Raw genomic sequence first — 256,878 nt, 5'->3', positions numbered from 1 at the left:
TAGCAGCTGATCCCATGGCTGCTACTCCGGCTGGTAATTAATTGCGCGGCAGCTAACAAAAAGAATCAAGTGTTAAAAAGTCTTAGGCACTTTGCTCTCCCGCTTCACACAAACGCATAACAAGGCCGCCTTGTTTTATGTCACTCCGACACACACTAAACAAAACAGAAGGGAGAACGTACGCAAAACGAGAGCCTTTCAACGTCTTAATCAGCAAAGCCCGTAAAATCTCCCCATTTTAATTGCGGCACCAGCGCTATTAATGACATAACGCAAGCCAGCACAAGAGGAATATATTAGAGGAGCGTGTTTGTTTTGTTTGAACACCACTTCCCAAATCCTAAATTGTGTTTTCATTTTCATTGTATGTTAGAGTAAACCGTTTAATTTAGCACCAGGCAAAGGGCTTGCAAGCAAATGTTTGGTAATACATGTTGCATATTCATAAGTTGGAAATGTTTTGAGCCCTTTCTTCCCCTTACTCGGCTTCGAGAAGTAGAGGCAGCAGCTTAACTCAACCACTACCAGCCGAGTAAAAAAAAAAAAAAAAAAAAAAAAAAGGATTTTTGACGTCTTTAGCCGTCAATGGCAGTAAATGAGTTAAGCAGAGAAGCCCAGAATTTCCTCCCCCAAGCCACATCATACAGCTCCTCCGGTAGAATCCCGAGATGTTCCCAAGCCAGCGTGACCTGGGTCGTCCTCGCAGCCTCTTCCCAGTGGGACATGCCCGGAAGGCCTCACCAGGGAGGCGCCCAGGTGGCATCCGGACAAGATGCCCGAGCCACCTCATTTGCCTCCTTGGCTGGTCTCTGACTCCCTCCCAGATGAGCGAGCTTCTCAACTTCTCTCGAAGGGAGAGCTCGTGATCATAGGTGAGGGTAGGAACATAGACGACGCGGTAAATCACCATGATGAACCGATACAGAGTCCATATCACTGCAGACGCTGCACCGATCCGAATGCCGATCTCCCGCTCCATCTACCCCTCACTCGCTAACAAGACCCCAAGATACTTGAACTCCTCGGATCTCATCTCCGACCCGCAGAGGGCACTCCGCTCTTCTCCGACTGAGGATCATGGTGTCAGATTTGGAGGTGCAGATTTTAATCCTGAGATGTAGGACTGACGCCACCAAACCGGACACCCTCAACACCTCAACTACGCTGAGGAATTCTGTCCATGAAAGTTCTGAAAAGGACAGCCTTGGTGGAGTCTGACCAAGCACCCTCTCTCATATAAGTTTATCCCAGCTATCTTCAGGCAGTAGGCGGGGGACAACCTGAACTGGTTGCCAGCCAATCGCAGGGCACACAACCAACATCTCTCACACTTAGACCTAAGAGCAATTTAGAGTGTCCAATCGACCTGCCATGCATGTTTTTTGGAATGTGGGAGGGAAACCGGAGTACCCGGAGAAAACCCACGCAAGCACGGGGAGAGCATGCAAACTCCAATATCAGTCACTGAATTGAATCAGTGACACGTTATAATATTACTGTCGTAATTGAAATGCATAACACACGGTGCATTCAGCAAAACAGCTGCAGGATTCTCAAGTCTGACATTTAATACATTGACGGCCTTTAACGAAACAATATTGACAAAACAACATAATAATAATGTCAACAGGCCAACTTTTTGTTCAACTCTTGCGCATTTTCACTAAACCAAACACGAACTCTGTGGTTGCTATAGGTTGGCTGTTTACGTTAAAAAAAAATGTTTGATTTCCGAACATTTTTTTTTTTAATCTTCATTTCCTCCGTGTCCTACTCCTCCCAAACAAGCCACAACAGATCAACTTTTTAACTCATTAGCTGAAATTCCGGCAAATTCCCTAAAGCGTCGGCTCTGGAATGGAGTCGTGTCTGGCTGGCTCGCAGTCCTATTAGAGAGCAATCGGAGGCCCACCGAGACAAACGGGTCGCTCTGACTGGGGCGGCAGGATCGAGAGCACGAGCAACTGACAACAAGCCCCGAGCCTCAATCTTTTAAAATGACTGCAATTGCCATTAAGACATTCCAGCCGCAGCCCCGAAAAAAATGAATGCGACAAAAAATAGCGCCTATAATATCAAAGTTTGTAAAAAGACAATTCAAAGCAAAAAAGGTCTTTGCAATACGTTGTATACGAACATCAAATTGCGATCAAGCTCAACAGACATTCCATCCCTTCGCATGCGCCAGAGAGACGATTGGGGTGTGTCTGTGTGCTCGTGTGTATATTTGCACAGGGATTGAATGAGGGGCGCGATAAATGGAGGACGGCGTGTACCTTACAGCCAAAGCGCTACTTCGTGTTTAGCATGCATGTCTGGGTTGCAACCGCATCACAGCGCCAGGCTCCCAGACCACAAGGCGCCGTAAACAAACACACACATTGTCTTTTCTGCACCACTTGTTTACCTGCGTGTGCGTATGCGCGTGTGTGTGTGCGTGTGTGTGTGTGTGTGTGTGCCGAGAAATCCTCATTTCAAGGCCAGTGTTGCAGGTTTTCAATCCTACCACCGAACATTTCAGACATATGGATTTTATATTACACTTTTTGAAATACTTTTTACTGACTTTTGAGCAATACCATATTTGTGCCACAACACGCCGGGCAGAGATTTCTGTTTTTTTAATTAACAGAATGAAAAAGTCGATTTCACAGAGGAGAGAGAATATTTGTCGTTGTGCATTTTAATTTTTTGTGTTGCTTCCGCGCGTGTTAATTTTTGCTGCCCATCTATGGAGAGTCACATTGTATGTTAGCATTAAGCTAGCAGACTTGCTATCGATGATTGTTTTTTTTGGGGGGGGGACAGGGGACGTTTTCATGTTTTTTTTAAATATAGTGTACAGTAATCCCTTGTTTATCGCGGGGGATACGTTCTGAAAATAACCCACGATAGGTGAAAACCACGAAGTAGTCAGCTTTATTTTTTCCTGTTATTTTACAATGCAATACTGCACTGCAGAATGAAAGCAAAAAATAAAACCTCTTTTCAGGCCCAAAATGTGTTTAACAAATAGAAATATTAACATTTACTTCCAAATAACTAACTTTTTTTTCACTTCTAGACAACAGTAACACCCCTGAGCCAATCAGGATTTACGAAAAAAAAAGCACTGCGAAAAAATGCGCAAAGCGCGATATAGCGAGGGATTACTGTATAACTTTTGTTTAGTGTTGTCATTTCTATTTTTAGACACAAATACGTTCGTACGGAAGCGTAGGGGACATTTTATGACTGGCAAATACTCTCGAAACTATTTGCGAATACATTTGAATGTACTTGTAGATTAAAAGCTAAAAACATCCCATAATGTCGCGGGATAATGCAAGACAATGCATCTGTACAACCAATATTGCAGTGCAATAGCCTTGCACGTGAGCTGCAAGAGTATTCCCGCCCCACACACACACACACACACACACACACACAGAAGGTTAGTGCAAAACTGCATCCATGTCTTTTTTCCACTGTAATACAAAAACAAATGCTACAAAAAAAGATGTCCTTCAAATGGATACATAATAATCAAACAGCCTGGTCCGCTGGCATTTAACATGAACATCAGACAGGTGCTGTCATGCATTTGGCCTCTGCGTCATTAAGCGAGTCCTCGTCTACTTATGCATGCCATCTCCGCCAGTGATGTACAATCCCATGTGTGTGTTTGTGTGTGTGTGTGCGTGTGTCCGTGTGTGTGAGAGCATTAATCATAGGAGCAGAGCAGGAGGCTGGCGGCTGCGCTCTCCATCTGTCTCTGTCTACAGTGCTGAGGTTTTTTTACGCTGACGACCAGGCCAGGGAAAAGTCAGCCCTCACGTGCCGGTTTTATGGGATGTGCAGGGAAATAAATGATGGAAATGCTGCGCTCTTAAAGGGCAGTGCTGCGGACAGAGATGCCGGGGGGGGGGGCGAGGTTTTTGCTTGTCGTAATCCAAACTTCTCTGCATGGAGTCTTGGTGAGGATAAAAAAGAAATAAATAAATAAAGTGGGAAATGATTCCATTTTGATGCTGCCGGAAAATCATTTGTTACCGAGGGGAAGCGGCGGGAAATTGAGCAGAGTTGAGCTGGATGGAAGTTGAGGCGCCTTTGTCCCTTAAAAATGCTCGGGAATTGGCAAAACTACCGCGGAAAATTATGGTCGCCATTGTCTGAGTGATGTTACCCAAATTGCCCCCTCCCCTCAAATGTGTATGCCCCACCCTCTGCTTCAAGACTAATTTCAAAACCTAGTTTGAAGCCCTAACACTAGTTAAAAAAAAAAAAAAAATCCTAATTTGAAATTCCAACCTAAATTTTAAACCCGACTTTGATACACTAACTGTAGTTTGAAACCCGAACAAAGTTTTGAATTTGAATTCCCTAACCTTAGTTCAAAACCCTAATTTGAAACCCTAACCCTACTTTAAAACTGTAACCCGACTTTAAACCCCAACAATTGTTAAAAACCCAATTTGAAACCTAACCCTAGTTAAAAAACAAACTTTCAGAACCTTAGAGCTCAGGCTGGAAAACAACTGCAAAAGCATCAGGTCTCCACATCTCCCAGATGACAGCAACTCCGCTCGAGACTCCGGACCCGCAAGAGGATCTCCGTGACAAAAACTCAATGGGACTTTGTCTCGTCTGACCAATCGGCAAGTGATTCGCACAGAAGCAAGAAGACGCATGCTCGTCCCGCTTAGTCAGGAAGTTGAGTCCAATCCTGAATCCAAGAGATTGTCCTGGCACAATATTTGAGTCTGCTATTTGGGATTAGCTCAAGCGAAGAAAATCTCGCCATGGAAGCTGGCCGAGTGCTTGAAGAGACAACAGCATAGTCGACTGCATGCCTTGTTTTGGCATAGAGGGAGTGTTTGTCGACACAGCACTTATCAGATCGCTGGCCTCGGGCAAAATATTTGTGCCTCCAAAGTCGTCACTTTTCTGGAGAAACATTAATAAAGAAGCAACATCTTCTCTAAAAATAAAGGAAATGGGAGTTTAAAAAAAAACAAACTGTAGAAAAAAAAATGCAGGGGTCCATAATGTTATTAGTTAGTCCGTCTATGGCATTTCTCTGTGTATTCGCATCAAGTTAACGGGCTTTAAAGTAAAGTTATTTGGTTCTTCTTACACTTGAAACTATTTAGTTTTTTTCGGGTAGTTTGACAGCAAACTTTAAGTGCGAGTGGCAATAAACAGGTTGAAGCCTCTTTTTAGAAAAGGGAATTTTATCAAAATTGAATAAAAAAAAAATTATAAATAAAAATAATTTTAAAAAAAATAAAAGAAAATCAACTAATTGGACACTTGTTTCTCCAAGAACTGACGGCACCACTCTGTTTTTTTTTTGTTTTTTTTGTTTTTTTTTTTAAATCAGAATGAACTTGAGGTCAATTAGCGTAAACCATTGTGTATTTGTGACATAAATTCTCCAGTTCATCATTGCAGGTCTCACTGATGCGTGAATGTTCCTGAACACAAACAAGCCCTGATTATGGAATGACTAATTCAAGAGAAATTCGCCGCTTATTTGTCAGCCGCTGCTGTCACGGAAGTGATGTGGCAGTGTCAAGCGTGTCCTCAGCCGACCTGTTTTGTGTTGAAGCCGTTGTTGTTCTGATGAGTCTTTTAACCTTTAAACTGTTGGTTTTGTTGCTTTGTGATATTCTGTCTGCAAATGTGGCTGCAAAATCCAGTTGACTTTTGGCTTTTGTCTTGTCGTTAGGAGAGGGATGTTTGCTTTCCTATCTCAAAACCAAGGCATCACAAGTTTGGGAAAGGATCAGTTGACAGGTGAACTGACCCATTATTAAAAAAAAAACATAACAGATTGTGTCTTTGAGAAGGAACACAGTTGATTGTCTTCCTGGAATGATTGCTTGTGTGAAGCGCGCATGCTGAAACACATGTTGTGTAAGCAAGCGTAGCCGCAGCCTGAACATCAACGCGCGTGAATTTGTTTTCACAGCGAGATCCCCGCACGTGGCAAGGTCAATGTCGTCTGCAAGTGCGCAAACTGCCAGCATGTAGAATAAAGACGCATGCTGTGGTTAATCCCTACAGTGTGGCTACATCGTGGGGGTGCGCGCGCGTGTGTGTGACCTTGGAGGAAAGGGAGCTTTCCCATCCTCATTAACATGGATGAAGCATGGCCACCGGGTGGATACACCTCCGCCTGCTTTCCTGCAAGCTAATAGCGGAGGAGGGAAACGCATACATGAGGCAACAACAAGGCGCTCTAAGGTGCAGCCATGCGTGCGCAAACGTGTCCACAATCTCGTTTTCATCATTACAATGCGATCCGCTGGAGACGAGGGCGTGTACATGTCACCGGGCCTCGTACATGAGCCATTACAAAAGCCATCAGCAGGAAAATTGTGTTCTCAAAAGGACTCGCTCACCACTGCCCAATTCCCAAACGCCAAGACCCAGTCCTCAACCTAACCATCCCTGCACTTTATAAAAAGAAAATATAAATCAAAACCTGAGACTAAAATTTCCCATTATTCAAAATAATACAAACATTTAATCTGTTGAGAAACAGCAAGAATAAATAGATTACACAAAATAGTGTGAAGTGTAACAGTGTACAGATCCTCAAAGATATATTAGAAATTCAATCTACAGCTGTCGTTTCTGTAGGCATAAAAAGCAGGACTGAAATTGATTTGTCACACTATAATCTTCAAGAGGAAAGAAAAATAAGGTTGAATTGAAATGCTTCCTGTTTTCATTCTTCTATCAAATGTACACAGCCATCTAGTAGTCAACAGTGGAATTACACCCAAAATAAACTGAAAGCAGAACAAAATAAACTGGACAAAAATAAATAAATCAGGGACCTGCAATAAAAGGGGTATACTTTATTCTGTGAGTAAAAGTAATGATAAATGAAAGTTCTACTCAAGTATAGTAATGAACTACTAATGCGGATTCTTTTAGGCACTTATTTGTACTTGCAATAGTCCAAGACTGCCTTTAAATAGGCCATTTATTTGGAGGGGGGGGTGTTTCTAACTTTGTCATTTTTCGGGGGGTAGGGGGGGGTATAATTATTTGGCATTTAGAGATAATACCTTCTACAGGTCACTTCCAGTTTTCAACACAGTGTTCGTGGGAGAGAACGAACGGACTTCTATTCTAACCCCTTTGACAACTATTATTCCATTTTATTTTGTTTTATTTATTTTTGTATGCAGTGAATTCGGGGATTTTAGCTTACGGACACACTCTCGCCTGTGAGGCGGTTAGTTAGCATTCAGCTAGCATAAAGTTAGCATACACCGCAGCTACAGACGAACCAAAAAAATTGCAAGAAACAAGAAAATAAAACAATCTCGAACCTGAGAGAAGATATCCATCGTCTGTCAGATGAAATTCGGAGAAAAAGAACACCAGCCACCGATTTTCCAGATTCTCCTGGGAACATCTGCCGCTGCATCTGACCCCGCCGGGGCTGTGGTCCCAGGTGCTCCTTCGTATTATCCGCCGCTCACCTCGATTAACTCTCCCGGGAATTCCGAAGTGGTTAAATCCACCCGTGGCCCGGTCGGCAGCTCAAAGACGTAGCGTCCCGGTACACGACCGAGCCACGTCATCGGCGCCATCCTTATCTGCCACCCGGCCTCGGCAGCACCATTTTAGTCGGCGGAGTCAGGAATCTCGCCCGAGTCCGCGATGCCCTGAGCGGTCCTTCTGTTCCCACCAACCGCTGTCATAGTCGGGCACAACATCAGAGAAACTGACTTGCTCAAAACTTGCAGAGTGTCAGTCTGGACATGGCTCCTACGCACTTGCGGTCAGTGCGATTTTTCTTTAATTGACAATATTAACCTATTCTCGAATCGTCTTTCTTTTTACCAGTAGGACAGTGTTTCAATCCAAACTTTCAGTGTATCTCGATACGAGCAGCTAGCAGCCACTATGCTGTCATCAATTCCACTCCCAGTTGACGCTTGTCTAATTGTCACTGCGCAATTTCCGTAGCAATAATAATCTCTCGACACTCACTTACGGGTGACCAACAGGCCAATATTATCAGTTGCTCACAGCACTGTGGCCCTCACTAGTGCCCCCTACAGGCCTCGGCCATCAACACCACCGGCACCGGTCAGTTTCTCAATTCAAACCTTCGTACGCGGACGCTTCCCCTCCACAGACACACAAACACAAGAAGTGGTTTTAACAGAGACAATTTTGAACATAACACTTCCCATTCGCGCCAACATGAGTGCACCTCCAGCCCAAACTTTAAACAAAACTTTTGTCATAAATGACCTGATTTTAGTCCAACTATCTACAGGGGTGTCGAACATACGGCGTGCGGTCCGGATCAGGCTCGCAAGCAGGTTTAATCCAGGTTCAATGTGTTTGTCAATCCGTAAACCTTTCGTTAAAAGTGTTATTCTTGATATTTACAAGCAATGCTCAGATGAGTCGAGCAAGTTACAATTACACTTGTCTCAAAGATCATTCATCATTTTTAGCAGTCCTAGTCTCTGCGTCTCAATCTAAAAACCTCCCCATCACTCCAATTTATTTTATGAGAGAGATTGTATCGATTTTACATTCCATTTACAACTGAATTTTAATAACTGGTGATTTTAACGTGCACGGTCATGACATCTCTGACCCGCTGTCCAGAGAATTTATTTTTAAAACGTAACTCGAGGATTTCTTTTCTTTCTCTCCATATAATCACACTCCACACTCAGTTGTTTAACACTGTGCACAGTCGGGGGTGCATAAATATACTTCGAAACTTGACCCGAGTCTCCCCTGAGTAGACTTCAGAGAGGAGCCCATAACAATAAATCTAACAGAGTTTGTCAAAGATCCGTGTGCACACAGCTTGGGGTGTCCGGGCCGTAAAAACAACAGGCGGCGCGTGACATCCAATAGATTGGGCAACAAGCGAAGGGGATAAAAAGATCTAGCGTGAGTGAGGTCGGATCCACGAAAATGATAGCGAAGCTTTCAGGGATGATTGGAGCGTTCAGGCCCAACGTCTTATTTGCCGCGTTGTCAAAGCCTCGTCGAGTGGAAGCGACTCAGCCGTGCTTGCGGGTTGGGCCTCTCGCCGGATTTGAAAACATCCTGCAAAGAAGTGACGGCTCCACTTTGCATTTTTCTTGTCAGCACTTAACAGCTCCCACGTGTCCGCTGATGTTGTGATTGTAGATCTCGTCGTCTTTGTTTTGCTTCTGCTAAGCAACAGTCAGCTTCATTTGGGATGGCATAAACCGTCTGAAAGAAAATTCCGAAAATACATTCATGCGCCACCAAAAACGCAAATAACTTTTGTCATGGTATTTGATCAAAAAAAATTAACACGCTCTAACAGAATTTCTTCACAGTGTATTTATATTTGGCCCGCGAGGCTATACCAAACGACTACTATACCATTTAAAATTCTATATGATAATAGTAATTGATAATAGTAATTAAAAAACTAAACATTGTATTTCATTAATAAAACCGGTTATAATAAAAAAATTCATAAAAAAAATATCTGCATTTATATTGTTTTTAAAAAAATTAAATACTGGCCCACGGCTTTGTTCAAGTTTTACTTTTCGGCCCACTCTATATTTGAATTTTTCTCATATAGACCATAAAAAAAAAGTAAAATAAAATTTGCTTAATTTGACAGTGAACTTGCAACTTGGTGCAGGAAGAAAATAACAGCTTTAGCAAATGTTAGCGTTATCACCAAACATTTTCATTGTAAAGACTATTTTCTTTCTGGGGGTTTTTAGTGACGTTGAGCCGAGTTGCTGCTGGGGTGGAAACTAATTGGACTAATTAGCAGCAAAGCAAGGCTCGCCTCACCAGTTTCGGATGTTGGAAGAATGAAGAGGGGAAGAAAGTTTCCATCTGTGTTCCTGTCGGTGGTGTAGTGAGGCCGCTTTTTAAAAGCGCTGCTACTGCTTCAAGTCACCTTTGACATGTGGGCGCTAAAACTCAAAATTTGATTCACTTTAACTGCGCCATTCTTCAAACCACATTTTTATTCCTGTCTATAGCGCAAGTTTACGTGATGTTTGAAACGTCCAATTGTGAAACAAAACGACTGATGCTGGAAAAAAAAAATGAATCCAAGCCTCAGTATATTTCAGTGTTAAATTTAGCAGATTGTTTTGGTTTTCCTATTTTTGGAACGTAAGAGCAGAGCTCACAATAGTCTTTTATTAATCAAAGCCCTCAAGAGTATTAAACTATGAAAATACACGCTGAAAAATGCTGGGTTGTTTCCCTAACCCACTCACTGGGTTGCTGTGGATTTTGAGCAGACTGAATTTGACCCAATCTGCTGCCCTCAACCCAATACCTTGGGTTATAAATGACCAAACATTGGCTTGGCCCAATTTCGACGAGCACAAGGTTAGCTACTTCTGACTCAAAAAGCACACCCTTAAAACTACTGGGTCAAAAATAACCCAATTTTGGTTTTAAAAAAAAAGGATCAACCCACTAATTGGGTCTACTCGACCCAACTTTAAATTGTTTTGTATCAAAACAATAAAAATTAGGGGGAATGTTTAGTACATAAAACATTTAATGTTGAAGTACAAAATAGCCCAGAAAGTTGGGTCAAACTGACCCCAGTAGCGGGTTGATCAAACTTTTGATCATTTTTAAGAATGTATGGATGACATGCAGGTGTCAAAAGTAAAGTTATAAGAATAATCAATACTAAAAGGCAACAACACTGCAGTCTAAAACCAGTTGGGTAAAAAATAACCCAATTTGGGTCAAAAGGATCCAACCCACAACTTGGGTCAGTTTGATACAACTTTCCATTTTGGGCGGGGTTGTTTTGTACAAAACGACCCAAAGTGTTGGGTAAAACTGACTCAAGTAGTGGCTCCGTCCAGTTTTCACCCAAATTGGGTTATTTTAGACCCACCTGTTTTTAAATTGAAGGGTCAGGGTTGTTAAATAACAGTCTTCTGTCTACTAATAAGGCTCAGTTCTATTTAACCATCCATCCATTTTCTTGTCTTCATTTGGGTTAGCTGTGAGCGGGAGTCTATCCCAAGAGGCTGGTACATCCTGGTCTAGTGGTTGGGCCAAGGCATCTATGTTTGTCTGAAAAATTCAAGTCCCCACAAAATAATAAATGCTTGCACACTGACACACACACACATGCACCCTGAGGGAGAAATTGATTGAGAATATTTCCTTTAATGTAATTGTTGATGGGACTCGACGGGGATCTCTGAGAGGATCTTTGCTCTCCATCATTTAAGGAATAAAAATCAATTTGGCTTTGAGCTCGGATACATTTGTCACTCAACTGACACCCAAGTAGCTGCACCCCGACCACCACTCGGCCACTTCATCGGGTATACCCGTTCAGGCTAATAAGCAGCGGCCCGAGAATTGTACAGTGAGCGCTCATTTGTAACACGTCCGACATTGATGAGTTCACCTCCTCGTTCATCTGTTTGTTTCCTCACGGAATGTCATCACGTCGTGATTGCCTGCCATGTTTTCCTGCCGAAGCCCAGCGGCCCCCATCCGCAGGGCTCACACGCTAATGATATCGTTTGATGGATTTCACGACCCGTGAGTGGTTTGCGATGGTGCCAAACGCTTCCTCTACCTTCTCGGTTACGCTTAAACACAGAGGCGGACGCTGCATTTGCTACGTGGGTCTGCAGCGGAAATTGCATCCACCTCGACCACGATCACGTTGCAATTATGGAAACGCTCACGACTATACAAAAGCGCAATGCAAAAGCCTGCAACATTTATTTCTGTTATGTGACAAAAAACATTAAATGTAAATAAAATGCATCATACTCACAAGAGATGTTGATTATTAAATATATTTGTAAATCCAGGTCACAACGGAAGTATTTTGCTGGTCAAAGTTGTCTGGAACAAACTCAAGGAGGAATAGTGGCATCGTCGATGGCCTGTAAGGACAAATTTGAAATCTGATTGGTGAGTCAGCAGTCAAACACATGAACAAAAAATGAATACACTCGCAAGGAGCATGGAGTAACCACTCACACCGAACTACCTGCGTGGTCAACGGCCAAGTGGAGTAAGAGCACCTGATGACACTAAGCCACGCCCCTTAAAGGCAGACATGAACACACATGTAGCACAAAGAGAACCTGACGACACTCACTAAGCCACGCCCCTTAAGGCAGACATGAACACACATGTAGCACAAAGAGAACCTGACGACACTCACTAAGCCACGCCCCTTAAAGGCACGGGGCGTGTGACTTTTGGCTTAATTGCACTTAAAAATATGTTACCTCGTTTACGCATGTCCGTAGATAGTGATGGTATTCCATATTCTGGATCAAAACCGTTGATCCCTCCACACACCATCAGCAACACAAAAGAATAGCGTCCATAAACAGCAACCATAAATCATCTCCGCAACCATCTCACAAACATGTATGAAAGATGCCCTCCTCTTCCCCTGTAAAATAATGCGGAAAGCAGCTCTTACAAAGCGTGTGAGGTGATGCAAAGATGTGATGTGGAACGAGCGCAGTGCAAGCGAGAGCGAGGCCATTACGGGTAATCCTTCATTACACTCTGGTCACAGTTTTGCACTATTACCTCTTTGAAAACACAATCTTGGCCCAAGGATATACAAGGGGTGGGAAAAAATCCCCTCGTTTTGTAGGCGCCCATGGGGAGGTTCAACTTCTCAGCATGACATATTAACATACGGTTAATACACTACAGCATGTGAATGTATTTCCATGATAAACTGACAGGCTTTATTAGCATAGTGTGTTGTCTTGCTATGTTAAGAAGTAGAATTAACATACAGGGCTCAGGTCAAGATCATGTCTATTATAGAAATAGTGCTTTGGCGCCACCTTCTGGCATTGCTGGACTTAACAGCTATGTTGAAGGTAGGGGTGGCGCTTTATTTTGTTCAGCCACTTGAAGCAAGTGTGCTGGTTTCAAATGTCTTGGTTTTGATCTTTGATTTAGGGCTTAATAAACGGTTATCTTACATAAAATACAAATTTATGAATATAAATCTATTGCAATGATATCAAGTCCTTTTTTTTTACCGTATATTGTGTTTTCAACATTGTACGGCGTAAAATGGCGTAATTACATTGTTGTAACACTGTAATTACACTATAATAGTACATAATGTTCATGTAGTTGCCGCCTCGTATTCTTCCTTGAGTAATTTTGTAACACTGTGTTAATAGCAAACCTTTTGTATTGCTTGTCAAAATAGGTTAAAAAAACAATAGTATAATTACGCAATCAAAACACTGTTATGACACCATTATGATACATTATCCTGCATTTCACATATCAGATTTGAGGCATTTACTATTATAGAATACTTTGTTGTTTGTTTCTGTTATAACACCACACAATATAAATATACAACATAAACAGTATTTAAAAAAAAAAAAGTGTATTATTATTAAAAAATAACAAAAATATTGTGTAAGCCCATCACCACGATTTTGTATCACGTGTCAGTTGCCTATTAGATGAAACCAACAAAGTGGAGACACATGGAAAATCTATTAAGACTTTAATTTTCTCAATGCTTTAAATGCATTTTTGGGCATCAATAAGTTACATAATAAATAAAATCATAGCAGCAAAAAAAAAGTTGCCCCCGGTCTCGTTTTGTGACATTCAGCTTGAAATGAACACATATCAAACGTGTACGCTGGCAAATTGTTTCATCTTTCAGAAAGGGAAATACATCATGAGAATTTGAATTATGCTGGTCAAACAACATGGAACGAGACGGCGTAGGAAAAATAAAAGCGCTGGAAGTCACAGGAGGTAGCATCTTACTCTCCTGACAGTTTTTCTATTTATATATATTTCAAATTTTTTTCCTGTTTGTACATGCAGCCAGAAATGCTCGTCGATGGCTATGATTGTCATAACCACCAAAGCAAATGCAACTGCGTTGTTTACCGTCTGTCATAGAAGCTGTACAAGAAGCAAAAATAAACACGTAGGACTGCGTCGCCTTTGCACGCAATTCCACTGCGAATCATTTCACAGACCTACACGGTCACATTTGCGGTCAAATAAAAAATAAAATCAGACAAAAAAATTACGTCACCTCACATATGGCAGTGGCTGTCGTATTGCACTTCGCACAGTAGTGGTTTATAGAGCAGTGGTTCCGAAGTTTTGAGATTTGTACAATAATAGTTGTCGATCTTAAAAAAAATAAAATAAATAAATAAATTGTTAAACTTCTTGCTTCAGTTTGCTTGGATTATCCTCCAATTAAAAAAAAAAAAAAAAATAGCGCCACAAATTTAGAAAGTTGCTCATCAATTCGCAATTCACAAAACTGCTCCGCAATTTTTTTCCAAGCCTTGAATTATGTTCGGCTAACGCTTAGCGGCTAACGATATTTCTCCCTGCAAAAAAAAAAGAAGTGGGACTTTATTCCCTTGATAACACACCTTTTTTTCTTTAAAAAAAGGGAAGTCAGATTCAAATAAAATATTTTTTTTTTTTTTAAACAATCTCTTGCGGACCCAGAACCACTGTTCTATTTGTATCCCTTCATACCACACACTAAATGTAAGCAAACTAATAAGAACAAGTGCATTTGGCAGTTACGTGGAAGCCGTTTGTGTTGGCGCACGGGGACAGAAAGCAGCGTTTGGTACACGTCCGCACACGCGTGTGCTCGCATGATCACTCTCCTACACGCGCGCTGCTTGTTTTGTAGCTTTTGCCAGCTCTTTCTCTCCCTTTGCATGCCGACTGTGCGTCTGGCATGGAGATGAAGATCTGCTGCCACGCTCAAGCTGCGTGTGCCCTGTCTGGTTTGTTACACACCCCCCAAAAAGGCTTTGTGAATGGCTGCAACTCAACAGCAGCCAGATCTGGGACCATGGCAGTTTTTTTTTTCCATTGTCGGAGGGAGATGTCAGAAAGCAACATTGTCCCAGTGCTGCCATGTTGGATGCATGTTTGCGATAATGTGCCAGTAGCAGTTTTTTTTTTTTTGTTGGCTGTGCAAACATGGTGCTGTGGAGTGTCAATCCACCCGTGTGTTGCTCTTGTTGTGCTTTCTGGTCGAGTTCAAGTGCTTTTAAACAACCTTCGCTATTTACGAAGATTTACAAGGTGTCCCCAAATTATATAGTTACTCTTCGACTGTCCATTATTAACTCATGTACTACCAGATGAGTAAAAAAAAAAAAAATTTAAATGGATCTTTGACGTCTCTAGCCGTCAATGGCAGTAAATGAGTTAATGTGGTTATTGTTTTTGTTTGTGGTGCAAATATAAGTATTGGGATTGCGACAGACGTGTTTTGCTGGTAGACGTAAGTTATAACAACTTTTGCTCTGACCAACCAATCCGAGGATGTAAAAATGCTGATGTCATCCAGTAACATGCGGCTTTAGATCTCGTCGCCCCCAAAAAAAATTTAATATCGACATACAGTACAGGAATCATTGCAGCCATGAAAATCTAAGGAATTACAAGAACAGAATTTTGGGAATAATTGAAAAAAAAATTCACGGAATAAATATTCAAATTTAGGTTGTAACTGAAAAATGGCCAACGTACAAATAACTTTTGAAGCTCGAAAATGGATTATCAAGTGTATTAGAAGTAGAAAAAAATGTGCTGCACGTTCCCCAGACCACATGCCAATTTTTTTTTAAATTATGATTGATATCCCTTGATAATTCTTACGCCACATATAGTCATTGCCGAAAAATGAAAATGGAAGATCATATCTCATAATTCCTCGTGAAATGTTCCACAATGTTTTCAAATCCATTGGTCCATATTTTTAGCTGTGTTTAGAAAATTATGGAAAGTTGGAACATTTGTGAACATGCAGGGAAGAGTAAACTAGACGAGGAGAAGACTAATATTTCCTATCATGCCATTCGATCAAAATCTAATGTTGTATTCTCCAAGTTAACTCATCAGACTTGTATCTTCGTCAGTAAATATTGAAATCCAAATGAAATATAGGAGTAATGGTCAGTCAAAGAATGAGATCATTTCGTGGGACACCCTGTGTGTGTTTCTCCCGTAAAAGCTTTTTTGAGTTCAACACTGCGATGAATCAAACTCTCGACATTGCGTGGAGTCAATGATTCTGACAGCAGTGATGGATGGATTTCTTTCCATCCGGCAAAGAGAAGGGAGGAAGCATAGTGGACGGAAAGAGGAAGGAAAAGAAAGTAGGAACGAAGGTAGGAATGATGCATACTGCATATCGCCGATTAGAGGAAAAATGGGAAGGATGGGATGGGGCATGATTAATTGAAGGAAGGAAGCAAGGAAGGAAGGAAGCAAGGAAAGAAAGAAATAAGGAAGGAAAGAAAGAAGCAAGCAAGAAAGGAAGGAACTGTTGGTACACTATTGGGGAGGATGGCAGGAAGGCTGAATTTACCAAAGGAAGGTCAAGAGAGAGGTTGAAAGTTAGGAAGGCAGAAGAGAAAGAACCAAGGAAGGCGGAAGAGTGATGGCGATGAGGAAAGCTACATGCAGTGGACGGGAGGGAACTTGTGGTGGGAGGGATTGCTGGTATCTGGAAGGATGAAAGGAAGGAAGGGGGGAGAGTTTGTTATGTTAGAAGAAAATGTGAAGGATGAAAAGAAGACTGGAAAGGCAGAAGGAAGGTGGCGAATCAGGGAGGAGGGACGCAATATGGCTGTTTGGTATAAGTGGCAGGGATCGAAGGGAGAAAAATATCTGCGTACTCGGCGGGATAATAGGGAAGGAAAGAAGCAAGAAAAGATGAAAGAAGGGGGAGATTATGATTTGATGGACGGCTTCTGCACAACCAGTTCAGACACTTCCTCACCACTGCTCTATCATCAGATCCAACACCCGATTGATATTTAGATCCGAATCCAGACCGAAGTCGGTCTCCACGAAGGGAGGCGGCGGCGGCGTGAGCAGTCGCAAGCCGGACGTCAACGTCTCCAGGATGTCGGCGGCGTCGAACATAGCCTGCGCTCGACGTTTGCGCGACTTTCCGGCCGACTGCAGCAGAGGGGAGGGGCAAATGGGCGGCGGCGCCGGCGCCGGGACGGCGCGAGTCGGGGGGATGACGGCGGGAGACGGCGGGAGCTCCAGGAGAAGCGAGGAGCAGAGAGGCAGGAAGGTGCTATCCTTGGAGCTTTGTTGCTGGGACTGCTGGGACTGATTCACTTGAGGAGGAGGAGATGACGGGATCGGGGTTTTGTGAACGGAGTTGTTGACAGAGTCTAGGAAAGAAGGCAGAAAATGAATCAAGCGACTTGGTACCTTGAGGTTTATTTTCTTATGAATGCGAAACTCACCAACGGAAGCAACGGGCTCATCCAGAATGTCATCTATCGACTGTCGAGGGTCCATCTATTGACGAGAAAACAAAAAAATTCAAATCAATTACTTCTATCAATCTTTTCCTGCATGAATAGTTTTACTTCTTCACTCAGTACTTTTTCCATTTCTGCTCGCTGAAATGGACCCACCTGTGCTTTCTGGATCGCCTCCTGCAACTCCTCCTCCAAGCTGCGAATCCCAGGCGAGTTCTGCACCGGACTTGCTGTGATCTGCACTGGCAGCTCAAAATCTCGGCCAATCATGTCGCCGGACCAAGGTTGTGAACAGAATACCTTCAAGCAGGGCGGGTCAAAAATATGAATGACGTTTGGTCTACGTGGCGCATATTTGTGAAAGACTTGTTGCTGGGCTACCTGCGTGAACAACACCTCGGTTTGTGTATCCGTTTCCCGGTTCCCTCTCCTGCATCCTGGTTCCTGTTGCAGGAATGGATGAAGGGATCTTGCACAAGACTGGCAGATAGGCAGAGAGTAAAACGGTAGGAAAGATGTACGCCTTCCCGGTGACATTTCAGGATGAACCCAACATGCACTGGCAACCTCTTCAACTTAAGGGCGTCCCAACGGTTAATTGGTACTTGTTGCACAAGTTGCTGTTCTTGTAGACGCTAAATGGCAAAATTCACTATGTGTGATTCTTAAATTGACATGCATTTTTATGGACGGCCACTTTAAGTTCGGTTCTCACCTTGTTCTGATAACATCCGGTTTCAAGCCTCACAAATGTGAGCTCATACCAATTCGAACTGAAACCAACGCATTTTTGTTCAATTCATAGATCAAATACCTCTTGTGAATTTTGTCATTTGGTGCCTTGTTTAGACAAAAGCAAGTTGTCCAAAAAGCCCTGAAACGCTGGACAGTTTAGAGAAGGAAAAAACGAACGCACCTGGAAAGGTTACGGTGCATTTAACGTTCTTTCTGTATCCGTAACTTGTGAGTAGTATAAGGCCCAATCTCAATCTCACCCCTTATGCCTCGTCATCTATAAATAATAGCATTTTTGTTGCAAAACAAATCGACAGCGTAGAGTTAATACTCGCTGCACAAAATGGGCAAGGAGGGCGCCACTGCCAACTACAGGTGTGTATGTGCAGTTACACTTTTTTTGTTGTATGGCGGGGAAAAAAAAATGTTCTCCAGGTTTAAACGTGCCTCCCTCATCATCGCACCGCGCCCCCCCCAGGTGGCCCCGCCCCACTATTTGAGAAGCGCTCTCTTAAAGGAAAGTAATGGGATTGGGCCTAAATCTCCACCAAAATCCAAAGACCAAAAATGTTTCCACTCACTTCATGGCCGGTGTTGCCAGGGGCGTCCCTTGCCCTGCAATTGATCCTCTCTTTCCTGTCCAACTCCACACCCAGCTCAGTCCTCCACGTGGTACCGCACTGCAGGGGCGACGAGGACGACATGGGTAAACTGGGACTTGGAGTTGCGGAGGCGGTGCAGGCAGGAGCAAGGAAGACAGCATTGAGCGGACCGCACTGTTCACCAGACAGACTGACGGAGAGGCCATTGGGGACGACATTTAGAATGCCGTTCGGGACGCCGTGATCCGGGATGTACGTCTGTTGGTTCGGGCTGCTTCCGGGTGAGTCGCCGGAGCTGCAGCTTGAGCTGGGGCTGTGGTGGGCCACAAATGGGCGAGAGGGAGTCAAGGGCTCCATGCTGCCCCCGAGTTGACAGAGGGGCGCAGGGGTGACGCACGAGGCGGGCAGCTGGAACGGGCGAAGGCGCTGCAACAAGGCCGGCTTAGTGCCGGAGACGGGGAGGCCTCGCTTACGCAGCTGCTGCCTCAACTCTGACACCTGAGGAGGGCAAAACGCTTGAGGTCATCCGAGGTTGTCGGAAGCATTAACTTCTAATACGACTGATGAGGTCTTAGATATTTCTGGATTTACGCCGTCGCTTCTCTTACTTTGAGATCAACAAGATTAGCGGGGAGGAGCTCAAGTTTGGACGCATTGTTAGTGTCCTTTGGCGTGCTGTTGGTGGCAGCAGGAACGGGTTGAGGGTTCAGGGGCAGAGCTCCACATGAATTCTCTTCTCTACAGGAATACAAATTGCAACCATTAATTCACCACAAACATCTCACTGCTCTTCTTCAGTTGCCAGCTCGTTCAAGTACAGCGGGACTTTGACTTGCAAGTTTATTCAAGCTTGTAACAAGTGATGGGAAAATGAAGCTTCAAAACTGCTTCATGAAACAGTTGTTGTATTCTTGAGTCCTCTAGATGGCACTGTTGGTTTAAATTAGGGGTGTCAAACTCATTTTTGTGGACGGGCCATATCGTAGATGTGGTTTCCCTCAGAGGGCCGGTATGACTGTGAACCCATATAAATTGATTGGAAAGCCAGTTTTGAAATCAGAAGCTAGTAAGTAATTGTTCAACAATTTTTCCATTTATTTTAAAAGGGGAGGATTGGTAACAAATAAATGGTAATATCTCATATCTCAGTGTTGTTCAAAGTGAAGAAAATGTGCTAGAAACAGGAAGTTGATGCAGATGATTTGCCCTTTGCGGGCCACATAAAATGAGGTTGCGGGCCAGATCTGGCCCCCGGGCCTTGAGTTTGACACCTGTGGCGTGAATAAAGGGTTTAAAAAAATGACAAGTCAGTGTGCTTTCAGCCCAATGTTGATCGGAGAGTGCCATCTACAGGAGTCCAAAAATACTAGAACTGCTTCATGAAGCAGATTTGAAGCTTCATTTTTATAAAAAATAAAAAACGAAATAAATAAAGAAATACATCGATTTTAATCGATGTTTGTTGCTACCTGGGTACCGCAGTGAGTTGTTGCTGCTGCTGTTGCTGGTGCTGGTGCTGAAGGATTTGCAGCTGCAGAAAGACTTGCTGCTGCTTGAGGAGATGAGAATTAGCAGCGTCTAATGTCTGGGTAGGAAGGCTCTTCTGTTTGGCTCCTCCATCTTGAAAAGACACACACCGCGCATAAAGCACCCGTGTCCGATTTTTGGCCAAGAGACATTCAAAGCAATACTCTACCTCCAGGCGCAGACGCCCCTCTCTGGTCGGGAGGAATGTACTGGTGATATTTGAGTTTCTTCATCTTGGGCTTGGTGTCCCGCGGTTTCCGTGAGCGAGCGAGATGCGTGAGGTTGAAGGCGGACGTCGGGGAAGACGAACAGGCAGGACTGGGAGGCCGAGCTGTCTGCGAGATGTGACGCGGGAGAAATGTCAAGCTGTTTCTGTGTTGTTTGACAGCGTTTGCACCGTGTGGAGGTTAAACTCTTCACAAATCTACAGATGACAGCGCCGTGTTGGCTTTGACACAGCAGCCACCTTGTTTTGTGTGTGGACGTGTTAACCCGCAGGGCAAATAGACGCCAAGCGCTCACAAGTGCAAATTGACAGTAATGAATGCGTAACAGCTTAAGGTCGAGTTCACAAAGCGGAAGCGTGAGCATCTTGTTAAGGTGGAGATCGTCACGTCGCGTCGTTGTGGATTCATCTGATTAAAGAGCGTGCAAATTCAAAAGCAATTTCGCCGTGCATTATTCATAAGATCGACTCGCGCGCACTTATTATGAGGCCGTATCAATATGTGAGCGCACGTTAACCTTCACTGTACCTTTGGCAGCAGGGGCGTGGTCTGGGAAATCAGAAAGATCCCGTTTGGTCGACTCGAGGTTGCAATGGAGGTGCTTTCGCATAGCGGCACGCCGGTTGGCGGTTGGGTGCCCTCGGTTGCCGGGAGCAACGCCAAACCGGACTAAAAGAGAACACGGATGTCAGTCTGAGTCGACACGGAAGCTTGTCAGAAGTCACAAGTTTTTTCTTCACCTGAACGTGAACCGGACTGTGGCCCACCGATGACAAGTCACTCAGTAATCGGTCATCCGAGAGCCCCGTCGGTGAAGGGAAGCCCGAGGCCGCCGGTCGGGTGACAACGCGCTGCTCACTCGCCGAAGAAGACGAGGAGCAGGAGGAGATGTCGTCTTTGAAGACATCAGCAGGTGGCGGGAACGAGGAGGAGCCTGTGGAAATGAAAGCCAAAAGACGTGAGAACGCAAAGAAGGAATTTGTTGGCCAACGTGCGCTCATTTGTGTATGTAACTAACAGCTGTCAAGATGCGTTTTGTCTTTGGGCTTAACAGGCGTAGGTGGATCTTGGATCCCCTCTCTTATGTCCCGACGAGCCTTCTTCTGCCTTGAGGCCCCGCACTCGATCTTCTCTGTGGGGTTCATTCAACGAGAGTGAAGATCAGCAGTCACAGAGAAGCAGCGAAGTTGACCGCATAAAAGATGCACACAATTTAATAGCACGTTTTATGCTAAATCACCTTAATTCCCAGGTGTCAAACGCAAGGCCCGGGAGCCAGATCTGGCCCGCGACCTCATTTTATGTGGCCCGCAAAGGATAAATCACGCGTGTCAATTTGAATCTGGAAAAATTATTTCATTCAACCAAACTGAATCAAATGGCAAACAGTTGCATTTTAAAGTGTGGTGTCCTTGAACGCCACGCCTGACAGAGACGTGAGTAACAGCTCTGAGAGGTTATTTTGTGCGCTGTCGTCACGGCGTTGAAGGCCTCGAAGAGGTCACGTTTGTTTTCAAATGACAGCTGACCGCGTGTGCACACTTCCTGTACGCTTGCAAGTGTGTGACATTGTGCTGCATGCGTTTGTCCGGGCATCACCTTGCACAGTTCCAGCAGCGACTCCACCAGGGGGCATCTTCTGATGTTTTCCGGCGGCGACATTGTCAGTTAGACGCTGCATCAGGAAGCAGCAAAGTCGGGCAAACACGTCGTCATTTTTTTTTTTCCGACTGACAACAATGCAAATGCGTTTGCACAAAGAAATAAAACAACTCACCAGAGCTTCACTCTTGTCTTTTTGTTCATTTTTAGGGGAACTCGTTGATTTCAAGCCTGCAGAAAAGATAAATAAATAAATAAATTGACCAACATTTAAGAAAAACTCAAATGTAAATTCCATTGCAGTGAGATGGAGAAGTCGAGAGCCCCGAAGATGACATGGAGGTTAAAAAAATTGTGTTCCCTTGCAAAGATTTTTTTTTTTTTTTTTTTTGCAATAATTTAATATCATGTATTCCAAGCGACAGTCTTTAATTTCTGTAATTCGATGAAACAGCCAAAAGACGACTCGGAAGTACATAAACACGCATTTAAAAAATTATTGTAGTACTTCAAAAGACTTGTTAGATTTTTTTAATTGCATTTTTCACTTATTTTTCTTAAATTATGTCCAATTGTGTTGCTGTAAAAAAAAAACGCTCTGAACACATTTTTTTAATTTTACATTAAATATTTTGAATGTTCTCATATCTCCTTTTGTTTTTTTTTTCCACATTTATTTTTTTTTAAAGAAAAGCCCATTACACATTCAATTGTGAAAAATTCATTAATAATTCTCCTTTCTAATAAAATTTTTTTTTTTTATTATTTAGGCTTTCTCGATTTTTTTTATTTTTATTTATTTATTTTTTTTATTTCAAATACCATTTTCTACTACATTTGACCTCGATGTTTTGCCTTCAGAATCACTATGTCCTTATCTGGCAACTTGCACTTTACTATCATTGCGTTTTACCTCAACCGGAGTTTGACGGATTTTGCTATTCCATTTTTTGGCCACTGCAAATGAGAAAACGACTCTCATAAAAGTTGAGCAATTTGCCTGATGGCTACAGCCCAAGTCATAGTAGTAATAGTAGCAGTCAGTTTTTTTTCACTGATGCATTACAGAAGCCTGATAATAATCCTGATCATTTAAATCCGGTGTGTTGGAGTAGGAGAAACATGCTCTTGGGCACCGCTGGTTTAGAGGAATGATCGGGTTCGAATCAATGTCAAAATAAGAGAACGAATTTGTCACAAATGTTCAATGTTCCACATAAAAACAAACCCGAGTCTGCATTGATCTCACTCTGCCTTCGGTTCTGAATCCTCAACTGCAGCACTGAAAGACAAAAAAAAAAAAAAAAAAAGAAGAAGATGAGTAATGCATTTGCATCGATGGGATGATCGTTGGCTTTAACGGCTCCGTGAGGAATGACAAGTAAACAGCGGTCCAATCAATAAATCACACTGACAGAGAAAGAAGAGTCAGGCGAAGATGAGAAGCTGGCTCGTATTGCTTAATGACTTTGCAATGCTTGCGCGCACACGCGCACAATTTGTCCATTAACGTTGAGCGCGCACACACACACACACACAAACAGGTGACGCCAATGATACATTTGGGTGAGACCTGACCAAGGGGAGGGGGGCGGGGGGGGGCGTGGTCTGCCCGGGGTGGGCTTCGGAGGCCAGTGACTATTTATCTCTCACTATGTCTATTTCCGTCAGCTGCCATCCCCCACCCCAGTCAGCTGTCCCGAACCCTCATGCAACCCCCCTCACGTCATCCTCGCTGTTACTACCAGAACCATACTCATTCTGTGGACTTCACATGAGAAAAAAAGTTGAGCAAATGTTTTATAAGAGCCCAAAGACGTCTCACTTCAGTTTGATGTCAGTACCAGGAGAACAAGGCACGGAAAAAAAAAAAAAAGTCACTTTTAATTCTGGATATGAGCATTATGTAAAGGCAAGGTGCCCAAGGCTGGGCCTTCAAACTGTCACCGTGTCCGAAAATACTTTATGTAGTTTCAACGCTCCAACATGCTTTAAACACAGCTCTTGTAAAACACAATGAGAACATATTTGAACACACAAAAACAAAGCTAGTAATAATTTGTGGGAAATGTGACTATGTTAGATATTTGCATTTAAGAGGCGGGGCCTGTAGTGAAAAAAAATCCAGTTCATTAAAAATCAGTCCAAATATTTGGTTGACTGACAGTCAAATTTGAATAAAATAATTTGAATTCGACAAAATTGTGTATATTGTTGATTTTGACATTGAATTGGAAAGTCAAATGAAGTCATTTGACTGGCTGGGTCATTTCACATGTACACACACCCCCAAAAAATATAGAATGGATCAAAAGTAGTAATTAATTCCAGCCTACCCAAAAAAGAAAAAAAATATTATTTTTTGTTATATTTTTTTTTGCAAGAAAAAAAGCAAGTCATAACAATGTACTTTTTTTAAATAAAACTAAACGGTAGTGATATAATTAAATTCAAAATAAAGAATTGTTGTTTTTTGTTTCAGTTCGACGGACATTGAGCTGCTCCTTCTGGTGTGTGTTCGATGGCCACCTTTAGCCAGTAAAATGAAGACATGCAGATCGACTTTACATGGAAACGGTCGCAGCTTCTCAGTCAGCTGCCGTAACGTTATTCATTCGTCGCAGAGGATAAAGAATATATGCCTGCGATTATTGTTGTATTTTCCGTCTACACGTGCACATCGACATATGTTGCTTAAAAGATTAAAACATTCTATTCATTAGCCTGTCAATGGCTTTTTGCATTGTCGGTTAGCATTAAGCTAAACGGCTTTTCCTGAAGCAAGGGCCAAGCATGTTTATATGCAACACGTGTTGAGCCAAATCATCCCGGTGAGAGGTGTTCAAAGTGATATTCGTGTCTCGGAATTCACCTCTTATACATGCATGACGGCACACACACACACACAAGAGCAGCTGCCAACCCTCTGCCTTTTCCTCCAGCGCTCCCCTTAAGTCCCCCCCAAGCCAGCAATCACGTTTTCCAGCAGGTGTTGGCACACCTTGGGGACAGCCTCGACGTCCACAACGTCATTTCCTCCCTTTGAAAAGACAACAGCTGCCCACTGACGATACAACAGCGGCAGGAAGCGCTCGTCAAATCAAGCCTATGGAATTCTGGGAATGCGGCTGACCTCTTCATTTCATAATGTTTCTCTTAGCTGCACCGCTTTCAGCAAAAGTGGATGCTAGATTTGATTGTCCAATCAGAGTTCAGTCCCTCTGTGTTGCCATGCCATTCTAATCTGCCTCCCAGAATCACGAAAGCCGATTGATGCAACTTCAACGATAATAGCAATGCGGCTGCTTTTTTTTTTTTTTAACCAATCAGATTTCAAATGGGTCCTCACGGGGCCAGAAAACTGGCCCTCGATGACCTCGCCGAACACTTCTTAGACCAGCCGTCTGGTTCTATCTGAACACGTCTTCTTGCGTGCAAGCTTTTTAATCAAATGATAGCTCCCATTACTTTCTAAGTTCAATTAAAGGCTGACATTTGCCCCTTGACAAGATTTGAACATTGCTTTATGGTCAGGGTTGCCATAGTTACCTTGAAAAAAAATACCTGTTACTTTACTGATTGATTTTTAAAAGTAACTAAGTTACCTTATTAGTTACTAGCTACGCTAAAAGCGCTGGTTGACATAAGACAACCGTTTTTGCCAATACTTTATTCAAAGTGCATTTTTAACTCATTTACTGCCATTGACGGCTAAAGACGTCCAAGATCCTTTTTTCTTTTTCCACTCGTCGTTAACAGCAACGTCACAAAGTAACACATTAATACTTTGTATAGTAACTTTAATCAGATGAAGTAGCACGTGAGATTACGAGTTACTCAAAATGGCACTGAGTAACGTGTTACTCTTTCATTTCTGTTCTAGTGGGCTCGTTATGCAATGCGTCTCTCTCAAGTGTCAAGCAGCAATACACAAAGCCTCCATTGGAGGAATCCCAGCGTGGCAGCAGTCACTAAATCAATTCCCCGCGGTTCGAATCCTTGACGCTATTGATCACACGACGCCCCATGTGACTGAACATCCAACTCACCTTCACCTCGACATATTGATGCTAATGTAGCCAATTACCCCACAGTTTGTTGGCGAGGGGAGGGGCTGGGGGGGGCTCAACTCTCCGCAGTGCGTGGTCTACTTAATTGCTTGCATTCCCATATGCTCACCTGAGCGGAACTTGTTCCGGATGAGGAGTGACCTCTCGGAGGCCAGCAGCGTCATGGCGGCTCTGAAGGGCGGCGCGGCAGAGAGACACAAGTGGGACTACCTGGTGTGTGTCCACCAGGATGAATGCAACCTTCTTCTTCTTTTTTTTTTGTGTGAGTCACTGCGGGGAAAGCGGCGTAGTGAGAGAGGCAAATGCTTGCAAATCCACTGATCGACACAAAGTGATATTGATAGAGGCACAGCCAACGCAAACGCGCAGATAGAGACGCAACGAGCCAACTCTGGCATCGGCAGTCGTCCCTGCAGACAGCCTGTCGTGATCGCGGAGTGTCACACGGGCCCACCCGGCGCCGCTAATAAACACGAGGACCATTACGACGAGAAGAAAGGAGGCACGACAGCAGCATTCTGACTGTGTTAAGGAAAGACATTACAATATAGAAAAACAGTCAGCCTGAATTAACGAAATGAAATAAATTGGAGAAGGTTAAACAGTCGAGTGAGAATTGTCGTTTATGTTTGTTCACAGGGGTCAAACTTGCGGCTCGGGGGGCCTGATTTGGCCCGTGAAGGCAAATCATGAGCGAATGATGACAATTACAGTCAGGCAGATACAAACAAAGAAGAGCCTCACAAGCTGCACAAATATTTGCGTTTTTTTCAAGGAGCATAAAGAATGTTAGTCTGTGTGTATTGTTATATTTGTTTGCGTTCAAATATCCCGTGCTTAAAGCATGAAAACAGCGCCATACAGATGCTATTGGATAGCTCCATCTGAAGTGTTAGCCATTAGCTTTAGTTAATGGACCTTAACTCATTCACTACCATTCAAGTAAAAAAAAAAAAATGTCTCTTTGACGTCTTTAGCCGTCTATAGTGGTATGGGATGAGACAAAACTTTAGCGTAGCTAAACGTCCAAAATACAACTAGTCGGGGTTTGTGTGCGCATTTATGCTGTTGTCCGCTTCTGACTGTGTAAGTGGATAAACGATCAGCACGGTATTTTTCGATTTTGTGGAGGTGAACACATGAGCTCGCGTTTGACGTAAAAAAAAAAAGTGGCGTAGACAGCCGAGACGGAAAAAAATTACAAGCCGAGCGTGCCAATTTGACATAAATCTCTTAAATTTTAGTACTGATGTCATTTCTACATGCAAATCTATTATATAAATGCTAATATTAAGGTCTATCAAGTTTTTTGAGGGCATGTAATTCTCTTTGACATGTTTACTTTGACCTTTACTTCGGCATTAAACAGCTTGTGGCCTCTTCTATTAAGAATTGTTCACTAAATATCCAAAAAAAAATCGGACATTTTTCTTTAGGCTAGTCATTCTAACGCAGTCAAATTTTCTTGGCGGAAAATAGCACTTAAATTCAGGAAAATATTACAGGGATCTTTTTTTAGAATGGCTACGATAACTAAGACAAATTTTATTGGTGGATAATTTTGTTTAAATTTTGTAAAATGTTAGCTTTTTCTAGGCTAGCTATGCTAACTCATCCCAATTTTACAGGTAGCTGATTTTGCTTAGATTTTGTAAAATATTAGCTTTTTTTGGGCTAGCTATGCTAACTTAGTCCAATTCTATTGGTGGATGATTTTTCTTGAAGTTCGTTAAATATTAGCTTATTTAGGCAAGCTATGCTAACTCATCCCAATTTTATAAGCGGATGACTTAAATTTGTTTAAATACAATCAAATGTTACAGCGATCTTTTTTAGGCTAGCGATGCTAACTTAGTCAAATTTCATAGGCAGATTATCATTCTTAAAGTTTGTAAAATATTAGCTTTTTTAAGCTAAGCTATGCTAACTTAGTCGAATTCTATTGGTGGATGAATTTGCTTAAATTCAGTCAAATATTCTGATTTTTTTTTTAAGACCAGTCTTTGCCACGCGGTTCTCAAAACACTCGCAAGAGAGAGAATATGGCCATTGGCATGTTATTCTTCAATAAAACAAAAAAAGACACGAGTGTGGCGTCTGTAGAATAAAATCTGAGCCAACACGGGCTGCCAATGAAAGCGAAAAAAATACTTACAGGAAGTGAAAAGAGAAGATGAGCGGCCCCTCGGGGTGGCTGAACTGGAGTTGATTTAGGATGAAATTGAAGAAAAGAATTGAATGAGGAAGAGGAGGGCAGCTGAAGAGAGCAACTAAGTGGCCGCGTGTTTAGTGGCGAGTTCCTTCTTTCATGTTCTTTTCATGGCCGCGCTTTCATTGCTGCTTTATTTCGGAACCGCTGCGTCCTCTTCTTTCTTTCTTTTCCGTCTAACTTCGTCCAGCTCAGATAGTCGCTCTGCCCCAAAGCATCATGGGTCCTTGGTGCCAACTGTGAGAGACTGTCAACCCCCCGCCTCCCGCCCCACAACACCGTGGCCTTGCCCACCCCGCCATGTCTCCCACCACAGCCGATACACCCCCCGTCATCATCCTCACCTCTGACATCTGCTGACTCTCCGATTGACTTTTCCGTAGAGAAATTTATAAAAAATAATTATTTATCTCTTTTTTTTTTTTTAACTTTATCGCACGAAGTTAACGCATCGCCCAAGCTCTGTGTGTCATGTGACCCACCGAGGCAGCGACACCTGGGCGCGGAGAAACGTTTTATTACCGCGGGGCCAATGGGGAGCGTTTTGGACCCGCTTCAAATGGTTGAAGTGCAGCAAGGCTCATATGCTGCCTTCGGGATACCTTTGGGTCACCCCTCTTAAAATGATTGACTGCCGTGTGCGCTTGTGCGTGTGTGTCATACGCGGTTTATACTGTTAAGGTTGCAACACAAGTCAACTAAATCGGCAATGTTTTATCTTCTTGTCTAAACGAAGTGTGCGCATGTGAGCGTGCATGTGAGCATGTCCGAGGGTGTGGGCGTACTTTAAATTGTGCCGCATAGTTACAGTTACAGTAAAGATGCGAAACTAAATCACTCCCGTTTTACCGTGTCCAAAAAAACTGACATTGCATACTGTATGTTCTCAATGTGTGCGCGTGCGTGCACGCGTGCGCTTGCTTTCGGGTTGGTAAAGTGGGGGAAGTGAGGACGTGGCAGGAGCACCTGTTCCTGCTCTTTGATGGACGGAGCTGTGTGTGCTGGTTCAGCAGGCCACAACGGGGGGAGGAGGAGGGTGGTGGTGGTAAAGGAAGGGAGAGGACTGGAGGCAGACGAGGGGCTTCGGCTTGTGGACGATGAGGCACAGCAAAGCTTTGAAGTGGCTGTGTGGGGGCGCGCGGCAGCGAAGTCGTAATGACGGTGAGAGTGTGGGAGCGCTGCTGGGGATGATGGGAAAATAGGCTAGAGAGCATTGAGGGAGTCCGAGGGGGTGTAAAAAAATACAGTGGGGTTTAGGCTCACGGGTTTGATTCTTTCATTCATCAAGCTGAAAGCAGCTTTCTCCAATGAAATTAATTGAAATGTTATCTGTTGAGTATTGTATGCGCGCATTTAGGGACATGGACAATTAAATGACGTGCGGAATCAGGGTGGCTGCAATGTTGCACTGTGGCCAAATCTACGGTGGCCGAGAGAGGTCAGAACAATGGCAAACTCTGCAACAAAAACCTCAGCGCGATTGTAATCGTCACAAGACAACAACAACATGATTACAAACGTCACATCACAACGGGAGTCACCGAGTTTCCTAACTGCATGTTGCTCCGCGTAACCGTTGACTCAGACGGAATAAAGTGACTGAGGAGGGAAGTGCAAGTTTTATATTTTTTGCTAAAGTGACGCCAAATCCGTTTGAGCGTTCAGCTTGACTTAGTTCGCTATCGTTTCCCCGCAGAGGTGTTCGCAACGCAGACGCTCATTCGCTCTCACGGTGAGGGGGAGGGGCTTCACTTTGTGACGTCGACCGCGTTTCCGGTAGAAAACAAAGGAAAAAAAGATCTCGACATCGCATTCAGTTTGCCGACACTGTGCTAAAGCTCATGTAAACAATAATTCCGTCTTGGTAAATGTTGTAATGTAAAAATAATAATTGTTTGGTTACTCGTTGACACACCACTGAGGTGTCGCAGAGTGACGTCACAAGTGTGAGACCGAGTTAATGTTCTGCACGCGTTTACGAAGCTATTAGTCTGTTACCCGGTTAGGTTTCAACAGATAGTCCTCGTGTGAATAAGGAACGAACTTAAACAGTAAAGTTCAACAGCTGTTTAACAAAATAAATAAATATATTAGTAAAACATACTAGGTACGCCAAGCTCCTTGCTCACTTGTCTCCAGGCCTTTATCACATTTTTTTGACACAGATGGCATCAATAATTTTCTCCATTCTTCTCTTTTCAAACAATCGGCAAAGTGTACATGACGCTGAGTGTGTTAATGTTCAGTGTTGGTGTGTGTGATACACAATAGCCTACAGCATAATAAACAAAATACAGTAAACACGAGGACATTTTAGGCGGCTTACCAGTGGCCTCTCGACACAGACTGGCGAACAGTTTAGCTAGTTAACATCCAGCCAACTCTACTTTCTCCTCAGATGACTTCCATGTCACCATGCCTGCCTTTTAATGTGGACAAAAATAATACTTGCACCTCACATGCATATTTTGTGGTGGTATATGTGTGAAATTTTTAAAACATACATAATGAATGAATAAATATTTTGTCACTACTTTGTGGATTTTGCTTATAAACGAAGGATTACTGTAGTGCACATGGCAGAAACTGCCACTGGGTGCAAATATTTGACTTGCTCTGGGTTCTGGCAAGCCGCACCAGAACTGTGGTCACTGACATTTGATCCAGTGGAGCTTGTCCTCATTAGGGTGGCGGTTGAGCTGGAGCCTATCCCAAGTGACTTTGGCAAGAGGCAGGGTACACCCTGTCCTGGTTGCCAGCCAATCGCAGGGCATTGTGGACAATTTGGTGATTTCCAGTTTTTGAACTGCGGGAGGGGAGAAAAATGCCATGTCTTGAGATTTGAACCTTGAACTTCTTGCCTGGCCGGTATATGTGGTAACCACAATTTTTTTCAGTACAGTAATCAAGAGTGGAACACTGCATTGGTCAATTACGGTTCCCATGGTGCAAAATGGAACATGCATCAAAAGGTTTGATTTAATTTGCAGACCTTGCCATTTGAAATGACCCTTTTATGTTTTTCACCTGAATAACATACACCTATGAAATCTTTCCATGCACATCATTTCCATTAAATGTGATGGAATTGCTTGTCAGCTTTGACTACCTCTCTGTTTAACACCTGTCAGCATTATTCTTTGCTCCCACAAAAACACTCCCTCGATGTTGATGCTGCTTTTAACCCTTGCGATGTTAACCTTTAACCTTTTCCTTGGCGTAATAACATTTCTCAGCGTGCTCCCTGCTGCAAAACCAGCAGGGATTAGCGTGTAGCGGGGAGGAAAATATACTAATGTTAATCAATCACTAGAATTTATTTTTATTATGATTATTTATTAATATGACACATTGTGCAGAAGCTGAGTGGAGAATCATTCTAAGAATAGGGAGCCTGATGAGACGCTAAAACATCACTGATATAAGTGCGCCCTCGTGTGGTCAAAATGAACACTACCAAGACGGGTAATTCCCTTCCGCCTGAATTTAGACTCTCAGGTTCACGCAGATTGTGCGTCTGTTTTTAAACCGTCAGAGCCGATAAACAGCAAATATGTCACGGAGTAGACTGAATGTCACACAGTGAGACAATCAATTCAATTGTTGCACTAGTCTCCAACATTTTGCGTTTCAACGCCTTGGCAGCGTAAAGCTCCTCATGCCGTTTATACACTTCGTGCCACGCACGCGCACGCGCCCGCGCGCGCATACACACTTGTTTGCACAAAGCTGGTTTGAACAGTTGCTTTTCATCATCATGTACTGAGAACCTTTTCGACTGAGTGATGCTACAGTTTCCTATCTAAGGACCATCAATTATTTTAAAAAAATGCATTAAAAAGTCTGCATAAATAAAACCATTAATCGTGTAGACAAATATTAACTAATAAGTCTTGATAAATAAAAAATGTAAATAATTAGTAAATACACTAATAAAAAAGCTCACTCGATTTTTTTTTTACAGCATATCTAAATACAAGAAATCTTCATCATAATCATGATTATGATGAGGAAATCACCTACTTACATTCAAGTCACCTACCAAAGAACCAGAAACTATTATCATTATTTCTACGACTACTTTGCACTACTATTACCGAGAAAGTCACCAAAGGACCAGACATTATTATTATTGTCATTCCTATTGATGTTGTGCTTATTGTTATGATAACAGTGAGAGATCGCCAAAGGAACTCATTAGTGGTGGTAATCGTTGCCGCATTGTTTTTGGTGCATTATGAGTAGTCATCAACCTAGGGGTCATTCATTTCTTTTTTTCATTATATAATATAATTAGCAGCGATGTAGAAGTCATCATATGCAGAATTTGAATGATGTAAGTTGTTGGATCGTTCCTAAATGTAAAGGCGGCATGCAGTGAATAACTGAGCCCACAAACCGGTCACACATTCAATTAAATATTACATTTTAACACACACACACACACACACACCCACAACCACAATCTATTATGAGAGCTTGTTATAACCTTTGCTCTCTGTGCGCGCACACACACACACCTGCCTCTCCTTCCACTGCCCTGCTATAAAGTCTGTTTGCCAAAGTACAATAAAGCCAAGCTTAACACCTTCCTCTCGATGGGACAGCCACAACGACCAAGTGGGGTCATTTGAGCAATAAAAAAAGTATTTAATAACTATTCGGGGCTGTGCAGCGTTTGAGGGGCCTCTGCGGACTGACTGAATGGAGAGGACAAGTAAAAGTGCAGTCCAAAAAAAAAAAAATGTTATCATACAGGGACAACTAAAGTGTATTTGCAGGAACTGTTTAGACAATCATCCTTGAGCTTCTTTTTTAATATTGTGTAAACGTGCAAGAAAAAAAAATGGGCAAAGACTTGCTTTAGAAGTTGTCAAACTGTATTAAATACAATTGAATATACTCCACAAATAAACAAAATGTGAATATATATATATATATATATATATATATATATATATATTTATTATGTGTTGGAATAACTCGTTTTGGTCTTGAAATATATGTATTAAATACATCAAATCAACAAAATATAGAAAGCTTTTTTTTGTTTTAAATTCACTATGTAAAAAAGTGAATATTGTGCTAAATAATACAAGTGCAAATGACTCACAGTGTTTCTGTTCTGTTAAGAAATATAGATTTCACTACTAAGGTAGTGCAGCTCTCCTTGTTTAATACAAGGAGACACTGAGTAGAGTTTCAGTTCATTTTAAGCACTTTAAGGTCTCGTCATTGATTGTGTGGGAATGCAAATTCGTGGAAACATCTCATGCTTTCAATTTACAACAAAATCACAATTTCAGTATTGAGCTGTCAAAATAAGCCCAAAAGCTAATGTTAAAGTATTTGTCGGCCATTAAAGTCCCTGTAAAGTGAAAATACATTTTTTAGACATCACAGAGAAGATTCAATTTGAAGGATTAAATATATTGGGAAATATATGAAATCAGGCTTCAAAATCCTGAAAAAAAAATCAAGCCGCTGTCGCCATTCACAAATGCTGTGGGCGTGTATGCTTAATGTCCACTCAACTGTCAATCAAATACAACTACCACCTGGAAAAAAATGGATGCTATTTGAACTAGCATCCATCTCATGCCAAATATCCCTAATGGGTTGGGATAAATTCCAACGTGTCGTTGCAACACCGAGGCGCTCTAAACTGGCCACAACAGCGCAGAAACCCTCTCCCCACATTATCTGTCACGTCGGACTGCAAACAAAAACAAACATTGCCTCGCTTTTAAAACCGCCTTCTCTCCGTGTCGTGCGCACACTCATGTCTCACAACGAGGCGCTCTAAAACAGCCATGCCAGCTAACAATCTGAAACGAAGATGCCTTTTTTCAAGGGGGTGGAGGCATAGCTGGCGAGCTAACCGCAAGTCGTATCTGCTGAGGCAAACAAAGGTGCTCAAGTTCTCACAAATTAGGTGAGGGGCGATGCCAGATCCCAAAGTGTACTATTGAGCTGTTTTGGCCACGCCCTAAAAATCAGAAAAATGATGAAAAAAAGATATATCTCCGTCAGTTTTTGCACGTCAGCAACTATGTTCAATTAATTAATTCACTGCCAGTCCAGGTAAAACAAATGTACCTTTTGACGTCTATACTCGTCAATGGCAGTGAACGAGTTAAATATAAAAATTTACTTTGCAGAAACAAATCTCAGAATTCACTTTACAGGGTCTTTAAATGACGGGAATAGCATACATTCATATAAATAAAGTTGTTTTCAAAACATAAATATAAATATTGCAAGTGCTCCCGTTTTTCTACGTTTGGGACATTTTAAGTCTCCATTTCGGAATCAGAGTTTTCGAGATGAGACACAGTGGAGCTGTACCATTCGGCAGGCTCCTCCTCTTCATCGTGACGAACACCGCGATCGTTGAGCATTTCCACGGCCACTTGGTGGAAGGGGTGCTTGCGCTTGGTGTGGCGTCGTAGTGTGTTGCGCTCGGCGAAGCGCGTGTGGCAAAGTTGGCACTGGTAGGGTTTCTCGCCCGTGTGAACCCGTTGGTGGCGCTGGAGCTCGCCGGCCTCCCTGAAGCGTTTGGCACAGATGGGACATACGAAGTTCCTCTGACCCGTGTGGATGTGCTTGTGTCTCTGGAGGAGTGAATAAAGGACAAGACCTTTTTTTTTTTTTAGCTCAACCAAAATACAATACAGTGTTACCATGATTTAGAGGATGAGTTGAATTTATTTCTAGCTGAGTTGTCTGAAAACCAAACGACAGCTGAAACATGTTTTATACTATAGCTGGTAATCACAGAAGAAAAGCAGATCCAGTTCAGAGGGGTGGTTGACGAGCTAATGCTAAAAGCTAACACGAGGGGGTTGAACTTGTTTTCAGAGTGATACCACTAAAATCACTTTGGGTGTAACAGAATGCTTTTTTTTAAGGTTATGCTTCGATTGAAAAGAAAGAAGACAACGACAGCAGAGTTAATGAGTTTTCAAAATGAAACATAACCAGCATAAATATTGCTAGTCACTACGTTTGCTAGCCAGAAACTGAGCAACAGAAACCGTGTTTGTTTCAATCAATCAATCAAACAAAACTTTTATACAACCAGAAAATACAAACAATTGAGGCAGAGGTCTCCTTTACTCTCTATTTTTTTGTTTGCGGACAAAGAGTGAAGCTAGAGCGTATGCGAGTTCCTTTTCTTGTCCTTTAGCTAGCATGTTCTGCGTGGAAACCCAAATGTTGATTTTCAGTCTATCGGATTACATAATTGGCCTGCTTTTGCTAGATCACTATTTTTGAACAGGTGTCGGATTAAAAATTGTAAAACACTTTCATGCGCCACGACATATGACGCGAAGAAGCAAATTTGGAACGCAAGCTTTCAATTTGACAGCTGTAGGCTAACGTTTACCATCAGATGATGAAACCAAATTGTAAACATCGAGTCAATGTGCTCTAGTCTCCGATTTATTTTGGCTCATGCATGGCCTGAATCCAGGCCTCAACATAACGCTTCCTGATTTGTGGCCATGTTTTCTCAGCACTGACCTGCAGATGGCTGGAGCGCTTGAAGGCTTTGCCGCACTGCTGGCAAACGTGAGGCTTCTTCTGCGAGTGCGTGATGGCGTGGCGCTCCAGATCAGAGAGGTAAAAGAAAATCCGTGGGCACAGCTGACAGTAGAGCACCCGCCGGGCAGAAGGGTCGTTGGATGACTCGGAGGGAGAAAGGGGGTCCAATGGGTCCAGCGGATCCAGGGGCTCCAGTTTAGGCAGCGAGGGAGGAGCGGCGGCACTGGAAAAGTACATGTGGTCATCCAGGGGTAAACGTTCAGAGTCCACGAGGGGGTTGGGGTCTAGCAATTGGGCGTCTGAGGGCTCGGGCGCCAAATTAGCAGCGGCTGCTGCTAGAGATGATGGCTTATCGCTCTCATTCGAGACCTGCTCGGTATGTATGGCTTCAATTCCAACAGGGGAGTCGATGTGAGTAGGAATGAGTGAAGAGGAAACGGTGGACAGACTAGAGGCGAGGACGCTGCCGGATCCCCCTGAAAGTATCACAGGGGCGTTGTTCAAGCCCAGTCCTAAAACAGGGTGAGACATGGTATTACCGGAAACCAGAGGAAGGGAGATCTGGGACAGCTGACCGGTTGAGGGGTTCAGGATGGCGATAGGGGTGGAGGTAGCACCACCCGAGGAAAGGAGGAGGAACATTGGGGCAGAAGCATCAACAGTGTTGGGGGGGACAGACAGAGGAAGAGAAAGACTCAGTGGAGCAGAGGGGAGCAGGATGGGAGCACTGGAGGAAGGCGTGGTGACGACCTGGATGGGCTGGTTGGGGATGGCTAGTCTAGAGTCTTCGGGGGAATTGGTATCCAAACCGCTAAAGACTTGCGGCGTCAGAGACGGAGACTCGGAAATCCGTGAAGGCATCACATCATCGGAAGGTGCATTTAGTGCATCAGCCAAACTTTGGCTGAGGTCAGGATCTGCTAAGGTGGTCAACTGCGAAGCCCCGTCATTCTCGACCACACCCTCAGCGGCGGTGACATCCACTTGCGGCACCCTTAGTCCGTCTGGGCTGAGTGTGTACGGAATGCCCTGGTCGTCGATGAGAAGAAGGTCCTGGGTGTAGACGGAGGCGGGGTAAAAGGACGGTAGTTCCTCTTCATCTTCCTCCACCACGTCCCGGTCTCCCTCACCCTCGTATTCGTCCACCTCCATAATCAGCAAGCTGTCGCACACATCCAGAAAGCGTCCGTGTCTATGGTCTCGGTTCTCTCTTTTTTTGGGGAGACTCAAGTCCAGCGGCTCGCTCTGCTCCTCCGACCGGGCCAGGTCCTTCACAGCGTCTTTGACTTGCCTCTCTAAATGTTCTTTCTTCACTTCCTGACCCAATAATATAACCGCAGCATCCAACTGATCTTCACTAGCGTGCGACCCTCCTCTCAGGTCCTTGGTCTTGACGATAGATATTTGGTTTGTTTTTCGTGCACTACGGAAATGCGAGTCTTTGGTGGGTCTGGCGGTGGGGTCGTCGTTGGGCGTCCGGCACAGAGGAGGAACCATAATTTGGTTTCTGATTGGCTGCCTCTGCCCATGAGTCTCCCTCATTTCCTGCGGAATAGGCTCGCAAGTCCCTTCCTCCGCTGGCTTTTTTTTGTTGATTGACGGAGCATCCTGGTTGACGGTGCACAACCTGAGGCTACCTGCCCCGGTCGTGTCCAAACCTGCCCCCTGCAGGTCCCTCTTTGGCTCTTCGCTTGGCAATTTGTACGATTCTGCACGCAGGCTGCCATTTTGGACCTCTGGGCTGCCTCTTGACAGGACTGTAGCCAGCTGACCGTCCATTTTGGTTCATACCCATTTAGACATCTTAAATTTAAGAACATGACAACGCATTAGTGAGTCAAATGAATACAGCAAAACAAACATTTTAAATAAGTGTGTGTCCAGATGGTTGAAGGGGTCCAGGGTTTAAGACGGCTCCGACATACAACACTTCGAGGGTAGGAATGGCGCACAATAAACTAGTTTGCGCAACAGGTAAGAATATGTTGTCCCATACTACAAAAAGGCATGATCAGTGAGCACCATACTTACAGTTCAAGAAGGTACGTGCACCACTGTACTTTGCATTGGCGTAGGTTAGTAACAGTACTGTACAATGTAAATGCCTTTTTCACACTGCACTTAGCATGCAGCGTCCAAGCAGCAAGAAATATTCCTGTTCCTTCCTCGTTCGCTGCGAGGGATAAACTTCCCAATATGGACAAGCTTGCACGTCGTCTTAGTGCGCTGCCCCTTGGCAAACACCAAGATCAGCAAGTGTGAAAAACTCTTAGAAATACAGCACAAGAAGGAACTTTGAGTTATCTACATTCTTTATATATATGGCCTAGATAAGCATTCATACAAATATTTACAGGAACTATGACTTCATGAAAGCGTTAGCAAAAACAAGGTACGCTGAGTTACTTTACTTGACGTTTTTCACTTGAGTGTTTGATAATCATGACCTAGGAGTGTATTTCATACAAATATTTACTGACTGATTTTATGACTTTAAAAATGTATGAGCATAGTACAAGACAGCGTACGAATTATGTGGTCAGGTAGCACTTAAGTGTTTTATAATTATGACCAAAAAATGTTTTGTTTTTTTTGTTTTTTTAAATACAAACCTTTCCTTAACTACTGAGTAAGCATTGGTGTGGTTACCACCATAGCCTGCGGTTTTTAGTAGATTTTTTAAAATATTTGTTATCTATATTTTATAGTCATACACTTACGAAATCGATGAGAACTACTGATACGCTATGGCGCGTTCCGACCTCCGTACACGTTGGGTTACGTCGTCACCGTAGTAACGGAACGCCGTCGTAAAGCGAGGAGACATATGTGGGTCAAGTTCAGTGAGCGAGATGCTAATGAGCCCGTCACGTGACCTCACCAAACTCCACGACATCCTATCAAATGTGACGTTCACTGACACTCTGTTAAATTATGAAACACGTCGAAAAACAAATCGAAAAGGGGTGGTGTGTTAGTGTCGCCGAAGCACGCTGAATGTCGTCTTTCCTACTTCCTTATTCAAACACACCGTGGGAATGAAATTAGAATAAAACGTGTTAGTGGCTCTGCCTGTGTCGCAAAAGAGAAGAAGGCGATAAGAGACGAGCCGAATAGCAGGACGCCATTATGCACAGTCCAGGGTGCGAGCTGTCAGTGCGCCGTGACGAGGGTTCGAATCCGCGACGTCGCCGGCCGGCACACTAACGAATCGTGCCGACAGACAAGTAGCATGCACACGAGAGTTATATTTACAGCTTATGTGTGCAGGAAGGTAGACTGCCGCACCACTGCTTCTTCCTCGAACCTCCAGCCAGCCATTTTAGAAGCCGAGGGTCCGAGCGCCAGCAGGACAAACTTTACGGCCGCCCCCCCCACCTCGAGCTCTTCGCGGCTGATGACGACGACCGGGCAACGCTTTGAAAATGCATTTTTTTTTAAAAATCTTTTAAAAAATGAAAATCGAAAGTGTGCTCCACCCATACGTGGCCGCCGTGCTATGAAGGGACTGGCTTACCCGAGCCGCGCACGCTTCCGGAGGACCAAATATGTCTGAGCTGTGTGCAGGGTGATGCTGGCTGGGGCTCAGCGAGGGAGGGGTCAGGGGGAGTTGCTATGGCGGAGCAGCCTACCGGGTCCGAGCAGGGGCCATGCTCAGCCTATTAGGCATTTTGGCTGTTGTGGAACCTGCAACCTGCAGCCTCCCAACGACCACTGGAGAGGATGGAGACGTTTTAATTAAGTCTGATGACATCCAGCTCAAGTATGGAGTCACACTTCCTGTACTGTACATGCATGAATTATGTCTTGAAGATAGCAAAAGTGGGGCGGCACAGTGTGTGTCTGTGGAGATTTTTTTATATTTGATTTTTTTTTTACAAAGTATATATATATAAAAGGGTGTAATCAAAATGATTGAATTGGAAAATCATTGATTTCAAGGATGCAATTGCATTGTTTCAAACCCAATCGTAAGAAGGAAATGGCACATTTGAAGTATTGACAAGTTCAAATGAATGCAAAATGACAAAAGTCATTGCGTCATACGCTCTTGAACTTAAGACACGCCATCCATCCATCCATTATCCGAGCTTTTCCACACAAGAGTGCTGGAGCCTATCCCAATATCGTTAATATCGAATAGAATCAAAATCCCGCTAAGAACAGAATTAAATCATTCCACTTTCAAATCGAATCTTGAATCGTTTCACGCTTTCGTAGAAATGCACAACACTAATAGAGAGAGAGAGAGAGAGAAACGTCACAATCAGTGAAATCATCAATACCATACAAAAACCATAAAATAGCGGCACACAACTGCGTCATGTATATTACACGGAGCGGTTCAGAATCCAAATTTGTGTCAGACAGAGAAGTGCTCACCTCGGTCGGAAAAAAATGATACTGGAGCCAATGTAAATCTGAGTTGACTTTACTTCAAATCACTCCAACCACTAAAAAAAACTTAGAAGCATCAAGACTTCATGAGTCACGTCAAGCAGAGAAGAAGACAAAGAAGATACGGTGGAGCTAACATGGCAAAGAATGTGTGAAATGTAGTCTAGTGCAGTTCTCAGTGGACACTTCATTCGGTATACACCACATTTGATGGTCATCTCGAGCATTCGCCAGGAAACTACCGCGTTAATTTTTACAGTCGCCTATAGATGCCAGAAGGTGGCAGCAGAGTGCTACTTTTCTATCAGATTAGGCTTTGGCATCTCATAGAAGCTCCTCCTCTCATTTAAATTTTTGACAAGATGCCATGAGATGGCACCACAGCACTACTTTTATTTGTGACACCCAAATTTACATTTTTAGATTGTCTGGTTGTGCTAAATGAAATCTCCACCGAGTGTATGCATGACCATGGAGGCACGGTGACCGCTATTTACAATATATTGCAGCATCATTACTTTATAGTTTTGGTGTAGCAGAACTTTGAAGCGGGAGCGGTGAGGATTGAATTAAAAAAAAAAAGAAGTCTTATTTATCAAAACAGTCATTATGACTTGAAATTAGTACATGTTGAAAATGATCTGTGTCTGACGAGAAACGTGCAGTCGCGACTACCAGTAAAAAAAAAAAAAAAAAAAAAGGATATTTAACGTCTTTAGCCGTCAATGGCAGTAAACGAGTTAAACATGCTACTGTCGAAACGTGACTGTTTTAACAAATGTTACATTTTACTTTTTGCAAATGTAGTTTTATGGAGTAGAGGGGAGGGGCAAATGAACAGAACAGCGTTCAAACCATACACCGGGAGGCACAGATCAGGCAGTTTGGCCCACTGATCCACAGCAACAGGCGACGTTCACGGTGTTACAAGTGTGGCACAAGAGCGCTACGAGGTCAGAAGGTCTCTGCGTCGGCGTCGACGCACGCTTCAATCTCGGAGATGAGCCGGTGAGGGAAGAATTTATACTGCAGCCATGTGGGCTCTGCAAATCAAACAGAAGCTCAGAAAATCTCACAGCAGCCTTCGACCGTCAACAAACCGGACCGCGGATGTCCCGTCGACGACCTACCGAGGTAGCAGGCCGGCGGCTGCAGCTTGCCGTCGAAACACGTCTGCGCGGCACGGAAGCTGCACTGCTTGTGAGCGTGTTTGCAGAAGAACGTCACGTTTTCTCCGTGAGGGACCATTGCGTCTGTGATGTCAAAAGGCCATTGCCTCACGCCGTCAATCATCACGCGGCTCCTCTCGGCAGGGATGAGGCAGCGAGCTGGGAAAAGCAGACATTGTCACACACTTTGCCAGTCGTGGAAACATACGCCTACCGGCCACAACATTAGGTACACTTGCATAATCTATCTATGGGGAGCATAGTTTTAACTTGGATTCTAAAGCATTTACATTTGGGGCTGATTTCACTTTTGTTGTTAGATGATTCCATTTGCTTGCAGCATAACAGCTAAATGCTGCTTCACCATATAGTTGACCAGCTAAAAGGAAATAATTTCAATGAATACATATGTCATCTTAATTTAATCACATTTTTAGTTTGTTTCTGTGTGATTCTTTTTTAATCATGTCATTTTATTTTAATTTGTTTATGTACATGATATTTTTATGATTTTTAAAAACGGCTAAATAGTTCACTGTAAATAAAATGGAATACGTGTAAATAAATGTGTAGATGTTATTTTAATAATAATATTTCATACTTAATTTTGTAGTATGTTGCTTGTATAATGCTGTGACTCATATATTGATTCGGTCATCTCATCACACTCGGGTGTCGCTCACCTCTGCAGGATGGGGGCGCCGCGCTCCAGCTGCCGTTAGACAAACAGGTGACCTTCTGCGGTCCGTCCAGGCGGAAGTTTTTCTTACAGAGGTAATGGATGTCAAAGCCCACCTCGTACTCCGTCTTCTGGACGGCCACCACGTAGCCCTGCGCCACCTTGTCAGGAGGCTCACAGAACAACTCTGACCCGTGCCCACAAAGACATTTTTTGTAGTTGGTCGTTTACAGTCAACAACATGATCAACCTAAATTCAATATTTAGTCCGTCAAAATGTAATTCCAGTTGTTATACTCTTCATTTCATAATGTTTCTCTTAGTTGCCCTGTTTCCGAGCACATGTATGGAGACAATTTCTTTCGTCCAATCAGATTTCAGCCTCCATGTTGCCATGTAAATCTAATCTGCCCAGGGCCTTTTGAATCAGCAATTCTGGGGGATGAAATTTAAAACTATATTAGCAATGGGACTGTTTCCGATATGTCTCACGATATGGAAGTAGAATTGTGTGACTTGTCTCAGCCAATCAGATAAGAAAAGTAGCACATACTAATGAACAAGATGTATTTTCAAATATAAGAAAAAGTACTGCATAGTTTAGAGTTATGCCCTCATAATACATATATTGATTAAACTTAAAAACATATTAAAATCATTTTAATAATCATACTGCAGTAGGGTGTCGAGGTCAAAAACTCATAAATTCATTTTTCTTTTTTTAAATCTTGGACTTCAATGTTCAGGATTTGAATTTTTTTTGTTCAAATGATTATTTGCGACCATATGTATAAACTTATCCTACGTTGTTTATATTAATTTCTGAAAATAAATACAAAATACATAATTTACAGAAAATATTTTATTATTAATCATAAATACTATTTCTTTTATACAGTATATATTTTCAAATAATGAAGACTGTTTTGCTGCATAATTTTTTTTAGAGAGACAGTAAAGAATAAAATACTTCAAATAAATTACACAATAACAATAAATAAAAATAAATTAATTTTTCATTTGTCGCCGTGTCAATCAAGTGACCGTTGTTATGTATGCAATGTCATACTCCACCACTAGAGAGCAGTAAAGCACTGTGAAACTGACTACTTCATGGAGCAAGTGTGACGTTTGGAAGGCTTCTTTTCCTATTATAGTTGAAAATATAGCTGGCTTTCCAGATACAGAGCGTTAATTATCGACTCATTATGTCACGGAGCCAGCGTGCGCGTGGGGGAGGAAATAAATGTGAAAACAAAACAAACATTGCAGGTGTACGCCTGGATCGCTCACTTACTTTTACAGATGGGATGAGGATACTGCCAGGTTTGATTCTCCTGACAGTGATTCTCACGTCTTCCAACTATGTCGGCCCTGTGTAGGAAAAAAAAAAGAGGGACAGGCAGATGGCTCGTGAGTGACATGTGACAGGATAGACAGCAAAAGATGCTACGCTGCATGAAGGGAAAAAAAACAAATGCTGATGAAAAGGGAGGGGAAAAAAAGGTGTGAATGATTCCTTTTCATTTCTGTCTGGCTCACATCGCCACTCATCTTCCCGCTGTGGATGAGTCAATGTGGAAGGGAGTCCATTCAACACGAGCTTGTAATCACGAGCCGTTTCGCTCAATAGATGGAGAGAATGAGCCGGCCCACATCACTTTGGGGCCCCAAGCAAAATTGGACTTTGGGGCCCTTTATATCTGCCAAAAAGGCGGATTTTTGAACAGTCATTGTTGAATTTCCACTTAAGAGGATTTGAATACATTGCTATTGTATTATTATGTACAGTTTAAACAAACAATGCGTTTAGATATGACAAAATTAAGTATCCATGGCTAAATAATGATTTTATTACATTTTGCACAAAGCCCTGGCTAATATAAAGTTAGTGCTTTGGCGTCATCTAAAAACAACTATATAAAAATGAGACCATAGCTCTGTCTAAAAGAAAAGTATTGCTTTGCCGCCATCTAGTGGCATCAACAGGCAGTCATACATTTTTTTGAAGGGTGGGATGGCAATTACTGGCTAAATTTAAATTTTCATTCGTTCATAAAACTACATGTGCCCCTTGAGATGCAAATGTAATTTGTTCCGTTAGCACATTTGTAACGCAAAACTCTCTTGAATCAGCTTTAAAAAATTCCAGTCAACTTTAAAAAAAAAAAAAAGAAAAATATAAAATTTTGAATATTATCCCTCTATATTGACATACGTATTGAGGCATAATTGAATAGAATTTTAAAAATTGAACATTTTTTGCCACATTTTTTTTTTCAACTCAGTTCACATTGTGCTGCTCCTTCTGGTATGCACACGTTGGCCACCTGGGGGCGGTATAATACAAAATATACATACATGAAGCCGATGAAAACACCGCAGTAAACGGCAGTAATATGACGTGTTCTTTGAGGAAAAAAAAATAAAAATGTATTATCTGTTTAAGATAAAGAATAATAAAAGTCACCTTATATTCGTTGCTCCAGTATTGTGTTCAAATATCTGTCGCTTCAAGGCAAGGTTAGGTGGTTGTAAGATTAGTTTACCATTTTCCACATTGTTGCTTGTTGTGAAGTGAATTGAGTTTATTGCTACGACCAAAATAAACGACGTGAACCCAAATATTTTTAATGTCTGTTCTCTGCTGCTGGGGGGCTTCATAGTGGTCGCAGGTGGTCGGTCCTCTTCTGCCTTGGGCTGGCTCTAACTCCAAAACTGTATTAGAGCCATTCATCAGTCAGCAACCCCCTCGCTCTCAAACACCTCATCGCTCCTTCTTCTTCTTCTTCTTCACGCTCTGTCACTTCCTCCACATCCACCTCCGTACCACTTCAGGTTCACATGCAGCTGCAGCCTACACACATACTCACAGCCTGAACCCTCTCCTCTTTCCTCCTCCTCCTCCTCCTCCTCCACCACCTTCCCTTCTCCAGAGCTCACTCACCCTGACAGGCATCTGTAGCGGATGGCCGTCCCCACGGCGGCGGCGCCCTCGATGGCGAAGGTGTTCGTCACCTCCTCAGGAAGGAGGCACGTCGGGGAGGATGCGATTGGTTCACGGAGAGCAGATTCTGGAAGAACACGTTCATCAATTCAGTTGTTTAAAGACAACAGTTTATCTAACATGATGGTGAGGCATATATTTTAATGGTAATTTAAAAAAATATATTATTATGCTGATTTTTGACACTCGACGAAATATTAAAACTCCTTTTACCTATTTAAAATAATAATTTTTTTTTGTTCCAAGTGGACTTGTAACTGCACTGCATCCAGTGGTGTGCATAGGGAGGGGATGACGGGGTGGCAGCCTCGCGCATATAAAGCACCACACCAAGTCGAAAGCAAAATTTCAATGGGCAGCGAAAGTTATTTTGCAGGGCAGGATGGACAGTCAATTTGGACCGGGACAGCCCACAAACAGCAAAAATCCACTTGACGACCATTGAAATGCTTATGAAAAAGATCAATAAAATTTTTGAAGCACCCAAAATTCTTCCCCCCCCCCAAAAAACGGTGATAAAGATTCAATATATATTTCCTACAAAAACAAAACACGGGGAACCACACACCCAAAAAAAAAATGACAGAGGGGCCCGACCAGGAGCAGATGGATGGAGTGTTTTGGTCACCTCACCTCATTGGGGAGAAAAAAAATCATTTAATTTTAAATGAAGATGAACAAAATCATTACAACAAAATATCACACAGTATTTAGAAAATAAAACATTAAAAAGGTTTATTCATTTAGTTTTTTCAAGTTTGGCGGGCCGGATTAAAACATGTCACGGGCCACATGTGGCCCCCAGGCCATAGTTTGCCTATGGCTGCTTTAGTGGAACATGAAAAAAAATCACTTCCTATGAGGACAATCGCAGTTATATTTAACTTGAAATTCAATGCATTTTCATTTAATTATTTATGTTATGTATTTATTTATTATTTATAATTTATCTCCCATTTATGTACAAGAGATTTTAAAAGTGACGTTTTTTACATTTCTCGATATTATACCATGTTGTGGCTGTCCAATAAAACATATTTAAATATCACCAAACATAAAACAGATTGGAAAACAATTTTTGCGGTGTTGTTACTGAAAACAGCCTAGAAAATATAATTTCCATGTTCTGACATGACCAATCTGACATTGAGTGACCAAATGTCGAAATTTAACCACGTCACTTCAAAAAAAAAAAATTAAAAAATGACAACCTGGGACGTATTGCGGCATACAATGTGTGACTTTAGTGCTAAAACGCTTGCAGGGCTTTGTATGTGGAGGACGCTGAAGCACTTCAAGTACGCCCGACGGACAAGAAGCGAGGTCAACGGTCACGCATTAATGGAGGGTCTTGTTCTATTTAAGCCGCCGCCGCCGTTCTTAGGTAACGCATTAGAGCACCTTCTCCACAACAGCGTCATTGTATAACAGCTCGCGCCGGGAGAAAATAAAAGTTTGGAGTGCAAATAAAGATATCAAGAGCCTGCGCAGGTTGCTCAGTGGGGAGCGCCATGAAACGGCGGGCTCGCCTGAGGGGGGGCCATCTTTTGCTGTAAGAATGTAAAGGCACCTATGGGTGAGGGTGGTTGGCTGTGGATGAGAGCCGGCAGCTCAGTTCAACTGGTGCTGCCTCCCACACAAGCTGCAGCACCAAAGCCCAATGAAGCAGGTGTATAATCTCAGTCTTTTTTTTTTTTTTTTAAAAGCTACATTATGTATCAACTGCTGCGTCAGTGCAATGAGAATAAGGACACTAGTCAGAGGTGGCTAAAGTACTGACATTGTGTGCTGTATTTAAACAGAAGTACAGATACTTGAGTAAAAAAAAAAAAAAAAAGACTGGTTATGGTCTAAGTACTGATTGAACACGACTCAGCTCACTTCACAACAAGAGGCACTTTGACACACAGGGTAGAAAAAATGTCACGTTGAGAACTAGCTAGCGTTAGCGCAACGGTTATGCTATCAAAACAATGGGTTCCTGTTGCTTTGCTAACATTGTGACTTAAGGATCAAACTAATGCAGAGTTAAACACACACACACACACACACACACACACACACACACACACACACCCCACACACACACAAATTGTATGTGTTTTTTTGTTAGTTTTTTTTGTCAGATTTGACTGTTTTTGAAGGCTGGCACAAGATAACACGTTCACCATACTAAATTCTTGGAGCCAACCACATCAAATCTCTCATAAAGTCCCCATTAAAGTGAATTCCGAGATTTGTTTTTCGAAATACTTTTTACATGTTTGTCTTCATTTGGATCAGTGAGGCAAATGCGAGTTACTTAGTTGTTATTATCACCCCATTTCTACCACTACATGCAGTTAGCTAGCTAGCTGGCTACACCTCAACCCTGAAAATGCATTTTTGATGGATTCCACAATTTAAAGAACAGCTAGATTATGATTAATTTAAGTCACAAGCAAGGATGAGAGCCTGCAACCTGTTTCAGGCCCGGAGGAGCCCTAGATAGCCTCGCTAGCTTGCTATATCACAAGCTAGCTGGTAGCTTGAGCCTCTCATCATGCCGTGGAAAGCTCTGCGATGACCTGGTGAGTTTAATTCCATGTCTATCAAATGTGTAGAGTAAACTTAAATGCTCAAGTACCGTGGTGTCAAGAAATACACAAATTAGCGATTTACTTATTTAACATTGCACTAGCCAAATACATTCAAAGCTAAAGCTGAACATTCTTTGAATAACTGGACTTTCAAGTAGACTTGTACCAGACAATACGGCACCAGGACTGTTTAAGTATTAGCTCATAAAAGCCAGGCATTGGCATGTTTGTGACCTGTTGATAAACTCTGATCTCTTGCTCTGGCGGAAATACAAAGAGAAGATTGATGGGCAAATATAAATATAAATTAATAAATAAAATAAAAAAATAAAAAATAAATAAATTAATTAATAAATAAAAAAATTATATATATATATATATATATATATAATTTATTTACATATATTATATATTTTATTTTAATTATTTATTTATTTATTAAATTTGTTTTTTTAAGTATCGATAAAAATGATATTTTATATCCAGAATACAACAGCACAATCTTGCTAGGATAATTCAGCCTCAAACAATTCATTTACAGTCATCAAACTCAATCTGCATAGTATTTGTACTCAATTACTTCAATTACAATTACTTACTTTAAAACTCAACACCAACCCCTTGCCTCAACGCTGCTTTTGGCTGCCATTGTAGAGCGAGCCCTGATCGGAGGCCCCTCGCATGGAAGAGGATGAGAGGGAGAAGGAGATGAGAGGAGAGCGGGGAAGAGAAAGGCCTCAAGCAGCATGACCAGCTCAGCCCTCTCTCTCTCTTTCTCGCTCACTCGCTCCCTCTTTGACTCTGTGGACTGTGATGGGCCGCCCACACACGCACACGCACACAAAATGAACCCCCTCTCTACAATACACACACATCTACACTCGCATCTCTGTGTGCCACTTTGACAGTGATCGGCCGCCCACAGGCTCTCAGCAGGCATGAAGGAGCTCCAAAACACACACGCACGCACACACACACACGCGCAGTTGCAAAGCGGCGCTCTCACACGTTTAAAAAACCCACCTACCTTCTGGCCGTCTCTCAGCAGCACGGCTACTCGACACCAAACACAGAGCTGACAATGGTATCCTCATTTCACATTTCACGGCCTTCCAAAAGGCTCCAAAAGATCTGAGCGCGTGCGCGTTTGCGCTGCATCGGCACCCTTTTAAAGTGTGTTTTTCTTATGAGAGCTGGCAAGCTGACAAGAGAAATAAGCGTCAAGTTTTTGAAGGCGTTTCTGCTGCGAGTAAGTGCTTGTGCGTCGTGGGATTTGATTTGTGAGTTCAACATTAACACGTGTTGAGTATTTGGAAGAATATTCATTCAAGGCGACACGGTGTGAGAGCGGTTCATGTCTGGCGTGTGGTTCTGAGTTTGAATCTCAAATTGGGCCCTTTTTTCACATTTGTTAAACGGATATATACGAGTTACCTGGTAAAAAATATGCACGGTAAGAAGCCTGAGATTTCAAATCCAAAGCACAAGAAATGTGTCGGAGACAGATAGATCATTTCATCGGGTGAGCGAAAGTAGATTCGGTAGCGTCACAAAAGGTTTTCAAAGCTTTCCACATGACCAGGTTGTTAATTTGTAAAAGGTAGAAAAGAGAAGTTTGCTTCGATACCTTGTATCAGTGCTCGCCCTTGGCGAGTATTGATGGTTTGAATAATTCGCTCATTATTGTTACATGAACGCCAATTACAGTGTCAATCAAAAGTGAGCAGTATTTCTTTTCGAATAAAAGGGCTCTTGTTTGGTTATACAAGTATTCGTGTTTACAATTAAGGTACAAGGCTGAGACCAAAATATTTTTCAAGCAGCAAAGCTGCGGTCGCTATGGCAACGCGGAGGCCAGTCAAACACAATGGCCTTCATTCTTGAGTATGTGACTCTATTTTGTCTCTCACTGACACAACACAAGGTCTACTTCAATCTTTGGACACATGCACGCACAACATCTGCTCGGGGGGGAAATGAAAAGAGAGAAAAAAAAAACGTGACTGTCTGGTATTATTCAGTGGTACCTTGACTGGGTTTGAAACATTTTTTTTTCCTGGTGCTTGTGAGTAAGACATGAAATTAAAAAAAAATAAATAAATGAATAAAAAATCTTAATGCAATCTAAACAAAAATACTAAAAAATAATCACAAAAATAATTTGTCAAATTAAAGAAATATGCCGTTAATGTTAATCCAACTCTTCATTTTAAAATTTTTCTCTACTTTCTTCTCTTGCCATGACTCTGCAGGGTGTGATGGCTTATTAATTAGGCACTTTAAATGAAGCCCTAACCATGTGATCGCCCCCTGGTGGTTGGCAAAGTGTCGAATTAGAAACGCGACAGAGGCCACTTTTGGAACGTCAATAACGTTCATTGAATCGTGGCAGACAAAATCAAGATCGTGATTCAAATTCTCCCACCCTGTCACCTGTGCAAGGTCCACGCGGGATGAAATAAATTACAGGACAACTCTTCACGCACCTGTGCAAATGGACTCGTCACCGCTCCACTGACGGTCGCCTTGGCAACGGCGAATGGTGACATCCAGGCCGCCGGGTAAAGCAAAGCCCGGCTTGCATCGCACTTCCAGGAAGGCGGAGAAGGTATTAGTGGGGGAGAGCAGTTGAGCCACGGCGTCCACTCGGGGGGGCAGAGGCCAGCGACAGGTGCGACCTGGGGAGGGGTTGACGGGTGGGGGGGCAACACCCAAGGGGGAGGCAGAAGCGGGCGGTCAGCAGGCCTTTGTTAGTCTCAAGTCAGAAATAGTGACCCGCAGTACATTTAAGATAATATTTTCCATTAGATTATTCTAATTAAATACTTCTCCCGCCCACCAAAACAACTCTCACACATCGCAAAGGTCCGCTTATCACTCTTGTTTTACAAGCTCTAAAAACATTTTTTTTGTCTTAGTGAAACATTTTTTGTTTAGAAGTGTTAAAAATGTGGGTGTTGAGAGAAGATTTTAATCTTAAATCTTGAGAGTAATTGGCTCTCGGATTTCACCCGCCCCAAGAAAAAAAGCACACTCCCACCCAAAACTCTCAGTTACACTCTCACACTAACTCATCACCTGTCAAGTCACTCTCGAACGCCTGCCAAAAAAGAAACACTAATTGGAGGAACCATTACATAAGTAATTAAATGTAGTTAAAGCCTCTCTCAGACTTTCACTAAGAAACTCTCACACATACCAAGAAAGACTTTCACAAACACCCAAAAACTCTTACCTTCACTAAAAAGAAAAATTAAAAAAAAAAATCTACCAAATTTTTTCACACCACAAAAAAACCCTCATGATCATCAGTCTCTCACTTTCATGGGAAACACTCTCACACATGCCCAAAAGATACTGGCAATAGCACCCGCAAGAAACAACACCCCCCTCCAAAAAAAAAACACACTAAACAATGAGGAGAAAAAAAAAAGGCCACACTTTTCAGTGTAGACATTTATTTGTCAAAAATCATGATGTGAAAGAAACGAAGAACGGTGGATTAAAAGAATCTCAAGCGTAATGGGACTTTTTTATGGTATGTGTGAGAGTTTTTTTTATCTGAGTGTGAATATTAAATGTTATTTTTGGCACCTCGGCGTATATCCCTTCACACCTCACAAGTCATTTTCATTCAGCAATCATCGTGACAATCAGTGAGCAGCCCCGCATAAGACACTCCCTCCTGATGTGGTATGCTTTGGATCACAAAATAATCCTTTCCTTGGCCACACTTTTCTCACGTCATCATTTTAAGACAAGTCGACGACATGCATGAGTGTGTTGACACAGCTGTGAGTAAACACAATGACAACGGGGCGTGGACACACACGGGCGCACACACGCGGAGAGAAACAAGCTACCTGGAGCCACACAGCTGAGCCCACACTGTCCGTCGCACAGACACTGCCGCTTGCCGCTGCAGTCTTGGTCGCCTTTGCACGGACGCGGACACGTCCTCCTTCTCTCGACTCCCACGAGTCTCTTCGGGCATGACTCTGTTGAGAGCGCACACACACACACAAACACACACACTTTTACAATTCCGGGCATTTGGCCTTTTGTTTTGCCATTCTGCATTCATGTCCCCCCCGTTGTAAAACATCTAACACCTCTAAGTTTCACAAAGAGATTTTGTTGGCCTCTTCTGCTCTTTATTGTGTTTGACGAAAGAGCAAATCCAGTGTGGGTGGGCCGGCCAAATGTTTGCCACCCAGGTTGCCTTTTGAGGGCTTTGATCAAGGGTGGGAAAAGTGTGGCCCGGGCCCCCCTGAGTGTTTTTATTACAATGAGGCTTGTCATATTTGTTGAATTAATTAGCTTTCTTTTTTTCTAAAATTGGTGAATTTTGATGTAGTTTGTAAGTATTATTAATTAACTCGTTCACTGCCAGCATATGTAAAATGAATAGAATTTTTGACGTGTATACCCGTCAATGGCAGTGAATGTAAATATTGCCATTTTATTTAACTGTAAATAATACATATTAGCACGATGATCATTTTTTTGTTGTTTTAAAGCCTGAAAGAATTATTCGTTTGAACAAAGTAAATCAAAAAAATAATAAAATACAGTTTGAGAATGAATTATTACTGAATTATCATTGCAATACGATTTGGGTCAATTTTTTTCATAAATGTTGGTGCTCAAGCACCAAAGTTGGCACACTCCGGATTTAAATGGCAATAAAATAAACTGCACAGTCATTTGGCTCCCACATTTTTTCAGATCGATATCACTCTGGCTATTCACTCTTGAGTACCACGAGTAATTAGGATACTGAAAATGTCAATTAACACAGTGAACAAAGACTTTTCTGTCTTTCTGACACACTTGATGACTCACCCGAGTGTCAAACGTCCGCAGTTTGGCACCAATCACTGGCAAGTGAGACTTATTCTATGTCAGATTTATTTATTTTTGCCTGAAGTATTGGGTTGCTGGTATCGGCATCCTTCATGACTACCCTATACCTTGAAATCAGGCCAGTTTCGGCTCGATAGCGATACCTGGTATCAGTACTCGCCCATCCCCAATAATCATAATCATAATAAAATGACTTCGATTTAGCGGTAGCTCTCGTCTAGGGTACTTAACAACTCATGATGAATTAAAATATATCTTAGAAAGTTTGTGTGTGTTTGTGTGATGCATGCTCAGATGAACAGATGGTGCTTGTGTTTGAGTTTTTTTTTTTTTTTTTTTAAATATCCAGAGAAGCAGCATCACAGGTTTTAGTCGCTTTTAGCACTTACATTCAAAGTCTCTCCTTATTTTCATTCATTTTCCTTGCTTTTTATAATCCATCATATCACATGTTCCACAGCCAAATCCGTGTTTTTAGTAGCATGCCAACCTCCCTCCCAACACAACACTGGAGCAGGAAGAGGCCAGGAAAGGAGGAGACAGCCCGAATAGGATCGCTGGGCAAGAATGAAAACATGTGCGTGCGCTACCGTATACCAGACAAATATAGATATATTTTTTACATTTCTAAAACCAAAACACACATGTGCCACACAATGTACAGTACATACGTGTAGTGCACACATACTATTGTGAAATACATTGCATAAATTGTAAAATGTCTTCACAGGTTTTACTTTTTATCATTAGATTAACAGCGGAGCGCAATTAGAATTAACTTCAAAAGAAACCATGAACATTTTATGTTATTTACATTTTCAACTGTCTCCAGCATGCACAGCCATTATATCAATATTTATTTTTTTTTTGCAAATGACGGGGTGGCTTACTGTACCTGCAGTAGGCTGCGGGGTCACGCTCGCAGTCAGAGCGCACACGAAGGACAGGAGCAGCAGTGCACGGTCCATCCTTGAAGCCAGGCCTGCGACCATCTGAGGGTGGGACATGCCCACACACGGCCTTTGGAGGGAACAGGGAAGAGTGGGAGGGGTGGACAAGGGTCATCAAAAAGAAAAGGAGGGAGTTTTTGGAAGTGGGGGAGAGATTGCAACACATCCGGGCTGTGGTAAGGAGGAGAGAAAGCAAAAATTCCAGTCAGAAGGACCTTTCACCCATTTCGGGGGACACGGCAAATTCAATTAAATGTGATTAAATTATGAGACATTCTGCGCAAAGAAAAATCTGAAGGCTAGTTAAATTATATATCGGACATATAATTATTGTATTTATAAATACAGTTAAATTATACATATATATATACATATACATATATATATATGTATATATATATATATATATATATAATTTCTTTTTTTTTTTTTAAATACACCATCCACCATCCATTGACTATTCGCTGATGTCAAAACTAAGCAAAAGAGTACAAGTAGTAATTTGGTAAAACCAAACAATAAATGTTCAATTATACCCGCCGTTTCTGCTCTGCCCGCTTTGACCTCTTGGGGGCAGTATAGGTCACGCATATATATGTACATTAAGATAAAAAGTGTAGAAGTTGAAAGTGGCAAACCAGTCAGCCACCGTGCCGCCCACACACAAATACAGAGTAAATTAAATCGAAATATCCGTAGAATCTGTAGAGAAAAAAAATCCTAATAGATAACAGTGTACAAAGTCCAGTACACAAATCAATCCGAACTAAGTGAAATCGCAATGAGTCACACATAAAGAAAAAAAAAAAAAAAGAACCTAACGTGTTTAGAACGTGGGCGCAAACCTCACGTGAGAATGGGTGGGGGGACATGAACATATTTTAAAGTAAATTTCAATGTTCAAAGCAAATGATTTGCATGTTTGGACAGGTTAGTCATCAAAACAGGAGTGGACAGAAAACAAACTGACTCATTCCACTGCGTGGTGTTGAGGACTGGGTCATTTGGATGGCTACCGTTAGGTCAGAACTAGTTGGAGGGCGGCATAAAGTTGCCTTTGCTTTTCTACACGAGCACAGTTGATTTGAAACAAAGAAAAGAAGATTTGACCCGAGTGGAGACTTTTAAATGAAGACGTTTAGCTACAACCCAAAAAAAAAAAAAAAAGGAAAAGATAAACTAAACACAAACCAGGAGTAAACAATGAGCACCGCTCATACACAGGACAGCGAGATAAGACGCTGCCAGAAAATGTTTCAATACGAGCCGCCCAGGTTGTGGAATCACATTTTTTAAACAAGTGAAACCAAGGACAAGGGGAGGAAAGTTTGGAAAAGAGAAGAAGCAGTTTGTGATCCAAAGCATATACTCCGGTGAGAGATTGATGGTGACGGCAGTCTTATAACATTCGCAAGTATAGCTGCTCATGAAACATGTTGATTAAAGTAGTCGCTACTAACGGAGGATGAATTGGGAAGTTCGTAGGGCGACACGTTGCTCATATTAAATCAGTTGAATGAATTTGATGTCATGTTGTTGAATAACAATTCCGCCGTTTTGGCTTTATACCGCCCTCTGCTGTCAACTGAAACATCAACGAGCCTTCGGGCTCGCATTGCGAACGTCACAAGGTGAAATTTAGAAAACAGGTGAGCAGTGATGTGTACAATTGGAGCCTGGGAAATTCAGTATAGTATGATTTCACTGATAAGTTTCATAGTTTGGCTGGTCCTGCGATTTATACTCAGGTGCAACTTGTAAATAATTATTATAATCATAATTATAGGAAGGAAAGGAAAGGAAAACAAATATTGTTGGTTTATAATTGCTCACCTTAATTTGAATCCTGCTTTGCATCGAAGCCTAATTCAACGTTCACGTCAAATCCGCTTTAATTAGCTTTCGTTTCACCAGCGGAGGTGTTCACAACGCAGCCGCTCACTCGCGCTCACGGGGAGGGGCTTCAATTTGTGACGTCACAGCATTTCCGGTAGAAAACAAAGGAAAAAAAGGTTTCGACATCGCGTTCAAGAGGCCGACACTATGCTAAAGCTAACGTAAACAATGTCTGGGTAAAATTGAACAGCTGTTAAATGAAAAAAAAAATGAAGTAAAATATACCAGGTACGTCAAACTCCTCGCTCATTTGTCTCCAACCCTGGACACGTTTTTTTTTCTGTCCCTGTAGTTGGCCGCGTTATAAAGCCGTGGATGTCCACTGACAGCAACGATAATTTCCGCCTCCACCCGCCAAGTGTACGTTACGCAGTGTGTGACGTAATACGTCGCGTAGCTGATTGGCTGGCGCGTGGCTACAAGCTAAGAAAGTTTTTTTTTTTTTTTTTACCGCGCCGAAAGTGCAAATGGGCGTCTTAAGTTTTTTTTTTTCTAAATTGTGACTTATTGTCCCAAAAATACGGACTATGCAAATAACAACAAACATGCCATAAATACAGACAAACCAGAGAGTTGGTGAATGAGAATAATCTTTTATTGGTGTAATTCTGGGGGAATCTCAACTACATCCAAAGAACCAGCACATAGTGGGTCGGATACGGCTGAGCCCACTGATGTCACAGGGTGTGGGGGGGGGGGGGCAGATGTAGTTCAATTAGAGTCACTCTAAAGATTGATCAAGCACATCTGTGAAGATATCAACAACAGTCCTGTTGGGAGAGAGCGAACAATCACATGACGCAGGTGAGAAAGGCTGAAAGAAAAGCAACCAAAGGACGACGCCGAGCAAAGTCCACCGGGTTCGTGAGGAGCTCGTCCTGGAAAGAAAGGCATGTTTTTCGGGGGGACACAATGGTGAATTCCATTCAAGCAGTAAATGTCCGTGGGCCACGTTGAGGAATACCAAAGAGTGAGAAGATCATAGTCTTTTTTTTCTTTCTTTTCGGGGTGGTCAGACACTGTATCAAGGTGCATCAAGGTGGATCATTTTCATCCAAAGGAAGAAAAACAGTCGTTAATATAGAACAACAACAATAACAGGGATAATCCTCATAATAATCATAACAAGAAGAATAATAGCAGTAATGGTGATTATTCATGATAGGGATTACAATCACACTCTGAAGTTGTCGCGCTGAACATGTTGGTACAGAGAGCTTCATGGATGCAGTACAAAGTCGAGCAAGGGGAATTATTGAACTAAAGAAAATATAGAAGTCATCTTGGCTTGAAATCTGAGACGTATCTTCATGAAATTGCGCATAATAGCAAAGGTCATTCCAACAACACTCACTGAACGACAATTTTAACTCCCCCAAAAAATTATTGGAGCTCATAGCAAAAATGTTTCCCCTTAGAAACACCTTTTTTAAAAATATTCTGAATTGTAAAAATAGTTCTACTAACAAAAATCTGTCATATAGATATATATTTTTTTTTCTTTTGAATTACCTTTGCTTGCTGATTGGCTGGGTTAAAAGCCCGTGCTCATTTTGACTTAAGTCATTCACTACCAGCCGAGTGAAAAAAAAATGGATCTTTGACGTCTTTAGCCGTCAATGGCAGTAAATGAGTTCAAGGAAAAATGAGGCTTTAAAATTATAAAGTCAAACTTTTAGTGTTAAAGTCCAGTACCATTGAGGTAAAAAAATGTGAAATGTTATAATACTACGGTTATAAAAGAAAATGGGAATGAAAGGAGTAGAAGTAGAAGCAGCATCACAACAAATTTCACCAGTGGCGTACCAGTCTGATAGAATTAGCCTGGGTAGTAAAGGAGATTCTAATTACAGAGGATTGTCTATTTAATTTAATTTCTTTAAAAAGATTCACAAATGTCTCGGCTCGGCTCTCCACAACATAAAGAAGATGAGGTGGGACTCCTGGGAGGGGGTTGGGTGGAGGTGGAGGTAAATCAAAGAAAACATAAGTGCTTGCGTTGTTTGCATAAGTAAAAATCACAAAAATGTTGAACTATACGACGTGAAGATCATTTTTGCTCTCTATATTACAATTGTTACACGCGTCCTCGCCCTCACCGCAGCGTCCCGACATTAATCAAGGAGTTCCAAAAAAAAGAAGAAACAAAAGAAAATACCCATCCATGGCTGACCCCCCCCGTTACATAAGATAGCTTTCCCCGCTAGTCATGTAGAAAATATACAAAATTATTCTCCAAATTTCTACTCTCCTTCTAATTGTTTTCTGAAGTATTATAAAAATATACAATTCTCCAATAGCAAAACCCTTAAAAGTCACATCTGTTAAATTATTCTCTCCCTCCGTCACTTTTAAGAGCTCGACAAAAACAAGACACCTGAGCTGCGGTACGCACGCTTTCCTCCTCTTCATCCTCCTAATACATTCAAAATCATCATCGTCGTCATCATCATCATCATCATCATCATGATTCCAGACTTGTCCGTCTTGTCCTCCCCCCAAAAATTCAAAGTCTTCCAAAGGAATCCAGCTTATTTCACTCGTCGTCTTCCTCCTCGTCCATCACTGGTCGGCCAGACGATTCTCGTATTTGCTCAGGGTGTTGCGGCACCGGCCCAGTTCCTTGCGCATCTCGGCCACTTCCTGTCGCAGGGCGGCGTTCTCTCGCTCCAAGTAGGCGGCCCGCACCGAAATTTGGTTCTCCTTGAGGCGTCGCGCGTCCCGGGAACGCTTTGCCGCTTCGTTGTTTTTGTATCGCCTGCTCCAGTACTTCTCGTCCTGACAAGACCACAGCAAAGGAGAGGTGTGGAGAAGATATTTAGAATGAAATAAAAACAAATATGTGAAAACACAAAAATAGGGGGACAAACTAAAATAAAGAAATCAATAAAATTGATTAAATTAAATAAAAAAAAATATTAGAAAAAAAATAAATATTTCTAGTAGGTATGAAATAAAGCAAAGAAATGCAAATGTGCAAATAAAAACACATTGATGGGTGAAAAACAAATAGAGGTAAAAAAAAATGAAACGATAAAAATAAATTTAAATTTCTAATAAAATAAATACATTCCGTCGATGAAATAAAAACATCTACTTAAATTATATTTCAATAAAATTAATAAATGACTAATTAGAACAATTTGAAAGTGAATAATACAATTAATATAGAAAATATATTAAAGAGATGGATAAAATAAATAAGAAGTTTGAGAACAATTACAAATTAAAGAATAAATTCATGCCTATACGCTATAATTAAAATAGAAGAATAAAATTATATTAATTGATTACATTTCTACAAATTAAATCAAATAATTAAACAACAAAAAAATGTGAAGTAAATTTACACACACACACTGCATAATAATATAATATATATATGATAATTTTGTATAACTAAATAGTCATAAAAAAAAAATCTGCACTCTTCCATAGTCACAGTTATATCCACCTGAGATTGTGTGCCGGTTATGTGGAAAAAAAAAAAAAAAAAAAAGACAAATGTTTCTATGGCTATTCTAAGTAATCTGTGCATGTGTGTGGCACAACGGTGCACATTGCTCACCTTCATGTTGTCAGGCACCAAGATCTTGCGTGCCTTCTTCACCATGGGCTGCGGCTTAAGCTCCTCTTCGCTGAAGGTCTGCCTGGGGTCAAAGTTCTGCTGGCCGGGCCCGTTGGACAAAACCATGTCCGACGGATCCATATCGAAAATTCCCACCCCATCCGGCCCGCCGCTCGTGGGCGTCAGCAAGGGTGGGCACGAGGACGACGGCGAGGAAGACGAGGAGGATGGCGACTCGCACGAGTCATTCATACTCGTCTGGCTCCCTGCAATCACAAGAAATTGAGACATTAGAATTATACAGTATAAGTACCTAATAAAGCGCAACTAATTAATGCGGCAATATTAGCTCTTAATCTTACGTTCACAAAAATCGCCTATTTTTTAGGCTTTTTTTTTTTTTATTAATAAATTAACACATTATGAGACATAGATTCAAACTTTAACATTGAAAAAAAGAATCGGACGATTTTTGCAGATTTTCTCACCGTTGTAAATTTAAACAAATACGAAAGGACAATGTATTCTAAGGCGGTCAAATGTTCTGCCTGTAATACATATTTTGTCATTTCACTAAATGGCCAAACATATTATTAAATGAATTGGCTGATTAATTACTGCCGTTAATTCTCCTTATTTAACTTGCCTGTGCCAGTGACGTACAGTGACAGGCAAAACAATTAAATGCTCTTCCACTAGAGGGCAGCAGGTACAATTAACTAGTGTATTAACGTGTACTTCTTGTGTGTAAATTAATTTGTTTGGGTTCTTGTGTAAAACATGTTTTTCGGCTCATAAAGATTAGTAAACAAATGCAGTATTACATAAAAATGTCCACCAGGGGGGGGATTTCCATGTATCATAAATGTCATTCCAGCTTTCTTAACTGCATACCATCTATAAACCATCGGCGACATGAATAATCTATTACACAAGAAATACTTCTATGACTACTTTATCAATCAAACTATTGTCAAATTCACAACAGAGCGATCTCAACATGGAAAATTTTATGTCACGTGCAAGCCCTCCCCTTGAAAGCAGTTGAATGAAGTGGGGCAACCGATTTGTCTTTTTTTTACCGAACGCTCCAGCTGGCTTGAAGGTGTGATGTACCTTCAGCACCAGTCACACAAAGTCCCGTGCGCACGCAACATGTGGAGGGCGTTTGTCATGGACGTGGGACCAAAATAGAGTTGGGAATCGATATTAGCTAGGTTGGGGCTACGACGCTATTGCTGTGGTATTGACAGGGCATGCGAAGAAACGAGATGACCATATGGCCATGTCAAAGCAGCAGCAGAGTTTCAGATGAATATTGAACTGTTTGGATGACAATGAAAGCCAAGTCTGTGTCGTTTTTTTAAAAAAAAAAAATTTTTTTTTTCAAACAAGGCAGGGTGAGCATGCTATGGCTCACGGGCCAAAGGTGTTTTTTCTACGGCCCATCAAATACTTCTAAGGACGTGGCTGCGAAAAAAATCAAATCGGCAAGTCATCGACGCATTGTATTTTGTTGTTGCTCAAGGAAAATTCCAAAAAGCTCAGCGGTATTGATGAAACACAAATGATGCCTGCAGGGTGACCAAAAAGAAAGGAAAATAGTCCTCAAAGCGCCCGAAAACTTGAAGGTGAAAACGCATCAAGATCAAAACTTTTGGTTGCACAAGATTAAAAAGTGGTCATTTTGTACTCTTCTCTTAGAAAATATGTTTGTGACCAAATTAAGTAAATCCAAACGATTTTGCTTTCTACACTTTTTTTTTTTTTTTTTTGCGATTGTGTTGTTGTCCAATCTGACGGTACAAGTTAATCGATTAATCGACAACTAATCAATTAGCACAACAAATATTTTGATAATCAATTCATCCTTTTGACTTTTAATGAAAATTCTCCAAATCCTCGGAATCTCATCTTTCAAAATTAAATATTCTCAGCTGACCCAAGTCCTCCAGGAAAACAAACTACTGATCTTTGTTTTCATTTAAAACACAAAATTTTCAATCATCTGTTTTTACTTTGGAGATTCAACGAGGAACATTCTTGCCTATTTTCGGACATGTGACGAAGTTAACCAGTATCTTTATGATAATCAATATATGTGAGTGACAATTTGAAATAATGTCCAGTTTTTAAATAAAAGGATAGCAAATAATTATCCAAGTCACCAATTTCGGCAGAGTCACACTTTCCCACAATCAACCGCTTGCGAGAACTTCGGTATGCATCACGCCTTACTTGTTTTTTTTTTTTTGTTTGTTTACTGGCTTGCACTTGTCGGTTGCAGCCACCTGCTGCTGGAGCGTTCTGCTGGAATGTGCAAAGCTCTATCCACAGGCCTCCAAAGTGGAACATCTTTCCCAGCTGGAACCCCCCCACCCCCAGTTCAGATTCATGCTCGAATAAACCAATTTGTCCTTGAGGGAGAACGGGTTCGCTTTAAGCGATATGTTAGATTTCATCCGTCTGTTTTGACGTTAACACGTTCGGCTCGCTCACGAAACAGGCCGAGGAACCATATTTGGGAACGTGACAAAATGGATGCCGCGCGACTTGTGGAAGGCATGTGACTTCCCTCGGCCAATCAGGGAAGAAATTTAATGATAATAATGAAGGCATCCAATGGAATTATTTTAAAAACGGCCAAATTCATTTTAAATAGCAGTCTACGAGTGCGGTATGAAGGATTTAAAGATAATGTGATTAATTCACTTTGTGTCTCAGCAACGTCGATATTTTCTGGCATTATTCATTGGCGATCAGATGTCCAGAGTTTCCAGCAGCAGCCGTCTTCCTGTAGCCCAGCGCGTCCCTCCCCCGTGCGAGCTCCACCTCCATGTGTACCGGCCCGCCTCTAGTTCTCTCACTCCAGCAGATTCAGGCAGCCTCGGCACGTGTAGCGACGCGTGCACATGGCCGTGGCGTGTGAAGTGAGGGGAGATTTAAAGACACGCAATCATAAACACTCCACGCGCTGCTCTCTCTCTCTCTCGTGCTGTCTCGTTTCCAGAAACGCTTTTGACCTCACTCGCCTCCCATGACGGTGAATATTAATAATTGGCCTGGGCTGAACACTGATCGTGTTCTGACACCGGGGAACATTGATCACATGTAAAATACTGACGCTGACTCATAATACTTCAATCCCGTGGTGTGTTTTCCTCCCTCGAATGCCACATATCTCATCTCCTCTGAGGCTGAAAGGACCAGACTTGAACCCCGGGGGGAATTTCAGGCATTGTTTCAATCCTCAAGTCTATTTCTAAGCGCTTATAACCTCCCCGCCCCCCCGTGACAGTATCTCGGGCCTTCGCTTTGATTCCACAGGACAGAAAAGTGCTTTGTCACCGTGGTATCGTCTTTTAAAATCCCCTCACTAGCCTGTGGGAACATTACACGCATCACATAGCCTACACTGCATTTCGAGTGAACTGCACGATCCGCAATTTCAGGAGACAATTTGTCAGCAACGAGCGGCCGCCGGTTCGTGAGGCTTCTCGGGTCGTGTCAGTGAACTCACCGTGAAGACAGTCGTTTCCGCCGGTCAGGCTCGGAGGCTGCGCCACCTCCAACCCAAGCAAGGACGGCGAGGATGAAGATGAGGGTGATGAAGATGAAGAGCCAGGCGGGGACGGGGGCGGTAGGCACTGGGAGCTCTGGTTGGGCACGGCCGACTGGGAGCTCTGAGAGGGGATCTGGGCCGAACTGGAGCTGTTGTTGCTGTGCATGCTGCCCATTCCGTTTTCGGTCAGAAACTCTTCTAAGTCCATGTACTGCAGCTGGAAGAGGCCGCCGTCCGCCGGGAGTGTGCGATCCCACAAGAGAGGGCCCAGGAACTGGTTGAAATTGCCGCCGGTACTTCCGCCATTGCATCCGTTGCTGCCGCCGCTGCCGCCTCCTATTCCGGACGTGTTCCTCATGGAACAAACTCCCATCGAGTCTTCGTCCAGGTCCATTGATCGCTCTTTGTCTAACAAACAAACGAAGAATTTTAATCTTTTGGCAAAAAACAAAAAAAAAACATTTGTATTGTGTCATTTCACTTTTAATCTTAGGCCGACCTTTTATGAGAATGTTGGCACTTGGGCGGTATCTGAAAAAGTGCCGCCTTTCTACCATTGACTTTTCCAACTTGGGAACACTCTTGCTAAGCTAACACCTTAGAGCCCACCAATTAGCCTTTTGGGGTCTTTTTGACTGTATTTTGAGGGACAGATATGGAGCCTTGTGTCTCATTTTTACCAAATAGTAGAGTTTGGCTCAAAATGTTTTTTTTTGTGCACTTTTAATGGTTCCTGTTGTCAAAATTGCTAAGCTAACAGTCACCAAACAATTCAGCCCATAGATTATATATTTTAGGGCAGCTATGGAGACTTAAATCCTGTTTCCACTAGGCAGTATGTTTTGGTTCTGTTCTGCTTGTTTGGTTCCTATTGTCAAAGTTGTAAAGGTAAGAGTCACTTTGGAGCTCAAGAGTTAGGGTCGATGAGAATTATAGTTTGAGGGATAGTATTGGAGCCTTAAGGACCATTACCACAAAATACAGTTTGGTATGCTACACTTTTTTGGGGGGGTTCGTAAAAGTAACAGAGCCCAACAATTTGACAGGAGGTACTAAATTGTATTTTGAGGGATATAAACCGGATCTTTTGAGTACCGTTTTCCACCAAGCGGCCGAGTTTTTTCGGTTCCAAAGTCCAAGTAGTAAAGGGAAACTAATAACGTGTGACGTATCGTCAGACCAGGGTTCACCATTCTGGATCGCACCAAAATGAACCAAATCGAAGTGAACCACGATCAGTGAAAACGTGGCTTCTACTGCTCATCTAATTCTAACACTAAGATTCGCTTCTACACAAACTCCTTCATATGCCCCCCCCCCCACCCCCTCGCCACCACCCACCTCGCACAAGCACACAACTCACAGATGGATCAGATGGCAACAGAATGGCAGTATTAATACGAGAGCCAGCACCAGTTATTTATCGTGGCGTATATGCAGTACGCATACTCGTGATCTTATCTCGCTACGGCATGAGCTCAGAATGCAAGTGAGCCTTGACTTTAAACACACATTGTAGTCTGGATACTAATTGGCAAGTGATTATAATCCAAGCGAGGGGGCATTATAATATGTGACGATGCATCGAGCAAGAATTATGGTGGATTAATAATCCGGATTTGTTGTGAAAGCGTGGCATCAGGTGGAACTGTGATTTATTTGTGGAAATCGGGGTCACGTGGTGCACAACATAAACAAGAGCCCACCTTTGAGATCACAGGGACTTCTCAAGCGCTGGTCCCCCTTCATGGGATGCTGCAGGAGGGATTTGAGTCCCGCCATGGAGTTGAGGTGCCCCCCGGTGAGGGAAACCGCCGGCTGGGTACAACTCCCAAATTGTGGGCTGGCACCTGCGGGCAGGTCCGGGGTGGGGAGCTGTGTGAGCTGCCTGGACATCCTGGGCCTTACAGGAGGGGGAGGGGGAGGGGGTATTTTGGGGGAGTCACGGAGAGACACCTGTGAGGTGGAGGTGGGTGGAGGGGGGGGGTGTACTTGGAAGGGGCGAGGAAAGATGACCACAGGGAGCTACCAATAGGAGTTTGGATGACTGTACATACAGGGAGGGGGGGGGGAGAGAGGAGGAGGGGTTGTTTATAGTGCTGCCACAGTAAAGAATTACAATATCGAGTATAGTATTAACAGCACATGCAGCATTTATTACCTTATTTCGATGAGATGACAAGCAACCTCCCTTTATCTCCTTGCAGGATTGTTAGCCTCGAAGTATTCCATTGCACTCCTCAAGGGGGGAATCCAAGTTGTTATTCTCGGTGCAGTGTGGGAGGATCAGCTGAGTGGAAAAAATCTCACCAAATATAGTGGTGTGAGGAAAAAAAATAAAATGCAATGCGTGAAATTGCAACAGAAAAACGGAAAAACGATATCCAGTTGTTTAAAAAAATGGAGCAATGAATCTTGTTGAAAAGTCCCCAAAAGAAAGTGTGGATCGATGTTTTGGGGAGAGCAGAAAAAAAAATAGATGAAAAATCGACGAGTGTCGGTGTTGTTCAAATGACAAGTTGATGTTTCTTCTCTCTGGGCTCGCGCTCACTTGTCCGTCGCGTGGAAGTGGGAGGAGGGACCCAACGGTGGTGGGAGTGGGTGTCGGGAGGGGGGTCGTTTCCTCCTTCTCTGTCTGTACTCTTTCTCATGTGCACCCGATGGCTCCAGTCACGGGCACAGTGTGTGTGTTGTGTGTGTGTGAAGCCGTCGTCCTCCTCTTCGAGCTCAGATGGAACAGACACGGGCGGCTTACGTGACGTCAAACGTCGCGGTATAAGCCCGGAGAGGGTTGGCCAAAACTCTTGACTGATCCCCTCCGAGCTTGCGCCATTATTTATGAGCAACGCCCACTCTCGTGCCACACCTCGAGGAGAGATGGCTGCTGTCACTTGTTCTTGTTTGTTTACTTCGCGGAAATAACACTGACAGTGTTAGCATACCCGCTAACGTGACCGGGCCCTTTAAGGCGACCTAAGCGTACCACTAAATTGTCAACTCGCCATCTTTACGTTCGTATTCTGAATGCGTGGTAGTATGCGTTTTAGAATTCCCTCCTGAATAGTAATCCAATGAAAACGTGAGTGTGCAGATTTTTTTTCCCACGTTGCCTCCCGCTGTACTGTACAAAAGCGCCACGGCTCACGTGTACCGAGCACGCGGAGACGAGCTTGTCCGCTCGCGGCTGTCGCTCTGATTGGCTGAGAGCTCGCAGTGTGCGAGCTCCCCTATTGGCCAGAAGTAGGTCGTCCAGTCCCGCCCACTCGGATTCCCTCCGTGCATGCTAGTGCCGCGTGAGAACGAGTTGGAAGGAGGAAAAACGGCACGAGGGCGGCCCAGCTCGATCCACTGTACCCGAGCACATGTAAAACAGCGCGCCACAGGAATCCAACTCAGTACGGCCCACAGACGGATGTGCTCGAGTTGACAAGTAAACAGTTGACAGGCCTCTGAGACACCGTTGGAGGGTGAATCATTTACAAGCGTGAGCACACACGTGACTTTGTATTCCTTAAATTTAACCACGATGTGAACTGAGAAAGGGATGGGTCGATTCGACATAGATTGTTGAAGTCATATCTTTGAAAATTAAATTCATAGCATTTTTTTACGTGAACTTGTGTCGAACGTTTAGACCTTTTCATAAGGACGAGCCTCAAGCCTTTAATTTTTTTTGGGGGGGGGCCCCCCCTCCCCTCCCCTCCCACAATCGTCACCTTTGCTTCGCTGACTGCTACCAAGTATTACGAAACTGTACATCAGATTCTGATGTGTGAGGCTTTGAATTACCTTGTGTTAACGTCAATATTGGAAGTTTTACTTCTTCCTACTCCAATTTCATATTAGGTCTTCAAAACAATCTGCTTCTTACAATATGGTTCCAGAAAATCCTCATATTATTTATGATCCCCCAAGTAGCTTGCTTATATGCCTTAGGCGTGCCCTGTTCATTAAAATTAAGTAAACTTTGAACTCCTCCAGGAGGGACTCCTTTCAACATTTATTTAGACTTGATTTTACAAGTCAATTACATGTCAAGATTTCAAACCCTTCGACATGACGTTAAACACTTGACCAAGAAGCGTGCCAATCAAAGTCCGTACGGAACCCCAAACAGGCAAAAGAAGTTTGGCTTACTCCTGCTCAACTACTACCGATACAAGTGTAAGGGGGATGTTTGTGACACCTCGTTCAATTGGAAAAAAATCTTCTTTTTTTTTTTGTTTAGGGTTGCTTATTGGCCAGTGGGCCCCAATCGGTTCGTTTGCCTTTGCCCCTGGCTACCCCATTTTTCTCATAATCAAGCCTCAAGACAGATATCTTGAGGCTTGATTATGAGAAAAATGTAGATACACGGGTTATGTACCTCCTGACAAAAGGAAAACATTTGATTGTTCTGTCACTTAAGAGTCCCTGGTATAGATATAGTGAATTAACCTTCAGACTAATTATGATAAATCAAATTAATTTCCCAAAGCACACCTGATGATCTCTTAGATACAGTAATGGTTAGGACTCAGATTTAGATCTATCATTACGACTTCTTTTTAGCATTCCCCAAATTGGTGTAGTCCACTGGGACTATCCTCTGCGTTTTGGTTTAGATATAGGTCAACTGGTCACAGCTCCTGACAGACGAAAAGCATACATCCTCCCTCTGTTCAATTTTAAGGGGGAAACCACAGAATTCACAGCCTGGCAGCATTATCTCCTGTCACAGTGCAAGTCCATGTGACTTGGATGGCAAAGCCACACTGGAGCATGGGAACCGTAGTCCTGAGTCAAATACTGACACCTAGTGGTGGAACAATGACACTGAGTGGATTTAGGCCAAATCGAAAGTCATTCCATTTTCTATATAGCACATTCCGTAAACTGTCAAGATATACATATAAACACATCAGATAACATATTTTAAAATAAATTTTATCAGGGTGTATATTAGTTTTGAGTCCTGTATTGTTTTCTGTATGGCTTTGATCAAGAACGGAACACCAATTATTACACTCAAGGTTTATTCATTTCAAATATAATCAACTACTGGCTTTTCAGTAAATAAAGTGATAGAAATCTACTAAAACTATATTTTTTTTCTTTAGAAGAAAAACAAGGTGTGAAACAGGCATGGGCATTTCATGTGAGGAAATTAACATCTTTCTTTAGAAGAAAACAAAGAAAAAAAAATCATGACAGTACGATTATGATTGCAACTCGGCACACACTAAAAAGTTGAGGTTCAGTCTAAGATCGGTATGACGATGGTTACATACATAAATACATGGAATATTATATTTGCTTGGAGAATAGGTCCTTGTTTTAAACACAATGTGAAGCACTGTAGAAATCATCACTGCTAAAAAGAGCATTACAAATAACATGAGACAAACGTGTTACAGTTCACTTATTTACCTTGTGTTCTATCCCTTGGTATAAAAGCTAAGAAAAATTTGAATTAAATGAAGCGACCCAAAAAAAAAAAAAAAGGCAAGGCTTTTTTGTAAGTTTCTTCATTTTGGCAGGAGAGAGACCCTCTATACTAATTACCATAAACATGTTTTATCTATATGTGATTATAATCACTAGGGTGTATATCAAATTTACACTACAAACTTCTGGGATATACTTGAATAAGCCATCACATATCACCTCAGCAAAAAACTTGACCAGAGAACAAACATGCACTGACAAACTATCGACAAATGTCTTAATCCCGAAGTCCCTATTCCTAATAAAAGCACTTTACATGTTTAAAAAAAAAAATAAATAATCGTCAGAGGTGCTACATGAACCATACAAAGAACACAGCAGAGACACAGTTTATCATACAGCAAAAAGGTGTGTAGCAAGGATGCTAGTTAGAATACGAGGAGAGATACATGTGCAGGTAACTAAACTTGCCTCGTGGCTGCACAGTGTCAATGCACTTAAGGGGGTTAGTGATCCTATGAAAACAGTCACTTTTTTTTTTTTTTTTTTGAAAGACATTCCAAAAGAATCTGGAAGCATTTCAGGTGATTTAATAGGATGCTTTACAGTAGTTGTTACCACACTCAGTCCTAAACTTTTCAAGTCCCTTTGTTATCAAGTTATCACAATCGGGTAGCAGGATGCTCAGTATCGATATGATCCCAGTAGATGGTACGGCATGTCGGCCGGACCATCTCGGCTCGGTCTTTCTCCCGGTCTCTTTAATAGCGTTGGCTTCTTAGCATCGCCTTGCCGCGCTCCCTTAGCCGTGCGGCTGCAGGAAGCCTTGTGCCTTTTGAGGAGTACAGCGTTCCAGAAGCGAGCGGAGCAGCACTGGCACGAGAAGGTCCCTCTGGCGCGATGAGAAGCCCGATGGACAAAAGCTGCCATGGGCCTCTGAGATTGCTTCCCACATACACTGCATTGAAGTCGCTCTCGAGTGGTTTTGGCTTTTCGTGGGTGTCTAATTGCCATGTGGACTAGCAGCCCCGCTTTGCGGGAAAACACTGAACTGGGGCATATCGGACAGCCAAAACGCTTGACAGGAACTTTTAAGGATGACAGGATCTGAACTTTGACACCCCCAGTGTTGACGAGTTTATACCCACCGCCGCCAGATCCTTCTCCCCGCCTAATTGTCAAACGGAGAGAGCCTTGCTTTTTGTTTGACTGCCCTCTTACTGTACAACTTAGCTTTCTCTTCTTGTGGACGCCATCAAATCTGACTAAGTCTTGGGACTCGTACTTATTTCCCTGCCAATCTCTCCTATCGGACTTTTTTTTTTTCTTCTTGTGTCGTCTGATCTCATCGTGCGGCAACTGGTTGCTGCAGTCGAGGTGTTGTTGGGGCTGGGCACCTGACTGATGATGAGGATGAAGGTGGGGGTGATGATGATGATGATGTAGATGGTGATGTTCGGCGGAGGGCAGTTCCGTAAGGGGCTGGAACGGAGCCGTGGTGTGTAGAGTACGGCTGCGGGATCCGGCTGGATATATGTGCTCTCCTTTCACCCCGGCTGGGGAGTGCGGGTGGTGGGGGGGCATGATTGTAGAATTGGGGGGCAGAGGCTGCGAGTAAGACTGGGCACTGGAGGCTGAAGACTGGGCCGCCGCAGCATCGTAAAAGAGCGGAGAATAACCAGCGGGTGGCTGCGGCGGTGCCTGTTGGTGGCCATGAGTGACGGCGTTAAGACTCGGAGCCCCGTGGCTGTCGGTAGACGGCGCCATCTGCAGCAGCGCATTGGTGGCCGCCTCGCTCTCTGACGTCGACTGGTTCACGTCACTCCCTCCCCTGGTGTCTCCGGACCCACCGCTGCCTTCTTGAGGGTTTGACGGATCGCTGCGGGTGATTCCGTGCTGGGACTGCCTGTGTCGGGTAAGGCTGTTTGAGTAAGCGAAGGCTTTGCCGCACACCTCGCAGCAAAAATGCTTTTCGCCCCCACCTTCATGAACCGTCTGGTGATGAGCCGTCAGGTGGAAGTGATGGCGGAACGACTTCCAGCATATCGCGCAGGTGTAAAGACGAGGAGGCGGAGGCTGTGAATGCGGCTGGGTATCTTGAGGCTTGACATCTTGAGGGTAGGAGTAATAGGAGGAGGTGCTTGGTACTTGGTTCTGGCTCCCGTCTTGGGTCACACTGCATTGAGGGTTTGGATTAAAGCTGTTCATGTTCTCTGGAGCTGGTGTCGTGGGCACCTCTTCAATCTCCCCCTTCTGGTGAAGTTTGCTGTGCCTCCTGAGACTCTGGGAGTAACCAAACTCTTTCCCACAGATGCTGCATTTGTAATTCTTCGCCCCGGAGTGAACTGTTTGGTGCTTGCTAAGGTGGAAAGCCTCCCGAAAATACTTTCCGCAAACGGTGCAGTGATGAGGCTTTTCGCCGGTATGTATGCGGTCGTGCCTGCGCAGAGTCTCGCGACGTGCAAAACCCTTGCCGCAGACACTGCAGAGATGAGTGCGTGGGAGCCCGCTGGTTCCCATTCTCGGAGTGTACTGCCTACGTTTAGGGGGCTGCCCATCGGCCGACGGATCTTTCTTGGCTCTGGGCTTGCGGGGACGTTTGGGCTTAGCGGTGGGATTCTGTGGATTGTTGCTCAACGCCTCCTGGTTGCCACCGCCGCGGAAATTCTTGTCCATGCCAGATGTTGACGGTGAGCCCAGAGGGCCTAGACCGAGACCACCGAGTAGACCTCCTATGATGTCGCCCCTGTCATCTCTATTTCCAGTTGCTGCAGTGATGGCAGAGATTGCATTATTGACGGAGCTAGTGACATCATCCTCCGAGTCATCGAGTAGCGAGGAGAGGGGCAGGTGGGGCTGCTGCTGCGGATGATGGTGCTGGTTGTGGCTCTGAGAGTGCGGATGCAGGGTTGGGGCCAGGGGCGCCTTTCTCAGAGCTGGGCCGGCCATCCCACTTCCACAGGGGGAGGCACCAGAGTAGCATGGAGATGGATTACCTTGAGAACGGTGGTCTTCATGGTAGCCTGTGTAACGATTCCGAGAGTAGTCAGTGGGGTATTTAGCATCTGTTCTGTCCCTGTCATTTGAATTCCCTCCCCTTGCAGACTGAAACAGATCACATCCTAACCCTGATTTTTGTTCTCCTTCCCCAACAATGATTACACCCTCCTTCTCCTCCGTTTTCCCATAAATCACCCCCCTATTGCTCGGATAAGTTCCCCCTCCTCCGTTACCTCCCCCTATTCTGTCCTCACCATCGCTTCCTGTCTTGCTGCCTCGTTGTTTGGGTCCCCTACCTGGCTTGCCGCAGGTGCCTGAGGCAGCATGGTTGAGGAGAGAGGTGCTCTCGCGGAAGGCACGACCACAGGCAGGACATCGGAATGGCTTTTCCTCATGTATCTTCTCATGCCGTGTCAGTGACTCTCTACGATTAAAAGCCCGAGAGCAGGTGGAGCAGCCATATGGGCGGGCTGAAGAGTGCAGGACACCGTGTTGCAGGAGGTGTCCCTTTTTCTTAAAGCCTTTACCACAATCGGGGCAATGAAATATTTTGTCTGGGCTAGGGCAACAATTGGACAAGGGCTGGGGCGTTTCTTGGGTCGAATGGGGGAGGCTCGGGTCTGACTGACTTTTAATGTGAACGGGATTTGGGCCGGTAGTGGTCGATTTGCTAGTGCCAGCTGCAGTTGGCTCATGCATACGCATATGCCTGCGAAGGCTTGAAAGGTGAGGGAAGCTTTTGCCACACTCTCCGCAGCTATAAATTGACTCTGTATCAGACTCTGTGGCGTTAGCTTGTATTGAGCTCAAGTTATCAGATTTGGAAAGGTGAGACTCGTTAGTAACCAGTACTGAGGCAGCAGAGGAAGAGGGAGCAGAGGAGGAGGAAGAAGAAACTACGGATGAGGATGAAGATGATGAAGCAAGCAGGGATGACGGGTCTCCACCCAGATTTGGCAAGCCAACCCCACTTCCAATTAAAGCTGGGGGCTGGCTATGACTATGCGCGCCATTGCTACTACCAGCGCTAGGATTACTGTGGCTACTGGGGCCGTTACTAGTGCTTTCTGATTTTCTCTGGGGCAAATAGCCAGCCATCGCTTTCTTCCTCCTACTGCTACTCGTGCTGCTACTACTACTACTACCACTACCACCAACACCACCACCGGTTCCACTACCCGTGCTTTCCACTTTACTATCATCCTTAGACAAGGACAAGTGAAGTGGCAAGGGAAGCGGCAAACCCGCTTCCTGCTGCATCAGTGAAGCTATCTGATTTGACGAGAGGACAGGGATGCCTTGAAAGTCAAAGCCGCCCAGAGACGAGGGCTGGGACCCGGGGTGGAGCGGGTGGTGTGGATGAGAATGAGAGTGAGGATGAGATAGGGTGTGAGGCGGAAGCTGTTGCTGCTGGGGGGGCTGCTGCGGAGCCTGCTGTGATTGCGAAGCGGAGTGGCTATGCGAGTGAGAGGAATGCAGTGCGGGAGGCGGAGCCAGGCTAGTACTAGGCTCCCCACCGGTCTGACTTAAACCAAGCCCTAAATGGTTATGGCTACCCTGTTGAACGAGAAACTGCTCTAAACTAGCGTTAGCAGGCACCCCAGAAAGGAAATACTGATTAGCAGCTAGCATGCAACTAAACTGTTGGTGAAGGCTCCGTGCATCAGACTGGGCCCCAACCAACTGGTGTCCCAACGAGCTGACTGCACTGCTGCTAGAGGGGTTGTTAGAGGTGGCCACAGAGGTTGAAGGGGAAGGGGAGGACGAGGAGGGGCCAGATGATGCTTGGGGGACAGAGAGGCCGGGATGCAGAGGAGGTGGGGGTGGAGGTGCGGATGTTACTAATCCTCCTAAGCCCCCAGCACTCACACTACTGCTACTTCCTCCGGCAAAGTGCTCAAAGCGACCTACGCCTGGGTGTAACTGCTCCTGCGCTAGTGCTGCCTCAGACGGGTGGAAAGAGCGCAGGAACTGTGGATAGCCTGAAGAATGGCTTGAGCTGCTGCTGCTGCTGCTCATCTTGCTTGACTTTGAACGAGAGCTCTGAGATGCCGAAGGCTGCTGTTGTAAAGGTGGGGGAGGAGGGGCACTCATCTTGGCAAAAATGGAGGCAGAATCAGAAAAGGCGTTACCTCTTGACCCCTGCAGGGGGCCCAAGCCAAGTCCAGACAGAAGAGCTCCAGACGACTCAGCTTGCTGTTGCTGCTGCTGCTGTAGTTGGTGCTGGTGGAGTTGCACTTGCTGCTGATGCTGCAGTTGTCGGTCTAAACCGAGGCCTTTAAACTGGTGGGCCTGGTGCCCACTTAACATCTCTATAATGTCCAAATTGTATTTTCCAAACTGGAACATTTCCCTCTCACATGCACATGGGGTGTGCAACGCCAAAGCTCCAGTGCTAGGTGCAGCAACAAGAGTTCCAAGGCAAGAGTTGTAAAATACAAAAAAAAAAAGAGCCTAAAAGACGCTTCTGTCCAGAAACTCGCGAATGTCAGTTAAAAGTTTCTTATCTGGACTGTACAAAATCAGCTGTTGGTACTCGCAATCATCCACTGCTCACAATTTACTTCCAAAAGCAGTGGAGTAGCTGGGAAGCTCAAAATCATTAAAAAAAAAAAAAAAAAGTGTGTTCCGTCTAATTTGAAAATTGCTTAGAATAACTTATAGCAAAGCAGTTCAATAGACTTCCTCTTGTTTCCTTTGTGAGTTACTGCATTGATATTTTCCTTGAGCTAAGTGAGACTCCTCATCTGTGTTCAGCCAAGAAGACCCTGACGCTGAAAAAAAACACAAAGTTAAAGAAAAATACATGTCATAGAAGGAAGTCATATCTTCCATCACTGACCGACATTTTCATAACACCAATTTGAGGATTCAGTTATGTTTATTTTTTATGCTTTAACTTGCAAATTCTTCACAGATGGTAGCCAGGGGTGGTTGATTATATAACTGAATATTAAAAAAATCAAATAAAAAAATAATAATAGTTTTGCTCATCCAATTTTCAACTATTTGTGGAATAACGGCCGATTTGGGTCAACAAAGTATCAAGATTTATAAATAGAATACACATCACATGGGGCATTTTTATAATTTGGTTTTGCAAAATTTACTTCTTTAGCCACTTCCGATTAGTAACCATAATGAACATTTGAGATTTTACAACAACTTACCCTGAAGTGGTTCTGCCGGATTGGAGCACACTGACGCTAAATAAATAAATGTTCAAAATGTCTCACTTTCATTCACAGTGAGAGATTATAAGAATAAAAAAAAAAATACCAGGGACATACACCAAACAATTTCATTATGACAACTTGCGCAATCTAAAAATCGAACTTTGTTCAGTGATCTATGCCAGCAACATATAGTGACTGGCAGAATGATGAAACGCTCGTCCACCAGACGGCAGAAAGCACAAAAAAAAAAAACACTTGTTGCCACTCATACGACAGAATTAATTGCGGCTTCCGGCGAATATGTCAGCTTTGTGTTCAATCAAACAGGGCCAGATTTCAAAGTATGGGAGAAAATTGAAACAAGCTCATTTGTGAATTTTTGTATGGTGGTGCGCCGTGAGGTTTTTGTAATAAAATGAGTGCCTTGGCTCAAAATAGGTTGGGAAAAACTGGTTTGACTGTGCAAGTGTCATAATGTTGTGGTCACTGAGTGTATATAAAAAAAAAAAATCTACACCCCCTGTTCAAATGCCAGTTTCTGTGATCTTAAAAAAAAAAAAAAAAAAGTTGAATCATTTTTCAAAAATGTTTCCCCTCCCACTAATGTGACCCATAACATGTACCATTCGATTGGAAAAAAAAACATTTTGTATTTAAGAAAGAAAGTACAAATAAATGAATTACTGTGGTTGCACAAGTGTGCACACCCTCTTATAACTGTGGCTGTGTTGACGGTTTACCAGTCACATTCAAAGTCAAGTTAAATGCATCAGCACACACCTAACGCAATTTGAAGAACCCCAAATCACACAACACCTTCAAGCTTTTTCTAAAAAGCAAAAGGAATGTTGGGAAAAGCCTTCTAGAATGTCTTAAATTGATTTGGGGGTTGACCAGAAGCAGGTGAAATTGTGGCAGGTGTGCGCTCAGTCTTATTTAAACTGCGTATAAATGTGATGAGTTCATTCTGAACACGGACACAATTTGCACAATTTTGCAAACAAATGATTATTTTTGGCACTCTTAACTTTTTTTTAATTCAATTGAATTGTACAGGTTATGGGTCAAATTAATGGTGTGATCTTTTTTTTTTTCAAACCACTAAAATCTGGCATTTGAAAAGCGGTGTGCAGATTTTTTTTTTTATACACACTGAGCATTATTCATCTAAACTCTACACCACTAAAAATAAATACATAAATAACCTTTGTGCTCCATCTATCTACCTTTGTTACCTCTCTAGATGATCACAATGGCGCCAGTAGTTTACAGAGGAGTGATTTACTACAGTGGGAACAGCAAAGTAGTGGGGATTACCTTAATAGCAGCCTTTCATCGCTTTTAGAGTTTTATTACTGTACAGTGATTGCAATGCGCACGGATGACAATGATGACTTTTCATTCTATTATGAAAATACAATGACAGCACCACTACTCCACTTTACTGATGAAACACTTCTTCAGTGAAGCATTGCAACATAGTAAATGTCGGTCAAAAAAACATTAAAAGATGACTCAGGCAATTATGCTATCATACTAACTATATGTACAATGAGTATTTTTTTCTCTCTTTCGCTTTAGAGATTTCTTCCTAATTATGAATACGAGTGTATGTGTAAATGTTGCTGCTGTCACATTTTAATTTCCCTCAGGCATGATTATCATCTCAAGACAAATGTAAACAAAGCAATGCGTCTGTTTTCTTCCGTTGAATTACAAATTACAAAAGAATTTAACTGGTAGTATGATGTGGAAAGTTTTGAATAAAACCATACACAAATCAATGCAAAGTAGTTTTAATGTGTTCCTCTTTGTGTTACATTTGTGAACACGTGTTTTTTTGTTTGTGTTTTTAAAGAAAAGGCAATCTGGCTGCACGCCAACCTCTCACTTTGTACGTCGTGTTTTTTTGCTCACCTCTTCACTTCTTACCGTTTCCTCCAATCGATCCTGGGGAGCTTTTGCACAACACGATCCCCCAAGTGATGAAAGAGGGAGTTATTTTATCGCAATTTGGGCCGATTCGCATTTTCGGGTAAAGCATCAATCCTGCAGCTGCTACAAAAAAAGAAAAAGCGAAGAAAAGAAGCGCACACATTAGCATCGCCCTCTCTGCACAGTGTAAACATTGGAGGCGGGTTAAAACACGCAAACTAACGACGAGTCACTTTGGGGAAGGCGCCTTTATTAAACACTATAATAAACAAGTCAGGGAAACAATATTTCCAAACTATCCTAATCACGCAGATTATATCCTTTAAACTGGCTCGATAGAGTAGAGCTGCTCTATATCCGTCAGGGGGGGGCTGCACCATGCTAACGTTAGCATAGCATAAACGTCAAAATAAAACATAAGCAGGCTACATTTGGGATGCGAACGGTCATTTTCGCCCGCCCGGAATAAATTATTCGCACATAAAATATATTTACCTAGGCGTGGAGAGAGCGAGAGACGGATGCGGCCTGTCACGCCTTCTTCTTCGAGCCGAGCTAGCTATTAGCTAACAAGCTAGCAGCTAGCAGCGACTTCCATTGCTGCGTGTGTTTTCCAGTGTTTAGCCGGAGCCATTTTCAGCACCGCCGAGCCAAAAGGCTAAAGCGAGTCCGGCCGCCCGCTTGCCCGCCTTGCGCGTCTCCCTCTTGCACGTAAAACAATCACCGACGGAAAACGCCGTCGACCTTCCGCATCCCACTCGAGCTTCGACGGGGAGCAAGGGACGGGTTTAGCGACACTATAGCCGGAGTAAAATGTTGGAATGGTGGTGGTCGCTAATTATTTTGGGGTTAAAAAAAAGTGAGTGACGTGTGCTCCCCAAACATCGGTCCTTTCCGGCCCACCTAATGTTTCCGGGTAGCAGGAGCGAGGCTGGACGGTGGACTCTTGGCTCTTTTGCCGACATACTACGGACACTTTGTTTTGTTTTGTTCCCCCTCCCCAATTTTCAATTATTTGTACACAAAATCAATGACCCACTCTAGTAAAGAAAACAAATCCTCTCGTGGTAGTGCAATAATTTCACTTTGGACTACAACCAAAATAATGTTATGCTTCAGATGTTTTTAGGAACACTCAATGGATATAAAAAGTTGACTATATTTTTGCGATATGTAAAAAAAACAAAACAAAGAATGACCATGATTAATTGAAACGTGACCTTTAACTTGAATAACTCTATTGGGGAAGAAAGGCTGATAAAGAGCACATTTTAATCAGAGACGGCTTAATGTGTCCCTTTTTGACACTTTTTTTCTATATTATATTTTTGAGATATTTCCATTTTTTGGTTCTTCAAGGGAAAGTGACGTAAGAAAATCTTTACCATATGTTCACTTTGGCGCCACTTGTCTAAATGTGTTTTTATACATCTCAGGGGCGGCCATTTTGTCACTTGCTGTCGATTGAAAATGACATCACAAATGCCAATAACTTAACGTCCAATCATGCCCATCAGGCCCTGTGACGTAATTTTCAGTTATTTTTAATCATTGTTATTATTTTTTATTTATTTATTTTTTAACTTACCCTATAAGTTTGCCCTATAAAAGCTTGCGCAATACGGATTTTTACCTTGGTGGTCCTCAGAAAGCTACGGCCACGGCATCAGAGGGATTTAATTTTTCACAGGTGTCAGTCAGGAGAAGCATCCAAAAGAATTTCCATTGCATTAAACATACAATTGAAAATGTGTTTGGTTATCTTGTTGTGTTTCTGTACCATAAAGACTACCAAAATGATCTCAAAGTATCCAACAAAGATTGTCCAAATGACAACCAGATAACCCATTTAAACTATTCCACACATTTTGCATGCATGCAGGGCGTTTTTAGAATGCAGCAACAATTGACTAAAAGCTGAATAAAAAACACAAATTCACCTTCTTCTCTGCCTGCTACATAGTTGAAATGGGATCTGGCCTGATTTAATAAATTCTATTCCTCTCTAATCATGATCGTACAACGTACAGCACATTTCCCAAGTATTAGAGAGATTTGTGTGCCTCTCCATCTTACATGAAATAATTATTGTATCATTTCCCTGCCTGCCTTTTATTATTCAATGGTTGTAATCACACAGATGTGAATCATCCCAGCGCTGCGTCGCTCTGAATTTTAAGAGTATTCATCATGTCTGAGTTGGGAGGATAATCAAGAAGACGGAGCGACTCTCTCTCCATCGAATGGAACTCTAATTTCATAGTCGTGAATATATCATTGAAATATTCATTTGGACACGGTTGTCTCGTGGGCCATGTCTTGAAATGAGCAAACCGATAAAAAAAAAAAATCAAACCGATAAAATTCAAACAAAGAACAGATACTTGAAAAATCTACTCAACTACAGTAACAAAGTATTTGTACTTTTTAGTTCATACCACACATTTATTTTTGTGTCATTCTGTTGAGAACTTCCATGCAAATGTGTCTGAGCAGCCCTTGAACCCCCTGGCGGTCAACTGTGCAAACTACAAGTGTAAATCCAAACATGATTTTTTTTGTCGACCAAAAAAAGCAATCTGCTTTGCTCTCTCATTCCAACTCCCAATCCAGCTCAGTGCAATAAATGCAATCATAGGAGGCCGTTTGAATATAAACTCAATTGCCTTGGTGAGAGCGCCAAGTGCGATATAACTTTATGCGGGCGAGACAGTTGTTTGAGGACTCCTTGTACTTTTCATTTCATATATCAGAAGTGGAGCTATCCACTCCCACAGGTGCTGCATAACCTTGCTGCTCCGACATTATACAACTAGTTCCATTTATGTGCATGTTCAGCCACATTTTTCCCGCTGTTCTGTATTGATTTTATTTTGTCAACTTGGGTTAAGCCTTTGTAATGTCACTTTTTTTGCGATTATGCAATATCAAATATGAATACATGACCCATAAGTAAGTCAAGTCTTTTATGTCAACGATGAAGACCGAATCATTGTAAATTCTCCTACCCCCTCAAAAAAAAAAACACACACACACACACGAAAAATGTTTCCCATCAACTTTATTATACAAATTCTCTGTAAGTCATTGTCGTATCCAAGGGGATCAATGCGTTGAACAATAACAAAAAAAGGGGGACGGGGGGACAGGTTTAAAATTAGAATCATGAAAATAAATAATTTTTTAGGCTACTGGACACCATTATTGTCCTTACAATTGTCATTTACTTTTGGCAACGCTTTGTTTGACATTTCAAGTGGCCATTAAGCATCCTCGCTCTAAATGAATTCATAATGGTTCAAAACACACACCATGTTCATTCATTTCTCTCTTGTAAAAAATAAAATAAAAAAAATAAAAAATAAAAAACAAGGTCCCTTACATTCCTGTGTATTGTTAGTTAGCTCTCACCGGTGAAAAAGATATACGGTAGCGTACCGTTGTAGCCACGCGGAAGGCCATGACAATAAGCAAGACTGCAAACGTTATGAGTTTGGCACTACACGATTCATTAAATACCAACACAGAATTTGCTTTTTAATTCTCAAATGAATGAAGATATCACTCAAAATTGTTTTCTGATTGTACTAGCTATACAAAATACATTACATTACAAATTAGATTAACCATTTAGAAAAGTGTGAGAACATGACTTTGGATGGATATGGCTTATGAGAGTTTACAGACTTTGCTACAGACCTTTTGTGGCTCTATTCAAATTTAAAAACTAAAGAAACAAACAAACCCAAAAAAAAAAAACTACGGTATTACTCTCTAATAGACCCTTCACATGTGACGTCGACACATAGTTTTGTCTTCCTCTCCGCTGCGTCGCTTGTATTCGCTAATTTAATAAGAGCTAAACAAATTAAAAACAAAAAGAACGTTGAAAATGTGACATGGACACTAAGGAAACTGAACGAGAGAACTCAAGCACACGACAGATGCTAAGATGCTAGCAGAGGCAGAATTGTTGCTAGCAGACAATCATGCTAAGCAAACCACCAGACCATTTTTTTTTTTTTTTTGTAGTTTTGATGGGTCCTATTACTGCAATGAGGCGGATTACTGAAGTTCCCCGGCGACAAATACACAGCCCGCCACTGATTGTTAGCCATTAGCTTGGTTAGCAAGCCCGTGTGCTAGCCCTTCTGTCACCGCTAGCACCTTAACATAGACACACACCGATAATCCCCGGCAAATTTAAGCACTGACTCTGAACGATTAACCAAACATCAAAATAGTTTCTCCTTAATTTCATAATCAATTATTATAATGAATTCATTGTTGCACCGTATTACTTTAGCGAATACAAAGTGTGAGTGACCAAAGAAATCACTGTGAAAAGGGTCTATTTCCCTGAAATATGCACTTGTGTTTTGTTTTGTTTTCCAGCAGATCTTCTCAGATAAAAACATGTCATAAACATCACATATGTATCATGAAATCACAGGTTTGAACCCACGAGAATCAAACAAGGGACCTTTGCTCGTTTAAAACCGCATTCCCCAAACTACTCTTTTTCGAACTTCCGCGTCAACCCCGAGCAATCGTATGAGATCAAGACGCCATAAGGCCGGTGTCTAGGCACAGTACGTACAGCTAGAAACAAGAAAATGACCTTAGAGTCCAGACGCACTAGAAATGCTTCTTAGAAGAATGGAACCAGGCATGCATCAAGGAACCACATGTATGGAACGAAATCGAACCTAATGAGAAAGCTAAAAGTTATCCAAAAAACAATAAAACACTAAAACCCCACCAAGTAAATGAACATCACATCATAAGATAATCGTTGATAATAACCATAACAATTATAATAATCATCAATAAGAACACTCCATCATATTCAGAACAACTACATTTAGCACTGCGTATAAGGAAGATTGTTCAAATGAAATTGGTGTCCTTTCATAGAGAAAAGCGAGCGGTTGAATTCCTTTTGAGGTTAACTCATTCACCACCAGCCGGGTTTAAAAAAAAAAAAAACATCTTTGACGTCTTGATCCGTCAATGGTAGTCAATGAGTTAAAAATTGAAGGAAAAAAAAAAATCCCTCCCACAAAATACAATATGAGGGCCCGGCTAGTCTATTTGTGCAAATTTCAATCTTTTGTGTTGTGACTCTTTCAAATGTGCTCCGATTGCTCTTCTATCTTTTTCTACATGAATACTCAATACGCAATGACAATATCAACACAAAATCAAGAGCATCTCATATGGACCACACGTATCACATACTACAGTGTGTAAGGATAGGATAGCCCTTAGTATTGATAAGCGTCGTTATTGATGTTTATCGGGGTTATTTTTTGTCTTTCGGTGCGTTTGAACCCCCGACTGGCGGCAGTGCGTTACGATACAGCGAGGTCTTTGCGTGGGAGGATGTTTGGAAAGGGCTTCCTGGCCGGTAACGAGTCTCCTTGCCTGTACAGAAAAAAAAGAAAATCGCTCGCGCAATCGGCGAAGCGCGTTACACAATGGTGATTGTCTGACCAGCTTCCTCTGTGGTATTTTTTTTTTTCTTTGTATCTCCATAAAATGGCTTTGAAGGACATGTTGGGTACGTGCAACCTCTGCGACATTTCTACTCGTTCTAGTCTACGTATTTGTGCTCTGTTTAAATCGATACAAAAAGAAAAGAAAAACATCTTCGGTTACATTAAAGCAAGTTGACTATTCTTGTTGCAGTGTGTATAAAAAGTCGACACACTCCTGTTCAAATGCGACATTTTTTTGTGTTTTTAAAAGGAAGGAGGAAAAGGTGAACAGCTGAACTTTAATTGGGGTTAATCAGAGGCACTTTAAAAGTGCTGACGCTCATTTAACACGAGTTTTAATTTTGAATAAAGCGGCATGCCTAATTATAAGAGGGCACGCACACTTGTGTTGTTTATTTTCATTTCCTCTCTGGAAAGAATTTTCAAAATGGAGTTATACAGGTCTCATTGATGTTGGAAGAGGTTTTGAAATGATTTCTTAAAATATATATTTTTTTATATTACAAAAAAAAATAGCATTTGAACAGGGTTGAAGTCGACTTTTAATATCCACTGGAATCATGGCTCTTGGTTATTTGGCAGCCCATTTGTTTTTGCAGTCAGGTCCTGATTTCCAACGACGGGACGCTGTCGTCTTATGATAACGTCTTTGACACGTTTGCCAGCGCAAAGCGACGACCGGTGACACTTCCTCCTCGTAGCGAAGGGTCACATGGCAAACTAGGCAACCCGGGGCGTCGGACTGGTCCGTCCGTGTCTGTCCACAGTTTGAATGCGTGCGGCGTCCTGGCGGCTTCGTCGTCCCAGAAAGTCAGAGGAAAGTCACTTTCGCTGACGGGAAGCAGCACGAGTCGAGGGCAGAGCGGTGTCCTTCTGCTCACCCACGAGAATCGTCTCGGTAATAAATCAGTGTAGGCGAGGGCTGGCCAAGCAGGTAGTCGGCTGCGATCGTTAATAAATTCTCTCTCACATGGGCTTCTAAACTTTAGCAGTCCTTTGACCGATGTGTGTGTGTGTACATATATATATATATATATATATATATATATATATATATATATATATATGTATATATATATATGTATATATATATTTTTAATATATATATATTTATATATATTTTAATATATCTTTTTTTAATATATATATATATATATATATGAAATCTAATATGGCTCCTGAGTGTTTTTTTTTTCAAACCGTCCTCTGTACTGCGTTCTTCCACCCTATCACTCTGTGCAATTAATGGCACTGCTGTGTATATGGCAAAGATGGCAAATTCACTTACTTTGTACAAAATATGGCTGATGTATGTTATCACACGACTGGAGCGCTCCTAACGTTTTAAAAAAAATGGTGGTATCGAAGCTGCTTCGCTATAAGACTAATTCGAATAATTTAAGTACGCTTCTCTCAAAACGGTAGGGATATTTTGCCTTTCAGGTGAAAATTTCAGGATGAAGCTAAAATGCACTGGAACATTTCCAGGTCAAATTTATCTGATTTTCTCTCATCGTTTAATTCATTCACTACCAGCCAAGTAAAAAAAATATATCTTTGACGTCTTTAGCCGTCAATGGCAGGAAATGAGTTAAAAGGCAGCAAAAATATTTTTTGCAAACAGGGGAGAGCTGAATGTCAAAATTCACCCCAGAAGCTTGATCCACGAATGGGCCAATATGTTTCCTTTCGAATTAGAAATCACATTTTCCTGAAATTTCACCGAATATCCCTAACTTTTTGTGAGTAAGTATGGAAAACCGTCACAATATTCTATTTCTGGCAGCTGTGAATCTATAGGTTACCATAAATGCAAACGGGCGCTCTGGTACCGAGGGGTGAGCTCGACATTAGGCACAACACCCCCTCACACCGTTACCTCATTTTTGCTCCCTGTCCTGATCCCCTGACTGCCGCCGCCCCCACCGCCACCGGCGCCGCTCCCCCCAGACCCGCCGCCGCCGCCGCCCGGGATGAAATGCAGCTGCTCGATGGTGTTCTGCCGTTTGCTCGCGAAAGCCATCCTGCGGGCGTTGTGCCCCCCCAACGTTCCCGTTCCCATGACAACGCCCGCCCCGGGCATCTCCCCCGCCCAGCCCATGCCGCCGCTGATGTGGCCTGTCATGCCCGGGTTTCGCTCCTGCTCTCTGCCGGATGTCGGGTGAGAGTTCATCTTGATCATGTGGTGCCGGTCCAGAGAGGGGGTGGCGCACACGTTCTGCTGGGACTGGGCCTTCTGCTGGCGAGGCAGGGTGGGGACGCCCCCTCCCGGATGGGCGTATGGATCCATTACCCCCATGCCACCCATTCGCTCCTCTAAGTGGTCCGGGGACATGAGCAGCCGGTCCTGTCTCTCCTGTCTCTCTTGCCTCTCTTGCCTTTCTTGCCTGTCTTGCCTGTCTTGCCTCTCTTGCCTCTCTTGCCTCTCTTGCCTCTCTTGCCTCTCTTGCCTGTCTTGGGTCTTGCGGGTGAGGGTCTGCGTGTTGGAGTTCTTACCAGAGGCAGCCATGGCTTTGTAGTACTGGTGCTGCTGGTTCTTGGAAAGACGGGACAAGGTGCCCGTGTTGCCGGGGACGTCACCCATGTTGAGCAGCTGGTCGGTGGACTTGACCTTCCTGGGTTTGGAGAGGGTGTCGTAGTTCGGGTTGTACTGGGGCTCCGGGGGGTCCAGAGGGTAAGGGTTGGGCGTGGGTGAGGCAGGCATGCCGGACGGCGGCGGCGGAATCCAGGGTCGGGCCGCGTGCCTGGGGAGCGTTCCTCTCCCACTGAGGGTGTAGTCCCCACCCCAGTGGAGGTGGTGCTGGGAGGACTGAAGTGCCGGCTGAGCGGTGTGCGGGCGCCGCTTGGTGGTGCAGTAACCAGACGAGTATTCATCGAGACCTTTTTCTGAAAGCCAAATGAGATTTGTCAGAGTTGTTTATCAGCACGCGGCGACAAAGCTCTCACGGGTCGAGAGTGTCGCCGCCGAGCGAGGGCGGTCGGCGGGACGTTTGTCCTCACCTCCGGGGAAAAATGAGTGCACTTACCGAGCCGTTTGAGCGAGGAGTATCGGTTGAGCTCGGGCTTGGTGGCGCTCTCGTAGGAGGGGGGCAACTGAGCCAGGTTGTGCAAGGAGTGGTGGAAGGCGGGCTGGGATTTGGTGTTGTTGTGCTTACTGGATAGCAAGGTGCCCCCCGCTGCCAGCTGAGCGTTGTTCATCCGTGGGGTGCGTTCTGTGAGAAGCGGGGGGTCGGGGGTGTTAAATGAGATTTGCTCCTCTGAGTATACCAAGGGGCGTCTATCGGCCAACTTTCACTCCAGAAATATGATTATCTGCGCTGCATGGTTGCAGTGAACAATCATATTGAAGCAGGACGTGTCCTGCCTCGAAGTTGAGCGGGAATCATAATTACGCCACAATTCCTCTCTTAGATCATCAGTACAGCACTAATATTAGTCCTTCTACGCCAGGGCTGGGCAAACTTTTTGATTTGCGGGCCACAATGGGTTCTAAAATTTGACAGAGGGGCCGGACCAGGAGCAGATCGATGGAGTGTTTTGGTCACCTCACCTCATTGGACAAAAAAATACATTTAATTTGAAATGAAAGTGAACAAAACCATTACAACAATATATATGTCTTTGAAAAAACTGTTTTTAGAAAATAAAACATTAACAAGATTTATTCATTTAATTTTTTTCAAGTTCGGCGGGCCGGATTAAAACGTTTAACGGGCCGCATGTGGCCCCCGGGCCGTCGTTTGCCCACGCCTGTTCGACGCAGCGGTTAAAGCAGGGGTCACCAACGTGGCGCCAGTGGGCACCCAATGATCACATGAATATCTCGCGCGCCTATTCTAAAAGTAGCGCAACAGTGATGGGACATTGTGATTTTCTAGGAATGGTGTAGAAGGAATCATTTGAAAATGGCGAACTCTGGTAGAGATTTATTTTTAAAAAAATGCAGTCTTGCATATTGATCTGTTTCGGGATTGTTTTGCCAAATCATTACCATGATCCGAGTCATCACATGTGAATATCATTCATTATAATAATAACATTATTATTAAATTTGAGGAAATTTGTTACTTCAGAATTATGTATCAACCCGGTCGCCTTTCACTTTAATGAGGTATCTAGAGACTCAAGTTTCCAAAATGTTGGTGACCTCCAGGAAAAAAGATGTAAACTGTATATTGTCAGTCTACATGTTGCTGCACCGTTTGTTTTCAGCGCGGTCATGGACTCAATGAATCTTGTATCTCAAGGCACCTTTTCAATACTTACCAATTGTCGCAGTGTGTTTGGGGCTGGAGCCTGACGTGTGGATATAATTGTGCTGCAGGTTGCCCACTGTAATTAAAAAAAAAAATGGTTCATAATCAGCTCACAGCACTTTTGAAATTTTATCCAACGAAGAGATCTTTTTTTTTCAAGCACACTCGACACCCTCTCGAGTTTTTTTTTTCCCCGAGTGACTGGATCATGAATAGCTAATTAAAATCTTAATTAATCACTGTTACAAACCTCTGCTCGGTGGGGAAAAAAACATGTTTGGTTGATAACAATGCTGCAATTAGGTTTAAATGATAATATTAAAAAAATAAATAAACTGATGTCCTTCTGCACACAGACAATCCTACAATTTAGTACTCATGCAAAAGAGGTCATTAAAACAACAAAGCTAGTGTTAGCCTACGCTTTTTTTTTTTTTTTTTTACACACAGGAGTTGTTAAAAAAGCAGATATTCACACATTCCATCGGCAACACAGACGATAAAGTTTGTGCGATAAAAAAAAAATCCCTGCACCCTCACATCTGTTGTCCTTGCTCGGCAGTCCCGGCGCGTAGAGGTTTTTCGGAGCTCTCCCCAGCGTCCCTTGGCCGTCCCCCACGGTCAGAGCCACGCTGTTGTTTCTCTCGTCCTGCTGCACCGGACTGGACTGGTGCCGCAGCATGTCCACCAGGGCTCTGCATCGATTGAAAGGTGGGGGAGAAGAACGGTTTGGGTGAGCGACGCGGCTTTGTAATATGATTTTTTTTTTTTTTTCCCAGAGGCAAAAGCAAATTTAGCACCTGGCGGGAGTTTTAACAGTCAACATAGGCTGCTTTACAAGAGTATTAAAAGATTATTTTTAGGTGATGCTCCTTGCTATAAAAAGTTGGCCTAGATGATATTCAGGATCCCACTTTGGGATTTATCACTTGAAATGTTATGAAATCAACCCCAGTCTGCTCTTGGAGTCAAACTTTGCGGCGTGAAATATACAGGAGGAGTAGGTGTACAACTGTTCCATATTTTCATATTTTTAGCAAACTAAAACCCCCAAATGGAATTTTGCTTGGGGCCCGATGGAGGCGCGGGCCAGTTTTGGGTTCTTTTTGTGGATTATGGGATGTCTGATAAAAGTATTGTGAGGACAGAAGGCTTCGGAGCATTTCAAAAAGGATTGCCGGTAAAATATTGTTTGTGTTATTTTTATTATTAGCGCAAAACCGAAGCAATGGAATTTTGTTGAGTAGGCAACTTTGGTTTTTGTTTAAATGGCAATACTAAATGTATGAATTTAAAATTTTGAGGTTTATGGACTAAAGTGGTGCATGGAAATTTTCAGGAACAAATTGTTATTAATGAATCATAAACAAATTTAAATGTTGATAATCATTTAGTTTGCTTGGTAACACTGCCAATAAATCAACCGAAACAGCAAAAGTGCCACGAAAAGAAACTCAAAAATATTGCTACAGAATATACTTTAAATGCGTGTTTGCGTTTATTTATTCATAAAAAAAAAAAAAACATTTTTAAAGTGTGTATTTACGATCATTATTATCTAATGTGTCCAGTTAAGTCTCAATAATTCCCATGGAAGGTGAAATGAATAGAATATTTTCAATAAGAATAAGAATCATTTTTCTCCCAGGCAAGTTTACAGAAATTTCTAAAATTAAAAAAAATAATCATAAAAAATTAGGATTAAAAACTGCTGATTTAGCATGCAAAGAGTAGAAGTCAAAAGTCTCAATAGCGATGTTCGACACTTAAAAGTAACAAAGTAATTTGTGTTGGAGAGAAAAAGAATGAAAGAGGAGAGACAGACCGGAATAGAAAGATAAAGAGTCAAAGATAAGGATAGTGATAAAGCGATATGTGAAGAGTGAGAGTGTAAACGAGAAAATGAATTTTAGACAATAGGAATCTATGCGAAGAAAGTGACAGAGTCAAAGGGAGAGATAGCGAGCGCAATAGATATAGCTATTGATAAAAAGATTAGGAGAGCGACAGAAAGAGAGAGTGAGCAGTTTGAGATAGAGAGAGCAACGGAGCGACACATTAGATGAGATGTAGCAATCGATAGAGATGGAAAGAGAAGGATTGAGAGAGCGATAGAGAGATAGCGAGCGAAGGGGAAATAATGTATGATATAGAAGGAGAGATGATTTCACAAGAGAGAATGGCAACAAAGGCGAGAAAGAGACTGAGAGAGATCGAGTAGACCAAGGGTGGGCAAACTTTTTGATTGGCGGCCCACAATGGGTTCTAAAATTTGACAGAGGAGGCCGGACCAGGAGCAGATGGATGGAGTGTTTTGGTAAGATCACCTCATCGGAGAATAAAAATACATTTAATTTGAAATGAAAGTGAACAAAAGCATGACAACAAAATATATCTTTGAAAAGCCACAGTTTTTAGAAAATGAAACATTCATTTTTCAAATTCGGCAGGCCGGATTAAAACGTTTAACGGGCCGCATGTGGCCCCCGGGCCGTAGTTTGCCCACGCCTGGTGTAGATAGATAGATAGATACTTAGCAAGTAAGCTATAAACCCCAAAAATATTTTTTTTAATAAATTACCATATTTTCCGGACTATAAGCGGCACCAGGCTATAAACCGCAGTTGTCTATGTCGAAAAAATGAGTTGTTGACTGCATGTACAGAACGATTTTGTACTGTGAATGCACATAAAGGTACAAAAACAGATTGTTAAAACAGTGCCTATTAACACGGCAACAACTTTGCTCATTAAAACAGAACAGACGCAAGAGAAAAAAAAAAACGAGATTTATTTAGCGTATTTTCTGAATTATAGAGCGCCCCTAGTGGTGAAAGAAAAATCCACAGAAAAGCTGAACCGTTGTATTAGCCGCATGGTTCAAAATCGAGGGAAAAGGGAGCGGCTTATAGTCCGGAAAATAGGGAGGAAAGTGAGCCAGCTAGAAAGCTAACAAGCTGACAATACTTTGTCGTTTTTCAAAAAGCTGCAGAACTGCTCACCTTGGCATATTGAGGTCCCTCTGGATGGCTTCGTGCTGGACCTTGTTGAAGACCACCTTGATGCCCACGGCCACGGCCACCATGAAGACCACCACACCGCCGATCACGAAGCCCGTGTTGTGGCTCTGCTGCTTGAGGGGATCAAAGTCCGGGTCGGGTCCCAGCTCCTCTTGGATGACCAAAGCGTTGGACTCGGTCTTGGCCCAAGCGGGCGAGTCGTAGTTCTTGCAGCTGTCCTGGTCCAGCTGCCGGTTTCGGTCCGGGCAGCAGAAGCGGTAGTGGCACGTCCCGCAGCAGTAGATGAACTTGTCCTTGGTGCAGTTGAAGGAGTTGTCAAAGTGTCCCATCACGTCGTAGTAACCCTGACACACGTCCATCCACACGTCAATGAGGCGCGGGGCCACCTGGGCGGCGCCCAGGGGCGGGGCCAGAGCCTCGGATGATGTCACGTTCTTGGGGAACATCACTTGGGCCATCGGTTTAGGGGGCGCCTCCAGCACGCCCTCTTGGGGGCTTTCTGGAACTTTGCCGGGGAATTTGGGCCGGCTGCGGAGGGCGGCCGGCTTTATGTTGGACGCGCCAGGCTGGGTCGAGGACGGGGCGGAGGACGGGTCGACGTCCTCCCCGGTGGTATGCGGGGCGGCAAGAAGGAAGAGCAGCGCGAGGATGCGGAGATTGGCTGTGGGCGTCATTTTTACATGACTATGGGACGGCGCTTTTGTTGTGCAGATTTTAGCTCACCAGCTGATTCCAAAGGCGTAGTTGTGAATATTCACAAAGCAACAGCAGCTTCATTCAGAAAAGCTGGCGAGATCAAATTTGGCAGATTGATGGTCAGAGGTGACCACTCTTAACTGCTTTTATTCTAGATGGTTTCTAATGGCTTTGGAACGGGAGTGCGTGAATTTTCAAGCAGTTTTCAGACTCAGCTTATATAAGAGCTGGATTTAAATAATGAGGCACCTTTACATTCCTGTACTGATGGCGGCACTTGAAAAGCAATTTTTTTCTCTCGTATGTATTCAAATGTAAACGTTATCATCTGCTTTGTTCCGTAAGTACGGTGTGGCACATTCAAAAGTAGGCACTCGTTAGATATCTCATCAGCACATTGTAAACACGGAGCGTCACTCACTCAGTGACTTAAGGGGAGCCCGCAGGAGACTCCCCCCAGTCGTACCAACTCTTCCTCGGGCATATCTAGAGATAAGATGCTTTGCTTTTATCTCCTGCTTTTTTTTTTATTCCGGGATTGGATTGGCGTGTATCCGCGCTGGCCTGGCAAACGTAGCTGTGATGGGGTGCTGGTGGGTGATAATGAGGGAGCTTTTAAGTGTGAGGAGAAGGAAGAGGAGGAGGAGGAGGCTACTGCTGGAAATTAGGAGTAAGCACAAACCGAGGAAATGGCTCCCCGCCTGCGAGAAACATTGCAAGCGACGATTTCTGCCGTTCTTCTGCGTTCGGCTCTGAAATTGCCAGCCCCATTTAAACTGGGGTGACTAATTAAGCGTGTGATGAATGACGTCTCTTCTCAAAAAAAAAAAAAAAATTAAAATTATCCCTGACTTGTCACTGGGAAGTAGGGAGGGGGGGTTCAAAGAATATCACTTTTGTGGAGAAATATGTAAATCCGTCAAAGTTATTGTGCCGGCAAATAATAAGACGGTGGCAGATCCGTCTCCCACTGGAGAAAAATATAATTACATGTAATTTTGAAAAATATGTGGCAGAGAACGGAGGCACATATGGATGGGAGAGGCGGCGGGGAGGGTGTGCTCCGGCAAGCTTTTGAGGGGGTGTTTGGTAAAGGGGGGTCAGGGCCAAAAAAGGACTGAGAGACCTCTCTTGAAGGGGGTCCGCTGGAATACAAAAAAAGAGATGAAGTGGTTAATGGCAAGGTAAATGGAGGAAAATGGAGCCAGGAAGAGGGATTGAAAGGAGCACAAAGGGAGGCGAGGAGGAAGAGCCAGAGGTATAGGAACAGAGACGACCATGAGTGGGAGGGCGGCGTGTGGGTGGGTGGCTACACAATCAAGTACCAGTACATTTCTCCCAGCACTTAGCGCCACAGCACATGCAAGAGCCGCAACATTAGGACACACATATAGATGGCCAAATAATGGCCATTGTGTTTGGGCAACAAAGTGAAATTTCATTTTTGAACGCCTTTACGGTCTTTCCTTCCCCCTACGATAGGGAGAGATTAATCTAAAAATTATTCACACACACACACACATATATATATATATATATATATAAATATATATATATATATATATATATATATATATATATAAATAATTTACATATATTTTTCAGATCTTCAAATACATCCACAATTCTCATCATTTCAAATGTTGAGTGGTCATTTACCATGAGTTATCCAATCTGCTGGATCGGATCAGCAGATATTGAGCATTTTAATGCAAAATCTGTGATCGGTAGCAATGTTATAATTTGAGGATCGATGACATCATTGATTGAATCCGCCAAAAGAGACATTTCAGAAACTACAATCAATTTTTACGCGGTAAGCGTGATCAGCTCCAAAATTCTAATCGAGTGAATAAATACGAAATAATATCAATAAATAATCTCTTCTGCTTGTGATTTGTTAAATGTGCGTTTGTGGCTAAGGCGGTATTTTTTTTTAAAGAAAAACGTCCCGCAGTTTCAAATTTTATGAACACACACGCACGCGTTTTAGGAATCCTCGTGACGAAAAGCTCATCTGACCTCCGTCCACTAGGAGGCAGTGATGTTGTCTCAATTGAATAGGAGCGAGTCAACTCAAGTTTTACGTCGAAAAAATGGTAATTGAAAACGGAAAACGTGCAATGAAAACCAGCTTTGTTTAAAGAATATCTTCTATTACGTGTTTGTTTAACACCACTTGTGAAACAAAACATACGACCGTAATTCGTTTCCCTCTTTGCGTTGACTGGAGAGACCTGTTAGAAGTATGGTGTGATTACTTGTGCGGTAGACCCTGTGCGGTTGCGACGTTTTTGACAACGGCGTAGAAGAAGAAAAGTAGTCGTCGCAGAAGAAGAACGTCTGCAAGCTTCAAGGCATAGTGAGCTCGAGAGAAACAAATTAATTATGGTCTTATTTTGTTTCCCGACTTGTGATAAATAGAGAGATAATAGAAGATAAAATGTAGACTAATTTTCCGTTTTTCTATATCAAATTTTAAAACGGGTGAAGGCTCGTTCCCGCTCAATATAGACTGCAACACTGCCTTCTAGCGGACGGAGAAGGGATGGCTTTTTAACTCGTGAATGTATAGCCCTGGAAGTGATTAGTATCTTGAAACTGCGTGACGTTTGTCTCAAATAAAAATGAGTGTCCCCGCTGTTCCACAAACGTATGCATGAATCAATTTATAAGCAGAATTGTATATTGACAGTCATTACAAATGCACATACAACATTTAAAAAAACACGTGTACCTCGCGGATACATTTGCGTGAATAATTTTGAGACAAATAACCCCTCATATCCTTCCTCTTTCTTTCTGCCTTTCTCTCGCTTTCTCTCAGATTCCGTGCGTGGGTTGAGGCAGCTAACTCTCTCAGAATAGCACTGCAGCGCTGTCTGTATGATGGGGAAGCGAATACACTCGGAACCAATGGGCAAAAAAACCGCATTTTGAATTATTTTCTAATAAGAACATTCAACTTCAAATGAACACTTGTCGCAATTGAAGCCTCGTCTGAATTTTTAACTGGACCACATTTTGTTCCCAAAAGCATCACTTTGGCCAGCGGCCTCCAGCAAAAGCACACTGTGCCACTGAGGCATTGCAGCAAGGGGGCGGGAGGAGGAGGAGGAGGGGGGGGGGTGAATGGCACACATTGACAAGTGTGAACATGCATAGTTACGAGCAGCCACTGGGAGGAGAACGTAACAAGATTAAAAAAAAACATTCATAAAGGAATAAAAATGCACAAAAAGCCAATGCGTGATTGGACCACACCCACCGAGCGATACTTTGGCGCGGGTGCGTTGCAACAGGTGCTTGTCGGGAAACGACAAAATAAATTTGAAACATCCAGGGGATTTTAAAAACATGAGTGCGTGACATAGGCTACTTAATTAAAAAACAAAGCACCATGGTGCGTGTTTTTTTTTCTTTTCTTTTTTTTTTTGCTGCTGCGCAACGATGACTGACGTGCACATCGATTCCACCCCCCCCCCCGTACCGATACATGAATTAGTTGGAACTTGTAACGGGGAAATGAACATGACTTGCATGTAGCTGTGGGGCTGCTTGCTTGCTTGCTGCTGCTGTGAGTGCGTGGGTGTATCCTCACCGGTGTGTGTCTGCTTCTGCGCGATTGCTTTTAATATCATTATTCTCATTATGCGCGTGCACTTGCGCTTGTTTGGTTCGGTTATGTAAAAAAAAGAAAAGAAAAGAAAGTATATAAACATACTTGGTCGTGAAAATGGAAGCATGCACGTGTTTGCAAAACGAGAAAAAAAATCTTAAAGTGATGCAGCAGATACATAACAATGACAAACTCGCAAGAACATGCGCTTCGATAATAAATACGCCAATTTCAAAAAATCCAAAAAGTGCAGTGTCGTGTCTTACCTGTGCGCCGATGTGTGAGGTTTGACGCCGGAGTCTGCGCACTCAACCTCCGCGTCTCTCACTCAGACAGGCAGCCTGTTGTTATCAGACCTGCAGATGATCCGGATCCTGGAATCCCGGATCCTGGATCAGGAGCTAGACCACCTATTTTTTTTTTCTACCTCGTGTTGCTTAATTAGAACGAACAAGTGTCGCGGGTCTCCATCGTCCTCGCTCTTGATAAATCCACGCACACGCACGACATATAGGGAAGAGGAGGGGAGGGGGGGGGGTAACGTTGGGGTGGGTGGCTTAGTGGGGGGAGGGTGGGTCAGCACAACCAGACGAGATGTTCTGAGATGTTCTCACACATGTCAGCTGGAACATTCCGATTCAGAAGAAAACCACAGCGGGCTTAACGACGCAACTTTTGTAGAATAGAACAGCATGCCTGATCCTCGCCGAGATGCTGCTTGCTTGTGATTGGACGCTCACTGGCTGCTGCTGCTGCTGCTGCTGATGATGATGATGATGAGACTCAACTCAACTCTCCTCCGAGCTGATTAGGCGCCTTCTCGTCCCCTTCTGTTTTAATCACTGAAAAGTACGAGCCCAACCCAGAAGCAGAAGCGGCAAAGAAGTTTAATTGAAGCGGCAGCCGGCAGAAGCGTGATCAGCCTCCGGTGAATGTGCGAGAGGAGGGGGGAAAAAAGAGAAAGAGAGGAAGAAGATGAGGAGGGGAGGGAGGGGAAAGGAGACAGAAACATGGTTGCCAAGGCAACAGTGTCATTATGTTGGTGGCAATTATGAAAGCGATGAAACCAGGGGAGGGAGGGGAGGGGGAGAAGATTGGCGCAAAAAAAAAAAAAAAAGCGTGAATATACGAGTCACTGGCATGGATGAATTATCAGAAGACTTTGTGCTGGACAAATGTGTGTGTGGTGGTGGTGGTTGGAGAGGGGGGGGGTGTCGCATATGGTCTCTGTAATGGTGCATGAATGAAAGTGCTTTTGTGTGCTCCATCAATGCATTTGTGGTTGCAACTTGCAGGAATGCAAGCACGAGCGCGACATTAATATTGGCAAGCGTGTGCAATGTGGCGCGCTCGCAGTTCTGAGGTTCAAGGTCTCAATTCTGGGTTGAGCCTCCGCCTTCCTTTATTTGAAACTCGGGCATTGGAGCAGAGTGCAAAGGTTTCGCCAGAAGAAAAAGGAAACTGGGGGGGGGGGGGGTTGCTGGGATGCGTGTGTGTGTGTGTGTGTGTGGGGGGGGTGTTGAGTATAATTACCTGTATGTCAGGCTGCTATTTCCACACAGGTGGGTGGGAGCCCGGTGCAGGCCGTCATTAGATGCGCTCCATTGACGCTCTACAGGGTGTGCTTTTCCACTCGCTGCTCTGCATGCAATTAGTGGCTCTCTCATAATGCTTATTCCATCACCGCCGAACAGGAGACCACTATAAACAAATTGAACGGTGACGGATTTTCGGTGTACGCTCACTCGGTTACAACACTTGCGTTCGCTCCGTCGGGCGTTAGGTGTTCACAAAGGACCGGAACTGGAATATTGTATTGATTGGAACTGTCAAACACAGGTGACCAATACAAAACAAGCATCGGTATGATATAGCCAAGTTCTATAAATGTACCAAATAAATCCAGCAAAACAGGCGCGTTGACTTTTAAATTTGAAATCAGAACTCATAGTGGAAGCAAATTATTTACGACTGATAACCTACAAAAGAATTGGGCACCAGCCATCATTCAAAGCGGCTCTGATTTACCCCAAACAAAGTTCAGCTGAATCGAACTCACGACCTCTGCATTGTGAGGCCATCGTGTTCACCAGTCGAGCTGAGATATATTTAAGAGTTAATCAGAATTACTTCAAATTTTGTCAAGTGTGCTTTCACCTGTTGAACGTGAGATGGAATGCGATTGTTCTTTCTGGACACTGCCAAATCCACAGCAATAAGAGGGTGTGCACACTTATGCAACCACATGATCTCAGTTTGTTTCATCTCTCAAAATGATTCCACGCCCCCTCCAATTAAGTTGTCACATTGATGAAAATGTTTTCAAATTATTTGCCCTGGTCTCATTTATTTAAAAAAAAAATGGCAGGTTTTGAACAGGGGTGTGTAGACTTTTTAATATATCCAGTGTACAACTCTTGTTCAATTTGTTAAGAAGGGATTTGGTCGAGGGGATTTTAATATCAATAATGGCCGAAGAGAAAGTGTAATTTTGAACGATGAATAGAACAAATCCATTTAGCAAGAAACATGAAGGAGCCACACTGTTTTCTTTAGAACTGAGAAAAAGAGAGAGAGAGAGAGAGAGAGCGAGAGAGGAGAAATAAAAGATGTGATGGGCCGGGCCTCGAGTTCGACACCTGTGATTTAGTCTTCATTGAAACCTACGCAAGCAGCCTTATTACAAAACCATCACAAGGAGAACAAAAAAGGCTCCAAAAAGGCCAGAGGTGAGATTCAAGCCTGAAAACTGTGAAGCAAACGCGCAAACGACTTACCTGCCGTGCTGCAGCAGCAGCAGCTCCACTCCCTGACAAGACAAAGAAAAAACAAACACACGGGACACAAAACAAAACAGGAAGCTCCACTGTGTTATTCATTAAAATGTCACACTGACCGGAAAAAAGTCTCACCCCTGCCGTTTGCACTAAGTCGTTTTTTCCCAAAGAACCTTTTGCGTCCAATTTCTAGCAGAGCTTTCATGTTTCTTCAAGAAATGAAGGCTCCGCACTCTCTCAGAGCAGATAGTACGCCAGCCTGCAGGTGAGGAAACCATTTTGGCCATAAAATGTCTAATTAGTTCGTTGTGTGATCCAAAATGGTGATACTGGACAAGCAGAGGTTATTTATACTGCTTAGAATGTAAAAAGTCGACTAAACACTACTGTGTGTTCTTATTGAAATCTTTAAATGTTAGTAATCATTAATTTAGTACACAACTGGGATTTTGAAAAAAATAATTGTGACGCCCCCAAATTTAAATTTAATATACATTTTTTTAAGGTATTTTTTTTTAAATGGGAAGTTAAAGTTAATTTGTAGACTTGAAATCATTTCCAATCCCAGAATCCAACTTATCACGTGTTAACATTTGCAAGCCTGTTGAAAGATTGATTTAAGGCCTCGTTTTTAGATTCAATGCCGTTTAATCTAAGGATGTGCGGGAACCCTGAATTGTCAACTTGTTAAGACAAAGCGTGTCTTAGTTCATGGACCTAGAGCTCAATAGCAACAAAATTGAATAAAGGCGCAAACGGCTTTCCGTATTAGCGCACTTATTAAGATTCTTACCAAGTGTCTATTCCTGTGTGTCGTAAAAGCGGAGAAAGCCATTATCCGTCATTATTTTCATTCTGAATTTAATTCGGACAAGTCAAACGCTACGGTACAAAGTGGACAGTCTGGATGGTGGTCAAAAAGGAAAAAAAAAAAAAAACTTAAAAAGGAACAACTTGGATATCTGTATTTACACTCTTCCACACACTCGCACGCACGCACGCACGCAAGCAAACAAACAACCTGAAAATGTTGCATTAAAGTCGCCTCAATGCGCGCTTTTTATCTGCTTTCTTTTTCACGGCTATGCTATTAATGGCGCTACTGCTACTACTGCTGGCGGTCGTGCTGGGTCCGTTGGCGCCGTTCCCAAGAGCGGCGGGCACGGTTGCCGCGCTGGCACCCGCCCGCTTGCCGAGGTCCCCCGCGTGCTTCTTGGGCTGCGGCCCGTCGTTGGGGTCCTGCGAGGCCCCCGAGGAGCCGCCGGGACCCGTCATGGCGTGGATCTCCGTGAGGAGGCGGGCGCGGGCCTCGTATTCCGTGTAGTCCTCCAGGAGCAGGCGGCCCGCCTCCTCGTTGAGAGCTGACTCAGGGTTGGGGTGGATGAGGAGACACTTGATTGTCTGCGAGAGGCGAAGAGAGGGGACATTTTGGGGGCGATTAGAAAGCATGCGAGGGGAGAAGCTGAAGAAAAGATGGGGCGGTCAAACTTACGAGCAAGACATGTCTGAGGCCGAGTTCTGCCTTCCAGTCCCTCTTGAGGACGTTGACACAGATCTCACCTTTGTGGCCCACGTTGGGGTGGAAAATCTTGGTCAGGAAATACCCCTTGGGTGGAACGGCAGGGAAATCCTTGCCTAGGACAAGGCGCATTCGGAACACGCCGCCGGCAAACGGGGTTCCCTCTGTCGACGTGTAAACAATTCATTACATGAAACCGACTGCTGCCAGTGGGACTCAATAAGCGGAGTCAGAAAACGGCAAGACAAGACAAACTTAAGACCTTCCTAAGGCCTTTTTTAGCCAGTGATACGTGATATGGGCACAAGCATATATTTTTTACATGACATTTTGTTTTCCAGAGTCTTCTGGTGGGCCGACCTTGGTCTCAAGGGAACAGTATAATACATCCAACCGTTTCTGAGCCTCACATGGGTTGGACTCGCTGTCATACGGATGTAAATGCAGCTGGTCAGAGCTAAGCTCAGTAAGCTATTTATATTATTTCTACATATTTAAATTAAACATTGTCGGCCCTTCAAAAAAATCTCTGAAAGTTTTTATTTTGCTCCTAAACAGGAAGAGCACAGCGTGAAAGAGCGCCTCTAAACTCAGAAAGCAAAAAATATGAGAACTGTTTGAATAAATCTATCTATTACCTGACAAAGAAAACACTGCTCAAGAATTTGTGATGACAAAAAAAAATAAAATAAGTTTCACTTAGTTAGCACCTCGCGACCTCACTATTATGTCGTAAAGTGAGACGCCTACTTGGTTCAGTCACAAAGGTTTGTTCAATATCTGCTAAGTTCCATGTGCTTACAGTCTAATATGGTGCTATTGTTTTTTTCCACATCTTAGTACGATTGCAGTCAAAAAAAGTTGGGATCCTAACCCTTAACATGCTAAATAGGATGTCAGCTGGGGAAAAAAATGCAGTCTCACAATAATTTACAAACTACAATCGAGAACATCCTAAAATACACTTGTCTTGTCGGGGATGTAATAAATATTTAATAACTCGTTAATGAAGGGCTATCTCAGTGGTGACCTGTTTTGAGTTTTAGTTTCTTCACTGACAGATGAAATTATACCATGAGAGAGAAATAGAGGGAAGACGTAATGTATATCAAATTAATAGCAATATCAAATTAACATTCGTTACCGTTGTACTGTAGTTGAGCCTTCACTGCTATTAATATAAAAGGCCTCTTACCGGGGCCCTCGATGGCCGTGTGCAGTTCCGTTATGTCCTCATCACTGGGGTAGATCTTGATACCCTCTGGTGGGTCCGCGGCTAAGGCTGAAACTTCTTTGTAGACCAAGCGAAGAACATGAGGGGGCAAATTCTCCACATTGGAGTTCTGTTGGGAGACAGAGAGGTTAATCAGACTTGCAAAAGATTTAAGAGGACAGCATTGCCTCGCTATATAGTGTGTTTTTTAAGACACGGTAGTAAGCAAAAGTATTCACTTCAATGCCCATGAATGTGTGTATGGTATTTTCTATACATTTTACGGTGGTCATTTCTGTGTTTGTTAACGTAGTTTTACAATTTAAATATGTTTTAATACATTTAAATGCGTCTGCAGAAGGGTAAAATTAGATTTTTCAAAAATGTTATGAGCTCTCTTTCGTCGCGGATTTTTTGTACATATTTTGTCACTGCATATTTAGATAAAAATACGGTATACATTGTCAATTACAATCCATTTAACACACTTTCTCTGAAACCAAATTGCCACATACCGATTACACACAGACGTTGTAAACTAGGCTAAAAATCACCATCAGACACAAAGCTGCTGTCATTGTTTTAGACGAAAGAAAAGCCAGGGAAAACGTTTAAATGAGCCTCAGATTGAGGTTAAAACTGACGTCAGGTTAGCTACGATGGAGCAAAAATAAATAAATAACTCGCGTGTAACACTTGATGTAAGATATTTCTTCGCGCCGAAACAGGCACCTAACTAAAAAAATAACACGTCAGAATATTTAAACGACATCACTATTTTTGTTAATATGGCCGAATCGGAGTAAGGAAGCTCGACGAGTGGCGACAGCTCAACACCGAAACAAGCTAATGGCTAACTGAAGCTAGTCGTACAATCGACTGTTGACGTCCACCTTACCATTTTCAAGATGAGTTCTTTCAAGACAGCGAGTTTTAGATTACACGATGAGGCCTTTCCTTTTATGTGCGACGAAAAGATAAATATTTGGGAAATAACTTATTGGCTTCTCACTAACTGCTGCTCTTTTCTTATTTTTTCGTTGACACAGGAACAAAAATACGTTGCTCGGTTAACCTGGCACCACGGCCCAATGGGATTGAGGCTGTGGTGTGCGTTGTTTGAATTAAACCAATCGCTAGATAGCTGTCTAGACGTCATCAACTGGAGCCCAACCATCCGATAGGAGGGAGTGAATTGTTAATTATCGATTCACGATCTGATGGATATTGTTGTGAGAGTTGCTCTTCTTTTGGAAATCACCGCTCAACATCTCATTTGTATCTCCTCATACTTATTCTCAGACATTTTGCAAAGATTTCTGTAAATTTGTAAATGTTTCTTGATAAAGAATTTTTGCATTCATAAATGCAAGTATGGCAATCAGAAACCCACCCTTTCACACATTCCACACTATTTCATATTTTAAACTTTTAAATAACTCTCATAACAACGGTTCTGAACGCTAAAGATGCTCGTAAAACCTATTTCATTTGTGAAACTCCTGGCATCATTGTTGTTTTTCTTATGTTGTCCACAAAAATACAGTTACTTCATATTTCAAATATGTTATCTAAATGAACATATACTATTGTTCTGTACATCCATTTCTTCCACTTTTTATCGCTAAATTCTGTTCATTTCTTTTTTCCGTTTAGACATTATTACATGTCACGGCGGCCCAATGTGATCGAGGCAGTGGTGTTTTTTTTTTTTTAATTCAACCAATCACGTTGAAGCTGTACAAGACGTCATCAAACAGAGCCCAACCATCCGCTACGGCGGACAGATGGGTTGACTTTCAATAAACGATCGAATGCCAACACAAAAAAGAATGCCAACGCAATCTGCGATGCACCTACATTATAATTAAAAAAATGTATGCACACGCACAAGCTACGATGTGCCCTCACGTCTAAATAATTCACTTTGAATATTAAGTTGTATTAAATGACTACGCTAAAGAACCTAGAGTTGGAATTAGGACGACAACCAACTTTACTCATAATACAAAAGGTAGAGACTCGCATTTTAAATAAAATGATGTCTATCCTTGTAATCATTAACTGATTCAACGTTTAGAGCAAACTAATGGTGTTTTTCTTTTTTTGTAATCTAATAAAAACTAAACAGGTAGGTGATGCCTCTCCACAATCTGATGCACGCATTCGTAAAACCCGAATAAAATCGATACATACAATTACCAGTTACCTGTTTAAAAATGTAGTTAGTCCAAGTGCCATAATATTAAAGTAATATAACAAATACGTTTAATTTCATTTGGATCACTCCAAACACCCGATATGTCTTTCTTTTAAATTATCCCATTTTAAACATTGTATTTTCTACATTTCGACGGATTCACATTCCAGTCCAATAAGTGTCAGTACTGCCCGTTAAATCTGGTTGCAAACCGCTATTCAATTTGAACAAGAAATAGAATATATACAAAAATAGGCACTAGAGGGCAGTCTTACACAGCGGCAAAAAAATCTCATGGCGGCACTTCTCGGCAAAATGTATGGGAATAAATATTTAAAAAAACTATTTACTTCTGTTTTTTAAGACCGCAAGGGACCACGGAACCATGAGTAACGAGCCTGAAATGACGAGATAGTACAAAGTACGTATATCTTTTTTTCAAACCGAGTAAAATTCGCCAGAAAAGCAAATACTCAAGTATTAAAAATTGGACTTCAACTCCGCTATTTTCCAACACTGGTAAATTAACACGTGTGTAAGTAAGTATGAATGAATTGACCTGCACGGTAAAGTACAATACGATAGATGGGAAATGCAAAACGAAATTACAAACTGTGTGTGTGTGTGTGTGTGTGTGGTCGGGGGGGTTATTATTTTGAATGAGATGAAACACTAACAACAACAAAAAAAAAACAACAACAACGCGCGAGCAGGGCACTTCCGGGTTCTGGATGGAGCTGTCAAGCGCGTAATACCGCCTTCTTGTTTTTGCCTGTGAATCGCTTCGTCAACAACTCATATCATTCGCTCTCAACAACACGACACCCTCGTTGGAGAAAAACAAGTTAAAACCTTCCACGCATTTTTTTTAATTAGTTGTTAGCTTAGCGGGCGTCGTAGTAGCCATGTTAGCTAGCTCCCTCGCTAGCTAGTTCGGTGCTTGCCCATGTTGTTGACGTCAACTAGGTTGACTTTTGTTTGGCTGGATTCCCCTGAGAGTTGTTGTTGTTATTTCTGCGACTATTATGAGCGAAGGGGACGTGTTCCACGAGAAGCAGCGCCTGGAGCTGTGCGCCATCCACGCGCTCAACAACGTGCTGCAGGAGCGGGTGTTTACCAAGGAGACAGCAGACGAGATATGCAAACGGTACGACGTGAAGTTACTTTTTTATTTTTCTTTCATGATGCCCGTTCTCGCCTGATTGCAATCCAGTGATAAAAAAGCATCTTAAGTGGAGACAAACAAAGCTACAAATGAACAATGACTCGTGTGTTGATCAGGGGCGTTTCTAATCTTACGAGAGGCTACCGCACCCCCAAATTTCATTTGCGTTTGGTACCTCGGCCAATTATCTTGCACAGTGGTAACTTGACTTAATTAATTTGTTCAAAGGACAACTTTGTAACTCTGTATAGTCTTACTGTATATATTAAATGAAATAAAGTAAATTACCGTTATTTATTTTTTTAGGCGGGTGGTGGGGGGTTGATATTAAGTGGGATCATTCAAGAGCAAAATAAATTGTGTATATTTTTGTTTGACAAGGTGTAAGTTTTGAAAATTGCAGTTGTAGTATTGCCTGAATGAGGTTTTATTTTTTTCCAAAAATGTTTGTATTTGAGATTTTGTTTCATATTTCTGAGATTAAAGTTGCAACATTTTAGAAAAAAAGTGGTATTTTTTTAATATTTAGTTGCATTATCATTTTTATGAAGTGATTTTTTTCCCTATGGGATGGGGAGTAAATTATTTTATCCATAAGTCACTGCAGCTAGTTCAATGTTGAATTAACCAGTATAAATCTAAAAAAGTGTTCACATTTTTTCCTCATTGACGCACAGATGAGACTCATGCGGAAATGGCACAAAAGTCATGTGTTGGCAAATAATCAAGCTTCCATTGGGGAGGGTTGGAGAGGGGGGACAGTAGTCACTTTATGGACGTCGGCATGCAGCCAAAGTGACCCTGAGACGTGTTATTGTCCATCTGCCTTGTTTACCATCCTGACCGTAGAATGCCTGCGGTTGCTTCACAAAATGCATCCCATCGCAATGAATCAGCTGTTTGCGACGGTGGCCGCATCCTGCAGGGAATCTTCGTGGCTGGAAATTCACATTCCGCATGACTGAATCAGAACTTACTCAATGTGTTAAGTGTGCATTCTTTCCCTATTTTCTTGTAGGCTGGCTCCACAGTGTGTGGTCAACCCACATCGCTCCGTGTTCGGCACGGGCAACTATGACGTCAACGTCATCATGGCGGCGCTGCAGAGCAGGGAGCTGGCAGCAGTGTGGTGGGACAAGCGCAGGTGGCTTAGAAGAATAAGAATGAGAAAAAGTGTTCACATTTTTCGCTCATGTCACACGCGGGCGGAATCCTCGCATTTCCAAAATCATGATTCAAAACTATGAAATGGATCAAATTTAGATGGAGAACGTTTCCGTCCGACAAATAAAAGAGTTGACTCTTTTTTATTTCCCCACCGGAAAAAGTTTGAATTTACCTTTTTTTGCTGTTGCTAATCAGGAGTAGAACACAGACATTTTTAAAGAAATTTAGCCTCTCAGCCCAAAGTCTGGAGAAAAATAGCTTTTTGCCTAAACAAACATATCGAACTAAACACTGACTGTGATGCTGATATTTTTTGTCTTTCGATTGCAAAGTAATGAGAAATGTTTCTGTTCCTTCCAGGACGGTGCAGAGCCTGTGCATCTCCAAGGTTCAGGGCTTCATCTTGAACGTCCCTTCGTGCGTCTCCCTCGGCATCCTGTCGCTGCCGCTGCTGCGGCGGCGACACTGGCTCGCCGTCCGCCAAGTCAACGGGCAGTACTACAACCTGGATTCCAAGCTGAAGAGTCCCGTGTGCATCGGAGGGGAAGCGGAGCTACGGTAAGATAGAAGAACTTTTGTCAAATCTATACATCTTACATTGTCAACTCACTTTACAAGTTTAAGTTACAACTTTGGTTAATTTATTGAAAAAATGCTTTTGCTTTGTAATGGTTTCAAAATTACTGATGAAAATTCACAGAAAAAAAATCCCTCAAATTTACTGGAAAATATTCCACCTATTTGCAACCCCAAATCTCATTGCTTCAAGAAATAGTCCCATTGCTAATAGAGTTTAAATGACTTCAACCAGCATGAATGATTCTGAAGGGCCTGGGCAGTTTAGATTGACACGGTAACATCTAGATGCAGCAATCTCATTGGATGAAAAAAATGTAACATCCACTAACGTGTACTCCGTGCTCTCTCCCTCCCAGAACGTTTCTCAGCGAGCAGCTCTCTCAAGACGTGGCGGAGATGCTCCTGGTGGTGCCGCGGGAGGTGGAGGAGGACGGCTCCTGGCTAAACCCCGACTCCGCCGGTGAGGGGGCGAACAGTACGGCGTGAGAACAAAACAAAGGACCTTTTTTTTTTTTACCCATTTTTTTTTTTTTTCTAAACACTTCATGGCAGGAAAGTCTTCAGGGAACAAACATTTAACGACCACACGCGCCAAAGAGAAGCTCATTTGGATAGCATTTGAACATTTATGCCTTTGTGCTTAATATCCAGTTTAAGGTTCATATATTAGTGTACTGTGTGTCCTTTCTAGTAAGAAAAACTGGCGCACTAGTATAATAACTGTCTTACTCACATTTCTGCACACTAGTAGGACAACTAAATTGACTTCTGGATGCTACTAGTACTAATATAGACATTGTAAAATTCCACTTATCTTACGCTTCACTATTAGTTCTAGTAGTGCACACATGGCAAATAGTGCACAGTTTTGCCTCACTAGTAACACATTTGTCCTACTAGTATGCCCACAATTTATCTATCTTAAGGCCCATGTACTAGTTTGTGCATACTAGTAGAACATCTACATGTTACTAGACAAAGCTGTTCACTAGTTGACACGTGTGCTACTAGTACTACTACTGAAGTGCAGATGTTTGCTAGTAAAAAGTTTTATAGTCACTAGTAGTACTAGTAGCTAGTGAAGTGCAGATGTTTGCTAGTAAAAAGTTTTATAGTCACTAGTAGCACACCATTGTCAACTAGTGCACAGTTGTGCCTCATTATTAACATGTAGTTATCCTACTAGTGTGCCAAAGAGTGTACTAGTACCTGGACCTGAAGCTGGTTATTAAGGATGTATTCTAAATGCTCAAAGGGCTTTGGAATAAACTTGTGCACTTGTGACGTGAAGATCCAATGATTGTAACTTTTTCTCTGCAGCTAAGCTAACGTGGGAAGCCATTTTGGACATATTGGACTGAGCGCTTAAACGGTTTAGTGGTACTAAGTGCCGGCTTGATGTCATCCTATTAATAATAACAAATTGGAACGCTGACTCCAAAACACTGAAACTGTTTTGTCTTTGGTTTGCGTGAGGCGAATCTGTGCTCAACTTGATATCTGCACGCCACTGGTACTACTAGTGAAGTTGTATTAGGGAGCACAGTTGTCAAATGGTAGACAGTTTTACCTCAGTAGTTGTGCAACTTGTTTGCAGAGTCTCCTACTAGTGAGGAAAAAGGGCGAACATTACTAGTAACGTTAAAGTAAAACCAGTAACGTTAAAAAAAAAAATAAATGAATTGACTAAGTCAAATGCTCATTACTAGCGTCTCCTATTGATCTATGCATATTCATTAAGAGTTGTGTGTCTGTCTGTGGTGCACACTTGTGACTTATTGACTGATGACCTAAGTTTTTAACCTTGAAATGTATTTATAATAAACTTTGCTGGTTGTATTAACCTCCCGGCCTTGTTTGGTTTTCACTTCCTTTCGTTCAGACAGTGTGTCATTTGTAAGGTTGTCTGTTGCTGGCTTCTGTCTCTCCACACATTTTTTTTAAACACACTGATGGCAGTTTCTGTCATTAGTTAAAATAGCCATAACAATTTTTTTTGCGCCTCAAATTCTAGTTTGTTTGCCTTTATTCTCAGTACCATCTTTTTTTTTTTTTTTAAATAAGCTGTTTTGCTGACACAGTAGTGCCTCAAGACACTAGAGTCCAATTTGTTCCATGACCACACTCAGCTGACTCAAAATCACACTCGCTAACAGCAGATTTTAATCAGAGATATACTACATATATTGCTTTTATGAAAACCTGATGTGACCAAAATCTGAGTTCAATGACTGCCAAAAACACGTTGAGCGTCAGGTTATTGTTATCTTTTTTTTTTTATTATTATTATTCATATTAGACTCTTGAGTGTAAAAGGATGCCATTCAAAAGGAGCATTGCGAGTACAAACTCAATTGGAGGGGGTTAACACGGTCGGGTGGGAGGGTTTCGGGAGGATTCGATGAAATCTCCAACATACCGTAATATACACCAAAAAAAAAAAAAAACATCGCGGAGACCCAATGCTGTGCGATGCAGAGGATATAAAAAGTCTACACACCCCTGTTCCAATGGCAGGGTTCTGTGATGTCCAAAAAAATAAAGAGCGCAAAATAAATCATTTGAATAATTAGAAACAAAATTAAATCAGATCGAGCGGGACCGTCAAACCAAATGAGATCGTGTCATCGCAAAAATGTCCACACTTGTGCAACCACATTATTTCTGTGTTTTTATTTCCCGTGAATATTTTGTTCCCCCTATTGAACAGGTGATTAACGGTAGGAAAACATTTTTGTGAGGGTTTCTCTTGGTTTCATTTTTTTCCCCCATTGCAATAAACTGGCATTTGAACGGGGGTGTGTAGACTTTCTATATCCACTGTACATTAGTTTTATTGCTCTGTACTTGCCGTTGCTGTAATTGTCTACGGGTTCGCCGTTCAAACAAGGCTCTCGTAGCCCTCAACCATGGTGATTCTTTTCTTTTAAAAGAGAAATGATTATTATTCAGATATAGACAGTGAGATATACTCGATACCATCAGGTAATACACAGAAAATACAGAATTACCACCTATAAAAAGTAAGAATAAAAAATATATACCAAGTGAGGGGGAACTGCATAACCATTGACAGAAAAAAAAAAGTGTGCTTTGTTGCTACGTGCCAGTGCTTTTTTTCTACAACAATTTCATATTTATATATATTTATATATGTATATAAAACAACTTTCAAATAAACGGGTGATACATTGAAGAATATAAAACTACATAACGTAGTCACGTCAATACCATTCTCCACTTGCCTCACCACTGTTCACAGTTTACACAGTTTGGACAAACAAGGGGGAGGGTTTGGTTTCACATCCTACCGACGTGTCCACAGTCCTTTTTTTTTTTTTTTTTTTAAACTCCTGCTCATTTTTTTAAATTTTTTTTAATAAGTGCTTCTAATCATCAGAATTGTCAGAACAATAAAATTCAGTGGTACCGACATTATACGTAACACTAAAGCCTTCGTTTTGTTGCTTAAAGATTAGTTTCCGTTCCTTTTAAAGTGTCCATTCATATGAAAACTAAACATTTGTTTTCTTCTTCTATACATTTGCTAAGAAAAGAAAAATAGTTGTCAACGTGAATACAGGTTCCTCGAATGAGCGGGGTTAGGGTGTGATTGACTTCCCCCGTAACCAGTCAGCATGCTGGGAGAGTACTGTAGAAAAAGAGGAGAGATGTCATTCAAACACGGATATGGATTCTGGAATTCTAGAAATATGGCACAACTGCTGACATAGATTGTTTGATGACATTTTTTTTTTAACCTTTGGACTTGGAAAAGAGCTAACGGCAAGACCACCACTGCACACGAGTCTACTAATGCAAGCGTAAGGAATCGATTTGGTGAGCATATTCGCCGTTTGGGACCCACGGAATTCACCTGTTTGATTTTTCTTTTTCCAAAATTTATATATATAAAAAATAAAATAAAAAATGTCAAAATGTATTGCTAGATTGTTCCAATTTTTCCAACAATTTGGGGTATTATTTTTTTCCCCTTTCCCCCCTTTTCTTTCTTCTCCAATGTATTCATAACAATTTGCCAAATATATTTATTGGTTTCTGGGTAATTTTCAGCTGCTGAGTCAGAAGATGACATTTGTTTCTTTGAATTGAAAATTGAAAAAAAAAATCATTTTCAGATTAATCAATCAAAATATCCTGAAATCATTCAAACAAAATGTGGTTGACCAGTGTAATCATTTTCAATTTGATGTGGATTTTTGCTATTTCACTATTGGCGGTAAATGCACTGTGCAGTTAACCACTGAATATTTGTGGTTTGGCATTCACATAGTCATATATTCATTTGTTTTTCAAACCACTCTCTGTCATTAGCTGGAATTTTATTTATTTATTTTTTATTTTTTTTGTGGTTAGTCCGAAATAACTAAAGTAATGCTTCGCTTCTTCTTGTGGTATCTTGGTGCCAAGAAACTATGTTGAAATGAGCTGAGGAGCTTGATTTAGCCATCTTGGGACATCCCGGAGGCATCAAGTACTCGTGAATATCCGCGGCAAGGCTCAATTTTGGCACAGACTTCAATTTGCTGCACGGTTTTAAAATAAACCGACAAAAAAGTGAAATGACCCCTTGGTAGACGAGTTGCCCCAGTCCCCGCACTACAGTGACGAGCATGATGATCAAATGGCACACACAAAAACAGAGGAACTCACAGAGGGGGGTGGGGACTGCCTGTCAGTCAAGGGGAGGCTCTCATAGCCAGGGTTGCCATTGGAGGAAACGTTTGGAGTCCTGCGTAGAGAGAGTAGAAAGAGACAAGGAGGGGAGGAGGAGGAGGAGAGGAGGGATGGAGGATGAAGAAGACACGTCGAGAAAGACGGGAGACGGTGGCGGTGGCACAGGAGTCGAGGGCAGGTAAAAAAGGGAAGAGGGAGAATCAGCGGTTAGAGATCAAGCGCACAAAGCACAGCTCTCTCGTCTCTCTTTCGCACTTTCAGTAGGCGTGCGTCAGCGCTCCTGACTGGAGGTGCGCTCAACAGCATGCATTTCGGGTGGCGTACTAGTGAAGGCGTGATATAAGTGCACTACATGTAATTAAAAAAAAATAAATAAAATTTTTGAAAAGCACTCCCTCTCAGCTGTACGTGTTAGTGCCACTTAGGTAGGTAGAGCTGCGCAATCCAATTACATCCAATTCAATGTTAAGTGGTTATAACTTCATATTATCATGTCATAAATGTTTTACGATAACAAAGCAGACCATGTTCCTTTTGCCATATTGTTTTATCCCTTTTGTCTAGTTGTATTAAATCAGTTCAAAAGTTTGGAGTCACTTGGAATTGTCCTTACTTTGAAAAAAAAAAAAAAAGAAGAGTAATTTTTAATGAATGAAGGTCACGTTAAATTCAATTGAAATATATTCTAGGACAGTGATTTCTAGTCATCCAATTTTACATAATTGGTCAGATTATTTATTTGTTTATTTTTTAATGAATACAAATGATGTGTCTTTGTTCATCTCTCCATGCATTCATGTCGTGACAGGCAGAAAATTAAATGCTCATCCTCTTGATGTTTCAAAATTTTTTTAGAATACTGTATATATATCTTTTTGTGACACTTTTGATAGTTTTCCACCAGGTGTAAAATTTGCTGTTCGTCTCTGCAAAGGTTGAGAAATACATATAATACATTATCATGTTAATGTGTTCAAAAAAATTCTAAGTGACAACCAATTTTTGAAGAGTAGTGTATGTTTTTCAAATTCTCATAGTGCACAACTGCACCGTGTCACATTGAGAGATATTTTCAATATTGCACTACAAAACGAGTCCGTGTGATTTGATTGCACAGGTGTACCTAATATTGTGGCCTGCGGTGAGTCCATTATTATACGATGCCAGATTCCTTCCTTACTAGGCGGTAGGACTATGGAAAACCATCTGTTCCATATCCTTGATATTTTTGTACTAATACACTCTTTGTCTTCACTAGTAAGCCAATTCAGTGTTCTAGTAGAACAACTTGTCTTACTAGTAATCTTTTCTCCACAACGAATGCCACTTCTGGCATTGATATCTAGTTTAAGGTTCACACAAGTAGAACAACTTTATAGAAACTAAATGTTACTAGAGGCTACTAGTGCGTGACACCTGCAAACTACTTGGACCTATTTGGTAAAAAGAATGTGTGGCGAAGTCACAATTTCAAAGCAAGTTAGGCAATTCAACTCAATGTTTTAAGTTTTGTTGTTGTGAAAATTGTCTTTCCCGAATTCCACAACAAAGAAACAAAAGTTTACCAAATGGTCGTCCCTTTTATCGTAGCCCAAAAGATAAAACTACAAAGAAATTACTTGATTTTCTATGCCAAAGTCGTTGCCATAAAACGTCTGTATTTTATATTTTAAAGTTTTTCCAACTTAAATGACCGTTTTAGGCCTACAAAATATAAGTTGTTTTTTTACAGTCTACTAGTGCTACCCGTGTAGCACAGTAGTCTACGAGTGAATTGTTAACTATAAAGCCAAAATTGGAACTAGTAGTAACAAAATGTGTCTACTACAACTTGTCAGGTAAAATTGTTCATTTGCATGCTACTAGTACTGCGAGTGACAAAATTCTACTGATTAACGTCTAACATTTCACTTGAGGTACTAGTAAAATTCAGATGTGCACTAGTGTAATTTTGGCTCATTAGCAACAAAGTATGCAGAAATGTCATATAGTAAAGTGGGAAAAAAAAGTCATTCTTCTAATTCGAATAATTTTCTTAGCAGTGAAGACAAACAGTATACTAGTCCATAGACTAGACCAAAGACAACTAGGGCGCACTACTAGAATTACATTCGAGTAAGACTACCTGTCACCAGTGAGGCAAAATTGTGCATTAGTTGACAGCCGCGTGCTACGAGTAACTTTTAAAATGCTACTAGTTAACACCTAGCTCTTCACAAAATATTACTAATAGCATGCAGATATCTGCTAGTGCACAGTTTGGACTTACTAGTAACATTTAGTTGTCCTACTCATGTGCAGAAATGTTACAGTAGTGGAAGAGACTTACCAGGAAGACACTGTCATCCTACCAGAGGCCTGAATTGCCTTATTAGTGAGGACTAAGAGTGTACTAGTACATGGACCTTAAACTAGATATCAAGGAAATGGAATCAAAAGGTTTTCAGTAGTGGGACTGCGCTTAAAATAAAATGTTAGAAGTGTGAGGAGTCATGAAGAGAAAAAAAAGCCAGGAAAGATCACAGTGAGGAGACAAGTGATGACGAGTGATGCGGAGGGTAGAAAAGGTCGGTACCTACTCGGGTTTTCTTGCCAATTTACCCCCCCCCCCGAGTCTCCTTAAAAAAAATACAGCCGTGGTCTTACTAGGTGGGGATTGTGGTGCCGCAATTTTCGAGTCTGGGGCGGGGAAGGAAAAAAGAAAAAAAAAAAGCGGGCCTGCGTGGTCTGTCCGGAAAACACTCGAGACAGACGGACGGATTGGACAGACACACGGGCAGACAGACGGACGGACAGACAGACAGACAGACAGGCCTCTGCAGTTGTGTCCGCTCCTCTGTCTACACTGTCGCCCATGTTTGACCTGTCTGTGTGTCTGTCTGCCTGCGGAGGAGCAACTAGCGCTGCGTGTGGAACGGCGCATGGCAGTGTAGGAGCGCGCCAAGGCTCGCTGACTGTCTCTGATGTGTCCTGGTTGCGGTCAAATTTGGATATGATGAAAAGGGGGAAATGTGGAATTGAAATGCAGACTGAGCGGACACAACATTAGGTACACCTGCACAATCCAGTGAGATCCAATAAGAGAGCTGGAGTGGGGGAAAAAAAAGCGAATAATGCCCAATCAGAGCTTTGTGGTTTACATTAATTGATGTAGGTCGCAGTGGTGTAACGGCACTCACTCAGGTCAGATGGTTTTCTACTACTTCTACCACCACAACTACAATTTCTACAACTAATACTACTACTATCTCCAATGCTACTATGACGATTTCTAAAACTACTAATTCCACAACTACTACTTCTACCAATAGTAGCTGTTTGTACTACTTCGACTGCTGCTACTACTAATAACAGCAAAATAGATTAATATCCGCCAGTCAGCGAAATAAAAAAAAAAGTCGCTCGCGAGATAGCTGGCTATATAGCTAGCTAGCAAGATTAAAAAAAAAAATACTAGCTAGCTAGCTAGCCCGAAAGATAGCTAGCTAGATAGCTTGCCAGCAAGCTAGATAGCTAGCTCGATAGCAAGCTAGATAGCTCGGCAGATAGCTAGCTAGCTAGCTCAATCGAAAGATTGTACACCACTGCAAATTACAGCCAACCTATGATACCCTTCTTCATTTGGATTTCATTAGATTGTGCAAGCGTACCTAATATTGCGACTGGTCAGGTTATGCAATATGTGCGTCCGCATATGATTCGTATGCTTTCTGGACTCTCCTGCAACATCTGGAAGCTTCTGTCTGTCTGTCTGTCTGCGTGTCCGTGTGTCTGGTGTTACTCACGGGAGGGGCGGCGCGCTAGAAAAGGGGGGTGTCCACCCAGCCCCCGGGTAATTATAGAAGGGGGCCATGGCCCCGCGCTGAGACCCCGAGGCCGTCTGTCTACGTGCCTGATGGGAGGTGAAGGGGTCCTCACTCTCGCTGTCCGAGTCCTCGTACTCTTCCGAATCACTGGCCAAACGGCACCCATGGAAGAGAGAGAGATGAAGATGTGTGAGGATGGATGGCTAACATAGAGAAGGTGGAAAACGATGTCACATTAATAGTAGGCTTCAGTCTTGGCTTCGCATTTTCATTTTATCACTTTTTTTTTTTTTTAAACTTGATTTCAAAATGCATCTGAGGGCTCAGTATGACAGCAGACCAAAATAAAGAATGATGCGAGTGATGTGCAGTGCAGGCTAAAAACACTTCAGTTTCTTTAGCATTTTCTCACAGTTAAGTATAAAATCTTTGATGGAGTTATTAGCAAAATAATTTAATTTAGCAAAATATAATGCTTAGCCTGCATGCTAGCCATTTCAGTCCATTATCCAGCCAATGATCACGTTCGTTATGTCGGAATTTCCACCACATCTATTTTTGAATCAACTTACCTGTTAAAATGTAAATGACTGCATGCGTTTTCATCTCCCTTGAAGGAAATTTATCTCACCTCTTCTTCTCGACTGACACTTCTCGCATTTAAACTACAGCGGTAGGAGCAACATGAGAACAAACTCCTCATCTGGACTGACAGTAGGATGATGATTCATTTTTTTTGTTTTTTCTTGGCTTCCCTCCCCTCCTCACCTTGGGAAGCTCCTCCAGGCACCGGGCAGAGAGCAAAGAATGGCAGTGAAGGCCAGAGCGGAGAGGAACGAGTAAAGGGAGAGGTAGAGAAGTCCCTCCATCCCGTCATAGCACAGGCCTTTCAGTGAGTCGATGTAGTCCTACAGGGCGGACATGGTCAAATCAACGTTGATTGAATGTTGACGTCGAGATGAAGCGGTGAAACAAGTCCCAACTGAATGGCCAGGTACAAAATTCACAATTCGTCACTGCTTCTTACCTTGTTGAGGCCTCGGCAGTTGAGCAGCGCCACCAACTGATGGAAGTTGCCCTCAGTGCTGTTGAGAATCTGTTGAACATCCCTGAGTGATTTCTGCAAGTAAAGTGTCCCGTGAGGGGAAAATCAATGCAAGGACACGACTGACTGTTTTTTTTTAATTTTTTTAAAGGATGACTTTAACCCACCTCGGCTTTGGGGAATTGTGTGAGAGCGTTACGTTCCACACTGGAAAGGTGTGTGTGGATGTTGGACAGCGCCCTTTGAGACTGGGTGAGGAGCTGAAGACAGAGCAAGGAGATTTATCGATGACATCATGTAGTTCGTTTATCAAGGGTCACTTGCATAAATTAAGTAAGCTACACTTGAATCTAATCAAGTCCAAGTTAAGAGCGGTATCCAAAATTGAGCTTTTATGGAGATAACTTGAAATCTGTAGGAGTGTATAAACAACACTGTGATAGTAAATGGCAGTGCAGTGCATATGAAAGAGGTTTCACGCTGTTCACCTTATGTCAGTCTGTTAGCTCCATGCTAACAAACAATGTAAAACACCATAGAAAAGCTAACAAGCTAACACAGTGTTATAAACCTTTATGCAACGAATTTCAATAACAGGAATAAATACTCTGTATTTCTGCAATTTACAAAGAAATAACCTCTGACCATACATGGATATTTAGAGGGCTGCAATATTCTGCCCCCAAATGGCCAAAGCATGCACAACATCTAATAAAGGCAAGTAAAAAAATGTGGGGAGGGAGAAGATAGTTAACAATGAAGGAGATTTAAAATTTTATCCCATGCGGTGAACTCAAGTCCTGTTGTTGGCGTTGCTTTCTCATATTCTGGAAAGTAGAAGCTTTGGTACCTGCTGGAATGGACTGTTCATGCGTCGGCTGCAGGTCAGGTAATAATCCAGCACATCTGAGCGGCAAACACAGCGAGAACACAAAGGAGGTCATGTGGGATCATCCGGCATCATCACTCACAGTTCAGTTGATGCGGGCACAGTTGCATGGTGGCGAGGGTAAACAACCACCACCGTTTTTTGTTAGTGTGGGGGGGCAGGGGCGGCAATGGGTACCTGAGCTGGTTCCCGTGTTGAAATTTGTGGAGTTGAGCACAAACATGTTTGGATCGGTGCAGAAGTCGCTGAGGGCCTGTCAAAGCAAGGGAAGAAGAACGAGGGTCAAACAAGGAAGCAGCGGAGGGAGTGGAAGTGACATGCGAGCAGACACGCTGACCGAGTGACATACTTGACAGGATGCAGATGGCACGTTGCCACAAATCGACGCAATGCTGCCTCTCAATAAACCCGCACCGTTTTCTCATATCTTTCCATCAGCACAAGGCCCCTCATATTGTCAATATGAGCGGCCGTCTTTGCTGCTCGAAACTATCCGAAGCACTGACTTTGATGCTGATCTTTAATGATGTCGTGTTTTGTAACTCAAGCAAGATTTATTTATTTATTTTTATTTCTCGAGTCATTTTGGAGATACGAGTTGGAAATGGTCAAGTATTGTTTTTATATATCCTATTCAGTATTATTTTCCATTGCACTAACTATTCTCTTATTTATCTAATTTATATATTTATCTGAATTGCACTGGAGAGGGGAGCTCTCTAATCTCGTTGCACACTTGAGTACAATGACAATAAAGGGATTTCTGATTCTGATGTAAAAAACAATTAAGCAAATTTCTTGGGATTCTACCCTGTTTGTTTTTTTCATGTAGTATTGATGACTTGACTTACAAATTTTAAGAGACGCCAATCATCGTTTGACCAATTTTAGGAATATTCAAGCATATATTCTTCATCCTCTGCGAAGAATGACCAACATTACTGTGGCTTAAAGAGGAGTAATCCATATGTCTGAGTTGTACTGCCCCCTGGTGGCCAAGGCATGCGCAACGGAATAAGGAGCACAATCTCCATTGAATTAAGGCACAAAATATGGCAAAAATTGCAAAATCTTTCATTCTACTGACGTGCGTCATTACTGATGTTTTTTTTTTTAAGTATACTATCAGAGTGCCATTTTGCTTTATTGATCTTTGGGAGGCTGAAACAGATGAATGCCATTTCTGATTATTTCAATGGAAAAAGATGATTTGAGTTTCGTAACATTTTTGCTTGGTGATGTGCTGTGAGATTTCTCGAATGCATTTGGCTGAGAAACGCTCTGCTGCAGTATCGTAATGCACCCTGCTCCAAGCACTCACCAGAAGAGGGAGCGATAGTCCCACAAAGAAGCCCATTCGGGCCGGTAAAAGTGGCCACTGAGGACAGAATAAACTGGACCGGGCCCACAGCAAGCCCTTTGTTTCCTTATCACCAGCCGGGGACAGAGCGTCTCTGTGTGGACTAACAGGCTTTGGGACATCTCCCACCAGCACGGCGTGACACAAAACAGGCAGCAGAGCAGAAAAACAGCCACTATTTGGCCTCTTTACACATTCTTTCAAGGGGAAAGCTGGAAACGGACATGAAACGCTCCCTCTGTGCGACGTTACCAACAAATGTCAAAAAAAGGTTGCGACTTCCTCCTCTTTGTGAGTTTCACTCTTACTGGATTGCGTTTTCTTTTTGCCACTTTGGCGTTTGATCCGAGTGAAATCCCCAAAGGGCCCGAGGAGAGAGACGAGAAGCCGCTGATAGTTCACAGTCTCCCCTCCTCACCTCCCGCCATCTTTCCAACTCGTCCTCCCTCCGCCCGCACTCTTGCTCGGAGCACTTCGCTTCATCTTCTATCTTTACGTCTCTGAGCCAAAACGCCCACGCATCCACCGGCGCACACTTTGCTCGCAGACGTTGCTCATGCACACGCGCATTGAATTTTTAATCTCTGCCCCATTTTTCTTTTCTTTTTGGGGCTCTGCCATCACTGCGGCGCTCCCTCCGAGGTTCTCGGCTCGACACAATGGGTGCAGATAGCTTACACGCTTTGATGCGCTTGCCTGCCATCAGGGGTCAAGCTCCCAAAACTCTCTGCATTCAGTGGTGGCAAGAAAAAAGTACAAATGCTTTGTCACTTTACTACAGAAGTAGATTTTCCGGATATCTGTTTTTTACTGGAGTATTTTTGTGTCTGATGAGATTATACTTTTCCTCCCTTCATTTGAAAATACATAGAGAGATACAACTACGGTAAAACCGTGGTTGAGAGCTTTGTTGATTTATTGATTGAGATCTTGGGGACAGCAGCACAAAGCTGTCGGGAGTAAAAAAAAGTCTAGACCAGTTGTTCCCCAAACCTTTTTTTATTTTTATTTTGAGTACCACTAGAGCAGCACTTCTGAATTATTTTCTTCTATGTCCCCACCAATTCGCTGCCACGCCTAGAAATAGTATCATTTGTCACTAAATTTGTTATAACTACACCTCTGCATACAATTGCATCCTTGCTAACGTTAAATAAAACAAAAAATAAATATAAACTTGGGTTTATACTCCCTGCACAATGAGAGCACCACTGCCACCTACTGTCCTGGATGCTCAATTACACTTTATTCTAGAACAGCAAAAATACTTTCCGTACTCTCAACTCGTCTTTTCATTGGTTCGGTTTAACTGGGCCCACTCACCACCACAGTGGCCGTCTCCAAACCCAGAGAGCCCCAGCTTAGGAAGAGAGCCAGCCAGGCCAGCACCGTCATCCTGTAGGGAATAACGTAAACACATCAGGAGGACACGTGTGTGGATGAAGACGCAAATATGTGCGCTTACGCACAAAATGAGCAGCCATCGTGCTTGCTTGGCCAGGCCGAGCAGAATGAACAGACACACGATGAGGTCAAGCAGCAGCAGCATGACGTATGACAACCACCTAAAAAACAAGGGGGAAAAAATGAGTTTCCTTTTTTGGGGTTTCTTCTTCGAGGTTTAGCTCAGGCATGCAAACACATCACTTTGCTTCCTGGGGACAGGAATGTGTGGTTAGGATGTGGTGGGGAAAGGCTGTTCAAGTGCATCATTTCGCCTCGGTGTGTGTGTGTGTGTGTGTGTGTGTGTGTGTGGTTTGTTTATGTAAAGACGCACTCAAGTCCGGCTGTTGTGAGATGGATAAATCTCGCAATACATCGAGCGACATTTGTTAAACGATTCAGATGAAGTAGTATGCGGTTAAAAGCGTTCTGCTACCATTAAAAGTAAAGTTTTTAATGGACTTCTTTAAAAAAAGAAAAAAATTCTATTAAGACTTTTAAGAGGGTTTATTAAGATTATTTGAGTTAACGTCAACAAAAATCAAGCCGCTGTCTTTGCTCTCAAACACTGGGGACTTAATTAAAAACAAGAGTTTAAAATAAAAAGGACTTAATTTCATTCTAGATTTAGAAAATGAATTAAAATTAATTATAATAATATAATAAATTAAAACTAACTCAATTTGAAAGAATTAAAAGTCAAAACAAACCACCACCCCTCACCTGTAGTCCTCATTCATCATTAATGTATTGGCCGCCCAGCCAGGTGAAAAGGGGCCAGGTAGCAGGCCACCCGAGGGCGCCACCGTGGGGGCCACCGAGGGCGGCACCGGGGTCAGCGGTATGATGGAGGCCCCGCTGACACCGCTATCGTTCCCCAGCCCCGCCTCCAAGCCGGACCGAGCCACGGAGATGGAAGAGAGGAGGTTGATGACGTTCTCAGATAACCTCCGGCAGTTCCGCGTAGAAACCAGGAAGGGTTTGCTGCCCGTAAACATCTCCTCCATTGTGGTCAGCGGGCCCGAGACGGACAGCTGCAGACCGTTGATTGTGTCCGAAATCTGGAGAGGGAGGAGGAGGAAGAGGATGTGAGTAAACCACACATTTGGGACGCTCTCAAATTGTGGTCGGATTTGTGAAGATCCTCCTTTGTCTGAACCGCAAGTATGTCTGTAGTAATTCAGTAAGTTGCCTTACACATTCACTCCGCACAAAAGTCTTGAGACACAAAGTTTAAAAATGGAAGGCAAGCCACAAATGCTCCTACGGCCTATAGATTGGATACACCTGATTTAAATTCTACGGTGGCTGGAATATATCCCACCGGATCGTTAAGGCAGCTTTTCCAAGCTCGAACAACGAGGCACTCTAAATCTTCTCTCTTTGTGACGTGTGTGCACTCAGGGCCAACAACGAAGTGCTCTAAACCAGCCACATTAGTGGACTATTTAAAGCAGGTGTAGGCAAACTATGGCCTGGGGGCCACATGCGGCCCATTTAACGTTTTAATCCGGCCAGCCGAACTTGAAAAAAAAATTAAATGAATAAACCTCGTTAATGTTTTTTCTAAATACTGTGGTTTTTCAAATACATATATATTGTTGTAATGCTTTTATTCACTTTCATTTAAAATTAATTTTTTTTCCTCCGATGAGGTGAGGTTACCAAAACATTTCATCCATCTGCTCCTGGTACAGCCCCTCTGTCAAATTTTAGAACCCATTGTGGCTCGCCAATCAAAATGTTTGCCCACCCCTGATTTAAAGGGAGATGCATTTTCGGCGTGTCGGAAGGCTAGCTAGCTAATTAACTGCACGCCACAATTGTTAACGCAGGCGTTCAAGTTCTTTGCCCCATACCCAAGTGTGTCACTGGGGACTGTTTAAGATGCACTCTAAAAAAGTTTTTTAAAAAAATCTGAAAAACTTAAATGGCAAACAAATGTTTAACGCAATATCTCCACAATCTATTAGTCATATTTTCATCAAATATCTTCAAACATGTATAATGCATTTTGAAACAAATCTTTAAATTCACTTTGCAGCGTCCTGAAGCACAGGGTGTGCGTAATTTTGCAACCCCTGTATGTCACTAAAGGACACACTTTCTCACAAAGTCAAGCCAAACCTCAAAATATTCTTCTTTTCGAAACATTGACACACAAGTGAGTGTTATTTCGAAACATTTATTTCATGTCAACTCTACTTTTGGATTAAATAATTCACAGTGTAGGATCAGGACTGTGACAGTATAATGCAAATTCAAAATTGTTGGGGATTTTTTTTTTTACCCCTTTATCTGAAATCTCTCTTTACGTGCGGGTGCATTGAGGCGTTTATATAACAGAGTTAATGAACAAGTCAACTTTTGTGTCTTTATGTGGAGCAGACCATCTTCCTAATAGTGCCGCTCAGATCAGATCAGCAGCACCTGTACTCAGTGGTCCTGAAGGTCATAAAACATTCAGCGTAGTTCCATTTCTTTCTTGCCGTGCAACTGCTCTTGAAAGTAGCTCATTCGTACTTTACCTTACTCAATATTTTGACAACGGCTTTTATCGCAATAAATTATCTAAATATTGATTCGGTGTGTCATATTCACTTTTGACTGACACTATCTGAGGGGCGTTAATGTAACAATTATTATTGTGGTTGGGATGTAGTTTAAGGTGGATTTTTTTTTTTTTTTTTTAAATAGCTTTTCTTTGAAAAGTTATTTCAACTCGTTTAATTTTTTTACACATTTAATTACCGTATTTACCGGACCATAAATTAAAATCTCAGAATAGTCCTGAATATCTAAATGATGATATATTTTTTGTCGTATCACCGATATTATATCACAATATTGATTGTCACTATGTCTCTCAATGCGACGTGATAGTGGTGGTATTAAGAATTGGGTTCAGTCACGTAAGTCCCCAAATCCACCACCCACCATTGGATTTGACTGACCTGTAACATTAACAGAGGAGGACAATTAGCAGAGTGACACACTAACCACTGTTTGACCAAAGGGGGGAAAATCAATCAGAGAGACATTTGTATGCCATTTTCTCTCACACACACGCACGCAGACACGCACACGCAAGCAGCGTCAAGCCGGGTAGGGATTCTGCATGACATTTTACTTGCGGAGAGCACCACTCACCAGCAAATCGATGGAAGCTAGCGTGTAATTGGCTGTGAGAAGAGACGAGGTCAACTGATACATCCCATCATTAGCCTCGCTGTTGCCATAGAAACCGATGCCTATGGCAACACTGCAAAAGAGGGAGGCAGAGGAGAAGGTGGAGGGGGGGGGAGAGGAAACGTGAAAAGACTGTGGGAGGTGTGCGCGCATACGACGGCAGATAGCAGAGGCGTGAAGTGTAATGTTTGACTGTACATTTGAAACGAATGAGATGGCAAGAATGAGATATGGCCTTGGTGAAAGCGCGGATGATAACAGCAACAGAACAGACAGGGCGAGGATAAAAAGCCGACCCTTGAAGGAAAGCAACGGAAATGCTAACTTTTGCAACATGTTTACACATCATTCTGTTATTCAAATATTCAGCTTAAGGCTCGGGCCAGATGTTCATCAAATCCCCTCCGACCAGAGACGAATGGTATGACCCAATCTCCCATATAATGTGACCCAGATTAGAAAGTGGAGGGGGGTGAGGGGGGTTTGTGTGTGTGTTTTGTGCATTGGAAGCTGCCCAAAGTGAACGTCACTTCAAAGCACATTGCCTGATTTTTTTTTTTTTTTTTGTTTTTAGCAGAAGCGAAAAGGCCACAATCTGCATAAGGAAGCCAGATTTATTTAAAACACGGACATTAATTGTACAGTGTATGTAATAATTGACAATTACAGGACGCTCCATAAGGGGGAGACACGGACCGCATGTTTCGTTTAAATATGATGACATCATCAGGATCGGGCATGTACTGTGCATTATGTTCTGCGATGCGCTCAATCAATTGACACGCATGTCAAGGCGATGGGCCAGGCGAGAAGAGCAAGATTGCATTGTTGTGGCACAGTCGTACGCCAACTGCAAACTGCAATCATTACACGTCATCAAGCTGTGTAATTGTTAGACGTTTAAAGCCAAAAATGATGCATGCAAATTCAAGTGAATTTGCATTTGCTGAATTGGTATCTTTTAGCTGGACACGACTACTGTAGCCAGGAACTATAGAATGATGAGCCCAAGTGCCAGCTAAAACGTGCAAGTTGCATACATATGGCCAGCGTGGAGCCGAGAGGATTAACACAATTAATTACAGACTTATTACTACACAATTCTGCTCATGACATTTCACTGATGTGAATTTGTCTTCCTTTTAAAACAGAAGTAAGAATAGGCAAATAAATAGACTGTGTCTTCGCATCACGGGTCGAAGTTAGCAAACAGTAGCACAACATGTCAGTCAGATGTCAAGTAGTTCTGGTGACATTGGTGACAAAAAAAAAGCACATGATGGCGATGATGATGAAGGCGATGACAGCATGTGATTCACAGCTTTGCTGCTGCCGCTCAACCTTAAGTAAATGCGTCATGGTTGGTGACCTCAACGTGCCACTATATCATATTGATGTCACTTCCTGCTTTGGATTCTTTTTATAGGCAAACAGCAAACTGCACTTAGTCACCAATTATGGGGCTTTTTTTTCCAAGGACAGGATTATGAAAAACAGTAGCATTGTGGAAGGTTAAAATACTAGTGACGAGTAAAGGCTTTTCCTAACATTTAGAAGAAGGCCTTTTAAAAGTGATTTTGAATAAATAATTCAACATACGATACAGTGTATATACTGTATCACAGAATTCTGAAAAATATTCATAAATATAAAAGTCAACACAGCCTTGGTCAAATATTTTTGTGGTACAATAAAAAATGCTATAGGTTCGTTTTATAATGTCATGTACATCTTTGGGAACGAATATTGGTGTACAGCAGTGCTTCTCAAATAGTGGGGCTGGCCCCGCTGGGGGGGGGGGGGGGGGTGCTCAGGGAGGGGGGGCGGCGGTGCAATGCTGAGGGCGGCGCATGTGACCCCGGGGGGGACATGCTTTTTTTCCACCGAACTACAATAAAGTGTAATTGCACATCCACTCCAGTAGTTGGCAGTGGCGCTTTTTTCTTCTTGTTGGGGAAGGGGGGGGTGGGCGTAATAATTGAGAAGCACTGGTGTACAGTATGAGAGATAAGAGATAAGAAGATTTCTTTGTTTGTCACACTTTGGATTGTCTTCAACCAGCTACCCGCCCAAATTGATCAGACCACCACATTAAAATTTCCTCCCCATCTCAGCGGCCAAGGGAGCGCGTTGCCACGGCAACACTGTTTTCAAAATGACACATGCATCCGCCTCCTCACCAGCAAAGCGTGACAGACGCCACGGCCACCCACGTGACGCAGCAGATCCCTCGGCCCTTTTTGCCGCTGTAGCCGTGACCCGTGCTGCCATCTTCGTCCTCCTCCTCCTCCTCGGATCCCTCGCCGCGGTCGCCGCGGTGACAGCAGCAGTAGTGTATGAGGAAGGACAGAACCACCAAGAGGGAGATAACGAGGGCGATGGCCGATAAACTGGACAAAACCAGCAGAGTCTGATAAGAGAGGGACGGAATACGTTAGCGGGGTGGCTCTGAAAAATTTCCCTTTAATTAAGTTTTCAAAAGATATTCAAGTATTGAGTCATCTTGCTTTTCCGACAATGTAATGTATGGCCCTCATTAGCAGCATGCACGACAGATTTAAGAGAACATCATTCTCTGTGATTTAACACACTCAACAATCACACTCATGTATTAATAAACTAGCTCTCGAATCCCTCCATGATCATAATAATTGATTTTCTTCCTCTAAGAGTACATGAAGAATACCAGAATTAAATATTGAAACTGAACATTACTGAACTGAGTTATGAAATAAATTACACTCTGCAATTCTTGGCCATACATCAAGAAATTGAGTACCGCACTAGAGCGCTGCAACTGAGAAACTGCTACCCTGTATGGTGTTTTAGGGTTCCACTCGCGATACATTGTACTGTGATAGTTCTTCACTGAACCATAAAAACATGGTGCAATTATTAAGGAAGAGGAGGTTTGCCACAAAGAGTCAAGAGAGTGTGGATATTTTGAACAGGTATTGGGAATGATCGATCGGTCCATTCACTGATTGCAATCGTGCAGTTTGGCACCAGAGACTCTCCGCGCTTTGCTTTTCAGCCTCAGATACATTTTAATTATAAATATAGGAAAGAACTCATGTAAAACGCCATTTATGCACTGTATTTACTAAGGCCAGACTGATTTGGGCCCTTTTCAACGGCTCAGAATTATGTCCTATTGCCGTTTCTTCAATATGATTCCATGCAGGCTAACAACAAACTATCTAAACTTGAAAAAATAATTGCAATTTAAATTGAAATGGTACTAGTGAGAGTAAAAAAAAAAAAAAAAGACAATTAGGTTATTTTTCAATCTGCGATGCAAGCAAAGTCAATAAGATATTTTTGCACTGACTCCAAAATTCCCCACATTTGTCTTGATTAGTAATAAAACAATAATATAATATGCAATGAAGTAATCAATTTAGTCAAATTTATGACTCAAGGGTTAGGTTCAGCAACAGGTGGATTTTCTTTTTCTGAAACTTTACACTTTAGAGACTTAATTTTAGCTGTCAAGAGCAAACTTAAAGGCAAAAAAATGAGCATATCTCAAAAACCTGATGTGCCTCAAAGATTTTTTTTAATCAGCATCAAAAATACGGTTAGGGCCACATGAAGCCACCTCCCCAAAAATTTGACGTGCTAATGTAGCCATTACTGCGGCCACTGGCTGATTTTCAGTTGCGCTAGAAGAGAAAACAGGAAGTAGAGCAAAATCACATTAAGAGAGAGTTGCCGCGGTTTTCCTGCCAAAGTGTTTGCTGCCCCCACCATGAAATGCCAACAAGCAAGTCTTGCTCGTGACCAGCGGCTCACTCCGCAGCAGTCGGCTATCACACGGCGACGGCTGATGTCACTAAGCCATATCAGGCATCTGATCGGGCCTTGTGTCAAGTCAACATTACTGAAATGCATTTTTCAGCTCGCATCTCCCCGTATTATCCTCTCATCCATCTGGCCGTCTGTCACTCCCACCCACTCCTCTGCATCCGCTCCCTCCGTCTCAACCTCTCCTCCTCTTCTTCCCCAGCATCCCGCTTTCCCCACACTCCCGCCGCCTTTCTCTCTCCCCCACTCTACCCTCTCGTTTCTTTCTATCTATCCACAGCGCCTGAATCTCTATTAATAATCTGTGACCTACTTAAATACATTCAGTGCGACTCTCGCTCACTGCAGCCGCTGGCTGACTCGCTGTGAGCCTCCCCCAGCCCCGGACTTCTCCTCAGCAACCTCCTCGCATTACTCATTCCCTGCCTTCTCAGAGCACTTTAAGTCGCTTTTGTCTTTGTGTTCTGCAGGATAATTTGCACACTCCCTCTCTCTCTTGCTGTCTTTTTTGCACTCCTTCTCACCACCACCCACATCCTCCCTTTTGTGCCACAGAAAAGTCACAAGCACGCACTGTGAGACAGTTTGTTTAAAACGGGCAAGACCTTCCATTTTGCATGGCAAAGTGCAGAAATTCCAATCCGTGCAGCCAGCGGCAATTTGGATATTTCCGCGCAAGTTGATAGCAGAGTGCGTGCACGCACAGGAGCAGGTGCAACGAAGTGACCTAGTAGAAAAGCACTAAAAAAAAAAAAATAAAAAAAATAAATAACAAAAAATCTGACGCAAGATGGAGAATGAGTCAAGGCATAACTCATGAGATTGATTATGACGTAGATCTCATATGTTCAATCTCATAGATTGCATTGTCATATAACATTTTTTGTAAAATGTTTTAGAAAAATATCACTCTCCAGAATTGTACATAATAAATATATCCAACATATTTAAATAGAATGTAAAGATTTAAACAGTTTGTGCATTATGATTAATTTATTGTGCAGTTCTTTCCGGTGTGCACACTTTGGCCAACAGTGCAAATTATTAAACATAAGGATAAAAACGAAGAACTTCAGTAAGCTGCAGTAAAAGTAGTCATTTTTTTCCACAGAGGATAAAGAATATATGCCTGTGGGTATTGCTCTGTCTGTCGATGTGTGTTGCTACACCATTTGTGTTCAAACATCTGTCACTAAGAGTTACAGTGCAACATTGATGCTAATTTTGTAAGCCCAACCATGGCGTTTTGAATTCTGTGCTCGCGTTAACCTAGCTGACTGCAAGGGGGGCGGCAATTTTTATGAATAAGGCTGGAAGGTTGAGGCCGGAATGGTACAGAGATCGCGGCCTGAGGGCGGGGGACTGACCGGCAAAAAAGGGTCAAGTGCCCAGTTCTCTATATTATGTTAAGACCCATAAAAAAATTAAACACTTGAATGAAAAAAAGGTAGCGATGGCGCAAATGATGATCTGCGATATAGCGGAGTAAGACGAAATGAATTTACTACGTGGCACATCGTGAAAACACAATTGCATGCCATCACTAAAAGCGCAATGTGTGCAAACTTGATGATTTCACTGCACCCTTGAGTGTGTGACTTAGTGGCAAGTGTGTGTGCGCTACCTGCTGGTACTCCCAGCTGTCAGGGGCAAAAAGGTTGTCCCTCATCTGCATGGTGAGGTCCAGCCGAGGGAGAGCGTGACACATCCGCACCCACAGCGAAGGGCTATAGCTGGGCACAGTCGTCATGGCAGCCATTGTCCACCGTCAGTGGATCCCCTCCTCCACCCTCTGCAAGGGAGAGAAAGACGAGTCATGGTCGCTGCGACGTGAAGTACGAGCTGCGCGAGTTGGAGCTGAAGGTTCTGCCGAGGGCACCGGCGAGCCCAGAGGACGACAAGGTCAGAGGCGAACTTTTACGGCAGCTGCTTCCCCGCCTCCATGCGGCGCACGGTGAGGATAATTTAAGAGCGGCATCACCTGAGAGATGCCAGGGTCAACATGTCACCTGTAGTTACACAGAAGTAACTGGTGGGGGTGTGGGGGGTGCACAGCCCAAGATTGGAGTTTGGTGAGATGTTCAATTTCAGCTTCAATGTTGCTCACGGCAACACTAAGTTGAATTAGTGATTATTAAGGCGGAATAAAACCATATAGGGGAGTTAAAAAGAAGGTAAATTATTAAACAATTTGGCCACACTCTTTGTTTTTTTGCACCCGTGATTTATACTTGCATTATTCACAGATTTAAAATATATATATATATATATATATATATATATATATATAAATAAATAAATATATAAATAAATAAATAAATATATTCTTTAGACAACAAGACTCAATCAATGTTCCTGCCAGTTGCAGCCAAGTAGTGCACTACAGTTTTCCTCAATTGAGTAATCAATTGCTTCAACATAATGGACAGAATTCTTAATGGCTCCTCAGTAATATACTTGGCGTGTATCATCTTTTTAAATCATTTTGTCCAAGAGTACCTGTAGTTCTTGTACACAATAATTTCAATACTGTTAAACAATACAATTAAAATAAATGTACAGATAAAATGTATTACCGCCAATTGAGCCACTTTTACATCAGCTAAACCCCGAGTTCTGTACTCACATTTCTAACGGTATCTCCTAAGGGGATGGAATGTACCGTACTCCGGTTTTCATTGTGAATGTTGAGTGGCTGTCGTTCAACTTTCCATGTTAATCTTCTTTAGACTACAAATGAGCTGTGACAGCTGCTTGTAGCGAAGTGATGCACTCCATTTAGCCTCACTTCTAATGCAATTGATCAATTACATACAAACAATTGATTAATACGCCCATATAGTATATAAAAAAATTGCGTACTGTACATATTGTGGATATAAAAAGTCTACACACCCCTATTCAAATTTTTGCAAAACAAAGGAGACCAAGTTAGATTAATTAAAAACTTTTTCCAGCATAAATGTGGCCTATACCATGTCCAACTCAATTCCATTTTTTTTTTAATATTTTCGAGAGGATGTAAAACTAACATGGTTGCAAAAGTGGGCACACCCTCTCAAAACAGGGATGTGACTGCATTTAGAATTAACCAATTACATTGAAACTCATTAAAAAGGAGTCAGCACCACTTTTGAAAGCCCCTCCAATTATCGTAATAAAATAACGCTCCGCTGTTCTCGTTGGCTTTCCCTGACATATAACCAAACATGGCTCCAGTTAAGTAAGAACGGATAACATATTTGTGGTTTATGAAACACATGATGAACTTAGTAGATGAGGAAATTAATAGTAAGCTGCAGAATCGTATTCCAATACAATACACGACAGCTTTTGTTATTTTTGCAGACTGTATGCCATATGGACCAGCATGGCTTATATAGGGGCTATACGGGATCTTGGAAGGGGCCACGGCAAATATATTAACAAGGGGAAGAACATTATTTTATGCAACCAGAGCATGATACCAGAAGAGAGAGTTTCGACTCTCTTGTTGCCTACTGCTCAGTGCTTGGTGTCTTTAAAGCCGCCCAAGTGGGCTAGAATGTAGGGTAAATACAAAAGGCAAATCCGGTTATGCAAAACACACACTGGGATCCAATGAGGGGAGGAGATGGGGGACAGGGGCTGAGACACAGCCTGGTTAGCGTCTGATACGAGCGTCGCCGTGTATGAAAAGGCACATTTTAGGACAGCACAAAGCGCTAATGACGCCGACGTACAAAGCGTGCATGCAACTCTGAATTTTAGAATTTTATGTCAAACTAAATAACACGGCTATTATGCATTCGACACAACACTCGATATTCAACACAGAATGCTTTTTCACCCCTCCCCGCTGGTCCACACAGCACGTCATTGTGTTAAACACAGTCCAAGATAAAAGTTTGCATTCAACCAAACGTCAAGGCCAAACAATTTCCTTATTCAAATTCAATGATGAGTTTAAAAGCTCGCTCGCAGGCCGGATGGGGCCGGCGTTAAGCACATCTCAATAAGCTCGTTGGTCCTAATGGTTACGGCAGCCCAACTGTTACAAATCAAATTGTTGCCAACGCTCCATTTCACTTATTAAAATGGAAGCTGAAAAATCATTTTTGCACACACACGCTGCAAAACTTTTATGCGAGCGGCTTAGTTCTACAGGCTCGTTGGAGACGCACTGAGAGGGCGGCCAAGGCCTGGACTGGTCTCCGGGAAATCCCATTTCAGCGTTTTTCACCTTTTACAGTGAAAAACTGTTACTACTCATTTCATTGTTAAAAGTGATTTTTGTAGACATGCTTTGCAATACTATTGTATCTAACAGGGGAAATCTTCCTAAAACATGGAATTTATTATGGCTGTGTGTCCACAACCCTCCCCACAAAGAGTCAAGTCACAGTGTTATTTGAATTATATAAGTGTATCTATCTTTTATTTTGAATTAGTTCTGACATTTCTTCTCTTAAGGCACGGATGGTGTAACAACCCGCTTGTTGAACTCCAAGCTGTGTGGATGTTAACGGTTGTCTGTCACTATATGTGCCCCGGCAACCAGTCCAGGTGATTGGCTTTATCTTGTCTATGACCCTGAACTGGATAAGTGCCAGAGAAAATGGATGGATGGATTTTTAACACTTAGACTGACAAGTTTTGTTTGAGCTTTTTAGTACCTGATTGTGTTGAGCAACTTTTATGGTCCAAGCAAGAGGACAAATGCTCAGTGAGATATGAAAAGTTCTCAGCGAACCTATCCGGGTCACGGCACGAATTGAAAAGTTCAGCGGGAACTTTTACTCGGTGCTTTTATCTTTCGTGTTTGCAATACTATATACTAAGAGGAAATTCTAGAAGACTTTATAGTCGCAGTTGAACTATTTAATGGATGCCAGAAAGATTGAGTGCACAGCTGTGAAGCCCTTCTCTGCCAGATGCAGAAGCACATCTAATCTGTCCAAAACGGTTCCTACTCGTATACTATCTGCCGAGCGCATGTGACGTGTGGGACTCGATGGTCTTCACTGGTAAGTGTGCAAGGGTGCATCATAGGTAGAAAGATGCAAAGCAAGGAGAAAAAGTCACAGCGACACAACGGCTTACTTCAAGTCGCCTAACAATGTCCTAAAGAAGCCTAATCTAATAAATACAACGCAGTTTTTATTTTGCATGTCTATTTTTCATCTGGTCAGTTTGTAACATTTGCAATCCCAATGTGTACCTGTGATCTATAAATGTATTGCATATTGTCTGCATCCATAACAAGAAGCTTTGCATCCACTGATGTGCAGCAGGATATTAACATTCTTATGCACACTACATGATTAGGAATCCCATTGAGAAAATCTGTTTAGATCAGGCGTGGGCAAACTACGGCCCGTTAAACGTTTTAAAGCGGCCCGCCGTACTTGAAAAAAATTAAATGAATAAACCATGTTAATGTTTTATTTTTGAAATACTGTGGTTTTTCAAAGACATATATATTGTTGTAATGCTTTTGTTCACTTTCTTTTAAAATTAAAGTTTTTTTTTTTTTTTTTACCAAAACACTCCATCCATCTGTTCCTGGTCCGGCCCCTCTGTCAAATTTTAGAACCCGTTGTGGCCCGCCAATCAAAATGTTTGCCCACCGCTCGTTTATGAGCTAAACGAATGAGTCACTAACTAAAACGGAGGCTGCTGTCTGTCTGTCTGTCTACATGACTCCCAAGCGAAATGCGCAAACAAGCATTTCATTTCCGGCGATGGATGACAACATTTTGCACATACTGCGCGCCAATCAGGAAATAGGAATCACCTGTTTGCTGCATTTAGGAAAGTTCTTGGGCCAACCTAACAAGGTGATGATGGAAGCGAGAGGTGGAAGTGGGTGGTGGGTAGCGGCAATTACTCAACGCTTGTCACACACCAATAGCCTCACGTTGATGTGATGTCCCCTGCCAGCTTGTTATCTTGCCTCTTGCATAAGTGAAGACGAATCAATGTGATTTGGAGCCCGCTCTCTGACCGACGGCGACGGCCTAAGGAATCGTGCACTCAAAAATCCACGGTTGGAGACTGAGAGACTCCATGATGTCTGAATGTGCAGCTGGTATTGGGGGGGGGCCATTTTGTGATGCAGCTAATGAGGACAGGGGAATGCAACATGGAAAACGGCCTTTAACAAATGTGTGTATGTCTACTACACTTGCAACTATGACAAAATATGTATTTTTTATTTTCATTTATTTTTTTTTTAGATCTAAATTTCCAGCAGTAATGACGTGCACGCCATTGACCTCACATTCACATTACCAAACGCTGAGAAATAGTAACCAGCACTTAACAACAACCTTTAACGACCGGAATTTACAGGAGGGCATTAAAGGCTTATGACACACTCCATCAGCTGAGGGAAATTCATTAACATCTTGTGTGTTTACATGCTTTATCTCGTACGCAAAGCCTCCCTGGAATCCAAATACCTCCACGTCCATTTTCAGTCGACATTCATCTCTGTGATTAACGTCCACTCTTGACAGCGCGCGCTCTCCTCTAAAAGTGAGTGCAGCTGACCGAAGGTAAGTGAGTGCAGTCAGTAAGTCCGTGCAAATCAGTGCGCAAGAGTACGACACGGCAAGTTGACGGACACAAAATAGTCGCCACCTCCCCACCAAAAAAAAAAAAAGAAAAAAAAAAGAAGAGTGGATGCAATGAAAGCATCAGCATCAATGCAGCATTTACTGCATCTCATTCCACTGATATAAGGAGCCGTGTATTAGACGTGACGGGTGCAAAATATGCATGACTGCGTGATCTTACAACAGATTTTATATTCATTGCATCCACGACAGACACAAAAATCCATAAAAAAAAGGGGGCTGACGGCAAGATTGATCCATTTCTTACCTCTGACAGTTGCGCTGGAAGGCTTCTCGCTTGGTGTTCAGCCGCTTGTCGCCACCACTCGTGAAATATTTACCCACTCAAAGACGTATACTGCCAGCAATCAACGCTTGATGCTCTTGCAAAAACATCCTGCTGAGATTTTTTTAAAAAAAGGGGAAAAAAAAAAAAAAAAAAGCTCGGGGACATGCCAAAGAATTAGTCAAAATGTGGCCGGAGGGGTGGGAGAGCAATTGTGTGGAGAGAAAGCGCGAGTAATTCTTACAGCTGTTGAAATATTAAATAGCCGATAATTGTATGCTTGTCGGGTGACAGTAGAGAGCCGCTCGTGTTGATGGATGGGAGAGGAGCTCTCAGTGAGGGCGAGTGAGGGAGAGAGCAAGAGAGGAGAATGAGAGAGAGAGTGAGAGCGAGAGAGGGAATGGGGGATTAAGATTGAGGAGACACCCCTCTGGGACTTTTTATAATTCATTGTTGCCCACCGTATCTTAACACCCAACACGACGATGTCGCCCAAAGATAATTAATCTGTTAACGGGGATTTAACGGAAGGGGGTCATGGCGGGCGGACTGCTTCTCATTCCGACCCGCCGCCCCTCATCAACCTGACCAATCTCCATCCGGAGCAGCGGAATGAACCTTGACCAGATTACAGCAGGAACCGTGCGGGACAATTTTAGCAATCCGCTCACATGTGAGATGCAAAACAGTGCGCTCCTGGCCAAGGAGGAGAGCTAATGTACTCGAGAGATGCACATTAAATGAGTGTAAGTGGCAGCTAAGCGCTCTTGTGCATGCAGGGGAGGGGTGGGATGTTGGAAAAGGCAGCGAGGAATGAGGAGGGGGGGGGGGATTCCCAGGCAGTGATGCTGAGAGGCGATGGAGTGAACAATGAAAGCAGTTTGGCATGGAGATTGCACAAGAGTGACAAGAAGGAGAACATGTGACCACACGGGTGAAGTGATGAGATGGGAGAATTGAGGAGGGGGCACTGAAAAGGTGGCGAAAAGCGAACTAGCAAAGAAGGGAAAAAAGAATTTGGGGAGGCAGAGGGGGACTGGTTTTCTGTGTCACTGAAAAAGAGTGGGGGAAGGGAGATAATGCGAGCGAGGGAGCAAACAGTGGCGAGCCACGGAGCATGCCCACTGACTCATATGGAGCCTATGTATAGTGCACAAGTGTGTCTCCAGGAGAACGAGGGCAAAGACAGAAAATGTCGTTACGTATGCAAGAGCTGCTCCACAAGCTCGACCACGGCACCACCCAATCAAGGCCATACAGCACATCATGTCCACTCACAACTTAATAATGGATGATATGTAGATTTTAATTGCACCCTCCCCAAAAACAAAAAAAAAGACAAGAATTGCACTTGTGGAACACAGCCCATTCAATATTCATTGAAAACAGATTGTATAAAAGCTGGAATAATGAGCCGCACAATACAAGCACTTTGGCGAAGTCGATGTAAAGTAAACGCGATCTCTTTGCCTCATAAACTATTTATGAGCCGCACATAAACATTTATAGCAGGTGTATATTTCGTGTCAAAACAGTGTGTTGATTGTACATTGCGCCGTTAAGTATTTGATAGATGCACTATGGTTATTAGCAGAAAAAACGATGTATATCAAATGACTACTATGGCAACGAACATGTGCATTAAAGGTGTACCTAATTCTGTGACTGGTTTGTGTAGTTCAGGGATGAGCAACGGCCAGTTTGTGCCCACACTGAGTCACCTATTAGTGTTTTTTTTTTTTTTTGCATATTGGCAGATTATTAGAATTTTGGGGGGGAAAAAATTGGGGTCGGGGGTTACAAAATAAATCCCCAATGCATCACAATAAATGTCAACCATTTTTTGGATTTTCGCTATTAGAGAGCTTGCCCTGTCACTATCACCAAAGAATAGTAGGGGTTTGCGTTATAGTTTTAAGTTGTAATATCACCATTCACCAATAGATGGCAGACATCACTCAGTTGTACGGTCACCGGATTTCATACTGTCCTGCATTACAACAAGAAGAGGCCGAATCATTTACTTAATGTTAGTCTACTCTTTTGCATGAGAGCCTTTTGCACTTGAAAAAAAAAAAGATTACATGTGGTTATTTTGTGATTGTTCAGGGTAAACCTTTTGCTGTTTACTTTTATACAGCCACTGAGAAATGTTTTATGAAAAATAAAAATCTATTAAGATACTCTGATTTGCATTGTTACAAGAAAAACTGATGGAAAATGTTGCCACCCTCCATCATTTCAATTGCCATCCCTGGTCTAGTTTGTCTACTTGCATAAAACAATTATGTAAGTAATTAATGATACAATCAACATTCCCAAAATAATATATTTTTTTAAGCCCAATTAAAAAGAGCATAAATTCCCTGTATAATTTATCCAACTACATTCATGTTTCATCTTCAGATATTAATTTGACACAGAATAAAAAGTATTCATTCACAAAGCACAAGCAACTGTAGTTTGTATGCAGCCGTCCTGCAGCTTTGCGCATGTTTACGCATTTCCACCCTTCATTAAGACCTTTTTTAAAAAACACTTTAAAAATTACAGCTCATAAAAATCATGTGCCCAAATAGGATTGATCAAATGATATACATTAGTTAAAAAACTAACCCACACATTGTGAAGTAATACCACATGAAATACCAATTATCGAAGAGCTACTGTGCATACAGTCTCATAAAAACCGTCCACATCCACACCCCCGATGACACAAAGGTGCAAGGAGTTTACAGGCAAACGGCCAAAATGTAAACCTTTGCCCACCTTCAGGTCGCCCACGCCATCAAAGATGCGTTCGCCATCCTTTTCCGTTACCTTAGCCAGGGTGAGATGATAGCGTGGGTTGTAGGAGTCCCTGTGGAGCAGACCCTCGCTCTTGTAGGCTTCCTGCAGGCCACCATTGAGCTGCTGGAGCGGAAGCTGAGGCTGGGGGCTCAGGTACAGCACCCTGCCGTTGAAATGCTTCAGCTTGACAGGAAAACTCACCGCCACCGGGGGGTTACGATCCAAATGGGCAAAACGTCGGAGGATCTCCACGGCGGCCTCCACTTGAGCCGGGCCCGGTAGCACCAGGAGGCAAAGGGTGACGTGCAGGCTGGCCGAGGCCTGCCAGTGAGGGGCGGACGATGGGAGAAGGGCGCTGAGCTCTTCCTGAAGTTGCTGGAAAGAGGAGAGGATGGCAGGAGTGTTGGCCCTGAACGTGATGAAGTGGGTGGGTTTCTTTTTAGGGGGACGACGACCGTGGTTCTCGTCTCGCTGTTCGAGAGGTTCTGAGAGATTCTGGGGCATAAAAATGGAAAACAACCGAATGTCAGCTGGAATTCATGGCAACACAAGTTGATTACCATATTGCTTTTAAACAATATTTCAAAAAAGTGAGTACACCTGTCAGACTTTTTTTTTTTTTTTAATGAGGCTACACTGCAGGAATGGTACTTTGCAAAAAGGTAGACAGTTTAAAGTAGGACAGAATTATTTTGTAATAGTTATGATTGTGATCCCGATTTAATAAACAATTCTTTTTTTCAAGTGCCTTTTCAGTGTTTACTGCGACGACTTCACAAGAAAACAAGTGTGGGGTAAACATAAGCCAGTAAATCATAATTAAAAAATAATGAAAAGAAATTTGTGGCTTTATCGCTTCAACTTTTCATGAAACAATTATATAGAAACATGTGGACTGTCAGCACTAAACTTATCTAGACACTATACACGTAAATATATCCATCTACAGCATATAAAATTTACTGACCGACCGAAACTAAGCTTTTTTTTTTTTTTAACTACAGCCTTTACAATTTGAAATTGCCTTCTACAACAATTCTATGAATTAAATTGATTGCTCCGCCCGCCCCAATCTACAGCTTGTATACCACTTAGTCAACACAACCACTAATTTCTAAATCGCTGGCAACAAAAGTGACGACACCCCTCCATATCCAAGAGAATGAAGCCAGTGTTGTAAAAATAATGGTGGCCACACTGAATCTTGACACTTTGATTGCAATTTGGACATTTTCTTCATTAGGGTTGTGGGAGTTCATTCCAGCTCACACTGAGCGAGAGGCGGACTTAACTTAAAATGTATGTTTTATGGAAGGATTCCAGAGGACTCTAAGAAAACTTAACCAAGCACTTGAAAACTCCAATGAAAGTCAGAGGTGAGATTCGAACCCAGAACATCTCGACTGTGACCAGTAGGCCATCGTGCTGACCTTTATAGAATCTCACATTAAAAGTGTCTCTTTGTGGCACTCCATTTGTTATTTTACCTGAAGTGTCTACCGCTCTTATGCGTTCAAGTGGAAATCACACCCAGGAATTAATGCGGGCGAGGCATCTATTAGAGAGGCCACGAAGAGACACAAGGAGGTAAGCAGTATTGTACCTACCATATTGTTGTGGCCTTCAAAACTTTCTTCCCATTCATTTGTGTCTCCATCTATTAAGCTCTGTCCGTCTTTATCTGCCATGCTAAAAAAAAACAAAAAAAAACAGAACATGAACAAGATAACTCAAGAGAGCCTTTCAGGCTGTGCAACAATTCACAATTCATAGCAAGGCGCTCATTATATAACAAGAAGATTGACCTCTTGCCTGTTCCGCTACATCCTGCTTGTGGAGGCTGTGCTTGAAAACGTTTCCAAACAAGGATTCGCAAATGCATTTCATGATCCAAGTAAAACAGGAGCTCAGATCTTTTTTACACATCACACCAATAGAAAACATTTTGTTTTCAAAACAATCTACGGGCCTAAATACATTTCAAGTTAATTTATATTTGGATAAAAGGTGATTTAGTTCTCTATTTCATCATGAACGTTGTGGTTGTTTTACAAATTGCATAACATCCTCAGTCAAATGAGAAACAGGGTATGTGTCTGTGTGTTGTTTCAACAAAAGTAAAAATTCATTTGGTGACTTTAACTTGGCACGCTTTGCAAAAGGACGTGGGATGAGGAGAAGGGAGCTGGATGGGATTTGTCATCTATTTTCAGTGAGGATGAAAAGCAGACCTATTTGGAGCCTCCTTCCCAACGCTTGCCGACGCCTGAGCGGCTTGTGCTGACTCAGAGGTGCGAGCGTTCATCTCATTGTGCTTGTCGTCCTCCAGATGTGCGCTCTCAGCGCCAGTACACTCCATTCTCAGGCCGACAGCAGCAGGTGGTTGCTCTCTTGCCGTTTCTGGCTGATCCAAAGTTACTCTCACTTGTTGCTCTTGGTTGTCAGACTGTGTTTCTTTGCAGAGAAAAAAAAATAAATCGCAATGGGTCGGCGTACTTACTTTTTGCATGCATCAATAAAGGGATCCTGCAGTGCTCGCTTACCTACTTCCTCTTCCGCTCCAAAGGGGGGAGCCAGAGATTGACCAGTGGAGCCAAACACTTTGTCCGTCCGGCTGTGGCGGTCCCAGACGCGGTGCCCTCTGTAGGTGAAGTACTGGATCCTGTGTCTGGGGAGGGCAAGCTCGATGCCGTAGTCGCAGTCACATGGGTTGGTGTCCCAGTTAAAATCACAAAAGGGGCGCTCCAGCACGCCCAGGAAACGGTCCACATAGCCCACAACGAATTGGGACGCGTCCACCGAGGAGTCCCAGAGGATACGAGAGATTACGTCGTCGGCTGTCCGCATGCGCGGCTTTTTGGAAATATCTGAGGGGAGAACGAGGTACGGAGAGGGTCATTAGGTTGTGAGAATAACAACATTGAAGGAAAATGTCAAATAAAAATGACCTTTTCCGTCATCTTCTTTGGGTTTTGCTGCTTTGTTTCTGTTGGCTTTCTTCTTCTTTTGTATTTCTTCATCATGTTTGTTCTCCTGGTCAGGAAGAATTGCATCTGCAATCGTTATTGCTGGGTCACTGGTCACAAAGGAGATATAGAAAATTAAGAAAAAAACTCTATACACACAAATGCAAAATGTTGCACTGGTTTGAAAAAAAAGGTACTGCTGTAATAGATTCCAAAAGTCTTTGTATGGCATTTTTAAGACTTAAATAAAAAAGAACAGTGATCAGGCAAGACTTAACAAGGCAAAGTTATTTAAGAGCCCATGAAAGTTAGAAAAGAAACCAAATGACAATAGTAAATCTTACACTGAGCTGGCGGTTACGTCAGAGATCAGTCGGGTTGACGGATGAGACATACGACATCTGACACCAAAGTGACATTTCCCCTCCAGGAAGTACGGGCACACGTCGACGCCTTTCTCATCTGTCAGAGCCATACAAGGAGAGACCACACAGACGTTAAGAGACGTGTCAGGATATCTGCTTGATTGATTGATTGATTGATTTGTTCATGGGGAAGAAAAAGAACACAAACAAATCAGGTGAAATAAACGTGAAACGCAAGCAAGAGCAACATGCGGCTTTTTTTTTCTCCCATACATAGCGCTCTGGTTTTTTATGATGGTTACACCTCTGGTATAAAATTAGACTTCTCAGGCAAAACCAAATTTGGGCTCAAACAATACAATACAACTTTATTTATATAGTGCATTTCACATTGTCTAAATTTTGTATCAGATCCAGTCTAAAACACTTGGAACAAAAAAAAACAAATAAATGAAGGAATTGTCCTCACTATTTCTGTACTATTGCAAGAGAGTGGTACGACGTCTGGTGAAAGATGTGGTCTTTGATGTCACTATAACAGCCAAGTCGGTCGGGCATGACTGTCTGTAAACAATTACAGTACGTAACGCATAAATCCTGCAAAGCAAATTCCAGAGAAAAAAGTGAAGATGACCCACAACTTGAATCAACTATTCAGAAGGCGAAAAGTTCATGGAACTTACTCAGTCTATGATACATTCTGAAGTTATTCTGGCTGAAGTGAGGAGACATCTCTTGGGTGTTTTTTTTTTGTAATTAAGCCCAGTCAGATAGTCAGATAAGCAGACACTGACACAGAGTGACACTCGAGTTATATTTCTCGATTCATCTCCAAATTCCAGCCAATCTTTTAAAAACTACCCATGTCTGCCCTCCTGAGGCTTTGCTATGACAAAATATGACATTTATCACAAATGTTTAATTGTTATCACAAATTCTGTTTTGAAACATACAAGTATGAAAATGGGTTTTCAGAACTATAATATGTAAAGCCATTAAGAACTTCAGAAGGACAAAATAAATAAATAAATAAATAAACGTTATTTTTAAATTTGGACTAAACTTTATTCCGGAGTTGTTTTTTTTATCTGTATTTCTACTTACAGTGTGGGAAAGCTTCCCCCACCGCTACTTTACCTGTTTTGACATCTTGTGAGTCTCCTCTATGCTCTGTTTGGATTGTGTCTATTCGCACAGCAGCATTCTTTGTGCTTGAGAAATCTCCTGTACGTCCTGTCGCCATGCTGTCGATTTCAAAGATAAGACTTAGTTAAATGTCGAGTCGCAGTCTTGTAACTTTTCTTTTTTAACAGTAGGCAATCTGAAAATGTCACGCCTAACGCTAATAAGAGCGGAGTGCCTAACGCGGAAGTGGCGTGAAACAAAACGAGGCTATTGTATAATTAATAAGTCATATAATACATAATAATGCCGCTAGGATAGCGTTGAAAGCTTTAAAGACAAATATAAAACAATGTTTTCGCTGCATTACTAACCTTAACGTCGTAGTTTCGCCTAAACTCACCCTTGACCCCAGTCTGTCGAACCGTGAGGGATTGTGGGTAATGTAGTATTCATTTGTTCAGGTCGAAAATTTGGGTTGTAAACGTGGTCTTATACACATTTTACAGGCAGACAACCATGATGGTACAATGTAGTAATGATAATATATGATTATGCAGCATTCATAACTATTAAAGAAAGGGGAAAAAAGGAAAACCGCAATGTGCTGAGTTCGAGCGCGTGACTCTGTGTCACTCAAATGACGTCATGCAGCGTTAGCAAAACAGTACGGAGGTAAACACAAAAGAAGCTAGCGGTGCTGCCGGCATTAAAGCACTTATTTTTGGTTCAACCTACTCAAAATGCTGATTATTATGCGATGCATATTGGCGATAGGGCGAATAATGGATGTATTTTTGTAAAGTCGCCAGCTGTCTCTTGTGAACTTTCCTATATCGAAGGTGAGGTCATCTGTCAACCACCCTGTCTTATGCCAGTGCTAATTTTAATTTCTAATTTAATTCTACTGAAGCAATAATGTCTAATTTCTAATTCGAACTCCTTGTCCGTTTAGATGAACGCGCTGGTGGCTCTCTGTCATTTCTGTGAGCTCCATGGACCGAGGACGCTGTTCTGCACCGAGGCGTTGCACCCTCCGTCCCCGTCGCCTTCGTCCCAGGCAGGTGTTACAGTGCCCGGGGACAGAGATTTTGATCGGGACGGTGAAGGACTCACTATGAGGGCCAATTGCTCGGCCACACAAAGGGGAGAAATGTGTGAGGTGAGCTCAGTCAGCGCGGAGATTTTTGCTCATCATGCATGATGGATTTTAAACAAATGAAAAAAAAACATGTGTAATGTTACCAGAAGGTTTTTAATAAAGATTTGCCATTAAAAAGTTAAGTGATTGTGACTGTGTTAGTTTGTCTTGTGTCTCACAGTGTTCCTCTCTCCTGTTGTCTCACAGGGGTGTCGCTCCCTCCCTGCATCCCACCCAGGCTTCATGAGCATCGACAGCGAGACGGGCATTCGCTTTGTGAGCCACCAGCATCCCAGAGAGCCGCAGCTCTTTATCGTCGTGCGGCAGGCTTGCGTACGCAGCCTCAGCTGTGAGGTAACTGGTGACGTATGTCTACTGGTATATGTGTGTGTGAGTCACACATCTCATGCACCACAACGTTGAACTGTCACCTCTGTGTGTTCTCATGCGTCCTCATGTATTGTGTTTAAAAGGTGTGTCCCGGGCGTGAAGGGCCAATTTTCTTTGGGGACGAGCAACACGGTTTTGTGTTCTCGCACACATTCTTCATCAAGGATAGTCTCGCCAGAGGCTTTCAGCGCTGGTACAGCATCGTCATGGTGGCCATGGACCGGATTTACCTCATTAATTCCTGGCCTTTTCTGTTACGCCACCTCCGACTGACTATACAAAGTCTGCAAAGCACCGCCCTGAAGGTTAGCCTGCGTTTTCTATCTCCTGATTTTCACCCGCCATGTTTTCACAAACAGTTACTGGGGCCATTAGTTGACAAACTTCAAATGTCTACTGGGGCAGACAACTTTCTTTGGAATCATTTGTCCCAATCCAATTTTCTGCTGATCGGTATCGGCTGCAAAACTTGTAATTCCAAACACAATTAAATGACTTTTGTGTGACTCCATCAGGTGTTTGACAATGAGCAAGGCATTTGCCCCCAGCGAGCTGCGAGGATGAACAGCGTCTTCTCGCCCGCCGTGTTCCCGCACCAGAGAAGCGGCAACGCAGCCCGCTCCCTAACGTCTCTCACGCAGCATCCCAATCTATGGGCCAGCCTGCACTCTTCCTTCAGCTGGTCAGTCAGCCATGCACATATCGCAACGCCTAACCACAAACACCAGCACTGACCTAGAATCACAACCTAAATTGTAATATTTGTTCCATGAATTTGTGTCAATTTATTCTGAGCAGTTTATTCTCTTAATTTGATCGCATTTATCGTGCCTTTACTGCTTCCAGTGAATGGTTGTGGATCTTAGATTTTTTTTTTTTGTCCAATCAGAGTTCAGCCTCAGTGTGTTGCCATGCTAATCAAATCTGCCTTGGGCCTTCAGGATATCATGTGCTGTCCCATGTAATTTAGACTCTATGAGAAATGGTACCATTTTCTTTTAGCAGTTAAATTTTAAATTGCTCCTCACCGTTCCAGACCGCTTGCCCTTGATGATGTCAGCATTATTTTTTTGTTGGCCAAATTAGCCAATTTGAAGGTCGGTAATAGCGATCGAGGATAACAGGAATTATACAAAAGGGCCAGACTGAAAAGTAGAAAAATAATTCTATTAAAGTATTCAAATTAAGTATGTGATTGTTTAGTATTTATGAAAATAAAGCAGAAAATAAATTATGTTTAAATTGACGATTAAAAAGGTACTTAAGTTTGTGTGGGAATTTTCCAGATTTTAAAAATTCAAAATTTATTATTGTTATATTTCACATAATATAAAATATATTGTATTGGTTTTTTTTTTTTCCTAGATTTAATTTTTTTTAGTTTTTGTAAAAAATAGTATCCCAGTTTTCCTGGCTTATTTAGCTCAACTTCTTTTGTATAGCGCTTATGCAACAGCTGCAGCTGTAACAAAACACTTTCCAGAGCACATGACATTAAAACATTAACAACAATACAATTGTAACAAAACCATCATTCGCCCATTTTTCCTACATTCAGGCAACATTGCCATAAAAAATAGCATTTTTTTTATATGCTTATAGCTTCTCCTAATACTATTTTGTAAAATCCAAAATGCAAACTAGTAGTTCAGCAAAGTTACTCCTGAATGTCCCACTTCAGTAAAGAGTTAACAAAATAAGCTCTTGTAAAGAGATGACCGCACACGCTTCCAGAAAGTCAGTATTCAGTGACCATAAATTGCATTTGTATTTTGTTAAACAGCCAAAACCGCATTTTGAAAATGACACGTCAGCTCATCATTATTGTCATCCTGAGACCGAGCTGTGATTAATCGTAAAACTTGTGGCTTTGCAGGCTGCTGAAGGCCAGCGGTAGTCGTCTGACAGAAAAGCTGCTGGAAGGAGCCCCAACGGAAGACACTTTAGTACTCATCGAGAGACAGACAGGTGCCTAAAGTTCAGGACTTAATATGTCTTGCCATCCGTCATAATGCAGAGTCTTTTTTGGAAAAACAGTCGATGAACATGCAAATGATGGAAAACTGTTGGAGCATTTATTCAATAGCCCTCCAATCCAGCTTAAGGTCCTTCTTCTTGTACGCACTTTGTCCTCAATAGAAAGCCAACTGCACATGAGAAGAATAGAAACTAAATTGTCAGGCAGCCTAAATTTGACCTCGGCAAGTTTTGATAGACCGACGCTATGGCAACTGCACTACCCTGAATTAAGTTTATTCAACCCAAGTAAAATAAGTTGGACACAATGTAGTTAAATTAACCATAAAAAAAAATTGGATAATTTTATTTACGATCGCCAAGAGTTTTATTTTATGGATTCATTTTTATTATTTATTTATTTTTGTAATTTTTGTTTTTTTATTTCTTTCTTTTTCTCTGTTCTTGCTCGTTTGCAACAGACTATTATGGTTGTTGTAATATTAGAGAAATGTTGAAATTGGGTTAAATTAATAATAATAATTAATAAATTAAAAAAAAACTTTGGTTAAAAAAAAAAACATGTCAATCCAACCCAAGAATATTAAAATAGATCAATATAATTGCATAAGAAATCATGGTCAGCTGAGAATTTCTGGCTGCACGTTTTCTATTTTACAATGTGGGATAATATTGCAGTCTGTAGGAGCGAGTGATAAAAATAAAGTTAAATTCCTTCCTATTTACTTTCACATTCATGTTTGCATTCTCAATCCGTATCTCATCGCCATCAGGTGTCTGTTTGGTCATACTGGAACTAGAACTACTTCCTGCTTTTGTGTCTAAGAAACATGAGAAATGTAGTCTTGCCGGTAGAAGAAGCGGAGCTTTTCTGGCGCCATATTTTCAATGTCACAATGTAAGATGGGATCGGCGTGTCACAGGCAGCTTCCAATAGCTGCCGGGACCGAGCAAAATCAGTGCACTAGACAAAAGTGACGAAAGCGGAAAAATTGTGAACATTGAAGCTATTTCTCACAAACTAAATGAACTTTGCTCATTTTCACATCTTTTCTATGGACATATAACGGCTGGCTGGACACAAGAGCGCGAAGACGAAGTAATCACTCTCATTCACGAAAGACCGCTGTATTTGCTATCGCCTCCGGTGGCATGGAGGGGTACTACTTCTCACTGTCTCCCACTAGTAGCCTCCACTTTTCACTCATATTGTGGAATATTTAATAAAAGCTCACACGGCTTTTACTGTGGAACAATCCCCCTCTGTCGTAAGAATGCATTCGCAATCTCCATTTTATCTGCTTCCCAAGAACAAGAGGAGGAGATGAGCTGCTGGGAAGGAGCTGAAGGAGGCATTTCCAAGCCACAGGGGCACCAATTAGACAACAAAGTGGGTCATGACGATGAGTTGCCTGGTCCCAGGTTTAGGTCACTGAGGCATTTGAGACAGGTGAAGATGAATAAAAATGTTTGCGGAGAACTGCCACATGAGTCTTGGCCGTGAGCTTTTTGTGAGTCACAGTCTGGTTTGTGTCGTCCACGCAGGTGCTCGGGGCTGTCGAGTTCCGGCAGGTGGCGTGGCATGTGCTCATGGGAAATCAGGTCATATGGAGAGGCAGCGACCCCAAGCTCATCCAGTCTGCTTTCACAGTACTTAAGGTAGCCAAGTGTGCGCACTGAGTCATTGCTTTGATTATTTCCGTGGGAGTTGATGTGGGGGGAAATTTGGGGGGGGGGAAGATTTTTTTCAAATAGGCATGTTCTGATAATGTTTTTTTTTTTTTTTTTTTTCATCCTGTCCAAGTCACTTGATTTTTTTTTTCCTACCAAGACCCGATAATTTGGTAATGCATGAAGAATTCTTTTTAAAATTTGAATTAAGGTATCTCAACTTGATACCTTTTCTATTGTGATAAGTCAACAGTGGTTCATTTATTATTATTTTTTTTTAACCTGCGTTTAGTAATCAATCTGATCTTTTTCAGCTGATACTGATCATCTGAAAATAATGTGATGGGCCCCAATTAATAATCATGACTGGATCGGTCCTACCCTACTTTCATTGTGTTTTTTTGTTGTTTTTCTTTTTAATTCTGGGAAAAAAAAGAAAATACCTGAAGGAGATTTAGAAGAGGAAAAACATCAGAAGAACTTATTTTAAATAATCCAATTCTCATTTGCATTTTCTGAAAGCAGCGGGAAAAAAATTGATACAAATTAGAAATTGGATTTTTGTAAAAGTCTTTTTTCTTAAGGTTGTCACACTACTCTACTATGAAGTGCTTCATTTAAAAAAAAAATGTTAAACTTAAACTGTGCAATGATCTTACTAAAAACATGTCTCACAAAGGGGCACGTTCAGATTCCTCTCTGGAAAATTGTATTTCATTTGTGAAGGTGGTTGGTCCAAAAAATGTGATTAAAGCTTACACCTCACCCACTCAGATAATCACATAAGATAGCATTTGTTATGAACGTTGTTTTTAATTCCCGCCTGTGGGTATAAGATTATTATTATTACTGAGTTACCGTTCCGCACCCTGATGTGTTACTTGCTCCTACTTGTGTCGCTGACCTGCTTCTTCCAGCGTCAAGCCAGAGCACGCAGCTGTTATCAGCTCAGTGTTTTTTTGTTTTTTTTTTAGAAAAAGCACAAGCAACAATTTTGCGGGGGCATTGTATCCCAAATATCTGAACAGAAGTTAAATGAATCTGCACCTGTGCGATCTCATGTGACGTATTCAGTGAGTTTGAACTATCGAGATTTAAAACCACACAAGGCAATTAATCACTTCCAGTATGTTCTTCCTAAGTCATGTGACTTTCCGGGTATCTCGATGACCTCATATGAGTGTTGTTGGCCCGTTGTGTGCTTATGATATGAGTAGACATTTACGAATTCACATCTTTGTGATGCGTTTCTTCCGCTTGGAATTTTTTTGTTGTATCATAATGAAAAAAAAAAGGCCATTCAAGCAAAGTGTCTCCCTGTCTCTCCCGTCAGACGTTGCTCCCGGTCGGCTGTGTGCGTTCCGTACCATACAGCGCTCACTATGAAGAGGCCTACAAGTGCAACTTTTTGGGTCTAAGCCCAGATGTGGCTATTCCAGCCCATGTTATCGCATCAGGTAAAACACAAGCACGGGTGGTTCAGTTGTTTGACGTGTCTGCAAGTTGTTTGGTGGGCCCTCTTCGCTGGTCTTAAAAGCTGACATAACCATTGACATGCATTTTTAATCCAAATTTGTTTCATGAAGTTGTATTATTTTATTTCCAATATAGTATTATCTTAATTTTGTAATCTTGTCCCATTGACAAGCACAAATGATTTTTTTTCCTTCCATGTTAGGTTCTGAATAAATATAATCGACTAGTCAAAGGCAACTCGACTTGTTGAATTTAAAAAAAAAAAAAAAAAACAGCTTAGTATGTGAATCCAGAATTTGTCTGAAATATCTTTAACTATATCAGTAATCTAAATGTTTCTTTAACCAATCAGATTTCAAATTTGGCCCTCGATGATGTCAGCCTTTTTCTGTCCCCTGATTGGTTGGTCAGAGCAAAACTTGTTATAGCAAACTTTGACTAGCTAATCACATCTGTAGCAATCTTCACACATTTTTACAGTTGATATTCAGCATCTATGCAAAGTATGATGTATTTTCTTTCATTATTACCAGCATTTTTTTCCTGAACTACTCCAAAAGATATATGTGGCATAGTTGCAAGCTGTTAATTTTCCGATTTTGCATAGTCATGATGATGAAATCGTGTTGATATTAAAAAGTCGGTTAAGTCCTGATTGCAAGCCCAGGTACCAAATGGACAAGTTTAACGAAACATCTTTCTTGCGTTTGGTCCCTGTAGAATTTTCAGTGCTGGTGGACGTCAGTTCAGACACAGGCTGTCAAAGCCCCACGACAGAAGACAATATCTGCTCGCTTTATCAGTTCAGCCTGAGCAGTGCCAACACACAACCCACAGACAGAGGTGAGCATACCGCGTTGTGACAATAATAGCCTGGGTCAGGTGTCACGTGCGCTCACAGCTGCAGCCACGGTGAGACTACGACAACTTGCACATAGCTTAGCAGTGCACACCGACCAACACTGACATGTTCTTCAGCCCCATTTGTGGAATTCTGTGGACTAACTACCACATAATGATGAATAATCGTAGCAAAAACTAAAAACAGGGAATGCCCGGGGGGCCTCCGCCCCGTCGACCCCCCCCCCTTGCACAGCCCTGCACTGGGGTTTACTGTTTATTATTTGCTGTGTATTTATTTATAAAATGTTTTTGAATAAGTAAAAAAAACAAACAATTACCATAATGTAATATAAATATTGTGCATTTTTAATATGTAAAAAATAAAATGAAAAATTTGATCCTTGTCCGAAAAAAAAAAAAATGTTTTAAAATTCCAAAAACTGTCATGTGCAACATTCTTTTTTTTTTTTCATCCAGGCCCGACGTTACTCAACAAACTAGAGGTGGCGCTGTCCAACGAGAACTTATCTGTGGACGTGGTGTCTCACTGTCTGCTGTGTCTGAAGGAGGAATGGATGAAGTGAGACCCCCCCCCCCCCGAGTTGCTTTTGACTCTCGTTCACACATGTCAGCCCTCCGCTCATTCATGTTCTCACTCCCCATTTTCAGCAAGGTCAAAGTGCTCTTTAAGTTCTCCAAAGTGGACGGACGAGGGAGGGAGGACACCCAGAAGGTTCTGGCTCTGCTCGGCACCACGGGGCCCGGCGAGGAGGACAACGTGAGGCTGCTCAAGTTTTGGATGACGGGACTCAGCAAAACCTACAAGAGCCACCTGATGAGCGCCGTCCGGGGAGGGGAGAGGAGCCCCAGCCAGTGACCAAGACTGAAAGCCTCAAAGAAGTATTGTACTGGAGAAAGGAAAGCGAAAGCAAGAATCCTTTCATGGCCTGTGGTTTTCACTATTTGCTTCTCTTTACTGGAACCGAATGAAGGGACATCCTGGTTTCCTCCTCCCAATTAACAAGAATTCTATTTGATTATTGTGCAACTGAGATTGGACTTGTGTATTTTTCTATCGCAAATATACTAATACGTCCATTTTAATTTATTACAAAATGATTGTTTATTGCTTTGGTAATAAAATGATTGAACGGACTTGAATGACATCATTCCATCCTTTTTTCTGTAGCACTTATCCTCGTTCGGGTAACTGATAAGCTTGAATGTATCGCAGTAGAGGTTGGGAGCACGAGGCGGGGTACTCACATGAAGACAAACGAGCATTCCTTAGATTTTGGATAGTTTAGAAAAGGAGTCACGTGTAGCACCAAAGAACCACATGGGTGGCCTGAAGACTCAGATGTTCGGCCTACGAAGCATTTTGGAATGTTGTCGAAGTTATCCTTTTGATAATGTGAACACGTGTTGCATGTTATACGTCTGACCTTGTTAAATGCGAACACTGGTCAACACATTTTTTACTAATTCTTCTAAATCTGAGATCCAAGTAAATCTGACTAGCTTTGGGGTTTTTTTGCACTGATTTGGAATCGGCCCTCGTTTTTCTCTTTGAAATCAATTTTCTTTATAGTATACGAATTAAAGGTTAACTTCAGCATCAGGTGGATTTTTTATTGAAGAGTTAAAGCTATAAATTATAATGCATGCTAAAAATCTGTATCGCGCAAGCTGTTATAGGTCAAACTTAAAACAAAAAAATGAAAAAAATATCTTAAAAAAAATGTGCTGGGGAGAAAAAGTTTTTTTTTGTTTTATCAAATATACATTTAGTGACACATAAAGCCATTTCAGGTTAAAAATTTATGTTGACCAGTGTAATTCCTGTGATCAATTATTAACTTGATCAGTGTCGTCACAGAGATACATATTATTATTAGTAGGATATAATTAATATTATTTTATTATTTATTATAATATTATTTTGAGCCAAGTGTTATTTCATAAGTGTGTATTAAATTCACAGTATTTTTGTTTCAATTAAGCTAACATATTCTAAGAATATAGATATCGTCGGAATATGTAATGATTGATACCCCGCGGCATATACAGTACGGCATTTGTAAAGCTGAAGTATGAAACAAAAAAAATCTAAAGTAAAAATCTGGTAATCACAGGGTGAACCTAACATGTGGCAGGAAATCATCTATGGATGTAGTGGCAACTACGCTGGCCCACGTGCATGACGTTTTTTTTTTTGTTTTTTTCAACAATTGGTGGCCTCTTGTGGCAAACAGAGACAAAAAGGACAAAGATGGAGAAAGGCTGCTTCCACGCACTTTTTTTTCTTAGGCTTTGCGCACCACAAATCAAAAGTGTTTTAAGCATTGTCTGGTTCCACTTGACTCTTGGAGGGAGCACATTGTTTGCATGTTAAGAATTTCCATCTAAATGACCCCCAGCAGCCATGGTCTTAATGATCCCCATCTTGGATTTTCTTTTTCTTTTAAATAATGCTTTATCGCATGTGCTGACGTGTGCACATTTAGTCAATAAAAATAAGTCAAAACATAAGGCTGTTGAAATTACAAGCAAGGGCGGGGTGTGGGGGGGTACCTGTGTAAATTGCATGTCACATGTAAACACCCGGCGAAAGTGAGCCCATAATGAATCTGTTTCTGTTTAACAAGGTCCATAAGAAGAAGCCGGGTCGCGATTTGCGCTGGTTCCGCTAATCAGTTACATATTTACTCCACAAATATGCAGTCGTGGATCCAACAGGATATTTTACACACATGATTTAAATGCAGCGTAGGTGCAAAGGTCGCACTGTAATAATTCCTTCGGGAGATTTTTCCATGTTTCTTTTTTTTCTTTGGGAGGTTTTATTATTTTTAAAAGGAAGCATTGGCTCAGTCCTTTTTGGACCCAGTGCTGCGTTAACTATGTCATCCAAATTGGGTTACATTTTACCCAATGGTTTCAAGAGTTAACTCTTGACCCAACATGCTGGGTAAATTCCTCAACCCAAATTGCTGGGTATAAATAACTCAATATTGACTATATCCAAATTTGAGTTACTTTTAGTCCAATAGTAAAATCTTGACCCAATGTGCTGGGTCAAATCTTCAGACCAATGTGTTGGGTATGAATAATCCCTCTTAGTCTTTATCTCTTTTGACCTCAGTGCTGGGTTAGCAATTTCACTCAATTTGGGTTCATTTTAACCCAATGGTTTCAAAAGTATACTCTTTACCTCATCATCCTGAGTCAAATCATCAACCCAATGTGCTGAGTATGAATAACCCAGCATTGGCTCGATCGCTTTCGGACCCAGTGCTGGGTTAAATATTTCACCCAATTTAATCAAACGGATTTAAGTGTAAACTCTTGCCCCAACATGCTGGGTCAAATCCTCAACCCAGTGTGTTGGGCATAATTTACCCATCTTTTGGACTCTGTGCTAGTTTAGCATTACTATTCACCCATTTTGGGATTACTTTTAAATCAGCTGTTTCAAAGGATGTCGTGTCATCTTATTTGTGAACTGTGGGCATGTGAAGCCCTTTGAGACTTGCTTGTGATTAAGGCCGATAAAAATATTTAAATTTAACTTGACATGACCCAATGTGCTGGGTCAAATCCTCAACCCAATGTGCTGGGAATAAATAATCCAGTATTGTATATGTCTCCTTTGGACCAAGTCCTGTGTTAGCTATTTCAACCAATTTGGGTCACTTTTAAATCATTTAATCCCAGCCGTTTTCACAAGAGGAAACACCTCAATCACAGCGCTTTTTTCTGGATTTTGACTGATTTTGCAAGGCCTACAGAATATTGTGTTCTAAAAATTTCAAAACATGGAGCTATAACGCCCCAAAAAAAAAAAAAAAAGTCTAAGACGTATAAATACGTCTTTGGGAGGCGGGGACTACAATTTTGAAAATGTATATACACATCTTATGGATTGAATGAGTTAACAAAGCAGTTTCAAGAGTGTACCGTAAGGTCATACTCTTACTACCACTACTGGTGGTCTAAAGCTCCACCAAAGTGGAAAAACATTGTTGGTAAGATGCAATAATTCTACTCGTCTTCCCAAGTTATCCTACATGTTGTTCTTGAGTGTTTTACTAGTGAGGACTGGATATCGACTAAACGCCCAAATGGCTTTCAATACATGCCACTTCATTGAAAACACTCGAAAGCAGTCACGTGATGACTTGTAAGTTTGGGCTGTGTCGCAACATTTTTCTTTTGGAATAAATATCTCAAATTTTCATCCTTGGATCATGTGAGGATGATGAAGCAGGCGGAACATTGCACACACGCAGGCCCCGCTGGGATAGAAATGCTAAGAGGTGTCGGAGTCGGGTGGGGTGGTGGTGGGGGGGGGGGTCCAAATGAAAACCATACGATCCAACAGCATGACTAAGCCTCACAGGAGGAGGAGGAGGAGGAGAATGGGGGGGTCAGGCAATGTGGGGAGCAGGGGGAGGGAGCCGGGTCGGTCAATAGTGAGGTAAAACGTGTGCGCGGTGGGAGGGGCGGCCACTTAAAGGGAGCAGACGAGCAGCTTCAGCCTAGCACTTTCACTTTGAGCTGTCTGACGGAGGATACGCAGCAGCCGAGTTGAGGAAGGCCACAGGCACAAGAGGCCACTGCCTCATCCATTAGGCACTTTCCAAAAGGCTGGGGGGGGTGGATTGAAATTAGGCTGCTCGGGGAAGCTTCTAGGTCAGCAGGGGAAAAGGGGGGGGGTGCAAGTGAAAGAGAGAAACTGCAATTTAAACAAAAGCTCTGACAAGGCTGCACTGGGGGAAATCCAAAGTGAGAGGAAAGGATGGCGTGAGAGGATCCATGCTGGAAAGTACCAAAGCAAGGAATACTACTATATAGGGGATGTCAACGGGACGCTGAAGAGGAAAGAAGGAGGGAGAAGCACGCAGCAACGGACTCGGTGTCAAAGACCCCGCCACAAGGCACAGACGAGGAAAGTTTGCCTTTCACTGACTGACACAGAAAGGCCCGTCTGTCTGTCTGCGTGTGTGGGGGGGCATGTGAGGGATTCCTGTCAACCAGAGAAATGGAGAAGTGTCCATTTTCAGAAAGATAAAAGGATGTCACTGCCAGGTGAGCACTTTTACATGTTTATGACGATGCAGTGTGTACGGAACTTTCTGTGAAATAATCTACTTGAGTTTCATGTTGCGGCATGAAGTGATCATAAAGTAAGCATGAACAATTTTAAAAATATTAATATGTGATTTTTTTTTGTTCGAGGTCCTCATCCTGTGTTTTTTTTTTTAAATATATATAAAATATATCATTTATAATATTGTACATTAAAAACAATCAGATTTATTAGATGTAAATTTTTGGTCTTATATGTTAGTCTTATGCTAAAATAAAGGCAATGAACCATGAAATAATATGAGAGAAAGTTTATCTATCCACTTCAATTACAGCTGTTAACTAACTCAACACTGACAGTCGGTAGCGTTCATCATGACAACCTCACAAAATTTTGACTGAACAACTGCGGTGTCAACATACGTCAGTCATAAGTCAAAAATCTGATTCGAACAATATTACAAACAAATCACTTGATCTTTTCATGTTTCATGGAACAATGGAATGTGGACACTTTTTAATCACAGAATTTTTCGATAGACAATAAAAATTAATTTGAATATTATATAAATTAATTTGAACGATTTAAAGCATTATTTCAGCATTATTAAAATTATTTAAAAATATTTTTACTCACTTAACACAGTTTTATTTACTTGCTGTGACAGCCTATAAAGACTGAAGTGTGCAGAATTGTATTCAAGGATCAAAGAAAGCTATTAGAACTGTCTTTGAAACGGAATACACTTGATGAAGTTACAGTATTCCTGGTAGCTGGACTTTACCCGAGTATTTATTTTTACTTTTATTCCCTACACTGGAAAACAATTATTTTCTACTTTTTGCTTTACAAAATAGGTTCTTTAAAAAAAAAAAAAGAAAAACCTTTACAGATGATAATACAATGTCAAATAAAAAAGATACAAGATATTATTTTTGAATCATTATAGGATTGCCTAGTTTTGTCTTAAATACTCAATCATGGCTAACACTTGATTGAGATCTGAAAAAAAAAAACGGAAGATTTTATTTACATGGAGGACTGTTAACAATGAAACATAAATGTTGCTCCAGATTCGGAGAACCAAGTTGTTCTCCATTTATGAAATAATTTAGAAGTGATTTTTATTTGGTGTCATTGGTTCCAAAAATTATTTTTGGTGAAAGTGTTGCCTGAAAACCACCAGCCTAAAAATAACCTAAAAATGTTTAAACTAAAAATAAAAAAAATCATCAATTAAATAAAAAAACTAGATATGATCAGCGGTAAATAATGGAAGGATGCGGAAAAAAAAAATAAACACAAGCAAGTGACGTATTTCTGATTGGTTGTTTTTCCTCAGGTGCGGTGGTTTCTTGCAAATTAAATTTGTGGCACAAGATGGCAATAGAGAGGGTTGATTTGTTTTCAAAGATCATTTCAATCATGTATTATTGTCAGGTCATCCTGACATTTAAAAAACCATAAGGCAAAAAAGTATCGTTGCTATTTTGAATTTCATTTCAGATACTGTACTTCTCTTTAAAGGCAGAGTCTAAGTGTGTTTGCCACCTCTGGTTATTCAGCAGAAAAAGGTGTCAAACCACAAAAAGTTTCCAGACAGTTATGTAAGTCCGTTTTTCGTGTGTTCTCTTTCAGTTTTGCTCTTGCTATCACTCTTGACTGTCCAATGTGGTGGATGTGACTGGGAGGTGGTGAAGAACGTTAAGACAGCTATCGACACAAACCCGACCGGATTTGTAAGTTGAAAGCATCTGATAGGGCACGGTTGTAACATTGGTCATGTTTCTGCCATTGACGGATATAAAAGTCAGAAAGTGCATTATTTTCACCTGGGCTTGTAGTGAATGAGTTAATATTACACAACAACTCTCCAATTCCGAAACTATCCAAGTTAGAAACAACAAAACACCAGCATGGTGAAACCGATTTATATCTGGTGTAACGTCTATCATAAAAGACAATTCGATGTGTGTACAGGGTGTGATACGATTCAAGGATGCAACGACTTAAAATTGTTGCATCCTTGAATCGGTGAACCTTACTTGCTGGGGATGTTTTTAAGGAAGGTGAAAGCAGGTTTCATCTTTATCAACAAGTGAGGCATAAGTTGAATCCTGGTCAGACTCATTGACGTTTCCTGAAAGAAAGAAAAAATATAAGCATGCCAGACTGTGAGCAAGAGCGGTCTAAATTGTCATTTTTATATAAAATATGAAATATACTAAGTTTATCAATTCAAACATGCAAATGTGTTGGCACCTGAGCTCAAGTAAAGCTTTTTATCAATCTCTGGACCTCACTTTTTGAAATGTACAGAGGTTATGTCATAGTGTTGCTCTGATGAAGCAGGAAACATTTTGAATGGAATAAAGTTCTCACACCTGCATTTAAAAATTGGATTTTAAGACCAGTCTTTGTCCAAAAGATGAAGTTAAACTAAAAAAAGAAAATTGAGTTAGCCTAATATAGTTTCTGACTTGCTCAAATTAATTTTGGAAAACCCTAAGCATACCATCTTATTATATACACATTCACTTACCACAGTGCTTTTCAATTATTTTCTGTTACGTCCCCAGTAAGAAGGAAACAATTCGTACCCCACCACCCACTCTCCGCCGCAACGATAAAAAAAAATAGCATTTTCTTAGCAAAACAAACCTACACCATAGAGTTAATACTCGCTGCGCACAGTGGGCAATGAGAGCGCCACTGCCAACTAGTGGAGTGGAGGTGCAATTACACGTTATTGTAGTACGGCGGGGGGGGGAAAGCACACTTCGCCCCCGCAGTGGGCGACCGCCCCACTATTTGAGAAGTGCTGAGTTACGAGGACTTAAAAAAAAAGACCTCTGATAGGAAATATATTGCCCATAACTAATCATATAAATAAAAAACAAGTATTTTGTTTGGATTAACTGTGCAAAATAAATGATGTCATCGCAACCAAGCGGAGCAATTGATCAGCCGTGATGTAACCACATGACAAAGCAGTCTGAAAATAACAACACTGTGCAGCTCCACCAAACTGATTACTGCAGCACGTGTCATCATCTTTCCCATCTCTTTTTTCTTTCTCCTCTCTTTTCAGCGGACCGTATTTCCCAAAGATTATTATGTGTTGCACCACTACACAAAAAGCATGTTGTGTGACACTGATCCGGTGAGTCGCATTTCAGTTAACCACTTACCAGAAGTTGACTCAAACTGAGCACATCCTGTGGAGATTTGTGGCATATTTTTGCACACCAAACACTAACTTATTGTTGTTGTTGTTGTTGTGGTGCTGCCCGTGTTTTTCCCTGCAGTGTTGCGTGTTCCCTGCTGCAATCGTCCTCCTCGAATCCTGGAATGTACTTTTGAGAAACCTCTGGGATGAGCATCTAAATCAGTCTTTGATCTTTGACCTAAAGCAGACACTGGATATAATCATCAGAAAGAATAAAAACACAGAGGTAGGATTTCTTTTGACCTTTGCTTTGAAACAAAAGTGAGATTTTGGGAGAAAATCACCAAAAGCATTGAGAAAAAGACTAAATTTGATGGAAGATTTAAAGCAACAATGTACAAAGTCAAAAGCGCCAGTGAAATTTCAGGTGTGAGAATCTTTTTTAACATCATAGGAGGTTTGGTAACTCATCCATGTGCATTTGGAAAAGCGCTGCTTTCGTGTCATGCTGTGTCAACATCGCATGTAAAATCCATAAAATGTCAGCTTCAGGCTACGTTTTGGTGAAATTTCAAATCACATTTTTTTTCTTTACAGTAGGTTCAACACAAAAAATTTAATCACGACACAACATTGTATGTAAATCTTTTAAATATCTAGAGCGGAATTTGTGAAATTTCAAGACATATCTTTTTTTTTTAAAGTTTTTTAAAATGATTTATAGTTGTGAAGAGTGCTGATTTTTGTACCGCCATATGAAATTGTAAATCCTTTTCAGCCATTCCCATTGCGAAATTTCAAGTCAGGGAATATTTATTTATACAAGCGATAACAAAATCATATTTAAATCATTTCAATATGAGTCCTCGAATAGGTTTAATTTCAAGTTACTGAATTCTCTGCAAAGTGAATTTTTGTGGGTCGGAATCTCACACTAAAATAATTTTCCTGTCCGTTGGGTATAATGCAAATTTTCATCTTTCCTTCTAAATATATATATTTTTTAAATCAGCTCAATTATCAGTCCTTGCTTTGCTGAAATTTCAAATCAGAATATTTTTTTCCATTCAAAATCAAAGTGTGTCTGTCAGCAAATTCATTTTGCACGCTGGACGAAATGTGGCTTTTTATATTGCCATACAATTTTTTTTTTCTTTCAGCCTTTGCCTTTGTGAAATTTCAAGTCAGAGAATTGTTGTGGTTCTGCATCTGATACTAAAATAATAAACATTAAAATACAAAACAACAATACTTCACCAATGGCCACTATGCAAAGCTGCTTTTTTATATCTCACCATTAAACCAACATTTTTTTTTTTTTTGTACCAAGAGTCTCCTTTTCTTGATTTTTTTTTTCAAGCAACAGCATCTCTCATTTTCAAAAGTGCTACTCTAAATGTATGACTGCATCTGTCTGCTGTAGAGGTTGCGGGAGGAGATGGACCCATCCCAGTTTTCCCCACTCTTCTCCTCTCCCGAGGAGCTCCTTAAGCTCACGTCCGAGTTGTTCACCCAGTGGCTGGAGGTCGGATGCTCGCCCTCCATGGAAATCTGCGAGCCCCCTACTCTGCCGCCCGCGGCCGACAAGAAGGAGTCCAGTCCGTCCAGGGTCCGACTCTTGACCACCCGGGCCATCAGCAGCAAAATGGAGGAGGCCGAGCTGGCCCGGATGAGAGACGTTACCCAGTCACCTTCCAGCTGCGGTCCCGCCTCCCGCTCCGTGCATCCCGCCTCTGCGTGGAGCCTCCTCCTGTTCAGACTCTACTGGTGGTTGTTGCCATAGGAACCTAAAAGGATCTTTTCTTTTTTTTTCTCCGACGATGCACACAAAATGCAAGACATTTCCTGGCACTGAATGATTATTTCCTTTCTAATTTTTGTTGTGTTGTGAGGCAGTATGCTGGCGTTACCTTATGAAGTGACATGCGCAGGTTGCATTTTTTTTTGGAACTTCCAAAGTTTTTTGTTTTTTTTTGTTGCTACATTCACTGCCTGGACAGAAAGCCTGAGGACCTATGCCGCAACTTCAAGTCACAATTGTAGAAACCGTCACTGCTATACAAAATTGCAAGTACAGTTCTGTTCTGGATCAGTATTTATATAATAAATACCAAAAAATGGAATAAAATACATCATATTTACCAGAAATGTTGATTATCAAATGTATTCATGTGTACAGATCGCTACAGACATGTTTTGCTAGTCGAAGTTGGCTGTAACAAATTTGGCTCCACCCAACCAACTAGAGCAGGCGTGGGCAAACTAAGGCCCGGGGGCCACATGCGGCACATTAAAGGTTTTAATCCGGCCCGTCGACGTTGAAAAAAATTAAATGAATAAACCGTGTTCATGTTTTATTTCCTAAATATTGTGGTGTGTAAAAAAGAGATATTTTGTTTTATTGCTTTTATTCATTTTCATTTAAAATTAAATGTATTTTTTTTTCTCTGATGAGGTGAGGTTACCAAAACACTGCATCCATCTGCTCCTGTTCTGGCCCCTCTGTCAAATTTTAAAACCCATTGTGGCCCACCAATCAAAATGTTTGCCCACCCCGTGAACTAGAGGATGGAAAATGCTGAATTTGAAATCTGATTTTTTTTTTTTTTTTAAGTCAAAATCCCATTGGCTAACAGTTTAAGTTTCAAGGCCAACACTACTGACTCTGAAGGCCCTGGGGGACGACTATGACATGGCAACATGTCGACCCCTGAAATCTAATTGGACCAAAAAAAGAAATTCGACATTCACATACATAATACCATTTCATAGAATAAATGTTAGAATTTTAGATTGCAAATGTAAGCCATTGCTTCTGTTAGCCGAGAAGGCCTTGAACGCTTTCCAAAGGTGCGAACGCACCTTACATATAAGCATAGCGCATCACTTGCCTTCCGAGGTACAACATGCCGCCGAGCTCCAGCTAGCTAAGCTCTTTGTGCTAACAAACCATACATACTGACCAAGCCAATAAGCCTTCACGTGTGTCTGAGGTGGAATCTGTCACATTTGTTTACAATGACTGTTTTCGTAACTGTAAAAATATGACATCTATAGACGTTTACTTTTGTATAAAAAAATGTGAATTAAAGCCATTTAGATATATTTGTGCAGTGATTTTTCAGGACGAGGCGTCTGAAGGTCAAACTATGGAAAGCCTTGATATTCATCTTGAATTCGTATACTAGCGCAACTTTGGTGCACTAGTTGTACATTTTGGTGGTACTTGTAGGTTACTATTGCAAAACGCAGAGCTACTAGTTGGGCCTGGCTATGTTACTAGTGCAGTACGGTAGTTTACTAGTAATGTTTAATTGTGTACTAGTCGGCCAAAAGAGGCACTCAAAAATAAAGCATTACGAGTAAGACCAGGCGTGGGAAAACTACGGCCCGGGGGCCACATGCGGCCCGTTAAACGTTTTAATCCGGCCCGCCGAACTTGAAAAAAATGAAATGAATAAACCTTGTGAATGTTTTCTTTTCTAAATACTGTGGTTTTTCAAAGACATATATGTTGTTGTAATGCTTTTGTTCACTTTCTTTTCAAATTAAATATTTTTTTTTCTCAGATGAAGTGAGGTTACCAAAACAATCCATCCATCTCCTCTTGGTCCGGCCCCTCTGTCAAATTTTAGAACCCATTGTGGCCCGCCAATCAAAAAGTTTGCCCACCCTTGAGTAAGACAGTCATTTAAAAAATTGCAAAACCTGTCGGAAATCATCTACAAAGTAAAATGAAGTCACTTTTTTCCCTATCCTCTAATTAGAAATAACAGCACATGCAAAGGCACGTGTGGTGCCTCGACATACAAATGACTCAACTCGAAACTAAATTTACTTGCGTCTTAAATTGTTAGAGGCTGGTGTGGCGTGCGCTTCTTGCAGTTTGCAAATTTGTTGACTTATTTTCATGCGAGTTACGTAAATAAAGTTAATGTGTTTTTGGAATGTTCATAGTGTACTGAAGAAGTTTGATTCATTATTTATTTTTGGGGGCGGAATTTTAGTCTGCCAAACAACTGAAAATGGCCTCTGGATAAAAAAAAAAAAAACTTAATTTTTTTTTTTTTAACTCGCTATGCCACGCCCCTTAAAGGCACATGTCGACAGGTGAAAACGATGTTGCGTGTAATTTTCTGCTTTTTTTCCTTTACATTCATATTATTTTTTAGATTTATATTTTACAATGCAGTGCTCTTTTTTTTTTAAATGAACAAAACAATTTTGGCTGCTATTTCAATTCATTTCAATCAGGTACAAAACATTCAATGGCGACTTTCTTTTGCGGCAGATTTGTCGAGTAAATTGGATTGAACTCATTTTCTTAGTTGTACCATTTTTGGGACATTGGACTTTCGGCGGCTCCACGAGCCACCCCTTGTTCATTGTTCTGTCTGTAAACAGGCCTGCAGGAAAACTGCGGCGCCAGAATGTGGTTGGAGTTACAGTGGCGTGCCCTGTATCAGTGATTTATTTGGTTTGTTTGTTTAATCCCAAATTGAAGAGGATTGTTAATGATTTGACATGGCTGTTTCCAGGATACAAAGTCCACATCAATCCATGCTGAAAAAAAAAAGTCCTTCCAAGACAGAAATAGTTTCACAGCTCGTTTTTTTTTTTTTTTTTGTAACTCTGGGAAAGAGAAATAAATAAAACTGCCAAAAAATAATCACAACCAAGAGAGGAATGTGCTGTGGATGAGACTTTTTGTGTGAGTGTCTGAATCTTCACGTGAAAAGATCTTGCAGCTGCATTTCAAAACGCTGGTACTTGCCCCTGCTTGCACACACCCACACGTGTAATGTGCGCCCTTGTCCTGACAAGACCCCTCCTTGTTGTTTCGCAAGCCTTACAATGCAGAGGCATGTTGCCGTGGACACTGTGGTAGCTAAATTTTCATTGATTTGTTTTGTTTTTTTGGCCAAGGAGGAGTCAGACATATTACAACATCAGAGTAAATGCAATCAACTTGGAGCTGGGAAGCTAAACTTTTGAGGGATGGAGTCTTTGGGTTGAACAAAGTCTGGCCCGGGGGCCATTTTTGTATTTTTTTTGGAGGGGCCTCTGAGATATTGTGAAGATTTTATTTTTTATGAGACTTTTTAGTTGAAATGTTACGACTATATGTCATTCATAAAAGAATAGGCTGTGAACAGCAAAAATCGCTGTGCAATTGATGTCCATCATGAACAAGAATCGCAGTTCGTCAGGTAAAGTTTGAAATTTGAATAGCAAAACTCAGAATCGATCACCAAGACGTCCCAAAAATGCTTTAAATATTAATTGTATTATATGAAATTTTATAATCTCAGTAATTTGCATCCATCCATCATCGGAGCCGCTTCTGGAGACTATGCCAGCTACCTATGGGCAGTTGGCGAGGTACACCCTGAATTGAGTTTTGATTCAGTAGATCTTTAAAAAAAAAATCACTTGGGTTGGGGTTTTTTGAAATACAAAACATCCCATCCAGAATTACTACATTTAGAATAACACGTTGTATATTAAAACAGGGGATTGTCTAAAAAAAGAAAAGCAATAGTTCATTCGTCATATTTTTGTATTATATTTATTTTGTTTAGTAAAACCTTTGCTTCAAGTCCCTGGAATTCACCTGCAAAAAAAAAAAAATCGCTCCACAAAATGAGAAAGTTGCTCCTCAAATGATGCAATCGATCAGCAAAATTGCTCGGCAAAGAAATACTTTTTTCCATTTAATTATTTTAAGTACTGATAACTGTATTTAAAATAATGCCCCCCCCCCCAAAAAAAAACACAAGTTATCTGTGCTACACGTGAGCATTAACAATGCGCCTTACAATAAATGTTCCGTCAAAGTAAGTGTTATTCAACATTTTACATTTCCGGGCCGACAGTCATTAATGTGCTTGGGACCAGCTGAGTTCCAGTAAACCAGGAGTGGGAGACGAGAAAGTGGGAGGAAACCAGAAATGAGGGGAGCAACAGCGAACGGGGACGGGAGGGGTTTAACACGCGTGACCGGAAGTGCGCCTTCTTCTTCTTTTTCTTTTTCTTCTTCTCCGTATTCGTCATCTTGTTGTCTGCCAACATGTCCGCCTCCAACGAAGACACGTTTGCCGAAGAAGCAGACGGCATGGAGGAGCAAGAACAGAACGAAGCCGCCAGCGACGACGACGACGAGGGAGTTGACATGGAGGAGGGAGAAGGGGAGGACGGAGACGGCGACAAGAAAGTTTACGTGCCCGGACTCGAGCCGCTTAAGCCGGGAGAGGTGCTGCAGATGGACCAGTCTGCCTACCGCATGTACCACGAGTGTCAAACAGGCGAGTGGGAGACAAGAAAACGTCAGGAGAATGTATTACTTTTGTGTGTGCAAAATAACGTGTCAATGTTCTTAAGCATTCACACACGATGAACCCTAAATCTATACCTATATCTTTGCTGCTGTAACACCTCAAATTTCCCCATTGTGGGACTAATAAAGGACATCTTATCTCATCTTATCTTATCTTAAATGCACTTTATTTTTCTCAACAACCAAGATGAACCACGTATTCTTCCAAGGGTGTCCACGATGCCTTTCAGTGACTCTTCCAGTCTCTTTGTTGCAACCTGCTGCTGATGACACCTGTGAGTGGTGTCTTTTGTTAAAATGTAAACAGCATGATAAAGAGGGCTGTTTTTATGCTTATTGTAATTGAATCAGGAAGTCCGGTTTATGGAACAAAACCCTGTTGTGATTGTTCAACGAATTCTGGTCAAAATATTCCGCTCAGGTGGCACGATGGACGACGGGTTAGCATGATGGCCTCACAGTGCAGAGGTGGTAGGGTTAGATTCCGGCTCCGGCCTTCCTGTGTGGAGTTTGCATGTTTCTCCCCCGTGCCTGTGTGGGTTTTCTCCGGGTACTCTGTTTCCTCCCACATTCCAAAACTATGCATGTTAGGTTAATTGAACACTCTAAAATTTCCCATTAAAACAAAAATACCGCTAAATCGAGATGGTTTCCAAATTTAACAGATCTTTCTATCGTTCTCGTGTTTTTCAGTAGTAATGAAAACCGCACTGTATGGTATGTTTTGCAACCCCCAAATTTCCAATGTTCGCATTTTGCGTGATGAAATTCAAACCAACTTTAAACTCTTCAGCTCATTTATGACTTAAACATATTTCTCACATTTGCAATTTTTCTGAAATACAAATTTGCACAAAAAAATCGCAAGCATATTTATCTCTTTTGTACTGAATTACACTGTTCCAACTGAAGCTCATTCCTGATATTTGCCCTCCCTTTTTCTCATTTGATTTGCTCTTTTGCAATGTGTTCTTAAATTCTCCCGTTACATTTTGTACTTTCCGTTCCACATGATTACGTATGGTCAGCTGCTGGAATCTAGTACTCTTTGTCAATGTCAGCTGTTCAGCATTTACACGCAATTTCTACAGAAATGTCATTCTCAAATTTTTCATCCAACACGTGCAGGCGCGCCGTGTTTGAGCTTCGACGTCTTGATGGACAACGAAGGAGATGGCAGGAAAGAGTTCCCTCTGTCAATGTTGCTGTGTGCCGGCACACAGGCTGACACAGCCATGGCCAACAGGTTGGTGTTGACTCATGAACACAACTCAAACATGCCTGAAAAAAAACGATAGGTAGTTGAACTCAAGCTCCCCCTGGTGGTACGAGAAAGAATCGCTACCTAGATTCAGTTCAGTTGTGTTTAACTCAAGTTAAAAAAAAATACTAGAACTGTTTGTTGTTAAAATATTATTCACATGCTTTTTTTTCTATTTAACTTTTGAGTGCGGTACATTTCAATGAAATAAGTATTTAAGTACAGGTCGTTTTTTTAGGTGGCAGGGGTGGCCATTTCTGGCGCGAGGCTGGCAATCATACATGTTTTAGATGTTTCCCTCCTCTAACCTGCGAAGTCTGATATCGATCCTGATCATTCGAATCAGGTGTGTTGGTGGAGGGGAAACATCTAACATAGTTTAGGGGTCCTCGAGGACCGAAGTTGCCCCCCCCCCCGCCCTTGCACTCGATAAATGTCAATTCATTCTGCTCTCCATATTTCATCCCGAAGCAATAACATCTAGGCTAACTCATGAAGTCGTTTGCTTTATTCGCGCAAGTTTTACTTTTCACAGCCGGCAAGAGTTGGCAAGGCAGCAGAAGCACAGATGGAAACAATAACTAATTTTAATGATGGCTTCATTCCACGAGCTGTCCGAGTAAATCATGTCAGCGAGGGAGCCCCTGGGCTCTCGTTTCTTGTTCTTGTCATCTGTCTTTTGCGCTTTCCTGCTCAAAGAGCATCTGCAACAGCAGAAAGAAAAGGCGGTGAAAAAAAAAATGTTAGGCCATGTCTTTGACTTTCCTTGCAGACTGCTGGTCATACGCATGCACAATCTTCACGGAACAGAGAAAGAAAAAGAGGAAGAGGAGGAAAGCAGCGATGAAGATAGTGACGAGGAGGAAGAGGATCAAAGTAAAAAGCCACAGCTGGAACTGGCCATGATGCCTCATTTCGGAGGCATTAACAGAGTTCGAGTGTGTTGACTTTTTATGCAAACTTTAATATTTCCTGGGCCAGGAAATTGTAATTATTAATTATTTTTTTTTATTATTGTTATTAATTTTCAGGTGACCCGGCGTGAAGACCAGGCACTGGCGGCCGTATGGTCCGAGAAGGGACAGGTGGAAATATTTGATCTCCAGCCTCAGCTGGTGGCCGTCCACAGTTCTGCAGCCATGGCGACGTTCATGCAGCAGCAGAAGGAAGTGCCGGCGCTCTTCAGCTTCTCAGGTCACATGACCGAGGGCTTTGCCATTGACTGGTCGCCCGTTGTTCCTGGTAGGTGGAGTTTCTATTTGTGACGGAAAGTTTTCAGTCCGCTGCTGACACTGGCATCTTGAATTCCGAATGCCCCCATTCAGAAAAATGTTGTCATTTTTAAATTCATCTAATTTCCGTAAAACTGTTGAAACTTTCTCACCATCGAAATGTGTGTTGTTATACATAGTAGGAAGCAGTTAAATATAAGTTATGCAATACTTAAATTCTATCAATATTTGCAAATATTAACATTTTCAAATAGCCACTTCACCGGAGAGGCCGTTGGCTATTCATGTGGTTCTTGGAGGCTAGCTACCGTTAGTGACCGCTGCGCTCGTGTTTTTTGCACCATAGTGCTATTTTTCTCTTATAAAAAAAAAAACTTTCACATTTTTCGGGGGGCTGCAACTTGCATTTCAACTCAGTTCTGTGATGTTCAGTATGCGAGTCAGTGTGAGCATGCTGCGCTTGTACTCACAGGTCGTCTGGTCAGTGGCGACTGCAAGAAGAACATCCACGTGTGGGAGCCACGGGAGGGCGGAGCCTCTTGGCGGGTCGACCAGCGGCCTTTCAGCTCTCACAGCAAGTCCGTCGAGGACCTGCAGTGGTCGCCGACTGAAGCTACGGTACTTTTTTTTTTTTTTATATATTCTGAGAGATGGGCAACTTCAATTTTTTTTCTGTAAACAGAATAGCCAACTAACAGGAAATTCTTTTTCAACATTTATCCGCTATCCAGCTAGTATTTGTTTGCTCCTCACTTGTAAGAAGATTTGGCACACTAGTAAAATGACAAACAGACCTGAATTCATTCTTGTCGTCCGTTCCAGGTTTTTGCGTCATGCTCAGTAGATCAGTCCATCCGTGTTTGGGATATCAGAGCCCCGCCAAACTCTATGCTGTCAGCCAACCAAGCCCACGAGTCAGACATCAACGTCATCAGCTGGAACCGAACGGAACCGTTCCTCATCTCAGGGGGGGACGACGGGCTTCTCAAAGTGTGGGACCTGCGGCAGTTCAAGGTAACACTTTGGCTGCGAGGCTTCGTCATCGTCTGTTTTGGCCATCGTGACGGACAGCTCTATTAGTAACCGTGAGTCACGACAAAACAGTGAAGCGTTACCACGGCAACCATGTTGAGGGCTTAAAAGTATGATGTCATCTGGTGACTGGGCTTTTTTTCTTGAACACACATTGATAAGATAAGTGTGTTATCACAAGGATTTTTTTTTTTTTTCGCCTGTCACGGCTACATTAAGGTATTTTTACATCAACATGAATTTATTATGGAAAAATGTGGACTCTTCCAGCGATTTTCATTCACGGTTATGGTGAGAATCTACAGTTTACCACATAAAAAAATATTTGGTTAACCGTTATTGTGGGGATGAGTTAGAAAAATAAACTGTTAGATTATATCCATAACGAAAATCCTAATAAAAAAAATCTAACTTGATCTAATCTATAATATAATAAAAATATCTCACCTCCAAATTACTTGATCAAATATTTGAGCAAATTCATTCTTATGCAGTGTTTGGAGCTGTGGTTTAAAAGCGAAATTTAATCCAGATCTGATCCAGATTTCCTCATTTGACATGAAAAATCCCATTTGACGCTGAAACAAAATTAGCTGTGTGTAAAATCAGACGGTAGTGTCAAACAATGTTTATGTGTCTTCTGATTCAAATTGCGCATTTGCCAGAATGTAATAAAGAAAATTCCATTTCACATTAAATGTATGAACTGAATTTCGTTGCAAAATGGAAGTTGGTGCGTCAAACCAGACTTAATACAGATCCGATTCAGCGGCCAATTAATATAAAATCCTAGTCAATGTAAATGTGAGTAAGAAAAAAATTGAATATTCTTTTAAAATGGGACATAATCCCGATCTGATCTGGATGTAGAAGTTTGTAACAATGTAAACCAAACACATTTAACGTCAATATGATTGCCAATCAGATCAGGTTGTGCTGTCTTTTTAGACAGATGTGAATTATTCTATGATGAGAATTAAATATGTATTCATTCTTTTTTTATACTTATTATTTAGGAATGTTAGTTATTATTCCAGAATCCATTTGCCCATCTAACCTAATCTCCTCGGTGGGTGTTTCTATTCAGAGCGGGCGGCCCGTGGCCAACTTCAAGCAGCACTGCGCCCCCATCACCTCGGTGGAGTGGAACCCGGCGGACTCGAGCGTATTCGCCGCGTCCGGGGCGGACGACGTGGTCAGCCAGTGGGATCTGTCGGTGGAGTCGTGCGACGCCGGCGCCAGGGCGGAGGGGATGAAGGACCTGCCCCCGCAGCTGCTCTTCCTGCACCAGGGCCAGTCGGAGATCAAGGAGATCCACTGGCACCCGCAGATTCCCGGAGTCATGATCTCCACGGCGCTGTCGGGATTCAACGTGTTCAGGACGATATCCGTGTAGTGTGTGTGTGAGTGTGTGTGTGTGTGTGTGTGTTACGAATTCTGAATTGGATAAATGAGCAGAATTGCCCTGGGGGAACATCAGAGGACAAATACTTGCATCCTTCACCATCCCATGAGACGAGCACTGTCCTAGCTCATCTTTCCAAATAAACTGATGAAGCCGGCTCACATGAGAGGTGAAACATCGAAGAAAACAGTCCAGTTGCGATTTGCTTTAATGATGGATATTTAGTCGGTCACTTTTCTGTCACCCAAAAGCATCCAGCCTTCTGATTACGAAATGCTCTATCGTGAAATTATTTTTTTGGGGAGCGGGGGGTGGACGGATACATGCAAATGTAGTTGCCCTGTATCAGTTTTTCTACTATGTACTATTCTGTTCTTAAAATAAAATATGAAATAGAAAGTCCAAATTCAATCAAGTAATCATTTAGTGGTATTGTTTTACTTTGAATAATCCAAATCATCTTATTTCAACTTCTCAACAGGGAATTATTCTCTCGTCCTTAATAAAAGCAGACTTGTGATCTTTTGTGTTTATTCTAAGGAAGACATTTGCCAACATTTTACTTTGAAACTAGTAACTTGCGGTGTCGAAAAGGTGTGATTAATTGTTCTGACTTGTTTTTTTTAATCGCTTAATACCTACTAATAATCGGTTAATAAATAATCAGTGGGAAAAAATGCTTCTGTGATCCACACTTAAATGCAAACAATTTTAAACGAATAATTGATTGAAAAAAAATATTAGCCTTAATATAAAGCAATTCTTCTGAATGGAGGAGACACAAAAAAATAGAATGAAAATCATGCACTTATTTAAAATCCCAAATAGTTTTGTTTTATTGTTCCACTGTAAACCACAAGACATTAAATGCCAGCAAGCTCAATGGAGAAACACTTTGGTCTCTTCATTTTACAGCATGATGATGTGGAAATTAAAAAAAAAGTAATATTTGATTGTCTCAGCATTTGTCTCATTTTCCAGCCCTGCAGCCCAAAGAGGAAAAAGCTTTGGTAGTGTATGAAAACATGCGTGAACACAAAAAAAACAAAAAACAACTGTACTCTGTAATTAGATCTAATAAGATCTGATCCAGAGAAACTCACATTGTCAAGACATGGAATGTTACACGTTCACAAACTCTGCTCCGGCGACATTCTGAAAGAACGACAGACATGGAGACATAAACATGCAAAAGTAGACAACAACAAAATACTACAATAATATTTGCTCAATTTAAGGCACGTAAAAAACACAGATGGCACATTTGGTAAAAGAAGAATTACGTTGAGATTAAAAGGCCTCCAGGTGAATGGGGAGAAAAAAAAAGTGCTACAACTTTTTCTCTGTAGAAAAACAAATGCTGCTTGTAATAAAAAAAAAAGGGTCCTTGGCATATCTGTTACCCTTGTAGATAAAACTGTCTTTTTCCAGCAGAGCAACATCGTCTTCACAATGAACAGCTTTCAGGAAACAACAAAAATCAAGTTTGAATCCATCCGTTTGTCCCTCTGTGATGTGAATTAAGACATACACTACTCACGAAAAGTTGAGGGACATTTTGACTTTCAAGTGAAACTTTGCCGGTGGACCTAAAATGCTCCAGAACCAAATCTGGTCCTCGAGAGCCCCTACCAGCTTGTTTTACTTGTTTCCATCCATCCAAATGCTCAAGAGCAAACTTTGCAGAAGCTTGATAATGATCGTGATCATTTGAATCAGGTGTGTTGGACGAGGGAATCGTGTAAAAACAGGCTGGATAGGGGCTCTCGAGGACCGGACTTGGGCACCCCTGCTTTAGAACCTTTCCAGCTGAATTGAATTTAACCTTTTAACTTGACGATGCACATTTTTTAATATTTTGCTCCTTTTAGACCATCTCACAGCTGTGTAAAAATTCTCGTGCATTCTAGGTTCATCCTGAAATTCCACCCTCTCGGTACGTGGTGACTAATACACACTTGGTAGCCAACGGACCTATAGTCCAATCTCATCATCAAATTCGTCTTCAAAGGTATAGCCCCGCCCTACTTCCTCTTCCTCTGAGTCAGTTTCCGAGTGGCTGCTGCCGACCCTCCTCCGGTCCAGCGCGCTCACCCCTTCGTAGTCGGAGCTATGAGACGAAGCCGGGCTGGGGGGCAGATCTTTGTGAGCAGCGAACTCCGTTTCAACCCTCTCTCCCCTCGTCGGACTCGCCGTCAGGTCTTCCTCCGGGAAGTCGAACCCATGACCGTCTTCCTCCTCGGAGGGCTGGCGGATGATCTCTTCCCGCTTGTCGCTGAATCTCACCTTTGGTCGCAGCCCTTTTGGTTTGATCCCCTCTGGTATTCTGCCGTCGCCCATCTGGTTCTCATCAAGGTTTTTCCCGTTAACCTCATTGTGCCTGTTTACAACGGACATCTCCTTTATTTCCACTGGGGACGTAATGCTTTTGGGACTGAAGACGTCCTCTTCGTTGGAGTCCAGTCCCAATCCATCCATCACCCCTAGTACGTCCCCCAGCATGGAAGGGCCCAAATCCAGATCCAAATCCAGGGTGAATGACGACGCCGACTCTGAGTACTCAACCTCATCATTTTGGAGGCTCCCCATAGGCTCTTGACGCACATCATTGTGGTTCAGAGATGCCGGGTACTCCACCGACGAAGACCCCGGACTCCCCAGATCGGAGCTGGGTGGACTTGGACCCAGCGTGGATAGAAAGGAGGTGTCCCCAAAGGCGTCGCCGCCTCTGCCAATGTGCATGGTGTGGCGGAAGTCACCCAGAGGGGCTGAGATCATGGTGGGATCCAAGCGGGACGCCCGGGTTGATTTGTGGAACGGCATGACTGCCTAAAAGATGACACAAATCACTTGAGGCAACAAAAAGCGAATATACACGGTACAGGAAGAAAATAACCTTGATTAGAAAGCAAACAGTGTTGTGCAATAGAGTGATCATTTTGCCACTAAGACGAAGGCCATGCTCAGGCTTGCACTTAAACACACTCAGCGCATATTTTTGTCTGCCCTAAGGGAATCCATGTGGATGAAAACAAGACTACAGTGCTTTTACAGTCAAATCACCAAATATACAAGCTTTTGCGTGGTGCTACATCACCCTCACACAAAAGCAAAGACCACTTTAAAAGTCAAATAAATTGCGAATTTTGAGATGTGTGCAAAAAAATCCAATCCTTAAGGGTTAATATCTTAATAGAAACTATAGAAGTTTATAACACAAGTCCAACAGGTTTTAGTAGATTTTTAGTTAGATAGATAGATGGTAATTGAATATTAACTTCGTCAAACACAAGTAAATAATTTACCTTTGCTTATCTTAAAAAGGGCAAGGTGGCATTACAGGCGTTAACCCGTCCAATATTTTCCAACTTAAATTAGAGTTTTTAAAAGTCTTCAATATCGCAGCTGTATTAACTTTAAGCTAGCAACGCTACTCGCCAAATCAAAATGCTAATCGCGCGCCACACACAACAACACGTGAAGTTTTGACCGTAAAATTACTTACTTATAAAATGGTTTATAGTCTGCTGTTTGCGTCACCCTCTCTCGTCCGTACATCCGACTTTCTTTTACATCTGGATATTTTTTTCCCCTCTCGACTTTCGAGTGTCTTTTTCCCTTCGTTCTTCTTTTCCCTCGCCGTCGTTTTTTTTCTTCTTCCAAAGGGATGGGCGCTAGCCGAGGAAGTGACGCGACGTGGGGAGTTGGGACGCAACTTTTACCCCCCAAAACTTTCGCAGCTACCGATTAAACGACGTTTTACTTGAACCCCACGCTGTTCGGGTTTAATCGTTGATAAAGCAGGTTTGTATTTGTGCAGAACCGTGTCATATTTTTTTACTTGTATTGTGTCCATTTTTTATTATTATCCTTATCCAAGTGATTCTAGCGGCATTGATTCTAGTGAGTAGTGAGCTATCGATTTATTTTCCACATTGGATAATAATAGCCATGAATTCATGACGTTGCCCTAACAGTGAGTATTTGGGGGGATTTTTCACATCTTTTCTTCTGTGGCTTTTGTGCTCTGGAATGAGAAAGGGGCTTGGTCTTGAAAGCATCGATGGTTTATGTGGTTTTGACTCAAAATAAACTGAAAGTCACCACATTCCAAAAAAGAAATCAGTGCACCAATGCAACATCTTGACTGAAAGTGTTTTTGGACAATGAGATGACACGGAGGGGAAAAGCTGCATCACACTTTGGCTCCACACACACGCACTGTGACGGTGACAGCTGGTTCTGAGTTTTCTTGTGGGATTTGGGGGATCATGAGTAAATGAGTGCAATATGTACCTCTAAAGTAGTAGGAAAGCCATAATCTTTCCTATGAATACTATGCAACTGAGTTCATTTACTGCTTTTGAGGTCAAGGTATAATTATGACTATCACTATGAAAAGATGAGACTATATTGTTGATCACTCACAAGGGAAAAATTAATTAGATTAAAAACAAACAGGCAGAAATACTCAGTTTATACACATTTTTTTCATGTAGATGCCTGGAGCGTTTGTATTAACTGATTCTGACATTTCAAACTGTTCACAATTCCCTTCATCAAACTAAATAAATACATAAATCGTTTTGTATTTTGCGTTTGAACAAGCCTTCTTTTTTTGGTGAATTATGGATAAAAAGCTCCACTTTGTTTTCATTGGACCATAACACGTTTTCACATCCATGTGCTTGTGATTTTGCAATGGTTTTGTTCGGGTCCTAGTACAAACATTGTCGGGGAAAACTTACTAGAACAGCTGAACTTTATTTAGCAATAAGAAGATGCGGTTTTAATGGTAGCAGATGTGGGCAGAACTCCCATTTAAAATGAGTTTGAATGTGATTGGTCTATTCTGAACATGGCCACATTCCAAGATTCCAATTAAACAAGGGTGTGTACAGTTTTGCAACCTCATTATTTTATTTATTTATTGTTTTACTTCTCCAATTGAAATTATGTTTTTGTTATAGGTCACATTATGTGTGGGAAATGTTTTAAAATTATTCCACTTTGTCTCATTTATATTTTAAATCTAAAAAAAATCTGGAAATGGAACAGGAATTTTGATCGAGATGCAGCCCATCCCTATCGACAACGGGCGAGAGACAAGGTACAGCCAGGACTGCTGGCACGGCCAGTCAAAGTATTTATAACACATCATTTTATTTTATTCTGAATTCTCTTGGGATGCTGAAAAATGTCAGGCATTTGAGTATGAACTCACTGTAATTATTGTGTTGTTTCAACAAGGCAGTCAAGGGAGTTAGCCGACAGCAACTGTTATTTAACATACTGTACTTTTGGAAGGTGCCACTTAAAGTTGTTGACAGGGAAAATAGTTAACGTATCATCAGTCATACATCATTAAAATAATGGCCCCAAAAAAAAAAAAAAAAAGATGTGACTTTGGGTCAAAATTCTTTCACAACGCTACTTCTTATTGTATTAAATTGAATTACTTGCATGACTTTTAACTTCAAATGCTCACAGATTGTAAAATTCCCACTTGTGATGTATGTATGGCATTTGTCTCATTCTGCTTCCTTCCAAAGGGTAAAAAAAAAAAAAAAAAAAAAGCAACAATGAGTGTGGGTGAGTCATTGTTTTGGATCACAAATGGTCAACATATTTGAGCGATGAGGTCGCAACAACTTTACAACGGGAAGAAATTATTCATCGCAGATGGGTATTGTATATTGATAAAAACTTGGAACTCCTTTAAGAATTGGGAAAACATACAGCTAAATATCAAGTTTTAATAATAGATTATCCAAGTCTAAACTTCAAAATGAAATAGCAAGGATAAAAATATCATGGATGATGAAGAGAGAGGGACTAGCGGACAGGAAATGACTCTCCTTTCGGTAAACTCACACATGCTTAGACACACACACACACACACACACATCCTTTTTGGATATGGTCATCATGAGAACATCATGATGATTACATTTCCGTCTAAGCCACCCACCCACCCACCACCACCGCCCCCCTCCTCAAGCTCCCCCCTTTTTTTTTGTCGATGGAAAAAAAAAAATCTCAAAAGTGTCGCCAACCATTTCTGTCCATGACTGGAATGTTTCATCATTCCAAATGATTACGAAAGATGATGTGGTCACTGGCGTCTTTAAGACTGTTGATGTCACTCATCAATTAATTAAGAATTTAAATATATAGTAAAAACATTTTGACTAGGGATGGCCATAATTATTGTGAATTATGGACAATTGATTTATCGCGTCTTAATGCGGTTGAGGAAAAATGGAATTCTAAAACTCGAAACTATCAATACTGTAAAAAAAAACACAATGTAAGTTCACTCAGGAAGAGTTCGGAATCTATATTTATCTGACAACGTGAAAAAAATAATGCATTACACCTACAAGGGATATTGACTATTAATCATTTACTGCCAGTGACGACTAAAGACGTCAAAGATCCATTTTTTTTTAATTGGCTGGTAGTGAATGAGTTAAACATATTTATATTACAAATAATACTATAATTTATTAATTTTACTGTCCATTGTCCATAAATATTGTTCCATTATTATTCAGCGGAAAGAAAATAGTGCCAAATTTATAATCCATTGTCTCTGACTGTTCAACTCATTTACCACCATTGACGGCTAAAAACGTCAAAGATCGTTTTTTTTTTTTTTTTTTACTCGGCTGGTTGTGAACGAGTTCACGATTCTCTTTCCCACCGCTTGTTTTGTGCATGGATTTTGAACATTATTCTGACGCATTGTTTTGTTTTTGTCCAGAGACTGACTGGAGGAACTGGATGTTCTGCAATTAAAGCCCATCAGCTGATGTGACCATGGGGGAGAATCGATGCATTTGTGCAAATGGGAAGGCCACATTTTCGGTAAATCGTATAGAGGACAGAGCATGCCTTTATGTCACATGTTCTGCCTCCAGCTGCATGATGTAAACATGTGAATGGGGGTGTTAGAGTGCAGGTCCTCATTGGGGTTACTTCTAGGTGAGCTGGCCTGGAGCCACTTGTGGATATTATGGGACACTTTTAGACAATAACAACAATTTAAACAATGTGATATTATTCCCATCTGGGATTTTATTTCATTTCAATAAACTATTTGTAGAGAGATATTACACATGGGTTATATTTCCTTGATCGACAGTGGAAAAATATAATGATTACTGCATCCATTAAATTCTATAGTGCTTGTCCTCGTTAGGGTCATGGATGAGGTTGAGTCTCTCTCGGCTGAATGGGTGAAAGGCAGGGCACTAGATTGGACTGGGAGCCGGTCAATCAAGGCCAGGGCAAATTTATACAACCCATTCACATCTGTCGATAATTTCAAGTCTTACAATAATCTCACTTGTATGTTTCTTATGGGAAGAAGGGAAAACCCACACTTTTTTTTGAAAGAGGAAATATCAATGTATTACTGTACCACAAAGAGGAAAAAATAAAAAAATATATACAATGCCAAGGGTTTCATGTACATAATCCATAACATAAAATAATGAAAATAAAAAATAAACAATATAATGCCAGGAGTTTCTCATGCATTCAAAAGTTTTACAATATTTATAGTTTTCAGAGCCTCCGTTCATAAAACTGGTGATAAAACGTGAACGAATGACGAAATATTACATAATTTAACACATCATTTTGGTCACGTTCTTGCGTTTTTTACAGCGTTTTGAAGTGCTAAGTATATTAAGCAGAGCCGAAACAGTGACGCACTTCCTGTCGGTAAACGTCACAGGGCTTGGCGTTTCACCCAACTGCCATTTTGTATCCCCTCAGCAAGTCCGTCCAAAGTTGTTGAAGACGAACAGATCGTTTCATGACTTTCCGTATGGTCCTATCAGCAAGATTTAAACATTGAATCGAGATAGAGTAAAGCTACGCTTGCGTTCCAATACACGTAGTGTAATTCACCGACGGGTAAAACCCTGTTTTTTTTTCACTTTTAGGTTTAGCACCAGTACAAAGCTAACAGTGTTAGCCTAGCTTCTGTGCTAGCCTTCGAGCTAGCGAAAAATTAATCCGTCCCACTTAGCGTCGCGCTAGCACTGAGGCGAAATGGCGGCCAACGCGGCACAAGCTGCCCCGAAAAATAACTGGTATGTAGCACTTGTCCATAAAATAACACACATTGATGTATTATATTAAACTGTATTTTGTTTGCGGACATGTAGACGCGAGACGTGTCGTTATTTTAACTCGGATAAAGGTTGTGGACCGCGGCGATGTTTACGAGCACATTTCAATTATTACACGGAAGTTGGAAAAATAAATCAAAGACATTCAGAATTTACCTTGTCACTAAAAGAATTGCATGTAATTTTTAAATGTAACCTGTGCTCACAGTTACTTTGAAGGTGGTTTTACTTTTTAATGAAAGTAGTTAGTGAGACTCTAGTCAAATTGGTCTTTGTTCTTATTAACTTTTAACGTTTTTAATTCTGTTGAAAACGTGGATGTTCATGGGTCCTAAATTTAACATTTCCATATTGATGGAGATCAGATGAGGATGGCCCAATTTCTTGGCCATCTCGCGTAATATAGGGTATGGGTAGGGATAACACATGAAGATCGACTCAGAGCTAAATATCACTGAAGCCAGAAAACATTGCAAATAAACTCAACAGCAGCCTTGATGTCCTAAATGCAACTAATGGTACCAGTGTAGATATGTCTTGAATGAGGCAAATTCCGCAGAAATATATATTCAATTGCTTTCAATAAACTGTGAAGTGATTTTACACCCCATGGTTTCTTTTTAGTCAAAGACATAGCATTAAACGCAACTACAACTGACAAGATCTCATTTAAATATTAGGTCTTATGTTGGTGGTGCTGCAGAGAACCATGTTGCAGAAAACCCAGAATGGGAGAAAGCAAGACAAGCACTTGCTTCTATTAGCAAGAGTCAAAGCAATGCCAAGGCTGCACTTGCCAATCATGCTGCAGCGGAGGTAAGACAGCCTCATTTTGCCTCTATTTTGCTGTGACATCTATAACAAACCGCACTAAACCAAAAGGTAAATCCTACTTGTCAGTTTCAGGCAGGAGTCAATGACGCCGCCATACAACACCAGCAATATTATCAGTGGTACCAGCAAAATCAGCCTCAGTATCCCGGGTACACGTACCCGTACAGCTACTACTACCCCATGAATCCGGTACGTACAGACCTACATTTCAATAAAAAGAAAAATTTTCCCCTTATGCAAGCGAATAACATACTAAACCTACTTTACAGTATGGAGTTGGATATACACAAAATCAGTATGCTGTTCCCCCAACTCCTTACCAAACACCACCAACCTCAAATGGGCAGGTATGTTGAAGAATGTTTTTTTTTTTTATCTATTAGATTAATTTTTAGACTACACCGATTTGATCAGCAGATAGTTGCATTCTATGCAAAATCTGATCGGCTGTAATGTCATAATTGGTTGATTGATAAGTGACATGATCGATCAGATCTGCGAAAGAAGGCACGACAGCAAACACAATCTTGGTCCCGCTAATCAGTGATCGGCCCCAAAATCCTGATCATGGAAAGCAGGGGTGCCCAAGTCTGGACCTCGAGAGCCCGCATCCAGTCTGTTTTACATGTTTCCCTCCTCCAAGACGTCTGATTCAAATAATCAGTTCATCAGCAAGCTTTGCAGAGCCTGATCATTTGAATCAGATGTGTTGGAGGAACATGTAAAATGGGCAAGGAAGGGGCGCTTGAGGGCTGAACTAAACCCTGTTTTCTCACCAATGCCTTATTTCCTACTTTTTGTGATTACTTAGTGTCTGCCATTCATCCATCCGTTTTGAATACTGCTTAGTCTAGTCACAATTATCACAATAAAATAACAGGCCTAGACGGGAAAAAAAAGATTTTTATTCTTGAGTATTCCAAACCAAATATAGCTCATATTTGTTCACATGGTAGGTCAGATTTGAATAAACATGTCGTTCAATTGCGTTTTTGTCAAAGGGCTTTTGGTAAAACTTTATTATATTAACCTAACCTCAAGGTAGATCCATTTCACTCCTCGTGTGTTCTCTAAAGCATGATGGCCGGATACATTATCAACAGCAATGCTTTTCGTGTTGTGTTACCCCCCCCCCCCCCCCCCCCCCAATTTTTACGGTGTGGCTGACTGTTTTATTGTGACAGCAATAAAAACAAATCTGGTCCAACTAAATGAAAGTGGGAGTACACAGGAAGTGTTACACAACCATATTTTGTCATAGCTGGCACCCCTTTGTGCCTAAAATGATCTTGTTTCTTTCCCAAGCCTCCTCCAGTGCCTGGAATGGAAGACCAGACCCCAAACTACCCCTCTCAACCTCAACCCGCCTCCACTCCTCAGCCACCCCAAAGCCCGACCTCAGAAAAACCTGCTGCCCCTCCACCGCCGCCCTTGCCTCCTCCACCCACGTCCCAATACCCCCCTCCTCCCCCACATACTGCTTACAATTCCAACAGTTCCGTGCCATATCCACACGGGGACCCCAACCAGATGCAGGTTTACAATTCTTGCCCGGGTCGGCCCAACTACGGAGCGGGCTTTCAGGCTCAGAACAACTATCAGCCCCCACAGGGTCCACCCCAGCAGCAAGCAGGGCCGTACGGCGTGGGCGCGGGCAGAGGAGAGAATAATAACGCCAAAAACCAAAATCAAGGACAGCAACTTTGGCATCGCATGAAACGTAAGAGTTCTGCCAGTCATAAAAGTGATCTTTATAACACAAATTCGGAAGATTTCATTCAATACTTTCATTTATACAAATCTGCTTCCATTGAACACATATAAAAAAAAGTTTGCTTAAAAAAAATTATTATAGCGCAGGCGTTAATGGTGAACTGCGATAAGGGAGTATCACTTAGTGCTTTTAATATTTTTCTCAACAGAGTCACCTGGCACTGCCCCGATGAAGTTCAACATTCCCAAGAGGCCTTATCAGGTGACTACTTCGAACCAGGCCTTCTCACCAGTCGAGCAGCCAGCTGCGCTCAATCCTGCCCCATCCTCCCCTGTGAATGCTAGCGCTACTCCTCAGACACGGTAACACAATGTTCAGAACTGTTGTTATTCTTTGTGGGACGGCGGCCTGACCTGCTAACTTGCATCCGCAGACCCCAGGACTGGCCGCCAGCCATGAAGGAGTACGTGCAGCGCTGTTTCACAGCCTGCGAGACGGAAGACGACAAAGATCGCACAGAGAAGGTCTTGAAAGAGGTTCTGCAAGACCGCTTAAAGGATGGATCCGCTTACACCATCGATTGGGACCGTGAAGCACTGCCAGAGTAAGCCGAATTGTTGTTGTTTTTTCATTTTACTACATTTGATGTAACTCTCACCTTGTTTTGTTTTTTTTTTCTTTTTCATATGTAGTTTGAAGGGTAAGCAGTCTCGCTGGCATGCGGTCCCGAGGAGTGTGGAGACACACACGGCGAGTCGAGGTGGTAGCACAGCTGCTGCGACGCGCGGCAGGGGTGGAGGTCACCGATTGGGTCACTATAGGAATATCTTTTCTCAGCGCAGTCCGTCATCCAGTTCCTCACACTCTTCCTCGCGCTCTCCCTCACCAAACCATGGCAGAAACCGAGACCGTAGCAACCAAAGACACCGGCGCAGGTAGACTCGTTTAACACATCCTATTTCAGTTTCCGAACCTTTATTAAGCGAAGGCTCATGCTGGTAAGTGGGTACATATAATTGTAGATTCTGTTGCTAGCATAGATGATGACTAAAAATGAGTTGAAGTAAGATAATAATTGAAATAGAATCATTTTTAGAGGTACACTGGATGATCTTGCATGGCACACGTAATTTGTTGCACTGCAGCAATTTTATTTATTTATTTTTTTGTCACCGCAATTCTCTTTTTTCTTCTACCAGCGATTCTGGCTCTCAGTCAGACAACAGCCTTTCCAGCGATCTCCGACCTCAGCTGTCGAGACGAAATCAGAAAGGTGGTCGCGGGCGTGGCAACGACAGGGATCGAGGACATGGTGGAGAGAGGGGACGAGGAAGAGGTGGAAAAGCGAGGGGCAGGAGGTAATAGCAAAACCTTGCTTGATTATGATTTTCTGCCTTTTGGAACATTTTTATCTCATTTACTGCCATTGAAGGCTAAAGATGTCAAAGATTAATTAATTTTTTTTTTTTTTACTCTGCTGGTAGTGAATGAGTTAATAACCTCCCATTCCATTCCTTAGAAACACGGATGACTCCAATGCACCCGGTAGTAAGAAAAGAAAAGGTGGCAACGCTGGTTTGGACTTCCATGACCCGGACAGAGAAGCCAAAAAGCAGAGCAGAGCAGCGCGCTTCCAGAAGCAGCTTCGTTCGGAGCCCCTGGTGTTGTCTGTTAACCATCTGGACATGCCTGATGGGACACAGGAGGGCCTCAGCTGGGAAGACTGTCCCATAGTTGGGACGTGTCAGGATATCACAAAGTGTTACCTGAGGCTCACCTGTGCCCCAGACCCCGCCACTGTTCGCCCTATTCACGTGAGTTGTCATCTTCTCTTAAATACAGTAAAGGCAACCCCTGTTTTTCGTGTTTGATTCTTTCCAGACAAAAGTCAAAGTTCTTAAATTGTATTAAAAATATGATGGGGAAACACTGTAGTAGGAAATAATGGAGATGTTTGCGTCAGAAAAATAAATGATAACATGTCAACTTTTCTTTGCTGTGCAGGTGTTAAAAAAATCTTTACAGGCCGTGAAAGCAGACTGGAAAACCAAACAGGACTATCCATACGCTTGTGAACAGATGAAGTCCATACGACAGGACCTCACGGTTAGTACGACTCGGATTTAACAAGCTCTTTGTTTCTCATTTGTCCTCCCAAATAAAAGTTCAACCAAATCTCACCACAGGTTCAAGGAGTTCGTACGGAATTCACCGTGGAAGTGTACGAGTGTCATGCGCGCATAGCCCTGGAGAAGGTGAGACTGCTCGCGCGTTGGAATGTTAGCTTTCGGTTTTCCGAGACTGCCCAATGGAAACTTGAAGACGAGAATTTTGTGTTCCAGGGTGACCATGAGGAATTCAACCAGTGCCAGACGCAGCTGAAGGCCCTCTACAAGGACAACCCGTCAGAGAACATCGGAGAATTTACTGCTTATCGCTTGTTGTACTACATCTTCACAAAAAACTCTGGAGGTATGCTCGTAACATGAACGCACTTGATTCCTTTTGATTGCCTCTTTTTAATCGTGTTTCCTCCCAACCGCAGATCTCATCACTGAGCTGGTGTACTTGACTCCAGCACTGAAAGCGGACATGTGTGTTGCTCACGCACTCGCTCTCCGTGCTGCTTGGGCTCTCGGGAACTACCGCCGTTTCTTCAAGTTGTATCAGGAAGCTCCACGCATGGCTGCATACCTCATCGACAAGTTTGTCGAAAGGGAAAGAAAGGTTGCACTTCGGGCCATTGTTAAAACGTAAGACATTTCTATCATGAAGAATATACAGGGAACCCCCATTAATTGTGGCTTATACATTCCAGATCTAACGGCACATAGCCCCCCCCCCCTTCCTAATCAACAGAACGTGTTTTTTTTTCATTGAACATAATCGATTTTATTTGTACAGAAAAAAACAAATCATGTTTAGTTTAAATAAAAATAGACACATGGCTATTCATGGTACCGTTGGGGCTAACAAGTACCCGCTGGAAGTAAAAATGATGAGAGCAAAAAGACATTTGTAAAGACAGCATCTCATCTTGCTCACGCCACCTAAGTTAATTGGCCGGTCATTGGCCAATCATTTTGCGCTCTGATTAGACACCCTTAAAAAAAAATGTAATTTACCAATGACGGCCAGTATTGGCGGTTATTACAACCTTGACTTTTTAAACAGTCACTGATCATCGCCTGATAGTCAGACCCTCCTCCACGTCTTCCTGTAGGGATGTGTGCTTTATACAGCAATATATGAATATCCACGGTAGTCACTGAATGAAAGATCTTGGATGGATAAACCGATTCAGCGGGAGCTCTCTGTATTTTTAATCATGAATCCAAAATCCTGCATTTCTGACTTTCTCTTCTTGTCCACAGGTTTCGGCCTGACTTGCCGGTGGAGTATGTGCAGTCCACGCTAGGCTTCACTAGTTTAGACTCCTGTATGGAATTTCTTACTGGGTTGGGTGTCACGTTTACCCCCTCAGACCCCCTAAGGATAGACTGCAAAAACAGCACCACCGCACTGGCTGCCTCCTGAGAGGGTGGGCTTAGCGCATTTAAAAGGGTGGACGCGCTACAGATCCAGAGTATTGACTAATGCAGTGCACCTTTTTTGTTTGATACCTCAGCCAGTTCAGCGAGGCAGACCAGCACCCATATAGGACTCTTGTAGAACATGACTTAGGAGTCCCATGTCAGATGAGTTCAGCTTCCAGGAGTCATTTAGCAGCGGTAGACACTATGGGCTACACACACATGCATACAAACACACAAAGTTCCTCTCATTCCAGTCGGGGAGGCAGAAAACTCCCACTTTCACTTTAGGTTCTCCCCAGCTGCTTCCATTCGCTCAACACTTTAGCGGCCAAAAAGTCACACAAGCCACATGAGGGAGGGCACTCGCGCGATGCTTCCTGTTCCATTAGCCCTGTCAGATGTCAACGCTAACAGTGTCCTGTTATGTTTTCTTCCTTCCCCAAGTCAACAGCTTCAAGATCTCAAGTGTCAAGAAGAAGAGACTCATCTGGTCCGAGTCACGTTTGAAGATCTCGCAAGCACGTTCAGTTCCATAGAGACTTGTGGCCCAAAAAGAAAAAAAAAAAAGAAGTGAAGATCGCTGGCAAGGTTATCAAGAAGAAGAGGAAGCTGTGGTTTGTATGTCCGCGTCTTCCACTGCGACCGCGACGTCTTGGTTCCTGAAGGTCTTCGGCTTCTGGTCCATGCCTTCGTCCACAATCGCCTGAGGGAGGAGAGTTTGGGACTCTGGTTCACTTTCGAAGTTTTAGTCACTGGTCAAGTGGCATCAAGTCAGGAAGCAATGACTCTCGAGATGGAAGCGTTTTCTTCATTGAGGGTTTCGCGACAAGCTCCATCTCCGCTGGAAGGAGTCCGCTGTCAACCTCGGCTGCAAGCTCCCCTCCCACCCTGGCTCTTCATCGACGGTGCTCGTCTCCCCTTCTTCCCTCGCCGTCGCTCTGCAGATGGTCGTCAGGACGGAAGAGCGATGACGTCGTCCGGTTTGTATGCTGTGTCAGCGGCTCTTGTTTGCATCTGAGGCTGGTAAGAGAAGGACTCTCCTGAACGAGACGGATGCCCGCAAAACGTCACGAGGCCTCCTCCCTTCCCCGTTAGATGTTCTCCAGGTTCCGGACAGCAGTATTTGGCCCTTAAATTGATGTCAGGGAAGAAGTCTGCGTCTACAGTGTGATGGTTTTAAAGGCTTTAAAGTGAATTTAGTGTCCAAACCATCAGTCTAAATTTCACACTCACTGCTGTCGGAGTGTCAGAACTTTTAACTTGAGTTAGTAATTTATCGATAAAATCCTTGAAATTGGTCATTACTGTTTAGTCAGATATGCCAGAAAAGTAGCTCTTGTTAAAACATGCTGGAAGAGAGCACGTAGTTGTTAATAGATGTTTCTGTTTATTTGCAAATTGTTTATGTTGAGAGGCATTTTTAGAAACTGAGCTATGATTTTTTTTTTTTTTCCTATGTAATGTAAATATTGTATCATGATTGCTGTGGTTCATTCTGCAGTGGTTTTGTAGACTAGAAGTACCCACACATGGTAAGTGTGTTTAGTTTTCTATTGCAGATGTACATAGCAGTATATTTGTGTTCTCCGTCAACGCTAAATGATGCCAGCTGCCAAAGATCTCATGTAGGGGTGCGGAACCTGCTCCGCCAATTGCGGCCTAACAGAATATTTGACCTGGTCTCCATGTAGGTGTAATGACAAAAAGCTCCCGAAACACAAAAACCACAAAGGTTCCCCGCCCCTGATCAAAAACATTTTTACCCAGCGACGACAACTTCCCTGATGTGCTTTTTGACGTGGTTATTTGTCATGACAATTGATCTCAACATGTCTCCTTTCTTCCCCTTTTGTTTGACCTGTTCTCCTCACCCCTGACCCCACCCCCCAAACCCAATCCTTCCCTGGGGAGTCGCACCACTGCTCAACCCTCCCCCCCTTCAGCCGTCTCACACGGCTTGCTGCATTGCAGGAGGGAACATGAGGATGACGAGGACGCCGAGTGGGCGAACCTCCTCCGGACGGCAAGCTGGGGGAAGAAAATCACTTGTGAGCAAGTCCAGTTTCACGCCATTCGAAAGCCAAGATCGAGCGGTGTGAGCCTCGTGTGCAACTAATGTGCTGCTAACTAGTCAATTGTTTTATTCCCCCCCCCGCCCTTTTCTGACATTACGTAACTTTACTTTAACATGTTAGCCAATGGTATCGAGTTGATTTCTGCTTGTCCGGTTGCGTTTTTAAATGGAGACGGATTGTTTTCTGTTCAGTAGTCCCGCCCGCGTCGTGAACTCAAGTCATCCGCTGTTGTATGTTAACCAACAAAGTCGAAATCCCAGCCAGGTTTTAACATAATTACGAATATTTTTGTTCTTCCCCCTGAAGCCTAAAAAGTGTGTTTTTGCTCCCATGTACTATTGATTCCTCATCAGTCTTTTGTCACTTCCTCCTTGATAGCTGCCTCTCCTAGCATAGCCCTTCCCTTCCCAACGCCATCTGCTCCCAGCCACCACCTCTCCCTCTCATCTTTTCTTCCTCACTTTTCCTTCTTCCCCTATGCATGCTCTCTGTCGCTCCTCTTTCTGCTCGCATAGATGTCATTCATTTTGTGTTGAGAATGTTGCACTCGCACATAGTCACGGTAGTAAGTATGAACATTGCAGCTCACTAACATCTGTAGTTGAAGGTTATTTCCAGTTCCTATTGGGGTTTTTTCCCTCCCATGAACAGATTTTGAAAGCACCAGCGTCTGTATGAATATTGTGTACATATTCTCTCTTTTTGAAGAATCTAATAAAAAATATGAAGCAAAAGAGGTGTGCTTTTTTTATGTTGTGCATGCTATTACACAAAGAGGCTTAATTGGAGTTTTGGCATCAAATGTTTATTGTAAAATGCTGCGGGAATCATGTGACACTCCACGTGCGTTTTCTGACTTTACGTGTTGACATTTTAACCTGATGGAGTTGAATGGATTTTTTGGGGCAAGTCTAAAAATGGGAAAGACGTAAATAAGAAAGCCACTCAAAAAAACAAACATGCCGTTAGCAAGAAGGAAAACAAAGCAACAATAGTTAATACAATTACAAAAGGAATCCGTCTCGACTGAATATATACATTCTGTAGTGCCTTTAGTAATGAGTGTAATTCGTTCTGTGAGCACGTGCGTAATTAAAATATACATTTTGTAACGTGTTTTTAATATGGTAAATACTGTAATATTGTACCGTATGAAAAATATTTAGATTTTTTTTTACGGTTAATTGTTAATTACGGTCGTGTGCGCGTGTCGGCCACCGGGGGGCAGTATAAATAGAGTCACGACGTGTTTCACTCATCTACTGTAAGTGGCTCAATAATATGCAGAAATATCTTTATTTGCAATCCTTTATTTACATTACTTGCCCCACTGATTGTGTTTAAATGCTCATTCGTTGAACACCGCCATATACTACCGGAAGCTATTCATGAGCGGCCCTATGTCGTTTCACATTTAGCATTAAGCTATCTGATTTAAAGGCGTCCATTTGATTGTTTTACATTCACATGATTTGTAATTGTCTGCTCTGTGTGTAGTTTCACGGTAAATTTAAACGGGAAGTGGCATTAAACAGCTTGAAACCCGTTTTGAAAAGTTTATTCGCGATATGCTAAACTCCTTGTTGTGACGTGAGTTTACGAGTTCACAACCACGTAATTTGGGCACTCGTATCTCAAGGCACCACTCCAACAAGGAAACTCGACCAGTCAAAGCTTTGAACACAATTTCTCATTCGGTATTATTAGAAAGTGTCCAACCCATTAGACTGGAAGTGCACATTGACGCATGTGATCATCAGTCCATAAGATTTAAATAGTGTGAAGTACAAGGAAAGCAGAGAGGAAAAACAAAGGCTGCAAAACAAGCTTAGAAATCTAGAAACCATGCAAGTCAGAGAGAACAGAGATGCTTGCTGCTTTTTGAGCAAAAAAATAAAAATAAATAGAAAGCAGCTATAAGCAGAAGACAGAATGCGAGAAAAGAAGAATGAATCATGCAAAAGACATTAAGCAGATGCAAGGTCAAGCAAAACAGATGAAATATCTAGGAAAAATAAGGCAAGAGTGGTAAAGGAGAAGAAAAATAGCAGTTCAACAATAATCTATTTTCTAGAAAGGAAAGAAGAAGCGATGATAGAAATTATAATATGTTGGCTAGACAATTACAAAGCTAAGAAAATCAAATGCTTCAGTTTTCATCTGAGGCCTGTTGACTGAAAGGAAAACAAGGCCCCATTTTTTTAAGCACTAGAAACCAAAAGACAGCCACACAAGAAAATTATGAGCGAGGAAAATGAGTAATACAAGAAAGCCAGATGAAAAGAGTTTTATTTCGAGGTAAACATCACACACAGCGAGATCAGGAGGAAAAGCCAAAAGAAAAGAGGTAGTTAGTTAGTAAGAAACACAAATGAAACCCCAATAAAATCCAGTCAACTCTGCAACAGGACAAAAAGTATCTCGTAGGGTCACACTTGACTTCCACACACACACGCACACTCAAACACACGCACACTTAAATAAAGATTCAGCACATCATCCAAAGAACGTATGAAAATGTTGTACAGTTCGATAAAAGATCGTGATGTCACAGACTGTGGCGTTCTAGCATCATGAGTCCTCCTTTAAAGTTCACTTGTAAAATACATAAATAATGCAACGCGTGTGCTGAATATGGAGAACAGTACAGTGCACAATATTTACAACTTCAGTCCGTCCGGTCACTTTCCGTGTGCAGCATCCGGGTCACAGTGGGGGTGTATCAGTAGGGAGTGAAGCGGTTGTATCCTCCTCGGTACAAACTAGCCTGCAAATGAAATGAAATCAAGGCAAATGCAACACACACACACACACAAAGTGTTGTTGTTTTTTTAAATGAGGATCATAGCATGTAAAATGTGGAATGATTAAAATAATTTCTTCGGTCCCATAACACAACGACAATAATGAATCAATGCTAGTTTCATTAGCTCATATATGGCGTTTTGCATTGTGTGTTAGCATTAAGCTAGCATAATTATATCATTAACGGCCTGCGTGTGTGTTAACCCACCACGGTGCCGACGCCATACGTGGTTGTTGGTCCCACCGAGTGGTGATAGGGGTCTGCAGCTGTGGCGTACACACGGCCATATCTGGTGACATCATCGCAATCAATCAATCAGTTATTAGAATGGGAGTTCCAGGTGAAGATATTTTCCCTGACAGGTCTGCCTTACCCGTCACTGTATGTTGCAGCAGCAGCAGCCGCCGATGCTGTCTGGGCCACCCTGTACGCAGCGGGATAACCTCCCTGCGTGGGATTGCATCATGTTACCGCTGACCAATGATAGCAGAAAAAGTTGAACGGACACCGACCAAGTAGGTAAAGTCACTTACATAGACTTCCGCTCCATAGAGACCGTCCTGATACACCACCCTGATTATGAGAGATGAAAACATTCGGAAATTGTTGCACCAGGTTGCCAGTATAGCTCAGATCAGTTTTAAGCGCACCCCAGTTCACTTCAATTTAGTCCAATCCTTTACAGTCCATTCAACAAATCTAAGTACAGCTCCATTGAATCCAGTTCAGTCCAATTTACTCCAACTCAGCTCAGTTAAATTGAGTTTAGTCCTACTTCATCATATCGAGCCCAGCTAGTCCAATCCAATCCAGTTAAATTTAGTCCCGCTTAGTCCAATCCAATCCAGTTAAATGTAGTTTAGTCCCACTCAGTCAAATCCTGTCTAGTTCAATCTCGTTCTGCTCAGTTTGTTCAGATCATCTTACCTCAACTCAGTTGAATTGAGTTGATCTTAGTCTTGCTCAGTCCAGTGAAGTTTAGTTTCCTTTTCTACAACTTAGTCCAATTCATTTAAATTTTGGCCCAGCGTCATCCTGTCCATTATTTCATCCACTTAAATTCAGTCCAGCTACGTTTAATAAAGTGTAGCGGGCTCTCTATTGGGGAAAACCTATATTTACTACACAATTAAGCAGCACTACAAAACTCAGCTGCATAATGGATTGGATTCTGAACACAGCCACTGTTTCATAGCTGACGTTGAGGACAGAAACATAACTCCGACACAAATTTACATGACGACCTGTACCAAACAGATTCGTCCACATCATAAACACTCAGCGCTTTACCCGGGGTAGGCAGGCACAGCAGCGGGTGTTGCGGCGGAGCGGATAGTGTTATAGACAGTCCGGCCTCGCCCCCTCAAAGCCGAGCCCCGGTAGGCCAGTGCGGGCGCCGCCACCGGGTACGGGAAACCAGCCACTTTACAACGAAAGCAGACAAATGGATTAGAAACCGGGCAATTGTGTTGCGTTATGTTGCATTTACTGACCCGTGTAAAGTTCTGGTGCGTACATGGCCCCCATGACGGGGTTGATCTTCCACCCAGAAGCTACGCAGAAAAGAACAAATAATTCAAAGCCAAGATATAGCAGCGATGACTGATGAAGTCGCGTCTTACCTGAAAGGTCACTATTCACAAGCGGCGTTTGCGGCTTTTTGGTAACGACCCTCGCAGTGGCATTATTAACCTGTAAAGGTAAAGAACGTAACACTTGTCGCCATGGAAACCGATGTGCGTGTCTCACCTCAATCTTCCTCCCTTCCACGATGGTCCCGTTCAATTTCTCCCGTGCTCTGTCTGCCTCGGCTGCGCTCTCGAAGGTGACGAACCCGAATCCCTGCATGAGGGTATGCAGAATCCGTTTTTGTTAATATCTCCAATTCACGTTTTGATTAACTGCAAACTGGGCGACGCTGACCTTTGACCCCCTTTCATTGAAGATAATCTCGACATCCAGGATCTTTCCAAATTGCTGGAAAAGAGATTTTCCCTTTGTCTTATAATGATACCGTGTGTAAAGTTGATTGGTGATAATCACAGTACGTGAAAAAGTACTCCCTCCATGATAATTTTTTTTTCATAATAATTTTTTTGATAATATGCACAAAAAAATATCACTCAGATTTGTTTTTTTTTTTTGCATATTATCGCACTTGAAACTGAAGTCAAGCGTTTGTGATAACACGTGAAGTGTCTTTTGGATTTTTGGCTGTTTCTTCATTGATATTCAAGATTTTTTTTTAACCATGGGTCACGTCCAAAAATCACAAAAGGATTTCAGTGCCGACTTTTACTTGGCCACCTTGTACCACCTCTTTAGACATTTAGTTGTGGACTCGCTGGTATGTTCTGGCTTTGTGGTAGGCAGCAGAATTCATTGTTGCATGACTCAAAATAAGTCGTCCAGGTCGTGAAGGAGCAGAGCAGCCCCAGAGCATCACTTATCCACCACGTGTTATTTTTTTAAACTAGCTGCACAAAATTCAAAAGTTTCAACCTTTGTCTCGTCAGTCTACAGAACAATTCTCCAAAAGCCTTTTTTTTTTTTTTGTCTGTGATGATTTTCATCTTGAGGAGCCGAAAAATGTACACGAGATAAAAGAAAAAAATGAAATCAGGAAGTGGCGACATACTTTTTCACAGCTCTACTATATTAATATGCATAAATCCGTACCCCAAACATCTGCCGGAGGTCTGGGTCCCGAAAGCGGAACGGGATGTTTGACACGTGGAGGCGTTTAGGCTGGCCCTTCCCAGACCCTTCGTCATCACTTCCGCTCCCCCCACCGCCGCTGGATGTCACAGACGCGCTCAGAGCTTGGGGGTCCGAGGTTACAGGGGCCAAAGCATCCTCCTAATGGCCAAAGACGAATGACCGTCCCAAAAAAAAAAAAAGAATCAGAAAGAAAGAGAGAGAGAGAGATTGTGAGACAAAGTGCAAGTCCGGATGAGGGTGATGGACATCAGATCACTTCCTGGTTGTGTACAAGGCATCACATAACATTAAACAAGACAATGCCACCAGGTCAGGTGATCCAAACCAAAGAGCATTCCGCAACCAGTGATCCTTCTCAGGCAAATGTGAGGAGGTGTGAAAGTATTGCGAGGGAAAGGGGTGCCCCAAGACATGCCTGTAGGAAACGACAACAACCAACTGTACGGCTGATAAACTGCAAATTGGCCGGATTGCAAATGAGATAATACTTGAATCGAACTTTGACGCCGTGCTCTACTGACACACAGGGACAAAAAACGTAATTTTGTGTGATTCAGCTGCTGGTTTGAATTTGGTAGCAATTGGCCCAAAAAAAAAATTTGTGGCTCTTTTTCTGAAAGATTTACCGATCAAATTTCTTGTTGCTCAGCGAAACTGTCATGGTGCTGATTTTTCAGAAAATAGCGACTTTTGCTCACCTTTTAACTTTTTTTAGCTTGGTCATTATTATACTTTTGGATTTTATGATGAGTCATTAAATTTTGTTGCACGCATCATGACAAAAAAATAATATGTTTTGGAATTTAGTGCCGTCCTGCTGTCTGGTATCCATGGATAAAATTTATGAACGACAACATTTCTAGGACAACTCAATTTGTGAATCAACCCCAGAAATGCAAAAATGATACAAAATTTCATCTTTTCAGGGATGAGATTTTGTTGTGGGACGATTCATTATGAACATATCGAGAGAATTTCAGCTCGCTAAGTGAAACAAGCGTCGGTGATTTTATTCTTTTTAAGATTTCGAATGGCGCGACTGCGCCAAAATGGGTTCTTCGGACGAAAATGGCGGACTTCCTGTTTCTTTTTGGACATGAGTTCTTGAGACTTTTTTGGGCTTAGACTTCCTCCACACCCCTAATTTTGGACACTGAATTATTTTTTTAAATTTCATAGGCCAAAATGGCCACTTGCAACCAAAATGGCTTCCTGTCTTTTCAAGCGTTTGTTATCAGGACTTTTTTTGTGGGTTTACTCATGATATACTTGTCTACCAAATTTTATTTATCCAATTCAGGGGCTGAATTCTTTTAAAAAATATGTCGGGCATTAGCTAGCTAAATTGGTCACTTTAATCCACTGTAGGAGAATCCCTGTGTCTTTTCAGGATTGTGTTTTAGAGACTTTTTTGTGGGTCTACCTATAAGAAACTGTCTCCCTTCTGTCTCGCCTTCTATTTGGCCCCAAAATTGAAAAAAAAACAAATCAAAACAGCTTATCACCCAAGCAGCTGTAACAAAGTGAAACGCAAACAACTGCAGCAATGCTGACGAAATCCATCTGCTTTGAACCGTCCCATGCACAACAATTCCAGAAGTAATGCGCCAAAAGAAAGGAAACAAAATTCACATTCAGTCTCACAATGCACCACGATGCTAATGTGCGCTCATATGAAATGTGTGCATCAATCTGTGTGTGTGTGTGTGTGGGGGGGGGGGTGGATAGGACCAGCGTGTTAAATAATTTCCATGAAAACAAAGTGAATGAGTTCAAACTTGCGCATTGCAAATAAATAGAAGAAAGAACGAAATATAGGCACAAGAGGGTATTATTAGCTTTCCAGTGAGGCTTGAATGTAGGACAGGAGAAATGAGGCGGCAGAAAGCTTGAACGAACAAAACACCAAAAAAAAAAAGAGACACAAATAAAAAAAATTAAAAAAAAAACGTTCCAAACAAGGCAGTCTGAAGTCAAGGTGCTGCTTTTCTGCCAAGTGTTAAAGGGAAAGTGTCATCATTAATATGCATGGGGTGGAGAGGAGGGGTGGGGCGGACACACACGCACACGCGCGCACACACACACGCGCGCGCACACACTACAGTCGTGAGGCAAAGGTGGGGGGAGGAGCGGAGGGTTGCGCTGGTTTGGTGGTGACATGTCACGATGCAGAATAGCGTTCTGGACCTGTATCGTGATATTTCAGAGTGGGAGAGATGCTGGGGGGGGGGTCATCTGGTCTGCCTTCCCCTTTCGCCCCCTCCCCCCCCCCCCCTTATGCTTGGAGTTCACTGTATGAAGACAGAAACTCTTGTGTTGGATCTCATGATGAAAACTGTACATTGGCGAAACATGTGGATACAAATACAAGAAAAAAGGTCGTTTGTAAGAATTAAATCATTGTCCAAAAAGTAGACGCCTCATTGTTAACCTCACAAAATACAACTCATCTTGTCTTTTTCGCTCCATTTCTAAAAGAAGACGACAGGTGGAGATCACGTCTTTCCCACGGTAGTCTATGTATGAAAAGACCTTCACACAATATCAACACACACATTCACCTCTTTAATCTATGAAAGCTAATCTTGTTTATTGCCCGTTTGAAAAGAGCCACGGCAAAAATGGAGATTTATTTTCAACAACACTCTCAGCTGCCCCCCCCCCCACCCCTTCCTGAGTGTCATTGATATGGTGTTGCCATAAAGAGACATAACAGAGGAAGGGGGCACCTAAAGTACAAAGTGGACTTCTATAATTGTCTCTAGAAGCCACAAAATGGAAAGCTGTTTAAGTATTTTTTTCCATTTCCTTGATATGCACCTTAAATTCCACGTACTGGTTTGCTCTGAGTCCTCACTTGCACGAAAATTCAGAACACGAGTACTGTTTTTTTCCCCCCACTCCTGCCTTCCGTCGCAATATGACATTTCAATCGGACTTTAAATAATATTGTTATCATGTGACTTTCTTTCCTTGCGGTTCTTACCGTGTTGGCGGTCGCCAGAGGCTCAGCGCCCTCCAGCTGAGGGCCCTGGTAGACCCTCAGCTGGGCGTGCTCGGGGTATTCGGAACTGGGGTGTGCCGAGCTAAATTCCAGCGGTGGCAACCTGCCCGCGGACGTCGATGGCCCTTGACCCGCGGCCGCGTAGGAAGGGGGCGCGGCAAACACCTGGGGCAGGGCGGGGTCGACGCCACCCGGGCCCGCCTCCTGCGTGGGGCCCCCCTGGAAAGAACAGGGAGGACGTTGGAATATTATTAAGATAGATAGATAGAAGGACAGACGGACTGACAGCGCTAGCTATCTAGCTTGGTGGCTAGCTTGCTAGCGAGCTAGCTAGCTAGCGAGCTAGCTAGCTAGCGAGCTAGCTTGATGGTAGATAGATAGATAGAAAGACAGACGGACTGGCAGCGCTAGCTATCTAGCTTGTGAGCTAGTTATCTAGCTTGATGGTTAGCTAGCTCTAGCTAGCTAGCTAGATAGATAGGAAGGAATGCAAAGCAATACAATTCCACAAATGCATCCATTAAAACAGAAAATAAAAATGTACAGGAATGCCATAATTTGATGATAAACCTATTTTGGGACAAGCTTTAATTTACATTTAAGCAAAATTAGATGCAAATGCTGAGCAGCAAATTTGATGATTAGTCAACGCTAAATTGACTCTTCCACATTCTTTTGGAGCATTTAATTGTATAAGCTATTTAGTGGTTATGTGAGTCTACAAAATGTCGACATTTTTTCTATTTTCCCTGTAAAAACATTTTATGAGATCAATCAAAAGTCATTTAGTCAATGGAGGGACTAAACCCTGTTCAAATCTTGTATTAGAGAATCACAAAGTTACCAATAAAGACTGAATGATCATCTTCAATTTTTTGGGATCATTTTTCAACAATAGTAACACAGTGAGAAAGCGTTGTCTTACCCCTTCAGCACACCCCGGGATCTCTGAGTCCCTCAACATCAACTGGTGCATGTTTTAATGGCGCCCCATCACCCGCCCACTGCGCCATAAGTGCTAACCCTCCACCAATCCCCTCAAATGATCGCCACAACGACAAGGGGAGGAGAAGGGGGCCGAGGGGGCTGCCGCACCACATGTGCTCATCTGTGACTGTCAATCACTGCAATGTATGTTTTAATTCATATACACGCGCATGCTTTATTTTGACCAACACGGTCACAGGGGTTATAATATAAAAAGTTTCAAATTTAAGAAGTAAAAGTCGAGAGCCATCAGGAAAATAAATACTCACACGATAACATCATCATATGACACCCTACTTTGTTTTATTCCCACCGACTGGAGTTAGCAGTCATGCAGATATGTTATCCACCCCCCTCGTCTCTTGTCTGTCTTGTGTCCTCTCATAGCACTTCAGCTGTCAGCTCGGGGTTCACAGGTCAAAAGCTCAGGGGGCCAGGTGCCTGCCAGGACAGCTGTCGCGACATTTCCACTGCAGATGTGGCGAGCGACATGCTCGAGTGTAAGAGCCCGATCGGGACATAATTCAGGGATTCGTTTTACCACTTACAAAACAACTAAAATTACAATTGAAAGAACATGTTCGTTTACAAAATCAAATTCAAATGAGAGTGCTTTAAAAAAATTTTATATTAGAAAACTAAAATCTAAGTTTAAAGGGAAAATCGTGCTCGCCGTATATTTTGCAAAGGGGGCCTTGTATGTTTTTTTTTTTTTTGCAAATTTTGAAACAATTAGCATCTTGACATACATCAAGAATCCATCATGGATGGATGTAACAGAGAGAAAACGGTCACTCCAAAATAAAAGGTTTCAACCTTGAATAATAAATTAACCGGAAGTACTACTTTTTTTTTTTTTGGGTATTTTTCTTTCATCTGTGCGGCCCGCCGTCCGGTGGTTGAGAACCACTACTGTACACAACTGTCATCAGTATATGACACTATTGTTTGCATCTATCAGTCGTTTATCAATAAAAGTAAAACAACAAAACAATTTCTAAAAACAAAAAAAAAAAAAAATCCTCAATATGCCAGCGTATTTAGTCAGGTGTCTCAGAATGAAATTCAATTAAAGTAAAAAACTGTATAAAAAGCAACACACTGTAAAAAATACATCGCAATTAGTAAGATCAAATGATTCAATTAAAGTGTATTAAATGTAATGAAATTAAAAAAAAAAAAGAAAAGAAAATCCAATATATTCACTTGGAGCTTCAGCTATTTTTTCAAATTAATTATTTAAAATTGCTAAAGCTATATTTAAATCTAAAGTCCAAAATCCATTGTATGGAAGAACAATCCGATAATTGGGCACCTGTTGTGGTCGTGCTGTGTTTACACCATCGTAGCATTTCATCTGTCTGCTCATTTTATAGCACACTATAGCACTCCAACACGCAATACATTCACACCGGCCACATTCGAGTGAACGCCATCATCACACGCATTCTGTCAATATTATTTTAAGACCGTCGGTTGCCCTACCGACATGCAGGCCCTCCCACCCTCTATTTTAAGAGGAGCTGATTGCCGAAAACCAGATAGGTGACAGAATCTCCTCCTGTGATTTTCTGCTCAGGAGAGTGAGCCTAAAAATACAGCTGACAAGGTGGAGCCGCGCCAGATGCATTGTGGCGTTGATGGCATGTCAGGGACACGCACGCACACATACACATACATACGCACTTTTATAGTATATAAAATGAGGTTTCAAAATAAGTGAAAAATTAAGCTCCGTTTTCAAACATTGGGGGTGTGTCCGCTGAATGCGCTCAATTGTCACTCAAATACCACTGCTGCAACCTGGAAAAATAAATGCAACTTTGCTAACACCTAATTACATATTTGAGTTATATAACACAACCATGTAAAGTCTCCAGTGGTTGGAATATATCCCACCAGGTCATCACAGGGTTTTCCCAGGCCGTGACAACGAGGCGCTCCAATGAGTCCCAGTCTACACGTTGTCAGACTTTAAAAAGAATAACTAAATCCTTCTCTTTGTGACATGCACGCACTCACAGCTCACAATGAGGCGCTCGAAAGCAACCACACCAGTGTCGGGAAAAAAAATCCCTTGCTCTTCAGCTTTCTCTCCGTGGTGTGCGCACACTCGCAGCTAACAACGAGGCCCTCTAAGTTGACCACACCAGTGAAGCCCCAGTCCACATGCTGGTTGTCACATAAGGCTTTAAAAAAAAATACAAATAAAAAAAAAAAAGATTCCCCTCTGTGAAATACGTGCACTCGCGGCAGTGACAAAGAGGCACTCTCCAGCCGCTACGCCTATGTGAATAAAATTGTTTCCCTTCCTTTTACACCTTCTCTTCCATGAAGTGCGCACACTCACAGGCGACAACAAATCACACCAAAACAGCTGCGACAGTGCGTTAGTCGAAGAGAAGATGCATTTTTGAGGAAGAGGTATAGCTTGCTAGCTAACCACACATAGCAATTACATTGACGAACCGCTGAATTGAACGAAGGCATTCAAGTTGTTACTTTTGGGGGGGTGATAACTTCAAAATACTTCCCTAGACATCGTTTCAGCCAGAAATGGTGAAAATGACTTTAACGCTATACTCTATCTTGGTTCTCAGACTTTGCTTGTTTTTAGCAACTATCTTGAGACATGTATCACATATTTAGAAACAAAGCGGTAAATTTTCTTTTAATCGTTTTGGTTCTTTTTGTAACAATTGTTCTGAGGTTTTATCCGTTTTTAGAATAGTTCGACGGGCTTACAAGGCTGTTAGTTCACCACTGTTGCTTTACTTGCTAGCGCCACAGAAACGAGTGGTCTAAAGATTAGTATGTTGTCGCTCTCCTGAAGACTAGCCTCTGCAGAACCACATTTTCCTCGATAAATGATCCAAAATTTGTTAGAATTATTTCTAACGTATTTATTTTAGCTACCGATAGCGATACATCTTTAGCATTTTGTTGGGCTTTGTAAGCAATCGTGATCATGATTGTAGCTGCCGTCAAAGGCAAATCTCATTTATTTCATTCCTTTATTTAATAGTTTTAATGTGGTTTAAAAGTACACTGAATAAAGACATTATTTTGTGTTTAAAATGTAAAGTAAGTTATAATTTTCAGTTGTTTTGGTTTAATATTGTAATAAAGGGGGGAACTTGTTTTTTGTTCCACATGTATAACTGTTGTTTAGGGACATAGGCATAGATGCACACAATGGCCAGAAGAGGCAATGTACTCTGAAGAGAAGGCAAGACGACAAGTCACGTTTGTGTGAACATTTAACCTTTATTCCTTTTGAGTGAATTTGGCCAATGAGGTGAATATTGTGCTATTTACTTTCTTTGTTTTTGTGAGCCATCCTTATTTGTGTGCTAATATTGTTTATATTGCTGTTTTCTTAGTTCTGACGGCATTGTTGGAGTGTTGTTTTAACATGTAAAAAGACATGTCGACAACATTAAATGTCTGTTAAAACCGAAGAACGAAGTTGAGCCTTGATTGAACTCGAAAGGAGTAACAATCATTGTGATTGGTGAGAAGAGTCATAACATTTTTTTTCGGTATTTCTCATTTTCTACCCCGGCCTAAAATAAATAAATATAAATATAAATAAAAACACCCTCACACCGGACTCATTTGTTCACTTTTTAACAAAACATCCCCGAAAGAAACACTTGAGCGTTTACCTGTACTATGCTGGGGTAGCAGGTGGTAGTCTGCGGATAGACAGGCAGTCCATAAGGCTGGAGGATGACAGTGGGTGAGGACAGCATAGCCTCAAAAAGCCTCACACGAGGAGAATGAGGGAGAGTGGAGGACAAGGGGTGGGAAAAAAAAAAAGTGAAGTTGAACTCAGGAGAGTCAGTCTGGAAAAGAAAGGAGAAATCCAAATAGAGGGAAAGATCCAAAAGGGGTTTGGTGAAGGAAGGCTTAAAGTTTGTGAACCCAAAATGTGGAGGTGAGTCGACCCCCACACACAAAACAAGCAGCGTCCTGTCCGGTCAAGACAGGATTTCGAGCAGTGAAAAGAGCTTTCTGTGTGTCCATGAGGCGATCATGCAGCCTGACAGACAGAAACACATGCTCGGGGCTCCCATTTCAGAGTATTATAAATAGTCCCTCATGTCCTTCCTTACGTGTTTACCGCCTTACCACCCTCGCTCACTCTGACACACATTGGCAAGCGAGGTTTCTCACAACTTCTGCCATGTTTTTATCCAATTAAATGCACATTCAACTAGTATCCAGTTGTGGAGGCTGCAAAACACCCGACAGGTTGTTTGACCACTTTTGACATAATAACAAGTCTCCAGTCTCACCTTTTCTATTTGGATAATGACTGGCAAAAACGTAACGAAATTAAAACTACTGCTACTTACGTATTAGGTAGATACAGTCGATATGGAAAGTATACACACCCCCTATTCAAATGCCAGGTTTTTGTCATGTAACAAAATAAGACCACGCAAAATAATTTCGAAACTTTTTCCAACATTAACATGAGCATAACCTCAATTGAAGTTTTTTTTTTAGTCTTTTTGGGATTGGCACTGATTCTGCTGTCAAACAAAAAATCATCTATGAGGAATTACTAAAATTAATTTCAGTCTTCGTCTTCAAGGTAGCATATTGTAAAATGGCATTTGTACAGTTGTTACAAAAGGGAACTATATTGTTAAAAGTCTATAAGAAAACCCGAAAAAAGAAATGAATAAATGCCTTACTGTACATTTGTTTCAGCGTTTGCAAGTGGATATTGTTTTCCGGCAACAGGGGGCGACAAGCCAAAAACCCTCCTTTCCGCTCGTGTGACGAAAGGTATGACGGGATATGTAGTGTTGAACGCTATATAAAATGCTCAGGGCCGCCATTGACGTCCTCTTTACTACGCGAGCCTGGGCGAAGCAGGTACGGCTTGTCGTCCTCTGGCTTCTCGTACTTAACTTCCACGCAGTAAATAAAAAATACGCGTGTTTGATGTCAACTATATTTATTTAAGAAGTCCCCATTTGCCTATTTGAGTCATTTATTACCGTAACATGGTGTTGTATGTATGTTTGGAAATGCTAACGTAGATGCTAATGCTAACAAGTCTCGTGAAGCAACGTGGCCAATGTGCGGCCTACTCGTATTCTCTCGTGAAATACCCTCGTATATTTCAAGCGTAATTTTTATATATATTTATATATATGTGTCTTTCAATCTTGAGTTTGTCAAATAGTAGCAGGCACACCATCGCGGTTTTCAACATGGTGTGTTATAAGTGTTGTTGAATAAATTGTGTTCTGTGATACAGGCACTTATAAGCAGCCATGCCCGTTGCCCGGAGTTGGGTCTGTCGCAAGACGTATGTCACCCCCCGCCGTCCCTTCGAGAAGTCCCGTCTCGACCAGGAGTTGAAACTCATTGGTGTGTAAGAGCTTATTGCTATCCACTGTTTCGTTGACTTACGTTTTTGGTTGGGCTGTAACAAGGTTACTGCATTTTTGTTGGAACATTTTATTTCGTAAAAAATGAGGTTGGATTCTGAATTATAAAAAAATAAAGGGCAGGGCATCTTTGTATGTTAAATAATGACCTTTTGGCTCATATGACAGTCATGGACTGTGGTCTTCTGTCTTTTAGGCGAGTATGGCTTGAGAAACAAGCGTGAGGTATGGAGGGTCAAGTTCACCCTGGCCAAGATTCGTAAAGCTGCCAGAGAGCTGCTCACTCTGGATGAGAAGGAACCCAAGCGTCTGTTTGAAGGTATTCAATCTACTTGTTTAATGCCACTTTGACATTTGTTGAGCCAGTGATTTAATTCTCAATCGTCTGAATTTCCAGTGTGGTCGTGAATTCCTCGTAAATGAGGCCCATTGCTCCCCTGGATGATGGAACTTGTGTTGTTTTTTGGCAAACTAAATTGCTTTTGTCACATAGGTAATGCCTTGCTCAGGCGTCTGGTGCGTATTGGCGTGTTGGACGAGGCCAAGATGAAGCTTGATTACATCCTGGGTCTGAAGGTTGAGGACTTCTTGGAGAGGAGGCTGCAGACTCAGGTTTTCAAGCTCGGACTCGCCAAGAGCATCCACCATGCCCGCGTGCTTATCCGCCAGAGGCACATCCGGTACGTTGATGACAAGACCAAATCTACACATTGGAAAAAGGGCAACGAGTCTTACGCGATGCCCGATGCTTCCTCTTCCATCAGAGGACCGCTGGCTTTTAACACCCTCCGCTGAAATGCGTTAACTATATCATCAAGGTCAATTCGGTATTGAAGCCGTATACCTTGTCAGTAAAGAATTGCCCAGAGCCAATCCTGCCAGCGGGCGCTCGGACTGACGCCGGGGGCTGTTTTAGGTAAGGCATGGGTTGCACCTCGGGCAATGGTAGCAGTCGGTTCTGGCAACTCTTCAGGCTGATGATTAAGATTGTAAATGTGCAGATTTTCTGTGGTGTCAAGAATTCCTCGTAAATGAAGCCTGTATAAAACTTCGCTACTCACACAAAGTATTTGAGGTGAAATTTCCAGATTCATTGAAAATTAATTTGATAAACTTAAAATGCTCATTTTCACCTTTTTATGTGCCTTTGAATATTTTAGAGTTTAAATTAAGTTAGCAAAGTGCATTCTCAGGTTGTTCTAATGTATCACCTGAGTGACAAACTTCTTGTGAGTAATGTAGATCACCTATGTTCAGATAAACGCCTTGAATGTGAGTTTAAATTAATTGACGTATTCTAAAGTTCCCCGTCAATCTCTACAGTGTGCGCAAGCAGGTGGTGAACATCCCCTCCTTCGTGGTGCGCTTGGACAGCCAGAAGCACATCGACTTCTCCCTCAGGTCCCCGTACGGCGGTGGACGTCCAGGCCGCGTCAAGAGAAAGAACTCCAAGAAGGGCCAGGGAGGCGCTGGCGGAGCTGATGAGGAGGAGGAGGATTAAGAACGATGTCAAATTCGGAAGCGATAAAACTTCCTATTCTGTCATATGTTCAAATAAATGTTTGGTTTGACCAACAAACTGACTTGACTTGTTGGGTGTTTTTGTATTTTTGTTCAATTGATGACACTTGTGAAATTGTGACAATTATGTTCTTGGACCTTTAAAGAAATAAAAGAAAAGCAACATTTACTGCTATCTTGATGGTAGAACCGACCGCAAAGCTAAAATGGCCGCGGCCAATCATGAAGTTAATACGTCACAACCCGGAAGTCCTTTCCAAATTTGTAGTCGAGTTCGTGAATGGCTCAACAGGGCTGGGTGCGTCTCCACCTAACAGCAATCATCCGTGTAAGTATGTTGGCTTCGTGTCGCACAACTCTTGTGTAAACTGTAATTACACTAGCTGTTTAAACAACTTAAATGTTTACGGTGTCGTGCTGTTAGCATTGACGAACGGCTAATCCCGCCCGGGTGCTGACTTTCACTTCAAACTTGTTCACCCCGCTCCGTCCATGTGGGTGGATTATTTGTTTTTCGGTAAACCCGATTTTTAAATCATTGTTAACCTAAACCAAGCCCAGGCTACGTTGACTAAGGCGAAGAAAATTTACGCGGAGCTCTTAATAATTTGGATCCTGAGTGCATTCTCAAAGGTGGCAAATGTATAACGTGCAGTCGTGCACTGAAACAAGCTTGATTCTAAATTCCCAAATTTGCGATATAAATGTATTTATCCTATCTTTCTTACAATGTGCCATATTGCTGACTATCCGAATCTACAATTTCCTCGTACATACAAATCACTAAAACCACTCCATTTGGAAGCATGACGAGTTCTCTTTATCATCTAGGTAAAGAGTATTAATTGAACTATAAATAGCCTACAATAAGTGTAGTTAGTCGTATCACACTGAGTGTTTTATTGTTGCATTTTAATTTTTTTTGACACAGTGCCAGGCGTTTTCTTCCCACAGCATTTAATGTCAATCTTACAATAAGTGCACGAGACATGTCAGAAAAGTTCTGCCACACAAGATGTAGTCCTACATCCAAACGGAAAGTTTTCCACTTCAAAGTAATCTTCCTGGAGTCTGTTGATTTTCTCAGCCTTCTCTGCCACACCTTCATACACTCCTGGAAGAATTGTTCAGTCATCACGACCATCTTATTGTTCACGTCTTGAACAAAAAATCACTTGGTTAGGTGAGTATAGTATGATTGCATAATTGTCTCATCTGCGGAGAACTGCAATATGCTCAAGCATGCTGTCCGGCCACACAACTTGCTCCTCTTCTCGTGCACTGAACCACACATCGGCTGTCCGTCTTGCCCACACGAGGGGAGACAAAGTCATTGTCCGAGTTCTTTTGTGACACCAGTCCTTGAATCCTTCTGATACACCATCTGCATGAATTAAATTATTATTATTATAATTTTTTTTTTTTTTACTTGCAGGGCAACAATGTCTCCCGATGAGCTGGTATACTTGGGAGTCCTCGCAGCGTCCATCCCGCTTGGATTCCTTTTCCGTTACCTCAGTGAGTGTCCTTTTGAGTCCTCCCACGATTTGGCCAGTTGTAATTTGTATAATTCAAATGATACCGTTGTTTACTGCTTGTCAGTGGGTGGGAGTTGGGGTCTTGATTATGTCATGTTTTGGTCTCAGGTCCTCCCGTAAAGCAGGGTGCCGCAATGCTTCTGGGCCTCTCCATTACAATGACCACCTGTCAGCTGCACACACTCCATTCGCTGGTGACGGTGATTGGAACATGGATTATTATCAAGAGCAACTGGAGGTAGTTGTTTTTTTATTTATTTATTTATTTATTTTCTTCCCCGCACATTCTTGTGGTATAATTGTGTTGTGGCTGCGTTCAGAATTAACCAATAACATTCAAGCTCACCTTAATTTGGAGTCAGCACACCCCTGCTATACTTCAAAATTCCTCTGATTAAACGTTAAATAAAGTTCAGGTGTTCTAGCAGGATTTTCCTACCTTTTTTTTTTTTTTCATTTAGACGTTTTATATCCACTGCAACTTTGTTTTAATGACATTTTTCGCTCCGACTGAACACATTCTCTTCTGTGTCCGAAGGCTCGCACCTGCGTTGAGTCTCGCCTGGACCTTTCTCTACCTCCTCTTCTTCCGGCTGGTCACATGGTTCGGTTTGTCAGCGCCGACACCTTTCGCCAATGCCGTCCAACTGCTTCTCACTCTCAAGGTACACGATTATCTGTCAATCAGAATCCAAGCAGTTATTATTATTTTTTTTTTCACTTTCTGCTCTGTGATATAACTTAGATGGTGAGCCTGGCCAATGAGGTGCACAACTTCCACATGGAGAAGAAAAAGGAAGTGAGCTCCTTCACCAGGTCTTCTGTCGTTGGTGGTCTGGCTCGGGAGCCGTCGCTGTATGATATCTTGTCCTATAGCTACTGTTACGTGGGTGTCATGACAGGTGAGTCACGAGGACCAAGTTGTGTCACTTCTCCGAGGATATGTGGAAACATTTTCATGTTGTCTTGTTGAAAGGACTTCACTTTTGCATGACTGTTCACCTTTGTCTCTCTTTTTTTTTTGTCTCATTCTACCGCTTGTCCAACATCGTGTGAGTCTATATACGTCTTGCTAGTGTAGTTAAATAGTAGAACTTGCACTCATGTATAAGGCTGAACAAATTCAAATTGAGGTGATGTAGTAAAAGACAAATTTCAAAATGGCGTGGCTGCCATTTGGTCAAAACTTGACCGATCTGCTACTCTTGCGTCAAATTGAGCCAACTTTCTGGGTTGTTTTTTGCACAACAGCCCGGTGTCTTTTTTTTTTTTTCGATACAAAATGACCCAATTTTTTTGTTTTCTTTTTGTGCAAAACTGGCAGTGGCTCAGTTCATTTTTGTTTGTGCTGTAAACCCCCGTGCATATAATATTTATTTATCTATTTATTTATTATTTTTTGGAAAATAAAATAAAATAAATAAAAGATCAGAATTTCATAGTACAGCGGGCTTGATAAGAAACATTTTTCACAATACCATGGCAGTAAAAAAAAAAAAAAAAAAATTCAGATTTATACAATAATCCATTTCATACACAGCGACACTCAATAAACTTCACACACTGTAAATTAAATAACGCTGCAACATTTAAAAGCAAATAAAAACAGAATTAAAGTTCAAGAACAAGATTTTCGAAAGCATGGAAACTCCAAAAATTTAATGGCAATCGATAACTATCTTTCCTATTTATTATGGCAGTTATTATTTTTCAAATTGCTTCAGCCCTACTTAACGTAGCTCTACTCTCTTGTCATGCTTTTCCCTTATCCAATGCCATCTCGTCCTCAATTTTCCCCATTTGTGTTTTCTTTGTCCGATGTATCCACTGTTTATTTTCATCTGTCATTTCCCCCTCATAACTGCCTTTTCCTGTCCTGCTCGTTAATTCCCCCTCCAAAGGCCCGTTCTTTCGCTTCCAAACTTACACCGACTGGCTGGAGCAGCCCAAACCTCTGGTCCTGCCCGGCTGGGCGCCGTGCCTGCAGCGGCTGAAGCTGGTGCCCGTCTTCGGTGCGCTCTTCCTGGCTGTCAACTCCGCCTTCCCTCTGGCTTACGTCCGCACCGACCAGTTCCTGGATCACAATTTCTTTTTCAGGTGACCGCACAGCATGACCCGTGCCACTGTTTACTTTAGTCCTTAATAGCCCATTTGTTGGGTTTTGCACCGAACGTCCTATCTCTGAAGTTATGTTGTTGAGAAATACCGTTCTTAAGCACACTTGTTCTTCTCTGTCTTCCTCACGTCAGGTTTTTCTACATGATGGTGGTGTTCTTCGTGTTCAGGATGCGTTTCTACGCCGCGTGGTGCGGCGCTGAGGCCGGATGCATCAGCGCCGGTTTGGGCTGCTATCCAGAACGGGCTCAATCCAAGCCCGGCGGGGGACCCACCGTCCGCTACAGGTCCCCGAAAGTGGATTGATCACACTTGAATGTGTAGTCGGCATGTATTGAAATTAGAACGCGACTGATTCATCGGTCGATTATTTCACTTCAAACATCATCCAAATCGCTGATTGTTTTTACCTCGATGCACTCTAACCATATAGTAACATTGCTCTCATTATTTATTAAAACAGAATTTTATATTGTGTACCATAACCTTTTAACATAAAATATATGAAATTTGTTGAGAAGTTCACTCAATGCTCCCGTTCACAACAACAACAACAAAAATCTTCATTTTGATAAGCAATGCTTAGGTGAGCAATGCAAGTTGTTCAAATAAAGCAAAACATAGTCAAACATGGATCAAATCTATAAATACATATTTGTGGATTATAAGGTTGCAATCCTAATGAACTGGTGTATATTTTTTTTAAGACATTTCCATATATAAGGCTCACTGGGTTATAAGGCTCTCTCTTTTTTTTTTTAAAGCAAATTAATGGATTTTAAGTGTGCCTGAAAATCCGGCAAATACGGTTATATAAATATGACACATATTCAACTACTGGTCACCCAAACATACGTATGACAACTGTTTAGGTCCTTTTAACTCCATTAATTAGATGTTTTTCCCTGTCACTGGACATTTGTGTTTCATTGTATTTATACATTTAGTTTTTAGTTCATTTAATTGTGTGTTTTATATTTTTTTGAGGAAATGGGAAAAAAGCTCATACAAAATTGACATTCATTTCATGCATTTGTAAAGAAATTGCTATATTGGCAAATATATATAGGGAACCAAAGAAGAAGTATTTATTTATTTTACAATACGGGGCCTGATTTTTTAAATTAATCGGACGATTAATCGGTAATCTGGATTTTTTTTTCCTGCAATAAAAATTGGCACCAGCCTACAAAAAAAAATCCATATCTGACAGGCCCTAATTAAAAACTTTTTTTTTTCTTGTTCTCAAGCCCCGAGTCATTGGCCGAGGAGACATACGACTTTATCACCATCCAGAACATCGACTGCTACAACACGGACTTCTGCGTGAAGGTGCGGCACGGCATGCGTTACTGGAACATGACAGTGCAGTGGTGGCTGCATAACTACATCTACCCCAACGCTCCCTTCAAGTCCTACACGCTCAGGTGAGGGAGGAAAATGCTTTGTTTTCCTGACCAGGCATTCGTTGACTGAGCTTGGTAACATATAGCAAACGCTGGTTTGAAGCATCTTCAGATTTAAAATGACAACTGTGTTCTATATTCAGGGCGGGCTGGACCATGTTCATCAGCGCCTACTGGCACGGCCTGCACGCCGGATATTACCTCTCTTTCCTCACCATCCCGCTTTGCATCGCCGCCGAGTCGGCCATGGAGGCGTCGGTCCGAGCCCGGCTGGGCCCGCGCGGTCAGAAAGTCTTCGACTGGATCCACTGGTTCCTGAAGATGCGAGCTTACGATTACATGTGCATGGGCTTCGTGCTGCTCAAAGCCTCCGACACCATCAGCTACTGGTCGTCCATCTACTTCGCCATGCACGTGCTGGCTGTCGGCTGTATAATTGTGGGCGTGGCCCTCAAGGGAGGAAGGCGAGGAGACAAGGAGAAGACAGATAAGTCGAAAATCACAAACGGCGATAAAACTGAAAAACACGACTGAATGTGATGTCGCTTGGCTGAACTGGAGGGACGTGAGGTGGGGTTTGCTCAAGACTTTTGTTGACAACCGTGCATCACACATTGTTTACGTGTTCAGTGGTGCCTTGAGATACAAGTGATCCACTTGATGAGTTTTTCAAGATACGAGCTGTCGTTGGGCTGATTTTGGTAGCTTGCAGGGAACTCAACTCAACAACTTCACAACAAGCAGCGGTTTCATTTAAATATAAAAACAAACAAACTATACATGAAACAACGAGAATGACATCATTTCCAGTCATGACTGAATCATAATAATAAAAGTGGGGGCCGATCGGCTAATATTAGTTCTTTTAAAATCGGCAAAATTCAGCTGATTTATAACTATATATATATATTTTTTTAACTTTAAATTTATTTTTCACATGAGCAGATTACAAAATGAGGAAAAAGACGTCGAGTTTTGCAGATTATTCTCCCCGTTCCTGCTTGTAATTCATATCTTTATTGCTGCAAACATCAAGGGACCAAAGACAAAATTATGTTATTAATTATATAATTTTTAAATGAATCGTCCGAGTGATCGTTTATCAGAATTTTTTTTCTGCCAAATATCAGAATCAGCACTGCCTCAAAAAAAAATTAACTATCGGTCAATTCCTAATTATTACGCATGTTTCTTCGTGTAAATCTCTGTCTGTATTAAACTGCCCCCATGTGGCCGAAGCGTGCATAGCAGAAGAAGCAGCACAATGTCCATAGAACTGATATTATTCTTTACTTTTTGTTTAGTTATTAAATTACTGTATGCGTTTAGAAAAGTAAAATATTTTACTATTTTTCTTCTCCAAAAATACATTTTTGGGTTTGTGGCATTCATGGGAAAAAATATTTTGAGATATACTGTAAGTGTTTTGAGTTACAACCATGGTTTACGGAACAAACTTGCATCAACTTGTATCTCAAGACACCACCATCGACTCGAAAACGATACGCTGTCATTTGGGAAGCACTTTTCCACAGGGCATGAAAGTGAAAACATCGAAAGTTACAAACTGCCAAGACATTCCAGCAGATCATTTACATGGAAGTATTTGTAAAATGCAAACGTCCGAATGATAAATTTGTCTTGATGGCGGCCTCTTAGTGAGCTTGTATACCTGCTTTTTCTTTTTTTTACCACCTTGTCTGCAACAAACATGAAAGTAACTTTGCAGATTGTGAACTCATGCAGCTGAAAGAAAAAAAAAATCTGCAATTTGGTACAATCATTATTATTATTATACTAATAATATGAATTTAAAACCAAATTTAAACTGAAAATTTTATTTTGATTTACAACATATAATATAAACCGTAACATATCGAAATGAGCAACAACCCCACTGGCGGAATCGGAATCAAATCCTTCCCCTTTCAAAATGTATCGTCCTTGAATTGACTCGCACCCCACGTATCGACATACGTGCCGAATCACCCCTACATTCCGACTGGTGTGTATTGTTCAAGTCTTCAATTGATCACAAAGTCCAAAGAAAGGTTGCATGTTGCACAGCCAGACTTTTCTGTGATCAAGTTCTGCAATTTGTTTGGATTGCAAATGTTACTTTTCCTCTTGCCTGTTTTGGTCACATGACCTGAGATGACTGAGTGTATTAGGTTGTCTTTCCTTACTGTCGTGCTCCCTGTTTTGAAATTCACTCCGAACCATGTCATGTTCCGTTTATATGTTACTTGTCTTTTTTTATGGCAAAAGATTATCCTGCCCTGATGAATGTCTTTCAATGCGACATTGCTTTAGCTGTCACTGTCAACTGCACCTTGACAACACAAACACACCTGCCTGTTACCTCACAACCATTTTTTTAACTTCCCCTGTTCTGATGCTTGCATTTTTTTAAGGTCTCAACTTAAATTGCATTTGGAATAAAACGTATTCGCAACCCTTTTTTCAATTGACAGGTTTTTGTGATTAAAAAAAAAAAATCAAGATCATCAAAATCATTTCAAATTATTTAAAAAAAAAAAAAATCCACTGAGATAAGGTGATTGCATAAGTGTGCACACCCTCGCCTCTCTGGTAATGTGACCATGTTCAGACTTAATCACATTTCATTTCATTTTAAAAAATGAGTCCGTGCGCACCTGCCGCGTTTTCGAGTGCCACTCATTAACCCCAAATAAAGTTCAGCTGTTCTACTCTGGATTTCCAGAATTAATATCCTGCCCAATTGAGTTTTTGATTAACTTTAAATTAAAATCAATTTTAAATTAAACAGGGGTGTGTTGACTTTTCATACAATCACCTGCGCAATATACAAAGTTTCAAATATATCTTTTTTTATATTCGAAGGACTGTGAGCATTTTTCTACTTTTTCTACCTCTTGTAATTATGGTTTATAACGGGTTAAAGCATACAATACAATACAAGGAAGTGCGTCCACCTGCAAAGAGAGTAAAGTCCATCAGATGAGGGGAGAGAGAAAATCCAGGAAATACACAGCTTCCTCAAGACGAGCTCCTTTTTTTTTTCCTTTCATTCTTCTTCTGACTTGTTTCAGGAGGAATGGACCCACGGCAACAAGGATCAAATGACTGTGAATATGCCGAAGGTGTGTCATTATTTATTTTTTTTTCCCCAGACGCTAAATATGATCATCTTACCCTGTCTAAACGCCGTCATTGTCTCACAGTCGGAGATTACGTATACGCCAACGGCGGGGAGTCGCTAAGATCAAGACGTCCTTCATCTCGAGGGTCCAATCGGAACTACCCTCGATTCAACTGGAACCCGGCGGCCACGGAAGTTGAGGATGACGATGATGAGGATGAATTGGATGGCTACAGAGAATCGGGCCAGGAGCTTCGGGAGCTCCGCACCATCCCTCTGCCCATGACGCTGAAAAGGGCTGTGAGGTCGGAAAATGTATTTTTATTTTATTGATCCAAAAAGGGAAGAAAAAATATTATGTTCAACCTTTACCTTCACATGCAGAAAACTCCCCCGTTCAAATGCACGTGCCCATGTGCATTGTTTTGCGTGTCCAGGCAGGTGCAGGAAATGCAGGTGCCCGTCGTGTCGTCCAGGATGATGTCCTGGAAACAAAAGAAGCGCAAAGTCCTGAAGAAAATCCAAACTAATGCCAGAGAGTTCCTGAACTTGTTTATGCTGTGGAGGAAGTCTTTGCAACAAATTGGAGGTAGGCGACAACAACTATTAATTTAATTCATGATTGTCAAAAATTCCTACATTTAAAGAATTCTTTTTCTGCATAAAATACTTGTTTTTTTTTAAATAAAAAAAAAAAAATCTGCATATTTGAGAAATGTTTTTACATAATTGGCTTATTCCTCATTTATTGACCATTAATTACCATTTTGCGCTCATTCAGGACATCTTTGGGACAAAAATTACCGCCACCTTCCACATTTCTTGACGGATTTGAAGCATATCAAGTCTTACTTTCTACATTTTGACATTTACTATTGTTCCACGCTTTTCAACCTTTCTCATTTGCATAAGTTTAAAGCCAACTTTGTGCTCCTTCGCCCCCTTCAGGGAACTTTGGTGGTGGCGTCCAGTCGTACTTCCTGTTCCTGCGTTTCCTGGTGGTACTTAATTTTGTCTCTTTTTTACTCATCGCCGGGTTCGTCTTCATCCCCAGCATCGTCTTCCGAGCTGGGGGCAGCAGCCCTGCGAACAACACAGGTAGCCGCTACAGTCAACACTGCGGTGTGTGTGTGTGTGTGCGTGCGTGTGTTGCGTACACACCGACGGACAAGTCGGGCTTTGCACCGCACGCGTGTGTGTGTGTGTGTTTTGCAGGGCCCGAGGAATGCATGAAATACGATCCCAATCCTCAAGGCTTGGTGGTGTTCTATAATTACATCCTCGACTTCCTCTCGGGAACGGTGAGAAACTTAAGTGACCCAACACAAGTTGCTGAAATGACAACTCCTCGTTAATCAATTATTGAGATCATTTTGACTGTTGGTAATTCTCATGTACTTATTGGATACAAGTATTTTAGGACATCCATCCATTCATTATCTGATCCGCTTCTCCTCGTGAGGGTCGCGGGCATGCTGGAGCCGATCAGAGGTGTCTCCGGGCAGTACACCCTGAACGGGTTGCCAGCCAATCACAGGGCACACAAAGATGAAAAACCATCCACGCTCACAATCACACCTGGTGGCAATTTAGAGAAGGCGTAGGCAAACTACGGCCCGGGGGCCACATGCGGCCCGTTAAACGTTTTAATGCGGCCCGTCGAACTTGAAAACAATTAAATGAATAAACTTTGTTAATGTTTTATTTTCTAAATACTGTGGCTTTTCAAAGACGTTTACATTTTTCATTTAAAATTAAATGTATTTTTTTTTCTCCGATGAGGTGAGGTGACCAAAACACTCCATCCATCTGCTCCTGGTCCGGCCCCTCTGTCAAATTTTAGAACTTATTGTGGCTCGCCAATCAAAACGTTTGCCCACCCCCGAGTTAGAGTCTCCAATTGACCTGCCATGCATGTCCTCGGAATGTGAGAGGAAATCGGAGTACCGGAGATTTGGAAACTCGAATGAATCGTGTGAATGACTTTATATGCTTTTAGACACACTGTTCTTCTTGTGTTCAGGGCTTCATGGAGTACTCGTACCTGTTTTATGGCTACTACAGCAACACGCTGGTGTTTGACAACAACTTCTCGTACAACATCCCGCTGGCCTATCTCTTCACCGCCGTCTTCTACTTTGCATTTTGCCTCATCTGCATCATGGCACGGTCAGTCATCGAACAACGTCGCTTTGTGCGTTACATTTTCCTCTTGAACTCTTCCCGGCTTCCCCGGCCGTTGCCACGCAGGATGGGGACAGCGGCTCGAGTCGCCGTGGCGACCGGAGGCAGCGCTGTGGGCAACTACAGCATGATCGTGTTCACGGGCTGGGACTACGGTTGCCTTGGAGACCGAGCGACCAAGCTGAAGCAGAAGAACATCCACTACCGGCTGCAGGTCAGATCGGGACACTCGGAATACTTTTCGGGTTCATGAATAGTTTACTGTCTAAATAAACATGACAAAAAAGAGAATTTTAAAACGCCACGCTTAGAAAATGTCCAATTAGCTTAATGATAACAAACTTTGACAGATTTTAGAGCAACGGTCACGTGCATATATTCTTTATCCTCTGCAAAAAAATGACAAATTACTGTCACTCATGAATCACTTACAGTAGTGGTGAAATTCATTTTTTTTTTGTTTTTGTCTTCATGAATATATATTAATGCAAAACTGATAGACCGCTTAGATCAGGGTTGGGCAAACGTTTTCATTGGCGGGCCACAATGGGTTCTGAAATTTGCCAGAGGGGCCGGACCAGGAGCAGATGGATGGGGTGTTTTGGTCACCTCACCTCATCGGAGAAAAAAAAAATACATTTAATTTTAAATGAAAGTGAACAAAAGCATTACAACAAAATGTATGTCTTTGACACACCACAGTATTTAGAAAATACAATAATTTATTCATTTAATTTTTTTCAAGTTCGGCGGGCCGGATTAAAACGTTTAACGGGCCGCATGTGGCCCCCGGGCCGTAGTTTGCCCACGCCTGGCTTAGGTAATTAACCAATTGTAATGCTTGTCTAATTGTGAACAAACTTTTATTTTAAAGTAATTTACAACAATTTATTGATGACTTACATTTTACAATGTTGTGCCACTTGCATGCGTGTCATGAGTTTTTTTTTTTTTTTTTTTTTGCTCCTCTCAGGTGGATCTGGAGGAGCAACTTATGAAGAAGAAAGCAGCCGCTCTGACCTTGTGTCAAAAGATAACCTTGTACTCCCTCCGCATCTTCATGTGTTTCGTTGCTTTGGGCCTCATCATGGCCGCCTGCTTCGGCATCTTTGCCGCCACTGTTTTCAGTCAGGTGAGCACTCACGACTGCCGCACGTTGTTAAACGTAGCAAGTGGACCGGTAATTGATTTTTTTTGGGTCTTCCTCCCACAGGGGAGGAGTGGCCAGAACGGGATTGTGGGTTTGATTTTTGAGTATCTGCCCTCCATTGTGATCACTGCTGGCAACTTCCTGGTGCCTCTCCTGTGCGACCAGATCGCCCTCGTCGAGCGATATCCACCCAGCACCACAGTCATCCTGGCCCTGTTGAGGTTCGATTAGCACATTGGTGGAGTTGTTGTGGATGTGGAGAGCTAATTACAAGGGGAATTGTATCTAATTGTGATGTAGTTTTCCCCTCAATTGTGATTTAATGCGCGATACATTAATTTAAATTACAATGTGTAATATCAAATTGATTTTGCATTCATTACATGTTTTAGTTTGACAGGTTAGGCTTACACTAAATTACAGGCAAATGACCGATGAATTACTTTGTAACTTGACTTGCATTCTTTCAAGCATTCAGGATGACAAATTCCCAAACAGTTTTGCATAATCGCATTCTTTGTTGTTCAGGTCAGTGTTCTTGCGCTTGGTGAGCTTGGGAGTTCTGCTCTTCACCCTTTGGGGTCAGATCACGTGCCAGGCGGACATGAAGAAGTGTGACGTGTGCCATTACAACCACGACGAGTACCCGGTAAGCATAAATAAAATAAAATATAACTATAATATAACAGATATAAAAGATATTCTCAAAGAGGCAAAGTCCACTCCCATTGACGGATATAGAAGCCAAAAAGTACATTCATACCTTTATTTTAGCTAATTTAGCATTTTTGTCACCTCGTTGACAATGTTAGTAAAGCGACTGTTTGGGAACATATCGTTTTGATGACGTAAAAGACTGAGCCAATGCTAGCCAACGCTGTGACTGAATCATTTTTTCTTTTTCTGCATGCTGTGTAAATGTATTTTGTGTGCGGACTAAGTTGACCAAATTAGGTGTTGTATGTAATTGACAGTAAAATAAATGTAACTTTTCTTCATGGGTATATATCGTCACAGTCTTAAAATAATGGCTGAAGTCATTATTTATTTATTTTTTTTACAAAAAATATATATTTTTACATCCACCGGATGCTCTGCTAAAATTGGCTATGTCCTTAATTAAACAGATCATTAATCTAATTCTACCCTTGAAATTAAATTATTAATAAATATAACATAAAAGGTATTTGTTCACTTTTGTTTGTGTTTAAAAAAAAAACTTAAGTCATTTTCTTTAGTAAGGTGACGATAGCAGATATTTTTAAGATTAAGATTTTAGCACTTCCCCTAATTTGTAAACTGTATTTGTGCTTGTATGTCAACATTGTCATTTTGTTTTCTTTCCATGTTTGTCTCAGTGCTGGGAAACGCGAGTGGGGCAAGAAATGTACAAATTGACGCTATTCGACCTCATCGTCACCCTCGGCGTGCTCCTGTTGGTTGAGTTTCCACGCAGGTGCATTTTTTAAAAAAAATGGAAATGCTGTCTGACTCACGTTTACATTTTTGGGAGAAATCCTTTTGCTTGTGGTTGTCAGGATTCTTGTGGACAACTCGTCCAACAAGGCGGCCCGATGGGTCGGTCGGCAGACGTTTGTGGTGTCTGCCAACGTGCTGGACCTCGTGTACGGTCAGACGGTGGTGTGGACGGGGGCTCTCTTCTGCCCCCTGCTGCCCGTTATTAATACTGCCAAGTTTGTCATCCTCTTCTACTGCAAGAAGGTAACCGGATTTATTTCGTCTATGCAAAGCCATTTAAGCATTCATTCGAGATCCTTTTTTTTTTTTTTACTCGGCTGGTAGTGAATGAGTTAAAAAGGATGGCTTTAAAAACAGGGGTGGGTGTCAAAGTAATTTTTGTTCCGGTTTTCTTTGGACAGCCAATATGACTGTGAAACCATGCAAATGTTTAATCACCTTCTCATGTAATTTATTTATTTATATATTTATTAAATTGATGGATAACTTTGAAGTCAGATGTAAAAAAAAAAAAATGGTTTGTTCAATTTAGGGATGTGCGGTCAGGGTAGGCAAGTGAGGCAGTGCCGCTTTATTTTGACACTTGTGCTCTGAAGGGTTTTCGTACTCATCAAGCTCCGACCGTCTGCGTCGTATCCCCTCAGGTCACACTCTTCTACAACTGTCGCCCCGCGCTGAAGACTTTCCGCTCCACCACCTCCACCTTCGTCTTCCTGGTGGTGCTGCTCTTCGGGTGGGCAATGGCCACGCTGGTTATGATCTACAGTGTGGCTGCGTGAGTAGATTCTCTCCTAGTGTCATGTTGTCAAAGCGTGTCAAATGGATGTTGATGTTTGGTTCTTCAGGATCCGCCCATCTATGGGCTGCGGGCCCTTCCGCTTGTTCCCCTACATGTGGGCCATCGTTCCGACATCTTTCAACCGCCTCTCGGGAGTCACGCGGGAGTTTCTCTTCTTCATTGGATCCCAGTCCTTCTCCATCCCTCTGTTTGCCTTGTCTTGGTCAGTGAAGTTGCACCATGACACTGATGAGGTTGATGTTAAGGTGGTTTGTTTGTTTTGAAAAGTTTATTATTAATGTAACATGGGTTCATGATTGTGTACCCAAAGAGTGAAATTTAATTAATTAAAAATTTGATGAAAAAAAATCCCCCCAAAAAATCACCATCTCAGAAGTTAGGTCAGAAATGGCCTTCAACAAATGATTTTCCTCTTATATTCCTATGCGTGTTATATAATCCTTCCTTGTATTCTCCCAAACAGCGTAGTGATGTGTTATTTCATCGCTCTGGCTGCTGTTTATGGAAAAAGTGTTACTTTGCTCAGAGCTCAACTCAAACAGGTAAGCTGTGGTGGATCTGCATTTTTGTCTTGATCGGTTTGTCTATTTTTTCCCTTTATGTTTGATCCTCCTACGTTTTTATTACAGGAGGGGCGTGACAAGCAGTTCTTGGTCAAACAGATTGAGAATCTGGGTCGTCAACTTCAGATTCCAACAAGAGATTTTGCGTGACTGTGTTTTGGGGTAGTGGGAGGAAGTCAGCATTTCAGGGGAAAATCCATTCAAGCACTTGGAGAACATGCAAAAACCACACAAGAAGGCCACATCCAAAGTTTAAGTCTTGAGCCGCATAACTGCTGGGCAGATGCGCTAACCACTATTTGACCATGCTGTAGTTTAAAACAAATGCAGGTGTTTTACTTTGCGATTGCCAATGGAAGGTGTAAATAAATGTAATGATTTCATGGCGTTGCGTGTGTTTGCGTCGTTCGTGTACAGCTTGGTTCATAGTAAGAAATTCAACGGCCTACAGCGCCATCTTGTGTCCAAAAGCTGTCGTTGCACTGACATATAATGTTTACTTCCGGTGTTGTCTTCCGGTGGCTCTAGCTAAAGCAACTTTCCTCCTGGTATGTTACTTCCATTTATTTTATCTTCTTTTTCAGCGTTAGTCTATTAAACGTGTCCTTTTGTGTGTCTGACGGCCTTTGACAAACTTTAAAATGAGTTAATATCTACTAGCAAATCCTCACGAACAGTGAGCTAATGCTAATTTTTTTTCGCCCGTTGTAGCCTTTGCAAAGTCGCCTGAGTATTTATTGGAACGAGGACAAAACGCGTACTAGTGCAACGATCACAAGCGAGAGCCGTTTGAGAATTTTAAAAGCTGCACTAGTGGCAAAAAAACGTTTCTAGAAAGACACCGTCGTTCTACTAATGTATTGAATTGTCTCTCGTAAGGACAATGTGCGCACTTGTACAAGGACCTGAACCTGGATGATAGATCAACGTCTGCACGATTGAGACAATTGGACGCACTAGTAGAACGGCTGTCTTAATAGTACATGTTCTTCCACTTCTAGTGCCACTTTTGACCTACTCGTACACAATTAAACCTCATGCACTACTGTGCTGCACTAGTAGCACATCGAGGTAGTAGCCTGACCTCAGCCTCACTAGTAACATGTAGTTGCCCTACTGGTATGTCAAAGTTCACCTATTAGTGTGAAGAAAAGTACCAAGGTAAGTGTTTATTGGAGCTTATGTACTGTTATATATTCATCAACACTCTTCTTTGACTTGTTTTTTGTTTCAATGAAAAGTTAAATTTCTTCCTTTCCACCACAGTCGATGTTCAGCTAGCGTGCTACGCAGCATCCTGCGGGGATACCATGAATATTCTCCCCAAGAAGAGCTGGCACGTCCGCAACAAGGACAACGTCGCCCGAGTGAGGAGAGATGAAGCTCAGGCAGCTGCGGAAGAGCGAGAGGCCAAGCGGAGAGTAGAGCGGGCAGAGCAAGAGGTGGGTCTCATTGTTCGGCATACACAAAGAGGGACAGGAAGGTCAGAATCTTTTTTTTTTTTTTTTACCTATTTTGACCTCCCGGTGCCCGGTTTTTGGCAGAGGTCCATGCTCTGTTAAGTGCTCTCACTTTTCCCTGCGATTACACAATGTCCTTTCGCACGCACCTCAGGCGCGCACGGAATTTCTGCGAAGGAAATCCCGAGCAGCTCTACAGTCGGAAGCAGGAGGAAGCCAGGAGCTGAAAGATGAAGAACAGAGTGGAGTCGTGGAGCATCTCAACCTCTTCCCCCTCGAGGAGTCTGTGGAGAAGAAGGACAACGAGGAGTATCTCAAAGAAAAGAAAGAGGAGAAGGTACTACTTCATCGGGCTGCAATTTATGATTATTTTAATAATCGATTAATCTGTCGATCGAATTGGACATTTTTTTTTCAAATTTCTATCCCTACATTTCAAATCAGGACAATTTTTCTAATTGATGCGCCAGCTTGACACTCTCGTTCTCTGACCCCCACGTCACTCACCAGATCAGGCGCCGCCTTTTAAAGTCATAACACAGTCCATTTCACAGATACTACAGTACCGGCTTTAATGTGTTCATTAAATGAGACCTTTTCCCGGCCAATGATATTCTTTCTCTTTCCAGGAGAAACAGGAGCGCGCCATCGGCTTACTGGTGTCCCTCGGACCCCAGCCGGGGACCGAGGTCACGCCGTGGTACATGAAAACCGGTCAGGAGAAGGAAGAGGAGAAGAAAGAAAAGGAAAAGCCGAGCGAGGTGAGGAACGATAAGAGAAAGGAATTAACCGAGGAGGAGCGGGAGAAGAAGGATCGGCGGCTGAAGGACAGTTTGGACCCGTTGAAGGAGATGAAGAAAGCTTTGGGCGAGACGGCCACCAAGACGCACAAGACCAAGAAAAAGGACAAGCGAGACCGAGGGGAAAAGAGGAGCAGTGGGGAAAGGTAAGAAAGTTAATTACTGTGTAATAGAGGTGAAAAGTAAAAAAAGTACAAATACTGTAGACTCTTTTTATTTTGTTTTTTTAAATATTTTTTAGGTATCTACAATTGACTTGATTATTTATATTCCCGATGACTTAATACTTTTCAGTTGTCATAGAGAACACTTATGAGATTGCAAGTAGGTGTGAATTGCAACTAGTAATGCCAAGGCATTTTCAAGACGATGTAAACACAAACTTCGAAATGACAGATTAGTCTCTCCTTGCATCACAAAAAGTTTGTTTCTACATTATTCCATTTTTTAGAAATCAATTTAAAAAACTATTTATTATTAGTCGTCGTGGTATTGTGTAGTGTGTGTACATGTATATGTGCCATTTATGTGTGTGTACTTCTACGTCGAACGTTAAATAATCCCCGTCGTCTTTTCGGTCGTTTTGTGACATTCCTTGTCGTAGCTTTAACGGGACTCTTGGATAAATCACAAGCTGCTTGTAACGGTCGCATTTTCAAGGGTTCGCCACGTTTTAGGAGCTTAGATGTTGTGATACACAGAGTTCCTCCAAAGGAGATGCTGCCACCTGCTGGACGTTGTTTTTTTTGTGTTTTTTTTGCCATCACAATATTTAGTAAAACAATGGCAATTCGATTATTTTTCAAAAATGCTTCTAATTGAACAATCAATAACCCGTGTTGTTGCTTCGACTCGCCAGCTCAGTAGAGAGACTCCGAGCAGAGCGTTTGCAGCGTGAGGCGGAGGAACGGCGGCGGGCCCAAGCCCTGCTGGCTCAGCGCAACGGCAAGGACAAGGAGTCGGGCCGGGAGGTGAACGAGCGAGATCGGCCGTACAACAGCGCCTACTTCCCAGAGCTGGCACGCAAGCGGCAACGGCGCGACAGAGACAGCTGGAGGGACGAGATTCTAAAATTATGAATTTTTGGTGTGTACCCGGAAAGATTGTGAGCGGCGTTTGACGCACTAGGTATTATGTAAATATTTTGTTTATTAAAAATGCGTCTGAGTAAGTTTAAAATAATTCTCGTGTGGTATGTAAGAAACCAGTGACTGTGAGTTGCCTTTTGTTGTTGTGCTCCCTGGCCGAGTGGTCTAAGGCGCCGCGTTCCGGACCCAGTCTCCCCAGGAGGCCTGGGTTTGAATCTCGAATTTCCCCATTGTGGGACTAATAAAGGCATTATTAAATTATGGGACAACCAGTAAAACAAATATGAAATGAGAACATGCAATTCTGTTGACAACAACTCACGTTCAGACGCTCACACTGAAATAACGGGTCAAACCGACACTGACTCCTGTCCATCATTAGGCCACACCCCTTATGGCGTGGAAAGCATTAGTGGTATTTCCATTCACTTCAATCGGGAATATTAATATGAGATTGATAGGATTAAACTCACAAGTTGAATTACTACTGTGTTGTTAACCTTTATTTATGTAAAATGAACATAAAAATGAGTTGCAAGGAGGACCGACTCGTTGCTGATTTTTTTTATGCAATATTTAAATATTTTTTTAGATGTCACAATCAAAGTTTGAAATATATACATAACAATCAATATAATAAGTAATATAATCATAGTATTATAATACGCAGTTTGCTATGCAGCCAGAAAATATTAACAGCCCTTCTCATTTTAACTTGACATCTTGACTCCCACAATTTCAAAGTAAGCTGAGGTGTGTCCTGTCAAAGTCCAACTTTTGTATGCATATTTCTTTTTGGCATATGATTTGCGGTCACCAACGAAGATATTTTTTTTTTTACTCTAAAAAAAATAACTCTTATAAATCCGTATTTTTCCATAATCAGCAATTTTATTGAAAAACATGTTTAATTTGGTATGCTTCTCGTGTCTTTGTCCAATTTCTCTTTAAACATTTCATTGTTTTTGTGTGCCTTTTTGCCTTATATTTTCACCAAATCCATGTATTTCCCTGATATGCTTTGGATTTAACGATAGATCTTGAAAATCCCACAATTCATTTGGATTATGACAGCGCTATACGTCTTGTGGGCGTGTCCAAATAACAGCAGTACTTTATTAGCATATTTCATAAAACCATCCCTCTCATATATTATTGTATTCCAAAATGCCGACGCACTCTTAATATGTGCATGATCTAAAACATAAAAGTCGAGTCCCATTTATTTATCGAACGGCGGGAGTCATGACAATGCGCGACAATGTGGCTGTGACGTCATCAGACGGAGGATGTGGGTATATTTTTGGGAGGGAGGGGCGGGGGGGGGTCGCGCACGGGAGGTGCATACGTAGAAGGGAAAAGAGGAGAGGGAGGGGGAGTGACTGTGGTTGGTTGGATGTTGTCATGTATGAGCAGCCTGAGGATGCACAATAGCGGGTCGAGATCACCGAGCTGAATTGCGGATTAGAGGAGGAGGAGGGAGGGAGGAAGGCTCTTTTATCCCACCAGCAAAAAAAAAAAAAAAAAAAAAGCGCGAGGGTGAGGAAGGAAGCAAGGAGACAGCCCGGGACCGGAGGACACCGATGCTGTTGTTGTTGTGGCGGCGACGATGCGGCCCCACTGCTGGCTGATGGTGGCTCTGGCGGGGGTCATGTCGTACATCAGCCCGGAGAGAGCGCTCGGAGCCCCGCAGAGGGAAGGTGAGTCGAGTCGCTGCGAGGATGAAGGATGGAGGGGGTTTGAATTGTGTAGCTGTCAGTGAGACTAGAGAAAGGAAGAGGAGGGGGGTTGGTGTGGGAGGGGGGGGGACTCTTTATTATGCTTTATTATCAACGTGGCCGTCAGATAATGCCAATGATGATTGCAGCAGGAGAATGGTGCATGCATGCAGTGATGCAAATACAACTGATTCGGGGGTGGGGGGGGTGGTCAATGTTGGGCCTCACATCGATGGCATAAAAAAAAACTCGTATTATTCGGCCTTTGATGCTGGCTAGCTTCTATTTTTATGAATTTATACACACCCCCACCCACACGCCCCTTCAAGGTTTGGCAGACTTGTGCAATATGTGCATGTCTTTGTGTTGTTTTGATAAGACATTGCTGTGGCCTGATGGAAAAGGCCCTGTTAGGTTAGGTTAGGTTCCTTTTTGTATGCTGTTTATCTGTCTAACGTAAAAAAAATAGAAAAACTCCGAGCTATTGTTTTCTGATGCTTGTGTACAGCTTTCCTGCGGGGGCGGCAAGATGCACTATGATTTACCTTGATGCAAAAATAACCTGAGATTTATTTCCAATGCGACTTCCTCCCAACTCAGCAGGTTGTCGTCGTCCACTTCCACTGAGAAGTGGCAACTTTGCATGGAAAGCGACGCGCACGCAACAAGCGTCACTTGACGTGTCACACGTTTAGCTCAGCAGCCTTACTCTGACACTATTTTGGGAGGGTCATGCATTTTTAAATGTACTCTGGAATTTATGCATGCAGTGTTGACAGTGAGACGACCTTGCCGGTGACTGGGTTCATAAAAATGCACTCACAGCGGTGCTGTTAAGAAAACGTAAAGTTACAATAAAACTGAGTACATGTTGACAATTAAACTGTTTATACGTCCGGATTTCATGCTTTGTTTTAATGGCCATTGTGCTGCTCCCTCTGCCACCAGGGGGCAGTATAATATATATGTACTTTATGTATCTAAACAAAGAAGACAACTGCTCAGTAAACTGCATTAGTCGCGGTGGACCTGCTACGTTTCCTGGGTCCTCTAGTCTAGTGTTGAGCATTTTTTACCTTTAATGGCCACCATAGTTCTTTCTGCTAAAAAATAGGCTTTTTTTTTCATTAAAGTGCAATGCAATATTTCTGTACACTAGTAGAACAGCTAAATATTCTAATTGAGGCAAAACTGCACTGGTTGGCAACCGCAGGCGTGATACTACTTTATATCGTCACCATATAGTGGCACTAGTAGCATGTAATTTTCAAGTTTTGCACCGTTTTGCCTCGCTAGTAACATGTAGTTCTGCGACTAGTATTCCAAAGTTTCCTAATAGTCAGCTGTGAGGATAATAGATTAATTTTTCAATATGCTTGATAAGGACGCTACTAGTGCGTGACTCGGGCCTAATAGTTGTAATAGTAAGTAGTTTATGAGTAAGGTTAAATTACATACTAATAGGCCACAAATAGCACTAGTAACGGAAAAAAATGGACTACTAGGCCAAACTATGTGCTTGTTGACAACTTTTAGTTCTACTAGTGGCATCTTAAAATTGTACTAGCTAACATCTCGCGCTTGGCCTGTTGAGTGATGTGGAAGTCATGGAATGAGAATGTTGAGTTGGCGGGCTGTTAACAGGCTAACGCGTTAGCCGCTCTACGTGTTGAATCGTGACGGCGTCAGTCGAGGCGTTCAGCAGGTCGTCTAAGAATGTGCTTGTTGTGTACTTTTACTGCCGTTGATTCGATAAAGTGATTGAAAGTGGCTCACTGGGCGTGTGATTCCAATTGGTTCTAGCTAGCAGTGGTGGGCTATATTCAATTAGCTAACGATGTTTACTTTTCTGTAGATTTGCAGTTGTGTAACGTATGTATGAATTTGAAACTTTGGACATTCTCTTTTTTTTATGTTTTTATGCTACGTGAGTATGTCTGTGTGGAAAGATTTGTCTATAGATAGCTTGGTCTATATGTTCTCTGTGACTAACTGTTGACCAGCAACCCCGACGAGGACACGTGCTACAGGAAATGGAAGTACAAACATTTGTCGTGTTTTTTTTTTTTTTTTTTTGTAGGATAGTATCCATATCCTCATGAAACTTGAATGGATGTTTTTCAACTAATAGAGTGGCTCCTCGGTGGTACCAACATACCGTTAGCATGGCTATTAGCGTAATTACTGAAGTTATTTTTAAATAACTTATAGAAAACAAAAACAAAAGACAACAAACACCAACAGACAAGAGGAATCTAGTAGTCTCGATTCAACATCTGTGGATTATCAAAAGCTGTCTGAAAGATAATTTTATTCGCATTGTTAGCTTTTAAGCTAACATCAATATGACATTGAGAGGTCACAAATAGTGCGCAATGAGCCGGTTTGCCCGTGGTCATAAAAATACATGAAGACACACTCACTTAACGCCGTACTTTGCGTCTTCAATGTTTTAATTTTTTTATTTAAATGGCCCATCGTGAAATGCGCTATACAAATAGTTGTATTGTATCGTATCTAATTTATTGTATATAATCAAAGTTACATGGGCCAGCTCTGCTGATTCTGAACGCCTTGAGCAGATGAGATTGACACGGCAACACAAAGAGGCTGAAATCGTATTGGGCACGCACACACAAAAATAAATAAATAAATGAATGTATTGTATTATAATAATGACTTGAATGCTGCTTTAGGCTCTCAAATCCGATTGATGTCGTTCAGTGATGGAATGTGTCCGTAAACTGCCGACCCGCTGTATGCTCTTACGATCACCGTCTACAGATGTCACCTTGAGGTTGTTTAACCAGCCTGCCCCCCCCTGCCCCCCTTTTCTTTTCTACAGATGGGTCACTCCCCACAAACGACCACTTTGAGGTACAAATGTCCACATGTCCCGCCCCCTCCCTCTTTTTTCTCTCTCACCTGACTAGTAAACCTTTATGACGTCATTTCTTTTATTCCGGTTTCCAACCCCCCCCCCTTTTCCCCCCTCCGATTAGCAACACCAGCCACCTCCTCCTTTCTCCTTCCTTTGCTTCTTTTAACTGTGAGTGGAATGCTGACACTTCCCTCTCCTCGTGCTTCTTGTCCTTAAACTGGAATGAGCAGCTGCTACTTTCAAACTTCAATTCTTTATTACTTGTTTTTTTATTTTTATTTTTCCAACCTTGGACTTTCCTGCTTCCCACCTGAGTAAAAAAAAAAAAAAAAAAGAATCCCCCTGATGCAAGCTGTCCATTGGGGTTGACCTCAACCTGCCGCTGTAGGACAACGCTCCAATGGCTAATTCCCCCCTCCAAGACAAAAGCGCCGTGTAACACGATTTCACACCTTTATGATTCCGCCAAGTCTTGTTTCTTCAACCCTCCTTGTAAAAAAAAAATGCAGAAATGAAGAAGTAGCTCGAACTAAACCTCGCCTTTTTGCTTGATGTGTGCTCCTTTCAGTTTCTCAGAGCAGGACGGCCTCGCTGTCTCCTCCGCCTTACGTGGTCATCCTCATTTCGTGCTCGGGTCTGGTCTCCTTTGTTCTGCTGCTCCTCACCTGTCTGTGCTGCAAGAGGGGAGGCGTGGGATTCAATGTAAGGCCGCCTCATTCACTGCAACAAGTTGTACAACGTGCTTTGAGTCGGCTTTACAGGTTTCAAGGACAGCTTATTAAGATTTTATTGCATATTGCATTTACTAGATCAAGAGGATTAAAATGACCATATTTGTAGTCAGAATCAAAATACTATGAATGCTAATAATTATTAGTCTTATTATTTCAATTTCATGGATTAAAATTTTTATCATTAATATTTATAATTATAATACTCATTGTAAAATAAAAACCACAAACAACTTTAAGAAAATGCTCAGAATTCTATCCAAAATTATAATTTTTTTAAAATTATTATTAAATTTGACATATTATCAGTATTATTAAAATCATTATTTTTTATCAATAATAATAGTAGTAATAATAATGATATAAATACAGAAAGATAATCATGTGCAGTATAATAAAATAAATCATTTAAAATGATGCATAATTAAAGTATTTCAAATAAGGCTGCTCAAAAATTAAATCTGAAAGTAAAAAAAAAAGGTTGTATATTTTTGGTAATTAATGAGAGCAAAAATGTGACTAAACGATTAATACATTTAAATAATGTAAAAATAAAAGAATTCATGAGAAAATAAATTTATAGGAATCTTTATTTTTGATGTAATACAAATATAGTACATACAACACATTTTGCATAGACTATAATAACAATAATAATAAACAAAAAAAAAATAATAATAATAATACGGCGGTTTTCTGGTCACACTCAAAGCACGTCACAAGGGGCTGACAACCATTCCATGGGGTACCTCGCCTCGCGCACACAAGTCAGCTGCAGTATAATGTATGTGGTTGTACATTGCATAGTGATGAGCAAATACCTAAAATGGTGCCATTGAATTCGAATTGCAAATTAACAACGAAAAATAGTTATTGCCGTGTGAATGATTCATAATTTCTTTTCAGTTGACTCCTGAATGATTTGTTGTCTCTTTTGACATCACTGCAGGAAAGCGTAATTTCTTTCACCATGCAGTTGTTTTTCTTCCATGTAGGAATTTGACAATGCGGACGGGGAGGAATGCTCTGGGGGTTCAAGCCCCATCCAGGAGGACAGCCTGTCGTCGTGCCCCTCGCTCCCGGAGGTCTACACTTTGCCCGTCAGGGAGAGGCTCAACTGCGCCGTCCTGCACGATGGAGGTAACTGGATCATCTTATTTTTATTAGTTTTTTTTTTTTGTGTGGGGCCATTTTATACAACAACTTCTGGTTTGAGCCTCGAGCATTTCCAGGCCTTTTTTCGGATTGCTTTCAGCACACTATTACATGTTTGTGAGTTATGGTGTCATAAAATTAATTTCTGTATTATTCTCTGCCAGACTCCAAGTCGCAGTGCTTCAAAAGGCACACGTTGAACTACCTGCAGGAGATTGGAAACGGCTGGTTTGGAAAAGTAAGATATCGCCCTTTCAAATGTCTTCCACTCGTTATGTCAATTGAATGACAAACTGGTCGTCTGGCAGGTGATCCTGGCCGAGGTGTTGTGCGACTGCAGCTCCTCGCAGGTGGTGGTGAAGGAGTTGCGAGTCAGCGCCAGCCCTCTGGAGCAGAGGAAGTTCTTGGCGGAGTCGGAGCCGTACAGGTGAGCCTCCGCTCACTGCTATTTAAGGGTTGATACTTTGAAAAAAAAAAAATCCACCTATTGCTGAACCCTTGATTCATTAATTATTATTAAATATTTTTTCTATTTTTTCATGCATTTTATTATTAATTAATCAAAATGTGTTGACCAATGTTATTGCAAATTAATTAAGAAAGATTTCAGAATTTATTAAAATTCCATTGATAAAAAAAAAAACGACATTCATACGAAAAAATTGCTTTTAATATTTTCTCACTATTCTTTAAATAATATTTCCTGACACTGAAATGTGCTAATAAAAAAAAAAGAAATAATTTCTAAAATTATGTATATTCATAATACATATAAAGTACTGTGTAAAGTGTAGACGTGGCATTCATCTAAAAAAGAAATGTTCTCATGGTGCATCCATCAGGGAGCTGACCCACAGTGAGTGTGCAATTCGCCCAATCAGAGAAAAGTGGGCTTTTAAGGACGGAGGGTGTGTGTGTGTGTGTGTGTGTGTGTGTGCTGTGGGGGGGGTCCTTAGAGACGATCCGGGCCGGAGAGTGCCTGTGCATTCCAGAAGTAAAACTTGTGTTGCACACAAGTGACGGTCAAAACCTGCTGGATTGAGAAAAGCAAGCAAGAAAGCCACCGAGAAATCTCATGTTGACATTTATGACAATTGATGTCTTTTTCACCTCACTGCACGGTGTCCAAATGCACTAAACTTCTTTTTTGCTACTCTATTTTTGGACACCTATTTGACCTTTCGTGCTGCCAGATCTTTTTTTTTTTTAATAAAGTCTGATTTGTGTCCACATGCAGGAGTCTGAAACATCCCAACATCCTTCAGTGTTTGGGCCAATGTAGCGAAAGCATCCCTTTCCTCCTGGTCATGGAATTCTGTCAGCTGGTGAGTAGGGAAGCAAATATTTCCGTGTTGGGCATCAATTGTATTTTGGACTGGTGGTGGGTCGTGCATTTGGTATGTTGCGCTTAAGTGTGGATTTAAGAGCGCCAGTAGTCGCCATCAATACTAAATAAAAATGCGCAGAACTGCACCAACTCAATCAGAATGTAAAATTGAACAAAAACATTCAAATTAAAAATTTGGGCCAATCTTTTATTGAAAAAAAAAAGACCAGTGTCTGTTTTTTGAGCTCAAGCCAAAGTAGTACCAGTATTGATTTGGCGTCGTCTGTTGGCTTCATGTTGATGTGAGTTGAGGAGAGGAGTGCTTTGTTGCCATCTAGTGGTATCTATAGGCAACTACAAACTTTTTTTGGGGGAGGGCGTCTATTAATTGCGGATTTTTGTCACTTTCAATACAAAATTATTTTTTAATAATAATTCAACAAACAATTAATTTTGAAAACTGATTAATCGTTTTTGTTGCCTTTTTTATTTAAAATGGTCTAAATCCTCAACAATCTAATTTTGTGTGCATTTTCTGCATTGTCAATATAATCAAATGGCAATTTTTTTTTTTATAAAAGAATGGAAATTAAAACATGTTTTTAAATCCGATTAATTAATTTATCAATAAAATAATGAACAGATTATTCAATGATTAAAATAACCGTTATTTGCAGCCTAATTGGCTCCAAAAAGTTTTGCTCTGTCCAGCCAATCAGAGGACGGGAAAAATACTAAAATAATTTTCAAAGGCCAGCCGACTGGCCTTGTGAGGCTGAAATCTGATTGGACAAAAAATGGAATCAATAAATACTATCTGAGAATTGATGTTTTAAACGTAAATTATTGCCTTTCTGGCCCTGACCATTCTCCACTGCAAGTCATTCGATGAGCTCTTCTGGGGCGTCCGTCCGCGCCCCTTCCCGATGTCCTTTCTTTGCCGCTATTTTTGATCCTTTTACATAACCCCCCCCCCTCACTTTGTTTCTTATCCTTCCTCGCAGCCCTAATGACTTGACACAAAGGCTGCCAGCTCATTATTAATTCCCGCGGCGCCCTGGAAAACATAAAAAAAAACAAAAAAACAGGGGGACATATTTGCAGCAGGAGTGGATCTTGTGCTTGTTGGCTTTCTTCATCCTCACACACACACACACACACACTTATCTTTGTGTACTGGCAGGGTGACCTGAAACGTTACCTGCGAGCCCAACGGAAGTCCGACGGGATGACGCCGGACCTTCCCACACGGGACTTGTTGACTCTTCAGCGGATGGCCTTCGAGATCACGTCAGGCCTGCTTCACCTTCACGAGAACAACTACATCCACAGGTCGGACATTCCGCACAATCTAATTTTTTCAGTGAAGCTCCAATTATCGTGGGGTATACTTTCCAGAACTACCCGCAGTGAAAAGGGTACAATTTATTTGCATAACTTTAGCGATAATTAGAGAATTCCTTCGAGCCTGTTCTTACTATCAAGAAATGGTAGACTATTGCATAACATCACTTGAGGAAATGAAAAGGCTCTTTTGCATGTGTGTATTTTATTTTCATTCTAGTTAGTTTTTATTAAATTTGGACTTTTGGTTTTATAAAATTCAGCTAGATTTAATTATTCTTTTGGGAAAGTTTTATTTTATTTTTTTTTAAATGCTTTGTAGTTTAGATTTATTATTTTTCGTATTAGTTTTATTTTTTTTTATATGTGACATATTGGCTCCCTTCAAAATTTAAAAAAAAAAAATCCAGTATTGTGGACTAAAGTTAAGTAAACTGTCAAACAATTTCACAATTTCATTTTTATTTTATTTCATTTCAAAAAAAATTTATTTTAATTTTAATTATTTCGTTAGTTTTTGATAACTATAGTAACCTTGATATGAAAATAAATTCTTATTTCATCTAACGAAAGTCTTCTTACTTAATGCTAAGACGTAATGCAAAGCAGTAGAATCAAACCACCGCTACTGTAGCACACATGGTGCAGCAGCACATACAAACAGACATTCAACGCATTTTGTGAATTTTGACATTTTGCCGAAGGTTCTGGAACTTATCGCTCGGGATGAATAAAGTTTCACTGCCTGGATAAAAATCTACAGTTGTTCCATGTGAGAAATAATGATTGTGTCTCCAGTGATCTGGCTTTAAGGAACTGCCTGCTGACATCCGACCTCACCGTGAGGATAGGCGACTACGGCCTCTCGCACAATCAATACAAGGTAAGCCAAATTGGTTTTGTTGAGTTGTGGATCAATTTTTATTTTTTTTTTGCTAGAGGGCGCCAGAGGGCTTCAGGGTTGGAACTACAGTTCCAAAAGAATAAGTAAAATGTTGGGTGAGAGTCCTAAATCCTTGTACATGGAACTTTAAAATGGATTTTAAGGGTGTCGGATAAGGGCTCAAACAACTTTGAAAAGTCTTGAACGTCAACGTACCGTCATGTATGTGCGCAGGAGGACTATTACCTAACTCCTGACAAGCTTTGGATTCCTCTCCGATGGATCGCTCCAGAACTCTTGGAAGAGTACCGAGGCTCTCTAATTGTCACTGACCAAACCAAGACCAGCAATGTGTGGTAAGTTCTGTTATAAAAAAAAATAAAAAAAATACACCCGAGCATATATAGAACAAATCTTCAAAAGAACAACAACAACAAAAAAAACAGAGCTGAACCGTGTACCATTTTACACTTTACATTTTAAGCGGTTGAATTCGACACCCACACAGTCTCAAAACACACAAACTAGGCGGTGAAAGGCATATCAAGGAGAGGTGCCCATAAATATTTAAACCGCATTCTTGTCTGTAACAATCAGCGTGCCTATTTTTTTTTTTCCCCTGAAACACAATTTTGGGATCTCAGTTTGGTGAGGACTTCTTGATGAGGTGATTAATGACAGCAAGGACAAAACTATCGAACTCTTCTAGCATTACAAGACGTATAAAAAAAAAAATAATGAAAATGAACATGAAAAAAATATTTACATTTTAGGGGGAAAAAAACTGAAATTGGATTGTATGTTTAAGAAAACAACTAATTACAATAACAAAAAGTTTTTTTCATTTTCGTCTTTGTGAATTAATATCATATGTGAGCTTTCGGGGTTCATTCTAAATGTATTTATTTCGTTGTTACTGTACAACCAGACGTAAGACACTTTTCATAATTAAAAAAACAAAACAAAAACAAAAAAAACTAAAACTAATAGAAGCACGACTAAAATGAAGCATTTGGGGGGAAAATATAACTAATAAAAATAACAAACCTGGATTAAAAACTAATTAAAACTGAGTGAATAAAAAAAAAAAGACAAACTGAAAGAAAAATGAACTATGTTGAAAAATCTAAAAAATTCTAGTTTGCAGTGGTGTAAACTAAAACGTTTCGTATAATTTGGTTTACTTACCTCTCATTAAATACCTGTTTTTCGATCTATTGTATTGGGTGTCATTCGAGTGTACAGGTAAATGTAGATGCTAGATTTTGTTTTCATAGGGTTGTCTATTTCCGCCATGACTAATCTCCTCTCCTCAATGTCCGACTTGCAGGTCCCTGGGTGTGGTCATATGGGAGCTATTTGAGTTTGGCTCTCAGCCTCACAGGCACTTGAGTGACGAGGAGGTTCTGACGTTTGTAATCAGGGAGCGACAGATCACGCTGGCGCAGCCGAGACTGAAACTTTCCCATGCAGATTACTGGTCAGTGGGCTCGTTCACAGATTGCTCATGTCATGAATGTCAGCTTTCAAAATACATAAAAAACCCAAAAACTGATTGAGCTCTTTCCTCTCCTCTCTCAAGGTATGAGATCATGCAGTCCTGCTGGCTCCCTCCATCCCAGCGGCCATCGGTGGCCGAGGTATTCCTTCTCCTCTCCTCCCTTCTGGCTGCCGAGCGAGGAACAGCGAGGGGGAACGTCGGCGACGAGGAAGAAGACGAGTATGACGATGGGCGAAGAAGGAGAGGCGAGAGTGAGGAGTCGTTTGAAAGACGGTGGGACTTGCTCCGCCCGCCGGCCTTCCAGGCGGCGGCGCACGAGCGGCAGAGAGAGCGCGACTGCGGCAGGGAGGGCCGGCACAGCTCCTACCCCCTGCTGGACCCCGTGGGTAACCGCGGCACGCATTCCTCATCAGAACTGGACGACATTCTGACGGTGACGGAAACCAGCAAAGGGTTGAATTTTGAGTATTTCTGGGAGAAGGCTCACGCTCGACGGGGCTATAAACCTCTCCCTCCTGCTCAACCTATTCCGTCTGTGAACAACAACAACCACAGGCAGTCCTTGGACACGCCCACTGTGGTCCCGGTGATCAGTGCACGCAGCCCTTCCCTTGCCAGCGAATACTACATCCGACTGGAGGAGCACACTCCCCAGGATAAGTCGCCGACCCTTAAAGGGAAAAGCCAGTCTTGTCGGTCAGACTCCGTTTGTCCTGGAGACATGGAGCTTGTGGAAATCCGGAGTGGTATGCTGGGAAAAGAGCGAGTGCCCTATTGTTCCTCTGACAAGTGTGCTGGTGGAAAAGCCATCCAGACTGTGCAATCGAGTGAGGTGAAACTCCAGGTTCCCAACACGGGCATGGCTGAGTTCAGAGACACTTCGAGCAGAGTGACCGACTTCTCTGTGATCAATTTAGGAGAAGATGAAGAAGAAGATAAGACTCCTGACAAAAAGCCTTCCTCAAGTTCGCAAGCTCCAATTCTTCTTCCAAAACCTCGCTCGCTGTCTTCGTCATCAGCCAACCACCTTCACTCCCGCCCCCTCCCTGCACCTCCACTTGGATACAGAGGACTTCCTCATTACAACATGAGTGGCAAAATTGAGACCGATCCCCTTCAGATGAACAGCTGCCCACCTACTAGCTTTGGTCACCTGGGGCTCCACCGAGCTCGACAAACTTTGCCGCCATCTCCTTCCCTCTCCCCCTCCCTTCCGCCATCCAGTCATCCCATTTACCCACCCACTCAAATGTGTCCGCCGCCTCTCCCGCCTCACTCAAAACAAAGAACTTGCCCTGGCTACAGCACTGACTCTTATTCTAGATACATTACTAGATCTATGAGAGACCCGCTCTCTTGTGACCTTGCCAATAGAGACACCAGACACACAACATCAACGCACAACTCCAAGGAGGGCGCTCACTCCCGTGTGAAAGACTTTGAATCCCCCATTCGCAGAGATAACCCTTTGCGCCCGATTTATCGCAATATACCTCGCCCTCAGCCCGGGACCGACGGGCAGTCCTCATCTAGTCCCACCTACTCAGATGAGGATGATTCTCCCTTCATGTCTCCTGAGAAACCAAGAAGCAGCACCTCTGTCACTCATTCGAGCCTGTCCGAGGATGCAGAGCCGACCTCAGGAGGGATCCTTTCCAGGGGAATGAAACGGACCCAGTCGCGCCTCGACACCATCTTGCCTGCAATTTGGAAGGAAGATGCAGAACTTCAAGCAGAACGTTTGGCCGCTGCCAAGAAATCCCCCATGCACTTGTTTCTTACAGAGATATCTACTGCGACAGAGCAGACTGAGTGCAAGTCCGACAGTTCCTGGGAGGCTGGGCAGAAGGAGAGGAGAGATGCAGAAAGATCAAAAAATGTGTTGTCTAACAACGGAATGCGCCGTTCCCAGTCTCTGATTACAGAGCTGGGCTCGGCAGGACAGTCGTTTGCGTCAGAGAAGAATTATACAGCATCTAAAGAATCGTACCAGGGAGATCTTTTTCTGACGGAGATTGATACCGACGTAGATCTAAATGGAGGGTCAGGAACTGATCCGGTAAAATACCTCTACCCGGGTGGATCTAGGTTGCAGCCATATGTCTGTGCCCCAGACCTTCCGTCATCCGCTGAAGCTGAAGACTCCTATTCAAAAGGCATAAGAAGGTCACGCTCCCTCCTCTCTGAGATCATCACTGGGAAAGCAGAGTGTCAACCACAGCAGACCGAGAAAGAGCCACAGAGAACAGAAATGACGAGGGAGGAATTCCTTAAAGAGATCCAGTCGGCAGAGACGTTTCTAACTGAAATCATATCGAGGCAAAACACAACTTCAAACAGGAAAGAAGCAGATTCTTCTCCTACCCCTCTCTCGCCTGAGTACGAGTCTATATGTATTGATCCTAATTCAGCTCAGACCATCCGCTTTCAATCAGACAGCTCCACACGCTCATCTAACAGAGGAAAAGATGAAACGCAAACTGAAGCCATCTATGCCCAAGTCACTAAACGTGCTAAAAAGACTGAGAGCTTCAAAGTTTCGACCAGACCTGAGATCCCGATCCTTTATATAGGCTCAACCATTAAATCGGAGAACCAAGGAACCAATGCAGATCACTGCCAGTCTGGTGACTACATCTTTTCCGAAATCATGCCTAAAAATGGCCTACTGCACAACCAAACACTTGCTGGCCAGAAAGAGGACGAGAATTCAGATGGACCTGCCTTACCTGCGAGAGGAGTGGAACAAGCCACGGATCTTTCAAGGCTTTCACCTGAAGTTTGCAACAAGGATGTTGAAGACTCCATCACTGTCAGATCACTCATTACAGATAATAGTTTGAGCGCTTCTTTCTTTGAGAATGGCGAGTTATTGAGAGATGACCCACGGGCCAGCAGTCCGGAGACAGGAGACCAAATCACAGTGTGCCATCTTGACGGTGAAAAGCGCAACACTGATAAGGTGTCTGAAGCAGCTGATTTGGATCACTCAAAAGATTGCGGTGGCCTGAGCACAAAGGTAGACAATCAGCATCCGTTACAGCACAATGACAGTGTTCAAGAAAAACATGTTGCTGAAAAAGCCGCCACTCCGACCACTCCAGACTGGGATGCGTCTGGTGACGTCTCGTTAGTCACCCCTACCGACTCTGTCCTGTCACCTCTGACATCCAGCTCCGCAGACTGCATCACTCCTAGCGACTCCTGGACGGCAGTGGGAGGTGGCGGGTGGCGGGCTCTGGGTAATGAAACACCCCATCGTGACTCGGCTTACTTCTCAGACAGTGATTGGGAAGGGGATGGGATGAGCAGGAGGAGCAGCGACGGATTTATCTGCTCCAGGCCAAGAGCGGGTGAGAGGGGAACACTCACTGGGATCGAGGAAAAAACTGAAACGGACGAAGAGGGTGAGGCGGAACTCAAGAACCCTTCAAGAAACAGCATACAGATATCTGAGAAGAGGACATCTTGTCAGAATACACCTGAAAATGACGTCTCTCATTTCGGCAATGCCACAGATAATCCAATCAAAGGTTTCGAGCCAGGGCAACGAGACGATTCTGGCATTTTCTTGAACGGTCAGAAATCCTCCCAACTGATTGATGATCCCCCAACCCAAGACTGTGTTGACTTTATTGATAAGTTGTTCTCTAAATTAGAAGATGCCCCACTTAAGATCTTTACGCACAGCGGTTATACAAAACACCAACAATGCACTGATGAAGTTATCTCTCATGTAGCAGACTACAAATATATCGATTCTGAAAAGAAAGATTTAAATCAACATGCCAACGGAGCCAAAGACTACACAATAATAGAAAACCATCACTGCGGAAATACCACTATAGACTCTCTCATTGACAGCACGGAGTCCAAACTGTCTTACCTGTGTGACGGTTCTCTGAAGTGCCCTAGACTTAACGAAGAAACTCCGTCATTAATGGAGTCAGACGTTGGGAAAACAATAGAGGATAAAGTGATCGGTCTCACTGTTGCCTCTTGGAGAGAAGAAGGCGTTGAAAAACCCAAGATAAGCAACAAGATGCCCGACCTCGAGCTGCACCATGCAGACCACAACCAGCTCGGCTTGAGAGACCTGCACTGCTCAGATGGCTGTGAGAATGAGACAGCAATGATCAGGACAGAGACAGAAAAACAGCTGGCAGCAGCAGAGTTGAGTAATGTCACAACGGAGAGGTCACCCCTGAATGAAGCAAAGCTCAGGACTAAGAATGTCGCTAATGATGGTGAGGAGGTGAAAGTAAAGGATGACACGAAGAGAAACTGGCTTGACTGCCAGCCTTATTCAAAATCAGGCGAATTGCTTGTTTGGCCTGATGAAAACGACCAGTGGGCCTCTCCAGAAAAAAGGTGTCCGGATAATGAGCTGAGGTCCGAACTGTTCTCCGGGTTCCAGACTGAAGCGTGGGAGGTGGCTGAGCGTCTTGTCGTGGGTCAGGAGTTTTGGGAGGCCGAAGAAAATGATGAACTTGCAGGAAGTGAACCCCACCCTGCTGTGCTGGTCAGCTGTGAGGAATTGTGGAATGATGAACGGCAGGGATTCACCAAAAATCGATCTGGAAAGGAAAATGTCAACGAAGAAGCTCAACAAGAGGGGATGGACATTAAACAAGTTGAAAATCGGGAAAATCCTGTGGACATAGAGAGTTGTGATGCATTGGGGAAAATATCAGATGAAGTGGAGAATAAAGAAATCCCTGATGAAGAGAACTTTGAGAAAGGAGAGAAGCACAAGTCATTAAGCATGGACGTGATCAAGGATGACCATCTTACCGGGCCAGAGGAGAATCAGAATTTTAACACTTGGCCTCAGCGGGAGCTCTGTGAGCTCCAGGAGGAGGAGCCACCACCACCTGCAAGACAAAAAACTGACAACAACAACGCTGTTTTAGTCAACTGCATCTCTCACACATTGGAGAGTAAATGTGCCAAAATAACCATTTGCATCACTGAAGCCCCTCAGGAGAACTTCTCAGACCAGGAAAGTCTTGACTCTGACATGAATGACGCTGAAAGAAGAAGTTTGTGCAATGCTAAGCACGCCGCAGAAGAAAACAAAAGCACTCCCAATGTAGAAGAGGATTTTGGAGCTGTAGCTGATCCACAGGCGGACAACTTCAGTTCAGTGGACTTCCCCAGTCCTCCTCCAAGCATTGACCTTGACATGCAGGATGATAAACTGGAGAGTTTAGATGACTCTTTTCCCAGTCCGCCACCTTCCGTTTCAGAGTCTGAGGAATTCAATAGTTCCCTAAATTTAGACAACTTTAACACTGAGGTAGAATTTTCTGAATCCAATTCCAGGAAGACACCTCTGCGTGAACTAGCAACTATTCAGAATACAAGCGCCGTGGCCAATCAGAACCCCCCATCTGAGCATAAAACACTAGACACTAAAAGGGACACCTCTGAGATTGAAGGTCGGAATGATGCTAACTCATCACAAACTCCCGTGAATAGCCTGCCAGAATTGTTGATTTCCGAATGGAAAGACATGGATGAGGAAGCCTTGGAGGATTTTGAGAAACTGGAACAACTGTGTCGCATATCTGGGGATGAGGAGGGCACCTTGGGTGACATTTTCTTGGAAAACCTAGAGCTTTTGGAGTCCCTGAAGAAAACACCTGATCAAAAAGGCACGGGTTCTAGTCTTTGCGGTGAAGAGGCAAGTGATTCTGCTGCCAAGGAGGGCGGGATGACTTTGGATGGAACTCCTGATGAATGCAATACACTGGAAGATTCTTCGGGCACAGAGGACATGGATGACGCGTTGAGGTCATCAGAGCAAACTCCAGATGCTAAAGACCAAAGTTCTCTTTCCAAGATGACCACAAAGAACGGCCTCATGATGCAGGTCAGAAAACGAAACGTTTCCGTGAAGGAGAAATCGTGTCACTCCGGAACCGAGTTTCAATTGTCTCTCTGGTGTTTTTCTGTCGCCTCAGGTGTGTGAGGAACGGCTGCAGTTCTCCCTGAGTGAAAACGTGAAAACAAATGTGCTTTGGGGAGGTACAGTTAAGGACACAGTCACACTTCGGCCCTGGGGGGAACAAACGGCCGAGGACAATAGCGACGCAATCGCTGTGGAACAACAAAACCAGGACGAGAGGTATTGAAGCAAAATAATCATCAAAGACCATACCTCAGTGATATCTTTTTTATTGTTTAACGTCATATCTAACTCTGGCCCGAGACTGTCCAAATGACTCCTTCTTGTTGTTTCAGCCAAACAGAACAGGAAAGCTGCACTGAGGCCAACGTTGAGAGTGAGAAAACTGAAACTGAGCCGCTCACTGTGATTGAACAACCTGAGGTTACGACACTTCAGTCGTCTGCAAACCAGGCAATCAAAGGTTTGTGTTATGATGTCCCTCCGCAAATTTGATGAGTGAAACACAGAAACAATCAACGCACTCAGACAGGGGGCGCTATCGCCCACACTGGGTGCGGGTGCTATGAGGGTTTACTGTAGTTCTCTTCGCTTGGTCCAACTTAGTCATCTATAAAATTAAACCACAAAAAGAAAATCGACTTTGTCTTCTTTGTCCGGTAGCAAAAGTCGCTCGTCTGTCTTTAGCCCTCCCACCCCTCGCCCTGACTCTGCCCCTCAACCCGACCGGCAAAGGAGGATTTGGGGACGGGGCGATCGGCAGTCGGATTGGCAGACGGCGAGGCCTGCTTCCGGGAAGCGATCCCGAAGATGAGGAGGAAGACGAGGCGGAAGACGAAAGCTCCCGCAGGGTCATCGTTGTCACTGAGACGGATGTGGAGAAACGAGTTGGCCTGAGAAGCCTCCTCAAGTCGCCCAAGGAACCGTTGGACAGAGAGAGGGACAGAGGGAGAAATGTGTCCTTCTTCGATGATGTCACCATTTATCTTTTTGATCAGGTATGTTATGTTGCATGTATCTATTTAGTTCTTACCGTAATTGTTGATTGTTAAATGAGATGTTCCTCTCTATTCCACTGCTAGGAAACTCCAACCAATGCTTTGAGCACTTCAGCGCCCACTAGTCCAGCTGCTGTGTCTGCCAAAAACACATTACATGGTGAGAATATCAAAACAGTTTTTTCACCGAGCAGTAAAGTTGACTTAATCTCACCGTGGTTTGTAATCCATCAACCAACTTTACCTATTTATCTTCCATCCTGCTTTACCGGCCTACAGTATTTCTCTACCTACCGACTATTCCTACTAAACTTTTGAGCAATCCCACCTTCCTAGCAACCACCTGGACTAGATGACTAGATAACCAACAACCAATTTCTGGTACTACCATACCAATTTACAGCACCTGCAGTACCTACCTTCACTACCTATTTTACCTACCAACCTACATTTCCTAACTTCCTTCTGGTCTGCCTAACCTACCTACCTACTACCTTACTTAGTCACAGGGTACTATCTGAACTATCTAACCTACCTACTGCGCATGTATCTACCAATTGCCCTACCAGCCTACCTTATCTTCTTATCGTCTTATCAACCTACCTACCTACTTTACCTTCTTGCCAACCGTACCTTTAGACCTACCTTTCTACCGACTTAGCTCCCTTCTGACCTATGTAACCTACCTACCGAGCTCCCTTTCCTACGAAACAATCTGACCTATGTAACCTACATAAAAGCAAAGGCACAAACCCCACCCACCCTTACTTTCCTACCTCACCAACCTACCTTAGGTTCTCATCGATCTACTTTTTCCATATATCTAATCTTACGTACCCTTCGATCCACCATGGTAAACCTGCCTTAACCACGTAGCCACCTACTTGCAGCTAAAATTTGCATTTGACACTTCTGGTTAGAAACAGGCTTTAGTCACCACATTTTGTTAGACAAGAAAAAAATCAGACCCTTTCTGACTCATCTCCACCCTCCAAAAAAAGGAAAACCCTCCGTTCAACGAGACGCTTCCTTGATGCGCAGCCGGCATTAATCCTCTATAATTAGCCGCCTCGACGTTGTGACGTGCAACTGAGCTGCATCGCAAAGCTGCCGTTCAACAATGCGAGCCTAAGCTGAGCTCTTCTCGACATATTTTTCCTCCCTTGTCCGTCTTGCGCACTGATGACTTGTTTGACCGGATAATGAAAGCGTTTGCTCAAGAGTTCTTTCTGGTCGTGCCAGAACAAAAACTAAATTAGACGCTTTGATGAGGAGATACTCCAGTGTTGCCTTTGAACGTTGTTATTTTTAACCGCAATCCGTTGCGCATTGCAACAGCTCAATTGTGATTTTGATTGTCCGGGTTTCATTTGCTTAAAGTTTGGGATTTTTCATTTCACTTAGTTTTAAAATAAATAAATAAATAAATTCAGTTACTTTAAATGCGTTTTTTCAGAGCAGGTTTGTTAGTTTTTGTTACTTTTAATTTTTTTGGGGAAAGTGCTGCGTTTTAATTTAGTTTTTAAAGGATTTAGTATTAGTTTTATGTTTTCGTATATGGAGTGTTTGATGACTCAAGATTTTTTTTTTTTGGAGAAAGAGTCCACTAAGTATTTTTTTTTTGTTGTACGGACATCCAACAATGCAACAATAAAATCATCTAAAATCAACTCTGAGATGAACATGAAAGACATTTTCGCTAGTATCATGGTTAGTTTTGGTTTATTTTAGAAAAGTATTTTATTTTATTTTTTTTAGCATTTTCCTTTTTACTTCATTTTCTTAACAAATGTGTGTTTTCAATTTTAGTTCTCATTTTTATATTTAGGGAAAAAATTCAATCTTAAATTGAGTTTGGTGTTGTTGTGACACGTGTGGCTTACTTGGTACCTGTATAGTTTGAGCAGATTGGGTTCCTTTTACTCAAGGTTGGGCCCCGACTGAACAAATTGGAGAAAATAAAAGACTCGCCACGGATCGACTCAGTGTCAGTTTCATAGAGGCCTTTTCGCTAATAATATCGTGGTGTCTCTCTCTCTCTCTCACTCTCTACCAGGTTCTGGCAACAAAAGCAAAGATTCCAAGCGCAAAGAAGCCAGAGTCCCAGTGGGCGGGGCCAATGTCGTGACGTCATCACGCTTCACTGTCAGCCCGGCCAAGGACCCTCACTTGGCGTGATGTCCGTCCGCTTGAACTTTGGGAACACTTTAGAGATGAACCCTCTGAGACTGAGCCGCGGGTTGAACCAGCCATTCACACAGAGGCTATTTTTCTACCGGATAGGCGAATGGAAAAAGGACGACTCCAGTTTGGAAATGCCGGACACGATCCAGTTCTGACCAGCCACACTGTTTACAGAGTTTATTCAAGCATCTTTGGAAGGAGGAACCAGTGAGGTGTTTTGACAGCTATGCAGTGGGACTCTCGCTGTGTACCAGCTTCTCTTTTCTGCATCGTTGTTTTCATTTTTTTTTTATCAGGCCTCTCTTCACGGACGCGTTTTCATTGCAGTCAGTTTGAAACGTAATTTTGCTCAGCTCCCGTTCGAATACGTTGACATTTGTACAAAACATCCTGATACAAAAGTGAATATCATTTTGGAAATGTTTACTTTTAGATGTTTTAGTCTCAGACTTAATGAAAAATTCAAAACAACCAATGTTATGATTTGTACTTTGAGTTCCTAAAAAGCAGTCTCGTCTCCTTTTTGCTATTTATTTTTCATGTTTGTAAAGCCAGTTGCCAAGCAATTCTTTATGCATTTATTTATGTTACTTATTTGATGCCGTTAGCACATACTGACTTATAATTTGGGACAGAATACATCTAGGGTTTTATCTTCTGTAAGATCTTCATCACAAATAAAGCAAAATATTTTCCCAGACGTCTTAATTGCGCCAAAAAAAGTATTTTGTATAATTTTACCTGTCAATATATTACAATATGTACGATAGTTTGCCTTGTAATATTTCATTTCCCCCAATGTCTATGTATGTTTAGCAGTGTTATCATTCTTTTCACGACAGGTCAGTGTAGCTTAGCATGAAAAACGGAAGAAAAAAAAAACATTTTCATCAGTAAATATTTTCATTTTTATTGTGTCTGTGTGTGTATATTCTGAATTTATTTTCTACAAATAACAGTCCATCATGGAGTCAAGGTTCAAATAGTTTGTTTAGTCTGTTTTAGTGTTTGTTTAAAACCTGTATTGTTTTAAGAAATTGATTTCAAGGGATAATGTAAAAACAATGGGGAAAAATAAAAACTACAAAATGTGGATTTCCATTTGAATGCTTCATTTTACCTTGGATTTTCCTCTAACTGTTGTTATTAAATTAAATTATTTAATTCTTGGGTACAATAAATAGTCATTTTCCCACCCCTGATCTACAAGTTTAACGCTTAAAATGTCTGGTCGGCGTACGCTGACTTCGTTTCCCATAAAGCCACGCAGTTTAGTGACGTATTCATTACGCGACAAGCACTGTCCGGGCAGCAGCGTTTTCTATAAAGAAGGCAAAACTCAAGCCTTTTTTTCCTGAAAATTTTAAAGGCTTTGAAACCAACTAAGGACGCTTGTTTGCTTTTGCCACTTCCTGTCTGAACATTCGAGGTAAATGAATGTGCCTTTGCGAGACTTTATTTACGTTACGTTTAGCTAACGTTTGCTACCTTGCAAGCTATCGTAAACTAAACGCATTCCATTAGCCTCACATGTACTTTTTTCACATTTTAATTCATTTTTAATTCGATTTTTGTATTGTTATTCCTAGATGTTAATAATTCAAGCGTCCATAGCTTGTTGTTGCTTTTTTTAGTTGAGAAATGTTAGATCTGCTTGTCCCCACACAAAATACTCTAATCATGCAGTGCATTGAGCAGTATATGAAAACACACCATCGCGTATCTATAATGGCCCAGACAGTTTGTTTAATTGTCATTAATAGGCCAAGCATTGAGTCAATCATTAACAGTTTACTACAAGGATGCAGGAGGACTGGAAGAGTCACAGAAAGGCCAATGTCCCAAGTGTTTATTTATTTATTTTTTTTTCCAAATGTAAACTGAAACCATTTCTGCCTCTGCCCGCAGATGTCTCTGGCAGACGAGCTTCTGGCAGACTTGGAGGAGGCGGGCGATGAGGGTGAGGATGGCCTATATCCCGAAGGAGAGGATGGCGACAGCGATGGCGAAGCCTCGCATGGGAGGAACGACGGCGGGCTGGAGGACATCCCCGAGGAGATGGAAGTGGACTACAGTAAAGCGGACAGTGTCGCGGCCATAGCGAAACTCCGAAACAGCAAACAGGTATGTCTCAGGATGTGAGCTAAGGTCTGCAAAATTCCAGGAATTTTTCAAGTTGGAATCTCTGCGTTGGAATTTGTAGGAAGTTGAGATTTGCGGCCCTGATGTGAGGTTGGATTGAAACGTTTGTTGTTGTGCTTGTTTCTTAATGAAGTTTTCAGATATCGTGGAGAAGATATCAGGCTATGTTGGAAAGCAGCGCAAGAATTCAGAGGGTGAGTGTCAGCGTTTACAGTGAACCACCACCATTTTTTTTTAAATGAACATTCCTAACGGGTTTGTTACTCTACTGCATACCTTTAAGTCAAGCCTCAATTTCCCTCGCGCGCCTTTTGTGTCGTATGACGTTATGCCACAACATGGTACCTTGCCATGGTTTCGTGTCAGTTTTACTCGGGTTAGCAAAAATCCTATAAATGAAATATTTGTTAATATTGTCTCTGGTTTTTGGTGAATTTTTCACCGATCATGGTGTGGATCTTTTGTTTTAATTTATTTTTTATCCTTGCGATAAACGGGGGTTTACTCTACATTCTAATCCTTATTTATTTTAATTTCTTTTGGTCCCGACAGTGTCAGGCCCCGTGGAGGCCGACCCAGAATACCGACTCATCGTGGCGGCCAATAACCTGACGGTGGAGATCGACAATGAGCTCAGTGAGTTTGACTGTCGCTCAGGTTCTCAGTTCGGTTGTGTTCAATCGAGTCCTCGTTTTTGCCTCCAGATATCATTCACAAGTTTACACGCGACAAATACTCCAAGAGGTTCCCCGAGCTGGAATCGCTGGTGCCTGATTCTTTGGATTACATCCGCACGGTTAAGGTGAGAATTCAACACTTTCTCAGTCCCGCAATGAGGAAATTCTGATTTGACAGCAATGAAGTGGACACGAGAATAATAATATTGCAACAACACAACACTGTTTTGTAGAAAAGTTTTTATTTTTATTTCTGTTGTTGAATTTAAAAAATAAAACTCTTACTGTTTTTAGAGTCATGAACTGAAATATTTTTTTTTTTCAAATAACCAATTCTTACCTATTTTCTCTTATTAAAAAATCATTATTGATTGTTACATATCAAATATTGTGAATTATTAAAATGGGCAATTTTGGGTTTGCGTTAGCTGCAAAATTAAGTAAAAAAAAAATCCTTTCACTCATTGAAATTTTCTACTGAAATAATTCTCATTTCTCTTGATGCTCTAATTTATCGAGACACTTTTATGTTCTACTTTGCGTTTGTGCTCAGGAGCTGGGCAACAACCTGGAGAAGTGCAAAAACAACGAGACTTTACAGCAGATCCTCACCAATGCCACCATCATGGTCGTGAGTGTCACAGCTTCCACCACACAGGGGTGAGATACGTGACAAACTACTACTTTCCTACTTTTGAGGAAACGAGCAATGTTAGAAATCCCGAACGTCATGCAGAATATTTATTGTTTATTGTTTGGAACTGGCATAACTGTTTTCATGTTCTCATTGGTATATGTCACTTGTTGCTAGGCAGAATTCATCAGGCTCAGTTTGGTCTTTGCAATGAATCGAATTCAAATCAACATCGCAATGGAGTAAAATTCCATTAAAATTTTTTTTTTTTAATAAATGTAGTTAATTTTTTGGGGGGTCTGCGTGTGTGTGTGTGTGTGTGTTCAGGTCTCTACTGAACGACGTTGAGCTAAAGCAACTGGAGGAGTCGTGCGACATGGCTCTGGAGCTCAACCAATCCAAGCACAGGATCTACGAGTACGTGGAGTCCAGGATGTCTTTCATCGCGCCCAATCTCTCCATCATCGTCGGGGCGTCCACAGCCGCCAAGATCATGGGTGAGCGGCCCGACTCCGCCCCTTCTTCTTCTTGCGTCCTCTCGGCGCCGCTCACTATCCCCGGCGTGCCCTCAGGTATCGCCGGCGGCCTGACCAACCTGTCCAAGATGCCCGCCTGCAACTTGATGCTGTTGGGAGCGCAGAGGAGAACGCTGTCGGGCTTCAGCAGCACCTCGCTGCTGCCTCACACTGGCTTCATCTACCACTGCGACGTGGTGCAGACGCTACCACCCGTGAGTTCCTCTTTTTTTTGTCGGCAGGTTTTAGAAATGGTTGCAGCAGTTTGACACATCAGTGAATCATCACATCTGTCAGAAAAAAGGTCTTGTGTCACAATTTGTTGAAAACTAGAGGTATCGGTACTCAGTATCGGCGTACACTCAGTGAGTGGCAAAGCACTCCTTTTATCTAAATGATTTTTTTTTTTTTCTGGGTATTCAGGACCTTAGGAGGAAGGCGGCCCGTCTGGTGGCTGCCAAATGCACGTTGGCTTCAAGAGTGGACAGTTTTCACGAGAGCTCTGGCGGAAAGGTGAGCGGGCGTTGTCACGACGACGCAATTCCGCCCTTTGTAAAGATGATGGCGCAAGTAGCGGACGCCGATTGTGGTGGGGCGTCGGTTACTGCGTAAAAGTCAGCTGATGTTTGAAAGCCAAATTGTTTGCCGCGTCGACGCAGGTGGGTTACGACCTAAAAGAAGAAATCGAGAGGAAGTTCGACAAGTGGCAAGAGCCGCCGCCTGTCAAGCAAGTCAAACCGCTGCCCGCTCCTCTGGACGGGCAGAGGAAAAAGAGAGGAGGCAGGAGGTACGTAGAACCCTAAGCAAACATAGAAGAGTCATTTTTCCAACTGTTGCCAATTGCCACTTTTTCCTTTCCGAAGGTATCGAAAGATGAAGGAGCGTCTGGGCCTGACCGAGATCAGGAAACATGCCAACAGGATGACCTTTGCCGAGGTACGCTAACATGAGCTCACGGATCCCCCGTGTCAGTTATCCACATAACTCCAAGTCCAACTGTCATGACTCTGCAACGCATGCCGGACAAAAACAACTTTTCTTTGTCTGGCAGATCGAGGACGACGCGTACCAAGAGGACCTGGGCTTCAGTCTGGGTCAGCTGGGGAAGAGCGGCAGCGGTCGGGTCAGGCAGGCGCAAGTCAATGATGCCACCAAGGCCAGGATCTCCAAATCCCTCCAGGTAAAAAAAAAAAAAAACGGCCAACACATTTTTGATGCTTTCACGATTTTTTTCTCTCCTGGTTTGGTTTATTGTCACTCTCTCTGCATATTAACTGTTTTTTTTATTGACCAACTTTCTTGTTCATATGGGTGGAGTCACGTGACTAGACGTGCTGGAGCCGTCTTAAAGGGGCATGAACATTGCCGCAGACAGAAAAGACTTTTTTCTTTTTTTTTTTTAAACACCAAATTTACCAACATGGGCAAAATGATTTCGGTCACTGTAATAAATTTCGGTAACGGTAAATTTTTGGTTTATTGCCCAGCCCTAGTTAGGGTTTCCAACTAGGGTTAGGGTTAAGTTTAAATTAATTGATCAACCCAAAATGTGTTTTGGCAACAGAGGACTTTGCAGAAGCAGAGCATGACGTACGGCGGCAAGTCCACAGTGCGAGATCGCTCGTCTGGGACCAGCTCCAGCGTGGCTTTCACGCCTCTACAGGTGAAAACATTCGCCAAAGTGTCCTTCACCCCCCCCAGAGCGAAACGTTAAATTTAATCTTGTCGCAATTTCGTCTCATCGTCAGGGGCTGGAAATCGTCAACCCGCAAGCTGCCGAGAAAAAGGTGGCAGAGGCCAACCAGAAGTATTTCTCCAACATGGCCGAATTCCTCAAAGTCAAGAAGGAATCCGCAAAGTGAAATCGCCCCTTTTTTTTCATTTGTTGTTGACTTTTTAATTTCAATAAATGTACATCTTTTGTTAACGTTGACTCAACACAGCCATGTGATTTGTCAAAAGTATTTATTGAAATGTGTACAATCCTGCTGCAGAACCCTGTAACATCTCCCATGCAGAGCTGTGACAAGACAATAGATACACTCGCCTGCCCGAAAAAAAAATATTCTCCAAGATTTTCCTTTTTTCACAGTCAACACCCCCCCCCACCCTCACCAGTCAGCTGCTTTTACACACAACAAATATTGTCACTGTAGTACACATCTGAAATGATCATCATCATGATCAACATGAGTGCTTGGAAAAAAAAAAAAAAAAAACTTAACACAGCCGCCGGGTGTGACTTTCCACTTGGCCATAGGAGGGATGGAACAACGGCAGGAGAAGATAGCGTTTTTTTTTTTTTTAGGATTTGCCTTTGTCAACACAGGATGCATGTAAACAGTTTCAGTGCACATTCACTTGACCGAGTGGAGGCAGCGATTACGGCTCAATTAACGATAAAATGGATTTATTATAGAGCTGGGGTGGGCAACCTACACAGGGCGCCATTGAAAAAGAAAAATTGGTTGTCGACTTCACCATGAAAGGAAACTGGCTGGAAAAATGGACTCGGTTCCCCACCCTCGCTTTATAATTCAACATTTTAAAAACGGACGCGAGGACTTTTACCGTTCACTCGCCAAGAATCATCATCCCGATGCTCGTGTAAAGATGTACTGAACGTCGTCTCACAAGCAGAAAAGCCATCATCGTCATCATAATAATAATGCAAATCATTTTAACTTAAAAACAAACTTTATTGGTAAAGAGAGGGAGTCAGAGACCAGTTCAATTGCATAGCAATTTAATCCAAGTCCGACGTGGACGCACTCCCTGTCACAGAGGGAGAGGGCCCTGTGGTCGCTCTCCCGTCACCTTTTCGTCTTGCTCGTTGTTTAAATGGACCACGACAATATCAATAAAACTATTGATAACCGCTCACTATGTCTAATAGTGACGACAACAGGCATTCACAGGGTTTGAAAACAAAGCCAATCCTACGCACCGCGACTAAAATGTCCACTGTACCTCCCCTGTTCTGGACCAGAAAGTTACAGTAAAATACAAGATGGGCAGTTTATCAATGAAGAGTTTCTTTCGTGTCCAGTCAAAAAAGGCGTACGGGCTCGTGTACACAGAATGTCTGTTGTTGTTTTTTTTTTTTTAAAGAAAGAAAGAACAGAAACAAGAAGAAACATGCATTAGAGGGAGGGTCGGGCTTTCTTAATGCCACATAGTGAGTGCGCACACAAACAGGCACAAACGCACACTTGGCGCGGCAACCCTCTCGGCTCAGGCAGCGCGAGGACGTTTGATCGAAGGGGATGATGAAGAGGAGCCCATAGGGCGCTTTTTTTTGTTGTTGCTTTCCGTTTGGTCAAGGGCCAGGCGCTACTTAAGCGAGGAGGGCTTCGCGTGAGACGCAGCCTATACAGACGCCACTTTTTTTTTTTCTTTAAATGTTTTTTTTTTTTTTTTTTTTGGGAGGGGAGAGCGTTTTCTACTACACATCACAATCTCTATCCACAGTTTGGAGTTCAGTCTCGGAATGTCGACAGCAGTACATTTTGTGTCTCTCGGTGTCCTCCGGGAGGGGCAGTCACTGCAGGTCTCGGTCTTCCAGGTACCTGTACTCAAACGTGAAGCCCTCCTTCTTCCGCTGGCCCCATTTCTCATAGTCAAAGTAAATGTAAGTGCCCTGTGGGACACCAAAAAAAAAAATGAGTGCATTCACAATCATGGTATCATTCTTCAAAATAAGGATGAAAATGTGATCCGATCAATTTTCCACATTGAAAGTTTTTACGCGGGTAACAGTGTGCAACAGATTGTGTGAGGAGAGCGAGGCCAACCTGTTCGAACTCATCAGTGATAGTCTTGGGCTCCTCGTGCCTCTGGAACCACATCATGTACTTGGTGTGAAACCTCCATGACTGCTTCTTCAGCGCCTTGGCCGACAGGTACTGAGCCTTGGTGCCCTGGGAGAGGCCACAAAAAGCGTGAAGGACGCATCACGATTAAGGAGGGGGGGGTGAGATTGACAAATATGCACGCGCTCACCTCCAGGTAGTAGAAGATGAAAAACAGTGTTTCTGTGGACAGTCGCTGGTAGAACTCGATGGAGTCCGAGTGGTGCGGAGGCATCTGGTAATGGAAGGGCAAGGTGGGGCACGGGTTCCTCATCAGGTATTGCCTGCAACCACACGATCAGATTAAAAAGAATAGAAACAGAGAAGAAGCACTCGAAATTGGGGCTGTAAAATAATGGACAAGACGAAGGAGCCACAAAATAACGGAGGTCCACGCCGATGACACCGGGCCCTCTCACCTGATCCTTTCGGAGTCCGAGGGGTGCGGCATATGCGTCCACGCCGACTCCTGCATGGCCTGCTGGTACAGCTGGTCTTTGGGGAGGGGGGTGGGCCCCAACGGACAGACGCCGAGCGACGGCGGGATGCTGACCTCCGACACGGATGGCTGCGGCGCGGCCGGGGTGCCGGGCGCCGAGGACGATGAGAAGATGTCTGCGGAAGCGAGAGGAGAAAGGAGAGCGCCTCAATGTTAACGAGTAAATTATTGAACCGGAGGACTTGGTTAAGGTGGAGGAAGTACACCCTAATAAAAAGTTCAAAGTTCAACCACGCAATGCGGCGGATGAAATATAACGAAGGACCGAAGAGAAGAAAAGACGAGAGCGTTCCGACCTCGCTCTGTTAGGTGCAGGTTGGGGATCTCGCCGTCAAGGCCTGATCCCAGGGCCGCCCTCTCCGCCATGGCCTTCAGGGAGATAAGAGGCTCGGGTGCCTGAAGAGGGGACGAGGACGGGGCAGAAATAGAAGATCAATACCACCTTGAGTTTAGAGGCCGAAAGCAGGCTTGTCGACATAGACCGGCGACATGTTTTTTTTTTTCCAAGTCAGTACGGTCAACTCGTTAAGCACAGTTTAGTTGTATTTAACTTTGAAGTACAATAGAGTTGCGCTTAACATTTTAAAACCCTTTGTTTTCATTTATTTAACGTGTTTACTACATATTGAGTCATTAGTCAAGTCTTTTTCCCCCTATAAACAAATGATTGAAAAATATTTTTTCAATCATTTTCCCAAATCAATTAGCGTCTCACCTTGAGGCCTTCGGAGGCCTGCGTGTAGGAGTGCGGCCCGTTGAGGAGGCTCCCCCCGCCGGGCGTGCTGTCCGAGAAGGAGGGCGACGGCGAGCTGGGGGGTAAGGTGATGGAGCTGATTAAACTGGGCCCGTTGTCCAACCTGCGAGGGAAGAGAAGCTGAGCGTTCGGCGCACTGAGCGGAACAAAAAGAAGGGAAGAGAAAAGGTGGACGTACGGCTGACTGGCTGAGGAGCTGAGCGATGACGGTTGGCTGCTTTGAGACTGGCTCGGCGTGCTGAGAGCCGATTCGGTGGAACTTTCGGCCACGACGGCACTGTAACCTGAAGGACATCGCAGCGAGTCATTGAATACTGAGGGAAATGGCGGCGACTTTATATTTTGAGCAGGGATCACGGGAAACGTATTTCGGGAACGCTTAAAGTTTTATCGCCGGTGGTCCTCGAGATTCGTGATTTGGAGGTTACAAATGGCGAGCAATTAACCAGACTTTCTACATTTGTTTCACGTGTTTTAGAAATAAACAATGCCGATGTAGCTAACTGTTGTCAAATTCAAGGCCCAGGGGCCAGATGAGGCCCACGACATCCTTTTGCATGGTCTGCAAAGTCGAAATCTGTGCATTGATGTCTCGTTTCTTGCAAATCGTCTTCACTTGCAAACGACATTTTCTGACATCAATCTGTCCTTTCAAATAAACATCAAAAGTTGAACTCGTTGTTGTGTCTACGTAACGCGCATTTACAGTTTTTGGCTTCACAGTCATAACGGCCCTCCAAGGGACACCATAACTGATGTGGCCCGTGATAAAAATGGGTTGGACACACAAAAACAAGCGCTTTCCAACTTAAATACAAATTTGTTAAGTCGCTGGAACGACGATACGACGACTGCTGTGTTTTTGGGCATCTGTCTCTGCCAGCGATGTATAGTGACAAGCAGAATAATTTGCCTCCTCTTCCAGTAGACGGAAGATCAAATAAATCTAAATGACTCGACTAATGTGTTAGCTTAAGTTAGAGATGGACGAGAGTATGTTCCATCCTACGTAGAAATTTGGTTTATGTTGCTGCCATATGAACAAAAACCAAGCCTAAAACTCAAATTAAATAGGAAAAAAATCATGTGTGCATCTGCCACATATTTTCGGTATTTTTCAAATTCTGTGAAACACCGATGAACACAATCAGGTCACGAGTCCACATACTTGTGCTTCCGTTCTGCTTGAGTCCGCTGGGCGGTCGGGCGGGTGCGGCGCTCACGCCTCCGACAATCCCGACGCCGCCGCCGTTGCCCCCCATCATGCCGACCACTCCGGGAGAAGCGCCGACGGAGCTGGGGGGCACCTGAGAGGCGGCGGACGACGCGTTCTGACCCGACACCAGGCCCAAAATACTGCCGCTGAGCGAGCCGTGGCCGGAGCCCAGCAGGCCGAGCGCCGTGGCCGCTCCGTTGGTGGTGACGCCACTGGAGCCGGAGGTGGTGATGATGGAAGTGCTGCTCTCCACTGAAATGCTGGATGGCGTGCTGCTGCTGCCGCTCAGGCCCAAGCCGCCCGCCGCCGCCGCCTGCGCGTAAGGGGCCGGCGTTGACCCGGAAATGAGCCCCGCCATCGAGCTTAGAGGCGCGGAGTGGACCCCCAGGCCTAAAGCCGACATCTGGTTGGCAGCGCTGGTCCCCGTGATGCCCCCTTTGCCCAAACCCAATCCGAGGCCGAGTCCCAAGCTGGACACGGAAGCCGACCCGGACGAGGGCTGAGCTAGGGAGCTGGCAGCGGATGAAATGGGCGCGCTTGGCGCGGGCAGAGACGAGGCGGTGGATGCCGGGAGCAGCAGGTTGCCGGGCGGACTTGGGGTGCTGTTTGAGGGGGCCGAGGGTTTGGGCAAGGGGGGCTGCTGCTGCGATTGGCTCTGCGGCTGAGGTTGCTGCTGCTGCTGCTGCTGTTGTTGCGCCGGCAGATGCTGATGCTGTTGCACGGCGCTGCTGAAGCTTCCGATTAGGCCGCTGCTGGTCGGAACCATGGGGACGCCCCCGACCACGCTCGCCATGGACACCAGAGAGGAGGACGAGGAGGAGCCGGACGTGGTGGAGGACGAGAAGGAGGAGAGCAGGGAGGGCGTGCCGTTCTTAACAGGTGACTGGAAGCCAGAAAGCACCACAAAGAACATGTCAGACATTCATGTCCGTCGTTTCAAATCAAAACTGGACTGAGGTCATCTCTACACGTACACGATCGTTTAAAAAAAAAAAAAAAAAAAGTGCGTTGGAGCTTTTTGGCCACACACAAACCGATGACTGTGTTGGACCAACATGACATTAACTCATCAAAATTTTCAATATTTTTTTATGACAATGTTGCAATTCCACAATTACAATGTACCTTTTTGTCATAAATATTGGAGAAAAAAATTTTGATTCACAATATTTTGTGATAATACACTCACTAAAAAATTAAACACAAAGCATTTTGTTCAGATATTTTCACACCAACAACTCCTTCTCAGCACAGCATTTGTCAAAAACGCATTGCAGTGCTTAAATATTTCAAAGACCAGGAAACTAAATTGCACGATTCCTAAATATGAGCTATCTCGCTGTTTTCTGACTGGCAATAACGTGCAATGTGCGTTTTCATTAAAAACCCGTTGTGTGTGGCCAAAGCTCTTCATCCCCGGAGGAAAAACACCCAGGTACGTGTGGACATGGCTCAAGAGCACACGCAGAAAAGTGTAGTGTGAACTAAAGAGGCCCAACATAAGCAGAATACGACACAACCAAACCAGAATTCCCCAGCCGTGGTCCCACAGAGACAAAAGTGCCGCTTTTCACGGACAGGAAGCCTTCAGCCACTGTGACTCTTCGGGACCAAGGGTGAAGAGCGCGGCACTAAACTGTTCATCTAGCCACACAGCACAGATGAGCGCCTCTCACCTGACTAACTTCACTGTCTGTTGACCGGCCCCTTTTCTTATCGTCCTCTGAGTTCTCCTATAGGAGGAGATACCTTCATGTGACAATCCACTTTTTGGCAAAAGGTTGAGTCAGCACACGAGCCAGTGGATTAGAACACAACGGGGGTTGGCGGGGGGGGGTTAAGAAGAGGTAAGGGGGGGAGGGGGCATAGCGTAAAAGAGGGGATGCACAGCACTCAAACTAAATTTCCTCATATAGTGGCTGCGAGGGCAGTTTGAACGACACACAGTGTTAGATTGTATTGCATTATTTAAAAAAAAAAAAAAAAAAGTATCATAGAATTTTATGCAGTACTATAACATCATTTATTCAATGCAAAAAATTTTAGACCGACAAAGTAAAAAACTCAAATTTACCCGTTCCCAAAAATAAATGGCCACGCTTTGCATCATGTCTGGGGAATTATTAAGAACCCTGAAGGATGCAATTAAGGATTCAGATTCACTACGAAGGAGATTTAAGGCCTTCGTTTTGGAGAAATCACATTTTTGCGTCATCATTTAAGGATTTGTGCCACACGGAAATAAAACATCTGACATGTCAGCGACCGTCCTCCAGCAAGGCATTTTTCTTGTCATGTCTTTGGAATGCGACATTCGCTTGAATAAAACATTTGCGTAAACTTCAGCTGCGCTAAAGCCACATCGTGTGGTCATGATGTCACAGCAACACTTGGGATGACAGCCACAGAATGTCTTATTTTTGGTTCCTGAGTGCAAAAATAAATAAATAAATACATTTGACGCGCCGCAACTATTTATTTCATATTTGTGTGGCCACTACTTGAGGAAAAAATATTTGACATCACTCACAAAAAGTCAGCATCCGATTGAAATTTCAGGATGACTAAAACGTCCCGAACTTAATTTGACGTTTTCGAAACTTTTGAATGCAAAAGATGAAGCACATCGTAAAAGTTCGAGTGCATTTGAGTCTCATCCTGAAATTTCATCGGAATGCCGAATATTCTCAATTCTTTTGAGCGCGGTAAACCGGAGGTGGACTTTAAATGGCAGCCGGCAAAAGCCGAGGAACTCACCGCAGCACATGTGGCCGGCGACGGAGGGATGGGCGACGACGACGTGGTGGAAGTGGGAGTGCTGCTCGAGTGGAGGTACATCTCGTCTTCCATGTTGCCCTGACCCGACGGAGACGTGGCCACTAATGCTGCAGCTTCGAGAAAACGTGGGACAGCATGAGCAGGCGGGAAGAAAAAAATTATTTAAAAAATTGGCGTGGCGTTGTTGTACTCACGGATATCTTCGAGGTCTAAGTCATCGTAGAGGAATTCGTTCTCTTCAAAGTCGGGGTCTTGTGAGGAATCAATGTAATACTCGACGTCGTCTTTGATCTTCTGAATGGCGTCCACCGGCACCGAGTCGTTGTCCAGCATCCGTAAAATGGTCTCCAGCATGCGGATGTGGAACCGGTGGCGCTCGATCAAGCGCTTGAGCTCGTCGATGCGATCTTGCTTCTGCGGGGGGGATTTGAATTGGAAACAAGAATTGCAGCGGCTTGAGCGGAGTGACTTCAACTTACTCATGTGGGGGAAGAAAAAAAAAAAAAAAAATCACACTGGATTTACCTCTTTGTCACCTTTCTTCTTTCGTGTTTGAACGGAAAGAGACTCCACCTCGCTCTCAAACTGATCGACCTGCATATTTAGAGTGTCTATCGTATTCTGTGAGGGGGATGAGAAGAGGGAATAAGGACGTGGCAGCTTTGATTTGATAAAAAAAATAAAAAATAAAATTCAATGTCAAATGAAGCGTAGGAAGTCGCATTACTGTCAGCCATTGTCCCGTCTCCTCCTTTTCCCTCTGAGCTGGATCCACTTTCTGAGCGAGCCCCAAGCCTTCTTTGGAGTAGGCTTTGGTTTTGGTTTCCCGCTCCACCACTTTGAAGCGCTCCATTTGCTAAGAGCGACAGCGCCGACGGAAGCACGTCATTATGGCAACATTAGCGTGGCGAATATATGTGATGTTACCACGGCAACGTACCGTCTCGATGAGCTTGCGGTTGTCCACTAGCTGCCGTTTGTCTTTGATCTCGTTGGAGGCCACCCATGTTTTTATCTGATCTCTCAATCGCTGCAAGGAGAACGAGCAAACTATTTGGCGCTGGATTGACAACGCATGGATCATGTGACACAATTGGAATGCATTTTGCTGTGAGATGCGACAACTGATATGCATGATGAAAGTGAAAATATTTTTTTTTTTTTTAAATGGAATCAGTCAGATATCCTCCATTGAGAATTCTTCCCCAAAGAAAATCTGACACTAGTTCGAGTGCCGAGTCAACACAATTTGCACTTCCAATGCCACCTTGCCATCGACCCCTGCGTCTGCTTAAACACAAACGAACCCGACTGTAAATGTAAATTATAAATTGGAGGTGAGTCAGTCGTCAATAGGCAGTAATAAAAGAAAAAAAATAAGTCTGAAGAAATCCTTCCGTCTCGAAGCCATGCAATTTATTCCACCCTGAGAGGTAAATACTATCATCACATTTCCTTACTTGTGAACTGTCACCATTTTGGACACTGATCACGTTTGTCATATTGAAAAGACTCTGCATCAATTTAGTGGTATTAATAATCAATATTTAAATGTTAAATAAAACTAAAAGCCAATGTTGTTGTCCATATAAATTGCACGTGTACGTCAGAAGTCGGCGCTGAGGCGGAGCAAATACGCGACAAGATGACGGAAGGAGTAAATGTCGATGTTGGGCCGATGTCTGAAGGTGGGTGGTGGCCACGCGCCGCCATTAATGTCGAAACCTATGTTACCTTTGATACGTCGTGATTATTATGGGCTGCGTTTGTTTTCATAATCCTGATTTCATTGCATCCGCACCATACAATCACAATAAAGGCTTTCGAACCTATTTATGTTCAATCTTTATGCGAACACTTTGCGTGTACAGCTGCGTTTGTTTTTCAAAGCGCTCTATAAATAAAGTCGAGCTGAGTATCGCAAAGATTAAGAAGGGCATGTCCGCGTACAATGCAATTATTTCATATGGACCCTTCGATCCGCTTGGTGTCACTTGAACAACAATAACAATTACAAAGGTAATTTAATTAACTTTAATTCCAACATATGTTAACCCATATTATGTAAATATTATTGTTTACGTCTGTGTTGTGGCTGCCCAGTGTCGACATTTGTGAAGGGCAATTTTGGCATTGTCACACATGTTCGTGCCACTTGAAATTGACATGGAAAAAAATAAATCAATAAACAGAAAAATATTCGGTACATGCTACTGCGATATAAAGCCAACCTGTGAATGAAAAAAATAAATAAATCAAGAAACCTGCCATACCTGTAATTTTTTAATCTCTTTCTTGAGGTCAGCTTCGTATTTTTCCTTCTGGTTTGCATTTGCTGCATTGTGAAGCTAAAACAGACAGGGGTTGGGGGTGGGGGTTTATATTCCCCGGTTAACTGGTGTGTTCTTTTCCAAGAGAGACAGAGCAAATACACTAGACAAACGTTCTGACCTTTTGCCAAATGTCTTCAAACTGTTCTACGCCTTCTGCGACTTTTTTCAAGCATCTGTCAATCTCACCTGGGTGGAGAGGGATATAATTAAAACACACGTGTAGCAGACCTCGACGCCTCATTCATTGCGATCCATAACAATGTCACACAATTGAGGCAGGCCGAGAATACAACACCATGAGAGGGAGTCTGGGCCAACAACAAACTTGCGACACTCCCGACAAACAAGTCCTTACCTTGAAGTTTTCTCTTGTCAGCCATGGCTCTGACTACGACGATGTCCACATTCCGTCTGTCACAAAGTTAGCTGTGTGAGCAAAGTGTGTGTGTGGGGGGGGGAGATGTAACACATAACACTCAGGAGCATCAAACAGAACACAATTCATCAAATGAGCTTGCACGGTTGCCCCGCCACACTGGAACTGGCGTGAACGGGCGCTTCGCGCTCATTAGCTGCGCACATTGAAATCCGCAAACCAAAACACAACTGCACGGTCGTTCGATCTAAATGCATAGAAACAGAATTGCCACTAGCGAAACTATGACAGATATGGTTGGCAGCTAGTCAGCTAACGCTAGTGCTTAGCCAGCTTCTAAGCTCGTCCACCTCGCTCGAGCACGTACGAGCTCGCTTTTGAACACGTAGCACGATGCATATCGGTGGAAGGACATCGCATTCATGCAATCGTAGATGCATAGTGTTTGTGCGTGGTGAAATGCGCAATATTTCAGAAAGCGTCCACATCGCAAAGCTGCTAGCTAATTTGCCTTTCGGGCTAGCTAAGGCAAAAAATGCTAGCTAGCGGCTCGGCTAGCCATATTTAGGAAAAAGGGAAACTGGGTCGAGCCGACCATCAAGAGTCACACTTTTTTCTCTACGACATTTACCTATGGTATGGGCCTTCGTTTGTCTTTTGTCAATACCAGCCAAAACTTATTCCAAAAAGTCTTCTTTACTTCCAAATAGTGTTTTCTTTTTCGACAAGCTCGCTTACTGGACTATAGCTGAAGTGAAGATGGACGGTTGCTAAAAGATCCCACCTCTGCATTAGCAGCCCGCCCTAAATCCCATCTTCGACCTGTGATTGGGCGAATGCGCTGTCTGTCAACGGCTGACTTCCGCTGGGACGACGGCCAACCATTGGTTCAGATGTGTGATGAATTATGACCCCACATTCATACACACGGAGGAATATTGATTTTTACGCAAGCTAAATTCGACTTTTTACCCGATAACATTTGAGTAGTTTATTAGCAACATTTATCCCTCTTCTAATATAGCAACTCGGACACAGTGGTGAATAGGGGTGTAAGGATATGTTATTTTGACCAATATTATAGATTTCGAGGACAAAAAACATTATATTGCTTTTTGGGACCGATACAGTAAGGGTGATTTCAATACATCAGACCAATTAAATTGGTGTATCTTTACACCCTTCGGTGTAAAACAGAGATGTAATGACATCCAAATGTCATGATTCAATATTATCACAATATGAACCTCACAATGCAGCAATTAATACACTATTGTGGTGAGAAAAAAAAATCTCATGATATTGAATTTTTTTTCTAAAAAAGCTCATATTGGAAGAAGAAAAAAAACACAATATTGTCTTTTAATAGTAAAACCAGTGCCACAGAAATTCATTTTCAATCATTTTCTTCTCAAGACCTCCTATTGTCTAAGCGGCGCAAAGTATTCTGGTCCATGTTGATGACAATGCTGTGTTGGCTAAAGTGAGTGAAAAGTAATGGATGAATGATGGAGATATGGAGCCCCTAATATCGTAACATGACAATGCCGATATCGTGGCAATGAGAAATCATTCACACGATCAGTGTAATTACATAGATGGATGTTATTAATTACTAATAACACAATTAAAGGGAATTTGAGAAGATTTCACACAAAGTAACTCTCAATTTCAAAAAGGTGAGCGACCGCTGACCGACCGCATTCTACTGCTTTTAACGGTTGTAATCCACAATTCAAAAACCCGCAAAAATGGCTATCGTTCAACATTTAATACAAAATATTCACAGCAGATCAAGCTAATCAAATTGGCAAATAATGTATGTACATAAATGTAATACAAAAAGTGTTGAAAAAAATAAGATTTTTGAAACGTGGTAACACAGTACCTGTTCGCTAAATTATTTTCCAATGAATCGGGTCACACTGTGTACCTGTTAATGTACACATATTTATTTCTGTCAATGTGATAGTGACGTTGGGCTGGGCATCTCTCCAAACTGCGTGTCTGACAGCACCGACATGTCTGCTTCATTCTGTGGGAAAAAAAAAAAAAAATTGCTATGTTTCTGTCCCATTTGAAACGCAGTCCCTCCAAAAGTATTGCAACGGCTTTTTCCTGACATATTTGTGCAATAGCTCTGAATAATTTTCCCTCTACTTTCAGCTTCAAAACGTTTTTCTTTTCTCCCATCAACAGCTTTCTGCTCTTCATTTTTGCTTAGCAGCAAATTCTGTTTTCACAGGTAAAACCCGAAAACCAAAAACGAGCACTATCTAATGTTTAAGCAATCAATCTAATGCATGTGTTGGCGAGTCTATGTGAGCCTCCCACAGTAGATTCTTCGTGACTGTGCTCATGATCTGTGTTTTATTCTTCTCCGGGTGTTCGGCTGAAAAGTTTAACACCACTGTGGCTCTCCTTCCCCACATGCGAGGGTGTTACAGGTACTAGACTGTAAAATCTTATGAAAACAACATAACAAAGCGAGTGATCTGAATGAGCCAGAAGCTTACCTGTAAATCTTTGTCCTTCTCTTGCTTGGGCGTCACGTGTCTTCTCTTCTTGGGCCCTGAAGGATGGTGAAATGTGGGAGATAAGGTGGAGTTCGACACGCCGTTTATGCGATCATCCGCAGCTCCGGCAGTGGCTTCCGAAGGCTCATCCTGGAACGGTGCGATATCATGAAACGAAGAAGACGTGTACACAAAATTGCCGTTCCAAGATGTGTACGGTTCAAGAATGACATTAGAAATATTTTAATGTTGCACACAATTTAAAAAAAAAATAACAAATGAAAAAACAGTTGAGTGATCTCTTAAAATGGAAAACAATGAAATGTTACCAGATGTAACACTTTGGTCCAAATTACTTTTTAAAAATGCAACAAAAAAAATAAAAAAATAAAGTTAATTTGTCACATTTTTTTATTGTTAAAAAAAATGAAAAAGTTGAATGTTACAAGAAAATATATTGCACTATTTTGTACAAAAAAACACATACTTTTTAAATAAAATAAATAAAAAAATAAATAATACATTCTGAATATTTCCAAATTACAACCTACCGGTATTTCTTATTTTTTAATTCATTTTTTTATTCAAGATATCATGCAATTGTGTTATTTTAGAAATTAAAAAAATATTAGTTTGTAGTTTGAAAAAAAATAAATAATAAACATCATGCAGCTTTATTGAGACTCTCTCTAAAAACAGACAAGCTCGTGAAAAGAGTCAAACTGATGATTTTTTTTTTTTTTTGCTTTCATTGTGTAACAGCTGACCTCCAGCAGCATGGTGAGCTGAGCATTCCTGTAGTCGTCTCCATGAGCATCAAGGGTCTTCATGAGGAACCTGAAACAGAACAAAAGTAGAGAAAAGAAAAAAAAAGTGGGCGCTGCAACAAATTTAAGATGGGATTCAATGAATATAAAACCATTTCCTACCGCCTTTCTTTCTTCAAACGTCGTGTCAGTCTTTGGACTTGGTGAAGGCGGCCAAGGATCTTGTGATTCACCTGCAAGGGACGGATGGAACGGTGGAGAGGATGGTAAAGCGACATACTTCCGCTTATTCTTATGATTGGATAAGAGCTTTGTAGATTTTCGAGCCCCTCCAAATGGAAGTAATCCGCATAAAATGGTTGTCATGATTTGGAGAAATCTTTTTCATTTTTCTTTCTTACAGTGCAAACTATGGAGTGGACACAGTTTGGGGCACAAAATGATCGAAACAAATTGAAAATATATTCCACAGTGCCTGAAGAGAAACACAGACGCAACCTGTTCAATCTCTTTGCATCGTCTGTTCAGCGCCAGATATTTCCTCTTATCAAGAATTCTTCTCTCCTCGTCCTCTGGGGCGGCGCTCTCCAGCAGTTCACTGCCTCCCGGACCCAATTCCACCTGCAGACGGATAATAATCACTCTCACGAAAAAAACGATCCATTTTCAAACAGTAAAGAAGGTTTGTTAGAAGAATGTTTCTTTTGGAATACTGTCGCTGTGAAAAGCATTTAAACTTCAAATGAATGCAATTAATCCGTTTCACCGCCCCCACCAACCCCATAAAAAGAAAAATTAACATGAAAATCCATATTATTATTTAGATAATGACTGTGTGTACGCTTTTATTGTCTATCTGCATATGTTGCTGTACCATTTGTGTTCAAGCATTGCTTAAAGGGGTTATAGCACTGCAACACAGATGCTTTCTAGCGTCAGCGTTAAGACTGTGACTTAAAAGGCTAAGATATATTGTCATCTTAAATACAAAATGTGAAATTGGTTTCAGGTTTAATTTGACACACACCTCGCCGGGTCCCAGCTCCACACCACCTGGCTCCAGTTCTGCTTCCAGGATGTGACCCCCAAATAGAGGAGGGAGGGCCAAACCAGAGAAGTCTTCCATTGTCTGGGATGGGGTTGGAAGATGAGGACACTTGCAACTGCAAAGTAGTAAATCATCATAAGAATCCTCCAAGTGGGAAAAAAATCTAAATATCCTTGCACTTTTACAATTGTCATGAATCGTCAAGCACAGCGCTAGAAGTAAGTTGATGAAGTGTAATATAATGTTGTTGAGTACAATAACTCTTACAGTGGTTGCGTTGAGCGAATTCTTGGCAGTGAAGTTAAAGTATGCAGAAAGGTGTTTTCTGACGTGACCATTATATGTGCATTTGGTGGCAAATTTTGATGAGTGTAAATCTACTGCCAATGTTTAGATAACAGTGAGGGATGAATAACCAATAACCAACAATTGTAATAAATGTACGTACAGAACTTCATGTGCAATACTTACTAACCGTACTTAGCAATCGATGTCCAGTCAAGTTCACGGCGGGAGTAGTTGCGTCTCTTCAAAGTAAAGAA

At 42.3% G+C, this 256,878-nt stretch overlaps 24 protein-coding genes and 1 long non-coding RNA gene across 62 annotated transcripts in view; 11 read left to right on the top strand and 14 right to left on the bottom strand.

Moving 5' to 3' along the window:
* Positions 1-13,508: 13,508 nt before the first annotated feature.
* LOC148328710 (uncharacterized) lies at positions 13,509-28,498 on the bottom strand. 2 transcript variants are annotated; one of them, XM_088307792.1, is made up of 16 exons: positions 28,222-28,498; positions 26,176-26,336; positions 23,225-23,278; positions 22,172-22,227; positions 21,994-22,069; positions 21,413-21,526; positions 21,135-21,328; positions 20,923-21,063; positions 20,337-20,502; positions 20,110-20,260; positions 19,249-19,378; positions 18,620-19,138; positions 17,685-17,783; positions 17,460-17,603; positions 17,286-17,340; positions 13,509-17,210 (listed from the first exon to the last, which is right to left on the bottom strand). In XM_088307792.1, exons 2-16 carry the CDS (start codon positions 26,228-26,230, stop codon positions 16,801-16,803), a joined length of 2,364 nt encoding a protein of 787 aa, XP_088163918.1. In that variant the 5' UTR covers positions 26,231-26,336; positions 28,222-28,498; the 3' UTR covers positions 13,509-16,800. The 2 variants fall into 2 exon arrangements, with proteins under 2 accessions (XP_088163918.1, XP_088163919.1); XM_088307793.1 differs by having other exon boundaries at positions 17,685-17,747.
* A 4,758-nt stretch (positions 28,499-33,256) lies between these two features.
* On the bottom strand, positions 33,257-39,480 carry LOC148328709 (uncharacterized). 2 transcript variants are annotated; one of them, XM_088305769.1, is made up of 3 exons: positions 39,341-39,480; positions 35,803-37,626; positions 33,257-34,889 (listed from the first exon to the last, which is right to left on the bottom strand). In XM_088305769.1, the coding sequence occupies exons 2-3, from the start codon at positions 37,600-37,602 to the stop codon at positions 34,569-34,571; spliced, it is 2,121 nt and encodes a 706-aa protein (XP_088161895.1). In that variant the 5' UTR covers positions 37,603-37,626; positions 39,341-39,480; the 3' UTR covers positions 33,257-34,568. The 2 variants fall into 2 exon arrangements, with proteins under 2 accessions (XP_088161895.1, XP_088161894.1); XM_088305768.1 differs by having other exon boundaries at positions 39,079-39,355.
* A 761-nt stretch (positions 39,481-40,241) lies between these two features.
* Positions 40,242-55,743, bottom strand: ntd5 (ntl-dependent gene 5). Of its 2 annotated transcripts, none has more exons than XM_088306594.1 (10): positions 55,593-55,743; positions 55,305-55,432; positions 53,417-53,642; positions 51,519-51,653; positions 50,142-50,333; positions 45,017-45,143; positions 43,367-43,443; positions 42,074-42,256; positions 41,352-41,549; positions 40,242-41,264 (listed from the first exon to the last, which is right to left on the bottom strand). In XM_088306594.1, the coding sequence occupies exons 3-10, from the start codon at positions 53,526-53,528 to the stop codon at positions 41,176-41,178; spliced, it is 1,113 nt and encodes a 370-aa protein (XP_088162720.1). In that variant the 5' UTR covers positions 53,529-53,642; positions 55,305-55,432; positions 55,593-55,743; the 3' UTR covers positions 40,242-41,175. The 2 variants fall into 2 exon arrangements, with proteins under 2 accessions (XP_088162720.1, XP_088162721.1); XM_088306595.1 differs by having other exon boundaries at positions 53,417-53,541.
* A 201-nt stretch (positions 55,744-55,944) lies between these two features.
* On the bottom strand, positions 55,945-65,634 carry dbpb (D site albumin promoter binding protein b). 3 transcript variants are annotated; one of them, XM_088306591.1, is made up of 5 exons: positions 64,659-65,634; positions 64,204-64,544; positions 62,456-62,905; positions 58,936-59,201; positions 55,945-58,145 (listed from the first exon to the last, which is right to left on the bottom strand). In XM_088306591.1, exons 2-5 carry the CDS (start codon positions 64,391-64,393, stop codon positions 57,930-57,932), a joined length of 1,122 nt encoding a protein of 373 aa, XP_088162717.1. In that variant the 5' UTR covers positions 64,394-64,544; positions 64,659-65,634; the 3' UTR covers positions 55,945-57,929. The 3 variants fall into 3 exon arrangements, with proteins under 3 accessions (XP_088162717.1, XP_088162718.1, XP_088162719.1); XM_088306592.1 differs by having other exon boundaries at positions 64,204-64,400; XM_088306593.1 differs by having other exon boundaries at positions 64,204-64,347; positions 64,659-65,632.
* Positions 65,635-68,410: 2,776 nt separating this feature from the next.
* Positions 68,411-76,939, bottom strand: LOC148328706 (uncharacterized). Of its 5 annotated transcripts, none has more exons than XM_088306672.1 (4): positions 76,531-76,939; positions 76,033-76,158; positions 75,336-75,384; positions 68,411-73,698 (listed from the first exon to the last, which is right to left on the bottom strand). In XM_088306672.1, exon 4 carries the CDS (start codon positions 73,271-73,273, stop codon positions 68,609-68,611), a length of 4,665 nt encoding a protein of 1,554 aa, XP_088162798.1. In that variant the 5' UTR covers positions 73,274-73,698; positions 75,336-75,384; positions 76,033-76,158; positions 76,531-76,939; the 3' UTR covers positions 68,411-68,608. The 5 variants fall into 5 exon arrangements, with proteins under 5 accessions (XP_088162798.1, XP_088162800.1, XP_088162796.1 ...); XM_088306674.1 differs by having other exon boundaries at positions 68,411-70,947; positions 73,057-73,698; positions 75,336-76,158; positions 76,531-76,930; XM_088306670.1 differs by lacking the exon at positions 75,336-75,384 and having other exon boundaries at positions 76,018-76,158.
* A 5,745-nt stretch (positions 76,940-82,684) lies between these two features.
* On the bottom strand, positions 82,685-94,059 carry shisa7a (shisa family member 7a). 4 transcript variants are annotated; one of them, XM_088307708.1, is made up of 7 exons: positions 93,742-94,059; positions 93,394-93,608; positions 88,795-90,653; positions 86,333-86,487; positions 85,803-85,868; positions 84,563-84,748; positions 82,685-84,422 (listed from the first exon to the last, which is right to left on the bottom strand). In XM_088307708.1, the coding sequence occupies exons 3-7, from the start codon at positions 89,484-89,486 to the stop codon at positions 83,404-83,406; spliced, it is 2,118 nt and encodes a 705-aa protein (XP_088163834.1). In that variant the 5' UTR covers positions 89,487-90,653; positions 93,394-93,608; positions 93,742-94,059; the 3' UTR covers positions 82,685-83,403. The 4 variants fall into 4 exon arrangements, with proteins under 4 accessions (XP_088163834.1, XP_088163836.1, XP_088163837.1 ...); XM_088307710.1 differs by lacking the exons at positions 93,394-93,608; positions 93,742-94,059 and adding an exon at positions 91,168-92,542; XM_088307711.1 differs by lacking the exons at positions 93,394-93,608; positions 93,742-94,059 and adding an exon at positions 91,493-92,542.
* A 2,689-nt stretch (positions 94,060-96,748) lies between these two features.
* Positions 96,749-99,745, bottom strand: ube2s (ubiquitin-conjugating enzyme E2S). The gene is made up of 4 exons (XM_088307113.1): positions 99,535-99,745; positions 98,619-98,766; positions 97,397-97,587; positions 96,749-97,305 (listed from the first exon to the last, which is right to left on the bottom strand). Exons 1-4 carry the CDS (start codon positions 99,535-99,537, stop codon positions 96,940-96,942), a joined length of 708 nt encoding a protein of 235 aa, XP_088163239.1. The 5' UTR covers positions 99,538-99,745; the 3' UTR covers positions 96,749-96,939.
* Positions 99,746-101,129: 1,384 nt separating this feature from the next.
* Positions 101,130-105,594, top strand: josd2 (Josephin domain containing 2). Its single transcript, XM_088307765.1, has 4 exons — positions 101,130-101,983; positions 103,020-103,145; positions 103,529-103,726; positions 104,104-105,594. The coding sequence occupies exons 1-4, from the start codon at positions 101,862-101,864 to the stop codon at positions 104,231-104,233; spliced, it is 576 nt and encodes a 191-aa protein (XP_088163891.1). The 5' UTR covers positions 101,130-101,861; the 3' UTR covers positions 104,234-105,594.
* A 405-nt stretch (positions 105,595-105,999) lies between these two features.
* ttyh1 (tweety family member 1) lies at positions 106,000-131,235 on the bottom strand. 3 transcript variants are annotated; one of them, XM_088307042.1, is made up of 15 exons: positions 130,852-131,235; positions 125,609-125,776; positions 122,358-122,587; positions 120,139-120,250; positions 117,712-118,049; positions 117,015-117,110; positions 116,869-116,941; positions 114,363-114,438; positions 114,147-114,202; positions 113,464-113,556; positions 113,279-113,371; positions 113,020-113,159; positions 112,231-112,398; positions 108,422-108,500; positions 106,000-107,399 (listed from the first exon to the last, which is right to left on the bottom strand). In XM_088307042.1, exons 2-15 carry the CDS (start codon positions 125,741-125,743, stop codon positions 107,316-107,318), a joined length of 1,773 nt encoding a protein of 590 aa, XP_088163168.1. In that variant the 5' UTR covers positions 125,744-125,776; positions 130,852-131,235; the 3' UTR covers positions 106,000-107,315. The 3 variants fall into 3 exon arrangements, with proteins under 3 accessions (XP_088163168.1, XP_088163170.1, XP_088163169.1); XM_088307044.1 differs by having other exon boundaries at positions 112,338-112,398; positions 130,852-131,229; XM_088307043.1 differs by lacking the exon at positions 112,231-112,398 and having other exon boundaries at positions 130,852-131,233.
* Positions 131,236-132,154: 919 nt separating this feature from the next.
* leng9 (leukocyte receptor cluster (LRC) member 9) lies at positions 132,155-153,380 on the bottom strand. Of its 8 annotated transcripts, none has more exons than XM_088306476.1 (10): positions 153,245-153,379; positions 152,748-152,842; positions 138,128-138,234; positions 137,460-137,587; positions 136,970-137,087; positions 136,608-136,735; positions 136,203-136,526; positions 135,891-136,113; positions 135,267-135,348; positions 132,155-134,154 (listed from the first exon to the last, which is right to left on the bottom strand). In XM_088306476.1, exons 5-10 carry the CDS (start codon positions 137,017-137,019, stop codon positions 133,522-133,524), a joined length of 1,440 nt encoding a protein of 479 aa, XP_088162602.1. In that variant the 5' UTR covers positions 137,020-137,087; positions 137,460-137,587; positions 138,128-138,234; positions 152,748-152,842; positions 153,245-153,379; the 3' UTR covers positions 132,155-133,521. The 8 variants fall into 8 exon arrangements, with proteins under 8 accessions (XP_088162602.1, XP_088162599.1, XP_088162597.1 ...); XM_088306473.1 differs by having other exon boundaries at positions 137,460-137,554; XM_088306471.1 differs by lacking the exon at positions 137,460-137,587 and having other exon boundaries at positions 153,245-153,380.
* On the top strand, positions 138,735-146,765 carry flcn (folliculin). 2 transcript variants are annotated; one of them, XM_088306481.1, is made up of 12 exons: positions 138,735-138,954; positions 139,068-139,274; positions 139,461-139,607; positions 139,727-139,948; positions 140,159-140,325; positions 141,520-141,611; positions 142,931-143,070; positions 143,166-143,279; positions 144,625-144,748; positions 145,488-145,610; positions 146,088-146,190; positions 146,280-146,765. In XM_088306481.1, the coding sequence occupies exons 2-12, from the start codon at positions 139,068-139,070 to the stop codon at positions 146,485-146,487; spliced, it is 1,647 nt and encodes a 548-aa protein (XP_088162607.1). In that variant the 5' UTR covers positions 138,735-138,954; the 3' UTR covers positions 146,488-146,765. The 2 variants fall into 2 exon arrangements, with proteins under 2 accessions (XP_088162607.1, XP_088162606.1); XM_088306480.1 differs by having other exon boundaries at positions 139,461-139,619.
* Positions 150,165-156,976, top strand: LOC148328699 (uncharacterized). Its single transcript, XM_088306482.1, has 5 exons — positions 150,165-150,701; positions 152,341-152,441; positions 153,794-153,865; positions 154,011-154,157; positions 155,295-156,976. Exons 1-5 carry the CDS (start codon positions 150,689-150,691, stop codon positions 155,652-155,654), a joined length of 693 nt encoding a protein of 230 aa, XP_088162608.1. The 5' UTR covers positions 150,165-150,688; the 3' UTR covers positions 155,655-156,976.
* Positions 156,977-159,893: 2,917 nt separating this feature from the next.
* grwd1 (glutamate-rich WD repeat containing 1) lies at positions 159,894-165,146 on the top strand. Its single transcript, XM_088307310.1, has 7 exons — positions 159,894-160,176; positions 161,337-161,454; positions 162,242-162,407; positions 162,501-162,711; positions 163,174-163,319; positions 163,524-163,715; positions 164,821-165,146. Exons 1-7 carry the CDS (start codon positions 159,942-159,944, stop codon positions 165,127-165,129), a joined length of 1,377 nt encoding a protein of 458 aa, XP_088163436.1. The 5' UTR covers positions 159,894-159,941; the 3' UTR covers positions 165,130-165,146.
* An 800-nt stretch (positions 165,147-165,946) lies between these two features.
* On the bottom strand, positions 165,947-168,817 carry cdc42ep5 (CDC42 effector protein (Rho GTPase binding) 5). Its single transcript, XM_088307311.1, has 2 exons — positions 168,644-168,817; positions 165,947-167,967 (listed from the first exon to the last, which is right to left on the bottom strand). The coding sequence occupies exon 2, from the start codon at positions 167,959-167,961 to the stop codon at positions 167,113-167,115; it is 849 nt and encodes a 282-aa protein (XP_088163437.1). The 5' UTR covers positions 167,962-167,967; positions 168,644-168,817; the 3' UTR covers positions 165,947-167,112.
* A 4,068-nt stretch (positions 168,818-172,885) lies between these two features.
* Positions 172,886-182,175, top strand: leng8 (leukocyte receptor cluster (LRC) member 8). Of its 2 annotated transcripts, none has more exons than XM_088306298.1 (15): positions 172,886-173,243; positions 173,963-174,098; positions 174,189-174,305; positions 174,386-174,463; positions 175,422-175,836; positions 176,039-176,192; positions 176,264-176,434; positions 176,523-176,765; positions 177,030-177,188; positions 177,350-177,644; positions 177,835-177,936; positions 178,017-178,085; positions 178,173-178,302; positions 178,376-178,583; positions 179,205-182,175. In XM_088306298.1, exons 1-15 carry the CDS (start codon positions 173,203-173,205, stop codon positions 179,365-179,367), a joined length of 2,481 nt encoding a protein of 826 aa, XP_088162424.1. In that variant the 5' UTR covers positions 172,886-173,202; the 3' UTR covers positions 179,368-182,175. The 2 variants fall into 2 exon arrangements, with proteins under 2 accessions (XP_088162424.1, XP_088162423.1); XM_088306297.1 differs by having other exon boundaries at positions 174,183-174,305.
* Positions 182,176-182,256: 81 nt separating this feature from the next.
* Positions 182,257-194,933, bottom strand: rbfox1l (RNA binding fox-1 homolog 1, like). Of its 4 annotated transcripts, none has more exons than XM_088306300.1 (12): positions 194,628-194,933; positions 189,955-190,191; positions 186,927-187,106; positions 186,171-186,224; positions 185,997-186,089; positions 185,870-185,939; positions 185,741-185,800; positions 185,538-185,670; positions 184,781-184,820; positions 184,621-184,694; positions 184,455-184,536; positions 182,257-184,208 (listed from the first exon to the last, which is right to left on the bottom strand). In XM_088306300.1, the coding sequence occupies exons 1-12, from the start codon at positions 194,712-194,714 to the stop codon at positions 184,164-184,166; spliced, it is 1,155 nt and encodes a 384-aa protein (XP_088162426.1). In that variant the 5' UTR covers positions 194,715-194,933; the 3' UTR covers positions 182,257-184,163. The 4 variants fall into 4 exon arrangements, with proteins under 4 accessions (XP_088162426.1, XP_088162427.1, XP_088162425.1 ...); XM_088306301.1 differs by lacking the exon at positions 194,628-194,933 and adding an exon at positions 190,898-190,941; XM_088306299.1 differs by having other exon boundaries at positions 185,741-185,939.
* An 840-nt stretch (positions 194,934-195,773) lies between these two features.
* rps9 (ribosomal protein S9) lies at positions 195,774-197,953 on the top strand. Its single transcript, XM_088307759.1, has 5 exons — positions 195,774-195,849; positions 196,238-196,350; positions 196,567-196,689; positions 196,864-197,050; positions 197,694-197,953. The coding sequence occupies exons 2-5, from the start codon at positions 196,254-196,256 to the stop codon at positions 197,869-197,871; spliced, it is 585 nt and encodes a 194-aa protein (XP_088163885.1). The 5' UTR covers positions 195,774-195,849; positions 196,238-196,253; the 3' UTR covers positions 197,872-197,953.
* Positions 197,954-198,148: 195 nt separating this feature from the next.
* Positions 198,149-204,174, top strand: mboat7 (membrane bound O-acyltransferase domain containing 7). Its single transcript, XM_088307193.1, has 9 exons — positions 198,149-198,219; positions 199,327-199,409; positions 199,538-199,667; positions 199,968-200,094; positions 200,175-200,331; positions 201,331-201,526; positions 201,679-201,831; positions 202,795-202,971; positions 203,094-204,174. The coding sequence occupies exons 2-9, from the start codon at positions 199,334-199,336 to the stop codon at positions 203,482-203,484; spliced, it is 1,407 nt and encodes a 468-aa protein (XP_088163319.1). The 5' UTR covers positions 198,149-198,219; positions 199,327-199,333; the 3' UTR covers positions 203,485-204,174.
* A 155-nt stretch (positions 204,175-204,329) lies between these two features.
* On the top strand, positions 204,330-212,636 carry tmc4 (transmembrane channel-like 4). Of its 4 annotated transcripts, none has more exons than XM_088307191.1 (16): positions 204,330-206,075; positions 206,157-206,379; positions 206,512-206,663; positions 207,023-207,172; positions 207,290-207,375; positions 208,098-208,243; positions 208,325-208,472; positions 209,232-209,390; positions 209,472-209,629; positions 209,937-210,057; positions 210,767-210,843; positions 210,947-211,130; positions 211,532-211,662; positions 211,733-211,888; positions 212,150-212,228; positions 212,316-212,636. In XM_088307191.1, exons 1-16 carry the CDS (start codon positions 206,030-206,032, stop codon positions 212,397-212,399), a joined length of 2,100 nt encoding a protein of 699 aa, XP_088163317.1. In that variant the 5' UTR covers positions 204,330-206,029; the 3' UTR covers positions 212,400-212,636. The 4 variants fall into 4 exon arrangements, with proteins under 4 accessions (XP_088163317.1, XP_088163318.1, XP_088163316.1 ...); XM_088307192.1 differs by having other exon boundaries at positions 210,767-210,864; positions 211,532-211,620; XM_088307190.1 differs by having other exon boundaries at positions 210,767-210,864.
* A 29-nt stretch (positions 212,637-212,665) lies between these two features.
* On the top strand, positions 212,666-215,745 carry leng1 (leukocyte receptor cluster (LRC) member 1). The gene is made up of 5 exons (XM_088307023.1): positions 212,666-212,797; positions 213,516-213,691; positions 213,864-214,046; positions 214,339-214,655; positions 215,369-215,745. Exons 2-5 carry the CDS (start codon positions 213,560-213,562, stop codon positions 215,586-215,588), a joined length of 852 nt encoding a protein of 283 aa, XP_088163149.1. The 5' UTR covers positions 212,666-212,797; positions 213,516-213,559; the 3' UTR covers positions 215,589-215,745.
* A 1,368-nt stretch (positions 215,746-217,113) lies between these two features.
* Positions 217,114-237,323, top strand: lmtk3 (lemur tail kinase 3). Of its 2 annotated transcripts, none has more exons than XM_088306306.1 (16): positions 217,114-217,297; positions 220,765-220,898; positions 221,923-222,067; positions 222,247-222,320; positions 222,391-222,509; positions 223,320-223,407; positions 224,593-224,741; positions 225,552-225,636; positions 225,871-225,992; positions 226,967-227,116; positions 227,219-233,012; positions 233,104-233,267; positions 233,384-233,511; positions 233,736-234,046; positions 234,131-234,206; positions 236,103-237,323. In XM_088306306.1, the coding sequence occupies exons 1-16, from the start codon at positions 217,207-217,209 to the stop codon at positions 236,222-236,224; spliced, it is 7,752 nt and encodes a 2,583-aa protein (XP_088162432.1). In that variant the 5' UTR covers positions 217,114-217,206; the 3' UTR covers positions 236,225-237,323. The 2 variants fall into 2 exon arrangements, with proteins under 2 accessions (XP_088162432.1, XP_088162431.1); XM_088306305.1 differs by having other exon boundaries at positions 233,712-234,046.
* LOC148328690 (uncharacterized) lies at positions 233,302-234,867 on the bottom strand. The gene is made up of 2 exons (XR_015845573.1): positions 234,261-234,867; positions 233,302-234,185 (listed from the first exon to the last, which is right to left on the bottom strand). It is a non-coding gene; the product is annotated as an uncharacterized LOC148328690 (long non-coding RNA).
* A 191-nt stretch (positions 237,324-237,514) lies between the features above and the next one.
* prpf31 (PRP31 pre-mRNA processing factor 31 homolog (yeast)) lies at positions 237,515-242,136 on the top strand. Its single transcript, XM_088306725.1, has 14 exons — positions 237,515-237,659; positions 238,139-238,354; positions 238,506-238,566; positions 238,925-239,008; positions 239,077-239,174; positions 239,603-239,709; positions 240,011-240,180; positions 240,256-240,413; positions 240,622-240,711; positions 240,858-240,985; positions 241,062-241,134; positions 241,250-241,378; positions 241,763-241,861; positions 241,947-242,136. The coding sequence occupies exons 2-14, from the start codon at positions 238,139-238,141 to the stop codon at positions 242,058-242,060; spliced, it is 1,527 nt and encodes a 508-aa protein (XP_088162851.1). The 5' UTR covers positions 237,515-237,659; the 3' UTR covers positions 242,061-242,136.
* Positions 242,137-242,305: 169 nt separating this feature from the next.
* cnot3a (CCR4-NOT transcription complex, subunit 3a) lies at positions 242,306-252,785 on the bottom strand. Of its 6 annotated transcripts, none has more exons than XM_088306721.1 (18): positions 252,637-252,776; positions 251,985-252,055; positions 251,748-251,815; positions 251,570-251,644; positions 250,237-250,326; positions 250,024-250,152; positions 249,822-249,917; positions 249,491-249,710; positions 249,276-249,409; positions 248,195-248,251; positions 246,471-247,401; positions 245,481-245,586; positions 245,264-245,405; positions 244,845-244,944; positions 244,469-244,664; positions 244,201-244,333; positions 243,993-244,118; positions 242,307-243,838 (listed from the first exon to the last, which is right to left on the bottom strand). In XM_088306721.1, exons 2-18 carry the CDS (start codon positions 252,007-252,009, stop codon positions 243,740-243,742), a joined length of 2,727 nt encoding a protein of 908 aa, XP_088162847.1. In that variant the 5' UTR covers positions 252,010-252,055; positions 252,637-252,776; the 3' UTR covers positions 242,307-243,739. The 6 variants fall into 6 exon arrangements, with proteins under 6 accessions (XP_088162846.1, XP_088162844.1, XP_088162847.1 ...); XM_088306722.1 differs by having other exon boundaries at positions 249,276-249,403; XM_088306720.1 differs by having other exon boundaries at positions 242,306-243,838; positions 245,264-245,586; positions 251,985-252,040; positions 252,637-252,785.
* Positions 252,786-253,346: 561 nt separating this feature from the next.
* The window catches only part of tfpt (TCF3 (E2A) fusion partner), a 3,700-nt gene continuing 168 nt past the window's right edge, over positions 253,347-256,878 (bottom strand). The window contains exons 1-7 of one of the 3 annotated variants that reach the window (XM_088307680.1): positions 256,808-256,878; positions 256,316-256,451; positions 255,787-255,909; positions 255,451-255,521; positions 255,289-255,358; positions 254,522-254,671; positions 253,347-254,040 (exon numbers count right to left, since the gene is read on the bottom strand). The exon at positions 256,808-256,878 is cut by the window's right edge and continues 168 nt beyond it. In XM_088307680.1, coding sequence (XP_088163806.1) covers positions 253,966-254,040; positions 254,522-254,671; positions 255,289-255,358; positions 255,451-255,521; positions 255,787-255,909; positions 256,316-256,414 — 588 coding nt within the window. In that variant the 5' untranslated portion in view covers positions 256,415-256,451; positions 256,808-256,878 and the 3' untranslated portion in view covers positions 253,347-253,965. The remainder of the gene's footprint in view (positions 254,041-254,521; positions 254,672-255,288; positions 255,359-255,450; positions 255,522-255,786; positions 255,910-256,315; positions 256,452-256,807) is intronic. The other 2 variants (XM_088307679.1, XM_088307681.1) reach the window with 2 other exon arrangements.

The sequence above is a fragment of the Idiotropiscis lumnitzeri genome, chromosome 10 (genome assembly GCF_059441095.1).
Source record: "Idiotropiscis lumnitzeri isolate Australia: NSW breed Sydney's pygmy pipehorse chromosome 10, RoL_Ilum_1.0, whole genome shotgun sequence".
NCBI classification, from domain to species: Eukaryota; Metazoa; Chordata; class Actinopteri; order Syngnathiformes; family Syngnathidae; genus Idiotropiscis; species Idiotropiscis lumnitzeri.
Note: the sequence above shows the minus strand (reverse complement) of the source record. Positions and strands in the feature narration are given on the sequence as shown.

Excerpts from the sequence above, each read along its gene's own strand:
- rbfox1l (XM_088306299.1), bottom strand. The coding sequence starts at position 194,714 with ATGCTGTCCTCACCCACTGTCATCCTCCAGCCTTATGGACTGCCTGTC. Across the intron at positions 187,107-189,954 it reads CTCTGGCGACCGCCAACACG|GAGGATGCTTTGGCCCCTGT; the intron begins GTAAGAACCGCA and ends TTTGGCCATTAG. Across the intron at positions 185,940-185,996 it reads TGGAAGGGAGGAAGATTGAG|GTTAATAATGCCACTGCGAG; the intron begins GTGAGACACGCA and ends TTACCTTTACAG.
- josd2 (XM_088307765.1), top strand. The coding sequence starts at position 101,862 with ATGAGCGAAGGGGACGTGTTCCACGAGAAGCAGCGCCTGGAGCTGTGC. Across the intron at positions 101,984-103,019 it reads GCAGACGAGATATGCAAACG|GCTGGCTCCACAGTGTGTGG; the intron begins GTACGACGTGAA and ends ATTTTCTTGTAG. Across the intron at positions 103,146-103,528 it reads GTGTGGTGGGACAAGCGCAG|GACGGTGCAGAGCCTGTGCA; the intron begins GTGGCTTAGAAG and ends TGTTCCTTCCAG.
- ube2s (XM_088307113.1), bottom strand. Across the intron at positions 97,588-98,618 it reads CACGGCCATCGAGGGCCCCG|AGGGAACCCCGTTTGCCGGC; the intron begins GTAAGAGGCCTT and ends ACACGTCGACAG. Across the intron at positions 97,306-97,396 it reads GCCTCAGACATGTCTTGCTC|ACAATCAAGTGTCTCCTCAT; the intron begins GTAAGTTTGACC and ends CGCCTCTCGCAG.
- prpf31 (XM_088306725.1), top strand. The coding sequence starts at position 238,139 with ATGTCTCTGGCAGACGAGCTTCTGGCAGACTTGGAGGAGGCGGGCGAT. Across the intron at positions 239,175-239,602 it reads ATTACATCCGCACGGTTAAG|GAGCTGGGCAACAACCTGGA; the intron begins GTGAGAATTCAA and ends GTTTGTGCTCAG. Across the intron at positions 240,712-240,857 it reads ACGAGAGCTCTGGCGGAAAG|GTGGGTTACGACCTAAAAGA; the intron begins GTGAGCGGGCGT and ends GCGTCGACGCAG.
- leng9 (XM_088306471.1), bottom strand. The coding sequence starts at position 152,833 with ATGAGTCTGACCAGGATTCAACTTATGCCTCACTTGTTGATAAAGATG. Across the intron at positions 135,349-135,890 it reads GGGAAGGAGGCTCCAAATAG|CATGGCAGATAAAGACGGAC; the intron begins GTCTGCTTTTCA and ends GTTTTTTTTTAG. Across the intron at positions 134,155-135,266 it reads TTGAAGGCCACAACAATATG|AATCTCTCAGAACCTCTCGA; the intron begins GTAGGTACAATA and ends TTTATGCCCCAG.
- lmtk3 (XM_088306305.1), top strand. The coding sequence starts at position 217,207 with ATGCGGCCCCACTGCTGGCTGATGGTGGCTCTGGCGGGGGTCATGTCG. Across the intron at positions 224,742-225,551 it reads GAGAACAACTACATCCACAG|TGATCTGGCTTTAAGGAACT; the intron begins GTCGGACATTCC and ends TTGTGTCTCCAG. Across the intron at positions 234,047-234,130 it reads CCATTTATCTTTTTGATCAG|GAAACTCCAACCAATGCTTT; the intron begins GTATGTTATGTT and ends TTCCACTGCTAG.
- ttyh1 (XM_088307042.1), bottom strand. The coding sequence starts at position 125,743 with ATGGCTGCCATGACGACTGTGCCCAGCTATAGCCCTTCGCTGTGGGTG. Across the intron at positions 122,588-125,608 it reads ACAGCTGGGAGTACCAGCAG|ACTCTGCTGGTTTTGTCCAG; the intron begins GTAGCGCACACA and ends CTCTCTTATCAG. Across the intron at positions 117,111-117,711 it reads ATGATGAATGAGGACTACAG|GTGGTTGTCATACGTCATGC; the intron begins GTGAGGGGTGGT and ends CTTGTTTTTTAG.
- tmc4 (XM_088307189.1), top strand. The coding sequence starts at position 206,030 with ATGGACCCACGGCAACAAGGATCAAATGACTGTGAATATGCCGAAGGT. Across the intron at positions 207,173-207,289 it reads CAGCCCTGCGAACAACACAG|GGCCCGAGGAATGCATGAAA; the intron begins GTAGCCGCTACA and ends TGTGTTTTGCAG. Across the intron at positions 211,131-211,531 it reads TCCTCTTCTACTGCAAGAAG|GTCACACTCTTCTACAACTG; the intron begins GTAACCGGATTT and ends GTATCCCCTCAG.
- flcn (XM_088306480.1), top strand. The coding sequence starts at position 139,068 with ATGAACGCGCTGGTGGCTCTCTGTCATTTCTGTGAGCTCCATGGACCG. Across the intron at positions 139,949-140,158 it reads TGCAAAGCACCGCCCTGAAG|GTGTTTGACAATGAGCAAGG; the intron begins GTTAGCCTGCGT and ends TGACTCCATCAG. Across the intron at positions 145,611-146,087 it reads CACACAACCCACAGACAGAG|GCCCGACGTTACTCAACAAA; the intron begins GTGAGCATACCG and ends TTTTTCATCCAG.
- cnot3a (XM_088306720.1), bottom strand. The coding sequence starts at position 252,009 with ATGGCTGACAAGAGAAAACTTCAAG. Across the intron at positions 247,402-248,194 it reads CAGACAGTGAAGTTAGTCAG|TCACCTGTTAAGAACGGCAC; the intron begins GTGAGAGGCGCT and ends TCTGGCTTCCAG. Across the intron at positions 245,587-246,470 it reads CAAGCAGAACGGAAGCACAA|GTTACAGTGCCGTCGTGGCC; the intron begins GTATGTGGACTC and ends GATGTCCTTCAG.
- LOC148328706 (XM_088306670.1), bottom strand. The coding sequence starts at position 73,273 with ATGTTCCAGTTTGGAAAATACAATTTGGACATTATAGAGATGTTAAGT.
- LOC148328699 (XM_088306482.1), top strand. Across the intron at positions 152,442-153,793 it reads ACACAAACCCGACCGGATTT|CGGACCGTATTTCCCAAAGA; the intron begins GTAAGTTGAAAG and ends CTCTCTTTTCAG. Across the intron at positions 153,866-154,010 it reads TGTTGTGTGACACTGATCCG|TGTTGCGTGTTCCCTGCTGC; the intron begins GTGAGTCGCATT and ends TTTTCCCTGCAG.
- rps9 (XM_088307759.1), top strand. The coding sequence starts at position 196,254 with ATGCCCGTTGCCCGGAGTTGGGTCTGTCGCAAGACGTATGTCACCCCC. Across the intron at positions 196,351-196,566 it reads CCAGGAGTTGAAACTCATTG|GCGAGTATGGCTTGAGAAAC; the intron begins GTGTGTAAGAGC and ends TCTGTCTTTTAG. Across the intron at positions 197,051-197,693 it reads ATCCGCCAGAGGCACATCCG|TGTGCGCAAGCAGGTGGTGA; the intron begins GTACGTTGATGA and ends CAATCTCTACAG.
- LOC148328709 (XM_088305769.1), bottom strand. The coding sequence starts at position 37,602 with ATGGACGGTCAGCTGGCTACAGTCCTGTCAAGAGGCAGCCCAGAGGTC. Across the intron at positions 34,890-35,802 it reads AGCGCTCCAGCCATCTGCAG|AGACACAAGCACATCCACAC; the intron begins GTCAGTGCTGAG and ends TCACTCCTCCAG.
- dbpb (XM_088306591.1), bottom strand. The coding sequence starts at position 64,393 with ATGTCCAGGCAGCTCACACAGCTCCCCACCCCGGACCTGCCCGCAGGT. Across the intron at positions 62,906-64,203 it reads AAGTCCCTGTGATCTCAAAG|ACAAAGAGCGATCAATGGAC; the intron begins GTGGGCTCTTGT and ends TTTGTTTGTTAG. Across the intron at positions 58,146-58,935 it reads TGGTGCCTGACAACATGAAG|GACGAGAAGTACTGGAGCAG; the intron begins GTGAGCAATGTG and ends TGGTCTTGTCAG.
- shisa7a (XM_088307708.1), bottom strand. The coding sequence starts at position 89,486 with ATGACGCCCACAGCCAATCTCCGCATCCTCGCGCTGCTCTTCCTTCTT. Across the intron at positions 85,869-86,332 it reads GCCGAGCAAGGACAACAGAT|TGGGCAACCTGCAGCACAAT; the intron begins GTGAGGGTGCAG and ends TTTTAATTACAG. Across the intron at positions 84,749-85,802 it reads CAAACACACTGCGACAATTG|AACGCACCCCACGGATGAAC; the intron begins GTAAGTATTGAA and ends CGCTTCTCACAG.
- cdc42ep5 (XM_088307311.1), bottom strand. The coding sequence starts at position 167,961 with ATGCCGTTCCACAAATCAACCCGGGCGTCCCGCTTGGATCCCACCATG.
- leng1 (XM_088307023.1), top strand. The coding sequence starts at position 213,560 with ATGAATATTCTCCCCAAGAAGAGCTGGCACGTCCGCAACAAGGACAAC. Across the intron at positions 213,692-213,863 it reads TAGAGCGGGCAGAGCAAGAG|GCGCGCACGGAATTTCTGCG; the intron begins GTGGGTCTCATT and ends CACGCACCTCAG. Across the intron at positions 214,656-215,368 it reads AAGAGGAGCAGTGGGGAAAG|CTCAGTAGAGAGACTCCGAG; the intron begins GTAAGAAAGTTA and ends TCGACTCGCCAG.
- mboat7 (XM_088307193.1), top strand. The coding sequence starts at position 199,334 with ATGTCTCCCGATGAGCTGGTATACTTGGGAGTCCTCGCAGCGTCCATC. Across the intron at positions 199,410-199,537 it reads ATTCCTTTTCCGTTACCTCA|GTCCTCCCGTAAAGCAGGGT; the intron begins GTGAGTGTCCTT and ends TTTTGGTCTCAG. Across the intron at positions 200,095-200,174 it reads AACTGCTTCTCACTCTCAAG|ATGGTGAGCCTGGCCAATGA; the intron begins GTACACGATTAT and ends GATATAACTTAG.
- grwd1 (XM_088307310.1), top strand. The coding sequence starts at position 159,942 with ATGTCCGCCTCCAACGAAGACACGTTTGCCGAAGAAGCAGACGGCATG. Across the intron at positions 161,455-162,241 it reads GACACAGCCATGGCCAACAG|ACTGCTGGTCATACGCATGC; the intron begins GTTGGTGTTGAC and ends CTTTCCTTGCAG. Across the intron at positions 162,408-162,500 it reads GAGGCATTAACAGAGTTCGA|GTGACCCGGCGTGAAGACCA; the intron begins GTGTGTTGACTT and ends ATTAATTTTCAG.
- ntd5 (XM_088306594.1), bottom strand. The coding sequence starts at position 53,528 with ATGTCCCACCCTCAGATGGTCGCAGGCCTGGCTTCAAGGATGGACCGT. Across the intron at positions 43,444-45,016 it reads CGCTACAGATGCCTGTCAGG|GGCCGACATAGTTGGAAGAC; the intron begins GTGAGTGAGCTC and ends TTTCCTACACAG. Across the intron at positions 42,257-43,366 it reads TCCTCATCCCATCTGTAAAA|AGTTGTTCTGTGAGCCTCCT; the intron begins GTAAGTGAGCGA and ends GGCACGGGTCAG.
- leng8 (XM_088306297.1), top strand. The coding sequence starts at position 173,203 with ATGGCGGCCAACGCGGCACAAGCTGCCCCGAAAAATAACTG. Across the intron at positions 173,244-173,962 it reads GCTGCCCCGAAAAATAACTG|GTCTTATGTTGGTGGTGCTG; the intron begins GTATGTAGCACT and ends TTTAAATATTAG. Across the intron at positions 177,937-178,016 it reads CCATACGACAGGACCTCACG|GTTCAAGGAGTTCGTACGGA; the intron begins GTTAGTACGACT and ends ATCTCACCACAG.
- LOC148328710 (XM_088307792.1), bottom strand. The coding sequence starts at position 26,230 with ATGACGCTGCTGGCCTCCGAGAGGTCACTCCTCATCCGGAACAAGTTC. Across the intron at positions 21,064-21,134 it reads ACAGTCCGGTTCACGTTCAG|TCCGGTTTGGCGTTGCTCCC; the intron begins GTGAAGAAAAAA and ends GTTCTCTTTTAG. Across the intron at positions 17,784-18,619 it reads CTGGCAACACCGGCCATGAA|TCTTGTGCAAGATCCCTTCA; the intron begins GTGAGTGGAAAC and ends CCTATCTGCCAG.